At 47.2% G+C, this 269,284-nt stretch overlaps 3 protein-coding genes and 1 long non-coding RNA gene across 7 annotated transcripts; all 4 read left to right on the top strand.

Moving 5' to 3' along the window:
• Positions 1-23,272: 23,272 nt before the first annotated feature.
• LOC122463202 lies at positions 23,273-31,533 on the top strand. The gene is made up of 3 exons (XR_006286350.1): positions 23,273-23,484; positions 29,903-29,965; positions 30,918-31,533. It is a non-coding gene; the product is annotated as an uncharacterized LOC122463202 (long non-coding RNA).
• Positions 31,534-51,150: 19,617 nt separating this feature from the next.
• HSF5 (heat shock transcription factor 5) lies at positions 51,151-113,001 on the top strand. 2 transcript variants are annotated; one of them, XM_043531303.1, is made up of 7 exons: positions 51,151-51,775; positions 56,190-56,564; positions 59,103-59,200; positions 70,640-71,167; positions 75,499-75,676; positions 104,014-104,128; positions 110,622-113,001. In XM_043531303.1, the coding sequence occupies exons 1-7, from the start codon at positions 51,214-51,216 to the stop codon at positions 110,698-110,700; spliced, it is 1,935 nt and encodes a 644-aa protein (XP_043387238.1). In that variant the 5' UTR covers positions 51,151-51,213; the 3' UTR covers positions 110,701-113,001. The 2 variants fall into 2 exon arrangements, with proteins under 2 accessions (XP_043387238.1, XP_007068283.2); XM_007068221.3 differs by lacking the exon at positions 104,014-104,128.
• A 720-nt stretch (positions 113,002-113,721) lies between these two features.
• On the top strand, positions 113,722-245,264 carry RNF43 (ring finger protein 43). Its single transcript, XM_027830405.3, has 9 exons — positions 113,722-116,156; positions 187,848-187,970; positions 209,131-209,205; positions 213,134-213,265; positions 213,673-213,774; positions 218,112-218,267; positions 219,698-219,800; positions 220,667-222,169; positions 242,517-245,264. Exons 1-9 carry the CDS (start codon positions 115,920-115,922, stop codon positions 242,558-242,560), a joined length of 2,475 nt encoding a protein of 824 aa, XP_027686206.2. The 5' UTR covers positions 113,722-115,919; the 3' UTR covers positions 242,561-245,264.
• Positions 245,265-253,513: 8,249 nt separating this feature from the next.
• SUPT4H1 (SPT4 homolog, DSIF elongation factor subunit) lies at positions 253,514-258,835 on the top strand. Of its 3 annotated transcripts, none has more exons than XR_005222665.2 (6): positions 253,514-253,679; positions 254,269-254,375; positions 255,815-255,870; positions 256,246-256,299; positions 257,894-257,998; positions 258,301-258,354. XR_005222665.2 is itself a non-coding variant. In XM_037880658.2 (5 exons), the coding sequence occupies exons 1-5, from the start codon at positions 253,611-253,613 to the stop codon at positions 258,366-258,368; spliced, it is 354 nt and encodes a 117-aa protein (XP_037736586.1). In that variant the 5' UTR covers positions 253,520-253,610; the 3' UTR covers positions 258,369-258,835. The 3 variants fall into 3 exon arrangements, 1 of the variants encoding a protein (XP_037736586.1); XR_005222666.2 differs by having other exon boundaries at positions 257,866-257,998; XM_037880658.2 differs by lacking the exon at positions 257,894-257,998 and having other exon boundaries at positions 253,520-253,679; positions 258,301-258,835.
• Positions 258,836-269,284: the final 10,449 nt, after the last annotated feature.

Genomic DNA, 269,284 nt, shown 5'->3' with positions numbered 1-269,284 from the left:
TCTTAACTGAGCAGTTCTTTTGTTTTTTCTCATGTTTGGCTTTATCTACAATAGAAAAATGCATTGTGTTAGAAAACCTGTTAACTAACATATTAGGAAAGAGACTGGTTGATATATTCATAGCGATAATGAAATACTTTCTATTCCAATAATAACTAGGGAGGCTGGTCCACATTTTAGAAGTGTAGGGCTAGATAGCACACTCCCAAGAGTTTTAAAAAACTTGGCTGATGAGCCCTCTGTACGAATGATGTTGATATTTAACAAATCTTGGAAATTGGGGAATCTCCAGAGATCTGGAAAAAAGCTCAAAAAGCTCAGTTAGTACTGATAGGATGACCTGGGTAACTAACTATAGGACAAAAAGAAAAGGAGGACTTGTGGCACCTTAGAGACTAACCAATTTATTTGAGCATAAGCTTTCGTGAGCTACAGCTCACTTCATCGGATGCATACTGTGGAAAACACAGAAGATGTTTTTATACACACAGACCACGAAAAAATGGATGTTTATCACTACAAAAGGTTTTCTCTCCCCTCCCCCCCCCACCCCACTCTCCTGCTGGTAATAGCTTATCTAAAGTGATCACTCTCCTTACAATGTGTATGATAATCAAGGTGGGCCATTTCCAGCACAAATCCAGGTTTTCTCCCCACCCCCCCCTATTCCAGCACAAATCCAGATTTTCTGCCCACCCTCCCTTTCCAGCACAAATCCAGGTTTTCTCAATGGCCCGCCTTGATTATCATACACATTGTAAGGAGAGTGATCACTTTAGATAAGCTATTACCAGCAGGAGAGTGGGGTGGGGGGAGAGAAAACCTTTTGTAGTGATAAACACCCATTTTTTCATGGTCTGTGTGTATAAAAACATCTTCTGTATTTTCCACAGTATGCATCCGATGAAGTGAGCTGTAGCTCACGAAAGCTTATGCTCAAATAAATTGGTTAGTCTCTAAGGTGCCACAAGTCCTCCTTTTCTTTTTGCGAATACAGACTAACACGGCTGTTAATCTGAAACCTAACTATAGGACAGGAAGCCAGACACTGATCCCAGGCAAAATCATGGAAAGGCTGAAATGGGATACAATCAGTAAAGAATTAAAGGATGGCAGCATAAATAATGCCAATCGACATGCTTTTATGAGAAACAGATCTTGCCAAACAAGCTTGATTTTTTTTGAGATTGCAAATTTGATTGACAAAGGTAACAGTGTCGACATAATGCACTTAGAGATGTTTAAGGCATTTGACTTACTACTGCACGATATTCTGACTAAAAATTAGCATTACACAAAATCAATGTAGCATATATGAAATGGATTAAAAACTAGCTAGCTGATCTCAAAAACTAATTGTACATGCAAAAAGAAAAGGAGTACTTGTAGCACCTTAGAGACTAACCAATTTATTTGAGCATAAGCTTTGTACATGGGGAATCGTTACTCAGTTGGGGTCTTTCTAGTGACCTGTTCTTGGCCAAATGCTATGCAATATCTTTATCAATGATAGGGAAGAAAAAAATCATTATTGGTAAAGTTTGCAGCAGACACAAACATTGCTGGACTGGTAAACACCTTTTAAGGCTAGGGCTGTTACAAAGCACAGTCTGGATTGTTTGGTATACTGGGCTCCCTTAAAGAATACGCATTTTAATGCAGCTAAATAGAGTCGTGCATCTAGGAATTAAGAATGGAATCATATGCGAGGGGACTGCATTTTGGAAAGTAGAGACTGTGAAAGGACCTTAAGGGTGATGGTGTGATATGGCTGGCAGAGAAAATTAAATCCTTGAATATGTAAATGGGAGCTGAGAGGTGGTATTATCTCTTTATACAGCATTACTGGACCTTAGGCTTGACAGGATTTGATTTAAATTGCAGGTCTCATAAATGTCTATTTCAGCTGACACACTGAAACCCCCCCACGCCCCGCAAAAAATCCAGCACACCTTGCATGTGCAGGGCTTGGGTATCACCAGCCCTGCGGAGAGCTGGCTACAGCCCTGCTGTCAGGGGAGTGACAGTGGAGCTGCAGAGGGCTGTCTGGCATGGCCACAAGGCCGGTGACACTAAATGCCTGCAGGTGGAAGGTGCAGGGCAGGGTGCAGTCCTGGTGGTACAGATGGATGGACATGCACACACACACACCCACCTGCAGTGATGAGCCCCTGGCCATGGAGGGCTGGAGCCATTTAATAGGCGGGTGGCCTCCACAGCCAGGGGCTTATCCTCATTCTGGCCAGGCATCTCTGTTGTGCCCTCACAGGACTGCAGCCTTGCCCTCACCTTGTGTCTGTCAGGATGTAATGTCACTGGCCCTGTGTCCATGCGAAGAGCCCTCTGCAGCCCTGCTTTCAAGGCCTAGCTCACTCACTCACCAGCCACAGTGCAGCGGGGTATCCCTGAGCAGAAACTGCTTAGCTGTGGGGTGGTTTCCCCCACGGCCAGGGGCTCATCCTCTTCCTTGCAGCATTGACTGGGGGTGTCTACTCTGCGAGAGCAGGACCACAGCCTCCTCTGCACCTTGTGTCCAGGTGTCTTGGACCCCATGGCCACACAGGGAGCCCAGCTCTCAGGGCTGTCCTAACCCCAACCTTACCTGCCCTTCATTTCCCACAACTGTACAAATTAAAATTGTTAAAAATTAAAAAAATAAAATCTATATTGAAATTTCAACAAAAAAATTAAATTCTGCCAATCCTATAGATACTGTGGCAAGAACTGAGCTAAAAGGGGTTACAGTGGACGAGAAGCTGGATATGAGTCAACAGTGTGCCCTTGTTGCCAAGAAGGCCAGTGGCATTTTGGGATGTATAAGTAGGGGCATTGCCAGCAGATCGAGGGACGTGATCGTTCCCCTCTATTCGACATTGGTGAGGCCTCATCTGGAGTATTGTGTCCAGTTTTGGGCCCCACACTACAAGAAGGATTTTTTAAAAATTGTAAAACGTCCAGCAGAGGGCAACAAAAATGATAGGGAACTGGAACACATGACTTATGAGGAGAGGCTGAGGGAACTGGGATTGTTTAGTCTGCAGAAGAGAAGAATGAGGGGGGATTTGATAGCTGCTTTCAACTACCTGAAAGGGGGTTCCAAAGAGGATGGATCTTGACTGTTCTCAGTGGTAGCAGATGACAGAAAAAGGAGTAATGGTCTCAAGTTGCAGTGGGGGAGGTTTAGGCTGGATATTAGGAAACACTATTTCACTAGGAGGGTGGTGAAGCACTGGAATGGGTTACCTAGGGAGGTGGTGGAATCCCCTTCCCCAGAGGTTTTTAAGGTCAGGCTTGACAAAGCCCTGGCTGGGATGATTTAGCTGGGGATTGGTCCTGCTTTGAGCAGGGGGTTGGACTAGTTGACCTCTTGAGGTCCCTTCCAACCCTGATATTCTATGATTCTATGAAAAGGATTTGAAGTCTGGAAAATCTGTGTTATGTGACAGACTACAGAAGCACAATCTATTTAGCTTATGAAAGAGATAGCTAAGTGACTTGATCATGGCTGATAAGTAACTACATAAGAAGATGTGGGTAGTGGGAGAGCTCTGTAATCTAGCAGACAAAGGCAGAACAAGGTCCAAGGGCTAGAAGCTGAAGTTAGACAAATTCAATCTAAAAATAAGGTACAATTTGTCAATGAACCATTGGAACAACTGAGCTAGAGATGTGGTGGATTCTCCATCACTTGGAGTCTTTAAATAACTTCCAGTTAAACTTGGATAATGGGATGGATACAGTACTCACTGAAAGAAAAACTATGGCCTTCGTTATGTAGGAGGTGAGACTAGACTCCGGGGATCTGAATGGGTGCTCGTGGCCTTACAATCTATAAAGAAGCACCATGTTAAAGAGGATTGTGCCCTTAGTGCTGACAGGGACACTCATGTTTGGAACATGTTAGCATGACGTGGTTAACTGTAACATTTTCAAATATGACAGACCTCTGTACTCAGGACAAACCTGTGTTTTAACTAGCACAATATTAAACATTGTTTATCACGCTTTCTAACCCTTTAGGGTTTTGAAATCCCAAATTCCTGGAGCATACAGGGAGCAGAGGCCCTGTAGGGCAGCAGCAATTTAGCACTATTATAACAAAATTTTCTGTGTCAATTTCCTTTCTTTTTAACATATAATAGAGCCTGGCCGCCAGGAGCTTCTGGCATCTCTCTAACAGAAGAATGGTTTCACGCTCTCCAGGCTGGCCTCTCCAAAAATTGCAGACAGCATTAGACGTCACTCAGAGTTGGGGACTCCGAGCCACTGGACTATGGGACAGTCTGATGTGGGGGTGTCTCCATCATTTTTGTTGAAGCTGTTCTACTTTTTGTTAAATAATAATTGGGCCAGAGAAAGAATGAGACTGACTCTATAGGCTGGGGGTTAGGGCACTCGTCTGAGAGGTGGGGGACCCCCATTCAAATCCCTTCTCATCAGACAGAGGGGGCAATGGAAGTGGGGTACCTAACCACTGGGCTCAAGGGCTCATCTCCCCATCCTCAGCTAGTGGGTGGAGTTAAGCAAATGCTTAAGCTATTCTCTCAAGAAGAGACACCTCATCTGCCTGACTCCAGGAGAGGGGATCCTGGGTGTGGGGCTCAATCAGAGATCGGTGCTTCTTGGCACCCTGAACTGAAGAGCTGAACTGTGAGAGGGGTGGGGCTTAGGACACACCCCTCTTGGCAGCATCTCCCATGGGTGGACTTAGATGGCTTCCCACCTAGTAGGCTGGCTTTTGTGGATCCCTTCCTCAGATGCCTCTCTCACCCTCAGGCACTGTCCAGGGAGCCTACGTACCTAACATAGGCTTTGTGGATTCCAGGGGTTAGGTGTTGACACTGAACATCACAATGCCTAAGTTCACTGGTGGATCTGAGCCTTAAACTTTGCAAAACGTGACTTAGGGGCCCTGCTGCCCAATGGAATTCACAGCCCTGAGTTAGGTACCCAAGCTCCCTATACAGTGCACAGGGAGAGTTAGGTACCTAAGAACTGGATTATCACAAGCCAATAAAATGAGCAGGAAGCAGCCTAAGCTAGCTAGTAGGAAATGCTGATGAGAGGAGCCCCTTTCTCCAGTCAGGATCTACCCTCTCCTGGGTTTAGGTGCCTAAGCCAGGTCAGCCCTTTCTCATGGGGCAGACACACCCACATCTGGCCCATATAACATTTCTGTCTGGCCTCCTCTGCCCCATCACAAGCTCTGACTCCGGGCTGCTAAAAGTCCCACAGCAGAGCATTCGCCGTGGCCCCACGCTGCTCCCAGAAGCAGCTGGCTGCTGCTAGCACGTCTCTGCACACCCCTGGTGGGTGGGAGACGGCTCCGTGTGCTGCCCCAGCACCATCCTCACAGCTCCCATTGCCCAGAAACCAGCCAATGGGAGCTGCAGGGGCAGTGCTTGTAGGCATGGGCAGCGCACTGAGACCCGCTGAATCCCTTCCCCCAAAGGGCGCGCAGAGACGTGCCAGCCGCTTCCGGAAGGAGCGTGGGGCCACGGCATGTAGGCAGCCTGCCTGAGCCCTGCTGCACTGCCGGCCAGGAGCCACCTATGGTAAGGGCCTCCCAGCCAGAGCCTGAACCTTGCACCCCCTCTCTCACCCAGAGCCCACACCCCTCACCCTCTCTTGCACCCCGACACTCTGCACCAGCCTGGAGCTCCCTCCATTAATATAGCAGAAATGTGTGGCCCGTGACAACTTACCGAAAATCATGGAGTGGCCCCCCGCAAAAATTATTGCCTACCCCTGGGTTAGAGCATTCATCTGGAAGAACTGATTTTAAATCCCTACTCTGGAAAAGGGACTTGAACTTAGGTCTGCTACCTGCCAGGTGTATGCCCTAGCCCTGGGGCTATAGAGTCCACATCTCACTAGCCCACTGAATATTTAGTTATTTAGACAAAGTGGAACAGCTTCCACAGGCGACAGAGAGATATACCCACCCCCATACCACCTAGGGGTTAGGGCTCAACTGGGATGTGGGAAACCTGGGTTTCAAGTCCCTGTTCCATATCAGCCAGAGTGAGGATTTGAAAAAGGGTCACTCACATCCCAGGTGAGTGCCCCAAATCACTGGGTTATTGGCTATTCTAGGATGCACACTCTCCCAATCTCATCTGTGACACCCAAACTGAGAGGCATGATCGGAGCATGTCTACCAGATCCAGCAAGATCAGTGGGGGAATGCTTAGCTGGAAAATCCCACCAGGGCTTAGATGGGAGTGAGGGCACTGAGCAGCTCGGGGACTTAGGTGGCTACAGAGTTAGGCAACAGCGGAGCAGGGGTTTTGGGGCTCTCAGTAGTAGGTAAATGTCGGCATTCTGGCTCCAGCTTGAGGTGCTTATTGTGAGTCTTTTGTAGATGGCTGGGATGGGAATGCTATTAACCTGGTACCACCCCAGCTCAGAAAGACCATGTGGGTAACTAAAGAACCTTACATAATACAGGCCACTAGGCCCATAATATGATCAAACAGCTCCTCCACTCCTCCTCTGTACTCTCTAAGACCCCATACAGTTTGCCTCCCTCGCAGCCTTGGACCGTGCCTCCAGAAGTTCTCCTTTAAGTGACCTTTTCAACATTACAAAGCAGGGAGTAGAACTCTGCTCTGGACCCAGCACCTTAAACCCAAGATTACCCCCTTTGTTCCTCGTGTAGCCCTTGCCTCAGCCGCTAGACAAATCTAGCTGTTAGTGCTTTGCACAGCTGGGTGTGCAGGGGACCCAGTGTAAGGACAGTCTGGTTAAGTAAAAAGTTTTGGTCCACACGGAGGGAATGCAATTTAAAGGGGAGGACATGTGACCACCCCATGTGTTTCCCCTGCCCAGTGACTCCCCTTGGCCCTGCACCCAGCCCAGGGCCGTCATGCTCCCCCTGTCTCCTGTTACCTGTGGGGAAGCAGAGGGGTTCTGTTCTTCTCTCCCTGCACGTCCCACCCCCCTGCACATTCAGCCGCTCTCACTGGCAGCCAGATGGGGTGCGGGACGGAGATGTTTCTGCCTGAGAGAGACTGGCTGGGAGACAGCGGGCTCAGGGAGAGAAGGAGCCCCTCTCCCTCCACACCCCCTGGCAGGCCAATGGAGGGGGTGGCACTTGACCCTACATGCAGGGGCTATGTTTTGCCTCGGCTTTGGTCTAATCAGTCTGAGAAGCAGTGCAGATAAGAATTAGTCCTACTATATGAGGGAGCTGGGTTCTGTTGCTGGCTGTGCCAAAAGTGACCATGTGAAACCTATGTCAGACACCTCACTTGCCAGTTTTCAGGCCTATGACTCTTTTTGGGTAGATTATAGAGAAGATGCAATATTTGGTTTTAAAGAGAAAATTAGCTACAACCTTAAATAAACTGAAAGGAAAAAAGTTTTAGCATATGAAGCCATAATGACTCCTCACAGTGGCAATATCAGGATTTAAACATAAAACCTTCATATCCACCCTACAAAAGTTGAGCGAACATACTTTACCAAGACCTTGCTCGTCTGTTTGCTAGATACAGAGACTGTTATGACTCAGGTTTCCCTTTCCAGAAACAGGCATTGGCAGAGGCATGCAGCACAACGGCTCTTTTAAGAGCCACCATATCACCAAAAGAAAGAGCGCATTCACTGCTGAAACTTTTAAAATGCTTTACATCAAGCACGCACAAAGGCCTTCAGCATATTCAAACATCCCCTGGCTGTCTCCCCATTGTGTGCCCCTCAGAGCTCCCCCTGAGTGCTCTCAAGATGAGGTTATGAATGTAAAATTCTTTCTGGTTCCCTAGCCCAAGCTTCAGAAGACGCCTCAGTCCCAAGTGGCTCCTGAAATGAGCCAGAATCGACTGCTTAGGCCAAACTAGTCTACTGATGGGGAAACTGATGCACAAAGCACACTGGGTATGTCTCGTAAATCAGGACTTGCATCAAGGTTTCCTGGGTTCTAGATCAGTGCTTTAACCACAAGACCACTTTTCTTTCTGAAGCTTTTGCTGTATGTTCTCTAAATGAACCTTGGAAGTCTAGCAACTTCCACCAATTCTGGTTTAAATTATCCAGAACAGCACACAGTGCTTGTGGGTCCCAGTCTATTGCCTTAACTTCTGGACCGTCCTTTTTTGTCACACGTGCATTTGCCTCACTTGCTACATGCAGTCACTATACTGAAGGTCCATCATCTTCAAGAGATGTTAGTACCATTATACAAGGCACGGGTGAGACCTCACCTGGAATACTGTGTGCAGTTCTGGTCTCCCATGTTTAAGAAGGATGAATTCAAACTGGAACAGGTACAGAGAAGGGCTACTAGGATGATCCGAGGAATGGACAACCTGTTTTACGAAAGGAGACTCAAGGAGCTTGGCTTGTTTAGCTTAACCAAAAGAAGGCTGAGGGGAGATATGATTGCTCTCTATAAATATATCAGAGGGATAAATACCGGAGAGGGAGAGGAATTATTTAAGCTCAGTACCAATGTGGACACAAGAACAAATAGATATAAACTGGCCATCGGGAAGTTTGGACTTGAAATTAGATGAAGGTTTCTAACCATCAGAGGAGTGAAGTTCTGAAATAGCCTTCCAAGGGAAGCAGTGGGGGAAAAAGTAATTTCTCGCTTCAAGATTAAACTCGATAAATTTATGGAGGAGATGGTATGATGGGATAACATGATTTTGGCAATTAATTGATCTTTAACTATTCATGGTAAACAGGCCCAATGGCCTGTGATGTGATGTTAGATGGGGTCGGATCTGAGTTACTACAGAAAATTCTTTCCTGGGTATCTGGCTGGTGAATCTTGCCCATATGCTCAGGGTTCAGCTGATCGCCATATCTGGGGTCAGGAAGGAATTTTCCTCCAGGGCAGATTGGCAGAGGCCCTGGGGGTTTTTCACCTTCCTCTGCAGCATGGGGCACGGGTCACTTGCTGGAGGATTCTCTGCTCCTTGAAGTCTTTAAACCACGATTTGAGGACTTCAATAGCTCAGACATAGGTGAGAGGTTTTTCGCAGGAGTGGGTGGATGAGATTCTGTGGCCTGCGTTGTGCAGGAGGTCAGACTAGACGATCATAATAGTCCCTTCTGACCTTAAAGTTTATGATTCTATGATTCTAAGTACAGGCTAAGTCAATGCTATTGTTTGGCTCTGCGCTTTGTAAAGGCAGCACAGACAGTACACACACACATAGAGATTTAGTCTAACCTTTGCCTGAGACAGCATGGATCAGAATTGGCTGTGCTAAACGAGGAGGCTTGGTTCTGTTCCTCACTCTATCAGCAATGATTTTTTTTACAGGACTGAAGGGCTGAACTGTATTTGCTTCTTAAAATTTTTTTTTTTTTTTAGTTTAGTGGGGGTGAATAAATGTAACTCACCAGTTCAATGTGCCTACAGTGATAGGTCCACCTACGAGTAAAAGAACCTATTACCCCTACTTTAGCACCAACTAATGGTCGGTGCTGTGGTCCTGGAAGCTGGAATGCAAAGTCTGCTCTGAGAAATAAGCATTTAGCATTTACCCTGTCCCATCTACATTCCTGTGTGTGCTGAGAGGGGAGCTTTGTAGCAAAAATTTTTCTGGAGTCTGTGCATAGTGTACTCCTGGAGGGATTTTTGCCACTGCACAATGCAGAATTTTGCAGATATTAATGTTGGGTGCGCAGAATTTCCATTTCCCCCCATAAAAATAGGTTGCAGAGATAGTGGCAGCCACTAGGGGCCACTAGACCTGGAAGAGCCCGGCTCACAAATAGAAGACAAGGCCCGGAGGAGGGAGAGGGAACTGGAAGGTTCCCAGCAGCTGCAGTTCCCAGCATGTCCTGAAGTAAGGAGGCAGTGGCACATAGGAAACTCTGTGCAAGGCTGGGACCCAGCATCAGGCTGTTTCTCCCTCTGGAGGATCCCTGGGCTATAGGAGGGCAGGGTCTGTAAGTGTCTGGACTTGGGGAGGCCACAGCTGGGTTCTGGGAGGTAGGAGTAGGTGGTGTGAGTGTCTGGGCGGTGGGGGGGAGGGGGTGTGGCTGGGCTCTGGTGTGAGTGTTGGGTGGGGTGGGTGTCTGGGCTGTGGGGGAAAGGGTGTGAGTGTCTGTCCCCCTGGCTGGGCTCTGAGAGGGGAGGAGGCAAAGAAGCAAGAACTGGCTTGTCATAGGGGTTTCTTTAACTCTCTGCTCCTGGGGGAAATTTTGTGTGTGTCTATATTGTTACAGACATACTTGCTGACAGGTATTTTGAAATAAATTATCAAAATAATTGAAATTGGCGTGATTATATAGTGTTATTTTGACAAATAAAATTTGCAGAATTTCAAAATATTGTGTGCAGAATTTTTTGGTGCAGAATTCCCCCAGGAGTAATGTTTTTTCCAGTTAAAGTTTATCCAGCTTCAACTTCCAGTCACTGGATCTCATTATGCATCTTTTGGCTACACTAAACAATCCTCTACTATTAGACACCTTCTCCCAGTGTAAGTACTTACTGATCAGCGGTTCTCAACAGGGGCTCCATGGCCCAGTGGGAGGCTGTGAGCAGGTTTTAGGGGGTCTGCCAAGCAGCACTAGGGCCCAGGGCAGAAAGCTGAAGCCTGAGCAGCTTAGCTTCCAGGGGCCCCCCGTATTGTGGGGCCACAGGCAATTGCCCAGCTTGCTACCCCTGATGCCGGCCCTGGCTTTTATATGTAGAAAACCAGTTGTTGTGGCACAGGTGGGCCGTGGAGTTTTTATAGCATGTTGATGAAGCCTTAGAAAGAAAAAGGTGAAGAACCCCTGTTGTAGACCATTATCAAGCCACCTCTTAGCCTTCTCTTTGATAAGCTAAATGGACTTAGGTCCTAAAGTCTCTCACAGAAACACAAGCTTTCCAGTCCTCAAATAATTCTTCTGACTCTTTCTTGAATCCCATCCAATTTTTCAATATATTTTTGAAGTATGGACACTGGAACAAGACAAAATACTCCACTACCAGTCCCACTAGTGCCTGATAACCTCCCTACACATTCTTGATATCTATGCATCCAAGGATTGCATTAGTGCTCTTAGCCACAGCATTCAAACTCATATTCCTAAGCTAAAAGGGACCACTGTGATCTAATCTGACCTTCTGTATGACATAGATAAGGCTACGATTTTGTCACCGATATTTTTAGTAAAAGTCAGACAGGTCATGGCAAAAAAGAAAAATTCACAGAAGCTGTGACTGTCTGTGACTTTTACGAAAAATACCCGTGACAAAATGACTCTATAGTCCAATGTTGAGGCACCCACCTGGGAGGTGGGAGACCCAGCGCCAGCCCCCCATCTCCAATCACTCTTTCATTATTTATCCATAGTGGAACAGCTTCAACAGGAGAGACTGAGCCCCTCATATCAGACTATCCCATAGCCCAGTGGTTAGACTATTCTCCTGAGAGGTCTAGGAGACTCCTACTCAAGTCCCTCCTCTGCCTAAGAGGGAGAAAAGAATTGAATCAGGGTCATCCCAGGCACATGCTCTAATGACTGTGCTAAAAGGTCAGGTGGGCAGCCTGCTCTTCCTCCATTCAGATTATGAATAATACCTGGTCTGGCACATGGCCTCTGAGCACACCTAGTGGATTGATTGCCATGGGTGAGGTAGGTGCCCCTCCACTTATCTTCCCCCCAAGCCTGTGGATGCCCCTGGTGCTTAGGTAGGAGATAGGAGTTCAGATGCCTAGAGCGAGGCAGAAGCGTGATGCCCAGAGGCAGGAACAGGCACCTAGGGACCATTTACCCTGAACATTTAGGAACTGAGTCAGTTTGGGTGGCAGCCAAGCAATTTTGTGGATCACAGTGTACCTAAAACTGGGACTCAGATACCGAAGCTTTAGGCCCCTCTGCCTATGGCCGCCCAGACACAACTGCCTGTATGCCCAGAGCTAGCAGGAAGCACACTGGAAAGTCACAGAGAGATCAGTCTTTAAGAGCCACACCAAACAACACAGGTAAGGAAACTTGAGCTATACTTGTGACTTGCACAAGATGTTGGATATGTGACACCAAGTGTTTATTACCCATGATTGTGGCTAGTGTGAAGGGCCTGGCTTGACAGTGGAAGGTGAGAACCATTGCTTCTGACTGGTTTGTGCTGGGACTGCAAGCCTGAGGTTAGGGTGAGCAAACAGATGATTTTGGCTTGTACACCACACTTGCTTTCTAAGTTGTTGTTCCACCCACAATGTATTAGGGGAGGAGGATGCAAGGGACTTGTGTTTCCGGATGGTAAGCCATGCTGGGGGCTACATGCTGGTGGTTCTGGCTTGAGTGATATGACAATAAAACTAACAAACCCAGTCTATGTATAGTCCATTTAAGTCTTATGAACTATGAATTGTTACACTCGAACTTAGGAGTGTGTGTGTCTTAAAATCATTGCCCAAAGTCATGGAAAGAAGAATCTGATGAATGCTGAGAACTTTGTTTTGACAGTTGAACTTTTTGGGTATGTTTCAAGGCTGTCTTAAAGGCTGATTTATTTACAAGTTTGTGTTAAATGACTACTGGAAAATTCTGGAACGGACAGTTGTAATCATTTTCCATTGACTAAGAGAGCATAATATCCAGATCTTCCTGGAAGTTAGCTTCATCTCTGCTTGCTACTTTTCCACTTCTATTGGTCTAATGGGTCCAGCTGAACCTCAGGCATAACAACATTTCTCGATGGTCCTGGATTTGGTCTTTGCCCATCTATCTGACCATGTTTCCTGGTTCCTGCCATCAGGAGAGAGGAGGAAACTTCATTCAGTAACTGGCCCTCAAGTCTGATCGACCAGGGAATCTGCCTGTCTAACGAAAGAGCCCACCACCCCTTTGGCCTGAAACTGATAGTAATTATAAGTCATTCACCTGGAACAAGAGACAAGAGCACCTCTATTTGGTTTTGAGTGGTGAAGTTCTGTTTAGATATCTAAGGTACTTATACAATGAGGAGTCCGGTGGCACCTTAAAAACTAACAGATTTATTTGAGCATAAGCTTTCATGGGTAAAAAACCTACTTCGTCAGATGCATCAGATCTGAAGAAGTGGGTTTTTTACCCACCAATGCTTATGCCCAAATAAATCTGTTAGTCTTTAAGGTGCCACCGCCCTCCTCGTTGTTTTTGTGGATACAGACAAACACGGCTACCCCTCTGATAAGATACTTATATAGCTCCCATCACCATGGTATCTGAATACCTCACAATCTTTAATGTATTGAGCATCACAACACTCCTGAGGTAAGAAGTACTATTATCCCCATTTTTCACTTGGGGAACTGAGATCCAAAAAGGCCAAGTGACTTGCCCAAGATCACACAGGAAGTCGGTAGAAGAGCAGGGAACAGAACCCAAGTTTCCTAACTCCTAGGCTACTGCAGAGATGCCAGCCTTGCTCTGAGACTTTTAGGGATGTTTATGAAAGCAAGTGGAGAAGTTACTGGAACCTCTCTCCCTCCCCTCTCCAGGTCAAAAGGGGCCTGGGCTGCGCCCCCCATTGTGTCGAACCCCCACCACCAAGGGAGAAAGGGAGGATCTGCCCCAGGAAAACTGCCCTTTTATGCCCCCTAAGGTCCTTAATTACCTTGACAAGTCCTGGGCCTGGACCTCCTCCCTCTGCCGCAAAAGGGGCAGGTGTCTGGGATAGAGGTGAACCGTGCCAAGTACACGCCTGTGCTCACGGCTCCATGAAGGAGCCGCCAACTGATATTCCCAGCAGGCCTCAGGACCAAGATGGAGTATAGGCTGGCCCACCGGGGCTCCTCACCCTCCAGAGGTAGCAGGAGGTCCCACCATTTTGTATCGGGATGGGACGCGAGGGTGAGGACGTGAAAGGTATGGAGCATGAGCGTGTCTAGATGTTTCCTTGGCGCGGTCTGGAAACAGACCGGCTGCAGCTCGTGCAGCCGGCTCACGGTGAAGGGGCGGGGGGGTCGGTTGGGTCTACAGGGCAGGAGCCAGATGAAAAGGTCCAGCGGGCCTGGGGTGGAGGGTGGGCGGGGCACGCTCTCGTGCAGGACCTGGTCGAGGTAAACCCGAGCAGCAGGCAGCAAAGCGGCCCTCACCTCCTGAAGTATGCGCCAGGGAGTACGAGGTCTGGAGAGCCCCATGCGCTGAGCGAGCGTCAGGGGATCCAGCCAGTCTCCCCAGTCATAGTCCAGGAGGTCTCTGACTCTTGTGACTTCTGCCAGGACCAACCTCTGGCGCACTGAGGGGGACTCCGCCACCTGCACGCGGAGCTGGGGGTTGTGTAGCAGGGGCTCCGCGAGGAGATCTGCCCCCTCGGTGGCCGCCATGGACCTGGTCATTGAAAGCAGTTTCCAGGTCCGGAGAAGGTCCTAGTAGAAGACCGGCAGCCCAGAGAGGTCTCGCGGAAGACCTCTCGGATGGAGATAAGGGAGCTGCCAGTCGTATTGGAGCCCTCGGAAGCGGCGCAGGAAGGCTTTGAGCAAGGGGTTGGACTAGATGACCTCCTGAGGTCCCTTCCAACCCTGATATTCTATGATTCTATGAAGGCGTGCGTCAGTATGCTCCACGCCACGCTACCTGCACCATAAAGGAGCCTCTGCAGGCCTGGAGGCAGAAGACATGGACCTGAGCGTGCAGACACTTCAGGCCCTGCCCTCCCTCCTCCAGGGGTAGCTGGAGAACCCCTGCAGGGACCCAGTACAGTCCTGACCAAAAGAATTCCAGAATCGATGTCTGGAGGTTGGCCAGGAAACCCGGGGCCGGGACCAGGGTGTTGAGCAGGTACCAGAGCATGGACAGGACTAGCTGATTAAGCACCAGCACTCTCCCTTGAAGGGAGAGCCACCGGAGAAGTCCTGTCCATTTCCGGAGCTGCTCTATCACCCTGCCCTCAAAATCATGCCAGTTCTCCGGTGGAGAGGGATGCGGTGCAGAAAGGTAAACGCCGAGATGCAGCGTGGGTCCGCTGGTCTACCGGATGGCCTGAAGCACAGGTGGGAGGGAGCTTGCCTGCCAGCCTTCCCCAACCACCAGGCCAGAACTCTTGACCCAGTTGACCTGGGCAGAGACGGCTGCCGCATAGATGGCCTGGCAAGCCTCCACCCGTGCCAAGTTGCCCGGGTCCTGGACCACGAGGAGCATGTTGTCGGTGTATGCTGACAGGACCAGCCGCAGCTCCGGCTCCCACAGCACCAACCCTGTCAACCTCCTACAGAGGAAGGGTTTGATTGCCAGAGCATACAGCTGGCCCGAGAGGGGGCACCCCTGCCATACTCCTCGCCCAAAGCTGACTGGTTCGGTCAGGGTCCAGTTGAGTCTGACCAGACACTCTGCAGAGGCGTACAGCACCCGGAGAAAACCCACAAACCGGGGTCCGAAGCCAAATGCTCGCAGAGTGCTCAGGAGATACCGTGGTCCACCCTGTCAAACGCCTTCTCCTGATCCAAGGACAGGAGAGCGAAAGACCGACCATCCCGACACCCGAGTTCCAAGAGGTCCCGGACCAGATACAGTTTGTCAAGGATGCTGCAGCCCAGGACAGTGTAGGTTTGGTCTGGGTGGACCATGTCCGCCAGCACGGACCCTAGCCGCAGCGAGATGGCTTTCGCTACGACTTTGTAGTCCATGCTGAGGAGCGAGACGGGACGCCAATTTCATAAATCGTGGTGGTCCCCCTTCTTCGGCAATAAGGCGAGCACGGCTCGCCTGCACGAAAAAGGGAGGACCCCGCTTTGCAAAGACTCGGCCCAGGCGGTGACTAGGTCTGGGCCGAGGACGTCCCAGAACACGCAGTAGAACTCCACGGTCAGCCCGTCCATGCCCGGAGATTTATTGGTCGGCATGCGGTGAAGGGCTTCCGAGAACTCGGCCAGAGTGAGAAGCAGCTCTAGCTGGTCTTGGTCACCCATGCTGACCGTAGAGAGCTCCTCCCAGAGCACTCTGCAAGCGTTAGGGTAGGTCAGATCCGGGGAGAAAAGGCTTGCATAGAAGGCTCTTGCCCTCCCGCACATCTCTACCGGATCCATGACGGGGGTGCCATCCTCTGCTAGAAGGCAGGTGACATGCTTCTTGGCATCCTCCCTTTCTCCAGGGCGTAGAAGAAGCGGGAGCCACGATCCATCTCCCGAAGGAGATGGATGCAGGATCGAACAAAGGCGCCCCAGGCCTGATGATCTTCGAGAGCCCAGAGCTCCTCCCACTTCTCCTGGCACGCTCTGCAGAGGGGTGGATCCTCGGGGCTGGCGGCCAGACGCCTCTCCAGCTCTAAGACCTCCCGTTCCAACTCTCTACCGCCGCATCCCTCCATCGGCTGGCGCCCTGCCCCATTTGCCCTTTGCAGCTTTTGCCCCCCTTTTGCCCCAGCCCCCTTATTAACTTCAGTTTGTTTGCCTGCCCCGCCCATTTCCCTCTGCAACCTTTGTTTATTTGCCCCGCCCCAGCCTCTGAAGCTAGCCCCTTGGTTTCCCTGCCCTAACTCCAGCCCACTTAGCCCCTTGCTCCATGTGTCCATGCCCCCTCCCATGCGCTTGTGCCACTCCCCTTTTTAGTTTAAACCCTCCTCACTGCACCCCCAATGCTGTTGTATCCCCCCTCCCCTAGTGCAGCTAGAGGAGCTGGAATCCCACCCCGTGTGGGCGACTGACCCCCTAACCCCTGTTTTGTCCCCCCGTCCAGCCCACCCCTTTTGGTGCCCTCCTCCCCTGCCTGCAGCCTAGCGGGGAGGAGTGGTTGACCTGCCTCCCCTTTCCCCTCCTCCTTCTGTGTCTCCCCTTCCCTCCCTGCTCATGATGGCGGGGGATGAGATGGGTGGGGCCCCTCCAGCAGCCCCAGCTGCCCTTCCCTCGCCTGCCCCTCCGTCACCCCCCCAAGCCTCTACCTCCGCTGCCGCTGCCAAACCACCTGCCACCACACCTGCGATGACCTCCACTGCGGCCGTGTCCCTCGCCCCCTCAGATTCAGGGGGAGCCCCCCCAGCCAGCGGGAAGGGCCAGGGTAAGAAGAAGGGGAAGGGCCCCGCTAAAAAGACGAGGCCCTCCATGGCAGGGGCTGCCTTCACTGCCGCGGCCCCACCACTGGCCGTGGCCTCCCACCCCGCTGCTCCTTCCACCAGCTCTGCGGGTGTCCCTCCCCCGGCCCTCAAGGCGTACGCCCAGGTGGCGGCAGCCCCCCCCGCCTGCTGCTACGTCATCTCTCCCACCCACCGCCTCCGCTACCATCTACAGCGGCTGGGACCCCTTTCCCACGATGACCAGGAAGGACGGCGTCCATTGCCTCCTGGTGCCCACCTTGCCCCACGTGGAGACCTACATGCGGGCGTTGGCCGGGGTGGTGGGGCCCACGGCCATTGTGGCAGCCTCCAAAATGTATGGCAAGGTTGTCTTCTTCTTAGCATCAGAGGCCACCGCCCAGGAGGCGGTGGAGAAGGGCCTGGCAGTTGGGGGGGGGGGTGTTCGTCCCCCTGGAGCCACTAGAGGACCTGGGCGTCCGCCTTGTCCTGACTTCCGTCCCTCCCTTTCTTCCCAATGTCACCCTGTTACCCGCCCTCTCCACCCTGGGGAAACCCATCTCCATTATCAGCCCTCTCCCACTGGGCTGCAAGGACCCCGCCCTCCGTCACGTCCTCTCGTTCCACCGGCAAGTGCAGCTTCAACTGCCGCCAGCGGCGCGTGACGGAGAGGCGCTCGAGGGGTCCTTCCTGGTCCCCTACCGTGGGGCCCATTACCGGGTGCATTACTCCACGGGGGAGGCCCGGTGCTACCTCTGCTGGGTGATGGCGCATGTCTGGATGGACTGCCCCTTGGCCTGGCAAGGAGGGGCATCTGGGACCCCCGAGCCCCAGCAGGGTCCCGGCCCCCCTGGCTGCCCGGAGCCCAAAGCCACCCCTCCCAGTCAATCACTGCTCCCCCTCGGTTACACCTTCCCCACTGTGCTGACAAGCGGGAGAGCCCCGCCCCATGCAATCTGGCGGGGCCTGTGGAGGAGGGTGCGGCAGGGACACTGCCGGGCATGGGAGAAGGCCCACCCCAAGGGGAATCTTCCCTCCCTCGTGCTGCCCCACTGTCACCCCGCCGAGTCCCTGAGCCATCACCTCTGCCCCCTGACACGACCCCTGCTAGCCAGCCCCCAGATGATGCCATGGACGGCTGGGCCCTAGTACAGGAGAAGCGGGGCAAGCGGAAGGCTCAAGCTCCGCTCCTCCCATCTGATGCGGAGGCCCCCAGAAAGACCGGAAGGGGGGCACCGATGCCGAGCCTTCCGCTTTGCCCACAGGTGTATTCCATTCACCGGTGCCGGCTGGGGAAGACGTGGCAGCACTGAAAGGCAGTATCTCCCCTCCATGGGAGTCCCTCCCCTCCGAGGGAGCCCCTCCTGCCCTGGTACCATCTGAAGCCTCTGTGAGCCCCGAGGCGACCGTTGCATCAGGTGCCGGCAGGGAGAACCCTGGGGTGGCAGAAAGCCGTCTCCCATCCATATACAAGGAGATCGAGGCCCTAGGTCTGACCCCGGTCACCACTGGGGAGGGCAACCCTATGCCAGCGGGCCTCAATCTGGGCGACTTCACTCCAGCCCCCCTTTCCCCATGCTCCCTCCCCCTCACCGTTGCTTCCACTTCTGCCTCCGAGGAGCCCCTGGACTCTTCCACCAACCTGGCCACAGATGGCACCCCGCTGATGGCCACTGAGGCTGCTGGGACAATGGCCAGTGCCATGCGGCCGGGACCCGAGCCACCAGGGGCACCCCTCGTTGATTGCTCCACACTCACCTCATTCCCGGTTGGGGGCCCTACAGAAGGCAATCCATCTCCTGATGCTGTGGCTGCCAAACCCACCATGGAGCCTGCAACTGGCATTGCTGGGAGCCCTCTTCCCACCCCCCGAACCCTTGAGCCTGTCCGGGAAGTGCCACCGCCCAGTTGCTTGGCTTCTGGAGCCCAGACTCTCACCTCTGTCCCTGTCCCCGGCCCTGCTTCTGATAATGACCCTGTCCCTGCTCCTGACTCTGTCCCAATCCCCTCCACCTCCCGTGTGTTAGGGGGCTTATTCCTTCACCCGCTTACTTCCCTGGTCCTTCTCACATGAACAGAAAGCAACTATACCTGAAGTCCAAAGGTGCAAACAATTTGATGTTTATTGGCGTGAACTTCCAGCAAGCGTGATTCCAGTTTCCTTCCTTAGTGTCCCCCTTCCCAGCTCTGACACCACAGAGCCTTACCTGTGTCTCTGTTCCCATTTCCCCCCTTAGCAAAACATGATTCCAATTTCCCCACCCCCATTCCCTGTTCCCATTTCCCCCACCCGCCCCCACTTCCTGATTGACTACAGACTATACAGTAAAACTTGAGTTCTGCTTAGCTATACCTTAACCAATCATTTTTCTGAAATTTAACTAACCAATCCTAACACATTGTAACATGATTATGTAACCAATTATATCCCACCACCTTAATTAGTTTACACCCAGCAAAATTAATTATACAGCGGACAGAAAATCACAGAACCAGACAGAGACCATGTGAATAAACAATAGCAAAGTGGGAACTATAATGACAAAACAATATAGAAGTTAGGATTTCACATCCCAGCTATTGATAAGTGAGTTCTTGCCAGACAGGATGCTAACAACCTAAGTTTCCTTTTACATTTTCTAGGCTCTTCCCTTTCTCTGGAGGCGATAGGAATACAATCCTGTCCTGATTATGCCTAACAGCCAAGTAGCACCTTATTTCAATGTGACTAGGTTGGAATGTAAGGATGTGACCATTCACTTCCCAGCTTATGGCTGCTTCTGCTGCTTAGCCAAAGATCTGAGCCTAAGCACAGGGGCTCAGACTGTCACAGTAAGAGAAGGACCTTACACCGGCAGACAGTGATTTTGATTCTTTCTTTTATACCTCTAAAACTAGATAAGTGATAAGAATACACCTAAATTCTTAGAGTATAGGCCTTTACAGACAGGCCTGAATATCTATATCCTAACATCCTAACGTGATGTTATTTGCCGCCCTGGGGCTGTCTCCTTCCGCTTTCCAGCAGATAACCCCGAGGGAGCGGCCTTTGTGTTTCCCTGTCCTGACCCACTAGGGGCTGCTATCTTCCCTCCGCCACCCGCTATTGACCCAGGGTTTGAGGTGGGCCACGTGGCACCAGCCCATCGGGCGCCACATTGGGGGTCCATACTGTGCCTGCCCGTCTTGGTGGGCCATGGGGCTGTGTCAGGGGCCCCGCCAGAGGATGGTCAGCAGTCAGTAATCCCACCCCCACAATGTGCTGTGAGAGGAGCTGCGGGAGTTTCTTGAAGACATCAACGGCTCCTGCAACAAGGTACAGCTTGCTCTCCAGCAATGGGGGGACTTTCATCAGATCCTCCAGGCTGCAAGGGCCCTTATGGGGGAGGGTAAAAGGACTGGGAAGCAGGCCACCGCAGCCTACCAGCGGGTCCACGGCTTCCATGACTCATTGCTCACCTAAGGGGTAGGTCACAGTTTGCTGCGTGGCCCAATGGGGGCCATGAGCATCCGTGCCGGCGAGGATCCCCCCCAGCCCTCCTCATGGCACCACTCATCATCGCAAAGTTGAACACCCGAGGCTGTAGGATGGGTCTCCACAGGTCCCAGGTGCTCTCCTTCCTTCGGGAGGGGGGGTACTCTGTGGTTTTCCTGCAGGAGACCCATATGGATCCGGCCGCCAAAGACAGCTGGCGGCTGGAAGGGGGGGACAGGGTCTACTTTAGCCATCTCACAGTTCATACGGCTGGAGTAGAGACCCTGTTCTCCCCCGACCTACAGCCCGAGGCTGTGCTGGGCCGCCTGCTGCACCTCTGGGTCCGTATGGAGGGGCTCGTGGTCAGTCTCATTAACATCTATGCCCTGACATCAGGCCCGGATCAGCTACGATTCTATCAGCAGGCGTCCGCCTTCTTTGGCGCCTTGGATCCTCACGAGTGCCTGGTCCTGGGTGGGGACTTTAACACCACCCTCAAGGAGCGGGACCGCTCAGGGACCGAGCAGTGCCCAGCCGCTGCGGACGTCCTCCGGGAGATAGTCTAACACCACTCCCTGGTGGATGTCTGGCGCGACCACCACCCAGACGACATTTCGCGTTCACCTTTGTCCGGGTGGAGGCCCATCAGTTGCGCCACTCCCAATTGGACCGCATTTATTTATCACGTTTCCACATTTCACAGGCCCACTCCTCCAGCATCCGGCCGGCCCCATTCTCTGATCATCATCTAACCACCGTGACGGCCTCCCCCTGCGCAGAGAGGCCGGGACCGGCCTATTGGCATTTCAACAACAGCTTGTTGGAGGATGTGGGCTTCATGGCATCCTTCTGGGAGTTCTGGCTGGCCAGGAGAGGGCAGCGGCGTGCCTTTCCCTCGGCGCGGCGGTGGTGGGACCTGGGGAAGGTGCGCGCCCAGCTCTTCTGCCATGACTACACTCGGGAAAGGGGAAAAGCTGTGAGGTGGGCAGTCTGGTGGGGAGGCACGTTCGCCCACGTGCGCTTGAACAAAGTCAATTTGGCTGGCTGCTGCTTCTGGCCAAAGTGTGGAATGAGGGCGTGGCAAGCCAAGCAAACGGCTGAGTCCAGAGGCAGGAGCTGAGGAAGATGGTATACAGCCAGTGGGTGTGGTGGTGGAGGGGACAGCGGTGGTGGTAGTGGTGGGTGGGACGGACGACACAGATGGATTGGGGGGCAGCTCCACACCACACCCCCCGTGTCCCTGCAAACACAGTCAAGACCCCCACCGCAAGAGCATAGTTCAAAAGATACTCAGTTCCAAAGGCCCCCTCCATGGTGGTCTGCAAAGTCTCTAGGTGCTCCCCCACTGGTAGATGGTCCTCTTCTCCTCCTCGGGGCTTCAGCAGCTCCAGGCAGCAAGCTCCACAGCAGCAGCTCCAGGAACTCCAGGTGATGGTCCAGGCAGGCAGAAAGGACTCCTCTCAGGTGGTGGTGGTGGTGGTGGTGTCCACAACAGCAACGGCTAGGGCTGGGGTCCCTCACTCCCCTCTTCTGGGGAGCGGGCCAGCAGGCTCCCCCCCCCAGGGGCTGCAGTTGGAGCAGTGGCTGCACCCGAGGGTGGGGGTCCAGCAGCCAGCCAGCAACCAGGTAGCAGAGAAGGCGGGGGAGGTGTCTGGCCCAGCCAGAGGAGCAGCAACAGCAGTAGCCCTATTGGGATCCGGGAAGTGGGCACACGAAGCCTGTCCACTGCTAAAGGATCCCCCCCCAAACCTAAGAGGGGGATCCACAGGACCTGGACACCAAATAAATCCGGGGGACAACTAATGAAATAACTGGGACAGGAGTGTAGTCAAAGGGTCAAACGAAGGGAACCGGACGCGGACACCGAGCAGAGAACCCCGGACAGCGCCCACTGCTCCTCAAAGGCGTCAAGGGAGTCAGTGGACACCGCCCAGAGGAACTCTGCCCGGATACGTGAATGGACCGAGGATCGGAAATAGGCCCCACAGTCACAGGAGACTCCATCGGCCAACCTCCTCACTCTGGTTTTATAGATGGCCATTTTAGCTAGGGCCAGGAGGAGGCTGACCAGGAGATCCTGTGACTTTGTGGGGCCATGGATAGGGAGTGTATAAATAAGAAGGTGAGGGGAGAAGTACAACCAAAAACATAATAAAATATTGGTGAGGAGCCGGAATAGGGGCTGCAGCCTGGCACACTCCAGATATACATGTGCCAGGGTTTCCTTCACACCGCAAAAGGGGCAGGTGTCTGGGATAGAGGTGAACCGTGCCAACAACACACCTGTGCTCACAGCTCTGGTGGGCCTCGGGACCAAGATGGAATATAGGCTAGCCCACCGGGGCTCCTCACCCCCTAAAGGTGGCAGGAGGTCCTGCCATTTTGTATCGGGGCAGGACACGAGGGTGAGGGCATGTAGGGTGTGGAGCACGAGCGTGTATAGATGTTTCCTTGGCCTGGTCTGGAACCGGAGGGGGGGCGGGGGGGTCGGTCAGGTCCACGGAGCAGGGGCCCAATTAAAAGGTCCGGCGGGCCTGGGGTAGAGGGTGGCCATGCTCGCCTTAATGCCGAAGAAGGAGGCCCTCCGCGATTTATGAAATTGGCGTCCCGTCTCGCTCCTCAGCACGGACTACAAAGTCGTGGCAAAAGCAATCCACTAGGTGGATTAGCAGAGACTGCGAGGATTGTTCTTCCTTTTCCCCATGCTGGCCAGTGATGAGGCTAACTGAGTGAACAGCAGATTTGAGCCATGGAAGTGGCCAAACGGAGGGCTGCTGTGAACCTCTGAGGCAAGCAAATCCACCAATAAGTGCAGGGCCCACCAAGGCAGAGGAGGAACTTTGTCACACAGGCTCACGTACACTAGTTCAAACTGGAATATCCAGAGACCAAAGGATTAAGAAAGGACTTTGGGATAAACAGCCTGATTTTAAACTGATTCAGTGCCTTCTTTCTGATCCAGCAAATGGACAGGACCTTTTATCCAATGACGGCCATAACCATTCCTGGGAAGAGTGGGAAGGACTTTGGCCTACTGAAGCCTCACAAGACTGATGGGTAACCTCTGGTAAGTTTTTATCATGCATATAGGAACTTGTATTTTTTTGTTGTTTAAAGTTCTCTGTAATGCTTTCACTTTAAGAATACGGACCAGAGGGGGAATACAGATGCAGTTGACCTGACTTGTGACACTGAACACACCCCAGAATGACATTACCCTTTTTCCCCCCCCAACAGTGCCACATTGTTGGCTTGTATTCAATTTGTGATCCACTATAACCCCCAGATCCTTTCTACCAGTATTACTGCCCAGCCAATTATTTCCTATTTTGTAGCAATGCATTTGATTTTTCCTTTCTAAGTGTAGTATAGTGCACTTGTCTTTCCTGAAATTCATCTTGTTGATTTAAGACCCATTCTCCACTTTATCAAAATCCTTTTGAATTCTAATCATAGATTCCTATGTTTCCAGGCCTGAAGGGACCACTGTGATTATTAGAATCATAGAATATCAAGGTTGGAAGGGACCTCAGGAGGTCATCTAGTCCAACCCCTCCTCAAAGCAGGACCAATCCCCAACTAAATTATCCCAGCCAGGGCTTTGTCAAGCCTGACTTTAAAAACTTCTAAGGAAGGAGATTCCACCACCTCCCTAGGTAATGCATTCCAGTGTTTCACCACCCTCCTAGTGAAAAAGTTTTTCCTAATATCCAAACTAAACCTCCCCCACTGCAACTTGAGACCATTATGCCTTGTTCTGTCATCTGCTATCACTGAGAACAGACTAGACCCATCATCTTTGGAACCCCCTTTCAGGTAGTTGAAAGCAGCTATCAAATCCCCCCTCATTCTTCTCTTCCGCAGACTAAACAATCCCAGTTCCCTCAGCCTCTCCTCATAAGTCATGTGTTCCAGTCCCCTAATCATTTTTGTTGCCCTCCACAGGACACAGTACTCCAGATGAGGCCTCACCAATGTCAAATAGAGGGGAACGATCACGTCCCTCGATCTGCTGTCAATGCCCCTACTTATACATCCCAAAATGCCATTGGCCTTCTTGGCAACAAGGGCACACTGTTGACTCATATCCAGCTTCTCGTCCACTGTAACCCCTAGGTTCTTTTCTGCAGAACTGCTGCCGAGCCATTCGGTCCCTAGTCTGTAGCGGTTCATGAGATTCTTCCGTCCTAAGTGCAGGACTCTGCACTTGTCCTTGTTGAACCTCATCAGATTTCTTTTGGCCCAATCCTCCAATTTGTCTAGGGCCCTCTGTATCCTATCCCTATCCTCCAGCGTATCCACCTCTCCTCCCAGTTTAGTGCCATCTGCAAACTTGCTGAAGGTACAATCCACACCATCCTCCAGATCATTTATGAAGATATTGAACAAAACCGGCCCGAGGACCGACCCTTGGGGCACTCCACTTGATACCAGCTGCCAACTAGACATGGAGCCATTGATCACTACCCATTGAGCCCGACAAACTAGCCAACTTTCTATCCACCTTATAATCCATTCATCCAGCCCATACTTCTTTAACTTGCTGGCAAGAATACTGTGGGAGACCGTGTCAAAAGCTTTGCTAAAGTCAAGGAACAACACGTCCACCTCTTTCCCCTCATCTACAGAGCCAGTTATACATACATACATACATACAATATCAGAGTTGGAAGGGACCTCAGGAGGTCATCTAGTCCAACCCCCTGCTCAAAGCAGGACTAATCCCCAACTAAATCATCCCAGCCAGGCCTTTGTCAAGCCTGACCTTAAAAACCTCTAAGGAAGGAGATTCCACCACCTCCCTAGGTAACCCATTCCAGTGCTTCATCACCTTCCTAAACCTACCCCACTGCAACTTGAGATCTTGCCATAGAAGGCAATTAGATTAGTCAGGCATGATTTGCCCTCGGTGAATCCATGCTGACTGTTCCTGATCACTTTCCTCTCCTCTAAGTGCTTCAGAATTGATTCCTTGAGGACCTGCTCCATGATTTTTCCAGGGACTGAGGTGAGGCTGACTGGCCTGTAGTTCCCAGGATCCTCCTTCTTCCCTTTTTTAAAGATGGGCACTACATTAGCCTTTTTCCAGTCGTCTGGGACTTCCCCCGATCGCCATGAATCTTCAAAGATAATAGCCAATGGCTCTGCAATCACATCCGCCAACTCCTTTAGCACTCTCGGATGCAGCGCATACGGCCCCATAGACTTGTGCTCGTCCAGCTTTTCTAAATAGTCCTTAACCTGTTCTTTCACCACTGAGGGCTGCTCACCTTCTCCCCATGCTGTGCTGCCCAGTCAAGCAATCTGGGAGCTGACCCTGTCTGTGAAGACAAAGGCAAAAAAAGCTTTGAGTACATTAGCTTTTTCCACATCCTCTGTCACTAGGTTGCCTCCCTCATTCAGTAAGGGGCCCACGCTTTCCTTGACTTTCTTCTTGTTGCTAACAAACCTGAAGAAACCCTTCTTGTTACTCTTAACATCTCTTGCTAGCTGCAATTCCAGGTGTGATTTGGCCTTCCTGATTTCACTCCTGCATGCCGGAGCAATATTTTTATACTCTTCCTTGGTCATTTGTCCAATCTTTCACTTCTTGTAAGCTTCTTTTTTGTGTTTAAGATCAGCAAGGATTTCACTGTGAAGCCAAGGTGGTTGCCTGCCATATTTACTATTCTTTCTACACATCGGGATGGTTTTTCCCTGTAACCTCAATAAGGATTCTTTAAAATACAGCCAGCTCTCCTGGATTCCTTTCCCCCTCATGTTATTCTCCCAGGGGATCCTGCCCATCAGTTCCCTGAGGGAGTCAAAGTCTGCTTTTCTGAAGTCCAGGGTCTGTATTCTGCTGCTCTCCTTTCTTCCTGGTGTCAGGATCGTGAACTTGACCAGCTCATGGTCACTGCCTCCCAGGTTCCCATCCACTTTTGCTTCCCCTACTAATTCTTCCCAGTTTATGAGCAGCAGGTCAAGAAGAGCTCTGCCCCTAGTTGGTTCCTCCAGCACTTGCACCAGGAAATTGTCCCCTACATTTTCCAAAAACTTCCTGGATTGTCTGTGCACCGCTGTATTGCTCTCCCAGCAGATATCAGGGTGATTGAAGTCTCCCATGAGAACCAGGGCGTGCGATCTAGTAACTTCTGTGAGTTGCCGGAAGAAAGCCTCGTCCACCTCATCCCCCTGGTCCGTGGTGGTCTACAGTAGACTCCCACCATGACATCACCCTTGTTGCTCACACTTCTAAACTTAATCCAGAGACTCTCAGGTTTTTCTGCAGTTTCATACCGGAGCTCTGAGCAGTCATATTGCTCCCTTACATACAGTGCAACTCCCCCACCTTTTCTGCCCTGCCTGTCCTTCCTGTACAGTTTATATCCATCCATGACAGTACTCCAGTCATGTGAGTTATCCCACCAAGTCTCTGTTATTCCAATCACATCATAATTCCTTGACTGTGCCAGGACTTCCAGTTCTCCCTGCTTGTTTCCCAGGCTTCTTGCATTTGTGTAGAGGCACTTGAGAACTCGCTGATCGTCCCTCTTTCTCAGTATGAGGCAGGAGCCCTCCCCTCTCACGCGCTCCTGCTCGTGTTTCCGCCCGGTATCCCACTTCCCCACTTACCTCAGGGCTTTGGTCTCCTTCCCCCGGTGAACCTAGTTTAACACCCTCCTCACTAGGTTAGCCAGCCTACTTGTGAAGATGCTCTTCCCTCTCTTCATTAGGTGGAGCCCGTCTCTGCCTAGCACTCCTCCTTCTTGGAACACCATCCTATGGTCAAAGAAGCCAAAGCCTTCTCTCCGACACCACCTGCGTAGCCATTCATTGACTTCCATGATTCGACGGACTCTACCCAGGCCTTTTCCTTCCACGGGGAGGATGGACGAGAAGACCACTTGCGCCTCAAACTCCTTTATCCTTCTTCCCAGAGCCACTTAGATAGTCTGCAGTGATCCGCTCGCTCAAGGTCATTCTTGGCAGTATCATTGGTGCCCACGTGGAGAAGCAGGAAAGGGTAGTGATCCGAGGGCTTGATGAGTCTCGGCAGTCTCTCCATCACATCGTGAATCCTAGCTCCTGGCAAGCAGCAGACTTCTAATTAGATGTCATTAGTCTGACATCTTTTATAACACAGGACATAGAACTTCCCCAAAAGAATTCCTAGAGCATTTTTTTTAGAAAAATATCCAATCTTGATTTTAAAATGGTCAGTGATGGAGATTCCACCAGCTATTCTAATGGTTAATTAGTTTCACTATTAAAAAAATATGCCTTATTTTGAGTTTGAATTTGTCTAGCTTCAATTTCCAGTCATTGGATCATGTTATATTTTTCTCTGCAAGAAAAAAAAGTGGGTACCACCCCTCATTGAGGAGCCCATTATTAATTATTTGTTCAAGTATTTATAAACTGTAATCAAGTCACCCCTTGGCCTTCTCTTTAAATTAAATAGAGTCAAGGAGCTCAGTCTATCACTATAAGGCATGTTTTCTAATCATTTAATCATTCTTGTGGCTCCTCTCTAAACCCTCTCAAATTTATCAACATCCTTCTTGAATTGTGAACAGCAAAACTGGACACAGTGTACCAGCAGTGGTTGGTTGCTTCAGTGCAAAATACAGAGGTAATATAACTTCTCTACTCCTACTAAAGAGTCCCCTGCTTATGCATCCAAGGATCACTTTTCGGCCACAGCGTTGCACTTGGAGCTCATGTTCAGCTGATCCACCAACCCCTTTTGCCCCCTCTAAATCTTTTTCAGATTCACTGCTTCCCAAGATAGAGTTCCTCATCCGGTCAGTATAGCCTGTAATCTTTATTCCTAGATGTGTATGTGGTGGGTTTCTCATGGGGTGTCACCTGGAACTGGGGTACCACTGAACCCTTTGAATCACGAGCCTGGGCTCCCTCTCACACTGGGCTGCTGTGACAAGCTGCAGACCTGCTCCTGGTCCTACACTTCCACCAGCAGTCACACAGGCAGGGACACACCCAGTTGCAGTTATATGCAGGCTCTCTGACCAGCCACTGCATGAACCAACAATAGAGAGGCTACAGCTAAGATAACCCACAGCTCCCCAGGCACCCCCCTCACTAGAGTATAAACCCAAAATTATCCCATCTTGTGCTGCACAGGGAACTGTACAGCGCAAACTCAGAGTTCGCCACTCCCTCAATGTGGAGAGGAAATGCAACAGCTCCTGCCCCTTGAGCTACAATTCCCAAGCACTTCACTCCAAACTTACTGGTTGAGATTGAAATATAAAATAAAACTTTATAAACTACAAAAAGATATATTTTAAGTGATTATAAGTAATAGCAAACAGTTATACAACTCTCAAGTGTTACCAAACATTGTAGTGTCACTCATGGGTGTTCCTGCAAAGTCCTGTGTTTCTTTTTCCAGGTTGCCTGAAAACATTCTTTTCTGTAGCATTATTAACACAAATTAGATATCAATATCTTTTAGAGTGTAGGTGTCTTGACATTTAGCCACCAATGCCATGAGGTGATGTGCCTCACTTTTTACCTCGGCAGACTAGGTTTGTTATGGTTTCCCTGCTGTGCCAAGCTCTAAGTCTGTTTACAGGTATTAGCTGAGAAGCAGTATCCTTATAGGACTTCCTTGACACCACTCCTACCATGTCCAAAAGCTTTTTCCAGAAATCATGCATTGTTTGGGTTCCCTCCCAACTCTGAACTCTAGGGTACAAATATGGAGTCCTGCATGAAAGCCCCCTAAGCTTATTACTACCAGCTTAGGTTAAAAACTTCCCCAAGGCACAAATCTTTTGTCCTTGGATGTTACGCTGCCACCACCCAGTGATTTAGACAAAGAATCAGGGAAAGGACCACTTGGAATTCCTACTCCCCCAAAAATATCCCGCTACAGCCTTACACCCCCTTCCTGGGAAGGCTTGAGAATAATATACCAACCAAATAGGTAAACCAGATTCTTAAAAAACAGACCTTTATTATGAAGAAAAAAAAGTAAAAGAAGCACCTCTGTAAAATCAGGTTGGAAGGTAACTTTACAGAGTAATCAAATTCAAAACACACAGGATTCCCCTCTACGCAAAACTTTAAAGTACAAAAAACAGGGATAAACCTCCCTCTTAGCACAGGGAAAATTCACAAGTTGAAAACAAAAGGTAATCTAATGTGCCCTGCCCCATTTACTTACTCTTTTTGCAATACTGAGACTCACTTTAGGATGGTTTATAAGAGAAGGAGTTTTCTGACCTGGTGCTTCTCTGCTTCCGAAGAGAACACACCAAACACAAAGAGCACAAACAAAGCCTTCCCCTGCCCAGATTTGAAAGTATCTTCTTTCCCCATTGGTCCTTTTGGTCAGGTGCCAACCAGGTTATTTGAGCTTCTTAACCCCTTACAGGTAAGGAGGAATTCTAGGCTACCCTTAGCTGTATGGTTATGACATGTATGTTACACCTTTTTATAGGATTTACCATCAGTACCCAATTCTTTGTCATAAGGTTTCCATGAGCAACAAACTCTGTATCATGAGATATAACACCACCAAATTTTTTTGGTCACAGGTAGGTGTTTCCAAGTATCTTTATCATACCACGCCTTTGGTTTAGACAGTCTGGTTTGTTTAATACATCAGAGCCTTAGGCGCATGGGACCCCAGTAATGAGCGAGTGCTGAGAGAATGAGGAATTGGTCAATGCTACGCTCGGCTGATGTGGCAACTCATGGTGTTGGACGCCATTAGGTGGTCAAGGGACATCTACATAGAACACATCACTGGACATTGGCAATATCAGGAGGAATGAGCTGGAGTGCTGAAGAGAAGCACAGTCAGGAAAGTAACAAATACTTTCCTAGTGGACTGTATTTTCTAAATGGAAAACCAACCTAATTCTCAATTACTGAGGGACAATCTCCACTTATTGATATATTTTGCTTTCCACAACCAAATCTCTGTACAACTTTTCATGAGTGATGTACCCGAGTATTTGGATTCTAATATCTAAACTGTACTGTTAAATCTATTCACCTAAATTTGGGTTACTACTGATTACGTACTCTATATATCATGTGACTTTAAAAACAAACTTTGTATTTGTGGATAATCTAAGACAAAGGAGGCCAACCTGAGCCTGAGAAGGAGCCAGAATTTACCAATGTACATTGCCAAAGAGCCACAGTAACATGTCAGCAGCCCCACATCAGCTTCAGCTCCCCATCCCCCAGCACCTCCCACCCATCAGTGCCTCCTCCTCCCTCCCTGCACCTCCCCATCAGCTGTTTCCTAAACCTCCAGGAAGAAGGCCAGTACCCCTTAGTTAAAAGGTGGAGATGAACTAGGCACGTTCCAGGTTCTCCAATAGCTCATCTGTGGGTGGCTTTGGATAGTTTTTCTGGGCTAGTTATGGATTTCCCCATCTGGTTTGGGAACCAAAACCACTAGAGAGGCCTATGCACTCTGAGGGATGGATTACACCCATCTTTGTAACATGTCCTTGATTTCCCTTTTTATTATAGATTTGGCTTGAGGAGCCATCTGGTAGGATTGAGCTCTAACTGGGCGAGCATCACCTGTGTCAATGGAGTGGTATGCCCGTTCTGTCCGTCCTGGGGTGGCTAAAAACATTGGCGCCAAGCTGGTGCACAGCTCCTGGATTTGCTGTCGTTGCTTACACCCAAGGGTCATGGAAAGGCTCACCTCTTCCACGTCACCGTTGATTTTCCGTCATAGTAGACTCCTTCAGGCCACTCAGCGTCATCTGTCTCCCGGGCTGTGAACTGGAGAACCTTGATTTCTCAGGAATCAAAGGGCTTTAGAGAATTAACATGGTATACCTTAGGTTTTAGGTTAGGGTCTGGGAATGCAATGAGGTAATTAACAGCTCCCAAGTGCTCTTGGACCATAAATGGCCCCTCCCATGACGCTTCCATCTTATTGGCCTGGAGTGCTTTCAGGACCATGACTTGGTCACCTACTCCGAAGGAACGCTCTCTGGCATGTTTACCATACCAGGCCTTTTGCTCTTGTTGAGCATCCTGTAGGTTTTCTCGAGAAAGGGCTAGAGAGTCTTTGAGGGTGTTTCGCAGGTTGGTCATAAAGTCCAAAATGTTAGTTCCTGGAGAAGATATAACCCCCCCCTCCACCCCATTGCTGCTTTACAAACTGTAATGGCCCCTTAACTTTGTGGCCATAAACGAGTTCAAAGGGTGAAAACCCAAAACTGGGATGTGATACAGCCCCGTAGGAAAGGGGCATCTGCTGCAGGTCTCAATCATTGGAGTGCTCATTCACAAATGTACGTATCATGGCCCCCAAAGTTCCATTAAACTTCTCCACCAGGCCATTTGTTTGATGGTGGTATGGGGTGGGAACCAAGTGGTTCACCCCATGAGCATCCCACACGCTTTTCATGGTCCCTGCCAAGAAATTAGTTCCCGAATCCATAAGGATGTCAGAGGGCCAACCTACCCTGGCAAAAATGTCTGCCAATACCTGGCTCACGCTTTTAGCCCTGGTGTTGCTTAGAGCTACTGCTTCCAACCATTGGGTGGCAAAATCCATGACAGTCAATATGCATAGCTTTCCTCTGGGTGTCTTCTTAGGGAAAGGACCCAGAATATCCACAGCTACATGCTGAAATGGAACCTCAATGATGGGGAGTGGCTGGAGAGGAGCTGTCAAGGTTCCTCCCCCACTCTGAACTCTAGGGTACAGATGTGGGGACCTGCATGAAAACCTCCTAAGCTTACTTTCACCAGCTTAGGTTAAAACTTCCCAAAGGTACAAATTAATTTTATCCTTTGTCCCTGGATCTCCACTGCCACCACCAAACTCTAACTGGGTTTACTGGGAAACATAGTTTGGACACGTCCTTCCCCCCAAAATCCTCCCAACCCTTGCATGCCACTTCCTGAGGAAGGTTTGATAAAAATCCTCACCAATTTGCATAGGTGACCACAGACCCAAACCCTTGGATCTGAGAACAATGAAAAAGCATTCAGTTTTCTTACAAGAAGACTTTTAATAGAAGTAAAGAAATCCCCTCTGTAAAATCAGGATGGTAGATACCTTACAGGGTAATTAGATTCAAAACATAGAGAATCCCTCTAGGCAAAACCTTAAGTTACAAAAAAGACACACAGACAGGAATAGTCATTCTATTCAGCACAGTTCCTTTCTCAGCCATTTAAAGAAATCATAATCTAACACATACCTAGCTAGATTACTTACTAAAAGTTCTAAGACTCCATTCCTGTTCTATCCCTGGCAAAAGCAGCATACAGACAGACACAGACCCTTTGTTTCTCTCCCTCCTCCCAGCTTTTGAAAGTATCTTGTCTCCTCATTGGTCATTTTGGTCAGGTGCCAGCGAGGTTACCTTTAGCTTCTTAACCCTTTACAGGTGAGAGGATTTTTCCTCTGGCCAGGAGGGATTTTAAAGGCGTTTACCCTTCCCTTTATATCTATGACAGGAGCCTTGACCTGGTCTTGGGGCTTTCCCACCCTCTGGCACACCTCAGAAGACTGGACATAGGTAGAAACATCCTTACCCATCCCCTCCTAGTGGAATGACTTCCCCAAACAGTCCTTGGTCCTGTTCACCCCAGCATGGCCACTAGGGTGATCATGGGCTAAGCTCAAGAGCTTTTACCTATACTTAGTTGGAACTACCAACTGTCTCTGAGGATGCCAGTCCTCCTTGTGCCCACCAGAAAGGGTGTCCTTCTATAAGTGTCCTCCTCCTATAACAACCTGGACCTATTAGAAAAGCTGAGAGGCAGTGGGTCGCTCCGGGCCGCTGTCCAAGCTCCCTTGATTCTCTCATCTGCTTCCTGCTCTGACTGGAACTGCTCCCTTGATGCTGGAGACAGTTTCTCGCTGGGTTGTGGACTTGGGCTTGGTCCTGCTGGAAGCGATGTAGGTGATGGGGTTCTTTCCATTGACTGTGAACCACTCTCCGCTGGTGCACTAGGTGGTATTTCAGGCTCTGGTTGAGCTTCTTGTGCCGGTTGAGCTGCTGCTGCAGGTGCAGGCTCTGTGGCTCCCTTTGGTGCTGGCTCCCCTGACTCTGGTGAGGTTGCAAACACAGGCTTTGGTGCTGACTGCTCCACCAGTTCTGATCCTTGGGCTGGTTCTGGCTGGGTTTCAGGAACTGGATCTACAACCGCTGTCGAAACCAGACCCCAGACCAGAGTCTACACCACCTCTAGATGGGTCCCCAGAACTGTGGTATCAGGGGACACAGACTGGGTCCTTGTAGGAAGCTCAGGAATGGAGTTAGGTGTGGAAGCCTGTTTAGCCGGACTGCAGGTGACCATCCCCACACTTTTTGTTAGCCAACTACATGAGGCTAAGTCTTCTCCCAGCAGCATGGGAATGGGATAATCGTCATAGACTGCAAAAGTCCATATTCCTGACCAGCCCTTGTACTGGACAGGCAACTTGGCTGTCGGCAAGTTAAAAGAGTTGGTGTCAAACATACAGCTAAGGGTAGCATAAAATCCCCTCTTTACCTGTAAGGGGTTAAGAAGTTCAAATAACCTGGTTGGCACCTGACCAAAAGGAGCAATAAGGAAAGAAGATACTTTCAAATCTGGCGGAGGAGAGGGGAGGTTTTGTTTGTGCTCTCTTTGCTGTTCCTTCTGGTTAGAGAGAGAGAGAAAGACCAAGCATGTAATCCAGCTTCTACTGAAATGATACATATAAAATTACAGAAATTGTAAGCAATAGCAAGGAAATGCATTATTTTATCTTTTGTTTTAGCTTGTGAATTTTCCCTATGCTAAGACAGAGGTTTATTCCTGTTTTTGTAACTTTGAAGTTCAGCCTAGAGGAGAATCCTCTGTGTTTTAAATCTTTTTATTACCCTGTAAAATTACCTTCCATCCTGATTTTACAGAGGTGCTTCTTTTACTTTTTTCTTTATAATAAAATTCTTCTTTTAAGAACCTGATTGGTTTTTAGTGTCCTAAAAACTAAAGGGTCTGGTCTGTACTTTTATTAAAGGCAATTGGTTGGTATATTATTCTCAAGTCTCCCCAGGAAAGGGGGTAAAGGGGTTTGGGGGGATATTTTGGGGGAAATAGGAACTCCAAGTGGTCCATTTCCTGAATCTTTGTCTAAATCACTTGGTGGTGGCAGCAATACCATCCAAGGACAAAGGATTTGTGCCTTGGGGAAGTTTTTAACCTAAGCTGGTACTTATAAGCTTAGGGGGTCTTTCATGTAGGTCCCCACATCTGTACCCCAGAGTTCAGAATGGGGAGGAAACCCTGACAGTTGGCCTTAAAGGGCTGCACCATCACTTCGGCCTCTGGGTCGATGAATTTGAGGTCCACCAGGGATTGGTAGATAGCTGACACCTGTGCGCCAGTGTCTCTCCACGCAGTAATCTTCCTCCTGCCCACACGTACAGTTTCCATTCGCTCTGGGGGTATTTGCGAGGCATCTGGGCCTGAAGGCTCTTGGTAGGACTCTGGGGTGATAAATTGTAGTTGGCTGGTGCTCTTGGGGCAGTTGGTCTTCACATGCCCCAGCTCATTGCATTTGAAGCATCACCCAGCTGACTGTGGGCTGGGGCGAGGTGGGTGGTGGAGAGTGGAATAGTGGGGCAAGAGGGCATTTGGGGTCTCCCTGGCTGTGTGGAGGGCTCCTCCTTGCGAGGTGGGCTGACCCCAATGGTGAGGTATCGTCTCAGGTTGCCCCTTCTGGTATCCGCTCCAACTGCTACTAGCTTTTTTCTTCTCCAACACCTCCACTCATTTGCTTCCGATCTCCCCCGTCTCGATTACAGTTTTGGGCTTCCCATCTAGGATGTACCGTTCTATTTCCTCAGGAACACCCTCTAAGAACTGCTCTATTTGCATTAGGAGAGGCAGATCCTCCAAAGATTTAACGCTTGCTCCTGATATCCAGGCATCCCAATTTTTTACAATGTGGTAGGCGTGTCAGGAAAATGCCATGTCTGGTTTCCACCGTAGGGCTCTAAACCGTTGACGGGCATGCTTGGGTGTTGGCCAGAATTAGAACGGGGCTTTTTGTTTAAAAAGTTCATACTCGTTTATGTGTTCTTTAGACATTTCAGCTGCCACCTCTGGCTTGCCCCCAGACCGGACCACCTGGGACCTATCATGGTTACAGCTCGCCTCCAAAAACTTCCAGGCTCCAAGGTCTCAATACGACTACCACAGCCTGGGAGCAGTTTTCAGCTCCCTCCCTGTAATTCACCGGATCTGGACTGTAACAGGGTATTTAGCTTCAGGGGATGTGGGCACACACATATAGGGCTCCCAATTTCGGAATGCAAGGTAAAACAATTCTTGGATCAAAGGCCAAACCACCCAAGCCCTTAAGCATACCAATACCGGGTTATCTTATGCTCTGACTGCAATTAATGTAGCCAAAAATTTTTTTTTACAAAATCATTAAAAAAAACCCTCTAATGCTATAGTCAAGTAAAAAAACCCTCTAATGCTATAAGCCAAGTAACAACCTAAAGGTCGTGCTTGTGATATGCTGGCTCATAATGTGTTTAACATTGCAAAAAAATCCCACGTTAAATGTATGCCTGGTTTTTCCCCCATCCCATACCCTTTCCTCCCCCACCCTCTCCCATATTGCAAGCATCTGTACACAACTAACAGTATCACAGAATCATAGAATATCAGGGTTGGAAGTGACCTCACCAGGTCCTCTAGTCCAACCCCCTGCTCAAAGCAGGACCAATCCCCAACTAAATCATCCCAGCCAGGGCTTTGTCAAGCCTGACCTTAAAAACCTCAAAGGAAGGAGATTCCACCACCTCTGTAGGTAAACCATTCCAGTGCTTCACCATCCTCCTAGTGAAAAAGTTTTTCCTAATATCCAAACTAAACCTCCCTCACTGCAACTTGAGACCATTACTCCTCATTCTGTCATCTGCTACCACTGAGAACAGTCTAGATCCATCCTCTTTGGAACCTCCTTTCAGGTAGTTGAAAACAGCTATCAAATCCCCCCTCATTCCTCTCTTCCGCAGACTAAAAATCCCAGTTCCCTCTGCCTCTCCTCATAAGTCATGTGTTCCAGTCCCCATATCATTATTGTTGCCCTCCACAGGACGTTTTCCAATTTTTCCACATCCTTCTTGTAGTGTGGGGCCCAAAACTGGACAGAGTACTCCAGATGAGGCCTCACCAATGTCACATAGAGGGGAACGATCACGTCTCTCGATTTGCTGGCAATGCCCCGACATATACATCCCAAAATGCCATTGGCCTTCTTGGCAACAACGGCACACTGTTGACTCATAGCCAGCTTCTCATCCACTGTAACCCCTAGGTCCTTTTCTGCAGAACTGCTGCAGAACCATTCGGTCTCTGGTCTGTAGCGGTGCATGGGATTCTTCCGTCCTAAGTGCAGGACTCTGCACTTGTCTTTGCTGAACCTCATCAGATTTCTTTTGGCCTAATCCTCTAATTTGTCTAGGGCCCTCTGTATCCTATCCCTACCCTCCAGCGTATCTACCTCTCCTCCCAGTTTCGTGTCATCTGCAAACTTGCTGAGGATGCAATCCACACCATCCTCCAGATCATTAATGAAGATATTGAACAAAACCGGCCCCAGGACCGACCCTTGGGGCACTAGATACTGGCTGCCAACTAGACATGGAGCCATTGATCACTACCCGTTGAGCCCGATGATCTAGCCAGCGCTCTATCCACTGTGAAAGTTCCTGCTCTACCTCGGTGGGTCTTGCGCTTATTGGTGGATTTGCTCGCCTTGGAGCTTCACGGCAGCCCTCAGCTTGGCCGTTCTTCTGAATTCACAGTCCAAGTCGACTCCTCCTGTGTCTCACCAGGAGTTGGGAGGATTTGGGGGGAACCCGGGCCCGCCCTCCACTCCGGGTTCCAGCCCAGGGCCCTGTGGAATGCAGCTGTCTAGAGTGCCTCCTGGAACAGCTATGCGACAGCTACAACTCCATGGGCTACTTCCCCATGGCCTCCTCCAAACACCTCCTTTATCCTCACCATAGGACCTTCCTTCTGGTGTCTGATAATGCTTGTACACCTCAGTCCTCCAACAGTCCACGTTCCCACTCTCAGCTCCTAGTGCCTCTTGCTCCCAGCTCCTCACACACACACACACACACACACACACACACACACACACCACAAACTGAAGTGAGCTCCTTTTTAAAACCCAGGTGCCCGGATTAGCCTGCCTTAATTGATTCTAGCAGCTTCTTGATTGGCTGCAGGTGTTCTAATCAGCCTGTCTTAATTGTCTCCACAAGGTTCCTGATTGTTCTGGAACCTTCTCTGTTACCTTACCCAGGGAAAAGGCACATACTTGGCCTGGGGCTAATATATCTTCCTTCTATTACTCTCCTAAAGCCATTTGGCCCGACCCTGTCACACCACCTTATAGTCCGTTCATCCAGCCCATACTTTTTTAACTTGCTGGCAAGAAAATTGTAGGAGATCGTGTCAAAAGCTTTGCTAAAGTCAAAGAACAACACGTCCACTGCTTTCCCCTCATCCACAGAGCCAGTTGCCTCTACTTCCTCCAGACTCACCTTTCACCTTCAATTTCCTTCTTGTGTATCCCTCTGTTATTCCTACTCATGTGTTTCCTTCGTCTTTTCGTTTCAAGTCTGTTAAAGTAGGACTATCTGGATACTTGGCACCATCCCCTGACAGTGCTACACTAATGACAACCTTGAACTGTTGCACAAAAACAACCAATTACATCATGTGCTCCTGTTCTACCCTTTGCCCTTTGACCTTGTCCTCTTCCATTGTTGTGAATGTCCTTCCTCTTGCAAATGGTGAAGTTACTGTATAAGCATCGGCTATCCAGTGGTGTTTCGTCACCACTGCATCTTATTACATGTGCAGACCATTACAGTGCCAGGCAAACGCTTCCATGTGCCTGCAAATTACCGACTCATTTACCCTAGGTAATATGCATCTCCCCGGCAGTGTGTTCACTAAAATGACAACAGCTCCTTGGTAAAAGAACAATCTATACCTAAACAATACACCATTTTAACTGGCCAAGAAGCTACTCCTCAAAGTGGTCCTGGCTGCTGCATCTGTGTTCACCACCGTTCATAACCACGTCACCAAAGGTCGCATTCAAGTCCAGCTCTCCAATCAGACCATCACCAGACTGAAAAATTCTACTTGTAATGTATCCTACAGCCCCATTTCCTGGTGGACAATTGTCTAAACAACAGCTACTGCTGCTTCTATATTTGTGTTATTAACCTCTCTGGTCACGTGTGAATATTTTAAACATATGCTTAAAAATCTTACTATGTTTCCTACCTTTACCCCCTACCCACAATTCCCCTCTCCCTCCCACCTTCCTCGGACAACCCTAAAACAAATCATATATATCAAAGCATTTGAAGTATTGACTTTATCTCACGTAGAAGTTTGATTTATCAAAAGGAGGGAATTGTCAGGAAAAAGTTAAAATTTAGCCTGCAAAAAAACCCAAAAGCTGCTAAAAAGCAAGGACATAGCTAAATTATTATGTATTGACAGAAACTAACAGCTAAAACAAAAACTGCAAAACAAGCAGAAATATTTCAGTAGCTCAAAAGGCACTAACAACTGTAAACAATTAATAAGCTGATATGGTCAATGCCCGCCCAGTAACTCAGCTCTTAAAACAGAATAAACCCTCCCTTCACAGCCCATCGAATACCTGTAAACACGCATCCCTACCCCCCTCACCCCGCCTCCTTCCCCCGCAAGGTAGTCACAGACGTTTAATGCAATTAAAATAACCTCTATATGTATGTACTGTTTTTCTTTTATCTTTGTTCAGGGTTCTCTCTTGATTTGTAACAATGTTAATCTCTATATGTACAAATAAATGCAAATAAATTAATAAAAAAAAATGTATATAACTGGCCACTATGGCACCATATTTTTGAAGCTGCTTGTCAGTCTTCCCGGTACGGTGAATAACCCCCTTCAGTATTGTCTGTGCTTGCCTGATTCTTAGGGGGAAAAAAATCTTTTTGCCTAACAGCACAAACCTCTTAGGATACCAAAAATCCAATCCTGTTCTTTAAAAAGGTAAATTTTATTAAAAACAGAAAGGAAGAAAATACATCTGGAACTTAGGCTTTTGCTAGATTTTAAAAGAGCAATTCCAAAAATTAAGTACCAAGAATAGCTTTCTTGGGGTCCAGCTTAAAAGTTACAAGCAAACAAAAGCACCTGGGAGTTAGCACAGAGGAGATCCACAAGTCAAAATAAAGAAATAAACCTGATCGCATCTATTTAAACATTCCCTGTCCCAATGATTCTTCTAGGTATGGAAGATGAATTTTCACACCTGTAGGTAAGTATAGCGGTCAGTAGGTTTCCGGTATAGGGTGGTGTTTATGTTACCATCATTTATTTGCACTGTAGTGTCCAGGAAGTGGATCTCTTGTGTCAATTGGTCCAGGCTGAGGTTGATGGTGGGGTGGAAATTGTTGAAATCCAGGTGGAATTCTTCAAGGGCCTCCTTCCCGTGGGTCCATATGATGAAGTTGTCATCAATGTAGTGCAAGTAGAGGAGCGGTGCTAGGGGACGAGAGCTGAGGAAGCATTGTTCTAAGTCAGCCATAAAAATGTTGGCATACTGTGGGGCCATGCGGGTACCCATAACAGTGCCACTGACTTGAAGGTATAAGTTGTCCCCAAATCTGAAATGGTTGTGGGTGAGGACAAAGTCACAAAGTGCAGCCACCAGGTGTGCCATGGCCTCATTAGGGATACTGTTCTTGGCAGTTTGTAGTCCATCCTCATGTGGAATATTGGTGTAAAGAGCTTGTACATCCATGGTGGCCAGGACAGTGTTTTCAGAAAGATCACCAATGCATTGTAGTTTCCTCAGGAAGTTGGTGGTGTCTCAAAGATAACTAGGAGAGCTGGTTGCATAGGGTCTGAGGAGAGAGTCCAAACAGCCAGATAATCCTGCTATAAGAGTGCCTATGCCTGAGATGATGGGGTGTCCAGGGTTTCCAGGTTTATGGATCTTGGGTAGCAGATAGAATACCCCTGGTCGGGGCTCTGGGGGTGTGTCCATATAGATTTGTTCCTGTGCTATAGTAGGGAGTTCCTTGAGCAAATGGGGTACTTTCTTTTAGTACTCCTCAGTGGGATCAGAGGATCTTTAAAAAAGGGAAGGAGGATGATCCTGGGAACTACAGGCCAGTTAGCCTCACCTCAGTCCCTGGAAAAATCATGGAGCAGGTCCTCAAGGAATCAATTCTGAAGCACTTAGAGGAGAGGAAAGTGATCAGGAACAGTCAGCATGGATTCACCAAGGGCAAGTCATGCCTGACTAATCTAATTGCCTTTTATGATGAGATAACTGGCTCTGTGGATGAGGGGAAAGTGGTGGACGTGTTGTACCTTGACTTTAACAAAGCTTTTGACATGGTCTCCCACAGTATTCTTGCCAGCAAGTTAAAGAAGTATGGGCTGGATGAATGGACTATACGGTGGAGAGAAATTTGGCTAGATTGTCGGGCTCAAAGGGTAGTGATCAATGACTCCATGTCTAGCTGGCAGCCGGTATCAAGTGGAGTGCCCCAAGGGTCGGTCCTCGGGCCAGTTTTGTTCAATATCTTCATAAATGATCTGGAGGATGGTGTGGATTGCACCCTCAGCAAGTTTGCAGATGACACGAAACTGGGAGGAGAGGTAGATACGCTGGAGGGTAGGGATAGGATAGAGAGGGCCCTAGACAAATTAGAGGATTGGGCCAAAAGAAATCTGATAAGGTTCAACAAAGACAAGTGCAGAGTCCTGCACTTAGGACGGAAGAATCCCATGCACCGCTACAGACTAGGGACCAAATGGCTCGGCAGCAGTTCTGCGGAAAAGGACCTAGGGGTTACAGTGGACGAGAAGCTGGCTATGAGTCAACAGTGTGCCGTTGTTGCCAAAAAGGCCAATGGCATTTTGGGATGTATATGTCGGGGCATTGCCAGCAAATCGAGAGACGTGATCGTTCCCCTCTATTCGACATTGGTGAGGCCTCATCTGGAGTACTCTGTCCAGTTTTGGGCCACACCCTACAAGAAGGATGTGGAAAAATTGGAAAGAGTCCAGCGGAGGGCAACAAAAATGATTAGGGGACTGGAACACATGACTTATGAGGAGAGGCTGAGGGAACTGGGATTGTTTAGTCTGCGGAAGAGAAGAATGAGGGGGGGATTTGATAGCGGCTTTCAACTACCTGAAAGGGGGTTCCAAAGAGGATGGATCTAGACTGTTCTCAGTGGTAGCAGATGACAGAATGAGGAGTAATGGTCTCAAGTTGCAGTGAGGGAGGTTTAGTTTGGATATTAGGAAAAACTTTTTCACTAGGAGGATGGTGAAGCACTGGAATGGTTTACCTACAGAGGTGGTGGAATCTCCTTCCTTTGAGGTTTTTAAGGTCAGGCTTGACAAAGCCCTGGCTGGGATGATTTAGTTGGGGATTGGTCCTGCTCTGAGCAGTGGGTTGGACTAGATGACCTCCTGAGGTCCCTTCCAAGCCTGATATTCTATGATAGTGGCCTGTAGAATGTGATGTTGGAGAGTTGCCTAGCAGCCTCCTGTTCATAATCTGACCTGTTCATTATGACGACAGCACCTCCATTGTCAGCCACTTTGAATATAACATCACAGTTGTTTCTGAGGCTGTGGATGGTGTTGCGTTCTGTACAGCTCAGGTTATGGGGCAAGTGATGCTGTCTGTTCACAATTTCAGCCTGTGCACATCTGCGGAAGCACTCTATGTAGAAGTCCAGTCTGTCATTTTGATCGTCAGGGGGAGTCCACGCAGAATTCTTCTTCTTGCAGTGTTGATAAGAGGGTTCCTGTGGGTCAGTGCACTGTTCAGTGGCGTGTTGAAAATATTCCTTGAGTCAGAGACGAAGAAAGTAGGCTTCCAGATCACCGCAGAACTGTATCATATTCGTGGGGGTGGTGGGGAAGAACGCGAGTCCCCGAGATAGGACAGACTCTTCCACAGGGCTAAGTGTGGGTTGGATAGATTTACAATATTATTAGGTGAGCTAAGGGTACCACTGTTGTAGCCCCCTGTGGCATGTAGGAATTTAGATAGTTTACTGTCCTTTTTCTTCTGTAGAGAAGTGAAGTGTGCATTGTAAATGGCTTGTCTTGTTTTTGTAAAGTCCAGCCACATGGAAGTTTCTGTGGAAGGTTGGTTTTGTATGAGAGAGTCTCCAGTTTTGAGAGCTCATTCTTGATCTTCTCCTGTCTGCTGTACAGGATGCTGATCAGGTGGTTCCTCAGTTTCTTTGAGAGCATGTGGCACAGTCAACTTTGCAACCAAAGTGGGCATCGTCTGGTCCTCAGGGATCTTATGAAGTACACATAGCCTCTCAACGGTGATAAAATATTCAGCAATATACCCAGTCTCGTTGTACGCAGGACACAACCATTCCCATTTGTGGATTTTTGGAGAGCAGGGACTAACTGGAGCATGGGGGTTCTGGTTCTGCTTCTCGATCAAGTCCAGCTGGCACTTCCTCTCTCTCTTTCTTCCTCCTCCATTTCTTTGGCTTGCAGTTCCATAGCTCTTAGGTGTGAAGCTTCTTGTCTTGCATTCTCTGTCTCAATTTCCAGCCATTTTAATTCCATAAGTCTGTGTTCTTTTCTCCTCTTCCCTTGCCTAAAATAAGCAAACAGAAAATAACAAACTGGTAACCTCTTTGACTGATCTCCAGCCACCACTTAAATCACCACCAGTGCAAGAAGTGCAAATCTCACTCAGAACAAGAAGCTGTGCATTTGCTCCTGTAAGACTACACCACCGTGACAGGTTCCTCCTGGGGTGCCACCTGGAACTGGACGGTACTGAGCCTCTGACTCACGAGCCTGGGGCCTCTCTCACACTGTGCTGCTGTGACAAGCTGCAGACCTGTTCCTTGTCCTACAATTCCACCAGCAGTCACACAGGCAGAGACACACCCAGTTGCAGTTATATGCAGGCTCTCTGACCAGCCACTGCATGAACAAATAATAGAGGCTACAGGAAAGATAACCCCCAGCTCCCCAGGCACCCCCCTCCCAGTGGAAAATAAACCCAAAGTTATCCCGTCTTGCACTGCACAGGGAACTGCACAGCATACGCTCACAGAGTTCACCCCTCCCTCAATGTGAAGAGGAAATGCAACAGCCCCTCCCCACCAGCTAAGATTCCCAAGCACTTCACTCCAAACTTACTGGTTTAGATTAAAACATAAAATAAACTTATTAACTACAAAAAGATAGATTTTAAATGATTATAAGCAGTGTTCCCTCTAATTTTTCTCACACATCACCTTCATATTGGTGCACATAACAAAATTAATGTGGTGGGGTGAGGCTGAGGGGTTCAGCGTGTGGCTGCGGGCTCAGGGTTGGGGCAGAGGGTTGGGATGCAGGGGTATGAGTGCTCTGGCTGGGGGTGTGGGCTCTGAGTTGGGGCCAGGGATGAGGGCCTCAGGGCTGGGGGAGAGGGTTGGGATGTGTGGGCTCCACCTGGGGGTGCATGAGGGTGCTCTGGGGCTACAGCGGGGAGAAAGGACTCCCCCCAGTTTTCTCCCTGCAGCAGCACCTGGCCTGGGGCGGGAGAGGCGCCTCTCCACACCACGGCAGCTCCCAGGCTGGGGCTGCGGGATAGGTGCCCCTCCCCCAGCCGGTCTGGAATCGAGTTGGGGCCGGTTTCGGGGCATCCCAGCCATGGCAGGTCCGGCCCACGGCTGAGCTGGGGCCGGGTAGGGGCACTCCCCCCAGAAGATTGGGGGCTGGGCTAAGTTGGGGCTGGGGCATCTCTCCCTGACTGCGGCAGGTCCCGGCTGGGTGGGTTCCCCAAGCGCCTGCTCACATGGAACTTAGATTATAAGTGATAGCAAACAGATCAAACAAATAGTAAATAAACAAAAATGAAAACTAAGACTAAAATACTAGAAGGATAGGATTTGAATTAACAATCTCTCACCCTGACCGGATATACAAGCAGGCTTGCAGATTCTCAAGGCATAAGCTGCACTTGCTGTGAAGCTTGGGATCCTCACCCCCGTTCCAAGTCCTTTTCTTTTGGAGCTTCTTAGGGCATGTTTACACTTACCTCAGGAGCGATCGATCCAGCAGGGGTCGATTTATTGCATCTAGTGAAGACGTGATAAATCGATCGCCCTCCCGTTGACTCTGGTACGCCCTCTGTTGACTCCGGAGCAAGAGGCGCAGGCGGAGTCGATGGGGGAACCTCAACAGTTGGCTTACCGCAGTGAAGACAACGCAGTAAGTAGGTCTAAGTACGTCGACTTCAGCTACATTATTCACACAGGTGAAGTTGCATAACTTAGATTGATTCCCACCCCCCCCAGTGTAGACCAGGCCTTAGGTGTGCAGTTGAGGGGGAGTGAAGAACAACAGATTATGTCACTCCCTGCCTTATATAGCTTTAGCATATGGCGGGAACCCTTTGTTTCAAACTTAGTTCCCAGACCAGTTTGTGGAAAAATACAGACATCCCAAAATGGAGCCCAGAGTCATGTGGCCTGGTCACATGCCCTTGCATACCTTGCTGAGTCACAGCAACCATTACTTACAGGCTGACTGAAGCCTTCTCAGGGAGGCTCACCAGGTAGGGGATAAGCTACTCCTAAGGCCTATTGTTTTTCCTAACAGACCATTACCTTGAATAGGCTATTCAAGCCCAAATTAATGGTGTTAAATTTGCAAATGAGTTGTAGCTCTGCAGTTTCTCTTTGAAGTCTCTTGTTGAAGTATGGCTACTTTTAAATCTGTTATAGAATGTCCAGGGAGCCTGAAGTATTCTCCTACTGGCTTTTGTATGTTACCATTCCTGATGTCTGATTTGTATCCATTTATTCTTTTACCTAGAGAGGGCCTGAATAGGGACTGGGAGAGACTGGCTCACTACAAAAGCAATTTTCCCTCTCTTAGTATTGACACCTCCTCATCAATAATTGGGGGTGGACCACATTCCCCCTGATTGAATTGGCCCTGTCAACCCGGGTTCTCTACTTGTAAAGTAACTCCCTTCTCTTCACGTGTCAGTATATTTATGCCTGCATCTGTAATTTTCACTCCATGCATCTGAAGAAGTGGGTTTTTTACCCATGAAAGCTTATGCCCAAATAAATTTGTTAGTCTTTAAGGTGCCACCGGACTCCTCCTTGTTTTTCTGGATACAGACTAACATGGCTACCCCGCTGATACTTGACATACATGTGAAATACAGATACATAGTCAATATTCATAACTTCAGATACAAAAATGATACATGAATACAAATGAGCATATTCAGCAAATCATAACTTTTCCAATGACACCATCTTATATAAAATGCATAATTATGTCATAATTACATCATAATCATACAACTATGAAGAATAGGGGGTGCAATGTCATAGTATACATTTAGCCATATTAAAATGCATATTGTTTGCTTGTGCACCATTTACCAAGTGATCCAGACCTCTGACCTGTCCTCAGTGGCACAGCCAGGTGGAAAAAACAGGGGGAGCAGAGATGAAAAAAGTGCCACCCCCTAGTACTCAGCCGGCAGCGCTCCGGGTCTTCAGCAGCACTTCGGCGTGGGGTCCTTCACTCGCTGCGGTCTTCGGCACTGAAGAACATCCCCCCCGCCACTGCAATGCCGCCGAAGACCAGAGAGAGTGAAGGACCACTGGGTGAGTAAAAATTTAAAAGGAGCCAAAGAATTAAAAAGATGCCACTTCTGCTCAGTGGAGGAGCGGCCGCTGCCCCCCTAGCTACACTACTGCCTGTCCTCTTCATTATTTACCACTCCCCCAATTTTTCTGTCCTCTTACTCCAGGGGGAATTCTGTATCAGGACACAATGCAGAATTAGTGCAGAACATTAATTCCATTGCAGAACATTTTCCCCTGGAGAATTGGTGCTACAGAGCTGCTGGCTGCCAATAGGGGCTGCTGCACCCAGCAGTGCCTGCCTCCCCAGCTCACAAATAGAGGACACTTCCAGGGGGAAGGGGATGGAGAGTTGGTGGGTTCCCGGCAGCTGCAGTTCTCAGCACATCCTGAAGTAAGGAGGTGGCATGCAGGAAACTCCATACAAGCCCAGTCTGACCAGCATCAGGCTGTTTCTCCCTCTGGATCTCTGGGAGGGAGGGTGGGCAGGGGTGGATGGGGATGTCTGGCACCCTGGCTGAGCATTGGGAGAGCGGGGGGTGTCTGGCACCGTGGCTGGGCTCTGAGGCGTGGTGCTGCAGGGTGTCTGGGCCAGGGGATGCCCCACAGCTCGGGTCTGGAGGTGAGGGGGTGGGGGTGTCTGGGCAGCTCCAAACAGCCCCCTCCAGTACCATATACCCTCTCCCAGTACACACATGCCCCTCCAGCACCCCCTCAACTGCATCCCTCCCCAGCGGTGTCCCCTATTAGGAACCTCTACATGATAACCCTACAGGGGCAGGGAAAAAAACGAGAATCAACTAAGAGACCAGAGATGCAGTTTTTTCCCTCAAGATGTGCACAGCTGGCATGTGTGACACACCTAGATGGAGGCACCGAACAACAGCATAACAGAGAAACAGGAACTGGGTGGTCATAGGAGTTTTTTAACTCTCCTGTCCTGGGGGAATCTTTTTTGTTGTCTGTATTGATATAGGTTTCAGAGTAACAGCCGTGTTAGTCTGTATTCGCAAAAAGAAAAGGAGTACTTGTGGCACCTTAGAGACTAACCAATTTATTTGAGCATAAGCTTTCGTGAACTACAGCTCACTTCATCGGATGCATACTGTGGAAACTGCAGAAGACATTATATACACAGAGACCATGAAACAATACCTCCTCCCACCCCACTCTCCTGCTGGTAATAGCTTATCTAAAATGATCATCAAGTTGGGCCATTTCCAGCACAAATCCAGGTTTTCTCACCCTCCGCCCCCCCTCCACAAACTCACTCTCCTGCTGGTAATAGCCCATCCAAAGTGACCACTCTCTTTACAATGTGCATGATAATCAAGGTGGGCCATTTCCAGCACAAATCCAGGTTTTCTCACCCCCCTCCACCCCCATACACACACAAACTCACTCTGCTGCTGGCAATAGCTCATCCAAACTGACCACTCTCCTTACAATGTGCATGATAATCAAGGTGGGCCATTTCCAGCATAAATCCAAGTTTAACCAGAACTTCTGGGGGGGAGGATAACAGAACGCCACTAGCCGTCACCTTCAGCCCCCAACTAAAACCCCTCCAACGCATTATTAAGGATCTACAACCTATTCTGAAGGATGACCCAACACTCTCAGAAATCTTGGGAGACAGGCCAGTCCTTGCCTACAGACAGCCCCCCAACCTGAAGCGAATACTCACCAACAACCACATACCACACAACAGAACCACTAACCCAGGAACCTATCCTTGCAACAAAGCCCGTTGCCAACTGTGCCCACATATCTATTCAGGGGACACCATCACAGGGCCTAACAACATCAGCCACACTATCAGAGGCTCGTTCACCTGCACATCCACCAATGTGATATATGCCATCATGTGCCAGCAATGCCCCTCTGCCATGTACATTGGTCAAACTGGACAGTCTCTACGTAAAAGAATAAATGGACACAAATCAGATGTCAAGAATTATAACATTCATAAACCAGTCGGAGAACACTTCAATCTCTCTGGTCACGCAATCACAGACATGAAGGTCGCTATCTTACAGCAGAAAAACTTCAAATCCAGACTCCAGCGAGAAACTGCTGAATTGGAATTCATTTGCAAATTGGATACTATTAATTTAGGCTTAAATAGAGACTGGGAGTGGCTAAGTCATTATGCAAGGTAGCCTATTTCCCCTTGTTTTTTCCTACCCCGCCCCCCCCCCGACGTTCTGGTTAAACTTGGATTTATGCTGGAAATGGCCCACCTTGATTATCATGCACATTGTAGGGAGGGTGGTCACTTTGGATAAGCTATTACCAGCAGGAGAGTGAGTTTGTGTGTGTGGTTTTTGGAGGGGGTTGGGGGGTGTGTGTGAGAAAACCTGGATTTGTGCTGGAAATGGCCCACCTTGATTATCATGCACATTGTAAAGAGAGTGGTCACTTTGGATGGGCTATTATCAGCAGGAGAATGAGTTTGTGGGGGGGGGGGCGGAGGGTGAGAAAACCTGGATTTGTGCTGGAAATGGCCCAACTTGATGATCACTTTAGATAAGCTATTACCAGCAGGAGAGTGGGGTGGGAGGAGGTATTGTTTCATGGTCTCTGTGTATATAATGTCTTCTGCAGTTTCCACAGTATGCATCCGATGAAGTGAGCTGTAGCTCACGAAAGCTCATGCTCAAATAAATTGGTTAGTCTCTAAGGTGCCACAAGTACTCCTTTTCTTGTATTGATACAGACATATTGCTGACAGTATTATGAAATAAATTACCAAAATAACTGAAACTGGCATTATATTTTAATTTTTTGCAAAAAAATAAAATATTGTGCATAGAATTTTTAATTTTTTGGCACAGAATTCCCCCAGGAGTAGTCATCTGCAAACTTTATCAGTGATGTCCTCCAAATTGCATGCCATCCACATCCTGTTTGGTGTCATCCACATATTTTATAAGCATATTGTCCACACCATTATCCAAATCATTAAAGAAAATATTAAACCGTACAGCAGCCAGAACAACCCTTATAAGATACATCCTCCCAGTTTGAGAGCAAACAATTCATAACTACTCTTTGAGTATGGTTTTTCAACCAGTTGTGCCCCCATTTAACATTTTTATCTAGTCCACATTACTCTAATTTGCTTAACAGAATGTTGTGTGGAACTGTGTCAAGAGCTTTACTCAAATCAAGATATACTATGTCTACTGCTCCCCTCCATCCACTCGGCCAGCATTTTTCAAACTTCGGGTCAAAGTGGCATGTCAGGCACTTGGGTCGCTTTGGTCAGCACTGCTGACCGGGAGGTTAAAAGTCCCATCGGTGCTGCTGCACAGCTAAGGCAAGCTTGTGCCTACCTGTTTCTACAGTGCGCAGTGCCCCAGAAGCAGCCAGTAGCGGGACTGACTTCTAGGAAGGCGGGCCATGGGACTCTGCGCGCTGCCCCCAACCCCAAGCACCGGCTTGGCACTTCGATTGGCCGGTTCCTGGCCAACAGGAACGGGGAGGGGGCGTGCGAGAGTTGCATGCCTCTGCCTAGAAGCTGGACCTGCTGCTGGCCACTTCCGGGGTGCAGAGCAGTCTGTGGTGCCAGGACAGGCGGGAAGCCTGTATCTGCAACCTGGCTGTGCTGCTGACTAGGAGCCACTGGAGGTAAGTCCGCACCACAATCCCCTGCCCCCCCAACCTGGAACCCCTTCCTGTACCCCAAACCCCTTATCCCCAGCCTCACCCCAGAGCCTGCACCCTCAGCCAGAGCCCTGACCCCCTCCGGCATCCCAACTCCCTGCCCCAGCCCTGAGCTCCCCCAACCCAGAACCGCTTTCTGCACCCCAAACCCCTCATCCCAGGCCCCACAGCCCTCACCCCAACCCTCTGCCCCAGCCCTGAGCCCCTCCCACACCCCAAACCCCTGATCCCCAGCTACACTGGGTTGCAGGCATCAACAATTTTCTTCCTCAGAAAAAAAGTTTGAAAACCACTGCACTAGGCCAGGAACCCTGTCAAAAAAGAATTTTTTGAATTACCATGATTTGTTCTTGACAAATTCATGTCAGCTACCGTTTATCACTATTATTTGCTAAGTACTTACAATATTTTTTGCTTAATAATTTGTTCCAGTATTTTTCAAGGTCTCAAAGTTAGGCTGACTGGTTTATAATTCTCTGGGTCCTCTTTGTTCCCCTTTTTAAAGGCAGGTACTATGTTTGTCCTTCTCCAACCCTCTGGGACCTCCCCCATCCTCCATTACTTCTTGAAGATACCACTAATACCTCCAAGACTGATTCAGCTGTTCCTTAAATATCTCACGATGAATTCTGTCAGGGCTTGTTGAGTACAATGCATCTAACTAAATATTCTTTAACCTGTTCTCTTCCCCTTGTTGTTAATAATTATGTTAAGGGTTTCATCACAATTAACTCTTTTAGCAAATCAGAAATAAAATCAGTATTAAACAGCGTACCCATCTTGGTGTTGTTCTGTTAGCCCTTTGCCCACTAGGTAGTGGGCCTACATCTTCCTTCAGCCTTCTCTTGCTCCTCACCCATTTTAGAACCTCTTCTTATTGCCTTTTATGTCAAGTGCTAGGTTCAACCCACGTTGTGCCTTGGCAAGAGGCAGGGTGCTGATATTACAGCAATTTTGGCCCCAAAGTTGTGGGGGACTGAAAGCTGGGGTGCCCTTAGTCCCTACAGCACCCAGGCACACTCCAACCCCGCACACAAACCCCACTGCCCTGAGCAGGGGATGCCTCAGCAGCACCCCAAATCCCCCAATCCACCTCCCCAACCAATCCACCCAGACCCCAGCTCTGAAACTGGCTGGTCAGAGCCATGGGCTCTGCCTCCCCAACAACCCCAGCCGCCCTGTCCCCCACCTCCGCTCTCGCTTCCCCATCGGGCTCCGTGGGGGGCGCTGGGAGCCCGCCGGCGGAGCCCCTGCAGAGCCGGCTCCCGCGCCGTAGCTGCGGCCGGCGCGCAGCCCAGAGAGTGGCGCGCTGAGGGCAGGGTGGCAGCCCAGGCGCGAGGCCGGCGCGTGCTGAGATGCGCTGGGCCTCGCGGCGGGCGCTGATTGGCGGCCGCCACGGTTGGCGGCCGAGCTCGCGCGGCGGCGGTTGGCCGTGACGCGCCCCTCGGCCCCTGGCCGCCATGGAGGAGCCTCTGCTGGTCGCCCCCATCAACCCCAACAACTTCCCGGCCAAGCTGTGGCGCCTGGTGAACAGCCCGCGGTTCCGCTCCATCCGCTGGGACACCCGCGGCGAGGGGCTGCTCATCGACCAGCCACTCTTCGAGGCCGAGCTGCTGGGCGCCGGGCCGGGCCTTGGGGCGGGGCCGGGGGGCGACGGGGCCGCGGCCGCCTCGGCCGAGCTCTTCAAGACCACCAACTTCACGAGCTTCATCCGGCAGCTCAACCTGTACGGCTTCCGCAAGGTGGTGCTGGGCCCGCCGGGCGGCTCCTCGGCCGCGCCCGGGCCCGCGGGCGGCGGCTCCTCCGGGCCCCTGCACCACTTCCACAGCCCGCACTTCCGCCGCGACCGCCCCGACCTCCTTGTCCACCTCAAGCGACTCACCAGTGCCAACAAGGCCAAGCTCGCGGCCGGCCTGGAGGTGACCAGCCGCCCACCCAACCGGTTCCAGCGGCTGCTGAGCACCTCGCTGCATGGGGACCCACTCGTGCCGCCGCCGGGGCCCGGCAAGGCGGAGAAGCCCGGTGAGGCTGGGGGCGGGCAGCGCCAGGGGCACGTGGTCGCTGCGGGCGGTGTGAGGAGCGTGGCAGCTCACAACAGGGAACATGGGGAGGGCCGGTGGGTCAAGATATTCACACTGGGGTAGTGGGCCTGATGGTAGCAAGGTACGTTTGGCCTTCCTCATCTGAAGGGTTGTTTAGACCGCTCGTTAGCTACACGCATGAAGTTGGGAGAACCTGTGCAGAGAGAGGTGATGGTTTTGAGGGAATAGTGAATTGGCCAATCTGAACAGACTTAGGGTTCTCCAGTGTGTTTTTGTGTTGAAAATAAAAATTGTACTTTATCAATTGGTGTTTCTGTGTATTCAAACATCTGTCTATAGAGTAAAACCGCTATCATATCCATAAGCATGAGTAGCTTTATGCACATGACATTGGGTTCAGGATGGTTTCTCATGTACACATAAAGTTACTCATATGTATAAGGATCTACAGGATCAGGGAGTAAAATAAGTTTTTATACTGTTATCCCTGCAGAGCTTTCACAGATGGATCTGGATTCTGTTAGTTCTTATGCATCTTGTGTGTATTGCTTGCTAAGTTCTAGGTACACACGTACAACCTCTTGTCTTCCATGGGTTGGTCTGAATGGTAGCTAGGAGTGTGATGGCCATTTTGTGCTAAGGAACAAAGATGCTGGAGTAATAATTCTGCAAAATGTCTTAAGGAGAATTAAAAGCTAAATAATTTTCTTGAGAGGAATAAATGAGTTGGGTGGAGGTTAAATGGAGTAAATATGATTTGAAATCAGTCTTCTCAGAGGGGTTACTCACTGTCCAAGTGAAGTTTTGAAGAGCTCCCCACTTCTTGCTTTTTCCACGCCCCCACAGAGGACAGGCAAAGGTGAAAAAAAAATGAGTGGTTTTGAGGTGAAAAGAAGCTTGAACTTTCGGTCAAAGTTTTTTGTTGTTTTGGGGGTTTTTTTGGTTTGGTTTACAATATAAATTGAAATCTTGTTCATCCTGTGTTTTCTCGAAGACTCAATGGACAGCTGGAAAACTATTAGGATTACAACACCTTAGATACCCAGGAAGTAAAACTTGAGAAAGGAAGGGACTCCTAAATTAGACTTCTTGTTTAATTTTTGTTTTGTTTAACATAAAAGATCTTTGTTGAAGATTTAAAAGATAGAAGGAACCATTGTAATTATCTAATCTGATCTCCTCTATAATACATCATAGAATTTCACATCATAATTCTTGCATCAAGCCCATAACTTCTGGGTTGAGTGCTCTTAGTTGGAAGGACAAGGACTGAGAGAGCTCCCACTGCAGGTCTCTGGTTCTCCAAGAACACCTCCAGAAAAAACAGGGAAGACAAAGCTGGATAGTCTTGATTCCTCCCCCGCCCCCTGGTAATAGATAAGCAGGATAAATACTACTTAGGTTTTCTTTGTACATCATAAATAAATAATAAAAGGGCACAAACAATCATAGAATATCAGGGTTGGAAAGGACCTTAGGAGGTTATCTAGTCCAACCCTCTGCTCAAAGCAGGACCAATCCCCAGCTAAATCAATCGCTAAAATCCTTCCATTCTTTTCTATCCTTACTGCTAAAATATTTTTTCCAAGCTGTTTTTTTCAGAGTCTTATAATTTTGCAAGTCTGGGTGGATTTTCATAGGGGCAACAAAAAACACCTGTCTTACCTCAAGGTGTTCCCCCACCTCGACAAATTTCTAGTTCCTAAATTAAAGCCTGGGCACCCTAGAAGCGCTAAACAAAAAACTTCCTTTTCTTGAATTAAGATTCTTAGTACATTTCCTCCTGTCCTCATTTTTGTAAATGACTTAGAGGAGATTTTGGAACAAACTGATAAATAGTAATAAGTTACCAGGACCAGATGGTATTCACCCAAAAGTTGTGAAGGAACTCAAATGTGAAATTGCAAAACTACTAACTGTAGTCTGTAACCTATCATTTAAATCAACTTCTGTACCCAGTAACTGGAGGATAGCTAATGTGACATCAATTTTTAAAATTTTAAAATGAGCTCCAGTAATTACAGGTCGGTAAACCTGACTTCAGTATTGGGCAAAGGGGTTGAAACTATAGTAAAGAACAAAATTGTCAGACACATAGATGAACCTAATTTGTTAGGGAAGAGTCAACATGGTTTTTGCAAAGGGAAATCATGCCTCACCAATCTACTAGAATTCTTTGAGGGGGTCAACAAACATGTGAACAAGGCAGATTCAGTGGGTATAGTGTACTTAGATTTTCAGAAAGCCTTTGATATGGTCCCTCACCAAAGGCTCTTAAGCATGGTAAGCTGTCATGGGATAACAGGGAAGGTCCTCTTATGGATTGGTAACTGGTTACAAGGTAGGAAACAAAGGGTAGGAAAAAATGGTCAGTTTTCAGAATGGAAAGAGGTAAATGGTAATGTCCCCCAGGGGTCTGTACTGAGCTCAGTCCTATTCAACATATTCATAAATGATCTGGAAAAAGGAGTAAACAGTGAGGTGGCAAAATTTGCAGATGGTACAAAACTACTCAAAATAGTTAAGTCCCAGGCAGACTGCGAAGAGCTACAAAAGGATCTCTCAAAACTGGGTGACTGGGCAACAAAATGGCAGATGAAATTCAATTTTGATAAATGCAAAGTAATGCACATTGGAAAACGTCATCGCAACTATACATGTAAAATGATGGGATCTGAATTAGCTGTTACCACTCAAGAAAGAGATCTTGGAGTCACTGTGGATAATTCTCTGAAAACATTCACTCAATGTGCAGCGGCAGTCAAAAAAGTGAACAGAGTGTTGGGAATCATTAAAAAAGGGATAGGTAATAAGACCGAAAATATCATATTGCCTCTATATTAATCCATGGTACACCCCCCCTCTAGCATATTGCATGCATATGTGGTTGCGCCATCTCAAAAAAGATATATTGGAATCAGAAAAGGTTCAGAAAAGGGCAACAAAATGATTTGGGGTATGGAATGGCTGCTGTATGAGGAGAGAATAAGACTGGGACTTTTCAGCTTGGAAAAGAGACAACTAAGGGGGGATATGATAGAAGTTTATAAAATCATGACTGGTGTGGAGAAAGTAAATAAGGAAGTGTTATTTACTCCTTCTTATAACACAAGAACTAGAGGTCACCAAATGAAATTAATGGGCAGCAGGTTTAAAACAAAAGGAAGTATTTTTTCACACAACACACAGTCAACCTTTGGAACTCCTTGCCAGAGGATGTTGTGAAGGCCAAGACTATAACAGGGTTCAAAAAAGAACTAGATAAGTTCATGACTATTAGCTAGGATGGACAGGGATGGTGTCCCTCGCGTCTGTTTGCCAGAAGCTGGGTATGAGCGACAGGGCATGGATCACTTGATGATACTTGTTCTGTTCATTCCCTCTGGGGCACCTGGCATTGGCCACTATCAGAAGACAGGATACTTGGCTAGATAGATGTTTGGTCTGCCCCATATGGCTGTTCTTATGTAACCGTTTTTGCGGAAACTTTCTACACAAAATTCCGCCTGGGGCAGATTCCCACCATTGAAAATTTCCACCTAAATGTTTAAATTTAGCAAAGTTTAAAAAAAAAAATGAAAACAAGGTTTTGTAGTGGGAAGAGTTGGATAACTGTAGCTGTAGTCGCATTGCTGCCAGCTCTGCCTGTTATAAAATAAGTATCTCCTCTTTTGCCAGTCACGTTTAACACCTATTCCCTGTCTCACTATTGCCACCTCCTACCTACAGTCTATTCCTTAGATTGGTTAGTAGAGGTTGAGTAATTTGCAGCTCTCCCTTTCTGCAGTGCTGACTGTACTTCCAAACCTTACTTGCAGAGAGCAAAAGGCTGGTATCAAGAGTCCTGGGATGTCAGACAAGGAGGCAGAGTGTTGTAAAGCCCAGTGTTTAGAGTTTATTATTAACTCTTCCATCTTTGGATTTTTCTTTGTTCTTTCCATCAGAAAGTTTGTGATAAAGCAATTAAGCTAAGATTTTCAAAGCCGCCTAGAGGATTTGGACACCCCGTTTCCAATGGCTTCTCTTAGGTGGCTTTGAAAATCTCATCCTAGGAATCTTGTACTCCATCTTGTCTGATATACTACTTCATGCTTGTTTGCTATACCATATGGCTTACCAAAATGCAGATTCTAAATAATTCAGATTTGGTTTGCTGGCTGACTTTGCAAAAAATTGCTTTCCAAGTTGTGGAGCTGGGAACTGGCTGCTGAAAGTTTTTTTTTTTTTTTTTTTACAGGGGATTGAAATGCTGCATTGTCAACATTTAGAGCCAGATATTACTTTATCTTCATATGGTGAAATACAATCTGTGTGTGGATTGAGCGTTCTATTTTATGATCCTTTATTTATTTCATAACCATGTAATCCTAGTAAATATATTCTTTTTCATGCAGGAGCACTGACAATAGGACAGTTTCATCGGTCTTTTCGGCGAGACAGTTTATCTCCTTACTCCTATGTATCTGCTTCATCCCACAACCACAGCACTTTATCATCAAAAGGTTCAGATCGGACTCCAGTCCCTCCCAGAACATGGCAGAACTCCCTTGGGATGCTTCCAGGGCAGGTGGAGACTTCCCCAACATTTTCAGACAAAGGGGTTCCATTTCCTGTACTCCAGAGGTTTCCAACAGAGGTCACGTACACTCTTCAACCCAGTGCCACCTCTGTGCACATACAACAGGGACCTCAGACAATGGCCAGTTCTTCCCAGAAATATAGCAACTACACACCTTCAGCACAGTACTCCCAAACCTACTACCCAACAGGTATGATAAGGGTCTAGCATTTGCCTTTCATCAAGATATTTTAAATCAACAAATTATTTTTCTGCAATGCACTTTAATGTATACATATTAAACAAGACTTAGAATAGAAAGGAAGAGTATCAAACCTAAAAGAACAGGGAGAACCTCCCAGCAAGGCAAGTTCTTAACATTTATTCTTTACTGTCCCTGTTCTGAAGTCTATACATGCCTTCCAGATTTTCTGGAAAGCCACTTTGACAAGTTTCAAGGGTAGAGGAGAGGAGGGTCATTCTTGGTGGGAAGTTTGGACATGTACTTAGTTTATTTGAAGTTGACTTGGAGAAAATGTATTAAAGGATCTCCTAACAATCCGAGATAGGATATTTCACCCTGCTTGAAAATCTGTGCCACCGTTTTTGCATTTTCTCAAATTCTTTCCTATTGAGCCATTCATACCGTAATCTGTGCACCTTCAGATGGAAAGTGACATCTATCTCTCCATCATTCTTGTAGTACCGTAGTTAAGGTTGCATGCATTCCAGTCTAAGTTTTATTTTTGACTTTTTTCTTCTTCCTCCCCACCCCAAAAAAAATTGCCTCAAAAATTCTATATGTATCTTCAGACCAGAGCAGATGTTTTGTCCAGAAAGTTTGAAGCAAATTGTCTTAAGACCCTTGTTTGAATTATAGGAAAAGAGAAAATTTCTTTTTTGTAAATGTTACAAATAGAGGTATTTAATTTTGGAGTGTATGTAACTCAGACTTCTGGGTTTTAAGAGTTCCAGTTTCTCATGCTTTCATAGCCATTTAATTAATTGGGTGCAAAATGCCCAAGCTACTGATCCCTGGTTCAGTCTCTTAGGTGGCTACTTAAGGAATTGCTTCAGAGATTTGAAATTGGTGAGGCACTTAGAGAGAGATACTGATCTGGGCTTTAATAAAAATCTTTCTAAGTATAATCACAACACTGTTAAGGCATCAAAAGTATAAAAGAACAACCCGCATTATGCATACTCACAAAACTAATCTGGAACACATGTGTCAGGTGGGGGATTCCCAGGGTTGGGGAAATGATCGCAGGTCCTAGCCGTGCACCTCTAAACAAACACCAAACCTCCCTCTTAGGGGAGGTCAGAGTTAATTCCTGTATCAAGCACCACGGTAACAATAGAAGAATACTTTGATCTAACCCAGGCAAAGCCAGGAATAAACTGAGGTACGGATTTCTAGCAGGAGTTATGCAGACTTCCTTGCCCAGATACAGCATGTCGTACATAACCCGCCCCACACACACACTTGGCTAGACACACACAGACTCTGCCCCATGCCAATGCAATCCTCTCTTTCTCCTCCCCACTTGGGTCAGTCCAACCTGTCTGTGCGCTCTGGTGCTCGTATACATTGTTAAGCTCAGACTGGTGAGTCTTGCTGTATGGTCTCAGCCAAATTGTCAGCTCCAGGCTGTGCATCCGTAAGAGTTGCAAGCACCAGTGCAGCAGCTGGCTCTCAAGCAGCTCCTCATTCAGACACTGCACCCTCATGTCTCTCTGCCCCAACTCAGTGCTGCTGCTTCTCAGCTCTTTCTTTGTTCTCTCTCTACATCTTCTTGGGCTTGTTCCCTGTCCCGTCCCGTCCCATCTGTACATTGGCTAAGACCATCCCAGAAGGTCCACAGTTAGTTCTGTATCCTTGTTTTGTACTGGCACTCTCCTACCAGTTAGGTTTGTGAAGAGTAGCAGGGAGGGGGAGATAAAGGGGAGAGAAAGAAACGGGAAGGGGCTCTCTACTCAGTCTCTTGTCTGCGATGAGGAAAGGAAGAAGGAGCCCACCTTTCCTGGGCTTGGTATTAAGCTTTCCACAGTCCAACCTTCTCAACTAAGTTGGAAATACACCTTTCCCTTACACCCATGTGTGTCTGGGACCATAATTTATTAAGTGTCAGCCCTCTGCCCATGTTTGGTATTCCAGGGACCAATTTTAGGGTTCTTACATGGCCAATTTGCATCAGTGCATTTAACAATGATTTCAACATGTCAATGTATTTTCAGGTGTACCCAGAAAGTACATAAAATATGCTATTTTGAGCCCAGATTATTGTTATTGTGGCTTATGTGTTTATAACATGATACATATTGCTAAATCTTATGACCTTTGTGTCAACTACTCATGCTATTCAGGCCTTCTGTTAAATGCCTCAAGTGTATTTCCAAGCCTGTTTTAAGACAGTCCTTCACTTTGTGTACTCCTAATTGCATTACAGCTATAGTGATTATTCATTATTGATTTCTTAAGCATCTTAATTTTTCCTAAAGGTATAGTCCATTGCCCACGTATGATTGACTTCTCAGAATACACACATCAGGCATAGACCCATAGCAGTAGATTCTGGATAGCCTAAGTACATAGAATAAGCATTATTATTAAGATAATAGATGTGAATCTTACATATTTTAAATCCCTTATGGAGGTAATACTAGATTTCTGGAAGTGAGCTGGCAGTGCCAATATTGAACAGAGGTTCTAGAAATTTGATAACTTTTATGTTTGGATTCTTTCCAGCTGTGTTACAGTGCTGCTCACCTACAACTCACCTAGATCCTCTTAGTTGCTGTGGCAGTCCTACAGCCTCAACCTACACACACTGCAGCTATTTCCAGGTGAGTGCACTAAGTTGAAACAAGAGGAAGCCATGTGACCTAAGTTCCCTCTAAGCCATGCGGCCGTGCAGCAGGCTATCAAGGGCCGCGCAGGTGGGGAGAGGCGTCCCTCCCCCAGCCCAGCCAGAGCTGCCGCAGCCGTGGAGAGCACCTCTCCCCTGGCCCTGCCCAGCCGGAGCTGCCACGGCCATGGAGAAGCATCTCTCCTCCGGCCCAGCCCAGCCGGAGCTGCTGCGGCCCATGGAGAGGTGACCTGACCTGGTCCAGCTCAGCCCATAGGATCTGCCGCGGCCGTGGAGAGGTGCCCCCTCCTCGGCTTGGCCTCGTCCAGCCCAGCCCAGACAGAGCTTATGCAGCCATGGAGGGGCGCCCCTCCCCCATCCCCCAGCTGCTGCGGCGACAGAGGGCTGGGGCACCCCAGAGAGAGGGCACCCCCAGCCAGAGCCCTCACCCCTTTACCCCAACCCTCTGCCCCAGCCCTAAGCACCTCCTGCACTGCGAACCTCTCATCCTGAGCCCCACTCCAGAGCCCGCACCCCCAGCCAGAGCCTTCACCCCCACCAAACCCCAACCCTCTGTCCTATCCCTGAGCCCTGTCCCGCACCCCAATCACCTCATCCCCGACCCAACCCAGAGTCCACACTCCCAGCCAGAGCCCTCATCCCCCTGAACCCCCTCCCACACTCCGAACCCCTCGGCCCCATTGCCGTTGCACATCGCCTCCATATTGTTGCACATAACAAAATTCATTCCGCACGTGGACAAAAAATTATAGGGAACGCTGCATGGAGTTACAGTACTGTGAACTCTTGGGGAGGGGGATATAGAATTGAAAGAGGATGACTTTGAAAATACATACAATTAACTTGACTGTAAAAATACGTGCAAGGACAGCTGTATATAAATGTGTGTTTTTTGTAAAAAGAAAAGGAGTACTTGTGGCACCTTAGAGACTAACCAGTTTATTTGAGCATGAGCTTTCGTGAGCTACAGCTCACTTCATCGGATGCATAGCATATCGTGGAAACTGCAGAAGACATTATATACACACAGAGACCATGAAACAAAACTTCCTCCCACCCCACTCTCCTGCTGGTAACAGCTTATCTAAAGTGATCATCAAGTAGGGCCATTTCCAGCACAAATCCAGGTTTTCTCACCCTTCCCCCCCCCACATACAAACTCACTCTCCTGCTGGTAATAGCCCATCCCTCTTTGAAACCTCTCTTTATAATGCGCATGATAATCAAGGTGGGTCATTTCCAGCACTAATCCAGGTTTTCTCACCCCCCCCCCCCCACACACCCCCCTCCAAAAACCACACACACAAACTCACTCTCCTGCTGGCAATAGTTCATCCACACTGACCACTCTCCTTACAATGTGCACAGCAATCAAGGTGGGCCATTTCCAGCATAAATCCAAGTTTAACCAGAACGTCTTGGGGGGGGTTTGTAGGAAAAAAGAAGGGGAGATAGGCTACCTTGCATAATGACTTAGCCACTCCCAGTCTCTATTCAAGCCCAAATTAATAGTATCCAATTTGCAAATGAATTCCAATTCAGCAGTTTCTCGCTGGAGTCTGGATTTGAAGTTTTTTTGCTTTAAGATAGCGACCCTCATGTCTGTGATTGCGTGACCAGAGAGATTGAAGTGTTCTCCGACTGGTTTATGAATGTTATAATTCTTAACCTCTGATTTGTGTCCATTTATTCTTTTACGTAGAGACTGTCCAGTTTGACCAATGTACATGGCAGAGGGGCATTGCTGGCACATGATGGCATAGATCACATTGGTGGATGTGCAGGTGAACGAGCCTCTGATAGTGTGGCTGATGTTGTTAGGCCCTGTGATGGTGTCCCCTGAATAGATATGTGGGCACAGTTGGCAACGGGCTTTGTTGCAAGGATAGGTTCCTGGGTTAGTGGTTCTGTTGTGTGGTATGTGGTTGTTGGTGAGTATTCGCTTCAGGTTGGGGGGCTGTCTGTAGGCAAGGACTGGCCTTTCTCCCAAGATTTGTGAGAGTGTAGGGTCATTATAAAGAGAGGTTTCAAAGAGGGATGGGCTATTACCAGCAGGAGAGTGAGAGCACTGGGACGGTGGGCAGAGCACCTGGAGGGTGGATGGTGGACCCCAATTCTGAAGCCGCACTGAACAGAAGTGGGGGGGGGGAGCCTAAGGGGCGGAGCATGGGCAGGGCTACACCTGGCTGTTTGGGGAGGCACAGCCTCCCCCAGCCTGTGATTCCTGCCACCAATGATGGTCTTACAGAAACTTATGTAAATTTAGGGCCAAACTCAGCAGGAGAGTGAGTTTGTATGTGTGTGGGTGCAGGGGGGGGAAGGGTGAGAAAACCTGGATTTGTGCTGGAAATGGCCCTACTTGATGATCACTTTAGATAAGCTGTTACCAGCAGGAGAGTGGGGTGGGAGGAAGTTTTGTTTCATGGTCTCTGTGTGTATATAATGTCTTCTGCAGTTTCCACGATATGCTATGCATCCGATGAAGTGAGCTGTAGCTCACGAAAGCTCATGCTCAAATAAACTGGTTAGTCTCTAAGGTGCCACAAGTACTCCTTTTCTTTTTACGAATACAGACTAACACGGCTGTTACTCTGAAACCTGTGTGTTTTTTGTAACTCTCTGATTAGTCCTCGGGTAAACACCAGGTCAAGTGTTCCACTCTGTGGAGCTACTTGCTCTGGGTGAGGCAACCACAATATAAAAGAAAACATAGCTGATTTCTCCAACGTTTCTATTTGTCTTTGTTAATGAAGCTCAGTATTTCAGATTTCAATATTAATGTTGATAAATCTGGAGTATTAGTGGTCCTCCAGGGATTTCCTAGGTTGGACAATGAGTTTTTCATAACACTGTGAAATCTCTCTAGTCCGCATACCAAGTGGATTTCTGATTTGCATTTCTGCAACTTTATCTTGTGCTTAGCAAAATCAAAGATGACTTATCAAGTTGGCTTCTTCTCTCTAACCAAATTAAAATGTCAATATTACCTAAAGTTCTACATTTACTGAAAATGCCCCCATCTGATTCTGACAAAGAGGGAAGTATCTGACTTGGAGGGCCTGTGTTTATTGGATATCAAAAGGTCTAAAATGGGAGGAGACCTTGTACTTTTCTGTATGAGACTAGTGAAGTGAGATGTACTGAGAAAGTATATGCCTCTGTGCTCTGAAAAGGGGTTGGCTTCTCCGAACCTGATTATCTGGTTGTCTTTCTTGCCAAATACACAAATCCCCATGTATATCAATTATAATCCTCTGGTCAAGAGCCTTTATATGGTCTTCATGGGTGGCGTGGGAACTGCCACCCAGGGGAGGCTAGCCCCCAGCCATGCCCCTTCTGCCCGAGCCCCGCCCCTTGTGCGCCCCCTTCCGGAGCCCCCCCACTGCATCTGCTGGCTCCAACTCCGGGCTAGTGCCCCCAACCTCCCCGAGTCCTGGAGCGGGCAGTGTGGCCGCAACGCCACGCCCCCCCAACCCCCCCGAGCGCCGGGAGGGCGGCGTGGCCGCACGCCCCCCCTCAGCCTCCCAGGGCCTGGTGGGCTGCGCCGCCGCAGCCCCGGAGCACTGGGACGGTGGGCAGAGCACCTGGAGGGTGGATGGTGGACCCCAATTCTGAAGCCGCACTGAACAGAAGTGGGGGGGGGGGGAGCCTAAGGGGCGGAGCATGGGCAGGGCTACACCTGGCTGTTTGGGGAGGCACAGCCTCCCCCAGCCTGTGATTCCTGCCACCAATGATGGTCTTACAGAAACTTACGTAAATTTAGGGCCAAATTGTGGTCTCATTAATGTAGTGGTGGAGGAGTATAAAGAGGCACTGGTTAATCACATTGTGGGTAGCAATGTAGAAGTAAAAGCATGTTTCACTGAGCTGCTATTCTCTTCCTTCACCGCCCCTGACCTCCACCTCCTCGGAGCTGAGGGATCTTCTGCCCATATGGTCCTCAGATGTAATGGGACACTGTGGCCCATGTGTTGGTTTGGTGGTGGGGGAAGCCTGGCTCTCTTCACCCCCTTCTGCTACAGTTTCTCCAGCAGCTCACAGGTATTCTTGGTGCGTTATCTGCTGCTGCTACTTTGGCACTGGTGTGGCCCAAACTTGGAATCTTCAGTGATTTTTGGCAGGCTGATAATATTTCCCTGAGGAACCAAAGGGAAATAGTAATCTGGCAGAGACAAAGTGTGAATAGCATTTCACAGGACAAAGGACAGACACTTCTCTACCCTGAGGGGATTCTCCCTTTTGAATATTATATACCTGCTTCAAATATCTGCTGTAAATAATAGAGTTTTGAGAGATTCTCAAAGAAAAGATTCAGGGTGGATAAAAATCAATGATTTAAAAAAAATAAAATAAAAAAAATTGAATTTTTTTTAATTTAAATCGGATTTTTTTGATAAAATGCTTTTGAGGAAAAAACATATCTAAAGATAGTTTTAATTAAGATACATTATAGCTCAAAGATATCTCATCATGGAATTGGTATTATGAATTCTAATTCTATAGTATGAGACAATATATTCATGTAATGTTTAAGAAAAGTTTTTTAAATTAGTTCTAATAGTTCATGAATTAAGGACCCAATTTTATGGGGTTCCCGGGGCTTCTGTATAGATTATTTAGGTTAATCTTTCTATCTACCCAATGGGACTCCATGCTCAGTCTAGAACAGGGGTCCCCAACGTGATGCCCACAGGCACAATGGTGCCCGCCGGGGCGGTTGTGTGCACCCACAGGGCACCGTGCCGCTGAAATGCCGCTGTTGAGCGCGGCCACGGGAGAACCGCCCACTGAAATGCTGCCGAGAAGCATTGCCGTTTCTCGGCGGCATTTCGGTGGCGATGCTTCTTTCCGCGGCTGCTTCTTGGCAGCATTTCAGCAGCGGGGTGTCTGGTGCCCGCCACAGTCTTCTGGGAATAGGAATTTGCTATTTCCACAGAAAGGTTGGGGACCACTGGTCTAGAAGATACCATCAGAGATGCTTAATTTTGCAGTTCTCAGACTGTGGATTTGTGTCTCCAGAAGTAACATGCTTGTTAACAGCAACAATGTTTTAAAATAAATAAATATAGAGAAGTGAGAAATAACAGACCTACCCTATTGTCCCTCTGCAAGTTTGTGTACACAGAGTCAATCCCTTACCTCTTTCTAAAAGTGCAAAGTTTCAAAAAGTTCAATGAATAGAAGATTGTTGGGGGCGGAATAGATCTGAACAGGGAGAAGAAGTCTGGAGATAAATGTGAGAAGGGAGGGACAGGCAGTAGAAGCAAAAGTGAAACTGTTTGAGCAGCATATTCTAGAAGTCCTGAGGTCTTTCTGAGTGTAACCTTCATTGATTTGAGGTCTACCATACCATTCTCTCACTAGAAGGGAAAACCTATAATGGCAGCAGGCTGTAAAAGAGACCCAGTTTGGGAATATTTTACTGAAGTTCCTCTAACTGTGGGTAAGAGACGCATGTGTGAAAAATACAAAAAGTGCAACAAAGAAATCCAAGGCCTGGTGCCTCGAATGAAACAACATTGTGAGAAGTGTTCCGTCTCAGGAGGAAGCTGTGTTGAAGATGATGAAAGGAACATGTCTGAACATGAAGGATTTTCAGGTTGGTAAACTTTTTTATTTCATACTTTTTTCTTAAGGACTGCCTGTCTTCCTTCTGGACTATTCTTGAATTCTCATATTTCAGCAAAAAATATAGTTGTTACTCTATGGTACTATCATTTTAGATGCAGTTGTGATAAAAAATAAATAGCTAAAATAGGCAGATCTTCCTTTTACAATTTCACCTTTGAAGTAGTACTGAGTGTCAGTGAATGCAATGAGTAATACTAAATGAGCAGGTTGGTAATAATAATTAAATAACTGCATTGACTTATTTTGTTTAGGAGAATCCATCCTCAACATACAGGATTCTGAAGACTATCCACCTTCAAGATCACCATCATTTTCTATAGTTTCAGAGTTATCTGCCAATGATAGTGTTTCAGTCACATCATGTATGTCACATAGCCACAGTATATCACCTATAGGAAAAAGAAAAAAAAATCTCCATCATCCAGAAACAACCATAGATAAGTTTGTGATAAGAACCAGCAGATTACAAAAAGAGGTCATTGATGAAAAAATTGCCCGGTTTGTTTATGCAACAAACTCTCCTTTCTATATGATGGAGAACCCACACTTCATTAACATGGTTCAGTTACTGAGACCAGGATACAGTCCATCCAACAGAGCAGATGTTGCAGGCAAATTGCTGGATAAAGTGTATGAAAGAGAAATTGAGCAGTATGCAAAAGGTCTAGAGGGTAAAATTGTTAACCTGAGTCTTGATGGGTGGAGCAACGTCCACAATGATCCTGTTGTATGTGCTTGTGTGACAACAGAAGAAGGGAATGTCTTCCTTACAGAAACAATTGATACATCAGGAAATGCACACATAGCAGAATACTGACAAGAAGCAGGAGTAAAAGCTATAACAAACTGTGGAAAAAAAAATTGAAATGTCTAGTACGCAGCTTGGTCACAGACAATGCTGCAAATGTATCCAAGACAAGAAGAAATTTAGAAGAGAGTCCCAAGCTAATAACATATGGTTGCAGTGCTCATTTGATGCACCTCCTAGCCAAAGACTTCAGTGTTCCAGAAATAAAGGCTAATGTTGTTGAAATTGCAAAATACTTCTGTAACAACCACTTTGCAGCAGCTGCTCTGAAAAAAGTGGGAGGAACAAAGCTAACTTTCTCACAAGACGTGTGATAGAACTCCGTAGTAGACTGTTTTGAGCACTATATCAAGAACTGGCCTTATCTGATGACAGTTTGTGAACAAAAGCATGAAAAAATAGATGGCACTGTCACAGACAAAGTTCTCAACATTGGGCTTAAGAGAAATGTTGAACACATGCTGAGTACCCTGAAGCCTATTTCTGTAGCCTTGAACAAAATGCAGGGAAATAACTGTTTTATTGCTGACACTGTTGAAATTTGGAAGGAACTGAGTGAGATCTTAAAAAGAGAAATATGCAATGACAGAGTTAAATTACAAGCATTAAAAAAACAAATGGGACAAGCACTGTCTCCCGCTCATTTTCTTGCAGATATTCTCAATACTCGGTGTGACGGTGCACCCCATAAGGCTTTATGGAAATATGCTTATGAATGTGTATATATATGACATAACTGGAATATGTTTTATGCTACGTATGCCATATAACATATCTATGTAAAGGTTATGATCTACTGAATATATTCTTCCTATTTGTATGCATGTGTCATTGTTGTATTCAAAGTTATGAATATTGGCTGTATACTTGTTTCTCATGTTGACCTGGCTGACATAGTCAATTTAATTATTTTTTTTTAATTTCATTTAACTATTTTAGGTAAAAACAATTTTAACAAAAACAAACCTGATTTTAAAAAACTTGAATGTTTAAATTCAAAAATTCATATGCTTGTTTTGTTAGAATATTATGTTTGCTGTTGAAGAAAAAAATCCAGAATACATAATGTTGTTTTAATTAAATAAAACAATTTAAATGTCTGTCTGGTGATGTTCTCCTAATACAGCATGGCAAGAAAATCCTCCAGATATTAATGATTAACCTGTTGAACTGGAGATAATTCACCTCCCAATGACTTCATAAATATCTGCTTCAGTTACCTTTGGTAAATGAAATAACCAAACAATCATTCATTTTCTGATATAGCTGTAAAAGTAATCTGAAAAGTTTTCAAAATAAATCACTTTAAAAATGTATAGTGTGTACCTTTTAAAATGAAATCTATATCTATCTCTGAGTTGTGAAGAATATGTATTAAGGTTATAACCACCAACAAGAATGCACTTTTATGTAGAAATCCGTGATTAAATAGAGTCTTCCTGAATAGTGATTTAAATCATGATTTAAATCACTAATCAATTTGATTTAAATCAAATCCACCCTGAAAAGATTACAAGGATTCTTTATAATGGAAAGGGTTATGCACCCTAAATATAGGACTTACTACCATCTACTGCTAATATTTGTGTACACTTGGTGGTATTATAGCTGTGAGGGCCAGGTTTTCCAAAGGTATTCAGGTGCCTACTGGGACTTTTGAAAAGTGATTAAGCAGGTTATGTACCTAACCAGTTAAGGTGTTTTGAAAATCCCACTAGACACCTATCTGCATCTTTAGGCGCCTAAATACTTTGAAATCTGGCCTATAGTGCCTAGTGACAGATAGAGTTATGATTGCCTGCGTATCTCCATTCCAAAAGGCCTGTTTTCAATTTCTTACAACTTTGTCTGATTTACACTTTTCAGGATGAAATTTTCTAGGTTTTTCTCTACCTGGAAGAGAATATTCCTGTGGTGTTTAAGCAAAAACAGTTTTACTGTTTCTTGGTTTTCATTTCCTTCTTTAGAAGGAAGTGAGTGACAAAAAATGTTGGTTGTCTAGTTTTTTTCCTTAAAAAACAAAACAAACAAAAAACAACTTCTACCAACTCATAGGGAAAGTAGAAACTTGAAATTTGGTACAGTGGTAGTTCATAGATTGGACATATGCCTTTCAGTGGTCTAGTAAAAATCTCTGATTTGGATGAATAAAAGGACCTTTCTCTCTCTCTCTCTCTCTCTCTCACTCTCTCTCACACACACACACACACACACACACACACACACACACACGTTTTTTAAAATAACAATAAGGGTCTTTTTAATAATGATATCCTAATATTCTGTTCACACTTTGTGTGTAATGATGCCGTGTGGAATTTTGTATCTCCTATCTGTGCTCAAGTACCCCTGTTTCCAAAAACTTACAGAATGTGATGAGGACAGCTTCAGCCCTCAAGGTTTGACACTGTTTGTCCAATATTCTGTGTCCTGCATTTCACTTGTGCAAGATGATACCTTGTTTATTCTGAGGTTATATTATGCCTGGAATGCTGAATCAAGTTCCTATCATTTTACATGTTAGAAGTCTTTCTTTTTCAAAAATACAAGAGCTTATGCTCTCCTTTGTATTTTTCCACTGATGCTGAAACAGGGTTGTAAAAGTCTTCAAAAGACCAAGAACAGTGCTGGTGTCTGAAAAATATATCTGACGCTTCCTGCTAGACTTACAGTGACTGAAACTTCGGGCTATTCTAAAATTTAAAAGAAAGAAGCTTTTTCATCCCATGCTGATCACTTTGGCTTTTGGGTGGATAGAGAGTAAGAGAACCTTAGCATACCCATTGTTGGTCAAGCCTAAGTTGTAAGTATGATGCATTCTTTCCGGAGCAAGACCTTGGAGTTCACTGACCACAAGGACTCAAAGATCTGAGATCTTAGTTCCACAGCTTTTCAGAGTGGACCTTTACACTTCCGGAGAGGGAAAGGGTGACAAGGATCAGTAGGAAGACTGTAGGTCCAGGTTACATACTGCCAGCGGTTAATTTTTGTATTAGTGAGGATGGCATCTAGCACTTGAATTAAACCAAGATACCCCAAAATAGCTTTAAAATATTAAATTCGGTTAGGGGGAAAAAATCTCAAAAGTCCTTTGAAGGCAATATGAACCCCTGTTAGGAAAATGTACAGAATGCAGATAACAAACTCTATTGTAAATACTTTTTAAAAAATATGATAAAATGGGTTAGGATGATAATATCCTTGACTGGTAGAATCACAATGATGAAAATGACGCTTCTTCCTAGGATTACATTCTTACTGCAAAGACTTCTAAAAGAAATCCCTATCTAATTACTATTTATGATGTTACAATTTATTTGGGGGCAAACAAAATTCCTAGGTTTAATGTAATAAAAGATATACTATAGGCCAATATTGGAAAGAGGATTAGCAGCCTCAGATATTGGGAGGTGGAGGGAATATTGGACATCACAATTATGGCCTTCATTCTATGGTGTTATTAAGTTTTCTCTCCGCTTTAGTGACAATAATTTTCTTTTCAAATTATCTGAGACTTGCTTAAATTTCTTTTGCCTTACTGAAAAAAAGGGAGCAAGAGAGAGAGCACCCCAGCCCTCCACTAACAAAAATTAGATGCTTCCCTCCAAAGTTCTCAACGTTGGGCGTAAGAGAAATGTTGAATACATGCTGAGTACCCGGAAGCCTATTTCTGGAGATACAAATGGGGAAAAAGTGGACCTGCAAAGTGTAAGGCAGGTGTTTAAGGGGAAGTAATTGATGGACCTGAGACACTACTAAGAACTTGATGAGATCACAGGTTTGGCTGCTAAAGATACTAGTGTTGATGTAATAGACTAAGAGTTCTGTAAAACATTTTGCTTGGTACTGCATGACAAGAAAGATGCAAAATTAACATGGCATACATTAAATGGATTAAAAGCTGGCTAACTAATAGGTCTCAAAATGTAATTGTAAATGGGGGATCATCCTTGAACAGGTGTGTCTCTGGTGGGAGCCTGTAGGGATCAGTTCTTGGCTCTATGCAATTTAACATTTTATTAATGATCTGGAAGAAAACATAAAATCAACAGCTACAAAGTTTGCAGATGACACAAAAATTAGGGGAGTAGTAAACAATGAAGAGGAAAGGTCACTGATTCAGACCTCTCTAGATTGCTTGGTAAGCTGGGTTCAAGAAAACACTACATTTTTATATGGTTAAGTGTACATTTATACATCTAGGAAAAAAGAATGTAGATGTACTTACACAATGAGGGACTCTGGGAAGCAGTGACTCTGAAAAAGATTTGGGGGTTGTGGTGGATAATCAGCTGAACATGAGCTCCCAGTTTGGTGCTGCAGCCAAAAGGGCTAATGCTTTCCTTGAATGTGTAAACAGGGAAATCTCAAGTAGGAGTAGAGAGTTATTTTACATCTGAATCTGTTACTGGTGAGACTGCTGGTAGAGGACTGTGTCCAGTTCTGTTGTCCACACGTTCAAGAAGAATGTTGATTGATTGGTGATGGTTCAGATAAGAGCCAGAGAATAGTTAAAGGATTAGAAAACATGCCTTTTTATAGTTACAGAGTCAAGGAGCTCAATCTATTTAGCTTAAGGAGAAGGTGAAGGGATGACTTGATTAGTCTATAAGTACCTACATGGGGAGCAGATATTTGATAATGGGCTCTTCAGTCTCGCAAAGAAAGATATAACATGATCTAATGTCTGGAAGTTGAAGCTAGACCTATTCAGACTGGAAATAAAGTGTAAATTTTTAACAGCAAAAGTAATTAAGCATTGGAACAATTTACCCAGGGTCATGGTGGTTTTCTCCATCACTGATAATTTTTAAATCAAGATTGGATGTTATTCTAAAGATGTGCTCTAGGAATTATTTTGGGGAAGCTCTAGTGTGCCTTCTGGCCTTGGAACTGAGGAATCTAAGAAACTTTGAATATATCTAATATTGTAGTAATATTTTTCTTATTACAGTCCACTGCATTTTGTTTTCCCAGAATCCTCCAATGCAGTCATCATACCCAGTTGAATTTTTGCCATCTAACTGGCCATGCAATACAGCTGATGAAAACAAGAAGACAGAAGTAAACCTAGAGGCTGTCTTTCAGATTGTAGATGAGATGCATTCATCCCCCAAGTTAGAGATGGTGAAGGTGGAACCTGTGGAGAACCAGTGTCCAACCCCACAGCCTAATGCAGGCCAGCAATTGATCGGTAATCCTGGGAATAATGATGCACCTTCCTCGAGTCACGCCAGCCAACTGGAGCCTCTTACACCTGTAGGTTCTGATATTACATTTATGGTGGGAACAGATCAAGCAATAGCCTGTTCTCTGCCACAGTCTTCTGAATTTATTTATACTATCCACACCACCGAGCCTGTAGAGAATACTGCTGCACAAATGGTGCAGGAACCTGCAGACACACAGGAAGCACATGCGAAACTGAAAGAACAGATGAGCCATGCTTCAGCTCAGTCTTCAGTGGTGTTTCTTCAGGAGGGACTGCCATTCAGTCCAGAGCAGGTATGGGGTAAAGGAACACTGCAATATGTGTTCCTGTACTACAGGATATTCTGCTGTGATAACTACACTATACCACAGTGAGGGCCTGGTCCTACAAACTTCTTGTGTGAGTAGTCCCATTGAAGTAACTTACATAAAACTGTGAGAAACTAAAGGGTTGGCTGGATTGGACTTCTAGGGTCAGATTCCCAGCCAATGTAAATCCGCATCACTCCACTGTGATCTGTCCCTTAGTATTTACTATGTCTTATGTCACTAAGGGCAGGTCTTAAGGGGTTAAGTCGACCTAAGTTACGCAACTCCAGCTACGTGAATAACAGAGCTGGAGTAGACGTACTTTAGGTCGACTTATTGCGTTGTCTACACGGCACTGGGTCAACAGGAGAAATTCTCCCGTCAACTTACCTTATGCTTCTCTTTTTGGTGGAGTATTGGAGTCGACGGGAGAGCGAGTGGTGGTCAATTTAGCAGGTCTTCACTAGACCCGCTAAATCGACCCCTGGTGGATCAATCGCTGCAGCATCGATCCGTGGTAAGCCCTAAGGCTTTGTCCACACTGGAACTTCTTCGGCAAAACTTTTGTTTTACTGATGAAAAGAGCCGGTGTGAACAGCTCTTTGTCGGCAGGAAGACTTTCCTGCCGACAAAGCCGCTGCTGCTCGTGGCGAGGTGGAAGTTTTTTGTCATCAGGAGAGCTGTCTCCTGCCGACAAACAGCAGCTGCACTGCATGCCTTTTAGCAGCATGGCTGTGGCGGCACAGCTGTGTCACTAAAAGCAAGGTACTGTACACAAAGCCTTAGTGTTATTCCAAAACACTGAGCAATTAATTTGAGTGACAGTTAGTATTCTTAATTTATGCACACTATTTAACTCAATTTTTTTGGTTCATTGAGGAAAGATTTCTCTGAACCTTGTGTATTGTAATATCCCATACTTGGTTTGATTGTTCTTTCTAGACATACAAAGTAAAAAAGATGAGCAGGACAGGATGTGCAGGGGACATGTATGCTGTATTAATGAGAGTGCTGGTGTATGGCTGCCAAGTTATTTCCACATAGAAGTGAGGCCTCAAATATGAGATACAGGGTTAAACACCAGTTTATCAAGAGATTGTGACTAAATCCAGGTCTTCCCAGACATGCCCACTCTGTCTACTTCCATCTTTTACACATTACACTGGAGAGAAAGGCATGAGTGCTTAGGGGGCTACCACTCAAAGCAAAGATTTATACCTAGCATTTAACCATGGCTAGTCAAAAGCTTTAATCTAAACTGTTTTTGATGGGAAATTGGGTTTTTGATTAAATGGAATTTTTTGTATTAAAAAAAAATCTGTCTACTTTCCATGGAAAACTTACATGATTATTTAACCAAAAAACTGAAACATTTTGATACAGGTATCCTTTTGTGCTATCTCATGGAAGTTGAAATTTGGTTTCCTCATGTCCTCATTCTCTATGGGCTAAGCTTCCCAGCTCAGCTACATGTCCCATGATTCACCATGACCAGAGACTCCCCTGGTGAAGCTGTCTCCCTTCACCAGGAGAGGAGAGGTGTATCAGGTGAGATGTCTGACCAGGGAGCCCAGCCCTTGGAGGAGAAAGGGAGCACGGCAGCACTTCCAAATCAAAATATTTTGGATTTCAGATTTTCGCCAGGATCTTACTTTCCATGGAAAAGTTTGCTCAAACAATTGTCTTTACAAGTTTTTGCAAAATTTTTAGCAGGGGGAAAAGCCTATATTCTGTCTAGTTCTTCATTTAACCTTATTTGGACCATGAATCTGCTTCCGTTTATGCTTGCACTGCAGAGCAACATCTATTCACATCTTTGCAGCACTTATAGAATCATAGAAGATTAGGGTTGGAAGAGACCTCAGGAGGTCATCAAGTCCAACCCCCTGCTCAAAGCAGGACCAGCACCAACTAAATCGTCCCAGCCAGGGCTTTGTCACGCCGGGCCTTAAAAACCTCTAAGGATGGAGATTTCACCACCTCCCTAGGTAACCCTTTCCAGTCCTTCACCACCCTCCTAGTGAAATAGTTTTTCCTAATATCCAACCTAGACCTCCCCCACTGCAACTTGAGACCATTGCTTCTTGTTCTGCCATCTGCCACCACTGAGAACAGCCAAGTTCCATCGTCTTTGGAACCCCCCTTCAGGTAGTTGAAGGCTGCTATCAAATCCCCCCTCACTCTTCTCTTTTGCAAGCTAAACAAGCCCAGTTCCCTGAGCCTCTTCTCGTAAGTCATGTGCCCCAGCCCCTAATCATTTTTGTTGCCCTCTGCTGGACTCTCTCCAATTTGTACACATCCTTTCTGTAGTATGGGGCCCAAAACTGGGCACAGTACTCCAAATGTGGCCTCACCAATGCCGAATAGAGGGGAATAATCACTTCCCTCAATCTGCTGGCAATGCTCCTACTAATGCAGTCCAATATGCTATTAGCCTTCTTGGCAACAAGGGTATACTGCTGACTCATATCCAGTTTCTCGTCCACTGTAATCCCCAGGTCCTTTTCTGCAGAACTGGTGCTTAGCCAGTCGGTCCCCAGCCTGTAGCAGTGCATGGGATTCTTTCATCCCAAGTGCAGGACTCCTGCACTTGTCCTTGTTGAACCTCATCAGATTTCTTTTAGCCCAATCCTCCAATTTGTCTAGGTCACTCTAGACCCTATAGGTTCCAGGCCATTTTAGCATTACATTAATTGTTGTTAAAGAAACAACCCCTCTATTTTTGGTAGTTATTAACCTTCAGAAAAACTTGTTTTCAAGCTGAAATTTTTCATGAGTGTTCTTAACACAACGGTATACCTAGTGTGAGAGGGTCGGGCCAGATGGCTACAGGAGAGTGCTAGAAGGCAGATATATTAGCCCCAGGTTAAGTCGGTCCCTTTTCCCTGGGTAAGGTAACCGGGAAGGTTCCAGAACAATCAGGAACTTTCTGGAAACAATTAAGGCAGACAGGCTGATTAGAACACCTGCAGCCAATCAAGAAGCTGCCAGAATCAATTCAGACAGGCAGGCTAATCAGGGCACCTGGGTTTAAAAAGGAGCTCACTTCAGTTTGTGGCGTGCGTGCAAGGAGCTGGGAGCAAGAGGCGCAAGAAGCTGAGAGTGAGAAGGCGTACTACTGGAAGACTGAGAAGTACAAGCATTATCAGAAATCAGGAGGAAGGTCGTGTGGTGAGAATAAAGAAGGTGTTGGGAGGAGGCCATGGGGAAGTAGCCCAGGGAGTTGTAGCTGTCGTGCAGCTGTTACAGGAGCCGCTGTAGACAGCTGTAATCCACAGGGCCCTGGGCTGGAACCCGGAGTAGAGGGCGGGCCCGGGTTCCCCCAATCCCCCCATCTCCCCAACTTCCTACTTGATACCGGAGGAGTTGACCTGGACTGTGGATTCCACCGGAGGGGAAGGTCTCTGGCCTGATCCACTGGGTAGATCAGAAGAGACTGCGGGGATTGTTCTTCTTCCTTTTCCCCATAGCCAGTGATGAGGCTAACTGAGTGAACGGCAGATTTGAGCCATGAAAGTGGCCAAACTGGGGGCTGCCGTGAACCTCTGAGGCGAGCAAATCCGCCAATAAGCGCAGGACCCACCAAGGCAAAGGAGGAACTTTCACACTAGATATCAACAAACAATTTTGGCCAGACATCCTGTCCCCTTATTGCATATACTCTCAACCCTGTTTATTAATAGATTGGACAAGTTCTGGCACTTTGAGACTGCAGCTGACAACTATCTTGCTGAATGATAACATCATTTGAGATATGAGTATATGCTGATACAATGAAAAAATCTGAAAACTAGTTTTTATTTTGTTATATTTACTTAAACAGAATAATGTTACTGTGTAAAATATCACTTTGCTTAAATACTAGACTTAGAGACATTTTTAGAAATGCACATAGAATTGTGGCAGTTGTGCATGTAAGTGGCTAGTTAGATGCCTTACTAGTCATTGGAGTACACAGTTACACCTCTTTAGCACTCGTTTAAAAATCTGACCTTGAAGATTTTTTTTTGTTAAATATTATGTTAGGATGGAGCTCAACTTGCTGATGTCATAAGTGATATTACAGATCACCAAGATGCTCAGAAATAACAATTTTAAAAAAAGAGAACTTTTATTTTTACATTTATTTTACACAGTTTATACCTTATGAAAATCAGACCAGTTTTCTTTAATGGCATCTAAGCTCCAAGTAGTGTTTTCTGTTTGTAGAATGTCCCTTGAAGTGGACATTCCATGAGAGAAAGAGATATTTATCTGCATTAAATCCCCTAAAGTGATTACAGAAAGTATTGAGTGGGTTTTGTTTTTTTTTAAAGGTGGATCCCAGTATTAAGTGTCAAACCAACCCATCAGAGACAGTTGTGTCTTCGGAGCAGGTAGGATTCCTTATTTCAGATGTGGGACCTGTGAGCAAATCTGTCAAAGACACAGCTTCATCCATACAAACCAGGTGCAGAGAGAGAAGAAGCAGTTCACAGAAGGGCAAGTCTCCTGGTAAGAATTGGGTCCATAGCTTTACCAGTGTCTCCTGTGACTGGTGACTAAGGAGCCATATAGTCAAGACAGAGAGAATGATGAACAGTGTAAGGCTTGGTCTACACTTGAAAGTTATACAAGTATACCTATTTTGGATAATTGTGTACTTTTTTTTAACTGAAATAATTATACCAGTACAACCACTGATATTGCCACAGTTGTACAGGTATAAAGGTGCCTTATACCAGTATAGCTTATTTTCCTTTCCATACAGGAATAAACTGTACCATAGAATCATAGAATATCAGGGTTGGAAGGGACCTCAGGAGGTCATCTAGTCCAACCCCCTGCTCAAAGCAGGACCAATCCCCAACTAAATCATCCCAGCCAGGGCTTTGTCAAGCCTGACCTTAAAAACTTCTAAGGAAGGAGATTCCATCACCTCTGTAGGTAACCCATTCCAGTGCTTCACCACCCTCCTAGTGAAAAAGTTTTTCCTAATATCCAACCTAAACGTCCCCCACTGCAACTTGAGACCATTACTCCTTGTTCTGTCATCTGCTACCACTGAGAACAGTCTAGATCCATCCTCTTTGGAACCCCCTTTCAGGTAGTTGAAAGCAGCTGTCAAATCCCCCCTCATTCTTCTCTTCCGCAGACTAAACAATCCCAGTTCCCTCAGCCTCTCCTCTTAAGTCATGTGTTCCAGTCCCCTAATAATTTTTGTTGCCCTCCGCTGGACGTTTTCCAATTTTTAAAAAATCCTTCTTGTAGCGTGGGGCCCAAAACTGGACACAGTACTCCAGATAAAAAGAAAAGGAGTACTTGTGGCACCTTACAGAATAACCAATTTATTTGAGCATAAGCTTTCGTGAGCTACAGCTCACTTCATCGGATGCATACTGTGGAAAATACAGAAGATGTTTTTATACACACAGACCATGAAAAAAAATGGGTGTTTATCACTACAAAAGGTTTTCTCTCCCCCCACCCCACTCTCCTGCTGGTAATAGCTTATGTAAAGTGATCACTCTCCTTACAATGTGTGTGATAATCAAGGTGGGCCATTTCCAGCACAAATCCAGGGTTTAGCAAGAACGTCTGAGGAAGGAGGGGGGGGGAGATTAGGAAAACAAGGGGAAATAGGTTACCTTGCATAATGACTTAGCCACTCCCAGTCTCTATTCAAGCCTAAGTTAATTGTATCCAATTTGCAAATGAATTCCAATTCAGCAGTCTCTCGCTGGAGTCTGGATTTGAAGTTTTTCCGTTGTAATATCGCAACTTTCATGTCTGTAATTGCGTGACCAGAGAGATTGAAGTGTTCTCCGACTGGTTTATGAATGTTATAATTCTTGACATCTGATTTGTGTCCATTTATTCTTTTACGTAGAGACTGTCCAGTTTGACCAATGTACATGGCAGAGGGGCATTGCTGGCACATGATGGCATATATCACATTGGTAGATGTGCAGGTGAACGAGCCTCTGATAGTGTGGCTGATGTTATTAGGCCCTGTGATGGTGTCGCCTGAACAGATATGTGGGCACAGTTGGCAACGGGCTTTGTTGCAAGGATAGGTTCCTGGGTTAGTGGTTCTGTTGTGTGGTATGTGGTTGCTGGTGAGTATTTGCTTCAGGTTGGGGGGCTGTCTGTAGGCAAGGACTGGCCTGTCTCCCAAGGTTTGTGAGAGTGTTGGGTCGTCCTTCAGGATAGGTTGTAGATCCTTGATAATGCGTTGGAGGGGTTTTAGTTGGGGGCTGAAGGTGACGACTAGTGGCATTCTGTTATTTTCTTTGTTAGGCCTGTCCTGTAGTAGGTGACTTCTGGGAACTCTTCTGGCTCTATCAATCTGTTTCTTCACTTCCGCAGGTGGGTATTGTACTTGTAAGAATGCTTGATAGAGATCTTGTAGGTGTTTGTCTCTGTCTGAGGGGTTGGAGCAAATGCGGTTGTATCGCAGAGCTTGGCTGTAGACAATGGGTCGTGTGGTGTGGTCAGGGTGAAAGCTGGAGGCATGTAGGTAGGAATAGCAGTCAGTAGGTTTCCGGTATAGGGTGGTGTTTATGTGACCATCGTTTATTAGCACTGTAGTGTCCAGGAAGTGGATCTCTTGTGTGGACTGGACCAGGCTGAGGTTGATGGTGGGATGGAAATTGTTGAAATCATGGTGGAATTCCTCAAGGGCTTCTTTTCCATGAGTCCAGATGATGAAGATGTCATCAATATAGCGCAAGTAGAGTAGGGGCGTTAGGGGACAAGAGCTGAGGAAGCGTTGTTCTAAGTCAGCCATAAAAATGTTGGCATACTGTGGGGCCATGCGGGTACCCATAGCAGTGCCGCTGATTTGAAGGTATACATTGTCTCCAAATGTAAAATAGTTATGGGAAAGGACAAAGTTGCAAAGTTCAGCCACCAGGTTAGCCGTGACATTATCGGGGATAGTGTTCTTGATGGCTTGTAGTCCATCTTTGTGTGGAATGTTGGTGTAGAGGGCTTCTGCATCCATAGTGGCCAGGATGGTGTTATCAGGAAGATCACCGATGGATTGTAGTTTCCTCAGGAAGTCAGTGGTGTCTCGAAGGTAGCTGGGAATGCTGGTAGCGTAGGGCCTGAGGAGGGAATCTACATATCCAGACAATCCTGCTGTCAGGGTGCCAATGCCTGAGATGATGGGGCGCCCAGGATTTCCAGGTTTATGGATTTTCGGTAGTAGATAGAATATCCCAGGTCGGGGTTCCAGGGGTGTGTCTGTGCGGATTTGATCTTGTGCTTTTTCAGGGAGTTTCTTGAGGAAATGCTGTAGTTTCTTTTGGTAACTCTCAGTGGGATCAGAGGGTAATGGCTTGTAGAAAGTGGTGTTGGAGAGCTGCCGAGCAACCTCTTGTTCATATTCCGATCTATTCATGATGACAACAGCACCTCCTTTGTCAGCCGTTTTGATTATGATGTCAGAGTTGTTTCTGAGGCTGTGGATGGCATTGTGTTCTGCACGGCTGAGATTGTGGGGCAAGTGATGCTGCTTTTCCACAATTTCAGCCCTTGCACGTCGGCGGAAGCACTCTATGTAGAAGTCCAGTCTGCTGTCTCGACCTTCAGGAGGAGTCCACCTAGAATCCTTCTTTTTGTAGTGTTGGTAGGGAGGTCTCTGTGGATTAGTATGTTGTTCAGAGGTTTGTTGGAAATGTTCCTTGAGTCGGAGACATCAAAAATAGGATTCTAGGTCACCACAGAACTGTATCATGTTCATGGGGGTGGAGGGGCAGAAGGAGAGGCCCCGAGATAGGACAGTTGCTTCTGCTGGGCTAAGAGTATAGTTGGATAGGTTAACAATATTGCTGGGTGGGTTGAGGGAACCATTGCTGTGGCCCCTTGTGGCATGTAGTAGTTTAGAAAGTTTAGTGTCCTTTTTCTTTTGTAGAGAAGCAAAGTGTGTGTTGTAAATGGCTTGTCCAGTTTTAGTAAAGTCCAGCCACGAGGAAGTTTGTGTGGAAGGTTGGTTTTTTATGAGAGTATCCATTTTTGAGAGCTCATTCTTTATCTTTCCCTGTTTGCTGTAGAGGATGTTGATCAGGTGGTTCCAGTACTCCAGATGAGGCCTCACCAATGTCGAATAGAGGGGAATGATCACGTCCCTCGATCCGCTGGCAATGTCCCTACTTACACATCCCAAAATGCCATTGGCCTTCTTGGCAACAATGGCACACTGTTAACTCATATCCAGCTTCTCATCCACTGTAACCCCTAGGTCCCTTTCTGCAGAACTGCTGCCTAGCCATTCGGTCCCTAGTCTGTAGCGCGGTGCATGGGATTCTTCCATCCTGAGTGCAGGGCTCTGCACTTGTCCTTGTTGAACCTCATCAGATTTCTTTTGGCCCAATCCTCCAATTTGTCTAGGTCCCTCTGTATCCTATCCCTACCCTCCAGCGTATCTACCTCTCCTCCCAGTTTAGTGTCATCTGCAAACTTGCTGAAGGTGCAATCCATGCCATCCTCCAGATCATTAACGAAGATATTGAACAAAACCAGTCCGAGGACCGACCCTTGGGGCACTCCACTTGATACCGGCTGCCAACTAGATATCGAGCCGTTGATCACTACCTGTTGAGCCCGACAATCTAGCCAACTTTCTGTCCACCTTATAGCCCATTCATCCAGCCCATACTTCTTTAACTTGCTGGCAAGAATACTGTGGGAGACCAAGTCAAAAGCTTTGCTAAAGTCAAGGAATAACACGTCCACTGCTTTCCCCTCATTCACAAGAGCTAGTTATCTCGTCATAGAAGGCAATTAGATTCGTCAGGCATGACTTGCCCTTGGTGAATCCATGCTGACTGTTCCTGATCACTTTCCTCTCCTCTAAGTGCTTCCGAATTGATTTCTTGAGGATCTGCTCCATGATTTTTCCAGGGACTGAGGTGAGGCTGACTGGCCTGTAGTTCCCAGGATCCTCCTTCCCTTTTTTAAAGATGGGCACTACATTATCCTTTTTCCAGTCGTCCGGGACCTCCCCCGATCGCCATGAGTTTTCAAAGATAATGGCCAATGGCTCTGCAATCACATCCACCAACTCCTTTAGCACTCTCGGATGCAGCGCATCTGGCCCCATAGACTTGTGCTCATCCAGCTTTTCTAAATAGTCCCCAACCACTTCTTTCTTCACAGAGGGCTGGTCCCCTCCTCCCCATGCTGCGCTGCCCAGTGCAGTAGTCTGGGAGCTGACCTTGCTCGTGAAGACAGAGGCAAAAAAAGCATTGAGTACATTAGCTTTTTCCACATCTTCTGTCACTAGGTTGCCTCCCTCATTCAGTAAGGGGCCCACACTTTCCTTGACTTTCTTCTTGTTGCTAACATACCTGAAGAAACCCTTGTTGTTACTCTTAACATCTCTTGCTAGCTGCAACTCCAGGCGTGATTTGGCCTTCCTGATTTCACTCCTGTATGCCCGAGCAATATTTTTATACTCATTCCTGGTCATTTGTCCAATCTTCCACTTCTTGTAAGCTTCTTTTTTGTGTTTAAGATCAGCAAGGATTTCACTGTGAAGCCAAGCTGGTCGCCTGCCGTATTTACTATTCTTTCTACACATCAGGATGGTTTGTCCCTGTAACCTCAATAAGGATTCTTTAAAATACAGCCAACTCTCCTGGACTCCTTTCCCCCTCATGTTATTCTCCCAGGGGATCTTGCCCATCAATTCCCTGAGGGAGTCAAAGTCTGCTTTTCTGAAGTCCAGGGTCCGTATTCTACTGCTTTCCTTTCTTCTCTGTGTCAGGATCCTGAGCTCAACCATCTCATGGTCACTGCCTCCCAGGTTCCCATCCACTTTTGCTTCCCCTACTAATTCTTCCTGGTTTGTGAGCAGCAGGTCAAGAAGAGCTCTGGCCCTAGTTGGTTCCTCCAGCACTTGCACCAGGAAATTGTCCTCTACACTTCCCAAAAACTTCCTGGATTGTCTGTGCACCGCTGTATTGCTCTCCCAGCAGATATCAGGGTGATTGAAGTCTCCCATAAGAACCAGGGCCTGCGATCTAGTAACTTCTGTTAGTTGCTGGAAGAAATCCTCGTCCACCTCATCCCCGTGGTCCAGTGGTCTATAGCAGACTCCCACCACGACATCACCCTTGTTGCTCACGCTTCTAAGCTTAATCCAGAAACACTCAGGTTTTTCTGCAGTTTCATACCGGAGCTCTGAGCAGTCATACTGCTTTCTTACATACAATGCAACTCCCCCACCTTTTCTGCCCTGCCTGTCCTTCCTGAAGAGTTTATATCCATCCATGACAGTACTCCAGTCATGTGAGTTATCCCACCAAGTCTCTGTAATTTCAGTCACATCATAATTCCTTGACTGTGCCAGGACTTCCAGTTCTCCCTGCTTGTTTCCCAGGCTTCTTGCATTTGAGTATTGGCACTTGAGATACCAGAAGCACTTTATACTGGTATAACTTGTTCATACTAGGTGGGCTATATGGCTTTAACAATATGGTATAGTTAAACTATGCTGATTCGGTTAATTCAGAACAATTTTTATCTATAAAGAAGCCCTAAATAGTTTTAATGTTTACTTTCAAGTGACTTTTTTAGAATATTTCTTGTTGAGGTGGAATAATTAGCTCAATCTTAATTTCATGCTAATTACCACACAAACTTTTTAAAAGTGAAATTATCAGTAATTGTAATGCCTTTCAAGGATATTCAGAGTTGGTTTGGTTTTTTTGTTGTGGTGGTGGTGTTTGTTTTTTTGTTTAATGTAAACCCCCAAAATTTGGAGTTCAAGTGCTTGCATATGTCCGCTCCACTCCAGGTATGTGCACGACCAGTGCATTGGTGCTGGAGAGTTTTCCCTAGTGGTACCAGCCCTGCTTTTCCTCCTGCTTGAGCTGTGATATAAAGAGTGTAGCTGCTCTGCCCCTCCCTCAGTTTCTTTTTACAGTGTGTGGCTGGTAGTCAGAGTGGAGCATTCACTATGCCTTTGCATATAATCTACGCTTTTAGAATTTTCATAGAATCATAGAATATCAGGGTTGGAAGGGACCTCAGGAGGTCATCTAGTCCAACCCCCTGCTCAAAGCAGGACCAATCCCCAACTAAATCATCCCAGCCAGGGCTTTTTTAATTTTGCTAGTGTATAGAGTAGGGCTGTCAAGCGATTAATCGCACTGTTAAGCAATAACAGAATACCATTTATTTAAATATTTTTGGGTGTTTTCTATGTTTTCAAATACATTGATTTCAATTACAACACAGAATACAAAGTGTACAGTGCTCACTTTATTTTTTATTACAAATATTTGCACTGTAAAAAACAAAAGAAATAGTATTTTTCAATTCACCTAAGACAAGTGAGGTAGTGCAATCTCTTTATCATGAAAGTTGAACTTACAAGTGTAGAATTATATAAAGAAAATTAACTGCTTTCAAAAATAAAACTGTATAAATCTTCAGCACCTACAAGTCCACTCATTCCTATTTCTTGTTCAGCCAATCGCTCAGACAAACAAGTTTGTTTACATTTGTAGGAGATAATGCTGCCCGTTTGTTCACAATGTCACCTGAAAGTGAGAACAGGTATTTTCATGGCACTGTTGTAGCTGGTATTGCAAGATATTTACATGCCAGATGCACTAAAGATTCATATGTCCCTTCATGCTTCAACCACCATTCCAGGGGACATGTGTCCATGCTGATGACGGGTTCTCCTCGATAACAATCCAAAGGATTGCGGACTGACGCATGTTCATTTTCATCATCTGGGTCAGTTGCCACCAGCAGAAGGTTGATTTTCTTTTTTCGTGGTTTGGGTTCTGTAGTTTCCGCATCGGAGTGTTGCTCTTTTAAGACTTCTGAAAGCATGCTCCACACTTCATCCCTCTCAGATTTTGGACAGCACTTCAGATTCTTAAACCTTGGGTCGAGTGCTGTAGCTATCGTTAGAAATCTCACATTGTTACTTTCTTTGCGTTTTGTAAAATCTGCAGCAAAAGTGTTCTTAAAATGAACATGTGCTGAGTCATCACCCGAGACTACTATAACATGAAATATATGGCAGAATGCAGGTAAAATAGAGCCAGAGACATACAGTTCTCCCCCAAGGAGTTCAGTCACAAATTTAATTAACACTTTTTTTTTTTTTAACAAGCGTCATCGTCATGGAAGCATATCCTTTGGAATGATGGCCGAAGCATGAAGGGGCACACGAATGTTTATCATATCTGGCACGTAAATACCTCGCAATGCTGGTTACAAAAGTCCCATGCAAACACCTGTTCTCACTTCTGGTGACGTAAATAAGAAGAGGGCAGTATTATCTCCCGTAAATGTAAACAAACTTGTTTGTCTTAGCGATTGGTTGAATGAGAAGTAGAACTGAGTGGACTTTTAGGCTCTAAAGTTTTGCATTGTTTTGTTTTTAAGTGCAGTTATATAACAACAAAAATCTACATTTGTAAGTTGCACTTTCATGATAAAGAAATTGCACTACAGTACTTGTATGAGGTGAATTGAAAAATATTGTTTCTTTTGGGGGAGGGATAGCTCAGTGTTTTGAGCATTGGCCTGCTAAACCCAGGGTTGTGAGTTCAATCCTTGAGGGGGCCATTTAGGGATCTGGGGCAAAAATTGGGGATTGGTTCTGCTTTGAGCAGGGGGTTGGACTGGATGACCTCCTGAGATCCCTTACAACCCTGATATTCTATGATTCTATGATTTTGTTTATCATTTTTACAATGCAAATATTTGTAATAAAAATAATATAAAGGGGGCAGTGTACGCTTTGTATTCTGTGTTGTAATTGAAATCAATGTTTGAAAATGTAGAAAAAATCAAAAAAATTTAAGAAATTTCAATTAGTATTCTATTGTTTAACAATGCGATTAAAACTGCGATTAATTACGATTAATTTTTTTGAGTTAATCGTGTGCGTTAACTGTGATTAATTGACAGTCCTAGTATAGAATTATTAGAATCACAGAATCATAGAATATCAGGGTTGGAAGGGACCTCAGGAGGTCATCTAGTCCATCTATAGATGCTCTTTAACTTTTAAGTCATAAGGACACACTTTTTTTTCTCTTTTTTTTTTTTTCTTATTTTTTATGTAGTTGATTATTTTTTTATTGTTTGGGCTCTGCTTGGTCCTGGGAGTGCTTATGTCAAAGTCTCCTGGATTTAAATATTGCTTAGAGTGTTGGGTGTTGTTGCCCATTAGTGACCCTCATTCTCGTTGGTCAGGAGTGTGTCACTTAGAGGTGTGTTCTGTTTCCAGAGGTATTAAGAAAAGGACACACAAGTGGAGGGACATGTGTCTCAGGGGTTACCTAATGCAGTGATCCTCAACCTTTTTTTTTTTTTTTAACCTAATTTTAAATAGACAAATCTGCAGATCCCCAACTTCCTCCTCATTATTTTGTTGCTCATAATTTGTTTTTCATGTTACCTTAATAGTTATCACACATATTACTGTAGATAAATTATTATTTGACCAGTTCAACAAAAAGATAGCTAACTAAAATATTGACATCTTACCTGGTACTCATGATAAATTATAGCACTGCTAGGTGATATTTGGGCAGGTGCTGGAGGGGGCGTGTGTGTGTGTGTGTGTGTGTGTGTGTGTACTGGGACAGGTACCTGGGTGGGGGCTGGAGGAGGGACCTGAGGCGACTGCAGCGGAACATTCGGGGGGGGGCTGGGTGAGCCCTGTGTGGCCAGGCTTAGGGAGGGAGTGCCACCTCCACCCCCGATTCACCTCAGCGGGCAGTCTGCAAAGCAGGTATCTAGAACCTATGGGGGGAGGGATAGCTCAGTGGTTTGAGCATTGGCCTGCTAAACCCAGGGTTGTGAGTTCAATCCCTGAGGGGGCCATCTGCGGGGGGAAAAAATTGGGATTGGTCCTGCTTTGAGCAGGGGGTTGGACCAGATGATCTCCTGAGGTCCCTTCCAACTCTGATATTCTGTGAAGTGCTGGGACTCCAGCAGCAGGGAAGGAGAAGCAACCCCATGTATCAGGAAGAGAGGGGGCTCAGCCCACAGTCAGCCTCCTTGCTGCTTCCTCCTTCCCTGCACGGACACATGATGAGCGTGGCTGCCAGGGGGAGCCGCTGCCTCCTCTCTGCTGGGCATTGCGGTGAGAGGTGACCTGAGGCCTTGTCCACCCACTGCCCTGTCAGGCAGAGTCTGCAGTAGCCCCTCTGGAATCATAGAATGATAGAATCATAGAATATCAGGGTTGGAAGGGACCTCAGGAGGTCATCTAGTCCAACCCCCTGCTCAAAGCAGGACCAATCCCCAATCAAATCATCCCAGCCAAGGCTTTGTCAAGCCTGACCTTAAAAACTTCCAAGGAAGGAGATTCTACCACCTCCCTAAGTAACGCATTCCAGTGTTCGACCACCCTCCTAGTGAAAAAGTTTTTCCTAATATCCAACCTAAACCTCCCCCACTGCAACTTGAGACCATTACTCCTTGTCCTGTCCTCTTCTACCACTGAGAATAGTCTAGAACCATCCTCTCTGGAACCACCTCTCAGGTAGTTGAAAGCAGCTATCAAATCCCCCCTCATTCTTCTCTTCCGCAGACTAAACAATCCCAGTTCCCTGAGCCTCTCCTCATAAGTCATGTGTTCCAGACCCCTAATCATTTTTGTTGCCCTTCGCTGGACTCTCTCCAATTTTTCCACATCCTTCTTGTAGTGTGGGGCCCAAAACTGGACACAGTACTCCAGATGAGGCCTCACCAGTGTCGAATAGAGAGGAACGATCACGTCCCTCGATCTGCTCGCTATGCCCCTACTTATACATCCCAAAATGCCATTGGTCTTCTTGGCAACAAGGGCACACTGCTGACTCATATCCAGCTTCTCGTCCACTGTCACCCCTAGGTCCTTTTCCGCAGAACTGCTGCCGAGCGATTCGGTCCCTAGTCTGTAGCTGTGCATTGGGTTCTTCCGTCCTAAGTGCAGGACCCTGCACATATCCTTATTGAACCTCATCAGATTTCTTTTGGCCCAATCCTCCAATTTGTCTAGGTCCCTCTGTATCCTATCCCTGCCCTCCAGCGTATCTACCACTCCTCCCAGTTTAGTATCATCCGCAAATTTGCTGAGAGTGCAATCCACACCATCCTCCAGATCATTTATGAAGATATTGAACAAAACCGGCCCCAGGACCGACCCCTGGGGCACTCCACTTGACACCGGCTGCCAACTAGATATGGAGCCATTGATCACTACCCGTTGAGCACGACAATCTAGCCAACTTTCTACCCACCTTATAGTGCATTCATCCAGCCCATACTTCTTTAACTTGCTGACAAGAATACTGTGGGAGACCGTGTCAAAAGCTTTGCTAAAGTCAAGAAACAATACATCCACTGCTTTCCCTTCATCCACAGAATCAGTAATCTCATCATAGAAGGCAATTAGATTAGTCAGGCATGACCTTCCCTTGGTGAATCCATGCTGACTGTTCCTGATCACTTTCCTCTAGTGTAAGTGCTTCAGGATTGATTCCTTGAGGACCTGCTCCATGATTTTTCCGGGGACTGAGGTGAGGCTGACTGGCCTGTAGTTCCCAGGATCCTCCTTCTTCCCTTTTTTAAAGATTGGCACTACATTAGCCTTTTTCCAGTCATCCGGGACTTCCCCCGTTCGCCACGAGTTTTCAAAGATAATGGCCAATGGCTCTGCAATCACATCCGCCAATTCCTTTAGCACTCTCGGATGAAACTCGTCCGGCCCCATGGACTTGTGCACGTCCAGCTTTTCTAAATAGTCCCTAACCACCTCTTTCTCCACAGAGGGTCCCGTTTGAAGGCAGAAATCTGTGGGGGGGCCATGTGACCCTGCGTGCCCCTTATGCATTGTCTTTGGGAGGGACCAATCAGTACACAGACCCCCTTGATTATACTGACAGACCCCTGAGGGTCAAGAGTCATTGACCTAATGGACACTGCACTTCAACTAGCACTGGAGCTCACTAGGTTAGTGCAGGGGAGTTCATGCACTACTCTGTCAGTAGTGCCTTGTATCTTATTGTTCTGACTATGGAAGAAACAGAAATCTCCTTCTGTGCGCTTTCTGAGTAAGAAACGCAAGCATCTGGAGCACTCTGGGGCTCCAAAGCCTAAGAAGAGTACTTTTTTTGTATTGGGACAGAATTAAGAGAGTGGTTGTTATCTGAGTGTAGCTTGCTGGGAAAGTGCAACATTAACTTTGAATTTCCTAGGTTTCAGATGTTTGTTTTCTTAATTCTAAAATTTTTGAAAGGCACTCTACAATCTGTGGACCAGATTTTTAGAGGTTTTTCAGTGGGAGAGAGGCACCTTGGAAAATCCCACTGGGCACCTCCTATCTGTATTTTTACACACATCTTTGAAAATCTGGCCCTATGTTCTTTCAACCTTAAATTCACTAGGTCTGGTTATTTTTTTAAACAGCCTTTATAACAAAAATGGGGGAATTTTCTTTTCTGTTACAGGTCATAGAACCATAGAATTGTAGGACTAGAATGGACCTTGAGAGATCTAGTCCAGTCCCCTGCATTCAAGGCAGGACATGTATTATCTAGACCAGGGGTTCCCAAACTTGGTTCGCAGCTTGTTCAGGGTAAGGCCCTGGCCACTGCTTCCCGCAGCTCCGATTGGCCAGGAACGGCGAACTGCAGCCACTGGGAGCTGCGAGCGGCTGTACCTGCAGACACTCAGATAAACGAAGCTTCTCACGGCCCTCCAAGGGCTTACTCTGAACAAGCTGTGAACCAAGTTTGGGAACCCCTGATCTAGACCATCCCTACCAGGTGTTTGTCTAATCTGCTCTTAAAAATCTCCACTGACAAAGATTCCACATAATCCCTTAGTAATTTATTCCAGTGTTTAAGTACCCAGACAGTTAGGAAATTTTTTCTAATGTCCGACCTAAACTGTCCTCACTGCAATTTAAGCCCATTGCTTCTTGTCCTATCTTCAGAGGTTAAAGAGAACAACTTTTCTCCCTCCTTCTTGTAACAACCTTTTATGTACTTGAAAACTGTTATCATGTCCGCCCTCAGTCTTCTCTTCTCCAGACTAAACAAACCAAATTTTTTCAATCTTCCCTCAGAGGTCATGTTTTCTAGACCTTTAATTATTTTTGTTGCTTTTCTCAGGATTTTCTCCTTGCCTACTCTTTCCTGAAATGTGGTGCCCAGACCTGGACACAATATTGCAGTTGAGGCCGTACTAGCACTGAGTAGAGCAGAAGAATTACTTTGTGTATCTTGCTTACAACACTTCTGCTAACGCATCCCAGAATGATGTTTGCATTTTTGGCAACAGTGTTACACTGTTGACTCATATTTAGCTTGTGATCCACTATGACCCCCAGATCTCTTTCTGCGGTACTCCTTCCTAGACTGTTATTTCCCATTTTGTATGTGTGCAACTGATTGTTCCTTCCTAAGTGGAGTACTTTGCAAGTGTCCTCATTGAATTTCATCCTATTTACTTCAGACCCCATTTCTCCAGTTTGTCCAGATCATTTTGAATTTTAATCCTATGCTCCAAGGCACTTGCACCCCTCTGAGCTTGATATCCTGGGCAAACTTTGTAAGTGCACTCTCTGTGCCATTATCTAAATCTTTGATGAAGATATTGAACAGAACCTGGCCCAAAACCAATCCCTGCAGGACCCCGCTCGATATGCCCTTCCAGCTTGACTGTGAACCATTGATAACTACTCTCTGGGTACAGTTTTCCAACCAGTTATGCACCCATCTTATATTAGCTCTGTCTAGATTGTATTTCTCTAGTTTGATCATACTTGACAGTAGCAAAAGCCTTACTAAAGTCAAAATATACCACATCTACCGCTTCCCTCCCCCTCTACAAAGCTTGTTACTGTGTCAAAGAAAGCTATTAGGTTGATTTTACATGATTTATTCTTGACAAATCCATGCTGTTACTTATCACCTTATTATCTTCTAAGGGCATGACTTCAGTAGCAACATTAAAGCGCTGCCGTGGCAGCACTTTAACATGGCTTGTGTAGTTGTGACATAGTGCTGGGAGAGCTCTCTACCAGCTCTATAAAAAAACCACGTCCATGAGGGGAATAGCTACCAGCCCTGGGATTGCGGCTCCCAGCGCTGGTGCACTGTCTACACTGGCACTTTACAGCGCTGAAACTTGCAGCGCTGGGGGGGTGTTTTTTCACACCCCTGAGCGAGAAAGTTGCAGAACTGTAAAGTGCCAGTGTAGACAAACCCTACGTGTCTGCAAATTGATTGCTTAATTATTTGCTCCATTATCTTTCCGGGTACTGAAATTAAACTGACTGGTCTGTAATTCCCCGGGTTGTCCTTATTTCCTGCAACTGCACCTGTATATTCCCCTTATAGAATACCACAGGCACCTGCTCTAGGCTCCTGCCTTCTCAGCAGTCACCTCTTATGGGTAGAGACCCGCATCGCTCTCTCTCCTGACTGGGACTTTTCTAGATACACATTTCCTTGCCTACACTGTGATTTCCCCAGTAAACCAAACTGCCTTAACAGAAAATTATCTGCACTTTGCTTTCTCTTCAAAGGCTATGAACAGCATGATAGCCAGCAGTTATAAGTTACCACACAGCCGTTTCTAAACAAGCACATTTATTCTTAAAGTAAAAGCATTACAGAAAAAAACATTTAAAAGCAATAAAAAAATAAAAGAACCTACATGCATGCTAATAACCTTACCAGAGATCACCCCCCTATAATCCCAGCAGGGGCTCTGAGAGGAGTAAGTCTCAGTTCTTCAAACTTCACCAAGGGTTTTTTTTCTGTTGTTAGTCCCTGAAGAGTGGCCAAGTCTTTACCAAGAGTCCAATTCAATTGGACTCACTGGGCAGAGTTCATGATGTGAAACAGGAGTGCTGGAGCCCACAGGCTCAGGGCAGGTCTACATTTAAACACTGAAGTGGCATATCTGCACCGGTGCATCTGCGTTGCTGTAGCATTTCACCTCCATGAGAGATGGTAGCCATGTTAATGGGAGAAGCCCTCCCATAAACGCAGTGCTGTCTACGCGGGGGGTTAGGTTGGTGTGATAGGGCCTTTGGTGATCAGGTGGCCTACTGACTAGATGATTAGTCAAATGGGGTGGTGGGAGGACCCAGACTCTCCCTCTCTACTGGGTCCCAGCCCAGGGCCTTGTGTAGTTCAACCCCTAAACAGGGGAGATGAGTCTCTCTCCCAGCGGGGAGGGGCTGGTCAAGATCAGTTTCCCTGGTCTATTTTCTACTAAAGTCTCTTCAGTTTTGGACGTGGCCCTGCTAGTCCAGTGTCCCTGCATTTGGGGCTTATCTGTAGGCTCCCCTTGGCAGGGGAAGGCTTACTTGCCTCCAGTGGTTGTGCTGGCTGGCAGATTGCTTCATCGGTCTCTTTGGTCAGGCAAACAGACAGCTCCTGCCTCCTCACAAGTCAGCCCCCAACGGAGCCAGGCTCCCTTCTTTTTCCCCCCACCCAGGCTTGGCATTACCTGCAGGTATAGCGGAGCAAGACTAGCTGAACCCAAAGGTTTTCTTTAACCCCTGCTGTGCCAGGTGGCAGTTTCTCTGCTCCCTCACAGTTGGTATAACTATGTCGCTCAGGAGTCTAGATTTTCCACACTTTTGCACAACGTATTTATACCAATGTAAGCTTTATAGTGTAGACCTGGCCTCAGACTAGCAGGCAGTAAGTCTGCAGGGCCTACCCTGAAGGAAGAGTGGGACTTATTTTGGGTCTGCCTGTATGATGTGGTTCTTCCGAGAGACTATTTAAAAGCTAGGACATAACACAAATTGTGTGGATTCGTGACAAATGACAAAACTATTCTTTTCACTCTGTGTATATTTTTAAATGGCTGAACTGTTCTTGCTCAACATTTTCAGATATGCTCTCTCAGGCAAAAAGTAAACCTGGAAAATTTCAGCTCCAAAAGTGAGATTTTTGACAGTTTAAACCCACTCAAAATGGCATTTTAGAATGGAAACACTTAATTAAACACCTAAATTCTAGCTGTTCCTACATGCCCAGCTCAGTGGTTTGAGCATTGGCCTGCTAAATCCAGGGTTGTGAGTTCAATCCTTGAGGGGGCCATTTAGGGATCTCGGGCAAAAATTGGGGATTGGTCCTGCTTTGAGCAGGGGGTTGGACTAGATGACCTCCTGAGGTCCCTTCCAACCCTGATATTCTATGATTCTATGATAAGTCTCTTCACTAGGAGGGTGGTGAAGTACTGGAATGGGTTACCTAGGGAGGTGGTGGAATCTCCATTCTTAGAGTTTTTAAGACCTGGCTTGACAAAGCTTTGGCTGGGATTATTTAGTTGGTGTTGGTCCCACTTAGAACAAGGAATTGGACTAGATGACCTCCTGAGGTCTCTTCCAACCCTAATATTCTATGATTCTAAGTCCTTGGTCCTCCACAGCATCTTCTTCAGTTGGGGATATCTGATGACAGATCTATTTGCAACATGCTACAAGCTTCTTTGAAGTTTAAGAAATTCTGTTTCAGAGGAGGCAGGAGACTGGGTTCCCTCACATACTTCTTCCTTATCCCTTAAGTTTAGGTAGGTCTTATGTAAGCTTTTCTGCTGATACCCATGCTCACCAGGGTGGAGATCTGCTCGAACCTAATCTAAAAGCCTGACCTGAATCTGACTAGACCACAGCTAATCCCAAACTCAACCTGAGCCCAACACCCAATCCAAAAACCTTCTCAAATATAATAATCCCAAAATACATGCTTCAAACTAAAGGCATATCTACACAGTTAGTTTGCAGCAAGCTGTGGTGTGGAACTACCCTCCACTATCCTGCCACGGACTGACTGGCTGTGTGCGCCCTGCAGAAGTCACATTTACAGTTTTACGCTTTTTGATATAGGTCCATTTCATATAAAAGAAGACTGGTTCAAAGCATATTAACTAACTTAATGCACATCAGCAGTGCCCATGTGAATAGTTATTCCATGGCACGCTAGTGTGAGGTAGATTCACACCTCAGCTTGTAGCAAACTAACATTCTTGTAGACATGACCTTGAGCAGATCACTGCAGACTACTTGGCTCTGGGAAGGAGGATAAAGGAGTATGAGGCGCAAGTGGTGTTCTCGTCCATCCTCCCCGTGGAAGGAAAAGGCCGGGGTAGGGATCGTCGAATCGTGGAAGTCAATGAATGGCTACGCAGGTGGTGTCGGAGAGAAGGTTTTGGAAAGAAAGCACTATATTAGCTCTGTGATCTGTCACTCACGTTACTGTATATAAATTAGTTGGATGAAATCCAAGTGTTTTCACCAGCTGCTTTAAAAGTTCACACCTAATGTTTTCCCTTTTTTTTTTCTTCTAAAGATGTAGTCCCCAAACTTTTTACCTTGCCCCCGCCCCCCAGGGCCAGGAGCTAGGCCATGGCTCTGGGAAGGGGGACATGGACAGGGGTAAGGGGGCCAACTCTGGTGCCATAGCTTGAGGTGGGGGTTGGAGCATAGCTTCCACCAGGGACTGAGGCCGGCAGCCAGACCCTGGGCGCAGGGCTGCCAGCTGTGGCCGGAAGCGGAGCCCCAGGAGTGGGGCCAGCAACTGGGAACCTGGGTGCGGGGCCAGCATCTGGGGCTGGAGCCAGGAGTGGAGTTGGGTGGTGCTCCCTCCCCGCCCCCACTGGGGGCTGGCCCAGGCCCCAACCATGCCCCCCCACCCCCGAGCATTCCTTTCCTACGGGGGCACATCACTCAGACTGGGGACCTCTGTTCTCAAGGAAACAGCAGTAGCTGAACTCTGGCTTTAAGTGTAAAGTCTGGTATGGCAGGCGTATCTCAAGTGCTGTGATGATCAATACCCCACTCAACACACCTTTCAAGACACATGGGTCCTATATATGCATATCACAACATGTGGTGTACCTCTTCCAGCGTATCAGATGCCCCAGTAACAGCTGTGTGGGTGAAACCAGACAACCACTATGCTCTTGAACTCACCAAAAAATGATAAAAGACAAAAACACTCTGTCACACAGGGGCAAACAGTTTTCATGAAGCAATCATGCCATATCTGATCTATCAGTCCTCATTCTCCAAGGAAACCTGCACAACACCTTCAAAAGATGAGCTTGGAAACTTACATTCAAAACTCTGCTGGATGACAAAAATCATGGTTCTTCTCCATGAGTGCTTGTTCATGTTGATTCCATTCTAGGTGTGCGCACCCCACATGCACAGTTGTCAGAGATTTTTGTCTTAGCAGTATCTGTGGTGTTGGCTGGAGTGCCCATGGAGTGCCGTGCTCTTGCATTGGTATATTAAGTGCTGCCAACCCTACTCCCTCTCAGTTCCTTCTTACCGCCTGTGATGGTTGGTTGGAGCACCTTGTCTTGCATCGCAAGAGCGTTCTTACAGTCCATTGTTCTGTCTTCTTTGTTGGAGACCCTACAGATACCGCTAAGGCAAAAATCTCCAACTGTGCACGTGGGTGCACAAACACCTAGAATGGAATGGACATGAGCAACACATCTCAAAGAACAACAGTTATGAAAAGGTAAGTAACTGTTTTTTTCAACAAAGGCACTGGCTTTATGGCTCATTACAGTTGGTAACCCAGTAACCCTCCTTTGTGCTATGACTGCAGAGGTGTTAATTACCCACTTCATTTTAAATGGTTTCTTGCAACACGTGTTAATGCTGTATTCTTAACAATCTGTCCCACAGATTAGCTGTGATATTATGGTTACCTTTTCCAGACCTGAAGAAGAGCTCTGTGAAGCTCGAAAGGTTGTCTCTTCCACCAACAAAAGTTGATCCAAAAAAAGATATTACCTCTCCCACTTGCCTCTCACATATCAGTTGTCATGATACCCACCACAATCACATTTTTCAGTATGTCATCTGATAAATTTGTTCTTTCCTATTCAGCTAGATCATGGTATGTCCTTGAAACTGTACTTGGGAATGGTAACACACTGTTGGCTGATACTCAGCTGTAGGTATCATCTGCAGTAATCAGCTTTTGCAGGAGTTCGATGAACCCGTTGTCCAAAGACAATCTGAGAAGGTCAAATGTCCTTGCAATTGGGACTCAAACATTTGCCTGTAATTTCTGATTCTTCTTCCCTGTGGGTGCTCCTCTTCAGGTGTGCATGCACCCCGTCCTACTGTTCTGTGCCTGTGATCGGAATTTTTTTGGTAATACAACCCATTTGGCCCATACATGTGCTCTACACATCTCGTGCCCAATAGCAAGGATGTATAGGACTGCAGAGGTGAACAGCTCTCAGTTCCTTCTCTTCGGCCAAAGACAGAGCGTCAAACGTGTCTGCTTCTGCAGAGTGCTTTAGTGTGTTGGGATTCCCTCTGAGACTTCTTTCCACTACGCTTCCCCAGAAATCCGTTCAACTCCAGACTTTAACACTCACGTATTTCTATTTGGCATACGGCAATGCTATGCTTAGTTGATCAGACTCAAATGTTGGAGGTGTGGATGCAGAGTACCTCACAGCTCTAAAGTTACACAGAAACCCTCTCCCTTTATATACATGACACATCTCTTTGCATTTACTGTGCATTGAATCACACATTTTTGGATTGGATTGGTTATTTTGCAGGAACCAATCCCTGTGCAACATGCTCCGTCTAAACATTGTCCACGCTCGATGTACTCTTTACCTCATCTCTAGATTTCTAACCTATCTTGTCCATTGTTATCTTGTTGATAATAAATGATTCCCTTGGTGTTCTCCCTCTTATTTTAAATGGTTCAGATATTCTGTCTGTTTAGCCTACTGACCTATTTACTTATTTTATTTAGCACAAACGTCCTGTTTTCAGCCTGAAGATTCATTTACCTCCCTATCCTGTCTTCCAAAGAATGAGGCCTCTCCTATGTGTTTAATTGCTCAGGCCAGGCCTAGCTATAAAGTGTTAGGTTAGTTAGTTTCTTTGGGTGTTTGTGTCTGTTTCCTTGTACTTTGTGTTTCCCCAGTTACAGGGTCATTTTGGACTTTTATTTTCTGGGTTATGCCATGATCCCCAGTCTTTAAATATTGTCTTTCCTGATGGGAGGTGATCCCAGTTAATGACAGGCGCTCTGTGTCTGAAGTGTTTGGGGGATACCCATATTCTCTCAAAGTGGAAGATCTGTACTTCATTTAAAATCCGGATCTCATAAGAACAGGGAGATTAGAGAGAGCCTTAAAACTGGCTTCAGACCAACACTCTCTGAGGACACCCCTGTGTGTAGTGCCCTGTCTACCTTAGGATCCTGGTCACTGAGAGCTTCAAGGAGTTTTCTGCTATCCTTTCTATCTTAGGATCTCAATCACTGAGACCTGCAAGGGAGAAGACAGCTGCTACTCTGGCCACCTCAAGATACCAGTCACTGAAACCCATGGGGGCTGAGGCACCTGCATCCATGCTAACAGTACCGAGAGCCTCACATTATAAATTGATGGATAACCAACCAAGGGGAGCAGGAGTGTTAGATCTCCTTCAAAGAAGCCTTGGTCACCAAAGACCCCAAGAGGAGTGCTATTGAAGCTCTGAGTGTTTCTGGTACTGAGAATATGTCTAAGTCTGCTTCTAAGAGTCATGCTTCTACCAAGGAGGACCTGACACCAAAGTCATCCTCCTGCTTCTATTGGTCATGTCCATGCAAACAGGAGATCAGTGCCATCAGACTCTTTGGTACTCTTGGGGTTATTACATCTGAGTCTGTGCTTGGGCATGTTCATCCCTGAATTCAGACTAGACAGGTATCTACCTCAGTACCAATACTGACTTCCAACATACCCCCGGTACCAAAGGAATTCAGATACTCAATGGACTTCTTTGTCTCCAATGAACCAGAGTCTCTACTGCCTACTCATACTGTGCATTTCTCGGTACCAGTATCTTCTGGGTCAGCAATTACTCGTTTTTCATTGAGACCCTCTACTTTTCTGACTTTTCCGCCATCCACGGAGAATACGTATCATCTATGTGGAAGAGGACTCTGATTCGGACTCATAGCTTTCTGTTCAAGAGTCTTATTTATTCAAAGATACATTACTCTCCTCCGCACACAGAGAGAAGGGAGGATAGGCGACCTCCACCTTCGAACAGCTGAGATGACCAATGGTAGTATCTCCTCCTATGCCCTATGGTTCTTCTCAGTGGTCTCACTGCGATCCATGGGCCCTATACCACCAACAATTTTTAAGGGCCCTGAGTCCCTCTCATAGGGAGCATAGGCAGTCTCATTCTCCTGTGCCCTCACCCGCTCCTCACTAACCAGAACCGCTGTAGTAGACCTTAAAAGAACAGAAGGCAAGGACTGACAAGGAAAGTAACATCTCTCACAAATATTTCATTATCATCACCAGATGAGGCTGTAATGCCTCCGCCACCTTCTGTGGTGGATGACTTTTGATAGTTCCATGAGCTGATGAAGCGAGTGATGGATACACTTCGTATTCCTTTTGAGGAAATCCAGGACTCCCATCATAAACTCCTAGAGATTTTACATGCCTCAGCTTCCAGATGTATGACACTTCCAATTAGTGAGGCACTTTTAGAGCCAGCCAAGATGATCTGGCAAACTCCTGCAACAGCACTCTCTACATGCAAGTGTGCCGACAGAAATACTATGTCCTGGTCAAGGAGTCAGAATTTTTATTCTCACATCTTAAATAGAATTCCTTGGTTCTGCAGTTAATAAACATGGGAGGCAGTACAACACCAAAGACACTGTATACCAAAGACCAGAAGCATCTTGATCTTTTTGGACACAAAAGGTACTTGCCACAGGAGCACTGTGAAGGCCATCATAAATGAAGGTCAGCTCTTGGCCAAGACTTCTTTACAGGGCTCCTTAGACTCAGCTAAGACTGCATCCCAGTCCATTTCTACTGCAGTCATGATGTGATGACCATCTTGGCTCCAGCTGTCCAGATTCCTTAGGAGGTACTATTGTAGAGGACTTTTCTTTTGACAGTCACAAGTTTTATTTTTGAATTCTACTGACAATTCCCATCACAGTTTGAAGGATTTGAGGACAACACGTAGATCCCTTGGGATCTATACACCTGTGAATAAAAGAAAATTTAGCAGATGTCAAACAGCTCAGAGATCTCTGCCAGCTCACTTTTCTACTTTCTGTAGACCTCCTGAACCTCCAGCCAAGAGACCAAGGTATTCCAAGAAGCCAGCTACCGTCACAGCCACTTCATCTTAGTCATCCAATTTTGATGTCTTGGTTGAGAGACTGACCCACCCACTCCACAGGGATAACTGCACTATTCCATCCTCTCTCACCACCACCACCCCCCTTTGGATATCATCTCTCCCAATTTCAACCTGCATGTCAGGCCATAGCATCCAGCAAGTGGGTTTTGTCATAAGGTCCAGTTACTCCATCCCCTTCACCTCCATCCCTTCCTCTTACCACTGCTTCTCCATCCCTTTTCAGGGACTCATCTCATGATCGATTGCTTAGACAGGAGGTTGCCTCTCTTCTACACTTAGGAGCTACAGAACCCATTCCAGTACAGCTCAGGGGAAAAGGGGTTTTAGTCCAACTACTTTCTGGTTTCCAAAAAGAACAGGGGATGGAGGCCAATATTAGATCTCAGATGTCTGAACAAATATGTAAAACAGCTGAAATTCAGGATGGGGACTCTTGCAGCTATAATTTCCTCCATAGATTCTGGGGATTAGTTTGTGGCTCTCAACCTTCAAGATGTTTATTTTCAGTCATGATTCATCCCTCTCATAAGAGATTTCTTTACTTTGTAGTCAACTGTGACCACTACCAGTATTGCACCATCCCCTTTGGCCTCACCTTTGCCCCAAAGGTATTCTCAAAGATCATGGTAATTGTAGCTACCCACCTATGTCTTATGGGGATAATCGTCATCCCTTATCTTGACAATTGGTTGCTCAGAAGTCCCTCTTATCAAGAGGTATTTTCAGCAGTACAAGTGACAAGGTCACTATTCCACAGTTTAGGCCTCCAACTCAATCTTGAGAAATCCACTTTGACACCAGTACAACAGATGTTTTCAGGACTCCTGCAATTTAAGATCCTCCTACCATTGTCACACCATCAGACCCATCCTTCTTGGGTTAGGGCAGGGATCTCAAACTCAAATCTCCATGAGGGCCACATGAGGACTAGTACATTGGCCTGAGGGCCACATCACTGACACCTTTTCATATAAAGGTACAACTGCCCCCACTCCACCCCTTCCATGAGGCCCCGCCCCGCCCTGCCTCTTCCCACCCCCATTCCAACCCCTTCCCCAAAGTCCCCACCCCAACTCTGCCCCCTCCCTGCCCCTATTCCAACCCGTTCCCCAAATCCCCGCCCGTGTCCCGCCTCTTCTCCGCCTCCTCCCCTGAGCACACGGCTCCCCGCTCCTTCCCCTTCCCTCCTGGAAAGCGCTAAGCACCGCCAAACAGCTGTTTGGTGGCAGGAAGCACCTGGAGGTAGGCAGAGGAGCGGGGATGCAGCGCTTTGTGTGGGAGTGGGGGCAGCGGGTGAGGGGAGCTTGGTGGCCGCAGGAAATAACTCCGGGGGGGCCCGGGTAGCTTGGTGGGCTGCGGCCTACATACCATGTGTTTGAGACCCCTGGGTTAGGGGGTGCATCTGAGGTCAGACACAATCCAGGACTAATAGTCATCCCGAGAAAGGCTTCTTCATATCAGTCTTCTAGAGTTGAGAGCAGTGAGAAGTTCTTGTTATTCACTTTCTTTCTCTGATCAAAGTCAAATCCATCAAGATCATGACAGGCCATGTGGCCTGCATGTTTTACATCAATCGTTGGGGCAGGGTGTGTGTCCTCTCACTTGCACTGGAGCGGTAAACTGCTGGAATTGGTGCCTCGCCAACCAAATAGTGATCTCAGTTTCTTACCTCCCTGCTATACAGAATACCACAACCGATGATCTCAGCAGGTAGTTCTCCTATAATTACAAATGGGGACTTATGAGTCCTCAACACCATATTCTTACCTTGGGGGTTTCCAGAGGGGGTTTAGAGCCCTCACTCACTAGGAGATGTTTTCCTTATTTCCTGGGCAAAGGGCCTACTTTACAAGTATCCACCAACGCCGTTGCTCTTCAAAGTTTTGAACAAGATAAAGAAGCACAAAGCCATAGTCATTGTGAGTGCACTGATGTGGCCAAAACAAGTTTGGTATCCTGACCTGTTTTGACTCACTTCTTGTCCACTGCTGAGACATTATCTGTTGTCTCAGGAGACTGGTTTGTTACTTTATCCCGGATTAGAAATTCTGCGACTTCAGGTGTGACTCCTTGATGCTTCTTGGGGGTAGAGACTTCCTGTTCAACAGAGGTGCAACAAATATTGTTACATAGTAGAAAGACATTTACATGAAATACTTCAGAAATGGAAGAGACTTCACCACTGGTATTCCCATTATCAAGATTCTCCTGTTCACTCTCATCTTCCCACAGTTTTAGTCTACCTGTTGGAATTGAAAAGATCTGGTCTCCTTAAGAGTTCTCTCAAGCTCCTCTTGGTGGCTTTGTACCTTTCACTCACTGGTAGAAGGTTTTTCATTTTTTTTCTGACCCCGGGACCCTAAGGTTTCTGAAAGGACTGATGAACCTCTTTCCACAGATTAGAGAACCTGCTCCACTATGGGACTTGAACCTCATTCTTAATTGCCTTATGAAACACCCCTTTGAACCATTAGCTACATGTTTGCTGCTTCTCGTAGCCATTGAAACTGCTTTCTTGGTGGCCATAACTTCTGCTTGGAGGGTTGGAGAATTGGAGGCTTTAGTGGCAGATTTCTCCCCGCCCCCACCTTTTACAGTGTTTTAAAAGACAAAGTATTATTGTGACTACATCCCAAGTTCTGACCCAAGGTGTCTTCTCAATTTCATATAAATGAAACCATCCATATCCCATTTTTCCCCCTCAAAACTACCTCAGACTTGGCAGGAAGCTATCTTCCATATGTTAATTGTCAGATGGGCATTAGCCCTTTATCTGAGCAGAACCAAACCTTTCCAAAAGTCTACGAGGCTGTTTGTTTCAGTTGCAGACAGTTCATGGGGATCCACTCTCTCCACCCAGAGACTCCCCACTCACTCTGTATTTTAAGGCAATGTTTCACTTACATGGGATGATTAATAGGCAAACAAGGAATTTGGTTGAGGGCTTTAGAAACCATGCCACGTAGTAGTGCACACAGAAGAAAACGTGCACTAGTAAGGAAAGACTCACGGCTTAAAATTGCAAGCAGTAGTGCCATAGTCAGATGTTGCAGCAGCATGCACAGGGCTTGCCTACATTAACATTTATCTTAGAGGCAAGCTGGGGTGTGAACCTACTCTGCCAGCACTAGCTTGCTGGGGACTATCTGTCGGTGTGGACCCTGTTGACACACATGCAGTTTGTTAATGCACTTTGATCAAGTCCCATTTCAAAGGGAATTAGATCAAAGCATGTTAACAAACTGTTAATAGGTGCACCAGCAGGGTGCACATGGACAGTTAGTCCATGGCAGGCTAGTGCGGACAGGCTAGATTCACACTCCGACTTGTCACAAACTAAGGCTTTGTCTACGCTCTGCGCCTTTTAGCGACATGTCTGTGCCACTACAGCCATGCCGCTAAAAGGCGCACAGTGTAGCTGCTGTTTGTCGGCGGGAGAGAGCTCTTTACTGCCTAGCCTGCAGAGTACAGGAAGTTTGAACAGCCTGCCAGTATAGCCTGTCGAGCAGTCATTTTGGTTGGTGCACTCCCAGCTATTGGAGCCAGCAACATGGAGGCACCGTGTGAAGAACTTCTCTTGCTTGCACTTACATTCCTGTGTCAGGAAACTGGCAGAGCATCTGTGAGGTGCTGGTGGACATTTCAGTGGTGTTTTCTGTCCCATCCAAGATACCTGATGGATTTCCTGATGGAGAAGGAGGAGTACCCTCGCTTGGCAGACTCGCACTGGCAGATGCTGCTCAGTACAATTGGCATAGCTGCTGATGCCCCCTATGTAGAAGCACAGACTGGTGGGTCACATTGTCCTGTAGACCCGGGTTGACCAGCAGTGAGTCCAAAACTCTCACGTGAAGAAAGCTACATTTCTGGAGCTTTGTGAGCAGCTTGCTCCCACTCTCCAGTGTAGAGACACAACTGAGGTCACCCTTGCTGGTCCAGAAGCATGTTGCCAAAACCGTCTGGAAGCTGGCTACCCCGAACTGCTACAGATCCCTTGCCAACCAGTTTAGGGTTGGAAAGTCAACTGTGAGTAAGGTGGTGGTGGAGGTATCTGGAGCAATCACGTGTGTGGTTTATCCTGTGTGTGGCGGGCATTAAAGATATTCCGGAGGTAATTGCTGGCTGAGAGAATAGGGTTTCCTAACTGCTCTGGGGCAATTGTTGGGACTCATGGACCCATAATTTGCCCTCCACAAGGAGAACATGAGTACATAAACCACAAAAGTTACTACTTCATTGTTATGTGGCCCCTTTTAGACCACAGAGGCCAATTTACGAGCGTCAACGTGGGCTGTACTGGAAAAATTCACAATCCCAGAGTTTTTTGCTGCTCAGGAGTCTACATTCATGGACAGGCTGGGACACTATTCCCACTAAATGACATTGGCATAAATGGAGTTACTTTCCCCACCATTATTCTGAGAGACCCCGCATACTCCCTTTTGCCTTGGCTTATGAAACCATACCCTGATTTCAGAGGCCCTGGCAAAAGAAGGTTTAATTACATTCTTGGTAGGTTTAGAATGGTTGTTTAATGTGCTTTTGGTAGATTAAAATAATTAGTTCTGGGCAAAAACTGACATTCTGCTTATTCTGTGGTTCATAAAATCGTTTCTCTCAAGGTGGCATGGACTACCTGTAACTGAAATAAACTAGATATGGAAGTAGAAGACTGTTCCCCAAACACACACACTGAGTTCACCATTTCCAGGCAGCTCTATAGACCAAACAGGAATGGTTACAGAACGGCATATTTCAAGTCCTTACTATTGAAAGGAAAACATGAGTGATTGACTAACAAACGTCTGTGACTTCACAGTGAAAAGACTTTTTACAGCTGTTATGAATGTTTGAAATTTCCAGTTGCCATTTTGAACTCCATGTGGTCAGGAAACCTGGTGGGGTGGGTGCGGGACATCAAGGCACTCTGATACAGTCCACCATTAGCAGACACGTGCTAGTAGCCAGGGCTTGTCATAACTTTTGTGTTGCTTCTTAGAGCAGAAATCCCTCCCATTACTGTAATAATAAACTGTAAATTGGAGTCATAAACTTACCAGGCTCTGGGGCAACTTCTGACTCCATTGGGTTTGCTTCGGGCTCAGCAGCAGACATTTGGGCTCAGGCTGGCTCCTGGGCTCTAGGACGATGGGAAGTGGGAGGGTCCCAGAGTTAGGGCTGCAGCCCAAGCCCAAAAGTCTACACCGCAATTAAACAGCCCCTTAGCCCGAGCCCCGCAAGCCAGAGCCAGCCACAGGTGTATAATTGCAGTGTAGACATACCTACATAGAGTTCCTTCTCAGGGTTGTCTCAGACTTTCACATTAGCCAGTCTATTCATCCTCCTGTTTTTTCCCCCAAACCTCTTTCTTCCATAGCCAAAGTAAAACTCCACACACTAGGTATGCTTAGAGCAGTGTCCGTTTACATGGACTGGACTACATCACTTAGAGCCTCACCAAGACTGTTAGCTCTATTTTGCGGAATAGATAACGGGACAACCAATGCCTTCACAGTCACTAAGTGGGTTTTGGACTGTATACATACCTGCTGTGTGCTAACAGAGATCCTCCTGAACATTTGACTTGAACCCACATAGTTTTCATCACCTCCCTCAATAATGTGCCATTGACTAAGACTTTTAGGGAGTCATAGCATGGAAGTCACGGGAGGTGACAGTACCGTTCTACTCGTTGTTGGTTAGGCCTCAGCTGGAGTATTGTGTCCAATTTTGTTCACCAACATATAGAAAGGATGTAGAGAAACTGGAAAGGATCCAGAGGTGAGCAACAAAGATAATCAAAGGAATGGAATGCTACCTATATAAACAAAGGCTAAAGTAACTGGGTTTGTTTAGTTTGGAAAAGAGGAGATTAAAGGAGTGGGGGAATATGATAGCGATCTTCAAATACTTGAAAGGCTGCCATAAAAAAGATGGAAAAAAAGTTCATTCTTGCCATGGAGGGCAGGACAAGAGGCAAAGGATTCAAACTACAGCATAGCAGATTTAGATTAAATCTTAGATGGGGGAGGGATAGCTCAGTGGTTTGAGTGTTAGCCTGCTAAACCCAGGGTTGTGAGTTCAATCCTTGAGGGGACCATTTAGGGATCTGGGGGAAAAATTGGGGATTGGTCCTGCTTTGAGCAGGGGGTTGGACTAGATGACCTCCTGAGGTCCCTTCCAACCCTGATATTCTATGATTCTCAGGAATAACTTCCTAACTGTAAGAACAGTAGGACAATGGAACAAACTTGTGGAAACTCCTTCACTGGAAGTTTTCCAAAAGATGCTGGAGAGCCATCTGTCTTGGATGTTTTTTCCTCCAGATCAGATTGGCAGAGACCCTGGGTTTTTTTCACCTTCCTCTGCAGCATGGGGTATGGGTTGAACTAGTGTAAATGCAGGTCTGAACGAGTGTAAATGGTGGATTCTCTGTAACTTGAAGTCTTTAAATCATGATTTGAGGACCTTAGTAACTCATCCAGAAGCTAGGGGTTTATTACAGGAGTAAGTGGGTGAGGTTGACTAGGTGATCATGATGGTCTCTTCTGACCTTAAAGTCTATGAGACAGAACAAATCCTGCATCTTGGCAGGGGGTTAGATGACCCTCGTGGTGCCTTCTAACCCTGTGGTTCTCTGATTCTGCAGCCAAGCCAGATGGTGCTGAAGGCACAGCAGAGGAAGCTGTTAGACCCACAATAGGGACCTCCTTACAGGATGGGGAAGCAGGCAGATACCGGACACAGTGTTGGTATATAATACTGTAAGTACTCTTTATTGGGGGAGGTTTAGGTTGGATATTAGGAAAAACTTTTTCACCAGGAGGGTGGTGAAACACTGGAATGCGTTACCTAGGGAGGTGGTAGAATCTCCTTCCTTAGAAGTTTTTAAGGTCAGGCTTGACAAAGCCCTGGCTGGGATGATTTGATTAGGGATTGGTCCTGCTTTGAGCAGGGGGTTGGACTAGATGACCTCCTGAGGTCCCTTCCAACCCTGATATTCTATGATTCTATTGCTTACAAAATAAACCTCATTCACTCCACATTCATACCCCAAACATATTTCACCAGAGTCCGCAGATCAGAATGAAGTCCTGATGGCCAGTCGAGGTTCAATTAGATCAGATCACAAGATGTGGGGAGCCGGCAGAAAGACCACATCTATATCCAGACAGGGCTCTGGTTGTTGAAAGACTTCAAATTGCAAATGTGAGAAGCCTCCATTTATAGTCCACTTTGTGACGTCATTACTTTTTTGTCTCTGTTGTTTGGGCCTTTCACCCACAACTCAGTTCCAGGCAGGCCTCCAGGATCCTAGGCGTGCCATTTCCTCCAATTCTTATACGTTTTTTTTATAGCAGTCCAGCTGGTGGTTTTTCTGTATCTGCTGATTCTCCATATATTTCCCAGGGACATAACAGTTGTTTTATACAATAGTGGTTGACCGCTTGAAACCTCAAGGTTTTTGCTGCAGTTGCCAATACGCAACGTACGTACTCATGTCAAAACACAGTAGTTCATCCACAGTAGGCCTCCATGGCCTATAACATATTACATGGATATATGCATTATATATGGATATATATATATATACACATATCCCAACGTTTCCTCCCTTTGATACATGATTAATACCATTAATTATTGTAAAAAGAAAAGGAGGACTTGTGGCACCTTAGAGACTAACAAATTTATTTGAGCATAAGCTTTCGTGAGCTACAGCTCACTTCATCGGATGCATTTTGGATGCATTCAGTTTCCACTGAATGCATCCAATGAAGTGAGCTGTAGCTCACAAAAGCTTATGCTCAAATAAATTTGTTAGTCTCTAAGGTGCCACAAGTCCTCCTTTTCTTTTTGCGGATACAGACTAACACGGCTACTACTCTGAAACCTACCATTAATTATTGTATCACTTTATAATTTTGCAAGCAATTCAATTTTATATATTATTTGCTCCAGAACTTCTTGTCACTTTCTTATTTGGCAGTATAGACATAGCATAATAAAGGTTAACAAAATCATTAATGCAAATAATATGACAACAGAATGTAGCATTAAATTTAGAAGAGCTGTAGCACTGGGAGACCATCCTTTAAAAACATCATACCAATGATGGACTGTCAATTGTTCTCCTTCTTTCCCCAGTTTTAATATTTGACCATTGTGGACTAGAATGTTAATTTTTCCCAGCTGAGCAGATTTAGATACATCTTTTGTATATTGCCTGATTTTTTTCACTTTCATCAATCAATTTTTCCCATTGTTCTCAATGCATCCCCAAATTAAAGGACCAGTCCGCATCTTTTGGTATCCAAACAATTTCCTTTTTTAAAAATAGAGGACCTCGGTAAATAATTCCATCAATAATGACTTCTGTTACATTACATTTACATGACTCAATTGGGCTTTTTTTTGTCATTCTTCCCCAAAATACATGTTTTTCAGTGGTTGCCACACAAATACACCCATTGCCTAAATCAAACACTCTTGTGCTATTAGAGGCTAAATTTTGCATAGTACAGTGTCTGCTTGAATGGTTCAAATGACATCCCTCTACGGACCAAGTTATCTGTGGGCGCACTCATTTATTTCACTCCCACTCCTCACAATGTTGTGTTAATTCTACTAATTTATAACCCCCTTCTTCTTGAACTAGGTGGGTCCCACTTATTTCTATTTGCCATAATTCTCCATTAATAATTTTTGGCAACCCCCAGGCCATTGCTGCTTTTCTCTGCTTCCCTGTGTTGTGTAACAGCATTCTGCCTTTCCACTCTCCCCTCAGAGTGGCTTGATTCCAATTAAACTTCTTATATTTCTTCTATCCTGCAACTCGTTGATTCCATATATGAGGATCTTTGAACCATTCAAAAGGCCATTGCCCATTACTTGACAGATTGACCATTCTCTCTCTATATTGTATCCCATAAGTTTGCATCTGTGCACATCGTGTTGCTAGTACAGTTTTATTGTTAATTTCAGACACACCAAACAGATTTACATATAGAGACATTTCCAAGGCTTGGGCTTGTTTCAACTGGAGCTCCACACTTCTTATTCCTTGCTCTGATAATGCACCAAAATTTTGTGTTACGTGTCTGTATAACCCCCAAAATCTTACCCAAGGCTGACATTTTCCCTTGTAACATCTCAATATCAAATGAGTTTAAAACTCCAGCACCAATGCCACCTACAATATATTCCCCTATAACTCTTTTATTTCATATAGTCCCATCTCCCCATTGTTGTTGCCACTCTTATAGTAGAGGTAGGGCATATAGCACACGCTCCGGATGTTGTGCACTTATGTTTATTGCATTCCTTCCAACCAGATCGTTTGGTCTACAATAGTTGGGGCTTCAATTACTTCTCCCCTTCTATTTTGGTGTTCATCTGCCATGATTCTTGGTGCAATCTTCATTCATTCTACTAGATTCTCTGAGTTCAAGGACATTCCTACCGAACGAGTGATTCTAGACAATTCACCATCCAGGTCTGGCTCTCTGCTCTCATCCTTCTATTATAATTCAGGTATTCTTGAAGTTGTTAGGTCATATGGCCACATGCACTTACATGCTCCAGCATGCAAGATTGTACCTTCACCCTCTTCAAGCCTTGTTGGTTGGTCTGTCGCCCAAAATGTCAGGTATTCGACGGGCTGGTCTGAGTGCCTCCAGCAATTCTGGACTCTCTCCAATGGTGAACAGTTCAGAGCAATGTATACTAGAGTGTTCCCTTTGCTGATTCTTTTCCAGACAGGACCATAGTCACAGATGTTTCCACAATAACACGGTTTGTGGTTGGAGCAGGAAGCATCTCTTCATATAAGCATTCTGGAGCTTCAGGCTGGTTATAATGCACACAAGTAATGTTGAGCACAGATCAGGGGCATAGTGGTTCACATGCTCACAGCAATGTATTATGTGAACAAACAGGAGAGATCACTCCTATCAGCTTTGTCAGGAGGCAGTAAAGTTCTGCCAATTCTGCATTGAAGAGAACTTCATTCTCACAGCCATTCATTTACCAAGTGCCCAGAATCACGTGGCTGATCATCTCAGCAGGAACTTTTCTCAGAATCACGAGTGGTCTCTGAAGAGCAGCGTGCTGAGATACATATTCGGAGAATGGTGCGTTCCTGTTGTTAACCTGTTTGCAGTGAAGGACAACAAAAAGTGCCATCAATTTTGCTCTCACGTGGATCTCAGTCTGGATTCCATGACAGACACATTTCATCTGAGTTGAGGATTAGCTCAGATGTATACTTTATGCCTTCTCATTCCTTAGGTAATCCTCAGGCTAAGGATGGATCATGCCAGACTGATTCTCATTGCATCAGTTTGGCTGAGACAGTGTTGGTTTTCCAATCTCCTCGGTCTTTCTGTTCTTCCATCCATTCCTCTTCCTTGTCCCGATGGATTGATTTCATTCCATGGTCAGATTTCACACCCAGCACCGAACAGTCTACACTTCCCAGCATGCATGCTGTGTGGCTAGACAAGGAAGAGAAGCCCTGTTCCGAAGCTCTTTGGCAAGTTCTACTGAATAGTAGAAAGCCCTGTATTAGGACTCCCTGTGTGGCAGAATGGAATTGTTTTTCGATCTGGTCCCTCATCTTGGGGACTCAACAATACAGTCATATGTTCAGAACATTGTGGAATACTTGTTATACCTCAGTCATCTGGTTTGTCTCTCAGTTCATTCAATTTTGGTCCTACATCCTCCAGTTCAAGGGGAAATCAATCTTCTTGAACTCCTTGATAGTCAGATTTCTGAAAGGGCTCACTTGTCTCTTTCCACCAGTGAAGGAAGTGATTCTCAGTGGGACTGTAACACTGTGTTGGCCAGGGCCCTACCAAATTCATGGTCAATTTTGGTCAAGTTCACAGTCCTAGGATTTTAAAAATCATAAATTTCATGATTTCAGATACTTAAATCTGAAATTTTATAGTGTTGTAATCATGAGGGTCCCAACCCAAAAGGGTGTAATAGGGAGGGGGGGTTGTGATATTGCCACCCTTACTTTTGCACTGCTGCTGGTGGCAGTGCTACCTTCAGAGCTGGGTGCCCAGCCAGCAGCCGCTGCTCTCTCACCGCCTCCAGCAGCAGCACAGAAGTGAGGGTGGCATAATATGGAGGGGGCTTCACTTTTCAGGGGGGACAGGGCTGGCCTTACAGGTGGGGGATGTTGTGGGGGGATTCCATGATCACCTCTCCCTGACAAACAGCCAGCCCAAGGCCTCTTTAACCCCTGAGCACTAGGGCACTGGGCTCGGGGAGGAGCAGGGCTCAGGGCACCTGGCTGAAGGCTCCTCCTGTACACCAGGCTCCAGCTGCTGGTCCTAACCAGGCTGGTGAGGGACAGGACTTCCTCTTCCCCTGCAGGGGCTACTCCCAGGGCTGGGTCAGACCCACTTCCAGGAACCTCCCCCAGCTGCAGGAAGCTCTGGGGCTGCTGGCTGGGAGCCCATTTCTGAAGGCAGCGCAACTGCCAGCAGCAGTGTAGAAATAAGGGTGTCATGGCAGAATATTGCACCTTTACTTCTGTGCTGCTGCAGGCTGCATCGCTACCTTCAGAGCCGAGGGGCTCTCTCATCTGGGAACTGATTAAGGAGGTCAGACTGAGGCTATGTCTACAGCCTATGTCAGCATGATTTATGTTGCTCAGGGTTGTGAATAAAACCACCTCCTGAGCAACATACATTACACTTACATAAGCACTTGTGTGTACAGTGCTGTGTACAGCGCTCGAGCGGGCGCGGATGTACCGATACAGCTGCGCTACTGCAGCACATCTGGTGAAGACGCTCTGTGCTGGAGAGTGTCTTCACCAGATGTGCTGTACATATAGACATTTTCTGAGAGAGACAGACAGAACCTGAAAATTGAGTTTTACTACAGCTTGGCTAGTACTCGGGGCTAACCAGAATGCTTTAACCTTTATTCCTCTGTGTTGACCTAAGGGTTTTCTATGCTGTATTCCAGTTGACTTAATAAACCCTTCTGTTTTGAAAATACTGCTTGAGTGTCACTGTAAATGCTTGGTGAGGTGCATTAATTCCTGAAGAGTGTACAAGTGTCTACCAGGAATCTATCTGAGTTGGACTTGCCGAGCAGTCTGAAGCAGGAGTGCTAAAGCTCAGAGGTTCAGTCTCAGGAGGTGGTGAGGCTGCATGGCCTTCCCTGAAGGAAGCTTGGGACCCCTTGTGAGTTGGGCACATCAAAGAGGTTCCTCCAAATGACTGTACCAAAGTTGAGGGCATACCACTGATCCTGTTAATCCATGGCAATGGGTATTCCATGACCCACTCTCCGGCCCCTCAGCATTAGAGTCTAAATTCTTGATGTTTGGTGTGGAGGAACCGAGGGGGGTCAGCGTGGCGCCACCCTTAAATAGCCTGGGGAGTTGCTCAGGACCAGAGCATGTGTGCCACCCCTATAGATAACTGCTAGGGAAGTTCTTTGGCTTTAATGCCCTTTTGCACGCACACCTGAGTGGAATACATTTCTGCATCCTCATCTTAAAGAACAACAATTACAGTACAGGTAAGTAACTGTTTTGTCTGCTGACTTCACTGCATCAGTACACTTGAATCATATTTTCAAGTTTTTCTTTCCTACTTTGAGGGCTAGGAAGCGCTTTAAAAAAATGAAAGATGAATTTCTAATGTAATCACATGACTCAATGAGCTGGGGCCCTAGGCATTTAGAGATCCTATTCCTTAATCCATCCCCATGGATACATCCAGAATATCTTCACTCTGCTTAAGAAATGTAAGTTTCAGAGAGGAACATTGGTCCATGTTTTTCCCAAGTTAGATTCATTTGAGGACAGTAAATTGTTGATTTTGAACACTGCTTATGCTTTTCCTAACTGACCTCTGTCTACAGGATGGTTGTGGACACTTCATTTGTATTGTAGGAGAGAACAGGAAACAGTAGATGCCTAAGGGCTAAAATTCTGGCAAGTAGCAGCACAAATAAACTAACAATCAGCTGTGAAATGTTTCACCTCAGTCTAGATAGGTGCATTTCAGATAAAAATTGTTTAGAAAGGTGCAGGTGCCCAAAGTCTGAGCACTTGGCATTCCTTGGCAATGGCCAGCAAACTCTTGAAGTTTAGGCTGGCTGTGGCTACATTTTATACCAGCTGCCAGAAAGTAGATGAGAAGAGACTTGAGAATCCTGCCCTATATGTGGTTAGGTGAGAAGCACTCATGTGTACTGCATAACTGCTCCTTTTTTTCCTCCTAGATCTCCATCTACTGGTGGATGTAGCTTGCAAACAGGAGCACTTTCCAAAAGAAGAATTAAGAGAGTGAGAAGTGGGTGACAAGCATGTGAAAATGTGCAGTAACTGCCAACTGGGTTCTCCATATCAGACTCCAGAGGCAGTGCTTTGCACACAATATGCACTTTGGAACTTTTCAACTGTTTTAAAAAAAAAATCTCTTTCCTTTTGCTTTTGTTAGTTTTATGGGGAACTAGTCACTCCACTGTTTACTGCATCTCTTTTGTTACATTTTCTACTTCGACAGATTGTAAAACATCTAGCGGCTAGAGTGTTTAATATGCAGTAATTGTTTACCTGCCTAAAATTGCTTAGAAAGAAAAAGCTTGGACACTGTAAACAGGAAATCTTAAAAGCCTCTGCAAGACTTTCTTACTGGGGAGCAAGCTGTTTCTCCTGTTGAATTTGGAATCTCTCTACTTCACTTTGTTGGGGAGTGTAGTCAGCACATCCCCAGTTTTGTGCTAATAGTGTGTCTCCTTGGAGTTACGCTGGCCCTTTAAAGGGAATTGTGTGAGAAACAAAAACATTGGGAGGTCACAAGATTCCAGGTCTGAGTGGGTCAGGGATTCCAGGAGAGCATCTCTGGGAAAAGTGAGCTAATTTTCTAAGTGATTAATCAGGGAAATGCTCTTCCATCCAAGCACAGTGCTCTGTTTCAGCAGCAAGTGTGTCTGACCGATGAGCATCCACCACACACAACAGCCGCTGGATCTTTTACATAAATGAAACATTCTTCTGTTTTAATAATTTCTTTTGATTCTAGTGATATCTATAATGGTAAGTCATCTGTTTGTTTACTGTACTGCTTATTTTAAGTAGGTCTTCACAAGGCACTTGTTTAATATAATTTAGTATATTGACAGTAGAGTTAAGATTTTTAACAGCTATGTATTTGTATTAATATTTATTAATGTTGAAATACTGACAGAAGGATAAAGGATGCATGTGCAATATTTGTTGTGTTAGGATAATATATGTGAATGAGGCAGCATTGAAAACATGTAACTCTAATTGATTCCTGCCAGTTCATGTATCTTTATAGTCAGTGAGACTCAGTCCAATATAATTGGGAAAATGCACAAGGAAGAAGCAGAGCGAATAGGCCTGCTATTTGTCAGAACCCGAGTTATGGCCTCTAAATCTTCCTACAGTGTACAGCTATGTTCAGTACCTCACAGACAAACTCTGGATGGTAGGATGAACCAAGATCAGACCTTTTAAACCCTGGCCAAGGCTTCAGACCAGAAAGTTGGAAGCTGGGGGATGCTCTTGGGACACTAGGAGGAGCACTACTATACTGACCTTCCTCAGAGCTGCAATTTTACATCTTTTGTCATATGCATACAGTAAGTTTTCAGAGGGTTTGAATGTTTTAGGGGGTTGTATCTTCTCAGGCCCTGCACTCAAATTAGAATATGTTGAAACCCAATAGCAAAAATGGACTTTATGCATTCAAATAGTTAAAGGGAAAAGGAGTTCAGCAATACAGCAGGATCACTGAAATCTGAGTTTGGTTTGTTGCACCCCAGGCTGGCAGGGTTTGGGACTACTTCAGAGGATGCTGTTGGAATAGGGGAGAGCCTCATTACCCTCTAGCAGTTTCTGCCATTAAGGGAATGGTGACAGGCTTTGAGGAGAGTCCTGTCTAGTTCAGCTACCCTGACTGAGAAGTGAGTATGAAGTCATAGGGATCACTGGAATTCTGCATTGCCAGACTGGAGCTGTTACATATTAAGTAAGGAAGCTTCCTGTCTTAATTTTCTCAGTCCTGTCTACACCAAAAGATGTGATGTTCTTTTGGAGAGGTGAGTCAAGGAGCCTTGGCATGGTTTAAGGTTCTATTGTTTTAATGATTAATTACGAAATCCTAGTATTTATTACCTTTCTGAATTAAAAAAGGCCATGGAGCTGGATCTCCTGCCATACTTTACATGCACAGTACTATCAGCTGTAGCTTTCCTTATCCTTAATTAACTCTCAGGCACATTGTGAGAGGGCAGAAGAGAAAGGACACTCACTGTGTAAAGAAATCCATATAGTATTGCACAACTAACAAGTCTCAGGTAACCCAGCATACTGGACATCTCAATATTTTAGCACTTTTAGCATGGATGTATTTCAGTCAGTAAATCATAAAGTGTGACTGCTCCAACCAGGCACATCGTTTTACTATTTTCTTGTTAATGGGAACAATGTGGAGTTTGGTTACACTGAGATGTAAAATTACAGCAGCACATACAGAACATAAAGTTATTAAAGTGAAATAGATGTTGCATTTATATTCTCAGTATGTGTGTTAAACTTTAAAATGCAGATATTTTAAAATAAATATTTTATCCAGTAGTTCCTGATAGCACCTTTATAAATTAAAAAAATCATTGCCACACTGATAGGCTTCTTAAAAGTATAGTCTACCAGATTTCCCCCTTGGGTAACTCCATTGACTTCTGTGGAGTTCACCAGGGATGAATTTGGCTCCATGTGTATCCAAAGGGTCACTATCTGTCATGTTTTTGAGTGCAATTCCTTTCTCATAAGCACCATGTTTTATAGAGGTTCTCTCCGAACTAGCCGAATAAGAGGCTGGATGGATAGGATAGCATATTTTCTGTATGGTATATACTAGGGAGTTTTGTGTGTCTTCCTCAACAGAGATCCATCACATGCCTAGTTACAAACTTCCACTTGCAACCTAACTTTGAGGTTATAGGTCTGACCTATAGTATTATTCACCTCCCAGTGATGTCAGAGGAGAAAAACAATTGAATTCCAGACCTCTGACATCAACCTGACCTGAAACGTTCTTGCAGTAGCAACTAGAAAAGGGCTACTGAATCTAAATTAGCAAGAACTGAAGAAAAGCTGTGCGTGAAATGGACAGAGTCCTTCCCAGGGCCAAAGACATAAGGCTGCAATAAATCAGTACATTCTACAGAGGGGAGTTGCTTCAGATACTGGCTTGATGCCATTCAGAGTGTCACGGGAAGGCTGGGAAAGTGCCTGGCATCACACTGATAAATTCCCTACTTCATTTGTTTATTGATCTGACTTTGCATTTTAATTTATTTTATTATTTATTTTTATCTTTGCTATGTTGGACACAGACTTTGCTTTAATGTCAGTTTGAAGGACCAGTTAATTACCCTGATTTATATGTGATAGGTTAATCAGTAAGATAATCAGGGATGTGTTGAATGCAGTTTAGCTGTGAATCAGGAGAGGGAGTCCAGGAGCTCTGAGAAACAGACATCAAGGGGGTGGGGTTGTTGCCTATGGCTGCTCCACCCTCACTTTGTCAGCAGGTAGAGAGAAAGCTTGCAGTCCCAGGGGAGGGAGGCAGAGAGCTGAGGAACACAAACTGCAAACCACAGGCTTCCTCCTCCAAGGAGTTGATCCAGAAGTGCTTTTCTGGAGGGAAAGCTCTTCCACAACATCTACATAACTTTCCAAGTCCACCTCAGGATTCAGAGTCCTTGCTTCTGGGATTTGTTGCCTACTTTGTACTGATTGCAGTCTGCCTACATTTGCTGCTGGATTTTTGGTGATATTTCCAAACTTTGTTTTCTTTCTCACTCCCCACATTTCGAGCTGATCATTGTATATGCTGTAAGGAGAAGAGAGACTCTTTTATTTGAACGGAGTATTCAGAAATGCTTTTGGATTCATTCTAAGGTCTTTCGATTGCATTTGGACACTTAACTTTCAGCCATGCCTGGCCCAGGAACTTTCAGCCTGGAGTAAATTTCTACCTTTGATCTTGTTAGATTGTCTTTCCGGCTGTGGAATTCCATTCCTATCTACCTGCATTTTGTGTGTGTGTGTGTGAGAGAGAGAGAGAGAGAGAGAGAATTATGAGACACTTTTTGCTAAGCTGTTAGAAGTTGGTTTTGTCCAGGATTTATAGAAACATTTCCATCTGTTTCAGCCCCTGTGGATTCGTGCAGGCAGACTACTCAATAGGTTTGCAGATCTCTCTTAAAAATCCGTATCTCCCTTCTCAGGAGAATGATCAGTGTACCAAGTCATTTTAGTTGCTGAATTTCCCTGTCCTCTCTACAATTATGAAGATTCTTCAGTACTTTTTGTGTGACCTTTGGGTAGCTCATATGGATTTTTTATTTTATTTTGCGGGGCTTTTATTTATGATTGTATTAACATGTGCTTGAAAGCAATTACAGAAGTTCCTGGGCGTGCACAAGAATAGCATAAAACAAGGACATGTTGGTAACTTTCTGCTCAAAGCCTGTGCCTAAACTTTTAAAATGTTTTGGGGGCCTTTTTACCTCCTGGGAATTTGAAAATAGGTTGAGAAGATTCTTGTTCATCTAATGAATTTTGGAAACTGAAGATCAGAAGATATGTGTTTTAAAACAGACTCCAAACACAGATTACTAGTAATTTCCTATCCTTATGCTGAAACAGGAGAATAAATCTTGATCCCCGAGCCCAAGTGAGCGAGGCATTTCTAACAGAACAGGGATGTCGGGGATCAAATAAATTTGGAGGACAGCCCAATAACAAACACTTATTATTTATACTGAACTTTAAAAATACTGCTGTAATTATCAAAGGGAAATATACTCTCTCCTCCAACATTATTCTTTAATATGTGGAGTTGATGGAGGACACTGATACTTGTAATTAATATTAAATCGGAAGAGCTCGTGCTTTTGGGAATGAGATATGTGGAAAAGATAACTAGCTGGAGAAAAGGGCAAGTACATCTAAGATTGATCCTTTCAACCTGCTGATCATCTTGAAATGTAATCCTGAAAGGGCAGGAGCTGTAGACACACTTCTTGCATGGCAGAGACTCGCTCTGTGATTAGCTCAGGCAGGACTGAAATGCTACATAGTGTTGTTGTGTGTCCTGGCTGGGTTTTTTTAATGCCCATTTGTTCAGTTTATGTTGATCTTTCTGGATTTATCCATTGGAGGAGAAGGAGAAACGCCTGATTTAGATTGTTGGTGTTTGGTTTTTATTTTGTTAAGGCCCCACAGGCCTTTGGGCACTTGGCACCAAGGAAGAGAAATGATTATGGTGAGAAACAGAAGAGGAACCCAATAAGGAGTGCCAGGAGGAAGGGGCTGTAGGTTACTGAGCCCCTCTCCCCTCCTTCCCATCTGCCCCACTTGAGTGGAAACACACAAAAGCTCTAAACTTAACCAGCTCTGTCAACTGTTGGAACCTGCTGGTGGGGTGAGGACACATTCCTGAGCGATATGTGTGGCCGAAGTGCACTGCTGCAGCTGGTAGCATGAGTGCTGGCCCCCAGCTGCAGCTGGCTGTCCTCTGGCCTTGGCTGCTAATGGCTACACTGCAGGTCAGACTTGGCCATACTGGGCTGGCAGTGGCAGCGGCAGTGGAGTCAGAGAGATCAGCAGCACAGAAGGCTATCATTAGGGTGATCCCCTTAAAAGTGGAGCCAATCACATTGGAAGGAGTGTTTGCTGATGTTGCTGAGGTTACTCCAGCAGAAGGAAAACTGCTGCAGGTAAGAGAAACTTTATTCTATCCCATTCCATTGGCCGTATGCTCCTAGTGCTGTGTGCCTTCCCTCCCCTTCCCCCCCACATTGCTTCAACTCCTAGTGCAGTGGAATCGTCTTTATTTCCCACGTGTACATCTGTAACCAGAGGAACCATGTGTTTTTTCTCTCTGAGCTGCTCACCTGTTTGCTTTGTAGTATAGTATAGTATCCTACTGCTCTTTAACCTTTCACACAGTGTCTCTTAAGATAATTTCTTTTATAACTGTTTTTTCGTCCTGTCATCAACTGTAGTTGTATACTAATGCTGCTAGTGTACTAATGCTGAATGTATGGACATGGTCAGTTGCTCCTATGGGGATTATTACTTTCTATCATAATTGGTGATACAATGCAAAGTCTGGTGAGCCCCTTTCCATGTTGGGCAAACACCGCTCAAAGAGGATGGGCTTTCCTCTGATAGATTCCCCTGCCTCTCTCCTTACTTTTATATTTCTAATGGAGCTGAGGGATACAGGTGGATTCTGCCCACCATAATTATTGATCCAGAATCTGAGTGTTGGCTCAGCTAAGGAGGCAAATTATCCTCAATTCTCAGGTTCCCCCCGCATCAGTACCTTACCTGTTATAAGTGTAATCAATATCTGTTTCTAACATCTTGATCGAAAGAGAGAGGAGAGCCTCTGAACGGATTATAGCAGCAGAGGCTGTGACAGAAGCACAGTTGTGCTGGTCAGTGAGCAGGCTGATTGCTCACATAAGGTATCTGTAAAGTTCGGTTCATTGTAGCAGAGCATGGTGCGCTACTGGAGTACCTTCATGTGCCATCTTGTCTGTCAGTGACTTGCCTTGTGTGTCTTTCTCACACACAACTGAGCTCCTTGTTCAAGAACCAGATATTATAAAACTCATGAAGACAGATAATTTTTATTAATTTCAGTTCTGAAGTCGTATTTAATTCTGAAAAGCACTTGGCTGTGGTGACTTTCCAAATGTGACACTGACTCTTCAGTAACTAAAACAGTAAATTGTTCTTACAGTGGGGGAACAGAAAGATTTTTGAGCCAGTCTTGTAATATATGGTCCTCTGCTAACAAATCAGAAATGGACAGTAATACAAGATCGAGGCACTGAGGCATTTTGAAGCTTAATTCAGGTTTGTAAAGCAATTTGAACTCGGAATGAAAGTGCTAGAGCAGAGCAAAGTATTATTATATTAAACCATATTCCCATTATGAAAAGTATCCTCGAAAAATATACTTGATGACCAGTTCTGTCCTCAAGCAACAGCCATGAAGTCAATATCAATGCCATACCAAAATCTACAGTAGTGCAGTATGTAAGTGCTGCATTTGAGCATACAGGTCTTCAGATGTTCACCCACAAAATATAGAATATTGAAAGGTTTTTTTAAAAAGAGGATATCCTGTGTTGCATGGAAGTTTGAACATTTTACAATGTTTCAAATTGTTATCCTTTTCCTATAAGAAGGAAGCTGAACCCATTCTAAGATACCATAGAATGAACTATTTTGAGAACTAAACATTGGTAGATAGGAGTGTTAAATCTATGAGAGAATAAAAATATCCACAAAATGAAAAGGTTGGAGAAACTCTCAGTAATCATATCTAATGTGTCTAGTGTATGTAAACATACACACAATACAGTTCAGTATCTGATTTTAGGCCAAAAGAAAAGGAGTACTTGTGGCACCTTAGAGACTAACCAATTTATTGGAGCATAAGCTTTCGTGAGCTACAGCTCACTTCATCGGATGCACTTCATCGGGATTTTAGGCCCTGATTCTGCAACTAGATTTGTACAGGTGGACATTTCCCGCCCTCAAAGTCTCACTGAAGTCAATGGTATTCCATCTGTTTGCAAAGGTCCATGCACGTGTAATTGGTTTCAGGATTAGGGCCTAAGATTAAATTTGTCTTCATTTACAGGATGTTTATACCACAACAGCCAGAAAAGCTCAGTCAGTTTTAGCTCTGACCCATTATGTGTATGTATAATATGATCTTTAATTACGTTATAACATACTGATACTCAGGTAATACAATATAGTGCCATTTTAAAAAAAAAAGACAGATCTTGCTGTAGGATCCATGTGGTCAGGCCCCTGTGACCACATGGATCCCATTGCAAGAGTTGAAATCTAGATACACAGTTGTAGCTTGTTGTAAGAGTAAGAGAAAATTCACTTTATTTCCTCAAAGTACACAATAAAAAGGGTTTAAGTAACTCAAATATAAGAAACTAATAGGACGGCCTATATATGGGTTCACATTTAAACAGGGAAATAATACATCTTAATTATGGTATATTGGAATATCTTACTGTCCTTGTATTAATAACAACCCGATCCTGCATGTGTTTAACTTTGGCATCAATGGGATTACTCGTGTGAATAAAGTTAAGCATGTGTGCAAGAATCTGCAGGTTCAAGTCCTTATATATGATTTAGATACTAAACGCAACATTATATTTCCATCAGCTAATGAGAAAAGCTTATTTTTTATTTTTTTTTTACCTCCAAGTTTAGATCTAAAGTTGTTACTACATGGGTACATTTCAAAATCAGTAATGTACAACCAGTCAGTCATCCACAACTGTACATAATCAGTGTTCCACTGAAGAGAAAAATGTCTGAACGGTCCTTTGTGAAAAGTTGTAGTTCTACTAATAAAGCTAAAGGCTATATAACAGCCTTTTATGGATAAATGAAGTTTACTAGAAAGCTACATACTGCAAACTAAAAAATTGGAAAATATAAACTGTTAATACAATGATACAAGATTCAGCTTCAGAATTAATGTAGTAAAATGTTAATCACTTATGTAATCCTACAGCCCTTTCTTCCATGGGTATTGCCTTTCACTTCTGTAGGATTACTCATATATATAGGGGCCAAGGGCTGCAAAATTAGGCCTCACGCATTAAAAGAAAATTCTCTATCTATGGTACACTTAGATTGACCAAAATAATTACTGTGAAAAAGCCAGTTTATTATATAAAAGAATTTAATGTAACCAAACATGTAAATATCACTATCAGAATATTTTTTTATTTTCAATATATATATCAGATTCTATAGGTGCATTAAAAATGTTTAACAATCAACATTAATCCTAACATATCAAACAGACTTTATAAATATGACTTCATAAATAAAACCCTCCCAAGTCCAGAACAAACTCAGTCCTATACCCACCCTCCCCTTACCACAGCATCATCCTTTCTGTTTATATCAGAAAAAGCCTGGGAAAACACTGAATTTTGCAGCATGTCCCAAAGGTCACCAAATCCAGGCTCCTGTGAACAGGGAGGGTATAAGGGATCAAGATAATTCCAAAGCAAAGGATCCCTCACTGAGAAGTCCCTGCCGTCAGCCCCCTCCAGTCTAAACCAGGGAACAGTTAGCTCTGGCACTCCAGAGGTAGTATGTCACAAAGGGAGAATAATCTCTCAAGTACACAGGACCACTTTAGACATTATAGGTCAAAACCAACACCTTATACTTCAAATGGAAATAACGTGCTCTCAGCATGAAACATTGCTTAGTAAGTGGGCAGCAGCATTCAGCACTAGCTGCAATTTCCAAACAGTGTGAAGGTGCAGCCCCATGTAAAGCACGTTGCTGTAATCTATCTTTGACATGAAAAAGTCTGGATAATTGGAGGAAGTATCTTTACATTAAAAAGGAAAGGACACAACCTTCTAGACAAGCACATTAATAAAAGCACTTTGCTGCTAACTGGAGATCCAGAAGCATCTGAGATCCAAAATGCCAACCAGTTTCAAACCTTAGAAATGTTTGGCAGATGAACTGCCTCAGTTGTGTTTACTAATAAAATTTCTATCACTACTTCTCGTTTTCTCTATTCTGTAATTATTATCAGTCTCTGTGACTTGAGTCTCAGCCAGTTAGCTTTTTCATCCATGCCCCAGTCTCCATTAAATGTTGGGTAAATCATTTAGTTTCACTGGTAGGGTTTGAAAAGATAGAAATATCAGATTTCCCAGAAAAAATGGGATAGAGCCGTACTCCAGATTGACTCTGCCTACTTCTGTTAGAGATTTAGGGATAATGAAATTTATTTGAGAAATATGTGGTCACATAATTAAAGAATGTATTGAAAAGCATATATCCATGGGGTGCAGAATTAAAAATTAAACATTAATGATCATTTCTTTTTGGGATGTATAACTGTTCAAACTCATGTAGAAGTAAGAACATGGTATTGCCTTTATATGTGATATTAATGAGATCAGTATTAAGAATTCTGTATCCAGTTCTGGTGTCCACATTTTAAAAAGAATGTTGATAGATTAGAAAGGGTTAAAAAAAAAAAAAAAAAAAAAAAAAGTGATCCAAGGTCTGAAAAACCTGCCAGATAGAGAGACCCTTAAGAAACTCAAATTATATGTATAATTTTATGCAAGAAATAGTTAAGAGGTGATTGATCATAGTCTGTAGAAACCAACATGGGAAAGAGATTTCTCATAGTTGAGAGCTCTTGTAATTTAGCAGACAAAGATATCAGTGTTGGCAACTCTTGTGATTTGACTACAAGTCTCACAATACTTGGTGTTTTTCTTAAAATCCCAGTTGCTAGAATCAGAAAATAGCATGAGAAACTCATTTCTTTAAAAAAAAAAAAAATAAAATAAAATAAAATAAAATATGCTTCTAGTTCCGATGATTGCAGAGAAAAACTTGAAAACAAAAAGCAAAACATCCTAAAGGCTCAGAAGGCAAAGAAAAAACTCAAAACTTCTTATTAAAAAAACTTAATTTTAAGTCAATGACACGATGGGGGGGGCTGACTCATGATTTTTGAACACCTAGGGTTAGCGATACTAAATAAGATCCAGTGGCTGGAAGCTGAAACTAGATTAATTCAGATTACAAATAAGGTCAAATTTAACAGAGAGATTAATTAACCAGTGTAACAAGTTACAGATGAACCAGATCCAACATTACCCCCAGATTACAAAGTTTAGAAATGGAGAGGGTTCCCACTATTGGAGTTCTTAGTACATTTGGGAGATGATAGCTCTGAGTGAAGAGGCCCACTCAGTTAAATGTATATGGATACAAATCCCAAGCTTTAAGAATGTAAATATATTAGTAGGGCTATATGGTTGATCTTTGGATCAACAAAAGGATACGGAATGCACAATGTTGAGAGAAATCAAAGAAGCAACAAAGTCTAACAAAATGATAATAATGGGTGACTTCAACTACCCACATGTAAACAGGTCAAATGGTACAATGGAATGAAGTTCAAAGAAGTAATTTCTTGATACTTTTAAATATTGATTGTTTCTTGGAACAACTAGGTATATCTAGGGCATACAAGAGGAGTTTAGGCTATGTCTACATGAGCACTTTTGTCGGTATAATTTACATCATTCTGGGATTGTGAAAAAAACACCTGCTGAGCAATGTAAGTTACACCGACAGACACACCAGTGTGGACAGCGCTATGTCAGCAGGAGACACTCTTCTGCCAACGCCGCTCAATGTAGGTGGTTTAATTATGTCTACAGGAGAGCTCTCTCGCGTTGGCATAGAGTGGCTACGAGCGATCTTACAGCGGCACAGCTGCATTGTTATAGCTATGCCGCTGTAAACTCACTAGTGTAGACATAAAAAGAAAAGGAGTACTTGTGGCACCTTAGAGACTAACCAATTTATTTGAGCATAAGCTTTCGTGAGCTACAGCTCACTTCATCGGATGCATACTGTGGAAAATACAGAAGATGTTTGTTTTTATACACACAAATCATGAAAAAATGGGTGTTTATGACTACAAAAGGTTTTCTCTCCCCCCATCCCACTCTCCTGCTGGTAATAGCTTATGTAAAGCGATCACTCTCCTTACAATGTGTATGATAATCAAGGTGGGCCATTTCCAGCACAAATCCAGGTTTTCTCCCCTGCCCCCCACCCACCCCCAAACAAACCCACTCTCCTGTTGGTAATAGCTTATCTAAAGTGATCACTCTCCTTACAATGTGTGTGATAATCAAGGTGGGCCATTTCCAGCACAAATCCAGGGTTTAACAAGAACGTCTGAGGAAGGAGGGGGGAGGGAGGTTAGGAAAACAAGGGGAAATAGGTTACCTTGCATAATGACTTAGCCACTCCCAGTCTCTATTCAAGCCTAAGTTAATTGTATCCAATTTGCAAATGAATTCCAATTCAGCAGTCTCTCGCTGGAGTCTGGATTTGAAGTTTTTCTGTTGTAATATCGCAACTTTCATGTCTGTAATCGCGTGACCAGAGAGATTGAAGTGTTCTCCGACTGGTTTATGAATGTTATAATTCTTGACATCTGATTTATGTCCATTTATTCTTTTACGTAGAGACTGTCCAGTTTGACCAATGTACATGGCAGAGGGGCATTGCTGGCACATGATGGCATATATCACATTGGTAGATGTGCAGGTGAACGAGCCTCTGATAGTGTGGCTGATGTTATTAGGCCCTGTGATGGTGTCCCCTGAATAGATATGTGGGTACAGTTGGCAACAGGTTTTGTTGCAAGGATAGGTTCCTGGGTTAGTGGTTCTGTTGTGTGGTATGTGGTTGCTGGTGAGTATTTGCTTCAGGTTGGGGGGCTGTCTGTAGGCAAGGACTGGCCTGTCTCCCAAGATTTGTGAGAGTGTAGACATGGCTGTAGTCTAAAGAAAGTAACATACAAGTTCTAATTCAAGAATTAACAGTAGTTGAGCCACTAATAGTGACCATGGTATAGGTTAAACATCCTAAGAAAAGTACCAAAAAAGGACCCGGTGACACTAAACTTTAGAAAGAGAGACTTCAATAAAGTCTAGTCAAAAAGACCTTGAAGGAAAAGAAAAAAGTCCTTGGATGTGGCATGTATGCTACTTAAACTAAAAGTAGAATCACAGAAGGCCTGTGTAGCCACTGAACAAAAAGGAGAACCAGGAAGTAAATATGACTGTGGGTACATCTACGCAGAAAAAAAAAAAAAATCCACAGCAGCAAGTCTTAGAGCCTGGGTCAACTGTCTCAGGCTTGTGGGTCTTGTGCTGTGGGGCCTAAAATAGCAGTGTAGATGTTCGCGTTTTAAAACCCAGGCTCCATGCTGAGCCTGAACATCTACACTGCTATTTTTAGCCCTGCAGCTTGAGCCCTGCAAGCCCGAGTCCATTGACTTGGGCTCTGAGACTCACTGCTGCTGTTTAAGATACTCACTGTTTAAGATACTAAAACTTAATTCAGTAATGTCTCCCAAGGATATGACAAGAAATTGCCATATGTATCACAAAGATAAATCAGGAGTCTTTGTTCTCTCTGTCCCATAACACATGAACAAGGAGACATTCAATGAAACTGAAAGATTGTAAATTCAAAACTGATTAAAGGAAATACTTTTTCTCGCAACATGTAATTAAGCTGTGGAACTCTTTGCCACATGATGTCACTGAAGCCAATAATTTAACAGGCTTCAAAAAGGGTTGGGATATTTATCTGGATAACAACAATTTGTTATAATAATGCTATAAAAAGATTGGAAATTATATAAAACCTCCTTCTTCAGGGTTTCAGCCCATCTCTACTAGGAATTAGGATGAGGGGACAGATTATCCTTCATCTGCCTCTTGTGGGGTTTCTTGCACCTTCCTCTGAAATATCTGAGGCTGGCCCCTGTCAGAGACAGGTTATTGGACTATATGGACCATGGGTCTGATCCATTGTGGCAATTCCTATGTGCTGATGTTTGTTACTGAAAATTTGGTAGAAATTTCATAAACAATATGCACCAAAGCCAATTTTGAATGAAATAATATTTATCAATTATAATTTTTAGTTATTCAAGTTTTCAGAAGTAGCAAAGAACCTATTTAAGATCTAGCCACCTGCAAAGTTTGAAGTTGTAAAGTTCAGCTGAGTATACTTTTGTACAAAATTATTTGTGACTGTGCTGTTTATAAATAAATAATATATATTTAGTTTACCCACTTTTATGACTCAAAAGTGGCTATAAGATTTTCTTCAAACTTTCCTAAAAAATCCCTTTCCTTTGGGTTGAAACAAAAAAATATCAACCCAAAAAGGAGAAAGTGATGCATGTGTGATACAGCATGGCCAGAAGGCAGCAGGAGAGTGATATAGGAGAGATATGTAAGTCCCAGGATGAGGAGAAGCCTCATTCCCTGTAGAGGGAAGAAACATTTCTATAGATTAAATAAAAGCACTGAAGCCAATTAGAGCACCTGAAGCTAGTCACCTGATAAAACCCCCCTGCTTTAATCATCCAGGGAAAGGAGTTGGAGCAGAGAGCAGTTTAAAAGAGTTGAAGTAGAGGAGAGTTTGGAGACGTGCCGTGGCTGGCTAGAAGACCAAGACTCTAAGTAAAGAGACACCCGGCTTGTGCAGAGACAGGGGGCAGGAAGCCCCACAAGCTGAAGAGCAGGAGAGGGAAGTAGCCCAGGGGAAGAAAGCACTAGTTCAAGTGGTTTACCACTATCCCTAGGGGCCCTGGGCTAGGAGTAGAGGGCGGGCCTGGGTCCCTCGCTCTCCACTACCCTTCTCTGTGTTAATAGTGGGTCAGTAGATACCCTAGTTCAGGGGCAGGAAACTGAGCCCTGAAACCTCCCCCCCCAAGAAGAGGAAGCGCGGGACCCATCATAATCGGCAATTTGCCACACATGAATGAAAGTAGAGATGTCTAATTATGTTGTAGCCTTAACTGTAGTATTCGTTACCATGAAACCTGGTATGACGATACAATAGCCTAGAATCAATTGGGTTTTTTAAAAAGCAAAACAGTAGACAGAGTGGCACAGCATTTTAAGGAATCCCCCAGACTGTAAGAGTTTAGATAGCATCACAGTCCCAAATGTCCTAGCAGATTACTTTTTCTGGTAGTTGATCTGTAACAAAGTACTAATCCCTAGAGAGGGGTGTGAAATTATTTCTAGTGGGGATTGATGTGAAAAGTCCCAAGATGTGTGTATCAGCAGCAGAATGGAGGTCAACTTCAGATAGAATCTAATGCATTTGTGAGTTACAAATTAAGTGCAAATCAGGGATCATATGATATTTTTGTGTCTGCAGCCCAGAATGTAAGTATCTGAATTTAGATACAGCAAGGGTATACACCACACACTCTCTCCAGTTACATGAGAAACAAATCACACAGTAAAAATGCAGGTTTGTCTCAAGGGGTGATGTTAAGGATCCCACGCTTTCCTTTGTGCATTGGTCTGAGTCAAGAATTCTGAGCACCAAATTACATATTTTAATGAGTTGGGTTTTTTTACCAGACTGACCTGTTTATTTTGTCTCAAACTCTTCTTCGAGGTCATGCCCCAAACATGACTTTCCTGGTGGGCTCAGAAAGGCGCCATACAGGGATGAGAAGTGAGGATTTTGTAATGGCTAAATTCATTACAAAATCCTTAGTGCTCCGAGTATTGTTGATAAATTGTATTTGAACTGAAGCGTGTTCTAGTCCTGGAAAGGTGATAAGGAAGTGAGCAATCAGAAAATAGGCAGCTAGGGTGGCAGTAGGAAATTCCTGTCCTAAAGTTGTTGGAAAGGAATGAGCCCATTCATGTCATTATGGACTTGGATAAAAGAAACACTTTTACTCTCAGTCCCAAACTTAGTTCATGGAAGTCAGAATTATCTCTGAACAAGAGGATTGAAGTGGGGGGATGTTTTCAGTGTGAGGTGCTTATGTGCACATAGTGATATTGATGCTTTTACAGCCATTCATGAACAATGTTCAAAGGAACAAGAAAGTGTTGCAGGTAAATAACTGAACAGAGCTGAGCAAAAGTGTTGAGTGTTGAAGGGAAGGAGCTAAGTGTGACTATGAAGTCTCAAAGAGAGGATTGGAAGGAGCTGGATCTGTGAGATGAGAAGGGGAAGAAACATATCATTTGTATTCTGGTAGTACCTAGAGGGCTCAGTCAGGATTGGGGACACATTGTGCTCTAAGCACTAAAAACATCATTGCTTACAGTCTAATTAGTAAAAGTAACCACGATACCACAATGGACCAATAATCCCTCCAGTCTAGTATTTCTGGCTCCAGAAGTAGGCTGCAAGTAAAGGCAAAAACCACCATAAGATTAATCTATTCCAAGGCCAGATGGGACCACTGTGATCATTTAGTCTTATCTCATGTATAACACCAGCCAGAGAACCTGGCCTCCTGTATAACAGGCCATAGAACTTTCCCAAAATAATTCCTAGAGCATATATTTTAGAAAAACATCGAATCTTGAATAAACATAATACACTTGCTAGTGTATTCATAGATTCATAGATATTAAGGTCAGAAGGGACCACTATGATCATCTAGTCTGACCTCCTGCACAATGCAGGCCGCAGAATCTCACCCACCCACTCCTGCGATAAACTTCTCACCTATGTCTGAGCTATTGAAGCCCTCAAATCATGGTTTAAAGGCTTCAAAGTGCAGAGAATCCTCCAGCAGGTGACCCGTGCCCCATGCTACAGAGGAAGGCGAAAAACCCCCAGGGCCTCTTCCAGTCTGCCCTGGAGGAAAATTCCTTCCTGACCCCAAATATGGCGATCAGCTGAACCCTGAACATATGGACAAGATTCACCAGCCAGATACTCAGGAAAGAATTTTCTGTAGTAACTCAGATCCGACCCCATCTAACATCACATCACAGGCCATTGGGCCTGTTTACCATGAATAGTTAAAGATCAATTAATTGCCAAAATCATGTTATCCCATCATACCATCTCCTCCATAAATTTATCGAGTTTAATCTTGAAGCGAGAAATTACTTTTGCCCCCACTGCTTCCCTTGGAAGGCTATTTCAGAACTTCACTCCTCTGATGGTTAGAAACCTTCATCTAATTTCAAGTCCAAACTTCCCGATGGCCAGTTTATATCTATTTGTTCTTGTGTCCACATTGGTACTGAGCTTAAATAATTCCTCTCCCTCTCCGGTATTTATCCTTCTGATATATTTATAGAGAGCAATCATATCTCCCCTCAGCCTTCTTTTGGTTAAGCTAAACAAGCCAAGCTCCTTGAGTCTCCTTTCGTAAAACAGGTTGTCCATTCCTCGGATCATCCTAGTAGCCCTTCTCTGTACCTGTTCCAGTTTGAATTCATCCTTCTTAAACATGGGAGACCAGAACTGCACACAGTATTCCAGTTGAGGTCTCACCAGTGCCTTGTATAACGGTACTAACACCTCCTTATCTCTACTGGAAATACCTTGCCTGATGCATCCCAAGACCACATTAGCTTTTTTGACGGCCATATCACATTGGCGGCTCATAGTCATCCTGTGATCAACCAATACTCCAAGGTCCTTCTCCTCCTCCGTTATTTCTAATTGATGCATCCCCAGCTTATAACTTAAATTCTTGTTATTAATCCCTAAATGCATGACGTTACACTTCTCACTATTAAATTTCATCCTATTACTATTACTCCAGTTTACAAGGTCATCCAGATCCTCCTGTATGATATTCTGGTCCTTCTCTAAATTGGCAATACCTCCCAGCTTTGTGTCATCTGCAAACTTTATTAGCACACTCCCACTTTTTGTGCCGAGGTCAGTAATAAAAAGATTAAATAAGATTGGTCCCTAAACCAATCCCTGAGGAACTCCACTAGTAACCTCCTTCCAGCCTGACAGTTCACCTTTCAATATGACCCGCTGTAGTCTCCCTTTTAACCAATTCCTTACCTACCTTTCAATTTTCATATTGATCCCCATCTTTTCCAATTTAATAATTCCCCATGTGGCACCGTATCAAACGCTTTACTGAAATCTAGGTAAATTAGATCCACTGCGTTTCCTTTGTCTAAAAAATCTGTTACCTTCTCAAAGAAGGAGATCAGGTTGGTTTGGCATGATCTACCTTTTGTAAAACCATGTTGTTTTTTGTACCATTTACCATTGACCTCAATGTCCTTAACTACTTTCTCCTTCAAAATTTTTTCCAAGACCTTGCATACTTACAGATGTCAAATTAACAGGCCTGTAGTTACCCGGATCACATTTTTTTCCTTTCTTAAAAATAGGAACTATGTTAGCAATTCTCCTGTCATACGGTACAACCCCTGAGTTTACAGATTCGTTAAAAATTCTTGCTAATGGGCTTGCAATTTCATGTGCCAATTCCTTTAATATTCTTGGATGAAGATTAATAAGCTGTTCGAGTTTCGCTTCTACCTCAGATATGGTAATATCTACCTCCATATCCTCATTCCCATTTGTCATGCTACCATTATCCCTAAGATCCTCATTAGCCTTATTAAAGACTGAGGCAAAGTATTTGTTTAGATCTTGGGCCATGCCTAGATTATCCTTAACCTCCACTCCATCCTCAGTGTTTAGCGGTCCCACTTCTTCTTTCTTTTTTTTCTTCTTATTTATATGGCTATAGAACTTTTTACTATTGGTTTTAATTCCCTTTGCAAGGTCCAACACTACTTGACTTTTAGCCTTTCTCACTTTATCCCTACGTTGTCTGACCTCAATAAGGCAACTTTCCTTGCTGATCCCTCCCATCTTCCACTCCCTGTATGCTTTCTGCTTTTTCTTAATCACCTCTCTGAGATGCTTGCTGATCAAGCTTGGTCTACAACTCCTGCCTATGAATTTTTCCCCTTTCTTGGGATGCAGGCATCCGATAGCTTCTGCAGCTTTGACTTAAAGTAATCCCAGGCCTCCTCTGCCTTTAGATCCATAAATTCTTCAGTCCAATCCACTTCCCTAACTAATTTCCTTAATTTTTGAAAGCCAGCCCTTTTGAAATCAAAAACCCTAGTCGCAGATTTATTTTTGTTTGTCCTTCCATTCAGTTTTAACTGAATTAGCTCATGATCACTTGAACCAAGGTTGTCCCCTACAACCATTTCTTCTGTGAGGGCCTCACTACACACCAAAGCCAAATCTAAAATGGCATCCCCTCTAGTCGGTTCAGCAACTGCTTGGTGAAGGAATCCATCAGCTATCGCATCTGGGAATATCTGAGCCCTATTATTATTACTAGCACTCGTACTCCAGTCTATATCTGGGAAGTTAAAGTCTCCCATGATCACGCAGTTTCTATTAGTATTTACTTCATTAAAAACATTAAAGAGGGCTCTATCCATATCCAAATTAGATCCCGGCGGTCTATAGCACACCCCGAGCACTGTCACAGGGGAGGCTCTAGTAGTTTTCTTCCCCAATGTGATTTTTGCCCAGACGGACTCTGTCTTATCCATTCCATCGCTTCTTATTTCTTTACATTCTACCTCATCATTGATATACAATGCTATTCCACCACCTTTACCTTTATTTCTGTCTTTCCTAAACAGCACATGCCCTTTGCAAGGTCCATCTTTAAAAAAGGGAAGAAGGAGGATCCTGGGAACTACAGGCCAGTCAGCCTCATCTCAGTCCCTGGAAAAATCATGGAGCAGGTCCTCAAGGAATCAATTTTGAAGCACTTAGAGGAGAGGAAAGTGATCAGGAACAGTCAGCATGGATTCACCAAGGGAAAGTCATGCCTGACTAATCTAATTGCCTTCTATGACGAGATAACTGGCTCTGTGGATGAGGGGAAAGCGGCGGACATGTTGTTCCTTGACTTTAGCAAAGCTTTTGACATGGTCTCCCACAGTATTTTTGCCAGCAAGTTAAAGAAGTATGGGCTGGATGAATGGACTTTCAGGTGGATAGAAAGCTGGCTAGATTGTCGGGCTCAATGGGTAGTGATCAATGGCTCCATGTCTAGTTGGCAGCCAGTACCAAGTGGAGTGCCCCAAGGGACGGTCCTCGGGCTGGTTTTGTTCAATATCTGCATTAGTGATCTGGAGGATGGCGTGGATTGCACCCTCAGCAAGTTTGCAGATGACACTAAACTGGGAGGAGAGGTAGATACGCTGGAGGGTAGGGGTAGGATACAGAGGGCCCTAGACAAATTGGAGGATTGGGCCAAAAGAAATCTGATGAGGTTCAACAAGGACAAGTGCAGAGTCCTGCACTTAGGACGGAAGAATCCCATGCACCGCTACAGAGTAGGGACCGACTGGCTAGGCAGCAGTTCTGCAGAAAAGGACCTAGGGGTTACAGTGGACGAGAAGCTGGATATGAGTCAACAGTGTGCCCTTGTTGCCAAGAAGGCCAATGGCATTTTGGGGTGTATAAGTAGGGGCATTGCCAGCAGACCGAGGGACGTGATCATTCCCCTCTATTCGACATTGGTGAGGCCTCATCTGGAGTACTGTGTCCAGTTTTGGGCCCCACACTACAATAAGGATGTGGAAAAATTGGAAAACATCCAGTAGAGGGCAACAAAAATGATTAGGGGACTGGAACACATGACTTGTGAGGAGAGGCTGAGGGAACTGGGATTGTTTAGTCTGCAGAAGAGAAGAATGAGGGGGGATTTGGTAGCTGCTTTCAACTACCTGAAAGGGGGTTCCAAAGAGGATGGATCTAGACTGTTCTCAGTGGTAGCAGATGACAGAACGAGGAGTAATGGTCTCAAGTTGCAGTGGGGGAGGTTTAGGTTGGATATTAGGAAAAACTTTTTCACTAGGAGGGTGGTGAAACACTGGAATGCGTTACCTAGGGAGGTGGTGGAATCTCCTTCCTTAGAAGTTTTTAAGGTCAGGCTTGACAAAGCCTTAGCTGGGATGATTTAGTTGGGGATTGGTCCTGCTTTGAGCAGGGGGTTGGACTAGATGGCCTCCTGAGGTCCCTTCCAACCCTGATATTCTATGATTCAATAGCTGTAGTCCAGTCATGACTACTATTCCACCATGTTTCTGTTATCCCTATAATATCTGGTTTCACTTCCTGCACCAGTAGCTCTAGTTCCTCCATTTTATTACCTAGGCTCCCCACATTGGTGTACAAACATCTTAATTTTTGCTGTTTGGCCTCACTCACATTCTTTACCCGATTAGGCACGGTCATTCTACAGCCAGTAGGACCTATTAGAGTGGTATCCACACTGCCCTTCCTCTTTATGTCCATTCTCCTACCCACAGCTGTATCCTTTCTTACTTTGTTTTCTTCCCTCTCAATGCATCTCCCAACCATCTCCCCCAAATTCCTACTTTAAAGCTCTCTTAATCAGTTGTGCCAGCCTCCATCCTAGAAGTCTATTTCCTTCCCTACTCAGATGAAGTCCATCCCGAGAGAACTGTCCTCTGTCCATGAATGCCTCCCAGTGGCCATACTTCAGTCCTCATGTCTTTGCTCCATAATCCACTCAAACCCCTTCTAAACTCAACCAGACTTTCCACCTGCATCTCCAATCCTCGGATCTTTTCTTCTATCAGCTCTATCAGACGGCATTTCATGCAGATAAAACTCTTACCAGGTACCCCCTCCAGGATCATGTACATACCGCGGCTTCCACATCCAGTCATCTTCATTGTGTCTTCCACTACATGGGTCACTCTCACTGCTGCCTCTGTATCTGTCATAGCCTTCCCACCTAAATCCTGTTAATCTGGGAAACACAAACCCACTGTATTGCTAGTGTAATGAATACTAGGATGGGAAATTTCATACTCATTTCACCTAGGTGATCTGCGGATCGATCTGCTTTTGCACTGAAGCATAACAATTCATAGCTCTTTTAATTATCACCCCAGTGTAGTGTAACTGCTTATGTTGAGCCATTTTCTCCTCTTTGGGTCACCTTCCATGAAGTAGCACCAATATGAGCGAGAGCAGAGTTTGTCCTGCTATTCTCCGTAATCACTGAACTCATAAAGCACTTTTCAGTGCTAAAAATAGATCTAAAATAAAAAGTTTTGGGTTTTAAGTTTTCTCTAGGTCTCACAAAATACGTTACTTCCTACTTCAAAATAACATGAAACCACCATGTAGCAGAGATGCTCTGCTTCTGAAATAGCTTGATAACTGCTGTCTCACGCAATCTTTAGTCACTCATATAAACTAGCCGCTTCATGGCTGGGCATTACTGTGGGTGCGAAAGAACAGGAGGGAGAGCTAAAACATCAGAAAATCTAGGAGGACCTAAGTAGGTTGGTTACGGAGCCGATACAAAGACAGATCAATCAGTGTTGAAAAGTGTACAAAATTATACATTGGAGGGAACAACTTAAATATTTCTACAGAGACAGACTTTCAGTTAACTGTAGGATTATTTAGATTGGATAAGAGAAGTATGTGAAGTAATCAGTGATAGAGAAGGCAATTTGGGGTCTTCTATTCCCCCAGAAATGAGAGTGAATTCCTTCATTCCAAGTGTTCGAGTCCCCTCTGTCTATTTACCTCAATCCTCCACTAATTTTCAATTAAATCCATGTGTGGAAAAATAGACTAAGGGCTCCTGCAAAATCACACCAGTCTTGTATTCTAGTTTGGGAAGATAGACCTAAGCATGGCAGAAACCCATTAAATAACTTTTGTTCATATACAATCGTTGACACAAAGAATTTGTTTGTCAGTTAAAGCATAACAATGCTTCTTCTTTGAGAGATTGCTCATGTGCATTCCAATAGGTGGGTGCGCGCGCCGCATGCACGATCTCCGGAAAGCTTTTCCCTAGTGGTACCCATCGGGTCAGCTGTGGAGACCCCTAGAGTGGCACCTCTGTGGCGGTGTATATATGTCCCTGCCGACCTGCCGCCTGTTCAGTTTCTTCTTACCACCCGGGACGATCGTTGGAACGTTTCAGTCTCTTGCTTCTGCAAGCGCCTTACCTAGTGGTTCCCTTGTTCTGTGTAAATAGTTGTTAGTTAGTTGTTAATAGTTTAGTTTACTTCAGGGGGTTTCCCCCCATTCTACTCTCCCTGGCGTCAGGGAATGCCTCGGTCGCAGGGGTTTAAGGTGTGCGAGAGGTGTACAAAACCTATGCCAACAAGTGATCCGCATGCTGCATCTCTCAAGTGACTCGGGGAGGGCCATCAGAAGATAAGTGTCCTATTTGCAGGAGCTTCAGACCCAGGATTAAGAAGGAGCAGGACTATCGCCTGAAGCTCCTGCTGATGGAGTCGGCCCTTCAGCCACAGCCTGAGCCAACGCAGGCATCTTCAGTGCGCAGCACACCTGCCTCGGTGCGGGATGTCCTGGCACCGAGGAAGGACTCCACCAGGGAGCATCGGCACCGCTCCCCAGCCCGCAAGGTCAGTGCCACGCGGCGGCACTGTTCACAGTCCCCGGTGCCACATAGGAAAAAACAGACAGGGGACGTTCCCCTGTCAGGAAGCCAAGGAGGGATTCCAGTGGGGTGCGTCTTACACCAGGACACCCTCGGTCTTGTCCCCAAGAACCGGCGCCATTGACTTCCAGCCCCAGTTGCAGAGCGGTTGAGTTCAGGACACACATGAGGCTGATGGAGGAGCACCGGGGGCCGATACCACCGATACTGGCCTTGAGTCTTGGGCGACTCTGATGTCTCTGGGGCTACACACCCCAGTGCCTCAGAGAAAGCCCGTTAGACCTCAGCCCCTGTCCCGCTTCTACCCAGGGCCCCCTAGACGAGATCAATCTAGGAGGAGGGGCAGAAATAATAGGAGGCGCCCACCGCAGTCTTCCTTGGGCCAAGGCCAGGGTTCAGCCAAACAGCCCCCTGGCCACAAGCCCAACTTTTAAAGATGTGCCTGAAGACAGTGCACCAGTCACCATCTTGGATCCTTCCCCTCCCTTTGTGAATTGACTTTCCCGCTTCTACCCTGCTTGGTCTCAGATCACGTCAGACTGTTGGGTCCTCAGCACGGTAGGGGTGGGATATTCTATCCAATTCTGTTCCCTCCCGCCCTCCCACCCACCTTCCCCATCCCTCTTCAGGGACCCCTCTCACGAGCACTCCTTTTACAAGAGGTGCAATCGCTCCTAGCTCTAGGGGCAATAGAGGAGGTTCCTCAGGAATTCAGGGGCAAGGTGTTTTACTCTCACTATTTCCTCATCCCCAAGGCCAAGGGCAGGCTTTGGCCTATCCTGGACCTACGAGATCTCAACACATTCATTAAAAAGGTGAAGTTTGCATGGTCTCTCTGGCCGCCATCATTCCCTCCCTGGATCCGGGAGACTGGTATGCCACCCTTGACTTGAAGGATGTGTACTTTCACATTGTTATTATCCCAGCCCACAAACACTTTCTCATATTCGTGGTCAGTGGCCAGCACTACCAGTTCAGGGTGCTCCCATTTGGCCTTTCAACGGCCCCCCAGGTGTTCACCAGGTGTATAGCAATAGTGGCGGCATTTCTCCGCAGACGACAGGTGCAGGTGTTCCCGTATTTGGACGACTGGCTCATCAAGGCTGAATCCCAAGCACAGGTGGCAGAGCATGTACCCCTGGCCCTGGCTACGTTTCACAGGTTGGGACTTTTACTGAACGAGCCCAAGTCCACATTGACCGCCACACAAAGAATAGAGTTCATCGGCGCTCTCTTGGACTCCACTCACGCGAGGGCATTCCTTCCAGAACTGCGTTTTAAAGCATTCATGGACATTGTCCAGACCTTTCTCCACTTCCCCACAATCACGGCCAGAAATTGTATGAGACTACTGGGGCACATGGTGGCCTGTACATACGTGGTACAGCATTCCAGGCTGCACTTTCAGCCACTCCAGGTGTGGTTAGCGCAAGTGCACAGGCTGGGCAGGGACCCATTGGACTCAATAGTGACACTCCTGCCTCAGATTCTCCGCTCTCTCCTCTGGTGGCTGCAACCACAGATGGTTTGTGCAGGAGTACCCTTTGCAAAACCCCAACCCACTCTTTCCCTGGTCATGGATGCCTCGGCGCTCAGTTGGGGAGCACATCTGGGCAATATCAGAACCTAGGGCCTCTGGTCCCATGAAGAGCTATCGCTGCACATCAACATGAGGGAGCTGAGGGCAGTTCGCCTGGCATGCCAAGTGTTTCAGGCCCATCTTCAGGGCATGTGCGTATCAGTGCTCACGGACAATACTGCAGCAATGTTCTATATAAACAAACAGGTCTGTCGGGAAGCCCTCGCTCTGTGGGACTTTTGTATCGCCCACTCCATACACCTGCTGGCATCCGGGGGCGCGGAACAAGCTGGCAGACCGCCTCAGTCGCTCGTTCCATGGACACGAGCGGTCCCTCAGACCGGACATTGGTCACTCAATTTTCCAGAGGTGGGGCTCTCCTCACATGGACCTGTTCGTGTTGCGGAGAAACAGGAAGTGCCAGAGATTCTGCTCCTTCCTGAACCATATCTCAGGCTCTACCATGGACGCCTTTCACTTGTCATGGATGGGTCACCTGCTCTATGTGTTCCTGCCATTCCCCGTCATACACAGAGTGCTCCTCAAGACTCGTCAGGACAGTGCGTCCCTGATCCTCATAGCGCCAGCGTGGCCCCACCAGCACTGGTTCACCATGTTACTGAACCTCTCAGTGGACAGACCAGTAATGCTCCCTCTCTGTCCAACCCTAATTACACAGGACCACGGCAGTCTACAGCACCCCGCCCTGGAGTCCCTCCACCTCATGGCGTGGAAACTCCATGGCTGAACCCTCTTGAGCTTCATTGCTCACACTCAGTGAGGGAGGTCCTGTTAGAAAGTAGAAAACCCTCCACTCGAGCCACATACCTGGCTAAGGAGGTCCACTTCCTAGACACCACGGTACAAATAAGTGATGGTCACGTTAACACCACCCTATACTGAAAACCGACTGACCACTATGCCTACCTTCATGCCTCCAGCTTCCATCCCGGACACACCACACAATCCATTGTCTATAGCCAAGCGCTGAGGTACAACCACATTTGCTCCAACCCCTCAGACAGAGAGCAACACTTACAAGATCTTCACCAAGCATTCTCAAAACTACGATATCCAGACGAGGAAATAAGGAAACCGATCAACAGAACCAGACGTCTACCCAGAGGCCTCCTGCTGCGAGACAAGCCCAAGAAAGAAACCAACAGAACTCCACTGGCCATCACATACAGTCCTCAGCTAAAACCTCTCCGACACATCATCAATGATCTACAACCCATCCTGGATAACGATCCCTCACTTTCACAGGCCTTGGGAGGCAGGCCAGTCCTTGCCCACAGACAACCCACCAACCTGAAGCATATTCTCACCAGCAACGACACACCGCACCATAGTAATTCTAACTCAGGAACCAATCCATGGAACAAACCTCGATGCCAACTCTGCCCACATATCTACACCAGCGACACCATCACAGGACCTAACCAGATCAGCCACACCATCACCGGTTCATTCACCGTCCACCAATGTGCCATCATGTGCCAGCAGTGCCCCTCTGCTATGTACATTTGCCAAACTGGACAGTCCCTATGTAAAAGGATAAATGGACACAAATCAGGTATTAGGAATGGCAATATACAAAAACCTGCAGGGGAACACTTCAATCTCCTTGGACGCACAATAGCAGATTTAAAGGTAGCCATCCTGCAGCAAAAAAACTTCAGGACCAGACTTCAAAGAGAAACTACTGAGCTTCAGTTCATTTGCAAATTTGACACCATCAGCTCAGGATTAAACAAAGACTATGAATGGCTAGCCAACTACAAAAGCTGTTTCTCCTCCCTTGGTGTTCACACCTCAGCTGCTAGAAGAGGGCCTCATCCTCCCTGATTGAAGTAACCTTGTTATCCCTAGCCTGATTCTTGCTTGCATATTTATACCTGCCTCTGGAAATTTCCACTACATGCATCCAACGAAGTGGGTATTCACCCACGAAAGCTTATGCTCCAATATGTCTGTTAGTCTATAAGGTGTCACAGGACTCTTTGCCGCTTTTACAGATCCAGACTAACACGGCTACCCCTCTGATACTTGATACCTGGCTAAGTGGAAGCATTCCTCCATTTGGTCTTCACAAAGGGGAACTGGGTCACAATCAGCCCCAGTTCCCCTTATTTTGGACTATCTTTTATATCTCAAGCACCAAGGGTTAGCCATATCATCCCTGAGGGTACACCTTGTGGCCATTTCGGCCTTTCACCTGGGAACGGCGGGGGGATCAGTGTTCGGTAATCCCATGATGAGCAGGTTTCTTTAGGGCCTTGACAGACTTTATCCTCCAGTACGGCGGCCTGTTCCCCACTGGGACCTCAACCTGGTCCTGTCCTCACTCATTGGGCCCCCCTTTGAGCCCATGGCCACCTGCCCTCTCTCCTACCTGTCCTGGAAGGTGGCTTTTCTGGTGGCTATAACCTCTGCTAGAAAGGTATCCGAACTCAGAGCACTGACCTCCGAACCGCCTTACACGGTATTTTATAAAGACAAGGTGCAGCTACGCCCCCACCCTACGTTCCTGCCTAAGGTTGTCTCCCAGTTTCATGTGAACCAGGACATATTTTTACCCGTGTTCTTTCCTAAACCCCATGCCACTAACAGGGAGTGCATGTTCCATTCCTTGGATGTTAGACGTGCCTTAGCACTTTACATTGAACGCACAAAGCAGTTTCATAAGTCACCACAGCTCTTTATTGCTATCACAAAAAGAATGACGGGACTCCTGATCTCATCTCAGCGCATCTCGTCATGGATCATGTCCTGCATCAGGACTTGCTATGACCTGGCTAAAGTTCCAGCCCCGCCGATTACAGCGCACTCTACCAGAGCACAGGTGGTGTCCGCAGCTTTCCTGGCGCAGGTCCCTGTCCAGGACATCTGCAAGGTGTCAATCTGGTCTTCACTCCACACCTTCACTTCCCACTACGCCATTACCCAGTAGGCGAGGGATGATGCTGGGTTTGGTAGGGCAGTCCTGCACTCGGCAGTTAGGTGAACTCGGACCCCTTCCCCGGGATAACTGCTTGGAAGTCACCTATTGGAGTGCACATGAGCAATCACTCAAAGAAGAAAAAATGGTTACCTCTTGTAACTGTTCTTCTTCGAGATGTGTTGCTCCTGTCCATTCCAAATCCTGCCCACCTCCCCACTGTCGGAGTATTCCAGCAAGAAGGAACTGAGCAGGCAGCTGGTCAGCAGGGACATATATACAGCGCCATAGAGGCGCCACTCTAGGGGTCTCCACAGCCAACCCGATGGGTACCACTAGGGAAAAGCTTTCTGCCTATTGTGCACGCGGCACGCGCACACACCTATTGGAATGGACACAAGCAACACATCTCGAAGAACAACAGTTACGAGAGGTAAGTAACCATTTTTTCCCAAGAAATTGGGAGCTATACGTGAACATTAAAATTCAAGTTTTAGAATTCTCTTGTCCCAATTGAAATCCAGTGGGGCATCAAAGGTAGGGGAGGGACCTTTCTCATCTGGGATCTGACCTTTCTCAGGCTATCCACTTTCTGTAAAGGAAGAACAACAACAATGGAAGCTTACTTTATGATAGGCAAGTAAGAGATCAGATGTATGAAGTAAACATATCCCCTTATATACTAGAATTGAAATTTACAGCCCTCGGTCACTGGGGCAAGAGGCAGGGCAGTCTGACACTTGTAGAAAGAGCTTTGACTCTTTGTGCTATAAGTTGCAAATTGTTCTTAGGACTGCGTTACTGCTACAGTCTGTGCTTCATCTTTTCCTAAAAAGAGCAAAATAACCAAATAATGGAGCAGCGCAGGGATGATGAGTACTGGGACTGAATAAGGATTTTGGAAGGCTGCTATATGGTAAGATAGAGAGGGAAATCTGTTCATAGTATGGTGAGTAGATAGCATCGGTCCTTTACTCAGTGTGGTGTTGTGCACAACCATCTGTAGCTCACTTACATTGCTTTATGGGGTTTTGAACTAGGAATAGGGACAGATGTTGATCCCAACAGGCCAGCCCTATTCTTACCAGCTATCTTAAGGATCTGGAAGAAAACCAAATAACCAACATTTAAGGTGCAGTATAGTGATCCCTATAATTCTTGGACTAAAACCTGAATCAGAAATTCATGCCTAAAAATTAATCATAAGATCTCTTTGGGAAATCACCCAAAGAAATATGAGATAACTAACCTTTTATCAGTCATTTGCTGAAGATGGAAATGATGAAGTGTATGTATATCCCTTATTGCTTCAGTCCGCCTATTTGTCTAAGTCTGGAGAAGAGAAGAGGGAGGAAAAGGAAATAAACTAACACAGCATCAAATGTCAAGGCAATATTAAATCTTTATTAAGTGATCTTACATCTCACTTATCATTTGGCTTACCAATTTGACCAAGACTAGCAAAAAATACCCTGAAACTTGCTTATATGCATATTTCAAGAGAAAGTAAACTTTCACACTGCTGATTATCAGAACTGGAAACTGGTCATATGCCTATTGAACAGTTAAATAATGGAACCCCTTCCAGTGCTAGTGCTGCAAGCTTCTATGCTCTCCTCTTTCAAACTCTTCCTTAAAATGCACACCTCAAAAGCCATTGTCTCGTCACTTGGCATTTTGTGTGTGCATCACTGTATATATTTTGGAGTTTTTAAAATAGATTTTAAGCTTCAGGGAGTAGGGACCATGTTCTCTCTGTGGTACAGTGCAGCACTGAACACACCATGCTCAGCAAATAATAGTAATTCTATGGAAGTAATAATACTAAACATTGTTGGTAATATCTACACCATTGGTTCTCAGCCCGCAGGCCACTTGTGGCCTAATCAACACAAAGCTGTGGCTCATGTGAGATCCTCAGGGCCATAACTAGGGTGGGGTGGGAGGGACACCTGTCCCGGGTGCAGAGTTGGTGGGGAGGTGCAATAAAGGGGATGGTGCAGGCTTGGACCCAGCACCAGCCCTCCCGGCAGGATTGGGCCCAGTGGCATTGGCAGGAAGCCAGGGTACTCAATCCCCACCACCACCACCCTGTTGAGTGCTGGAGAGGGCAGTCCTGGTGGGGAGGGGCTTTCTGCCCTGGACAGGACATCCTGTCTCTGCAGGGCAGGCATGTGTGCCAGCCCAATGTTAGGGGGTGGTCTGGATGCTGGGGGACAGGGGGGTTGGGTGATGGGGGGCATTCCCTGGCTGGGTGGCAGTCTAGGGAGAGGCTGGGGAGCCATCCCTGGGTGGGAGGGGCTGGGTGCATGAGGAACAGTGCCTGGCTGCGGGGGTGCCCCATCTTTGCAGGCAGACTCCATAGCTGCGCTCTCCAGGTGCTCAGCCCAGCTGTGCCACCAACAGCAGCATGGAAGTGAAGGTGGCAATACACCATTCCACGCCACCCTTGCTGTAAAGTAATTAATTTTAACAGTTAATGTTTTTACTTATTTTGCTAATTTAAAATGCTCTTGGTAGACATTTGCCAGTGTTGAAATGAAAGGTACTATGTTGATTTGAATCATATTGCTGTCATATAACAAATACTAAACATTCTTTTATTTGTAGATATACAGGTAGTATATATGTTACGTGGATGTGGCCCACATAACACAGAGAGCTGCATATGTGGGCCACAATGGTAAATAGGTTGAGAACTACTGATCTATACAGTACTACTGAACCCCTCAATCTTATTGGAGTAGAGTGAATTTGGACTTTCTCTGCTCCTGTAGAACTTAACATGAGTCACAAATCTTAAGGAAACAGGAAATGGGGGGGCGGGGGGGAGTGACGGAAGACAGAGTGTAACTTTCTGTTACATTCAGAATGTAACTGGGAAGAAGGATAAAGGAGTTGGAGGCGCAAGTGGTGTTCTCGTCCATCCTCCCCGTGGAAGGAAAAGGACGGGGCAGGGACCATCGAATCGTGGAAGTCAACGAATGGCTACGCAGGTGGTGTCGGAAAGAAGGCTTTGGATTCTTTGATCATGGGATGGTGTTCCATGAAGGAGGAGTGCTGGGCAGAGACGGGCTCCATCTTACGAAGAGAGGGAAGAGCATCTTTGCCAGCAGGCTGGCTAACCTAGTGAGGAGGGCTTTAAACTAGGTTCACCGGGGGAAGGAGACCAAAGCCCTGAGGTAAGTGGGAAAGCGGGATACCTGGAGGAAGCACAGGCAGGAATGTCTGTGAGGGGAGGGCTCCTGCCTCATACTGGGAATGAGGGGCGATCAACAGGTTATCTCAAGTGCTTATATACAAATGCACAAAGCCTTGGAAACAAGCAGGGAGAACTGGAGGTCCTGGTCATGTCAAGGAACTATGACGTGATTGGAATAACAGAGACTTGGTGGGATAACTCACATGACTGGAGTACAGTCATGGATGGTTATAAACTGTTCAGGAAGGACAGGCAGGGCAGAAAAGGTGGGGGAGTAGCACTGTATGTAAGGGAGCAGTATGACTGCTCAGAGCTCCGGTACGAAACTGTGGAAAAACCTGAGTGTCTCTGGATTAAGTTTAGAAGTGTGTGCAACAAGAGTGATGTCGTGGTGGGAGTCTGCTATAGACCACCGGACCAGGGGGATGAGGTGGATGAGGCTTTCTTCCGGCAACTCACGGAAGCTACTAGATCGCGTGCCCTGATTCTCATGGGTGACTTTAATTTTCCTGATATCTGCTGGGAAAGCAATACAGCGGTGCATAGACAATCCAGGAAGTTTTTGGAAAGCGTAGGGGACAATTTCCTGGTGCAAGTGCTAGGGGAGCCAACTGGGGGGGCGCTTTTCTTGACCTGCTGCTCACAAACCGGGTAGAATTAGTGGGGGAAGCAAAAGTGGATGGGAATCTGGGAGGCAGTGACCATGAGTTGGTTGAGTTCAGGATCCTGACGCAGGGAAGAAAGGTAAGCAGCAGGATACGGACCCTGGACTTCAGGAAAGCAGACTTCGACTCCCTCAGGGAACAGATGGCCAGGATCCCCTGGGGGACTAACATGAAGGGGAAGGGAGTCCAGGAGAGCTGGCTGTATTTCAAGGAATCCCTGTTGAGGTTACAGGGACAAACCATCCCGATGAGTCGAAAGAATAGTAAATATGGCAGGCGACCAGCTTGGCTTAACGGTGAAATCCTAGCGGATCTTAAACATAAAAAAGAAGCTTACAAGAAGTGGAAGGTTGGACATATGACCAGGGAAGAGTATAAAAATATTGCTCGGGCATGTAGGAAAGATATCAGGAGGGCCAAATCGCACCTGGAGCTGCAGCTAGCAAGAGATGTCAAGAGTAATAAGAAGGGTTTCTTCAGGTATGTTGGCAACAAGAAGAAAGCCAAGGAAAGTGTGGGCCCCTTACTGAATGAGGGAGGCAACCTAGTGACAGAGGATGTGGAAAAAGCTAATGTACTCAATGCTTTTTTTGCCTCTGTTTTCACTAACAAGGTCAGCTCCCAGACTGCTGCGCTGGGCATCACAAAATGGGGAAGAGATGGCCAGCCCTCTGTGGAGATAGAGGTGGTTAGGGACTATTTAGAAAAGCTGGACGTGCACAAGTCCATGGGGCCGGACGAGTTGCATCCGAGAGTGCTGAAGGAATTGGCGGCTGTGATTGCAGAGCCCTTGGCCATTATCTTTGAAAACTCGTGGCGAACGGGGGAAGTCCCGGATGACTGGAAAAAGGCTAATGTAGTGCCAATCTTTAAAAAAGGGAAGAAGGAGGATCCTGGGAACTACAGGCCAGTCAGCCTCACCTCAGTCCCTGGAAAAATCATGGAGCAGTTCCTCAAAGAATCAATCCTGAAGCACTTACATGAGAGGAAAGTGATCAGGAACAGTCAGCATGGATTCACCAAGGGAAGGTCATGCCTGACTAATCTAATCGCCTTTTATGATGAGATTACTGGTTCTGTGGATGAAGGGAAAGCAGTGGATGTATTGTTTCTTGACTTTAGCAAAGCTTTTGACACGGTCTCCCACAGTATTCTTGTCAGCAAGTTAAGGAAGTATGGGCTGGATGAATGCACTATAAGGTGGGTAGAAAGCTGGCTAGATTGTCGGGCTCAACGGGTAGTGATCAATGGCTCCATGTCTAGTTGGCAGCCGGTGTCAAGTGGAGTGCCCCAGGGGTCGGTCCTGGGGCCGGTTTTGTTCAATATCTTCATAAATGATCTGGAGGATGGTGTGGATTGCACTCTCAGCAAATTTGCGGATGATACTAAACTGGGAGGAGTGGTAGATACGCTGGAGGGGAGGGATAGGATACAGAAGGACCTAGACAAATTGGAGGATTGGGCCAAAAGAAATCTGATGAGGTTCAATAAGGATAAGTGCAGGGTCCTGCACTTAGGATGGAAGAATCCAATGCACCGCTACAGACTAGGGACCGAATGGCTAGGCAGCAGTTCTGCGGAAAAGGACCTAGGGGTGACAGTGGACGAGAAGCTGGATATGAGTCAGCAGTGTGCCCTTGTTGCCAAGAAGGCCAATGGCATTTTGGGATGTATAAGTAGGGGCATAGCGAGCAGATCGAGGGACGTGATCGTTCCCCTCTATTCGACACTGGTGAGGCCTCATCTGGAGTACTGTGTCCAGTTTTGGGCCCCACACTACAAGAAGGATGTGGATAAATTGGAGAGAGTCCAGCGAAGGGCAACAAAAATGATTAGGGGTCTAGAGCACATGACTTATGAGGAGAGGCTGAGGGAACTGGGATTGTTTAGTCTGCAGAAGAGAAGAATGAGGGGGGATTTGATAGCTGCTTTCAACTACCTGAAAGGGGGTTCCAAAGAGGATGGATCTAGACTGTTCTCAATGGTAGAAGATGACAGAACGAGGAGTAATGGTCTCAAGTTGCAATGGGGGAGGTTTAGATTGGATATTAGGAAAAACTTTTTCACTAAGAGGGTGGTGAAACACTGGAATGCGTTACCTAGGGAGGTGGTAGAATCTCCTTCCTTAGAGGTTTTTAAGGTCAGGCTTGACAAAGCCCTGGCTGGGATGATTTAACTGGGAATTTGTCCTGCTTCGAGCAGGGGGTTGGACTAGATGACCTTCTGGGGTCCCTTCCAACCCTGATATTCTATGATTCTATGATTTCTGAATGCTCTGGCAGGTTGACCCTCAGCTACTTGTCATCCTTTCCAGAAAAAACACCAAATATTCCATAATGTGTAAGTGTCCAGAATTTTCTCATTCATTTCAAATTCTTCTTGGCATTTTCTGTACCCAGATTAGCCCCGTATTATGTTTACATTCTTCATCTGTGGCTGTATTATATGGTCTCACTTTTGTCAGCCAACCAAAACCAGTCCCACATCCAAAATGTATAATTTGCTGTTTGAGAACTATGTAGAGTTAAGGATACCACAGAAGAGCTGCATTTCCATGTCCATGCACAAATAAGTGACTTTAATTTCCAGACAGAATTGTGTTTATGGTAATTAAAATTGTAAATTTATGTCAATAACATGCAGGAAACACTTACATGATGGATATGTATTTTGGAAAGCAGTGACTTAAAAAGACTTAGGAGTCTTGGTGGATAATCAAGTGACCGTGAGGTCCTAGTGCAGTATGGTAGCTCAAAGAACTATCATGATCTTTGCATGTACAACAGGGGAGTATCAGGTAAAAAGTAGGGAGGTGTTATTACCACTGTAAATGGCATTAAATGAGGCCATTACTGGATACTGTGTCCAGTTCTGTTATCAACACTTCAAAAAGAATGTTGAAAAACTGAATTGCTGTAGCTCTTTTCTGAACCATTTCCAAAGTCTGGAAAATCTGTTATAGTGAGACTAAAGAAGCACAATCTATTTAGTTTAAGAAAGAGATGGTTAAGTGACTTGATCTGCAAGAATTTACACAAGGAAAAGATTTCTGATGGTAGGGGGCTCTTTAATCTAGCAAACAAAGGCAGAATAATGGCAGGAAGCTGAAGCTAGACAAATTCAGATTAGAAATAAAGTGCACATTTTAAACAATAAGAAAAGGAGTACTTGTGGCACCTTGGAGACTACAACTTTATTTGAGCATAAGCTTTCGTGAGCTACAGCTCACTTCATCGGATGCATTCGGTGGTATTTTCTACTGAATGCATCCGATGAAGTGAGCTGTAGCTCACGAAAGCTTATGCTCAAATAAATTTGTTAGTCTCTAAGGTGCCACAAGTACTCCTTTTCTTTTTGCGAATACAGACTAACACAGCTGCTACTCTGAAACCTGTCATTTTAAACAATGAGGATGATTAACCATTGGAACAATTTAGTTCTGGATGTGGTGGATTCTCCATCATTTGAAATCTTTAAATCAGATTTGGCTGTCTTTCTAAAAGATGTGCTGTACTTCAACCAGATGTTCCAGGCTTAATGCAAAAATCAAATGGTAAAATTCTGTCTTGTGTTACACAGGAGTTTAGAATAGATTATCATAATGGTTCTTTGGGCCTTAAAATCTTTGTATCTATGAACAAAACATAAAATAAAAGTGGCGTTCTAAAGAAACAAACATTGGCAACTCTGGAAATATTCAGTTAAGCAAAAAGAAATCCAAGGCTAGAAAATGTGGGAAAGTCCCTGAAGCAATTCTTACTTTGTATGTGTGACTATGCCACCCAGTGCACCCACAAGGGAAGGCAGATGCATGTCTGTCAGAAGCAGAGTTACACTTTGGGGAATTTGAATTGTGCATTTCCAAATTTATAAACCATGCAGGAGTAAGTGTATTACCATGGATTTGGGTGGATGGAACATGCAGTTGTGTTATCAGTGAAGCTGTGTATGTATGTTTGGTAATGGAGTTTTTGTGAATTGGGGGCAGAGAGATTGCAAAGTCTATGCAGGCCTTAGAAAGTCCAGTCGAGCCCATGTGGAACATATAACCACCACAAGAGTCCTTGTGTGGTTTATGAGTTCTGTAGACATGAGTGCATTAACCCAGATTTGAGAGGGAATCAAGGGGGATTATGCATGAATTTGGTCTTAGTGTGTGTGTATCCTGGTGGGAAGGTCCAATCTTTGCCCCATTCTGTACCATTTCAAAGTCTACCAGACCTTAAGGCAAGTTTTAAAAAATTCTCTAATCATCTGTGGATCATAAAGTCTGTCGTCACCTTGGCAAATGCCAGCTCCTGAAAGGATTTTTTTTAAAGGAAAAATGGCATGACCAATCATACTAGCAATCATTTTCTATTTTGAAGACTTTTCGCAAGGGAAATGGTTACAGACTTACTTGTTTAAATGAAAAAGCTTCATTCTCGTCCAATCATTTGGTAAAGATTTAAAGTCTACTGTAGCCCAAGGAATTATTCTGACAGTCCTGATTTATAATTAGTAATTCCAGTCCTCAGTTCTTGTGGCTTTTCTCTGAATTCTCTCTGTTTTTCCACATCATTTCTGAAATGTGGACACAAACACCGAACACAATATTCTAGTAATGGTGCCATGTAGAGGTTATATGGTCTATATTCTCATCCTACTTGATAGTCTCCCATTGTTGCATCAAAGGGTCACATTAGTTCTTTTGGCCACGGTATCGCACTTTTTCCCAATCCCGCATCTCGCCAGTGTAGAGAAAGCACTGACCTGTCATGCTGACCAATACAGTCTCACTGTTTCCTTGTACTCCCCAATTGGTCTGTCTGTATCCCTCTGCTATCTCTTGTTTTATATTGGATTGGAAGTTCTTTTGGGCAGATACTGATTTTGTTCCATGTTTGTATAGTGCCTAGCACAATGAGGTTGTGGTCCATGACTAGAGGTCCTATGCACTACAATTATACAAATGTGTGTCCTACATTCTTTGTTCCTATATATATGACTTTCATAGAATCATAGAATATCAGGGTTGGAAGGGACCTCAGGAGGTCATCTAGTCCAACCCCCTGCTCAAAGCAGGACCAATCCCCAATTTTGCCCTAGATCCCTAAATGGCCCCCTCAAGGATTGAACTCACAACCCTGGGTTTAGCAGGCCAATGCTCAAACCCCTGAACTATCCCATTTGGCCATACTAAAATGCATGTTTGTTTGTGTCCAGTTTACCAGAGATTACTCAGGATCTGTGCCCTGTCTTCAACTTTATCACTTCACCCATTCACTTCCGTATCATCTGCTGACTGTATCAGCAGTGATTTACTTTCTTTGAGAACTGATTATAATGGTTGTATTGAACTTTTGAGGAAGTTTTTATCTCGTAGTGATAGATCTACAGGAGCAATCTAAACATCCCCATTTGAGTGACTTCTACATTTAGTTCGGTAATTGTAGACTACAGTATCTCTATTTTCCATTTTAATGTTTATATTCTGCTGAGAAGACCAGAGCTGGGTGAATACTACATAACCCTTTCTGTGAATATTCACAATCAGATTCTGAACAGCTGTTCATCTTGTTGTGCCTGAAGCACCTGGGCCATCCCTTGAGGGCAACTGCTCCCTAGTTTCTTGTAGGAAACAATGGCTGTGTCAGCAGAATCGTCCTTGTCCTTCTACCATGTATGCTGTTATGTGGAGGATGTGGTATATTCACATTTTGCAGTAAATTGTGAAAATACCCATCTGACAAACTGAGATCCATGATTCCTTAAATTTCATGATACTATGATTTCTTGACACCTTAAATGACTGCTTCTTGGAGCAGCTAGGCCTGGAACCCACAAAAGGACAGGCAATTCTTGATTTAGTCCTAAGTGCAGCACAGGATCTGGTCCAAGAGGTGAATATAGCTGAACCGCTTCGTAATAGTGACCATAATATAATTAAATTTAACATCTCTGTGGTGGGGAAAACACCACAGCAGCCCAACACTGTAGCATTTAATTTCAGAAAGGGGGACTACACAAAAATGAGGAAGATAGTTAAACAGAAATTAAAAGGTACAGCGCAAAAAGTGAAATCCCTGAAAGCTGCATGGAAACTTTTTAATGGCACCATAATAGAAGTTCAATTTAAATGTATACCCCAAATTAAAAAACATAGTAAGAGAACCAGAAAAGTGCCACCATGGCTAAACAACAAAGTAAAAGAAGCAGTGAGAGGCAAAAAGGCATCCTTTAAAAAGTGGAAGTTAAATCCTAGGGAGGAAAATAAAAAGGAGCATAAACTCTAGCAAATGAAGTGTAAACATATAATTAGGAAGGCCAAAAAAGAATTTGAAGAACAGCTAGCCAAAGACTCAAAAAGTAATAGCAAATTTTTTTTTAAGTACTTCAAAAGCAGGAAGTAAACAACCTGTGGGGCCTCTGGACAATCAAGATACTAAAGGAGCACTCAAGGACAGTAAGGCCATTGTGGAGAAACTCAATGAATTCTTTGCATTGGTCTTCATGGCTGAGGATGTGAGGGAGATTCCCAAATCTGAGCCATTCTTTTTAGATGACAAATCTGAGGAGCTGTCCCAGATTGAGGTGTCATTAGAGGAGGTTTTGGAACAAATTGATAAACTTAAACAGTAATAAGTCACCGGGACCGGATGGTATTCACCCAAGAGTTCTGAAGAAACTCAAATGTGAAATTGCAGAACGACCAACTGTAGTCTGTAACCAATCGTTTAAATCACTTTCTGTACCAAATGACTGGAGGATAGCTAATGTGATGCCAATTTTTAAAAAGGGCTCCAGAGGTGATCCTGGCAATTACAGGCCAGTAAGCCTGACTTCAGTAACGGGCAAACTGGTTGAAACTACAGTAAAGAAAAGAATTGTGAGACACATATATGAACATAATTTGCTGGGGAAGAGTCAACATGGATTTTGTAAAGGGAAATCATGCCTCACCAATCTGCTAGAATTCTTTGAGGAGGTCAACGAGGAGGTCAGTGGATCCAATGTACTTAGATTTTCAGAAAGCCTTTGGCAAGGTCCCTCACCAAAGGCTCTTAAGTAAGGTAAGCTGTCATGGGATAACAGGGAAGGTGCTCTCATGGATTGGTAACTGGTTAAAAGATAGGAAACAAAGGGTAGGAATAAATGGTCAGTTTTCAGAATGGAGAGAGGTAAATAGTGGTGTTCACCAGGGGTCTGTACTGGGCCCAGTCCTATTTAACATATTCATAAATGATCTGGAAAAAGGAGTAAACAGCGAGGTGGCAAAATTTGCAGATGATACGAAACTACTCAAGACAGTTAAGTCCCAGGCAGACTGCGAAGAGCTACAAAAGGATCTCTCAAAACTGAGTGACTGGGCAACAAAATGGCAGATGAAATTCAATTTTGATAAATGCAAAGTAATGCACATTGGAAAACTTAATGCCAACTATACATATAAAATGATGGGGTCTAAATTAGCTGTTACCACTCAAGAAAGAGATCTTGGAGTCCTTGTGGATAGTTCTCTGAAAACATCCATTCAGTGTGCAGCGGCAGCCAAAAAAGTGAGCAGAATGTTGGGAATCATTAAGAAAAGGGTAGATAATAAGACCGAAAATATCATATTGCCTCTATATAAATCCATGGTATGCCCACATCTTGAATATTGTGTGCAGATGTGGTCGCCCCATCTCAAAAAAGATATTGGAATTGGAAAAGGTTCAGAAAAAGGCAACAAAAATGATTAGGGGTATGGAACAGCTTCCGTATGAGAAGAGATTAATAAGACTGGGACTTTTCAGCTTGGAAAAGAGACGACTAAGGGGGGATGTGATAGAGGTTTATAAAATCATGACTGGTGTGGAGAAAGTAAATAAGGAAGTGTTATTTACTCTTTCTCATAACACAAGAACTAGGGGTCAACAAATGAAATTAATGGGCAGCAGGTTTAAAACAAACAAAAGGAAGTATTTTTTCACACAATGCATAGTCAACCTATGGAACTCTGTGACAGAGGATGTTGCAAAGGCCAAGATTATAACAGGGTTCAAAAAAGAACTAGATAAGTTCATGGAGGATAGGTCCATCAGTGGCTATTAGCCAGGATGGGCAGGGATGGTGTCCCTCGCCTCTGTTTGCCAGAAGCTGGGAATGGGCGACAGGGGATGGATCACTTGATGCTTACTTGTTCTGTTCGTTCCCTCTGGGGCACCTGGCATTGGCCACTGTCAGAAGACAGGATATTGGGCTAGATGGACCTTTGGTCTGACCCAGTATGGCCCTTCTTATGTTCTTATGAATGGTTCACCCAGCTGTAGAGAAGCTGTGTTCAAACTGGGGAGAAAAGAAGTAGACTTCCCTAGAGCACTGCCCCTAAAACAAACTCCTACTTGAAATGTCAGAGTGAGATTAAGCTCCTGAGAGATCCTCATCATATCATCTTCCCTGTCCTTTCTTTCTTGCTTTGATCAGGAATGGAAGAGTTAACAGTACTGCCCTTCTGAATTATCATCATCAGACTTTAGCATTATCATCCCGTGAAATGAACAGGGACACTTCACAGTTGTCAGAGCTATTGTTTCAGGCTGTATGAAGACTGCAGCAGATATCACTGTGTTGGTTACATTTATTGCACATGTGCAGTGTTTTGATGGAGAATCTCCTTGAACACTTGAGTCTTCCTCATGGGAACTATTCTTGCCTTCATTTTTAGATTTTGGTATTTAAGAGGCAGTGAGTTCAGAAAATTGTTCAACAGAATTTCAAGTAAATTTGCAGAGAAGCCCAAGAAAGAGAGATCCTTCATTTGTAACCATAGGCTTTGCCTGCAGACTGACCTGTTTTGGTTTATCTTCCTATTTTACAGTTTCTTCCACCATTCCCCTCAGTCCTTTGCTAGTAATAAAGCTGTATATTTCTTGACCCTTTGCAAAGATTGTCTTCCCTAGTAACTGATTCCCAGCGTGTTTGGTTTTTTCATGTATTTTGTACATCCACACCAGAAAAGAAGTGGTGTTAAAAAAACCAAACAAAAAACACTAATCAAATTAATACTACAAGCAAGATATGAAAAATTTCACAATCCACCAAATGGAAAAAGGACTCAGAGTCTCCCAGCTCAGCCCTCTAACACAGACCTTGCAGTGTGTTTGGAAGGTCGTCAAGATCAGACTCGGCGGTGGGAACGGCGTGAATTCGAAAAGCCCCTGTCTTGGAAAAATCTAGGCCCCAGAAGATTAAATCTAGGCATTGTCTTCTGAGTGCTCCTGCCTCATCTCAACTATTGAGGAACAACATGAAAAGAGGGGTAGGTCTTAAGGATAGGCAGGGCTCAAACCATAAGGGAGTTACAGGTAAAACCCAACACCTTGAGTTACACATTGAAACAAACTGGAAGCCAGTGCTATCCCTGGAGCCAAGCTGTCTGTGATAAGCACTGCTAAGCAAGTACATGGTCGCATTCTCCATCAACTTAAAGATTTCATTTGTAAGTCTAAGTAGAACACATTGCAATGATCCAGCAAATGACTGGTGAGATCTGCGGGTGTCAGGAAAGCTCATAGCTCAACAGAGATATAAATACTCTTGGACACTGCTGCTACCTGGCAATTCAGAAGCACCCTAGGATCAGATGAGACCTCTAGGAGTATGTCTACACTGCAGTTAGACACCCGCGGCTGGCCTGTGCCAGCTGACTTAGGCTCACGGGGCTAAGGCATGGGGGGACTCTCTATCCTCACAGGGTCCCAGAGCCTGGGGCCCAGCCAGAGCCCGAATGTCTTCACCCCAATTAAACAACTTAGTCCCTTAGCCCAAGTCAGCTGGCACAGGCCAGCCGTGGATTTTTAAATGCAACGTAGACATAACCTAAGTTGCAAACTTGAGTAACAAAAGGGAGGCTGAGCCTCAGTGATCAGGGTAGATAACACCCCTGCTCTTTCCTCCCATTGTTTCCTCATGCCCAGCAGTATCATCTCACTCTTATCTGAACAGACTTCAACCAGCTAGCTTTTATACAAGTCCTAACCCTGCCCGACATTGGCAAAGTCAAGTCAGCAAGCTGTCTGATTAATTTTCACAGAATGTCTGTGTGGTAGGCTTGTAGGTGTTATGCCCATTTTACAGGTGCAGAATTTGAAGCACAAAAAATGCTCAGCCAGGTTTCAACCATCAACGTAAAGTCAAGCACTTAGATCTAACATTTGGAATCTAAAAGAGTGTCTGATTTTCAGAGTGCTGAGTAAGCAGTGGGAGCTGTGGGTGTTCTGTATTGCCTTTGACTATCTAATGTGGATTGAAAAATGTTGACGTAAGTGACTAGCCCAGGGCCAGGCATAGAGGCAGGGTTAGAATCAGGTATGCTGGTATAGAATAAGGCACTGATCAGATGTCTCTAGCTCCTAATCTCTGCAAATGTTAATAAAAGTATTAAGCAGGCAACATGTTTCCTCTTGTTTTTGTTATGGTTGAATTTCACATGCAACCAGCATGCCATCTACCCAGTTTCCCCTTGCTGTCCTTTCAAACCAGCAACCACTTTCCTGAGCCCTAGATATCATGAGCTCTGACTCTTATTCAGTCCTTCCCCAGGGAAACTCCCCAGAGTCTCACAACTATTCTCCAAAACACCGCTCGTCCTCCCTGCTTCTCCAGGCCCTGCACTTTATTCTCAGTTCCTGTCATGCTCTAATCAGGCCTTTTCTGTGCTCTCTTTGCATGTCCCCTTCCCCTCTACAGTCCTTAACAGAGTGCTGAGCCAATCCCTTACATATCCTGCTTTGCTCCCTCAAAGTCCTGAATCGCTTCAGCTGGATCCCACCTGCCTCCAATCTGCACACACGGACACAAATAGGCTGTTATGTAGGTCCAACCTACAAAGAAAGGCAGCAGCTGGAGTTCTGAAAGAGAAGCTGAAGAGTATTAATGTACTATAGGGTCTGTACATAAACTCCAGGAGTGAAGGGAACAAGCAAGAACTAGGGGCTGCTCCTCAGCTGCAGCTGCAAAGCATTCAGTACAGGTTGGGAGGAGGAACATAAAGGTGTCCTTTGCATCCTGCCCCACTCCTGGGCCATCTGGCTGCTGTGCTGGTTCCTGGCAGGAAGTAGAATAGCTTGAAGCTGCCCTGATTTACTGTGTGCACCAGCGACCAAAGGTGAAAGGGGCTATTGTGGTAATGATCACTTGAGTGCAGGGGCACTGTGGCACCCTGATTTTTCCTTGGCCAGGAGAGGATTGGCATAGAAGTATCTGTATCACCTGATAAGACTGTATATGCTGCCTCTATGGTTGCTTGTGCCGCCAGAGAACTGGGCCCATGATAAAGTCATAATAAGTGACAAAAATTATGGTCTAGTGGACAAAATAGACACATTGCAAGAGGATTCTCAGAAGTGGACTGTCAGTGCAGATGAGGATGAGCTACACAGCATGGATAGAAAAAGCAATGGAGAGGTGCAGGGCTTGTACTGTGTACCAGCCATATCTGTAGTGCCAATGAGATACCATTAAAACAAAGAGTCTGGGGGGTGGCACTCTGGGTTAGGATGTAAGGGGTGGAAAACAAAGATGTTCCAGTGCAATCTGCTTCAGACCCCTGGGCTGTGGGCAAGAGCAGAGAACTCCCTGGCCAGGTCTCAGCATGCTTGAAACCGGGATAAAGGGAGAGTTCAATAATTACTTGGAGAACTGTGGGCTGTTGAATACAGCCAAGCATGCCTCACCAAAGAGACTGCTCAGGTACACAGATGGCAAGGGAAGGGGTTCTCTTCCGCTGACTTCGCCCTCTATGCTGTGCAGTGGCACCATAAAGGGACCATAAAACCCCCTTTGTTGGTGGGGGAGAATGCCCTGGTGCAGGAACTGCATAACATGCTTTGGTGTCGGGAGAGCTGTATAGGGGTTGGTGGGGACACAGCACATGGCACTACAGAGATTTCAGGCAGTGCTTTCACAACAGGTAGCCAGGGATCATCTGCTGTAACTTAGAAAGCCCTGCAGAGCTCCCCAATTTCCATTGGGAGCCACACCAACTCCTGGAATAAAGCAGAATCAGGGGGGAACAAAGATGGCTTAAAGCCCCTGGGCTGCACCTTCAAGAGGCATTGCACATACACCCACTGCTATGATCCAGAAACAGCATCTAACCTAAGAAAGCAGCCCCTTGGATCTGCATTTGCTTCTTACTGGCTAGTAGGAACTGAGACTAGCAGAACAATGGGGAAGGTTGGGCCCAGGGAGTATGTGCTATTATGGCACAGCGAGGCAGGAGATCGCAGAACTTATCGGTTAAGGGGGGGGCTGATTTAAAGAGAGCCCATTTGGGGGACTTCCATTTAGTGCATAAGACTGAAGGGGGCATACAGGGCCTGGAATGCATGTTATGCTGTTATGAGTTACCCATAACTCAGGACACTTTAAATCTTCACATGCAGAATTTCCATGCACTCAAAAGATTTGTTTTGCTGTTGGATTTTTTTTAGTCTAATGTTTTCTGTGATGTATGCTTTCATTTAAAACACTTGTTTCTAGCCTTTCTGAATGTGAGCTGAATTAGTGCTGTCTGAATCTGCAAACTGAAACAAGCTCTGAAATGTGTGTGCACGGCACTGTTCTTCTCAATTCTTAATTCTGAAGCCTAATGAAGATTTTTTTTTCCACTGCTGATTATTTGAGCAGAAACATCATTCTAATGTTCTTATTCAGTGTGGTTGTGGTATTCATTTGGAAGAGTCTTCCATAGGAAGAAGGTTGCAAATGATAAAGTTGCAAATAAAGTCTATCAACTATTTGATTTTTATTTTTCAGTCCTCAGTTTTAGGAGTCTGGGAGGGAGACGGAAGATCTAGGTGGGGAATAGGTAGGTCTGGGGGACTGGAATGTTTCTGGTGATGGCACATACAGCACAGTGCCTCTGTCATGTTTCTGGGGCCTGGGTTCAAGACTGGCTCAAAGGGAATCACCAGCCTCGCTGCCTGCAGTTGCTCAAAGGGCTATAAAAGCATTGACTTTGGCCATCACTGTTTAGCTTGTGAGGTCTCCCAGAGTGGCCGTACTATGTGGTATCCTGTTTTCCTCTCTTTAGCTGGTCTGAGGGGTTCCCTGGTCAGGATAGTTGTGCCAAGTTGAACCCGACAGGCTGCGGAGCAGGCACACCAGGCAGCTATGGGAGGATGTAGGGCAAGATTTTGGCTGGACAAGTGTGGTGCTGCAGGGGGCAGGTTTCTCCTTGGCATGCTCAGGGCTGGGTTACTCTTGGGGGCAGACAAGAAAAGCTGTGTGGGACAGGTGTGTGCAGTGGGGGGGAGGGGGTTGTCAGGAGCACGCCTGAGAGCTTGAGCGGGTTGGAATAGTGCATAGGGGTGGGGATAGTTCTCTGTGGGCTATGGAAATGGGGCTATTTGGTGTGCTCTGATTAGAAATGGCATGCTGTTAATAAATCCTGTACATCCTGCAATGTCTCCACTGGCAAGAAAAAGGCAAGAGGCTGATGTGCTGTTACCGTCAGCCACGCACACACACAGCTCTCGCAGGCCTGCTGCTCCAGCAGCCTGTACGGACAGGCCTGCTCCTTTCAAAGACAAGGGATCAGATTCTTTCCCCCAGGGGGTTTCCAACTAGCTTGCTGCTCAGAAAAGTCCTTTTTTCTCCTGCTGTTCACGCCCTGCAAAGAATGTTTTATTAATAAAAGAAATTGTTTTCTAACCAACTGCTGTTCATCCCCAGTCCTAGGATATAAACGAGGTTTAAAAGGACTGGAGAAATATGTGGGTCCTAGAATAGAATTTGGAGAAGGCATGAAAGGCAAAGCAATATCACTCTGACATGGATGGCATCTGTGCAGGGCTCCATCACTAGGGCCCTCAAAGCCCCGCAAACCCATCACCGTCAACACAGAAAACAGCAACAACCAGACAAGGAGGCAAGAAAGGGAAGGTCCCTTTGGAGACAGGAGGTGGGAGCCCTCACCTTCCTGGACTGGGTATATCCCTTTGTTTGTTCTGTTCTCAGCAGGCTGGGGGATGCTGGACATTCCTTTGTATGGGCCATCCCATTGCATGGTGATGCTGGTAATCCTGCTGCAAGCTGGCAGTTTTATGAGTATGGAATGCCCTTGGACTAGCCCCCATTGTCACTGGGGCGATGTCAAGCATATAGCACCTCATTAGAACAGCATGAGTTAGTGCTCCTGGGGCAAAAGCTCAGCAAGCTGAATCCAATGAAAGGAGCTTGCCACAGAGGATTGGCTGCTATCCGCAGACAAGGTGCAGAAGCAGCATATCTTGAGCAGCACATGAACTCTGATCTGCAGGAAGGAGCACAGCTGCCTGAGATCAGAGGGCTGGAAGAACATGCTCTCTGGAGAAAGTGCTCTGGGCCTTGCTGTGCAACGCTGGCAGTACTTGCATCGCTGCAGTACGTGGATGTGAGTGATCACAGGACTCCTGGCTGTCTCCTTAAATGGAGATGTTACAGCACTCTTCCAACCGCAGCCATGACTAAGGGATTCGGGCAGAGTTTTAAGGCAGGGTTTGCCTTTTGTGGCCTGGCAGCCGTGGATGTAAGCCCTGTCCATCCTCTCACTGGGGTGGGACATGCTCTGGTCTATACAGCAGGCTCTACCTGAGTCAGAAATGGAGACCAGGGCTATGCATCTTGCGGGACAGTCACCTGTTTGGCAGCTCAGTCAGATCGGGGTGGGCAGCTCAGTCAGATTGGCGGGTGTGTGTGTGTGTGTGGAGAACAGCCTTGTTCTACACACCATAGCCTCAGGCTAGGAGACTGTGAGTTCTAATCCCAGCTATTACTATGTTCATGCACTTTACAGCCATTATTATTAGTCAAGGCCTCAGCCCCCTCCCTTAAGGCAGGCAGCTGCCATCCACTTGTTTGCATTTCTAGGAGGAAGTTAAATATATCTTCCAGCATCCCAGGGCCCTTTAAACAACCATGTGCCAGGTCCGAGAGGAGAATTTGGAACTCGGACAGAGAGTGCAGTTGTTGCCACAGATTGGAGCCATGATTGTGGCTGTACGTGGTGCTCACCCCAAAGCTCTTGCTGCCTCTGGAAGGTATGTTTCTCTAGGTGCAGCTGAGGGCATGGTAGGTGGCAACACAAGACTTTGCTCCTGAAGTTCAGAACTTTTTGGCCATAAGTCAACTGGAGTCCAACATCAGCTGAGCATGAAGCCAGAGCCACTCCAGTGAGGCAAATTGGACAGTGCAAAGTACCAGTCATACAAACACCCTGATACAGAAAGTGCTCGAGATGATGGAGGACAATGTGGAAGGCCCTCCCCAGATATAGTGCCAAGTGATGGCACCCAGGCGCTGACTAATTTAAATTACTACTAGGAGACTTTCCTGCTTCCCCAGCAGAACTGAAACACTGTGGGCCTGATCCAGTGGAGTCTCTCCATTGACTTCAGTGCTGGCTGGATCTAGCCTGTAGGGCCTCCTATCAGCATCAGGATGTGGTGCTATGACAGCTCCAGATCCCACAGTTGGACTGTTGCAAGGCAGCTTTCACTTGCGTTTGGGCTACAAATAGCTTCCATTAGATCTCTGATGATGCAGCCAGTACTTGTGCGAGATGAGTGGGTTTTTATTTAAGAGTTGGATTTACCTGGCTGATTTTGTTGGCTTCCGTAAGTATCCCAAGCAGCAGGCAAGTTTGAAAAGGACCTTACTCTGCTCAGGAAAGCTGGCTTCAAAAGCCAAGCGGCAGTAAATGACATTTTTCCTAGCAGAAAGCTGGACCCAGAATACCAAACAGAGGAAATCAGTGAGCTGGTTGATAATGCTGCCATCTGAGACACTTGGATGATTTGTAAGCATTTGGATTTTGCAGAAAGACCAACCTCAGTGTTTGTCCTTCTACTTGGGGACTTTCTGTACAATGAGCAGAATACGCCTTTGAGGTGTCAAGTCAGAATTGCATACTCGTGTAGTTGTAAAATGACCCCATTCTTACATCCAAGGGGTCACCACATGTGATGTTCTGGAAGTGCCACTTGGTGTTCGATTTATAACAATGAGACAGCATCAGAGGTAGGTGGACAGTTGAATGTAGAAGCAGGAAATTAAATGCCAACAAGAATAAATACTCAGTCACAGCACTAGAATCTCTGGCAGTGTAGAAACTCTTAAAACACTATAAATGCTATTTATTGGTATACAGAGAGTACCAAGTATTGCTCTGTTTCAGAGTAGCAGCCGTGTTAGTCTGTATTCTCAAAAAGAAAAGGAGTACTAGTGGCACCTTAGAGACTAACCAGTTTATTTGAGCATAGGCTTTCGTGAGCTACAGCTCACTTCACCGGATGCATCCGATGAAGTGAGCTGTAGCTCACGAAAGCTTATGCTCAAATAAATTGGTTAGTCTCTAAGATGCCACTAGTACTCCTTTTCTTTTTAAGTATTGCTCTGGCTCTCAGAGAGTCACCAACCGGGTGTCTGTAGAGATGGCTGCTTAATCTATCAGAATACGAATTCATAAAGCCAGCACGGCACACTCAGATGCAGGCACATTGTGTTGCATTGCAGCTGTACCATGAGGAAATGGCTGTGTGTTTGGGATGAATGGATGGAACAAATGAGGGCTGGTGACTCTGCAGGGGCCCACATCCTGAGAAACAACCACGTTTGGACAGTACAACCAGCCTGCTAGTGCTGTCTGTGATTTAAGTGATCCATGTAATGATGCAGTTGGCAAATGAATGTTTTTCTGCGTAGACAGGGAGGAAGATATTTGTGCTTTCACTTTACTTCCACTGCTGGGGATGCACTTTATTATGATTGTTTAATGTGTAGTTGGTTCCCAAAGTTTTCTGGGCACTTTACAGACCTATAAGAAAACAGTCCTTTCCCCAGAGAGATCACAGTCTAGGGAAGAAAGTATACAGAGTCTGGGGAGGGGTGAACTGGCTGTGACACCAGTTCACGTATATTGGACTGGGTCGGGCAGCATGCTTCCAGACTGTTATTTGTAAGGTACCAGACAAGAATCTGAATGCTCCTCTGGGGAAAAAGCCACCCCCACTAAACCATGACAGTTTGTCCAAATTGACCTCAATGGTCTATTGCCAGAAATACCTGTGAACAATAAGTGGTTGTTAATGATTTATCCCTGCGTTCCCAAGTGCTGCACCAATTTCTGACAACAGAATTGAAACTGGCAGCAGTGCTCTGAGGCACCAGGCCTTAGCTACACAGCTAAGTTGGTCTCGACTGTGTGGGGGTAAACCCAGAGCATATGCTGAGCAGTGTAAATGCACATTAGATGATGCTCCTTTTGGAGAACGGTTGATAGGGTAAGCCAGCGGAACTGGGATGAAAACTTTCCCCTCATAGTGTTTGTGGATGACAGTATCAAACAGGTGACAACAAACTTTTCCATAGATATTTCATTGCCTGGATGTTGCTCTTGATACCATTTTCCAGGAAATGGCTGGAAAGGCAGACATCGCAGATGTCCCTTGCATGTGAACTGAGCTCTGTGCACCTTTCCATAGGATTGGGGGGAGGGGGGTGTATCTCTAACCATCACAGGCTCCCAGGCACAACCATAGATTGTGATGATGTTGGAAGGGCCCAGGTACAACACAAACAAGCTCAGCAATGTTCCCTGTTCAGCAGCAGGCCCTCTGTGGAGCATCACAGGTTGCTGAGCTGGGCCACAAGGAAGAATTTCTGAGGAAGATAGCAACCAGCAGTGGGGCCTCTTATAGCGGCAGCATCCTTTCCCAGGTAGACTCAGCCATGTACTCTAGACAGGGCTCAAATGGAACAAGAAAAAGCGGTGATGATGCTTTTCCAAGCACCACCCACAAGCCAAGCTTCACCCACTGGAGAAGCCAGAATGGGACGCTGTTCACAGTGGATTGTGCAGATGTTGTGCTGATAGGTCTAAAGATGTAATTATAAATTGAGAATCATCATTGAACCAGTATGTTTCTAATGGGGTCCCACAGAGATTCGTTCTTGGCCCTGTGCTTTTTAACATTTTTATTAATCATCTGGAAGAAAACAAAATCATCACTAGTAAGGTGTGCAGATGACAAACATTGGGGGAGTGGTAAGTAATGAAGAGGACAGGTAATTGATTCAAAGCAATCTGGATCACTTGGTAAGCTGGGTGTACGCAAATAATGTGCATTTTAACATGGCTAAATGTAAATGTATACATCCTGAAACACAGAATGTCGGCCATACTTACAGGATGGGGGACTCTATCCTGGGAAGCAGCGACTCTGAAAAATATTTGGAGGTCATGGTGGATAATCAGCTGAACATGAACTCCCAGTGCAACACTGTGGCCAAAAGGGCTAATGCGACCCTTGGATGCATAGAGGAATGTCAAGCAGGAGTAGAGAGGTTACTTTACTTCTGTATTTGGCACTGACATGACTACTTCTGGAATACGGTGTCCAGTTCTGGTGTCCATAAGCCATGAAGGATGTTGATAAACTGAAAAGGGTTCAGAGGAGAGCCACAAGAATGATTAAAGGATTTGAAAACCTGCCTTATAGTGATAGACTTCAGGGGCTAAGAGATTTCGTTCACTGAGTCCACGTCAAAGAATTCTTTCAAAACAATGACATCGCCACCCACAACTACCACATCCCTATTGACAGTCATAATTAAAAAGAATAATCTGACTGGACCGCCCCACAGTAGACAAAACCACAAACTTGATCATTACATTGATTGCATCAGGAAAAAAAAATGACTGTGAAATCCTTAACAAACATCACATCCAGCACAATCTCTCCACCGCCGAGAGGACAGCTATACAGTCTCTGAAATCCAACCACCAGATAGTGATAAAAACAGCAGACAAAGGGGATGCCATCGTAATTCTCAACTGTGATAACTATGTCAATGAGGTCGACTGATAACTCTCCAACATCACCTACTATAAAGAACTCAAAGAACACCCCACACCACAATTCACCCAGGAGTTTAGGGTTTGGTCAAATCTTTCCCCAAATGACTGCAAGAAAAACTATACCCTCATCCCCCAGGAACCCACCCCAGGGTTCTTCTACATGCTTCCTGAGATATACAAACAAGGGAACCCAGGCAGACCCATCATATCTGGTCATGGCACTCTTACTGAAGGAATATCGGAACTCATAGAAACCATTTTCAAACCACTCACCACACAAATGGCCAGCTTCTGCCGCCACACAATTGACTTCTTCCAGTAACTCTGCAGCAAAAACAACCTACCTCAGAACACCATCCTTGCCACCACGGATGTCACTTCCCTATACACCAACATCCCTCACAATGATGGAATTGCTGCCTACCTAAAATATCTACAAGACAATGGACAACTCTCAGATATCCACCCCAAAACATATCACCAAATTCATCCATTTCCTCCTAACCCACAACAGTTTTACATTTAATAATAAACACTTTATCCAAGCCATAAGAACAGCCATGGATAATAGAATGCATCCCAATACTTCATCCTCTTCATAGGCCACCTTGAAGAAGAATTTCTGGACAAATGCACCAGGAAACCAATGATATACCTGAGATACATTGCTGATATTTTCATCTTCTGGACAGCCAACCGTAACTCCCTCCTAGATTTCCACCACAACTTCAGCAATCACCACTCATCCATCAAACTCACTCTAGAAAACTCCTGTACCAGCATCAACTTCATGGACACCCCAATCAGGTTCAGCAATGGAACCCTACAGAGAACTATACACAAGAATCCCACAGATCATCACACGTATCTTCACAGCTCCAGTAACCACCCCAAACAAACCAAGACATCTATTATCTACAGCCAGGCACTCAGATATCACAGAATATGCTCTGAGGAGAAAGTCTGGTATATACACCTTAACACACTTAAAATCTCCTTCATTGAATAAGGACACTCCACCAGAGAAGTAAACTGCATCATGGAACAGGCCACCCAAATACTCCGAGAGAATTGCTTCAATACAGGAAAAAAACTCCAACTGCACATCCCTATTTATGACCTATTACCCCACCCTGGGACCCATACGGGGTATTATTAAACAATTACAAACCATACTCATTGGGGACCACATCCTGAAATAAATCTGCCCAACCCCCCTCTCCTGGCTTTCAAATGCCTCCCCCAACCTCACCCAACTCATGAGAAGCAAGTTCCCCACAGACCGTGACCCACCACTCAAAGTGGCACCAGATGCAACAGATGCAAAACCTGCAGACATATCTCCACTGCTGCGAGGATCAATACTCACTATGACACATCTTTCAAGATCTATGAGTCCTACACATCACAACATGTGCACTAAATATCCAGTGCACTAAATGCTCCAAAAACAATTACGTGGGTGAAACCAGACAATCACTACACTCTTGAATGAACTCACAGAAAAATGATAAAAGACAAAAACACCCTATCACCCATGGGCAAACACTTTTCCACAAAATGACCACTCCATATCTCACCTCTCAGTCCTCATTCTCAAAGGAAACCTGCACAACACCTTCAAAAGTTGAGCCTGGGAGCTTAAATTCATAATTTGGCTAGACCCTAAAAATCATGGTCAGAATAAAGACACTAGATTATGGTTTATTACAACAATCTGTAACCCACTAAACCCCATTTTTAGTCCTATGACTGGAGCGGTGTTAACAGGATATTTCATCTTGAATGGTCTCTTAGAATAGATGTTAGTTACTTATGCTGAACAATCTGTTCCATTTTGTATTTAGCTGTGACACTCAGAGTCCCTTTCCCAGACCTAAAGAAGAGCTCTGTGTAGCCTGAAAGCTCGTCTCTTTCACTAACAGAAAGTTGGCCAGTAAAAGATATTCCCTCACCCACTCTGTCTACCGTCACAGGAGTCTGCAGCCGGTAACAAAAACACTTTTATTTAAATTGGTGCAACTTTATATGGGGACATGGCCTTCAAAGCAGTGAAGGGAGTAAAAGGCGGCTGCTGAGCCAGGACTGGAGCCCAGGCCGCAGGTTCTGTGTGTCTCCTGCAGTAGCTGATGTGCTCAACACGTAAGGGAGCCAGGAGCTGCATTCCCTTCATTCCTTCAGCTTCTTAGGTGTCAATGATGTAATCAACAGCAGTGAGGGAAACGCAGAACCCCGAGGGCCTGAACTCAGGTCTTGGCAGGTAAGTGTAGGAAGAACTGATTTTATATTTCAAACAGTTTTATTGAGTCAAATCACAGTGAAATGCCCTTTGCATCCACATTTCTATCTCCCTATATCCAGCAAGACATCCACTCCTTTCTGTGGGCCATTTCAGCCATCTCCCCCCTCATTCCCATCCCAGGAAAAACAAATGCATCAGAAAAGCCAAACAATGGGAAAACAAGGATAAATGTGCAGTTGAAAATCAAGTGACTTGTTCCTGTGCCTGCTCAGAAATCTCAGCCATCAGAGCCTGACTCCAGCTGCTATGGGCCATGGTACCTGTACAGCATTTCTTGCAATCTGCAATGCCTGAGTCATTGAAACCAACACCTTTTGCTCAGTCTCACAGCTCAAGACCACTGCACCTGTATTTCCCCTTGGTGGTCCGCCAAGGGCACCCCACTAGGCTTCTGGCTCCTCAGCTGTCACCGCTCTTGGGTAGGGACCTGCGTTTCTCACTCTCTTCTGACTGGGTTTTTTCCCAGGATGCACAGTTACCTGCCTACACTATGATATTCCCAGCAAGTCAGACTGCCTATACAGGCCAGCATCTGCACTTTGTTCTCTCTCAGAAGACTAAGAACAGCTGTAATTGGCAGCAGTCACAAGTTACCATACAGCTCTTTCTAAGCAAGCACATTTATTCTTATAGAATCATAGACTATCAGGGTTGGAAGGGACCTCAGGAGGTCATCTAGTCCAACCCCCTGCTGAAAGCAGGACCAACACCAACTAAATCATCCCAGCCAGAGCTTTGTCAAGCCTGACCTTAAAAACTTCTAAGGAAGGGGATTCCACCACCTCCCTAGGGAACCCATTCCAGTGTTTCACCACGCTCCTAGTGAAAAAGTTTTTCCTAATATCCAACCTAAACCTCCCCCACTGCAACTTGAGACCATAACTCCTCGTTCTGTCATCAGCTACCACTGAGAACAGTCTAGATCCATCCTCTTTGGAACCCTCTTTCAGGTAGTTGAAAGCAGCTATCAAATCCCCCCTCATTGTTCTCTTCCGCAGACTAAACAATCCCAGTTCCCTCAGCCTCTCTTCATAAGTCATGTGTTCCAGTCCTCTAATAATTTTTGTTGCCCTCCGCTGGACGCTTTCCAATTTTTAAAAAATCCTTCTTGTAGTGTGGGGCCCAAAACTGGACACAAAACTCCAGAGGAGGCCTCACCATCGTCGAATAGAGGGGAACAATCACATCCCTCAATCTGCTGGCAATGCCCCTACTTATACATCCCAAAATGCCATTGGCCTTCTTGGCAACAACGGCACACTGTTGACTCATATCCAGCTTCTCATCCACTGTAACCCCTAGATCCTTTTCTGCAGAACTGCTGCCTAGCCAGTCGGTCCCTAGTCTGTAGTGGTGCGTGGGATTCTTCCATCCTAAGTGCAGGACTCTGCACTTGTCCTTGTTGAACCTCATCAGATTTCTTTTGGCCCAATCCTCTAATTTGTCTAGATCCCTCTGTATCCTATCCCTACCCTCCAGCGTATCTACCTCTCCTCCCAGTTTATTGTCATCTGCAAACTTGCTGAGGGTGACAGCATTACAGAGAAAAGAATAAAAGAACTTACCTGCATCCTGATAAGCTCACCAGAGATCATCCCCCAACTCCAATCAGGGCTTTTGTAGGATTTAGCCCTTCCAACCCCACCTACGGGTTAGTTCTGTGGTTGCAAATTCTTAACACCCTTAGCTTAGAACAAGATCTCATGCATAGGTTAGTCTTTCCTTGATATTGCTCAAGTCTTTAGTGTTGAGACTCCATGAACAGGTGATCAGCAGACAGTGGTCCTCCCCTCATGATGTAACTTCAAAAGGGTGGGTTTTTGCATAACCGGAGGTGGAGAATTTGCATTCACTTCACCCTAGGAGCAAACCACTTGACACTGTTTATCTCAAAAGTCCATTGTGTCTGGCACATTGTTCAGTGTAGTTATCTGAGGTTTATACGTCCCAGGATTTATATCATATCTCCCCTCTAGAGAGGTTACATACAATCCTGGCCCACAATAATACATAACTTTTGCATTTAATACAATGGACTCCAAGGATATTTAAACCTAATTCAATAAGGTTTTTCACTGATATTGCAGGAAATTGACATATCTGTCACGCTCAGTTTGTGTAGGTAAAATATGCACCCACATTTTCTGTTCGGAGGGATGAACTTTGGGTTCAGATCTGGACACTTGCATCCCTAAAGGCTTGAATGCATGGGATTTTTAGGTCGCGACATAGCTGCACTAGTACAAATCCCTAGTGGAGACATGCTGCCCCAGCATAAACTCTAACTTGTACTCTGCGACTTCCCCAAGTTTCATGCCAGGATCAAGTGCACTGGAGTGAGCCTCGTTTAGATCAGAGGAATTCCCACTAGTGTTGCTGCACTGATGTAGTTTCACTGGTGTAGACCCCAGTGGAGACCACGCACTGTATAAATTACATAAAGAATTGATCAGAATAAGCCACACCATTGCAAGCGCCATTTACAATGGAGTAGAGTATCTACACTAGAGGTTTGCACCAGGGAAGCACAGCCAACTCTAGGCATTTGCACTGGGGCAGCATGAGGACGCATTTGCACTGAAGAGCCATGAGGACTCTAGGGGTTTGCACTGGTGTGGCACAAGGACTCTAGTGGTTTGCACCAGGGCAGCATGACTGCAGGAGTTTCCACTGGAGTGGCACAAGGACTTTAGGGGTTTCCACTGGGGCAGCACAAGGACTTGTTTGCACCAGGGTGGCATGAAGACTCTAGGGGTTTGCACCAGAGTGGCACAGCTTAGATTCATAGATTCATAGATATTTAGGTCAGAAGGGACCATTATGATCATCTAGTCTGACCTCCTGCACAACGCAGGCCACAGAATTTCACCCACCACTCCTACAAAAAAACCTCACACCTATATCTGTGCTATTGAAGTCCTCAAATTGTAGTTTAAAGACCTCAAGGAGCAGAGAATCCTCCAGCAAGTGACCCGTGCCCCATGCTACAGAGGAAGGCGAAAAACCTCCAGGGCCTCTTCCAATCTGCCCTGGAGGAAAATTCCTTCCCGACCCCAAATATGGCGATCAGCTAAACCCTGAGCATATGGGCAAGATTCATCAGCCAGATACTACAGAAAATTCTTTCCCAGGTAACTTGGATCTTACCCCATCTAAAACCCATCACAGGCCATTGGGCCTATTTACCATGAATATTTAATTACAGCTGACTGTAGGGGTTTGCATTTGGGCAGCAGGAGGACTCGTTTGCACAGGGGTGGCACAAGGACTTTAGGGGTTTCCACTGGGGCAGCATGAGGACTTGTTTGCACCAGGGTGGCACAAAGACTCTAGGGGTTTGCACCAGGGTGGTACAACTGACTGTAGGGGTTTGCACAGGGGCAGCACGAGGACTCATTTGCACCAGAGTGGCACAAAGACTCTAGGGGTTTGCACTGGGGCGGCACAAGGACTTTATTGCATTGGGGAGGCATGAGGACTCTAGGGGTTTGCATTGTGCCTTCTGTGAGTTTAGCTAGCGTTTAGCAGGGAGTGACACAAATGCATTACAAGATGCTACATGTTTGTATCTAGGTTGGAGAAGCATTGTATCCAACATTAGTATTCGAGTAATTGTCAGTGCTCCTGGCTGTGTGCAGTAATGCCTAAGCACAAGGGGCTGATACCTCTCATCAGAGGAAGTGGCAAAACTCCCACGGCTTTCAGTGGGTGAAGGAATGGGCCCTATGGTTGAACATTCAGTCTTCGCTTTGGCATTGGTGTTTCCTGCGCTGTTCACTGTGTGGCCTCAGCACTGCCTAAATGTGCCTCTGTGTTATTCAGTTGTGTCAGGTCCTTGCTTCCACCCCTGCAATTCAGCGGAATATTTGCAGAGTTTGCCCCAGAGACCGAGGGCCTGGTTTTTAATCCAGACTAAACTAGTTTGTAGATGCAAGTAATGATGGAGACAGTTTTGCCTAATCTCCCATAGGTAGGGCCCTACCAAATTCACGGCCATGAAAAACACGTCATGGACTGTGAAATCTGGTCTTTTGTGTGCTTTTACCCTATACTATACAGATTTCATGGGGGAGACCAGAGTTTCTCAAATTGGGGGTCCTGACCCAAAAGGGAATTGCAGGGGGAGTCTCAAGATTATTTTAAGCGGGTCACAGTATTGCCACCCTTACTTCTGCACTGCCTTCAGAGCTGGGTGGCCAGAGAGCAGTGGCTGTTGGCCAGGTGCCCAGCTCTGAAAGCAGCACCCTGCCAGCAGCAGCGCAAAAGTATGGGTGGCAATACCATACCATACCATGTCACCCTTACTTCTGCACTGCTGCCTTCAGAGCTGGGCGGCTGGACAGTGGCGGCTGCTGACTGAGGGCCCAGCTCTGCAGGCAGCAGGACAGAAGTGTGGCAAGACCACAACATGCCATCCTTACTTCTGCACTGCTGCTGGCAGCGGCTCTGCCTTCAGAGCTGGGCTCCTGGCCAGCAGCCGGTGCTCTCTGGCCACCCAGTTTTGAAGATAGCAGCGCTGCCAGCAGCAGTGAAGAAGTAAGGGTAGCAGTATCACAACCGCCCCCCCCACCCTTCAACCCCCACACAACTCCTTTTGGGATCTAGACCCCTACAATTACAACATTGTGAAATTTCAGATTGACTGTGAAATTGACCAAAATGGACCATGAATTTGGTAGGGCCCTACATAGGCCTGGCCACACAACCAGGCGTAAGGGTGATGAAAACGTGTTTGGCAGGAATGGCTTTAAGCTGTGTAACCACTTCTGCTAACACAGCGGCCCTGCCAGTGTAGCTGGGATGTAAAGAATGGACAATGCACAGCAGTCCAATTGCAGGGGCAGGACGCTGCTTGCAAATGGGTCAGCTCCAGGGTGGAGAGGAATTCCTGAGGCTGGTAACAGAGGGTAGGAGTGGGAACAATGAGTTTACACTGAAAAAGGGGAAGCTTAGGCTGAATGCGCGGGAAATCCTGCCACTGAGAGCTTCTCCTACAGTAAGTGGTCGGAGCGCAGGGTGGGCAGCTCTAGCTAACAGCCTGTAGGACGAGTCCCTGCTGGCTGGCCTTGGGAGGTGACCTCACTGGTGTTTCCATCTGTCCTGAGTCAGTGATTCAGGCAGCCAGGCTCAGACCCCCGGCCCTGGCCAGAGCTGACACTGTAACTTTTTAGCTTGGGCCTCCATGAGTGCCCGCTGAACACTCCTCCTTTTGTGTCGGCATCTCTGTACGGTGCTTTGGAAGGGCTCCAGGCAGGCAGTGAAGGGCTCTTTGATAGTATCTGACGGGTGGGTAGGAATTTTGGGCAGCCAGCCAAGACACACATTGCCTGTAATCGTTAACTCGGTCTGTAAACAGTTCAAACGGCACTGAAGAGGCCGTCAGTTATTACATTAGAAAAAGCCTTTCATCTCTCCGCTGGAAGGCAGCTGGACTGTAATGGCCCCTGCTGTGCAGATTGCAGCTCCAGCTCTGCTGCAGGGTGTACAGTGCTTGGCCGTACAATGGAGCCTGCTCTGAACAACTGACCTTCAAACCTTCTGTGCGGGAGCAATAACTAAATCATCCGTTTCCTTTTGTTCTGCACCTGGCTTAGGCCGAGGAAAGCAGGCCTGGATGGTGGGGGTGGATGTGATGCTGGAGTCAGACAATGCATTTTCCCGCCCCCGCCACAGCCATCACCTGGCAGCTTCAGCAGAGGTTACCCCTGGCCCAGTCTCCCGCCTGCAACAAGCCAAGGTGCCGGCCCCTCCCAGCCACCCATGTTTCTCTGGTGACCCCTGGAGGCTCGTCTGTGCCATTCCCTGTATTTTTCCACATGCTGCCTGAAACGACTCCCTCCCCTCACAGTCTTGCTGGGTCCTCCGGGGTGGCTAGGCTGTGGGTGACTGCAGAGGCAGCTCGAACTCATACAAGGAGAGTTCACCTTGGAAACCTAGGGGCAGAGGAATTCCCAGACCCCTTAGACCAGGAGCTCACCTAGCCCAGCATCCTGGCTCCAATCGTTGGCACCACGAGGTGCATTAGAGACAGATGCATTAGACCCGCCCCCCCGACCCCAGGTGGGGAGCTGGGATAACCTGCCCCAGGGGAAGTTGCTTTCTAAGGCTGTGGTTGGGACAGTGAAGCACACAAACAAATACCTCTTAAACACCATTGCTCCTCCGCGCAGTCAAATCCCCCAGGTGCCATTATGGTGCAAGTGTCCTGGTTTGTGCTAAGAGCTCCTCCTCCCTCTTGTTCACGGGCCTTTGCCAGCAAAGAGGGAAGGAGCAGCATTTATCAGCTTGGGGTTGTTTGTCTAATGAAACCCTCTGCAACTCCTGCCCCCTTTGAAGCACTAAAGTGAGTGCATCCCTGGGCTGTCACATCAGCAGAGTGGAACGTTTTCACACCCCAAGCACCCGCCAGGTGCGGGGGATGTCTGGAGGCAGATGTTTCAGTCTTTCTCTCTCACGTACCCTGGGAGGTAGAACTCCAGCGTTTCTCTCTAAGAATAACGTCCCTGTCATCTGAGTGCGTTTGTCAGTGACTCCGAGCAGGTAAGGCGTGTTTGTTATGACACCAGGCCTGAAAACCTGACGCACGTAACTTCCATGCTGAGCTCCACGCCCAACAGTAGCAGGGAGCAGCAATTTGTCTGAGTGTTAGATGAAAACTCTCCCGTTCTTTCCACAGATGACAGGCAGCTCGAACCTCTTCCCCATTCATGCCTTTCCCTTCGTTCTTACAGTTAGTACTGTGCCCCTTGCTCACTCTGTCCCTGCTCATCTAGCCTTGCCCGAGCTTCCCTCGCCCCAATGCTTTGGCCACCCTCCCACAGCACCTCGTGGCAACACTGCCACTAGCCTGCTTCCTGGCAGCATGTCCCATACCTCTTCCCCTGAGCTCTCTGTGCCCCCCTCTTCTGGAATAGTCCCTCACCCCCCTCATCCCTGCCCCCTTCTTCTATAGCTGTCCCTCAGGGCAGAGTGACACATGACAGTTACTGACAGTGGGCAGAGGAGGAAAAATGGCCCATTGGTGAGGATGCACACCTCCCTTGGGTTCCTTTCCCTGCCCTGACCCAGACACCATTGGTCACTCAGATCCTGGCTGGGGCGAGAGGTTTTTTCTACTGGGTGACTTTAAGCCAGTAAGGCCATGCTGTTATAAAACTCCTGTGTGGTCATGCTTACACTGGTATAAAAGGCCTTTTTTCAGTTTAGTTTGTCACTGGGGAAGGGGGTACCCACACCAAAAGAAGGCACTCTGACATCAGACTTAGTCTGCCCACATGGGGGGAGGGGGTGTCTCTGGGCCTGTATAATTAGATCAGTATTAGTGGACAAAGGTTACCTAGAGACAAGGCCTATGGCTCTCTGAGCCTGAGCGCCCATCTGTAAAGTGTTGCTAACAGCCCTGCCCTGCCCTGCCTTGCAGGTGGGGTGAGGCCTAACCCCAGGGACACTCAGCTACATGGGAGCAGGAGCTGTACAAACACCTTAGGTAGAGACTGGGCCTCGGACAACCGCTGCCTAGGGTTGCCAACTTTCTGATTGCCCAAACACCCTTGCTTCACCCTCTGTCCTGTTCCTTCCCCGAGGCCCCGCCCCTGCTCACTCCATCCCCCCTCCCTCCATTGCTTGCTATCCCCCACCCTCGCTCACTTGCTCATTTTCACCTGGCTGGGGCAGGGTGTTGGGGTGCAGGAAGGGGTGAGGACTGGGGGTGCAGGCTCTGGGGTGGGGCCAGGGATGAGAGTTTTGGGTGCAGGAGGGGGCTATGGGCTGGGACCGAGGGGTTCGGAGTGTGGGAGGGGGCTCTGGGCTGGGGCAGGGAATTAGGGTGTGGGAGGGGGTGAGGGCTCCAGCTGGGGGTGCGGGCTCTGGGGTGGGACCAGAAATGAGGGGTTTGGAGTGTGGGAGCTTTGGGCTGGGGCAGAGGGTTGGTGTGCAGGAGGGGGTGAGGGCTCCAGCTGTGAGTGCGGGCTCTGGGGTGGGGCCAGGGATGAGGGGTTTAAGGTGCAGGAGGGGGCTCAAGGCTGGGGCAGGGGGTTGGGGTATAGCAAGGGATGTGGGGTGCAGGCTCTGGGACGGAGTTTGGGTGCAGGAGGGGGCTCAGGGCTGGGGCAGGAGTTTGGGGTTCAGGGCATGGGCTCTGGGAGGGAACAGAGGGGCTCAGGGCTTGGGCAAGAGTTTGGGGTACAGGGCATGGGCTCTGGGAGGGAGTTTGGGTGCAGGAGGGAGCTCAGGGCTGGGGCAGGGGGTTGGAGCATGGGAGGGGGTGTGGGTTCCAGGCAGCACTTACCTCAGGTGGCTTCTGGAAGCGGTGGCATGTCCCCCCTTCGGCTCCTAGGCGGAGGCATCCATGGTTTCCGGCCAATGGGAGCTGGGAAGCCGGCGCTCGGGGCGGGGGCAGCACGCAGAATTTGCTGGCTGCTCCTGAGCCTAGGAGCCAGAGGGGGGACATACCGCCGCTTCCGGGAGCCATGCGGAGCCAGGGCAGGCAGGGAGCCTGCCTTAGTCCCACTGCCTGCCAACCAGACTGTTAGCAGCCTGGTCGGTGGTGCTGACTGGAGCCGCCAGGGTCCCTTTTCGACCAGGCGTTCCAGTAAAAAACCAGGATGCTTGGCAACCCTACCACTGCCCGGAAACACACACACACCTCTACACATGCAGTAAATCAAACACCTCAACACAGCAAAAAGAAAAAGGCTGGAGTTTTGCCACTTATGCCACTCAGGGTTCATCTACATCGCTATAAAAGTCACAGCACGGCCACAACTAGCCTGGGTCAGCTGACTTGGGCTCTAGCTATGGTGCTAGAAATTGTCGGGTAGGTCTGAGCCCTGGGGCCCTCCCCCCTTGCAGGGTCCTAGAGCCTGGGCTCTAACCCGAGCCCAAATGTCTCCATCACAATTAAACAGCCCGTTAGCCCGAGCCCAAACGTCCACACGGCAATTTTTCAGCCCCAGCGCCCACACCCCACAAACCTGAGTCAGCTGACCCAGGCCAGCTGCAGGGTTGTAGACTTACCCTGAAAGGTCCCGCAGACTGGAGGGATGTCTAGCCCCCTCTCCTGAGGCCCATGGCCCGAGTCAGTATTCACAATAGCTTTACTGCTCTGGCACATCGCCTGCAGGTGCACAATGCAGTTGTGTCGCCAGTTAGGCACCCAGTTGTCTTGTAGACCAGTGGTGTGGCTCTGTGGCCATATAGTTCTGCTGTATGTTTCCTGCCATGGACTTGTGGTGGGCTTGCCCAGCCAGAGATGGCCAGTGTGAGCGCCCTGCTAGAAGGAGGCCTGAGGAGCAGGGAATGGTAGTGCATTCACCTGCACTTGGAAATCTACCGATTAACAGTCATATTTGCAACACAGCCAAGCGAGAGACCTCTGTCAGGGCTCAGGCCTGACCGGCCTGGGTGCTGCATGCACAGAAGCAGGGACGTTCTCTGCTGGCTCCAAGGATCTCATCATCTGGGTTAGCGACAATGGGGTGGGGCTGCGGTATTTCTAAAGTGCCTGGAACAGCGGTGTCTCAGCCCTAAAGCTTAGCTGCTCAGTGCCCCTGTGGCCAGCTGCCTGGACTTTCTGCATAGGGCCCTCTGGCGTTGGCAGGATGCTTTCTGGGCTTGTCGTCCCAAGGTTCCCCTACCCCAGCAACTCCTCTGCCCCAGCCTGGCCTTTGCAATCGCTGTCCCTTGCTGCCACTGAGCACGCAAGCAGATCCCCTCTCAGCAAGAGCCTTGGCAGAGGGCAGCAGACAATGCCATTCTGAATGAGTAGCTGTAACTGCTGGCACAGGAGGCTCCCAGGCCCAGCCTGTGGGTGTAGCCCACCTGGCTATGCAGAATTGCTGCAATGCCTTGGACGTGGGCTGGAATAAAGGGGAGGGATGGCTGAGTGCTGGCATGTCCATGAGGAAGGGATTGTGGGGGAAGCCCTGGTTAGTGAACTGGGACCAGACTCTAGGACGAGGTCCCTCATTTCTGTGACCTCTGGTGGAAATTCTGCAGCAGTTTCAGCTAAACTGATGAAGGCAGAGCATGGAGCATACAGCATCCGCTGCCCTTGGGGCTATGTGGGGGGAAGGAAACTCTTCTATCTGAATGGCATCAGCATCTGGAGGCACTCAGCTTTGTTACATTCTTTATTACAGTCTTTCCTTTGTAGCCCTTTGTGCTGTGAAGAAAGGCAGCAAATGGCAACTGAGTGTGAGTGGCGCAGTGACGTCTGCCTGAGCTTGCCAACAGCTCACCCCATGCCTCCTTGGTGACTCAGCTTTCCACACTGCAGCAGACTGGACATTGACCAGAGTCATGTCTGGTCTCACTGCTGCTGTTCAGAGCCCTGTAGGCTTCCCTGAACCAGACAGGACTCAGGTGCTGGTGTGGGGGACTCTCAGTGGCAGTGGAGCTAGTCTCTGAGGAGCTGAGCTGAAAAACCAATGCTGGGGGAGGGCACCTTAGCAGAGACCCTCCACCCAGCTTCAGTGGCCAGGAGGCTTTGGGGCGAGAGCTGGAGCAGAGAGGAAATGCTCTTTCTCCCTCCCAGCAGCCAGGGAGGGAGTGGGATGCGGCAGGGACGACACATTTATCAGACACCTCATATTGACCAGGCGGAGACTGGCATGATAAATGGAGCCCCCAAGCAGGGCTGAGGAACAGCACCCTTGCAGGAATCCCAGCACCTCCCCTTCAGCAGGGCTTGGCCTGGACCCTGGGGCCTCCTGGCTCACATCAGTCTCTGTAGCTACAGCCCTCTGGCAGTTAAATTCCCAGGCCCACCGTTTGATTGGGTTAGGGTGAAGAGATGTGTGAAAATGGGGGGGATTGGTGGGAGGGAGAGATTGGGGGGCTAAGTTATACGAAATACTCCATTGGCAGGACACAGCTGGTTTGGTCTTCTGAAATGCAGGGGGCATTGCTTTGGTGGGGGTGGAGGGTATGCTTCACCTTGGTGAACAGGCTTAGTCTTTGGACTAGAAGGTGTCAGGTATTGTCCAAATGCTCTGGATGCCCCAGAGCCCTTTGGAGAATCTGGGCCCACCTGTGAGTCTCTGCACGGAGCAGCGTGAGAGTGGTGGGGAGGGAAATGCTGGCAGGAAGGTTGTGAGGGACTGGGCTGGAGCAGGGCTTTGCCCACACTATACACAGAACCAATCAGAGAGCCACCCGCACTGCCAACCCACACTGCTTGAGTCTCACAATACTCCCTGTGTGAAGGTGCCAAGGAAGAGTTCCTTGAGGCACTGCCTGGCTGGGGAGCCAGACCTACCTGGAGACGAATCTGGGTGAGGCTCTGAGTGTTCAGACAGGAAATCCCCAGCTAGAGCATCAAGGCTGCAGAGCACATTCCTACTTTTGTGCCAAGGCCATTACCTAAAAGATTAAATAAGTTTGGTCCCAAGACCAGCCCTTGAGGAACTCCACTGGCAACCTCCTTCTGGCCTGATAGTTCACCTTTCAGCACAACTCAGTGCCCTCTCTTTTTCAGCCAGCTCCTTACCCACCATACAGTTCCTGTCCTAATTCCATTTTCTTCAGCGTAATTAATAATTTCCCATTTGGTATCTTGTTGAACGTTTTACTGAAGTCCAACTATATTAGATCTACTGCACTTCCATTATCTAGAGAATCAGTTATCTTATCAAAGTAAGAGCTCATGTTAGTCTGGCACAATCTACCTTTGATAAAGCCATGTTGCATTTACTCCCATTTTCCATATACCTCCATGTCTTTAATTAGTCTTTCATCCACAATTTGTTCTAAATCCTTGCATATTACTGAGATCAGACTATAGTTACCTGGATCACATTTTTCTCCTTTCTTATATATAAGTACTACCTTTGCTACTCTCTGCCCACATTACCATTCCTAATTTGATAGATTGATTAAAATTCCTTGCTACAGGATTTACAATCTCATGTGCCAGTTTTTTCAGTGTTCTGGGACAGAGATTATCCGGTGCCCCGGACTTGAGTGCATACATCTCTTTGAGCTTTGCTTCCACCTTTGATATGGTCATTTCCATTTCCATACACTCATTCCCATCAGCCAGCCTGCTTTTGCCTGCATGGGCTATATCATCATCCTTATTGAAGACTGAGGCAAAACCCACAACGGGCCTGAATGACACACGGTTGACTCCTTAAGGTATTTAGGCACCTAAAGATGCAGATAAGTGCTTAGTGAGAGTTAGGCACCTGACCTAGGTGCTTGGCACGTGTCTCCTGGGGCAAACTGCAATTGTGGCCACAACTCAGAGAACTGGGTAATTCTGAGGAAGTGAGTTCCCGTGGACACAGCAAGGAACATACTGAGAAGGAGACCACCAGTCCTAAGATGGACCTGCTGCAATGTTTCTTCAGGTGGTGTAAGCAGAAGAGTAACCAAGAGAGACATGCGTCAATCATTGGGGTTCTAATTCCTTCAGCTAAGGCTGGCGCTGGGGCTGGCACTCAGCCCTGCAGTGAGCACCATGGCAGAGCGGAGAGGGCTCCCACAGGGTTCCACCTCCTTATTTCCAGTTCTGCCAAATTCACCTTGACTCCAGCATCTTTTCTGCCTTGAAACTGGACTTTGCTTTTGAGAAGATCCTGGTTCCTCTCTCCACTCTGTCCCTCTCAACTTGCTTTGCTTTAAGAGGACACGGCAGTGATTATTACTACTGCCTTAGACAGCTGCCAAGAACTTGCTTAGGCCTTGTCTGCACAGAAGTTTTGCACCTATTTCACTGGCATGGTTTTGCTACTATACAATTAAATTGGTGCAGAACCTGAGTGCAAACAACACTTTATAAGAACATATAAGTTACACAAGGGAACGATAAAGCTGTGTTTAGAATACCGGAAAGCTGCAGTGCTGTGAACTGGGCAGCCCTGTAATCCTTGGGTGCTGCCACCTTGATCACTCTAAAAAGAACCAACCAGATGTTATGGTGTCACAGCAGGAAGACCTGAGAGACAGGAGCCTGCAGTCAGAGTTACTGGGGACAGTGACAGGAGATTGCCACAGCTCTGTATCTGACAAGAAATGTAAATAGTCCCTGGCTGCACACACTGAGCCAGCCCTCTGCTCCTGATAAAATACAAATCTCCCTTCCAAAGCTCTGTGGAAATCTCCTGCTGTTCCCTGTGGTGCTGCCTCCAGCCCTGCTTTCCTCACTGTGTGTGGATGAAGGAGTTCTGGCTGCCATACGGCTGCTTCCTGCACCCCTATTTCGTATTCAAATAGTTTCCAGATAGGGGACATACAAGAACGAATTACAAGAGCTTTAGCCATGTCTGAAGCTGGAATAAGTGAGGAGAAACTGCTTGTATCCCTTTATATTTCCCTTTCCAAAGGCGGTGTCCCTAAGCCTTCTCTGCCCGCAGCCTGGGTACTCCAGGTCCAGCCTAGAAAGTTCCCTGGCTGAGTTTGCACTGAGATGGTGCGGGGTCCTGAGCATGGGGCCAAGCTTCTCCCCTGCAAGTGGATTCTGGGTCTCATTAGCCAAGAACTGGCTCTGCCCAGTTTTTGTCTCACTCAAGGTTGTAAGGACCAGACCCAATGTCCACCCGAACCTGACATGCTGAGCTCTGTGGAAAAACCTGCTTCTAAAAGAACCTGGGACGGGGGATGGGCCCATCAGCCATATCTCTGCTCCTGCAGTCCTGAACCGTGACCACTGCTTGCTCAGAGAGTAAGGCAGAGGGGTGGTCAGAAAAGGTGCAAGTCACGTTCAGGGACTCTGCACCAGTGGCCACCTGGCAGCAGGTTTAGTCTTTCCTAATTTCATTTGGGGGATTTGGCTAGTTCCATTCCACTAATTCCACCTGAGGTTTAGTTCTGAGCCACTCAGTCCATTCAGGGTCATCTGTTGATTTTCTTACACATGTCGGTGAGTAGGTACTCACATGAATAGACTTCAGTGGGAATAGGGTGCTCTGAGCTTGGCCAATATTCCTGCTGCTTTTCTGCTGTTGGTGCTCTCATGTTAACCTGCTCTGGCTAGTGTCCAAGGCACACCCTCAGTGCCAGCAGCAACCCGGCAGGACAGGGACAGGCCGACAGCAGAAATTTTCAGTGCAAAGCGGCTTTGCTTGGCAAGGGAGTTCAGCCAGACCACAGGGACAAACAGACCCACAACTGGCCCCTCACAATATAGAATAAAAATGAGAGTCTCTGCATTATCCTAACCATGAATCCCACAACAACTGCCCTCCTGGCTTCCTGGCTGGATTCTTACATTACCCCCTCACAGCACTGCTAGCATTTCACTCACACGCTTAGCCCCTTTGGGAGTTGGTGAAGCAACTTGCAATTATTATTCATGCTATTAATTACTGGTATTCTGGTAAGCCAAGGAGGCCCAGACAGGCTCAGGGCCCCATTGTGCTGAGCATTATACACACACAGAACAAAGAAACAGACCCTGCTCCAAAGAGCTTGCAAGCAGCCCTACCAGCTGATACCCAAATAAGAGTATGTTACAGCTCCTGTGCAATCCCAGAAATGTGCTAGCCTCTCAGGAATTCAGCATAGCCTGAGGTGGAACCAGCACTCTAACCTTGCCCCCAGGGTCTGTCTACATTATGTAGTAAACCTGGGTCCATGTGACCCATGCTTGCAAACCTGTTCTTTGCAAGACTCACATGTGAGTACCCACACTGTTTTGCTATGCATGCCTCATACCTGTGCCAGCAGCTCCATACTGTGGTACGCAGATGTGTCAGAAGCTGAGGCTTCTGAGGAGCGTATCCTAGGGTTCTTAGCACCCTTACTAGCTCCAGAGCTTGATTTGTGATGTATTGTGGGAGAACTTGTCTGTCCCTCCCACGGCACTTGCCTGAAGTGCTCTTAGCCTGCCAACACATCCAGCTGAGCCATTTTGCATATTCCCTGCAACAGGAGTCAGCAGCGTGGCTCCTGCACTGGTGGAAGACCTTTTCCTGGTTACAATTTCCTTGCTATTTCAGGATTCAGGCAGAGCATCTGTGAGGTGCTGGTGGAGATTTCAGTGGCAGTATTTGTCCTGTTGAAGGCAACTCTGAGAGGAGAGTACAGCCATGGCATCCACAGCCCAGCTGATGCAGCTGATGCCTGCTGCCAGTGCTGCAGACACTCCACAGGTAGCAGCTCCTGGAGCAGGGCCACAAGCACAGACTGGTGGGATCACATTGTTCTGTGGACCTGGTATGACCAACAGATGCTCCAGAAATTTTGCATGAAGAAGCAGATGTTCCTGGACCTGTCCGAGCACCATGCACTGACCTTTCAGCGCCAGGGCACACATGAGGGAAGCCATACCAGTCCATAAGCAGGTTGCTATAGCCATCTGGAAGCTGGCTACTTCAGAATGCTACCGGTCAATGGCAAACCAGTATGTTGTTGGCAAGTAAACTCTGGGGGTTCAGGTGTTGGAATCTTGCAAGGAGATCAGGACTGTGGTTTACCCAAAAGTGGTGGGCATAAACAATGCTACTGAAATAAGTGCCAGCTTTGAGAGACTGCATGGGGGTACTGATGGGACTTATGTGCCCATAACTTTTTCTCCAAAAGGAGCAAATGAGTACATAACTGTAAAGGGTAATACTCCATCGTTATGCAGGCTTTGGTCAACCACAGAGGCAGGTTCATGGGCGCCAATGTGGGATGTACTGGCAAGGTGCATGATGCCAGGTTTTTTTCAAAGATCAGGACTTCACCTTCATGGACAAGCAGGGACCTTACTCCCTCTCGATGACATTGTTATAAATGGAGTAAAGCTTATGCTCAAATAAATTGGTTAGTCTCTAAGGTGCCACAAGTACTCCTTTTCTTTCTGTCTCCACTGTTATTCTAGGACCGTGACTCTCAGCCTTTCCAGACTACTGTGCCCCTTTCAGGAGTCTGATTTGTCTTGCGTACCCCCAAGTTTTATGTCACTTAAAAACTACTTGCTTACAAAATCAGACATAAAAATACAAAAGTGTCACAGCATGCTAGTACTGAAAAAATGCTTATTTTCTCACTTTCACCATATAATTATAAAATAAATCAATTGGAATATAAATATTGTACTTACATTTTATAGAGAAGTATAAACAAGTCATTGTATGAAATTATCGTTTGTACTGACTTCACTAGTGCTTTTTATGTAGCCTGTTGTAAAACCAGGCAAATATCTAGATGAGTTGATCCTGGAAGACCTCTGAGTACCCCTGGGATACGCATATCCCTGGTTGAGAACCACTGTTCTAGGGGGCCTCGCATATCCCCTTCTGCCAAGGTGTGGAAGTCCCGGAAGACTGGAAAAAGGCTAATGTAGTGCCAATCTTTAAAAAAGGGAAGAAGGAGGATCCTGGGAACTACAGGCCACTCAGCCTCACCTCAGTCCCCGGAAAAATCATGGAGCAGGTCCTCAAGGAATAAATTCTGGAGCACTTAGACAAGAGGAAAGTGATCAGGAACAGTCAGCATGGATTCACCAAGGGCAAGTCATGCCTGACAATCTAATTGCCTTCTATGATGAGGTAACTGGTTCTGTGGATGAGGGGAAAGCAGTGGACATGTTATTCCTTGATTTTAGCAAAGCTTTTGACACAGTCTCCCACAGTATTCTTGTCAGCAAGTTAAAGAAGTATGGGCTGGATGGATGCACTACAAGGTGGGTAGAAAGTTGGCTAGATTGTCGGGCTCAACGGGTAGTGATCAATGGCTCCATGTCTAGTTGGCAGCCGGTATCAAGTGGAGTGCCCCAAGGGTCGGTCCTGGGGCTGGTTTTGTTCAATATCTTCATTAATGATCTGGAGGATGGTGTGGATTGCACCCTCAGCAAGTTTGCAGATGACACTAAACTGGGAGGAGTGGTAGGTACGCTGGAGGGTAGGGATAGGATACAGAGGGCCCTAGACAAATTGGAGGATTGGGCCAAAAGAAATCTGATGAGGTTCAACAAGGACAAGTGCAGAGTCCTGCACTTAGGACGGAAGAATCCCATGCACGGCTACAGACTAGGGACCGAATGGCTAGGCAGCAGTTCTGCAGAAAAGGACCTAGGGGTGAAAGTGGACAAAAAGCTGGATATGAGTCAACAGTGTGCCCTTGTTGCCAAGAAGGCCAATGGCATTTTGGGATGTATAAGTAGGGGCGTTGCCAGCAGATAGAGGGACGTGATCGTTCCCCTCTATTCGACATTGGTGAGGCCTCATCTGGAGTACTGTGTCCAGTGTTGGGCCCCGGACTACAAGAAGGATGTGGAAAAATTGGAGAGAGACCAGCGAAGGGCAACAAAAATTATTAGGGGTCTGGAACACATGACTTAGGAGGAGAGGCTGAGGGAACTGGGATTGTTTAGTCTGCGGAAGAGAAGAATGAGGGGGGGATTTGATAGCTGCTTTTAACTACCTGAAAGGTGGATCCAAAGAGGATGGATCTAGACTATTCTCGGTGATAACAGATGACAGGACAAGGAGTAATGGTCTCAAGTTGCAGTGGGGGAGATTTAGGTTGGATATTAGGAAAAACTTTTTCACTAGGAGGGTGGTGAAACACTGGAATGGGTTCCCTAGGGAGGTGGTGGAATCCCCTTCCTTAGAAGTTTTTAGGGTCAGGCTTGACAAAGCCCTGGCTGGGATGATTTAGTTGGGGATTGGTCCTGCTTTGAGCAGGGGGCTGGACTAGATGACCTCCTGAGGTCCCTTCCAACTCTGATATTCTATGATTCTATGATTCTATGATGGGGTGTACAAGCCCCACACAGGGTAACAAGGGGTTAAGGAACTGCTCTGGGTCCAGCTAACCCCGCCCCACCACACCTGTAGGAAATGCACCAACTGGAGAAGGAGTTAAAAGGCAGGGGAGAAGCTCACTTGGGGCAGACCAGGGAAGAGAGCAGACCTGCAACCTGCAGCTCCAGCAGAGCAAAGCTGAGGGAAGACAGAATTTGTCCCTTAGATAACTTCCCAAAGGTCCTTTCCTGAGGAAAGGGAGGACCTGCCACAGGAACAGCCTGAGAGAGCAGCAGGGGAAAGCCCTAAGACTGTAATGGATGGACTATAAGGTAGATAGAAAGCTGGCTAGATTGTCGGGCTCAATGGGTAGTGATCAATGGCTGGGTGTCTAGTTGGCAGCCAGTATCAAGCAGAGTGCCCCAGGGGTCGGTCCTGGGGCTGGTTTTGTTCAACATCTTTTATTAACGATCTGGATGATGGGATTAATTGCACCCTCAGCAAGTTCGCAGATGACACTAAGATGGGTGAGAAGTAGATACGATGGAGGGTAGGGATAGGGTGCAGAGTGACCTAGCCAAATTGGAGGATTGGGCCAAAAGAAATCTGATGAAGCTCAACAAGGACAAGTGCAGAGTTCTGCACTTAGGAAGGAAGAATCTCATGCACAGCTATAGACTGGGGACCGACTGGCTATGCAGCAGTTCTGCAGAGAAGGACCTAGGGATTACAGTAGATGAGAAGCTGAATATGAGTCAACAGTGTGCCCTTGTTGCCAAGAAAGTCAATGGCATATTGCCAGCAGATTGAGGGACGTGATCATTCCCCTCTATTCGGCATTGGTGAGGCCTCATCTGGAGTACTGTGTCCAGTTTTGGGCCCCACACTACAAGAAATGATGTGGAAAAATGGGAAAGAGCCCAGTGGAGGGCAACAAAATGATTAGGGGGCTGGAGCACATGATTTATGAGGAGAGGCTGAGGGAACTGGGATTATTTAGTCTGTAGAAGAGAAGAATGAGGGGGGATTTGATAGCTGCTTTCAACTATCTGAAAGGGGGTTCCAAAGAGGATGGATCTAGACTGTTCTCAGTGGTACCAGACGATAGAACAAGGAGTAATGGTCTCAAGTTGCAGTGGGGGAGGTTTAGATTGGACATTAGGAAAAACTTTTTCACTAAGAGGGTAGTGAAGCACTGGAATGAGTTACCTAGGGAGGTGGTGGAATCTCCATCCTTAGAGGTTTTTAAGGTCCATCTTGACAAAGTCTTGGCTGGGATGATTTAGTTGGGTTGGTCCTGCTTTGAGCAGTGGATTGGACTAGATGACCTCCTGAGGTCTCTTCCAACCCTAATATTCTATGATTCTGTGACTGAGCTGGCCCAGAAGGGGGGCCATGCCACGGCAGAGAGAGAGAGAGAGAGAGAGAGCACTACCCCAGTATAGGCAGCAGCCAGAAGGTGCTTTGTGGTGAGCAGACACCCTTTGTACTGCCTAGACCCAGACGGCGATGTTGGGACAATTGCAGGAAGGGGGGAGTGATAGGAAGGTGTCTAGGGAGGGCGGTCTTAAGCAACCCTAGTTGTCAGATCGCTGACAGCCCTCAAAGGGCCCTGGGTCAGAGCCTGGTGGAGCGGGAGGGCTCACACTCCCCTACCAACAACCCCCAGCAAGTCATGGGTCTAAGCCCTGACCACTAGGTGACGCTTCCCTATCAACTACCCCTTGAAAGAGGATCATTACGCATGTTTGTAAAACCATTCACTGACTTGAGAGGCCTGACAAAGAAGGTTCAGTTACATGCTCAGTAGCTGTGTGGTGGTGGTGGAATGCACATTTGGAAGGTTGAAGTCAAGATGCTGCTGCCTTCAGAACCATTTGGATGCCAGTGTTGTCAAAACCAGCTGCATTATTGTGCTCTGCTGTGTGCTGCACAATGTGTGCGAGATGAAAGGTGAACTGATTAACCAGGAGTGGACTTAAGGCACTGTTGGATAGCAGGAACGTTACATGAAATCAGAAAATGCACCTATCACTACGGGGCAGGATCCCCATGTGCCAGGGACAGCAGTGATGGTTTGTGCACCCACATGATGTATTTCCAGGGTGCTAAGGATAATGGAGAATTAAGTAATATAGTTACTCTACACTTAAATTATCCCACACTTATCCTCTTGATTTTTAAACCAATCTCATGATTTTGGGAGGACCTAACTCATGATTTTTGAATTCTTGAGGTTGGCAATACTCTTATTCATACAAATTAGTACAAGTTTTCTATCACAATATTCATTGCAACAGGCTTCATGGGCACAGCAAAGCAAGGTGCAAAACAACTTGCCATCACATGCCTCTTCCAAGACTGGGGGCTGGCATTCCAAAATAAAGGGGGAAAGATTTTATCATTGTTACCATGGAGACTGGACTAAGAACAATAACTACTTGTTTTAATTTTCTCAGCTTCCCCGACTCCTCCACCTAAAGTACACTGACTCTCAAGGACAGTCTCTCATACATTAGGACATAGAAATTCATTCATTACACTTTATTTATTAATATAACAGTTTGATCAAAGGGACAAGCTCTGATTTTGGTGACCCTGGTGAGGAAACGTATTTAAGTGGGTGGCACTATATTCACACTTGGGTGACAGAGAGCAGAATGTTGCCCGTAGTCTAAAAGGTTTAGACGGACAATAAGGGAGCCTTCAGCTTCATCAGGGAACTTTATCTTGTTACGTTCCAAGTGTGGCAGCTACCAGCAGAGAGCGATAATACAGGAGTGGATTAGGCTCATTTCACCCAGAGCCATATGCTGCCGCACTCTTTCTGATCTTGCTTAAATCTCGTTCTCACCACATGGTCTCATACATAATTACATAAGACACACATAACAAAGAAGCACTCATGCAGAAAGTGAACCTGCCCTGGAGTTCTCTCTAGCTCACACACAAGCTTCATCGGCCCCCAGGCCAAGGGACGGACATGGCAGCTCAGTTTACAGGGCCCCTCGTGTTCCATTAGGTTCCAGAGAACGGGCCAGATAAGTGCAATGGTTTCAGTGATCAGATATGAGCATGTCCAGGATAGCTGGGTTCCTGCTAATAGCTCCACCCTGTGGTGGAACTGCCTTGTGTTTTTTGCTGCACTGGTTTGGTAACAAAGCTGCTATGTGGCTCTTGGCCCAGACAGGTTATGGAAACACCTGCATGCTACAGCACCCAGGAGCTAGGGGCTGGAAGAACAGATCAGGGGCGGAGGGATAGCTCAGTGGTTTGAGCATTGGCCTGCTAAACCCAGGGTTGAGAGTTCAATCCTTGAGAGGGCCATTTAGGGATCTGGGGCAAAAATTGGGGATTGGTCCTGCTTTGAGCAAGGGTTGTACTAGATGACCTCCTGAGGTCCCTTCCAACCCTGATAGTCTATGATTCTATGATCAGGCCACAGCAAGCTTTGGACAGGCCTGGTGGGGAAAGGAAACACTATTGGAAGGGCTCCGGGGGTGAAAGCGCAATCCCCTCCTGCTCCAGCCAAAGGCACATGGTGTAAGGCCCCAGGGGACTCCCATAACAATGAGCCATACAAGCGCTGCAGTGACAGTCACTGACCCACACAGCAGAGTGCTGGGCTCCAGCAGCCCCCTACCTCCCCTTGCCCTGGAAGCCAGGTTGCTGCTGTCCCTGAGGGGCTGAGTCAGTCAAGGGCTTGGCTGCTTGCCCTCAGGGAAGAGAGGAACTCCAGGCCTCTCCCCTCAGCATTCTGTTCCCAGGGCCCTACCAGCCCCAGGGAGGATCCTCTGCATTTCCTAGGGTCGTAACTGATTTCCTGGCCCTTGCCAGCATCACCAGGCCCAGTGCAGCAGTGGAGCTGGGCCCCTCCTGGCCTGAACAAGGGTATCACTGAGGCCTGAAGGGCTTGTGCTCCCTACCTCCCAAAAGAAACAAAGAGCGAGGCCCAGTGCTGCTGGGCTGGCGTTCTGGGGAAAGAGAGAAAGGCCCAGCCCTGTCTAGTCTGGGGCTGGGGGTGGTTAGTGCCATGTGGCTCTTACAGAGCTAAACACCAAGTGGGGAAACCCTCACTGCCCAGTAGCCCAGTGCAAAGGGACTGTAGGCCTCCCCTGGCAACGCTCCTGCCTCAGGGAGCCCCCCCTCCACAGCCACCTACCACCGCAGGAGCCTCTGTCAAGGGCAAGAGAAAGTTTGGCCTGGCTCTTACTAAGCCTGTACTGTTCCTCTGCTGGGGATGGACCCATCCAGGCCAAGGCAGGTTGGGACACAAACAAGCAGGCCTCTGCGCTTCCCAAATCAGTGCTGGTGGCCCAGTAGGTTTAGGATCTGGAAGGCCTTGTCCTGAATGCTGAGGTGAGTCAGGGGGTGGAGGTGACACTCCCTCCCTGCCCCCCATGGGAGCTGGCCTTGGCTCCACCGTGTGAGCCTGGCATGAGCCACTTGGCATTGCCGCTCGCCCCCCCAAATGTTCCTCCATGCCTCCGTAAGGGGGTGTGCCCCACAATCTGAAAACCTCTGCTGTAGGTATTTTACCTTTCATAGCCCATCCCCACAGTGCCCTTGGCACCCTATCCCCCACCTGTCTCAAAGTTGCCTGGAAATGAAGGTAGCTTGTTTAAATCATTAATAAAAATTGTACAATGGGCCTGTCCCAATACTGAGCCCCATGAAACTCCCCTCCTCCTGAGCCTCCAGGAGGGCACCCCCATTCCATCCCTCTAACCAGCCCTTTGCCTAAGTGCTGTAGCATCACACCCAGGGGGAGTTGCTGTGTGACCTAGACTATCATGTGCGGCTTTAGGTAATTCTTTGGGCAGCCCAGATGATGATGATTGATGCTTACTATTATTTTATTTTATTAGCTGAGGGAAGCTGTCAGAGGCCCTGCCAGGTGGGGGCATCACACTGGGTGCAGTACAGGCACAGTCCCTGCTCCAGCGAGCTCGGGGGCATGGGGTAAGGAAATGTGACAAATGGGCATTCCAAGCTGGCAGAGGGAGGCAGTGGGGGGCGGGGGGTGGGGAGCAGGTGAAAAGAGAGCAAAGCCAGTAAGTTGAGAGGGGCGGTGTTCTGCAGGGCTTTGAATGGGAGGCCAAAGAGCCTCATGGAGCTGCAAGGAGGAGGGTGACGTGGAGAGGCAGGGATGAGGAATCAGGTGGCAGCACGTGGAACCAATCGAATTCATTGGCAAGTTTTCTAGGAGCAAATAATTGAATCCTCAATCAAAAATGTAACTATTTAATTTTTTTTTTTGTATCCTTAACATGGGAGGAAGAGGAAGGCAAAGCCCTGGGGGAGTGAAATAGCCCTGGTTGGGACAGGAGGTCTCTGGGAGGTGTAGGGAGGGAGGGAATTGAGAGATCTCCATTGGGAGAGGTGTAAGTTAGGGGCCTGGGTGACTGTAATTTATTTCCTTTCCATTATATGGTTGGCTTTAATCATGTCCTTCCAGAGTTTGGGGTGGCAGGGATGCTGGTTTCATTCTATTGTGATCCATGAGCACAGCAGGGATTGCTACACTGGACGAGCTGGTGCAGGTCTGCTTTTTTCTTTCTCCACCAGTTTTGTGGGCTGCAACAGATGTTCACAGTTGTTTCTTTTTTATTTTTCATTCCTTGTTTCCTTACTCTAGGAATTTTTCCCATTGCACTCTCCTCTGGCAAGGTCTCACTCCCATTTTGAAGGAACATAGGAATTCCAAGCCTGGCTCACAACTGAGGTCCATCCAATCTAGTGCCTTTGTCTGACAATGGCCAGTACTGTGCTTCAGAGGAAGCTGCAGAAACCCCGCAGTAGCTGCTGCAGAATACTCTGTACCTCTGAATGTGTCATCCTGATCCCTCAAAGTCAGAGATTGGGGTCAGCCTTGAACCAGAAGGGTGTATCTCCTGGGGTTCTCTCTCTTCCAAAGCTCTTCTTTTAGCATTAACTACTGTGACTCTGGATGCTCTTGTAATACAGATAGACGTCTAGTCCTTTGAATCTTGCTAAATTCGTGGCTTCAATAACTTCCTGTGGCAGTGAGTTCCACAGTTTAATTATGTATTGGGTGAAAAAGTATTTCCTTTTCTCAGTTTTAAATTTGCTGCCTTTCAATGTTATCAAATGTCCCCCTTGTTCTCATGTTCTCTTCTGCTCCCAGTCTATTGTCTCTACACCATAAATTATTACATCTCTTTATTATGTCCCCAATGTTGCCAACTCTGTTGATTTTTTTTTGTGAGTCTCACAGTATTTGATATTCTTCTTAAAGCCCCAACATCTAGAGTTGGTTAATTATGTGGGAATCTCAGCTTTCATTAAAAAGTACATTTCTAGCAGCTCTCCTAGTTGCCAAGAAAAGCTTGAAAATTATCTTAGTGTAACCTAAAGGCTCAGAAATCAACAGCCATCAGGCATGTTGCAAGTTATGGCAACCTCTCTGGCCAGAGTAGAGCATGTACTGTCTATGGTGCCACCCACTTTTGCCTCTAGCTCCACCCCCAGTATGCCTCAGTGTCCCCATCTGTAACATGGGAGTGATGATAGTGACCTGATTCATGGGGAATGGGTGGTTGGAAGAACTGATAGTGGCAAAGCATATTAGGACCTTTGGATGAACGGTTCCGATCACAGCATCTGCTGCTTGTAGGGGATTAAGCCGGGCATTCCAGTTACTGCTGTGGGACCCCTTGAGCTGCCTTACCCAGGTCTGACTCACCAGGTCCTGGTAACCTGTGCTTTTCTACTCATCCCCCTCCCGCACTGCCGCTCTTGGGCACTCTCCCCACTTAAGAAGTGTTGTGTCCAACTCCAGCCAAACAGCAAAGGCTGGTTAGTGAGTGCAAAGCTTAAAGAGCAGCAGGCTCCTGCCCTACCTCAGGCTTCATTAGCGCAGCTCTCGCTGCACTGGGCAATGCACTAGAGTTTGCTGCTTTGTGAAGGAGTTTCTAAGTGAGACCTGATTGGCGAAGGCACCTGCACTGTCCCTGGGCTAGGCTCCTGGCTGATGGAGCCTCTCTCCCCATATGCTGTCTCAATGGCTGAGATTAGCGGACATGGCCTGGTGTGGTGTTTGTGGGTAGGCATATGGCATTCTCGGGGTAGACCTGCCTGACCCTGCTGACCAATGGTGTAAATCCCATCTGGTCACTGGACCAATAGCCTGACCCTGCTGAGCTCCTTGCATGTCGGCTTAGGGATCCCGCACAATACCTAGACACTAGCAGGATGGACACAGTGTTTAAAATAAAAACTGACATGCCCATTATGCTCAATGAGATCTGAGTTCCCTCCTCCTTTGTGCCCACAGTTCCACCCGCTGTCTCTGTGTAACACCAGTGAGGATGAGCACACCAGCTCTGGATTCGTCACTATTGTCAAACTTGAGCGACCGGATCGAGATCTCCACCCCTGTCTGTCATTGGACAACAAGGTATGTACATGAACGCTCTGAACGGAAATGGCCTGGGCCCTTACAACTAAAGGGACAGGCAGAAATATAGGAGGATGCAGGATGGGTCTCTGTTCCCTCGGCAGGAGGACTGAGCCGGTTTCTGTTCCCATTGCAGCTGGCCCTGGTATCCAAACTTCATAGCACTTGCGACTGAACAGCCTTGTAAACAGTGTAATGTTTTCATAATCTGTGCTTTGGTTCTTTGGGACAGGTCAGACCCTTAGCCAGCACCACAAGAAAACTCTGCTCCTATCCACAGCTTACCCATGCCCCATCCGCTGCTGCCCTTCCACACATGCTGTGTGCTCTCCTGCCCACTCCAGTCAGTTATATGTGCCCGACATCAGACACAGCCATTAGGTCCACACTTCACAGCACAAGGATTTTATTTTGCACCATTTATCCTGTGCACTGAATGAGGCAAGATCCCATGGAAAATATAATCTGTGACCCTGTAATGAAAGCTGGTATTGGAATTCTTTAGCAGAGAAAGGCAGAGCAAGACTCGGGCTGGAAGTTAAAGCCAGACAAATCCAAATAGGAAATAAGGCACAAATACCTAACAACGAAGGTGATTAACTGTTGGAACCAATCTGGAAAGGAAGTGGTGGATTCTGTTTCTTGATATCTTCTAATCCAAACTGGACACCTTTCTGGAAGATGCTTCAGCCAAACAGAAGCTATTGGGCCTTATACAGGGTAACGGGGTAAAGTGTGATGGCCTGTACTATACAGGAGGTCAGACCACATGAACTAGTGGTCCCCTCGGGCTTTAAACTCTGTGAATCCAGCATACACACAAGAGGGCAGTGTTAAGGCAGAACAGGGAGATTTATGGCAGCATTTTCTTGAATTTTCAGTGGTTCTGTCTGGAAATTTGACAGCCTCCTAAGTTAGTTTTTTATAAGGAATTTATTCTTATTTCACATTTGTGCGCAGCATTGCAGGTGTGCTTTCCACGGTGAGTGAAATGAAGGGCCTGCACAGAGAGCTTGCAATGTAGAGACACCCTATTTTGACAAAAAGAAAAGGAGGACTTGTGGCACCTTAGAGACTAACGAATTTCTTTGAGCATAAGCTTTCATGAGCTAAAATAAATTGGTTAGTCTCTAAGGTGCCACAAGTCTTCCTTTTCTTTTTGCGGATACAGACTAACATGGCTGCTACTCTGAAACCTATTTTGACAATGCCTTTTGCAACCTTCAAATGGACTGTTTCCCTTCTGGAAGGGGCTCTGCTTAGCAACTTATTTCTTAGCCATTATGGGCCCCGTCCTGCCACCCCTACTCACATGAGGCTGTACCGCAGTCACCAAAGCATCCCTCTGATTTCACTGGAGTAAGGTACTATCAGCATGAGTCAGGGTAGCAACACTAGGCCTCTGATGTTTATAGCCTGTTTTCTGTAGTTTTACTCTGTCCTCAATGATTAGTGTCTGTTATGTTGTTCTTAGCTGTAAGAAGGGGAGTTACACCTTTCTGCTCCTCACCTGCTCAGCTCAGGAGTTGGGTGCTGCCCCTTTTCTTTCCCGCTTGGCCTCTTTCAGTGGGTCCTTTGCCACTACACACTGAATATCTCGTAGAAATGCAGAGAACACCTCTTGGCTTCAGTGGGAAGGAGAAGGCATCTCAGCGCTTGGAGGGGTCAGGCCCAATGTTTGCTGCTTGCTCAGTCTGTCCAGGCAGGGCTCAGAAGTTCCCCTGTGGGTCATGCCATTCACCACCAAGGAGTTCCCCATTACCCTGGAGGCTAGCTCTCCTCCATTACTCTGCAATCTCTGCACAAAGACTTTTGTGAAGAAAGTGAAGACTTTGTCTGTGACGACTGATCAGAACGTCACCTCAGACGATGCAGAATAACCCACCAACCAGTGCACCCTGGGATGGGCACATTATGACCAAAGCTATCTGGGATATAAGGAAGCTCCACACTGGTAAGTGATGCAAGTTGTGGCAGCCAAGCCCTGTATCTAATTAGTGCAGCTAATGTTGTGGATCTTTGCAACAGAGGAGAAAGTAAACAGAGAATTTTTCTGCCCCCAGTTTACCCAGGGCAAATGTCCATCATCCTGGATCCCTCTTCTGCTCATGAGCAGTGTGCCTGAAAGGCTCTAGAGCAGAGTTTCTCAAACTGTGGTCTGCAGGCCCTGCTGATCAACTCCTCCCCTTCCCTCCCTCAACTCCTCCCGCTCCCTCCCAGCGCCTTCTGTACGCTAAAACTCTTGTGGCGCAGCGGGGCTAAGGCAGGCTCTCTGCCTGCCCTGGCCCTGCGCCGCTCCTGGAAGCGGCCAGCACGTCCCTCCCTGTGGCCCCTGGGGCGGAAGCAGGAGTTCTCCGCGTGCTGCCCCTGGCCTGAGCACTGACTCTGCAGCTCCCATTGGCCAGGAACTGCAGCCAATGGGAGCTGCAGGGGCAGTGCCTGCGGAGACCCCCGGTCCCCCCACCTAGGAGCCGCTGCCAGAGGGATGTGCCAGTCGCTTTCGGGAGCCGCCCAAGGTAAGCTGGAGCCCGCACCCTTCACCCCCTCCTGCACCCCAACCCTCTGCCTCAGCCCAGAGCCTGCACCCCGCACCCAAACTCCCTCCCATAGCCCTCACCCTGCACCCCCTCCCGCAACCAAACTCCCTCCCAGAGCCTGCACCCCTTCCTGCATCCCAACCCCCTGCCCCAGCCTGGTGAAAGTGAGTGAGGGTGGGGGAGAGTGAGCGATGGAGGGAGGGGGCATAAAGTGAGCAGGGGTGGGGCTTCAGAGAAGGGGCGGGGCAGGGGCTGAGCGGGGGGCTTTGGGGGTCCCTAAAATTTTTTAAATCAAAATTGGGGTCCTCGGGTTGCAAAAGTTTGAGAACCGCTGCTCTAGAGCACTAGGCTCTTCTTTCCTCTGCATTAGCTTGTGATTGTCTTTAAATCTGGATTTCTCAACCTTTTTGTGCTGCCAACCCACTTTGGACATAAAAAAAATCATTATCTCCCCCCCTAGAAAAAGTGTGACCCCCAGGGCTCTGGGCTTCAGCTCTGCTCAGGGGATGGGACTCCAGGCTTCAGGCCCTCTCAGGGCATGGGGCTCTGGACTGCAGCCCCCTTGAGGCACGGAGCTCCAGGCTTCAGCCTCCCTTGGGGTGGGGGGCTCCAGACTGGATGTTTGTCTACATTTTCATATATGTTGTATTCTGTAGTGTAACTGAAATCAAAGTGTATATTATTTTTATTATACATATTTGCACTGTAAAAATGATAAAAGAAATAGTAGTGCAATCTCTTTATCATGAAAATGCAACCTATAAATGCAGATTTTTTTTGTTACCTAACTGCACTCAAAAACAAAACAATTTTAAACTTCAGAGCCTACAAGTCCACTCAGTCCTGCTTCTTGTTCAGCCAATCGCGCAGACAAACAAGTTTGTTTACATTTACAGTAGATGCTGCTGCCCTCTTCTTATTTACAGTGTCACCAGAAAGTGAGAACAGGCATTTGCATGGGACTTTTGTAGCCAGCACTGCAAGGTATTTACATGCCAGATATGCTAAACATTCGTATGCCCCTTCATGCTTCAGTCACCATTGCAAAGGACATGCTTCCATGCTGGTGACAGTTGTTAAAAAAATAATCATAGAATATCAGGGTTGGAAGGGTCTCAGTTAACCTAATGCGTTAATTAAATTAGTGACTGGACTCCTTGGGGGAGAATTGTATGTCCCCTGCTCTGTTTTACCTGCATTCTGCCATATATTTCATGTTATAGCAGTCTCAGACGATGACCCAGCACATGTTGTTCATTTTAAGAACACTTTCACTGCAGATTTGACAAAATGCAAAGAAGGTACCAATGTGAGATAAGACAGCACTTGACCCAATGTTTAAGCATCTGAAGTGCCTTCCAAAATCTGAGAGAGACAAGGTGTGGAGCATGATTTCAGAAGTATTAAAAGAGCAACACTGTGATGCGGAAACTACAGAATCCGAACCACCAGAAAAGAAAATCAACCTTCTGCTGGTGGCATCTGACTCAGATAATGAAAATGAACATGCGTCAGTCTGCACTGCTTTGGATTGTTATCGAGCAGAACCCGTCATCAGCATGGACCCATGTCCCCTGGAATGGTGGTTGAAATATGAAGGGACATATGAATCTTTAGCAAATCTGGCACGTAAATATCTTGCGATGCCATCTACAACAGTGCCATGAGAATGCCCGTTCTCACTTTCGGGTGACACTGTAAACAAGAAGTGGGCAGCATTCTCTCCTGCAAATGTAAACAAACTTGATTGGCTGAACAAGAAGTAGGACTGAGTGGACTTGCAGGCTCTAAAATTTTACATTGTTTTATTTTTGAATGCAGTTTTTTTTTTACATAATTCTACATTTGTAAGTTCAACTTTCATGATAAAGAGATTGCGCTACAGTACTTGTATTGAATTGAAAAATACTATTTCTTTTGTTTTTTACAGTGCAAATAGTTGTAATAAAAAATAAAGTGAGCACTGTACATTTTGTATTCTGTGTTGTAATTGAAATCAATATATTTGAAAATGTGGAAAACATCCAAAAATATTTAAATAAATGGTATTCTATTATTGTTTAACAGTGAGATTAATCGCGATTAATTTTTTTAATCGCTTGACAGCCCTAGCAACAGATCAGCGTTCTGTTGCTGGCTCTGGCATAGCCTTTCTGTGGGACCTTGGTGAAGTTGCATGGGGCTGCATTTTAAATGGGATTAGAGCCAGACTGAAGTGGTCAGCACTCACAGCTGGACCTGGAATAACTAGGAACTACAGTATATATAAGGGTTTGATTACAGAGAAATATACAATCAATACAATATTAAAAGATTTAAATGATTAAAGATCTCAATAATGCTTGTTAATTATTGAAAGCGATGCTGGCAAGCGCACTAGGTCATGTGACCACACCCTCCCCAGTGTTCCTACCCACCAGTGTCTCCCCCTCAGTTCCATCTGACCTTCAAGTCCCAGGTACCTAGGGCGTGCACATGGGGACATGCTGCAGGCCCGTGAGGAGATGCTGTTAGAAACACATGTTATCATCTAGGGACCTGGCAGTGCAGGTCTTGTCCTGTTGCAGATGCCATGTACTTTCCTGGTGCAAGATTAAGCCCTAACGGCCGATCTAACTGTACTACAGGGGACTCATGCAGGTTCCTTTTCTGGCTGAGGGGTCAGGAGACCGGCACAGGGCAGAAGGCCCTTCCTGGGGATCTCTGGAGAGGGACTAGCCGCCCACTCCCTCCCAGAATGGTGCTGACAGTTTGTAAAGCTTGGAACCTGCGGGCTCAGTTGTAAGCAGGTCTGGTCTCTGGATCCAAATCCTGAGCCGGTGTGGGCTGCAGGTGGTGGCTGGAGAGCTGGGCTGTGTCCTGTGCCGGGCAGGCTGTGGCAGGAGGAGCAGATTGTCCCTGCCTGAGGCCAGTCTGCAGGCCGCCGTTACAGACAGGCCAGGTGCGGGGTCTGGAGCTACTGTCAGGGCTCTCTGCTGGGAGGGAATGCCAAGCCATTCTCGCCTCCCTTGATTTTCCTGGCACCCGGGATCTGCTCCTGGCTGGCTTCTGCCCTCTCATTGGCTGCTGTGGATTGCTGTGGTCTCCCCTCCTCCCACTGGTTGAGGGAGGGGGGCTGCCAGGTTGACTGTGGGTGTCATATCCCCCTCCCCTTCCCTCCTTCTGCTAGGGGAAGTCAGCAGTGCTGGGCTCTGTCGGAGCCCATGGGGGCCACGGGGGATGTCTCTTCTCATGAGGCACTGCCCCATTTGGGGGCTACATTTTGCTTTCAGGACTGAATCTGACTAGGGTTGGACTTTGCCTGAGATCCTGCTTGACTAGCTAACATGACTGTCACAAATGTCATCCCACTCTCCCTGTGCTGGTCTATGAAACCTCACTCCTGGCACTTGTCAGTGACAAGGGGTCCCACAAAGTGGGGCCCTGAATCAAAGAAGCCCAACAACAAGTGTAGCTCAGCCCTGTTGTATGGGCAGATGTGTCCACAGCAGTGTTCAGTAAATCAGGTTTTAGTTCCCCATCCCTTTCACTTTGCTGGAAGAGGTCACGTCTCTGTGCGCTGCTCAGACCATGCCTCCCCACCTCCCTCAGGCCCTTCGCTGGCTTCCACATCAGGGCCAAGCTACTCAGCCATCAGCCAGCAGGCTCTGCCCAACTCCACTGTCCAAACATCTCCCTGCTCTGCAGTCCTCCCAAGCTTCATTTCCCCTTCATCCCAGATCCAGACTCCTTACATGCCGCAGGTGGAGCAGCCTCCTGCTCTGTATTCAACACACATCCTCTTGCCCCACGGGACTCCTTGTTCTGGGAAGCAGGAAGCATCGAGTTGGTGCAAGATGCACACCATTCTGTGCTGGTGTATTTTGTATTGTATCAGCTCACGCTGTCCGAGGAAGGGGCTCTTGCTTTTGTTTCCTGTGGTGGAGCATTGCAGATATAATAGCAGCACTATATAAATGATAAGAATAGTCCTTTGTAAAATGTTATCATAACCCCCACCCGAGCTGTCACTCAGCCAAGCAATACACAATCAGCCCTTTCAGTCTTGCCCTGTGAGTCACTCCTTCAGCCGCCTGCTCATTTCTGCTGCTCTTCTCTGAACTGCTTCCAGTAATGAGGCATCCAAACCTGAAAATCAATAGCCAAGGTGATTAAGATGCACAGGGAGAGTTAATTGAAGAGTTGGGCAGATATTGTGAGGAATTATTCACAACTATTCAGCTGCCCCTTTGCTGCACTGGTGTTTGCAGCCATTCTCGTGTGTTTCTTTTCTGTGACGGTGAGTGAGTTTTTGTTCCAAGGATGGCTACAGAAAGCCAGAATTTCAGACTATTCCTGCCAGTATGGATTTGCATCCAAAGTGACTAGAAATCAGGCCATTCAGTTATGGAAACCAACAATGGAATGTGGCTGAAGGGACCAATCACATGGCATGGATAACAAACTGCCAGCACTCCAACAATAAGTTGCAGCCAACGATTTGTGAGAAGCCCATTTGTCTAAGTGTTTGCAGCAAAGATTTGTCAAATGATTTTGAATAACAAACAAATGCACAACAATCACCTTTGCCAGAGAAGCTATTTGTCAAGAATCATTTGCCCAACTCCGGTTGCTTGCTTTTTCCATCTTCTCTGTCTTTAACAGGAGAAAATCCTTGTAAAAGTGATTGCTATCCAGTGCATCCTGACTGGTTTCCACTGGGTGAAATTCACTACCTGAAAGTCCTGTTTCTCCTCAGGTACTGGCAAACTTTGAGAATCCTTTGATGACTCCGCTCCCTGATCCAGAGCCTGCTCTGAGCTTCTTATTCCACCGCCCAATTTCCCAATCTGGTTCTACCAAACCCTAGAGCTCCCAATCCCTTCTCTGATCCTTAGCCTTCAATCCTAATCCCCTGGCCTCTGATGTGCCACCTTAGTTCCCAACCTTGCCGCTAGCCCTGCTCTCCAGCCCCTGCAGCACCTGCAGGAGAGAAAGGAGAGATATGTGTGCCTGGGCAGGACGAAGAGGGAGCTGAACATGAACACTCTGTGCAACATCCTCTTTTGGGTTGGGGAATGCCTCTTACCTCAGGGCAGCCACAGGGCAGGAGTGCTGCCTTTGATCTTACAGCTGGGAAGCTCTGGCTCTGACCTCTGGCCCCTCAGCTAAAGGCACACACTGTAATTGTGAAACCTGCTGTAGCAATTCTGGCAGATACGTGCTTGCACATGCTCTCCCAAGAACGCTCAGATCAAAGAACCCTGTGTGAGTAAGATCATCCCAGCTCTGCACTTTGTTCACCTTCCTTCCTTCCTTCCTTCCTTCCTTCCTTCCTTCCTTCCACAAGAGGCAGCCATTAACTACTTCTCTGTCAAAGACAGCTCTGAAGCTGGCAGGGAACAGCTCCAAGGGGTATCAAAGTCCCTGGGATAGTGGCCTCTAATTCCTGACCCTGGTGGCCTTCACACTCACAGGGGTGAGACCCGTAGCTGTCTCTGTCAATCCTGGGGGAAAGTGCAGCCTGCGTGCAGTGAGCAGAGAGGCTTGTGCAGCAGTGCTTGAAGTGTTTTGGGAAAAGTGGCAGGTCTAGCATAATCTCAGAGCATAGAATCATAAAATCATAGACTTTAAGGTCAGAAGGGACCATTATGATCATCTAGTCTGACCTGCACAACGCAGGCCATGGAATCTCACACACCAACTCCTATAATAAACCCCTAACTTATGTCTGAGCTATTAAAGTCCTCAAATCGTGGTTTAAAGACTTCAAGGTGCAAAGAATCCTCCAGCAAGTGACCCGTGCCCCATGCTGCAGAGGAAGGCGAACCCCTCCCCAGGGCCTCTGCCAATCTGCCCTGGAGGAAAATTCCTTCCCGACCCCAAAAATGGCGATCGGCTAAACCCTGAGCACGTGGGCAAGACTCACCAGCCAGACACCCAGGAAAGAATTCTCTGTAGTAACTCAGATCCCACCCCATCTAACATCCCATCACAGGCCGTTGGGCATATCTACCGCTAGTAGTCGAAGATCAATTAAATGCCAAAATTAGGCTATCCCATCATATCATCCCTTCCATAAATTTATCAAGCTTAGTCTTGAAGCCAGATATGTCGTTTGCCCCCACTGCTTCCCTTGGAAGGCTGTTCCAGAACTTCACTCCTCTGATGGTTAGAAACCTTCATCTAATTTCAAGTCTAAACTTCCTGATGGCCAGTATATATACATTTGTTCTTGCGTCCACATTGGTACTGAGCTTAAATAATTCCTCTCCCTCCCTAGTATTTATCCCTCTGATATATTTATAGAGAGCAATCATATCTCCCCTCAGCCTTCTTTTGGTTAGGCTAAACAAGCCAAGCTCTTTGAGTCTCCTTTCATAAGACATGTTTTCCATTCCTCGGATCATCCTAGTAGCCCTTCTCTGTACCTGTTCCAGTTTGAATTCATCCTTCTTAAACATGGGAGACCAGAACTGCACACAGTATTCCAGATGAGGTCTCACCAGAGCCTTGTATAACAGTATTAATACCTCCTTATCTCTACTGGAAATACCTTGCCTGATGCATCCCAAGACTGCATTAGCATTTTTCACTGCCATATCACATTGGCGGCTCATAGTCATCCTGTGATCAACCAATACTCCAAGGTCCTTCTCCTCATCCGTTACTTCCAAGTGATGCGTTCCCAGTTTATAACAGAAATTCTTGTTATTAATCCCTAAATGCATGACCTTGCACTTTTCACTATTAAATTTCATCCTATTACTATTACTCCAGTTTACAAAGTCATCCAGATCTTCCTATATGATATCCCAGTCCTTCTCTGTATTGGAAATACCTCCCAGCTTTGTGTCATCCGCGAACTTATTAGCACATTCCCACTTTTTGTGCCAAGCTCAGTAATAAAAAGATTAAATAAGATTGGTCCCCAAACCGATTCCTGAGGAACTCCACTAGTAACCGCCTTCCAGTCTGACAGTTCACCTTTCAGTGTGATTCGCTGTAATCTCCCCTTTAACCGGTTCCTTATCCACCTTTCAATTTTCATATTGATCCCCATCTTTTCCAATTTAGCTAATAAGTCTCCATGTGGAACCGTATCAAATGCCTTACTGAAATTGAGGTAAATTAGATCTTCTGCATTCCCTTTGTCTAAAAAATCTGTTACCTTCTCAAAGAAGGAGATCAGGTTGGTTTGACACGATCTACCTTTTGTAATAAGACCTGGCTGGAGTTTTAAATGATATTTTTGCCAGATCTGCAACCCCATTATCTCCTTCCCCCACACACACGTTAACCCCTGCTGTGCAGTCTGTGCAGCAAGTACTCACCAACCCACAAAGCACCAGAGGGCCAAAACTTACATCCCAATGAGAGCCCTGTCCCTCCTATAGCACCGCCTTCCAGTTTTACAATCCACCCTCCTGGCTAGTGGGACAAACAACCCACCCAAAGCCCAGAAATGTTCAAGACATCAGAGCAAAACCTATAAACCTACAATACCTGGGGAAACTCCTATCCCAACCCCCCACAAGCAGATCTGGTACAGCTCCCTGCACAGGACAATTGCAAACATAGAGCCCTCACGAGAGTGACATATGCAAAGTTAAAGCCAACTCTCACCACGTGACCACAAACTAGATATGGAAAGAGGGAGACACAAAGCAGTGTCAGAACCGTGTATAGACAGTCACGTTGGAGCCAGCACGTTGTGAGATATGATTTTGCCCTTAGCGCGGATAAGGACAGTCTTGTCTGAAAATGCTCCAGATGGTCTGGGCTAACCCTAGGGGGTAAAGTGACAGCAGAGATGACATCACATTATGGGGCAACCTCCCGTTTGGTCAGCAATGCTTGCTACTGGCAATGGAGGCAGGGAACCACATCTCAAGTGCAGGGTGAAGCCTTGGTCTAGGCAGATCCTACCTACTGCAGGCAGAGACTAGAGAGGTCTGTCTCTGTTACGCTTTGGTGACACATTGTCATGCCAATAGAACCCCCTTGAGCTCAGTGGTTGGACCACCCAACTAATGTACGTGTGTGTATGTACCTTCCCCCACCTTCACACGTGTCTGAATTCGCCCTGCCCCCTCCAAGTTGTCTGTGTTGCATCCCCCCATGTGTGTGTGCCCCATTTGTAAGGGCTGGAGCAGAGGGAGTCCTTCAGCCCCTGACTAGTGACTCATTGCTGGGGTAGTTACCAGGAATCTAGATTGGCAAAGCAATTTGGACTCTATCAGTCTCAAGAAAACTGAAGTGCTTTACCAGCCTGCTCTAGCAAAAATGTATTCTGCTCCCAAAATCACAACGGATGACACACTGCTTAATGCTGTAGAAAAATTTTGCTATCTTGGCAGCACTTTATCTGACACAGCTATGATCAATGATGAAATCACGCAGTGCATTTGTAAAGCCAAGTCTGCCTGTGGTCGACATAGTCTCCACCTGTGGCATGTGAGAGGCATTTGACTTCATATCAAGATTAGTGTCTATTGTGCAGTTGCGTTAAGCACTCTTCTCTATGGCTGTGAAACATGGACACTCTAAAGCAGGAGCAACTAGAGTGTTTTCACAGGCACTGTCTGCATCTCGTCTGTAACATGAAATGCTTGGACAGGATACCATGCATCAAAGTCCTTGACCAGTGCTGTGTGACTAGCATTGAATCCCTAATCGTATAGACACAGCTTTGCTGGGGTGGTCACCTCATATGTATGGACGATACACAACTCCCTAAAGCCAGATCTTATGGACAGTGATGAACGAGAGCACATATGCTGGGAGGCCAACGAAAATGATATATGGACACTCTCAAAGCTCACCTGAAAGCTGGTTAAGTTGACCTGAACACATGGGAAGCTGCTGCTGCTGACAGATCAGAATGGCGGCAGACCTCTTGGGCTGTGGTTAAAGCCATCAAGAACAGCAGAACAGAAAGAGCCGAAGAGAAGCGTGAATGAAGAAAGCAGGCTGTGGCAAAAACACATGGCCATGTCTGCCCAGTGTGCAGACACATCTTGGATCCCTTGTTGTTTTACATTTGCACAGGAAGACACACTGAAACAAACTGACTCTCATATGTCAACCACGATGGGAGACTCCAACAACAACACCTTTTGCCAGGGATCCCACTTGGTTTGCTCCAGTGCTCAGAGCCAGAGGCCCAGGTTGCACTCAGCCAGGGTTCAGTTCCTAGGAGGCTGGAGCTCTCATTCTGTCTTTTGAAATACAGCATGGAGAAGCCTGGTGCAGGGTAATGCAGGAGCCAGAGACACTCAGCAGTCTGGGTGGGAGAAAGGTGAATGAGCAGTGGCTGACGACAGCACAAGGTGGTGGAAGAAGATGGGGGAGAGAGTGAGATTGGACCTACCAGTGGGCATGAGGGGATCATTAGCAGGATAGTATTTTTTCAGCTGTGCCATGCAACAAGTGCAGAAAATTCTGTGTCCGTAAGTACAGTGGAAAGGGCAAAGGGACATGTGAGGTGGAGTCTGACCCTCCAGAATTACGAGATGGAGGTGGTCCATGTTAAGGGGAGTGCAAATGTGATAGCTGATGCTTAGTTCCAGAGAGGGGGCCCTGAACTTCCCCAGGTCACTGGTTAAAGTGACCTCACTCAGTTCGGTCTCGAAGCGGGGAGAGATGTGACAAAGTGGGGTTCTTCTCCTTATTATGTTGTATGTGAGCCTATGTGAGTCTTACTGTCTTGCATTGGTACCATGTGTACCTCAGTTTCCCCGTGCATTACACCAGTACTTAGGTGGTGGGAATAAGGGTGCGTGACTTTTGCTGAGACCCTCGGGGGCAGGTGAAGCGGCTCTAGCTGCCTGCACGTAAGCGATGGCCAACGCCCTTCCTAACCTGAGAACCAGGAAAGGAGGTGCGACCAGGTGACACTTTACCTGGGAAGTGAGACAAAAGACCAGAGGAAAGGCAACGGGTGTGTTGGGGGCCGGGCAGCTGGAAGCAAGTCAGTCTCTGCTGGCTTGGAGCCCAGGGGGAGGCCCAGAAAACTGGCTCTGCGCTCCCCTCCCCCAAGGATGGACTTTACTGAATGTTCCTGCTTTCTGTGCTAACAAGCTGTGTTCTATGCTGTGTTCCTGTCGACTAATAAACCTTCTGTTTTACACGCTGGCTGAGAGTCACGGCTGACTGCGAAGTTGGGGTGCAGGCCCCTTTGGCTTCCCCAGGAGTCCTATCCAGGCTGACTCGCTGCGGGAAGCACATGGTGAGAACAGGGGGACTGAATGCTCCAAGGACGGACACAGGAAGGCCGAAGCCATGTAGGCTTCTTGTCCTGGCAACAGCTCAGAGAGAGGAGGCATGTCAAACCAGAGTCGTGACTGGCTTCATTCAGAGCAATTCCAGAGCATCGGCCCGGTGACTCCATGACAACTGGTGTGGGTGGGCAATCATGTCACACACTGTGAGGATAAATTACGGTGGATGCTGTAATTCTGCATTGGGCAGAGTCAAAGCCACAATACCCTTCACAGGCCAGTGTCAGTGATGCTGCTCCTGAATGTAGGGGAGAGCAGTTCTGAGGGGCAGATTACCACATTGCCCTTAGGCCTGTGTGCACTGAGACGGATGCCTCCTGCCTGCTGCTGAGGAGGACTCTGGATCCAAGTTTTGGGGAAGGAGCTCAGTGAGAAACCAGAGGCGATATCTAGTCCCTTCTGCAATCTTCCCCGCCCCCAAATCAGCAACCTCTGGACTGCGTTCCTTCTGAACTAGCAACCTCTTCACTGCGATCCCCCAAACCAGTAACCTCTGCACTACAACACCTCTCTGAACCAGCAACCTCTGCACTGCAATCACCCCAAATCAGCAATCTCTGCACTGCAATCCTCCCAAACCAGTAATCTCTGCACTGCAATCCTCCCAAACCAGTAATCTCTGCACTGCGATCCCTCCAAACCAGCAACCTCTGCACTGTGATCCCCCCGAACCAGTGACCTCTGCACTGCGATTTCCTTCAAACTGCCCACCTCCTGCACTGTGATCCCCCTCGAACCAACCACTTCCTGCTCTATGATCCCCCCTGAACCAGCAATATCCTGCACCGCAATCCTCCCAAACCAGTGAGCTGTGCACTGTGATCCCTCCAAACCAGCAACCTCTTCACTGCAATCCCCCCAAACCAGCAACCACTTCACTGCCATCCCCCTCTGAGCCAGAAACCACTGCACTGCAATCCCTCTCAAACCAGCAACCACTGCACTACAATCCCTCTCCAAACCAGCAAACGCTGCACTGCAATCCTCCCAAACCAGTAACCTCTCCACTGCGATCCCTCCAAACCAGCCGCCTCTGCACTTCACCCCCCCCCACCAGTAACCTCTGCACTGCTATCCCTCCCAAACCAGTAACCTCTGCCCTGCAATTTCCTTCAAACCACCCGCCTCCTGCACTGTGATCCCCCTCGAACCAGGCACTTCCTGCTCTGTGATCCCCCCTGAACCAGCAATATCCTGCACCGCAATCCTCCCAAACCAGTGATCTCTGCACTGCGATCCCTCCAAACTAGCAGCCTCTGCGCTTCAACCCCCCAAAACGAGTAACCTCTGCACTGCAACTTCCTTCAAACCACCCTCCTCCTGGACACTACGGTGCTAATAAGTGATGGTCACATAAACACCACCCTATATCAGAAACCTACTGACCGCTATGCCTACCTACATGCCTCCATCTTTCAGCCAGACCACACCACACGATCCATTGTCTACAGCCAAGCTCTACGATACAACTGCATATGCTTCAACCTCTCAGACAGAGACAAACACTTACAAGATCTCTATCAAGTGTTCTTACAACTACAATATCCACCTGCTGAAGTGAAGAAACAGATTGACAGAGCCAGAAGAGTACCCAGAAGTCACCTACTACAGGACAGGCCCAACAAAGAAAATAACAGAACGCCACTAGCCATCACCTTCAGCCCCCAACTAAAACCTCTCCAACCCATCATCAAGGATCTACAACCTATCCTGAAGGACGACCCATCACTCTCACAGATCTTGGGAGAAAGGCCAGTCCTTGTTTACAGACAGCCCCCGAACCAGAAGCAAATACTCACCAGCAACCACACACCACACAACAGAACCACTAACCCAGGAACCTATCCTTGCAACAAAGCCCGTTGCCACCTGTGTCCACATATCTATTCAGGGGACACCATCATAGTGCCTAATCACATCAGCCACACTATCAGAGGCTCGTTCACCTGCACATCCACCAGTGTGATCTATGCCATCATGTGCCAGCAATGCCCCTCTGCCATTTAGAATCATAGAATCATAGAATATCAGGGTTGGAAGGGACCTCAGGAGGTCATCTAGTCCAACCCCCTGCTCAAAGGAGGACCAATCCCCAACTAAATCATCCCAGCCAGGGCTTTGTCAAGCCTGACCTTAAAAACTTCTAAGGAAGGAGATTCCACCACCTCCCTAGGTAACGCATTCCAGTGTTTCACCACCCTCCTAGTGAAAAAGTTTTTCCTAATATCCAACCTAAACCTCCCCCACTGCAACTTGAGACCATTACTCCTTGTTCTGTCATCAGCTCGTACTGAGAACAGTATAGATCCATCCTCTTTGGAACCCCCTTTCAGGTAGTTGAAAGCAGCTATCAAATCCCCCCTCATTCTTCTGTTCTGCAGACTAAACAATCCCAGTTCCCTCAGCCTCTCCTCATAAGTCATGTGTTCCAGTCCCCTAATAATTTTTGTTGCCCTTCACTGGACTCTTTCCACTTTTTCCACATCCTTCTTGTAGTGTGGGGCACAAAACTGGACACAGTACTCCAGATGAGTCCTCACCAATGTCAAATAGAGGGGAATGATCACGTCTCTCGATCTGCTGGCAGTGCCCCTACATATACATCCCAAAATGCCATTGGCCTTCTTGGCAACAAAGGCACACTGTTGACTCATATCCAGCTTCTTGTCCATTGTAACCCCTAGGTCCTTTTCAGCAGAACTGCTGCCAAGCCATTCGGTCCCTAGTCTGTAGCGGTGCATGGGATTCTTCCATCCTAAGTGCAGGACTCTGCACTTGTCCTTGTTGAACCTCATCAGATTTCTTTTGGCCCAATCCTCTAATTTGTCTAGGGCCCTCTGTATCCTATTCCTACCCTCCAGCGTATCTACCTCTCCTCCCAATTTAGTGTCATCTGCAAACTTGCTGAGGGTGCAATCCACACCATCCTGCAGATCATTTATGAAGATATTGAACAAAACCGGCCCCAGGACCGACCCTTGGGGCACTCCACTTGATACCGGCTGCCAACTAGACATGGAGCCATTGATCACTACCCGTTGAGCCCGACAATCTAGCCAACTTTCTATTCACCTTACAGTCCATTCATCCAGCCCATACTTCTTTAACTTGCTGGCAAGAATACTGTGGGAGACCGTGTCAAAAGCTTTGCTAAAGTCAAGGAACAACACGTCCACTGCTTTCCCCTCATCCACAGAGCCAGTTATCTCGTCATAGAAGGCAATTAGATTAGTCAGGCATGACTTGCCCTTGGTGAATCCATGCTGACTGATCCTGATCACTTTCCTCTCGTCTAAGTGCTTCAGAATTGATTCCTTGAGGACCTGCTCCATGATTTTTCCAGGGACTGAGGTGAGGCTGACTGGTCTGTAGTTCCCAGGATCCTCCTTCTTCCCTTTTTTTAAAGATGGGCACTACAGTAGCCTTTTTCCAGTCATCCAGAACTTCCCCCCATCGTCATGAATTTTCAAAGATAATGGCCAATGGCTCTCCAATCACATCTGCCAACTCCTTTAGCACTCTCAGATGCAGCGCATCCGGCCCTGTGGACTTGTGCTCATCCAGCTTTTCTAAATAGTCCCGACCCACTTCTTTCTCCACCTCCTCCCCATGCTGTGCTGCCCAGTGCAGTAGTCTGGGAGCTGACCTTCCCGTGAAGACAGAGGCAAAAAAAGCATTGAGTACATTCGCTTTTTCCACATCCTCTGTCACTAGTTTGCCTCCCTCATTCAGTAAGGGGCCCACGCTTTCCTTGACTTTCTTCTTGTTGCTAACATACCTGAAGAAACCCTTCTTGTTACTCTTAACATCTCTTGCTAGCTGCAACTCCAGGTGTGATTTGGCCTTCCTGATTTCACTCCTGCATGGCCGAGCAATATTTTTATACTCTTCCCTGGTCATTTGTCCAATCTTCCACTTCTTGTAAGCTTCTTTTTTGTGTTTAAAATCAGCAAGGATTTCACTGTTAAGCCAAGCTGGTCGCCTGCCATATTTACTATTCTTTCTACACATTGGGATGGTTTGTCCCTGTAACCTCAATAAGGATTCTTTAAAATACAGCCCCTCTCCTGGACTCCTTTCCCCCTCATGTTATTCTCCCAGGGGATCCTGCCCATCAGTTCCTTGAGGGAGTCAAAATCTGCTTTTCTGAAGTCCAGGGTCCATATTCTGCTGCTCTCCTTTCTTCCCTGTGTCAGGATCCTGAACTCGACCATCTCATGATCACTGCCTCCCAGGTTCCCATCCACTTTAGCTTCCCCTCTAATTCTTCCCGGTTTGTGAGCAGCAGGTCAAGAAGAGCTCTGCTCCTAGTTGGTTCCTCCAGCACTTGCACCAGGAAATTGTCCCCTACACTTTCCAAAAACTTCCTGGATTGTCTGTGCACTGCTGTATTGCTCTCCCAGTAGATATCAGGGTGATTGAAGTCTCCCATGAGAACCAGGGCGTGCGATCTAGTAACTTCTGTGAGTTGCCGGAAGAAAGCCTTGTCCACCTCATCCCCCTGGTCCAGTAGTCTATAGCAGATTCCCACCATGACATCACCCTTGTTGCTCACACTTCTAAACTTAATCCAGAGACACTCAGGTTTTTCTACAGTTTCATACTTGAGCTCTGAGCAGTCATACTGCTCCCTTACATACAGTGCAACTCCCCCACCTTTTCTGCCCTGCCTGTCCTTCCTGAACAGTTTATATGTACATTGGCCAAACTGGACAGTCTCTACGTAAAAGAATAAATGGACACAAATCAGACGTCAAGAATTATAACATTCAAAAACCAGTCAGAGAACACTTCAATCTCTTTGGTCGCTCAATTAGAGATCTAAAAGTGGCAATTCAACAAAAAAACTTCAAAAACAGACTCCAATAAGAGACTGCTGAACTGGAATTAATTTACGAACTGGATACAATTAACTTAGGCTTGAGTAAAGACTGGGAGTGGATGTGTCATTACACAAAGTAAAACTATTCCCCCCCCCACTGTTCCTCACACGTTCTTGTCAACTGCTGGAAATGGCCCACCTTGATTATCACTATAAAAGGTTTTTTTCCCCCCGCTCTCCTGCTGGTAATAGCTCACCTTACCTGATCACTCTCGTTACAGTGTGTATGGTAACACCCATTGTTTCATGTTCTCTGTGTGAATAATCTCCCCACTGTATTTTCCACTGCATGCATCCGATGAAGTGAGCTGTAGCTCATGAAAGCTTATGCTCAAATAAATCTGTTAGTCTCTAAGGTGCCACAATTGGGGATCGGTCCTGCTTTGAGCAGGGGGTTGGACTAGATGACCTCCTGAGGTCCCTTCCAACCCTGATATTCTATGATTCTAAGTCCTTCTTTCCCCTCAAACCAGGCACTTCCTGCTCTGTGATCCCCCCTGAACCAGCAATATCCTGCACCGCAATCCTCCACAAACCAGTAATCTCTGCATTGCAATCTCTCCCCTCCCCAAAGAAACACCCCTGGAAACCTCTTACTGCAATCCCACACACCCACTCAAAACAGCAACCTTTGCACTGTGATCCCTCCCAACCAGCAAACTCTGCACTGTGACCTCCTCCAGTATCAGCATCCTCCTGCCCTGTGATCCCCCCAAAGCAGCAACCGCCTGATTGCAATCCCCCCAATTAGAAACCTGTGCACTGGAATCCCCCCAAACCAACAGCCTCCCACACTATGATCCTCCCAACCAGCAACCTCTGCACTGCAATCCTCCACAGCCAGCAACCTCTGCACTTTGCTCCTGCCCCCCCATCCAGCAATGATTTACACAACTTAACCCTTCCCATTATCCCTCGCACACAATTTCCCATAAAAGCACACCAGCAGCAGCCGCTCTGTTTCTCCAGCTGTGTCCCAGGAGATGACACTCAGATGCTTTGTGACTGTGAGGCACGTACTGGGCTCCAAAGGCAGGGGCCCCCTCCTTCCATTCCAGCGGTTTCTATTTGGCAGTGCCAAATGTACGTTGAAGCCCTGGATACATAAGAGGGAGTCACTGAAACCTCAGCACCTTTCCCACTGATGTTTAAATAATGCTGCGCACTCCATCTCCCTGCTTTCTAGCTTGACCCTTCAGCCTCTTTGAGATTTGCTGGAGAGCGTGAATTGGAATGAGCTCTCCATGTAGGTTGAGTGAGACATTATATCCAGCTACAAACAGCCAGAATTACTGTGAACGTTGAGTTACAGTTGTTACGAAACATTCCAGTTCAAATGTACCAGAGAGTGGAGCCATTTAAAACACCTCTTAGAATCATAGAATCTTAGAATATCAGGGTTGGAAGGGACCTCAGGAGGTCAGCTAGTCCAAGCCCCTGCTCAAAGCAGGACCAATCGCCAACTAAATCATCCCAGCCAGGGCTTTGTCAAGCCTGACCTTAAAAATATCTAAGGAAGGAGATTCCACCACCTCCCTAGGTAGCTGCCTGGAAATGCAGGGAGGGGACCCTGAAGAGCTCTCAATGAAATGCCCGTCTGTAACAGAGCCCACTGGCTAGTCCAAAGCAGCCTTCACTCTGCCTTATGGACATCACTCCCCGGTGGGGTCTTGCTGCTCTCCTTACTCATGCTCATTGCCACACTCTCCCCTCTCTCTCTTAGATGGAGCCCTTGCTGGTGCTTTCCTGCCTGCTCTCTCAGGTGGTAGGTCAGTTCCCTGTTCCTCCACCTCACCTGTTCCCCTCTCAGGCACAGCGGGCAGGGCAGACAGCCAGGAGGTGGGGGTGTCTGACAATCTCTATTCTTCTCTTTCTCCTGTCTAGGGTATGGCCCCCATCACCATAGTACATGAGTGCTTCACCAGCTTTAATGAGTGTATCCAGATGGCCCCTGGGAGCAGGGCAAAGCTGTTACCCTATTGCATAGCTAGGCACTAAGGCACAGAGCAGCTAGGTGATTTGCCCAAGGTCACACATGGACTCTATGGCAGAGTCCGAACTTGAACCCAGGTCCTGGGCTAGTGCCCTAACCACTGCACCATCCTGCCTCCCTTCTTTTGACTCTTTGGAAGCTGAAATGCCCCATTGATCTTTTCATTTGCGATAATCCTGATGCTTGATCCAGTTCCCCCTTCGTTTTGTGGGATAAATGAGACTTTCTATATGGAAGAGGGGAAAGCAAGTGAATTCACATCCTATCACTATATCTGCACCATGTAAGCCTGCAGGATGCAAACCCAGCTCACCACTGAGGGGATGTGTGTGGTGGACTGAAAGCATCAGAAGAAACAATGAACTCTGCGTTTGTGTGTGTGTGTGTGTGATGAGCCTCAGTGTGCAAGGAAACGTGTGTCTGTGCATGCAGGTGTAGGTGTATTCATGTATGTGTGTGTGCATGTGTACAGACACGGGCATGGCTGTGTATGTGTGTAAGTGAGTGGGTGTCACGTGAGTACGGTTATAAGTATGAAAGCATGAGTGTGTGCATGGATAAGTAAACGTGACAATGTCTGGGTACATGTACATGTGTGTTTCCCGTGTTTGCACATGCGCTGTGATGATGTCTAAGTGAGTGTGTTCATGTGTGTATAATTGTGTGTGCATTGGACACTGTGCACTCTAGTGTAATGGTCCATTTGTGTGTTGATGCAAACATGTGAATGGGCACGAAGGAGACCTAGGAAATAACTGGGGTATATGTAACCCTGGGTATGTCTGCACTGCAGCTGGGAGTGTGCTTCCCAGTGCAGGTAGACAGACACATGCTAGCTCTGCTGGAACTAACATGCTAAAAATATCAGTGTAGCCGAGGGTAGCATAGGCGACAGCTTAGGCTAGCTGCCAGGGGACAAACCTGCCTGGACCCCCGGACAGCTAACCCAAGCTGCCATCCATGCAAGGCCAGCTACACTGCTATTTTTAGCGTACTACCTCAAGCAGAGCTAGCATGCGTCCATCTACCCATGCTGGGAAGCACGCGCAAAGCTGCAGTGTAGATAAATGCTCTGAAAGATCATGCTGGAGGCACACACTGTACAAAGTCTCCTGCGGTAACAATCATAGCTGTGAAGGCTGCTGATTGTCCATTCAGACCTCCTGCATGGCACAGGCCAGAGACTGTCACCCAGCACGCCCTGCATTGGACCCTCACTTGTGCGCCAGCTGGAGTGGATCTTTTAGAGACAGTCAATCTCAAGGCTCCAAGTGATGGAGAATCCTCCACGCCTGGGAAGCTACTCCAACGGGTCATTGCTTCATTGTTAAAATATCATGTCTTGTTTCTAGCTAGACTTTGCTGACTCCAGCTTCTAACCTCTGGATCTTGTTGTGCGTTTGCTGCTAGACTAGTGAGCCTTGCAAAACACATAAGTGCAGCATGAAGTATCCACTCAAGTTCTTTGGTCTGTTTTTTTGGACAGGCGAAGCTAGCAGGGGAGCGGGGGGCTCGTGCCATCCTCTTCGACATCACGGATGATGAAAGCGCTGCTGACCAGGTACAACCCTATTGATACCTTCAGGAAAACTTCAGTGGTACCATCCTGTTCTGAAATACACATAGCTCTGGTCCACGCTCCCCCTTCTCCATACGAGCCAGGAACTGCAGAAATGGAGGGACAGAGCTGGGGTTGAGGCAAGGGGTGATAGTGCAGATTGGCTCCTCCATTCAGTACACCTACCATAGAACAAAGACCTTGCCCCAGCTCATCCAAAACACAGAGAGCTCAGTTTGCACAAAGGCTTTCCCTAATGGGGTAGCTACATCACACAACTAGATGGTCAAGCGGCATTTATGCCCATAATACCCGCTTTGTGCAGCCAAACCCGTTACTGTTCAGGCATCGAGTTTGCCAAGGGCAGTCCCTCCAGAGTCCTAACGCTAGCAGCTGAACCATTACCCATGAGGGAACCATGTAGACTATCACAACTGGTAAAACATCTAGAACACAGACTTTACACAGGGTCACTGAGGAACATCTATTTCCTAAGGCAGCGGTGGCCAATACGTTCGCCACTAGCCACATTTGTCTAATAGGCTATTGAACTGTGGCTAATGCATGTGGCTTTTTTATAATGTGGCTTAATGTGGCTTTTTTATAATGTGGCTAATAAGAAAAATTCAAAACCACAAGTGTGGCTAGCAGTGTGGCTAGCATTGAATTTCTATTGGACACCACTGCCCTAAGGTCAAATGAGGGGGGACATCTGGTCCCTAGAGAGAGTCAGGGCACAAGGAGGTACATCAGGTATTTAGAGAAAGAGCATGGTTGGTAGGGAGACATCTGGAGAAAGCTGGTGGTGAAGGATGGTGGGAGGGTGTGGGACAATCCAGTCTCAGGAAAGATTGCTGCTCTTCAGAATTCATCCAAGTAGACTTCTGAACTCCAGCTGTGTGACGAAGAGCTCAAAGTTTGACAGCTCTTTTCTTTACCGGTGATAAACTGTGTTGGTGATAAACGGGAGAATTGCTAACATAGTTCCTATTTTTAAGAAAGGAAAAAAAAGTGATCCGGGTAACTACAGGCCTATTAGTTTAACATCTGTATTATGCAAGGTCTTGGAAAAAATTTTGAAGGAGAAAGTAGTTAAGGACATTGAGGTCAATGGTAACTGGGACAAAATACAACATGGTTTTACAAAAGGTAGATCGTGCCAAACCAACCTGATCTCCTTCTTTGAGAAGGTAACAGATTTTTTAGACAAAGGAAACGCAGTGGATCTAATTTACCTTGATTTCAGTAAGGCATTTGATACGGTGCCACATGGAGAATTATTAGTTAAATTGGAAAAGATGGGGATCAATATGAAAATTGAAAGGTGGATAAGGAACTGGTTAAAGGGGAGACTACAGCGGGTCACACTGAAAGGTGAACTGTCAGACTGGAAGGCGGTTACTAGTGGAGTTCCTCAGGGATTGGTTTGGGGACCAATCTTATTTAATCTTTTTATTACTGAGCTTGGCACAAAAAGAGGGAGTGTGCTAATAAAGTTTGTGGATGAGACACAGCTGGGAGGTATTTCCAATAAAGAGAAGGACTGGGATATCATACAGGAAGATCTGGATGACCTTGTAAACTGGAGTAATAGTTATAGGATGAAATTTAATAGTGAAAAGTGCAAGGTCATGCATTTAGGGATTAATAACAGGAATTTCTGTTATAAACTGGGGACGCATCACTTGGAAGTAACGGAGGAGGAGAAGGACCTTGGAGTATTGGTTGATCACAGGATGACTATGAGCCGCCAATGTGATATGGCTGTGAAAAAAGCTAATGTGGTCTTGGGATGCATCAGGCGAGGTATTTCCAGTAGAGATAAGGAGGAGTTAGTACCGTTATACAAGGCACTGGTGAGACCTCAACTGGAATACTGTGTGCAGTTCTGATCTCCCATGTTTAAGAAGGATGAATTCAAACTGGAACAGGTACAGAGAAGGGCTACTAGGATGACTCGAGGTATGGAAAACCTGTCTCATGAAAGGAGACTCAAAGAGCTTGGCTTGTTTAGCCTAACCAAAAGAAGGCTGAGGGGAGATATGATTGCTCTCTATAAATACATCAGAGGGATAAATACTAGGGAGGGAGAGGAATTATTTAAGCTCAGTACCAATGTGGACGCAAGAACAAATGGATATAAACTGGCCATCAGGAAGTTTAGACTTGAAATTAGACGAAGGTTTCTAACCGTCAGATGAGTGAAGTTCTGAAACAGCCTTCAAGGGTAGCAGTGGAGGCAAAAGACATATCTGGCTTCAAGACTAAGCTTGATAAGTTTATGGAGGGGATGGTATGATGGGATAGCCTAATTTTGGCATTTAATTGATCTTCGACTACTAGCGGTAGATATGCCCAACGGCCTGTGATGGGATGTTCGATGGGGTGGGATCTGAGTTACTACAGAGAATTCTTTCCTGAGTGTCTGGCTGGTGAGTCTTGCCCACATGCTCAGGGTTTAGCCGATCGCCATTTTTGGGGTCGGGAAGGAATTTTCCTCCAAGGCAGATTGGAAGAGGCCCTGGGGGTTTTCCACCTTCCTCTGCAGCATGGGGCATGGGGTCATTTGCTGGAGGATTCTCTGCACCTCGAAGTCTTTAAACCATGATTTGAGGACTTCAATAGCTCAGACATAGGTCAGGGGTTTGTTACAGGAGTGGGTGGGTGAGATCCTGTGGCCTGCGTTGTGCAGGTCAGACTAGACAATCATAATGGTCCCTTCTGACCTTAAAGTCGATGAGTCTGTGGTCTCACACAAAAGGAGCTGTTTCCTCCCAGCCCATGTGACAGAATAATGGAATGAAGCAAGTCTCAGACCTGTGTGGAGTAGCTGTTATTGTTGTGTAAGTGGGTGGTCAATGCTGCTTGCTAGTGTTTGGTCTATAGTCAATGTCACTGGGCTAAGCAGAATGAGAAATGCAGGCTACAGGTACGAGTAGGCTCCACTTCCTGTGGTGCTAGATTCACAGGAAGTGAGTATAAAATAATGTCACTGTTGGGTACAAGAGACTTTGCTTTAGTGAGAAGAACACGAGACGCTCTCCCACTTCCATTGTGTCAGGATGTAACCCATTAAAGTACATTGCATTCTGAGACCAGCCTCATTCGTTCCATGGGAGGAAGCAGTCCTGGCTTTTGCTGAAATGGGTGTTAGGCAGGCAGTGTTAGGTATGGAAAACGCATGTCAAATAATGACTAAACAGAATATAATACCAATCAAATGTAGGTGAATTAGAGGAGAAAGCTCAGATTTGGGCTAGAGAGACTGTGCCCAGATTAGTGCTTCAATATCACTGTACACAAGAAGGAATGTGGCACTGATCATGGGCACTGGCCCCATTATTTTCATAGTTGATTCATTCACTCATTCCTTAGGTCCAGCATTGTGCTAGGCACTTTACTAGCAGGTACAGATAAAGACAAAGGCCCTGCACCAAACAGCTTACAACTGAGACAGACAATGTAGGATGCAGGAGGCAGGGGTAAAGGCAGTGAGACACACCAGGGTGTTTATTATTTTGTTGCAAGGGTTATGACGCATCATCACCTCTCTGAGGTGAAGCCTATTGGTTTTGGGCAAGGGGGTTGAAAGAGGAAAGCAAGAGACATGGTCAAGCAGTGCCTGTAGTTGAGGGAGGGACAAGGACAGGAAAGGGGCAGCAAGGGGAGCAGTAGAGACAAGAGCAGAGAGGTGGGCAGGAGCCAGGGTGTTGGGGGATGAGGTGCTTCCATCTGGTGCAGACCGAGGAGCAGAATGGCAATAATAAATATACCATGTCACGGTTCTGGGCAGCGGCTGTAGCACTTGTCCTGGGCAGCAGTCCTCATCCCCCCACACCTTATTTGATCGTGACTGTTGATAAATCTCCATCACACCCACGTCTCAAGCTGTGCTCCAGGCCATCTCATGACCAAGCTTGTTTCTTTGCAGCTGAGGAAACCCAGGGGCCTGAGTCAGCCTGTGGTTCTGATCCGGGGCCATGATGCTGAGCTTCTGATGGGCGTTGTGAACAAGAATCGAGAAGCACATGTGAAGATTGAGGTTAAACAGCAGCCAGCATGGGTGAGGAACATGTCATACCTGCCTTCTCCTTTCCACTCCAAGTCAATCTTCCCAGCACTGAAGCAAAGCCGAGCCTCCCTTCCATGGGAGGTGACACCCTGGCCCTCTGCAAGAGCCAGATGGAACCCTTCTTCCTCTTGTCTCTTTATTTGGTACCAGGCCAAGGTCCTTTGCTCTGCAGAGCAAAGCGTAGTGAGCTGAGACACCGAGAGGGGCTGGCTGAGATTTGCAGAGAGGACCTCAGACCGGTTTTCTTTTTCTTGTGAAGAGCAAGGAGGGTGGGTCTGGCTGGGCACTTCTCATATGTCTGAAGGGTAACAATCATGAAGAGATCAGGAGCCTGGCCTGGTCTCATTCCTACCAGGCACAAACACCAGGGTAACGGATCTTCTGTCTCTCTCCAACAGCCGGACTACGACGTGTGGATTCTTCTCACAGTGCTGAGTACTGTCATCGTGATCATTCTGATTTTTGTTGTTCGCACCAAGTGTCACTGGAACAGGACTCAGGTGAGGATCATAGAATCATAGATTAGGGCTGGAAGAGACCTCAGGAGGTCATCTAGTCCAACCCCCTGCTCAAAGCAGGACCAGCACCAACTAAATCATCCAAATGTGTGGAGACAGCTCAGAACCAGGCGGTTCTACAAGGAAAAGGGAAGCAATGGGGGCTCCTTCTACACACCGCTAGTCTAAGAAAGGGTGTGATTGGGCAGAGACAAGAGTGAGAGAAAGTGTGTGTGTGTTTGAGAAAGAGGCGAGCGTCCCATTGCAAAGACAAGCCTGCAGCCCAATGATGCGAGCAGTCTGGGTTCCTGCAGTGATTCAGTGCAGCCACACTCTAGCCCTGCGTTTTGGGAACCAGTCGTGCCATATGCAGTTTGCGCTCACCCCAGACATTGCTGTACCTGTGCACTGCAATAACTTCCCAACCAGCTCTCCAGAGCAGGTGCCATTTACACACAAATGTTGGCAAAGCGCCCTGATTTCCCCAGCTCACTAACTAACCCCTGTCCTCAGTGCCAGTGGAAGTCACTGGCCTGTTCTAACATTAGAGAGGTTAAAATAATTTAGTGGAAAACCAGTACATTACATAAAGACCTTCCAAGTACAGAAATATTTCCAAATTTGGAAACCCTCCCTTTTCTACAGGATAACAAAGTCACTCCTAAGAGCCCATTTCCTGAATATCTTGTTGGTCAAGAGATCCAGAAGTGACATGTGACTAGAGACACCTGAAAGGGGCCTGGATTTCAGTGTGGGCTAAGCAGCCACCTCTGTAACCCAGGCCTGTTTAAGGCATCTGAGCTTGGGCACCCAAAGTCCTGTGTCACTTTCTTGGCCAAGACCACAACTCAAATAAAAACAGCTACATTTTCATGTAATCCACTAGAAAATGGAAAGAACAAAGAACACTGCACGCTCTTGCCCTGAGATTCAGCACTTCTCCATTTCTGACAGAACCAGTTTTTTTCTGACTCAATAGAAAGATAAGCTTCCCTGTCTTCTAGTGAAATGACACAGAGCAGCAAAGATAAGCAAACGAAGGGAAAGCTCAGTCCCCAGAAAGGTAAGTCCCAGAGGAGTGGAGATTTGGGGTATTATACGATTACTGCAAGTGGAGCAGCCGCGATGCCTAGCCTCAGGGCTAGCTCAACAGTCACCTCAGGCAGAAATTCTCATGTCTGGGCTCTGTGTGAAAGTTGGAATGGGAACGGTGCAGCTGTTTTCCATAAAAGCAATGTTAAAATTTTTGCAACCGTATTCAGAATGTTCTACCTGCACTGAGCCTGCGCGTGCCCCACTCAACCTCCTATAACACGTGCCAGGTCCATAGCTAGTGCTCCAGATGGGGCTTGGGAAAAACAGATTCTCCTCCTTCTTGCAAAGGGAAGATGCAGGCAGCCAAGACCCTATGAGTGCTAGTCTCTTCTCTTCCAGCAACTGGCATTAGTAATTCTAGTGCCATTAATTCTTTGCACTTATAGCCATTCTGTACCCCTACCCTAGGAGACAGAAAAGTATCTTTGCCCCTTTTATAAACAAGGTAGCTGATGTGTTGCACAACACCACCACTTACAGACCAAGGAATGGAGCCCAGGTTTTATTGTGATAGCCCCAACATCACAGTGCCACTCAGGGTAGAGTTGTATGTGAGGCTGGCTGATCTGTAAAATGAGGTTGCTCCTGCATACCTTTACAAAGCCAGTTGAGACCACATTCCTCTCCCATAGCCAGCAACAGAAATCAGGAGTCCTGCTTCCTAGCATTCTACTGCTGCTCATTGAATAGTTGGGTAACCCACAAGCAACGTGTGTGTTGTGACCTGCTTTGGTGGCTGGTGCATAGCTACTGGAAACCCTTTTAACTCAAATGGGAAAGTAGTGTGCTGAGCTACGGATCTGGAGTTTCTGAGTTCAAAATCCCCTGATGACCCATGTGGGAGGTCATTACAGTTGCTGATGAAGGAAGTCTTTACTTTTTCAGTTTTCTAAACAAACAAATGAATTAGAAAATTCCATGCAAAAATTATGTTAAAATGTTTTGAACATTGCAAAGTCAAGCACTCAAGAGTTAGGGACTGCTAAAAATAAAGTTTTGCATGCAACCGTAAATCTGCCCCTTGTACATATGTTTTATGAAATAATCTCTAGTTACATCATCACAGGCAGGTTTTTGCTTTGTGGCACAGATTTTTGTGATAGTCCATCCCCAGGCTGTCTAAGTGAGATGATCTTTTCATAGTTAAGATATTCACAGCCATAATCATCAATTCTGCATCGGGGTGCGCCCAGAGGGACCCTTGCACCCAAATGGAGTCCTGTTTTTTCCAAGTCACGTCTCAAAAGCTACTTGTCTGAATCTTTACTGTTCATCATCCTTGTGTAAGTAGGGCATTTATCCGACCATAGTAGGGGAGTTTCTCTGTGTTCACACTACCATGGCTGATCCGAGTGACGAAAGGATCTGAGTCCCTGCCCTGCTTCACTTCACCCCGGTTCTGCCCACCTGCACTTCCCTCCCGGCCCTGCGTGAACAGGACTTGCATCACACAGGGAAGACTGAGACCAGGGGTTTCTGGGTGTTTACCTCAGTCTCTCCATGGGCAACTCTAAGCAGGGACAAGGCGCACCTAGTCCAGGACACACCTACCTCACGTGTTACCCTTTTAACCTGTAATCCCTGCAATTCACTTAAACATCTGTGCACCCAAAACTGTTCCTTTGGGCATTGAAGAGCCCTTCACAGTGTCCACATGGTGAGGAACTGGTTTGGGTACACTTCAGTGCAGCAGCCTCTAAAGTGCAACAAATTTATGAGTCTGGTGTCTTCTCCCTGGACCTGGACATGCTGCTCTGACGCTGCTGGTATGGCACTGCCCCCAGACGGGCATGGACTCTGTGACAGAACCCACTCTGTGCCTTTGCTTCGACCTCCCCTCAGGCCACGTCCCCCTCTAGTCTGGCACTTAGTGCCCTCCGAACCAGCTCTGTCTCAGGTGCTCAGTGGTCTCCCAACCGGCCATGTCCCCCTCTGGCTCCAGTTTTCAATGGCCTCCCGATAGACTTTTGGAAGGGGCCTGTATCTTGTTCTCTCCCTAGGGCCTAGACTGATGCACCAGAGCCTGCTGTGACCGTGGGAGACCCACCCCACCACTTGCTCTGCGGCTTCTTCGCTCCGGCTGCTGCTCTGACTCTGGGCTGCTGCTCCAGCTGCTGCACGCTCCCTGGCCCAGCTCTGGGCTGCAGCTCTGGCTCCCTAGCTCTGCTCTTGGGCTGTTGCACTCTCCCAACTCTGGCCTGGCAGCTCCAGCTCACAGGGAACAAGGGCCCTGGGCTCTCAACTCCCCCATTGACTTGCTCGCCCTGACAATCTAGCTGACTTGGAGTGCTGGCCTCTCCCCATTGGCCCTAGGGACCTGTCAGTCCCAGGATCCTGACTCCTCTTCAGCCCTTCCCCTTTCCCCTTGGAGGGGGCCAACCAAAAAAGCACTACATTTCAGTAAGGGGCCAATAGCCCCTGACACTTGTACTCAACAGGGAGGACAAAGCATCATTCGGTTTTCCTGGCTCACAGAAGAGTCACCACAGACTCCTCTAGTTCGGGGTTCAATGCCTAGTTTGTAAAATCTCAGATTACCCCTAATTTGCCATGGGGCAAATTCCTTCTTGCATCAGCAGGTGATCAGTTTAGGCCTTTATGTGTGAGGATTAAGAGTCCTCACTGTTTTATTGCAGCGGGTGGAAACTGTGGACACTGTATTTATTCTTATGTGTTTTAAGAACCCATTTTCATCAATACATTAATAGTAATGGTACACTCACTGACATAGGGCCTTTCACCTGCGGACTTCAAACCCCTTCCCAAAGATGAGTAGCATTGTCCCCATTATAAGGCTGAGTCCCAGAAAGGCTAAAGCCTGAATTTTCAATCTCATGTTGGGTGCCCAACTAGAGACAATGGGTGCGTGGCGTCAGACACTCAGAATTAGTGGGGGTGTTTGGAGGGTTAGGCTCAGATCACAACCTGAATCAGGGGAGAGTCGGGAATAGAAGCCAGGTCTCCTGAAGGGCAGTGCCCTGCTCTAACAACTAGGTCATGCTGCCTCACGGTTTGCCTTGAACAGCTGCCAGGTCCATTTGTCTGTATCAGCTGCCTTTATCGCCAGGTAGGGTGCAGAGATCTGGTGCTGCAGGCTGCAGTGTGGCTGGTGAAAGGAGAGCCCTCGCTTTCACATCTGGCGATTTGGTGGAACATGTGGCTCTCTGTCCTAACTATGCAGGAGGGGCCAGTCCTCTCTTCACTCTGCCACTTCTTCAGTCTAGCACTCTCTTCCTTTCTCCCAGGACTCCTTGCAGCAGCAGACCATGCAGGCGATCAGCCAGCTGGCCATCCGGAAGTACCAGGCCCGGTGCCAACAGGATGCCCTAAGGGATTCGGCCAGCAGCTGCAGCTCAGCCCCCATCTGTGCTATCTGTCTGGAGGAGTTCAGTGAGGGCCAGGTAGGACAAGCTCACGCTGGAGTGGCTGTATGCGTAGGCTGGAAGCCGGATAGCGAGTATGGCCAATCACGGCTCTGAACTCTCTGGGCAGAGGTGCTGTTGGGAGGGGAGCGCTGCACAGCTGTTCAGGGCTCTCTGTAAATGGCAAAAGGAGCAGTGTGCTTTGTGGGGCAGGGCATTTCCTGGCCCTGTGCTTTGGAGCAAGCCTGCCCAAGCTCAGCACTGCTGCCTACTGTACCAGCATGGGAGCAGGGGCCTGTGAGCGTTTTAAACCCAGAGCCTCACGGAGACTTAGGCACCCAACTCCCATTGAAATCAGGAATTAGGTGCCTAAATCTCTTTGAGAATCTGGGCCTTGGTCCTTTGGGGGTCTGGCCTAGGCTGCTCCGGGATGCTCAGGTGATGCCTAACACCAAGAGCATTTTTCCCTGTCAGCACCTGTCAAGACAAGTGGGATCCTCTCGCTGGGTGTGTGAACCTGGCTGCTGTCCAGGTATTCCAGCCTTTGTCACCTCCAGACCAGATTACTGCGACACGCTGCCATTGTGATCCTTCAGACATGACGCTGGCACAGAGCGTGGCTCCCCTGCTGGCAGTCAGTTAACACCGCGAAGGTTAAGGGGTGACTTGATCACAGGGAACAAATATTTGATATGGGGCTCTTCACGCTAACAGAGAAAGTCTTACACCATTCAATGGCTGGGAGCTGAAGCTAGACAAATTCAGACTGGAAATTAGGCATGCATTTTTAACAGTGAGAGCAATGAACCATTGGAACAACTTACCCAGAGTTGTGGTGGATTCTCCATCACTGATGATTTTTATATCAAGATGGGATGTTTTTCTCTAAGATCTGCTCTAGGAATTATTGCGGGGCAGTCTCTGGCCTGTGTTATGGAGGGGTGAGACGAGATGATCTCAATAGTCCCTTCTGACCTTGGAATCTATGAATCAGCTGTATCTTTCTAGGACCAGGTGACTCCAGAGCTCCATGGCCTGGCCTGGCTGCCAAGACATTTGCACGGAGAGTTGGGGGTATAGGGAAAGCTCTAATGGGTTGAGGCCTGGTTCTCTGAGCAATGCCTCTCCCCAGGGGGTACTGCACCAGTTGCACTCAGAACTGGGGCCTTTGTTGGAGCCCTCGGTGTCAGAGGGCTGCTGACAGGGCATTCCTCCAGAGGGCTTTGCAATGTGTTGCCCCACTCGGACCCCAGAGCTTGAACACTGCAGAGGCATGGGCTGGTATGCTCGGAGCCAGCTCGCAGCATTAGAGATTCTTTGGTGGTCTTGTTTTGTGCATTGGGAAGCGCCCGGAGTGCGGGATCAGGGCTGATCCATGGGACAGGGAGAGAGACGCCTCCCCACCCACATCCAGCTCCCTCCAGAGACCTTGCTCTGTCCACTCAAACCTCCTCTCTGTCTCTGTCTAGGAGCTGCGGATTATTTCCTGTTCCCATGAGTTCCACAGAGAGTGTGTCGACCCCTGGCTGCAGCAGCACCACACCTGCCCGCTCTGCATGTTCAATATCATTGGTAGGGCTCCAGCAGGGCCAAATCGCCCATCAAAAGCACCTCCCAGCAAGAGTGTGGGTGGGTGGGGGGAGGGGAGTGTGGTATGTGTGTGTGGGGGTGTTTGTGGTGTGTGGGGGGGGGTGTTTGTGGTGTGGGTGTGGTGTGGGGGAGAGGGTGTTTGTGGTGTATGGGTGGGTTTGATGTGGGAGGACGGGTATTTGTGCTGTTTTTGTGGCGGGGAGGGTCTGGTGTGTGTGTAGGTGAGTGTTTGGAGCGTGTGTGATGTTATGTGTGTGGGAGAAGGGGGGTTGTGTGCAGGGGGAAGGTGTGGTGTGTATGGGGGTGTGTGCGGGGGTGGGGGGGTGGAGTGTCTGGATGTGTGGGGGGGGAGGAGGTTTGTGGTGGGTGGTGGGGTGTTATGTGGGGCGGGTGGGGTGTTATGTGCATGGGGCCGTTGTGGTGTGGAGGGGTGGGTGTGGTGTGTGTGCAGGGGTGGGTGTTTGGGTGGGTGTGGATATTTGGGTGTGTGGGAGGGAAGGGATTTGTGGTGTGTTGGGGGTGGTGTTATATGTGTGGGGTTTGTGGTGTGTGTAGGGAAGGTGTGGTGGGTATGTGTGGGTGAGTGTTGGGGGGGGTGTGGTTTAGGGGAAGGCTCACCAGGCTGTACGGGAAGCAGTAAAAGGGTCCCCATGTGCTGGGAGGGACAAGGAATATTTGGGTATCAGGCACAGAAGAGACGTGGGTCAGGGCAGGTGGGAGAGTGGGAGGGGTTCTGGGGAGGGGTTGCCAGGCACTGGGTGTCTGGGCGGGGTTCTGGGGAGGGGTTGCCAGGTAACTGTGGGATGGGATGCAGACATGTAGTGGATATGCCCTTTCTGTCTCTCTAGAGGGGGCTGCCTTTGCCCAGCCTGCGCATTTGAGGCAGAATCCCCAGGATCTGGAATCCGGGCAGCGGCTTCACCTCTTCCGGCAACACCCAGGACGCGCCCTGTATCGCCTCCCAGAGGCCCACCCCCAGAGGCGGCTCAGAAACTTTGCTTCGCAGCTCCCCCATGGCAACCCCTTCTTCCATTCCCCAGAGCTCTCCCAGTTGGATTTAACCACCATGCACTATATGCCATGCAGGCCAGTGGGCTCCATGGCCACATGCAGCCATCAGCCCTCTCTAGCCCAAGGCCTCGGGAATGAGCAGCACCGAAAATCTCCAGCATGTGGGCAGATGCCATCTTCTCACAGGACCTGCCCATTTCAGCACCAGGCCCGTTGCCTGGGATTCAGGACTGCGGTAGTACCAAGACAGCACCATGCTGCCCCTCTTCGTCGGGGAACCAGTCATGGGAGGCAGCAGAACAGCAGTGGCTCAGGGGAGAGCTATCTCACATTGCACAGTGGGTACCTGGCTGATGGTCCAGGCAGTGACTCCAGCTCCGGACCCTGTCATGGCTCCTCCAGTGATTCTATGTTGAATTGCACAGACGTCAGCCTTCAGGGCATCCATGGTAGCTGCTCCACCTTCCGCAGCTCCCTGAGCAGTGACTACGACCCCTGGGTGTACTGTAGCTCCACTGACAATGGCCAGGAGCAGCTGCAGTCTCCAGGGGAGCCAAGGCTACGGTCTTTGGACTTGAAGGAGACCGGCAGCTCTGCGTTAGCCAAGAGTCAGATACTGACTCATGTCCATTATCACCACCACAGGCACCATCACTACAGGAAGGACCCAGAGTGTCCATCTGGGAGATCAGGCCAGGAACCCAGCCAGCATAAGCCCTGGTTTTCTGGGGCTGTGCACAGTGCTCGGACACAAAAGAGGACTGAGAAAACTCGTCACTGCAAACAGCCTCTTGAAAGCAGCCCAATGTCCCAGGATGCATCTCTGTCAGGACAGCCCTCCTGTGTGCATCAGGGACCTGACCTCTCAAAGCACCTCTCCTCTTCTGCAGATGGGTCTGACTTCAGCTGGGTGGCCAGTAAGCAAGCTGGAACAGCTGGTCCATTGCCTTTCCCACTGTTACAGAAACATGGCTTACAAAGCCGTCACCCCAGAAGGAAACGGAAGTGCCGCCCGGAGCCTGCCCTGGCTCACCTCTCAGAGGACTCAGACATGCACAAAGACTGCAATGTTCACATTCACTATGGCCACTCCCCTAGCTACTGCTGCTCCCCAGACGTTCAGCCACTGTTGCCAACAGCCCCTATGCCCTATTGCTCAGGCTCTCAGGTGGTTTGGAAGTGCCTAGTCCCGCCCTCCAACTTGGAGTCCCAGCAGCAGGACAAGGACCTATCAGAATGGGAGGGGAAACCCATGTATCCAGTTGATTTCTCAGGGACAGGCACCACAGAAGGCAACACGAGTCTTTACCTCCCCTGCCAAACTCTGCAACACAGTCAGGGTAAGTTTGTTAGTCACCTCTGCTTTCAGCAAACCTCTGAACAGTGGATTGTACAATTAAGGGTTCATATATAGACACTCTGTGTGTGTGTGTGTGTGTGTGTGTGTGTGTGTATGTCTGCATATATACACCACGCATTGCCCCAAGCTGCTGACAACTGAGAATGGATATTTTCAGAGTTCAGACATTAAATCACAGAATCATAGAAGATAAGGGTTGGAAGAGACCTCAGGAGGTCATCTAGTCCAATCCCCTGCTCAAAGCAGAACCAATCCCCAACTAAATCTTCCCAGCCAGGGCTTTGACAAGCCGGGCCTTAAAAACGTCTACGGATGGAGATTCCACCACCTCCTTAGGTAACCCATTCCAGTGCTTCACTGCACTCCTAGTGAAATAGTTTTTCCTAATATCCAACCTACATCTCCCCCACTGCAACTTGAGACCATTGCTCCTTGTTCTGTCATCTGCCACCACTGAGAACAGCCTAGCTCCATCCTCTTTGGAACCCCCCTTCAGGTACTGGAAGGCTGCTATCAAATCCCCCCTCACTCTTCTCTTCTTCAGACTCAATAAGCCCAGTTCCCTCAGCCTCTCCTCAAAAGTCGTGTGCCCCAGCCCCCTAATCATTTCGTTGCCCTCTGTTGGACTCTCTCCAATTTGTCCACATCCCTTCTGTACTGGGGGGCCCACAACTGTACACAATACTCCAGATGTGGCCTCACCAGTGCCGAATAGAGGGGAATAATCACTTCCCTCGATCTGCTGGCAGTGCTCTTACTAATGCAGCCCAATAAGCTCTTAGCCTTCTTGACTCATAACCAGCCTCTCATCCACTGCAATCCCCAGGTCCTTTTCTGCAGAACTGCCGCTTAGCCAGTCGGTCCCCAGCCTGTAGTGGTGCTTGGGATTCTTCCGTCCTAAGTGAAGGACACTTGTCCTTGTTGAACCTGATCAGATTTCTTTTGGTCCAATCCTCCAATTTGTCTAGGTCACTCTGGATCCTATGCCTACCCTCCAGGTTATCTACTTCTCCCCCCAACTTAGTGTCATCTGCGAACTTGCTGAGGGTGCAATCCATCCCATCATCCAGATCATTAATGAAGCTGTTGAACAAAACCGGCCCCAGGATCGACCCCTGGGGCACTTTACTGAATTCAGAAGGGCCTTGCTTTTGTGACCACACTACCTGATATTTTTAGCCCTGGTAAATGAAGCAGGTTTACATTTAGTAATTGGGCAGGAGGCCTCTCAGAAAAAGTTCGGTGCTATAGGAGGTGTTGCTTATTCACTGGGTAACGTGAGACCTTCCTGTTACCAGTGCAGCATAGAATGCGCTTTGCTCCCAGAGTCGAGAATGGGGTCCTTTGCTTCCATATGCAGCCCATTAAAGACAATGAAACGACTCCCACTCACTTCAAAAGGCTTTGGACAGAAGAGGTTATACACGGGGTAACTCCACTGTTTTCACAGGGTCCTGGTCCCACAGTGGAAGGGGGCCATGAGAGCTGGTTGCAGAGCTGCTGCTCAGGGATGGGAACCTCCTAGTGCTCCAGCCTCTAAAATCATTCAGGCTGCACTTTCTGCACAACTATGTGCTAGCTGAGGGGTGCGTGGGAATTGGTGGCCTCCACTGCAGGTGATGGGCATCTCAGGTACTTAAAGCCTTGGCCTAGAGGAGGGAAGCACCTAACTGCAGAGTCTGCAGCTGCCTAGGGCCAGTGCTGAGGATTTAGAACCCCTAGTACCACCATTGCAAGGTTCAAGCATGCGCAGCCTTGGAATTGCCACCCCTCCCTTGCTAGCAGCTGCTGCTATCTAAGGCTGGCCTCTGGCAATTGGCCCCATGGCTGTAGCCAGAGAAGCTGCAGGTGGCTCTGTGACTACTGGGGGCCATTAAGCTAGGAGTGGATAAAGAAACTGGAGTTAACCTCAAGGAACAGAGATCACCTGTAGGAAAGGAATGTCAAGGGAAGCAGGGAAAGAGGAAGCAGATCAGGTTTGCAGGGGGAGAATAGCCCCAGCTGGCTAGGGAGCACATCCAGTGATGAGCTGCCAAAATCTTAACAACTGGTTCCCTCCTCTCCCCATGAGGGGGTCGTGGCCCATCCCCGCCCCCCGGGACCCCAGTCCCATCTACCCCCATCCCCTGTCCCCTGACTGTCCCCAGAACCGGGCAGGAGGGTCTCGTGGGCCACCGTAGTGTGTGCCCACCCCACCCCTAAGAGCCAGAGGGACCTGCCGGGGGGGTGAGGTGGGGAGTCCCGGCGGTGCTTACCTGGGGCAGCTCCCGGGAAGCATCCGGCAGCACCCTCTGGCTCCTAGGGGCAGGGTAGCATAGCTAGGGTGGGAGCAGGGGGAGCGGCCGCTCCCCCCCACTGATCACATCAAAAGTGGCGCCTTACGCACCAACTCCCTGGGTCCTCTGGGGCTGGAGCCCCCACAGGGAAAATTTAGTGGGTGCAGAGCCCCCACCGACAGCTCCCCGCCTGGCCCCAGCTCACCTCACCTCCACTCTGCCTCCGCCTCCTCCCCTGTACGTGCCGCCCCACTCTGCTTCTCCGCCCCCACACCTCGGCTTCCCATGAATCAGCAGTTCAGGCGGGAAGCTGGGGAGGGCTGAGAAGCAGGCAGCGGCTTCGCGCTCAGGCCCAGGGAGGCAGGGGTGAGCTGGGGCAGGGAGCGATTCCCCTACGCGCCCCCCGGGTTACCTGCTGCGGCGCGGGTGGCCCTCCTCGTGCCCCCCCCACCCCAGCTCACCTCCGCTCCGCCTCTGCCTCCTTGGGCCTGAGCGCGAAGCCGCCGCTTGCTTCTCAGCCCTCCCCGGCTTCCCGCGCGAACAGCTGATTCGCGGGAAGCCGGGGGGGGGGGGCAGAGAAGCAGAGCGGGGCGGCGCGTTTAGGGGTGGAGGCGGAGCGGAGGTGAGCTGGGGTGGGGCGGGCATGAGGAGGGCCACCCGCGCAGCAGCAGGTAACCCGGGGGGCACGCAGGGGAATTGCTCCCCGCCCCAGCTCGCCTCCACCTCCCTGGGCCTGAGTGCGAAGCTGCTGCCTGCTTCTCAGCCCTCCCCGGCTTCCCGCGTGAACAGCTGATTTGTGGGAAGCCGGGGGGTGGGGGTGGGGGCAGAGAAGCAGGGTGGGGCGGCGCGTTCAGGGGCGGAGGCCGAGTGGAGGTGAGCTGGGGCCAGGCGCGGGGTGGGGAGCTGCCGGTGGGTGCTCTGCACCCACCAGATTTTCTCTGTGGGTGCTCCAGGGCTGGAGCACCCACGGAATCAGTGCCTAAGGCACCATTTTTGGCCGGTTGTTAAATTTAGAAGCCCTTTTAGAACCGGTTGTCCCGCTAAAAGGGCTTCTAAATTTAACAACTGGTTCCCGCGAACCGGCTCCAGCTCACCACTGAGCACATCCAAGGTAGAAGAGAAACAAGCATGGGGAGAGGTGGTGGTGACCAATAGTAGACTAGCATGTAGACGAGAGCAGGAGAAAGGCTGGTGTCTTCAGCTTCCCGAGGGCTAAGTCCTCACTTTGGGGAAATGGTGTCTGCAAGCGGCTCGCTCAAATGGCAGGATGGGCGCTGAGGGAGGCATTTGTCAGAACTGATCGGCTATCTGCTGGCTGTGGAACTTTATTGAGCTGAGACCAGAACAACATACAGTGGCTGGTGACATAGGGTGGTACTGGAGACGTGGCTATAGAAGGTTTGAATGAGGAAGGAGATAAATCTGTGGGGAGTTTCCCCAGATCATTATGAAAGTTCTGCTCACTGTGGACACTGGTAAATCCACATGCATATACAGCTCAATGAGAAAAACTGGGGGCTGAGGGATCTGGGTATGGCAATGCAGATAGTCATGCAGAGGTGTGTGATCAAAATGAAAAATGTCTCTGAGATTCAGTACCAGGTATACCATGGCACCAATGGCCCTGCCACACCAGGCCCACACTCAGAGCCCACAATGACTACATGGGGGCTCACAAAAATGGTTGGCGCTAGGGTCCGCAAAAGGTTAATCCGGCCCTGGCACTGACTGTGCAACAGCAAGTGGCGGTGGTGCTCGGGAAGCTTACAATGCCAGATTGCTATTCTGCAGCGGGCAATCAGTTCAGATTTGGAATATCCACTGTGGGGGCTGTTGTCATCCAAATGTGCAAGATCATTAACTGTCTCCTGCTATGCAGGCCTGTGACTCTCGGCAATGTGCAGGGAATAGTAAGTAGATAAATTTGCAGCAATGGTGTTTCTAAACTATGGTGGGATGACAGTCAGCACACACATCCATATTCGGGCACCATCCCACCTGGCCAGTGAATATGTACACGGAAAAGGCTACTTTTATAGGTTACGCAAGTGTTGGTGGATCACCAGGAATGCTTCACTGATGTTCATGTGGGCTAGTCAGGGAAGGTGCCTGACCCTTGAAGAACACAGGACTGTTCAGAAAGTCGCAAGCAGGGACATTCTTCCTCAACTGATTCATTCGCACTAGCAATGTTGAAAGACCCATAGTGATTCTGCAGGACCAAGCATATCCCTTGCTCCCCTGACTCATGAAACTTTACACTTTCCACCTCGACAGAACCAAGGAAAGATTCGACTCCTGGCTGAGCAGGTGCAGGATGACCATTGGATATGCATTTGGGAGACTCCAAACTCACTGGTGATGTTTAATGCTTAGATTGCATCTCAGCATTCCTATTATTGTTGCAGCATGCTGTGCATTATATAATATCATCATGAGGTAAAGGCTCCTGGCAGGGCGGCATGAGGCGGACCAGCTGTCTGCTGAATTTGAACAGCCAGACACAAGGACTATTAGAAAAGCAAACTGTGGAGCCATAAGGTTGAGGGAGGCCTTAAAAGAACTTTATAACTGTCAGCCATAGCAATGTTGTGTGATGCTTTTGGGAAATGTTGTGCCTTCGCGTGTATAGACCTTAAATATGGGTGGGATCTTGACTCCCGTTGTGAATTCTGTAATGTGGCATGTCTGCTTGGTGTAAACTGGTATAAAACATGGACTCTGAGTTTCAGAAAATAAAACTTTATTGGGGGCAAATAAACAGAAAACAAAGCTAAAGTGCAAATAAACAAGTTAGAAACATTGAAGCAGTACTGTTAAGAGGATGACCTATATTTATAAAAGCTGAGTAAAATAATAAACATACATATTTACATATTGTGACGGGGCAAGGCCAGATGGCTATAGAAAAGTAGTGGGAGATAGATATATTAGCTCCAGGCTAAACAAATCCCTGGTACCAGGATAAGTTAAATGGCAGCTGCTCCAGGTCAATTAAGACACCTGTGGCCAATTAAGAACTTTCCAGAAGGCAGGGAGAACACTAGGTTGATTGGGACACCTGAAGCCAATCAGGGGATGGCTGAAACTAGTTAAAAGCTTCCCAGTTAGTCAGGTGGGTGTGCATGTCAGGAGCTGTGGGAGGAAGTTGTGCTGTTGGAGAGACTGAGCAGTACACACCATATCAGGCACAAGGAAGGAGGCCCTGAGGTAAGGGTGAAGTGGAGCTTGAGGAATTGGGGGCTGCTGGGGGGCTGCTGTAGCCCAAAAAATTGTACGTGTCATGTTTCTAAAAGGTCAGCTACCATAGCTGATACTATTAGGGTCCCTGGGCTGGAGCCGGGAGTAGAGGGTGGGCCCGGGCTCCCCCCTTTGCCCCTTCCCCCCCAATTAATCACTGAGACTAGGAGACAACAGAGACTGTGCAAGGGAGGATAGCTTCTCCTCACCTCCCTTGCTGGCTTATGATGAAAATGGCTCAGTAGACTGTGACCCTTGTCTCTAGAGAGAGAAGGGTTACGTGGAGGGTCATAGAGAGCCTCTGAGGCTAGCGAAATCCACCAGGAAATGCGGGACCCACGGAGACAAGGACAGAGCTTTGTCACATTATTAAAAACATTGTAAAATGTTTCATTCGTGGTAAACACACGTACTGCATGGTTCCTGTTGGCTGATCCTACAGTTGTCACAGGTCAGTGTTGGTATAGTCATGATTCTCCTAGTTCTGGCTTGCATGGCGTGCTGGGAGTATGGATTCACTCCGTACTGCCACCTGTTATGTTTGGGGCTATATGGAGCAATGCCATGGAGTTGCCATGGATTGGACAAGGCTGCTGTGGAGGGGGTCTTTGGACAGACTGTTGCTTGGGAGGTTTAGATACTGGGTGTCCCTGGGGTATGAGAATAGGGACCGTGCAGGTTGGTTTGAGCTGATATCTCTTGCTCCTGAGGATGACAAAGGCCCAGAGAACACAGCTGCTACTGGCGTCCCAAGGCTGCACTGGCTCATATACCACTACCCTGTTTATTGCTCTGTTGCCAGCCGAATTCATTGCAGAGTGCCATGGGGATATCTCCTATCCCGGGGAAGAAACAAGGCTACCATCCCTAGAAATCTTCCAGAGAGGATTGCATAGTCTCTCCATGAAAGTTTCACTGAGGTTGTTCAAGTGGATAAAAGGGACATCCCTGTTCAAACAAAGTACTGAGCATGAGGAGAACTGTGGCCCCCTGCTAGCCCAGTCAGCCAAAGTGAACACCACCTCTACCTTTCTTCTACCACTAACCGAGCACAGGACCCTGATCTGTGTGGACTGTGGAATTTGGCCTGCTGCACTAATCCATTTGAATTTATTACCTAACATGCAGTAGTTGATTAAAGTGGCAATTCGATGATTCTATGAACTAGATATTAATTCCAAAGCATTAACTTGAATTGGATTCCCAGTGCTGGTTTTAAAAGTAAAGTGAGGAATCCAAAGTCTCTCTTTGCTCTCTAAACATGTGGATGGGGTGGGCACCACTTTAAAATGGGGAAGAAGGGCAGGGAAAGGGAGGTGAGGGTTTGGACAATGAATAGGGAAACAAACATGCCTGTGAGGAATAGATTTAAATTTTTTATTAAACCTAATGTTAAAATTATATAATACACAGGTTGAGAAAAGAGTGTCTGTACATCTGGGTATAGTGCTTAGATTATCCACAAATACAAAGTTTGTTTTTAGAAGTCATAAGATACATATCATACATAATCAGCAATAACCCAGATTTAGGTGAATACATTTAAGAATACAGGTTAGATATTAGCATCCAAGTATTTGGATACATCACTCATGAAAAGTTGTACAGAGATGTGGTTGTGGGAAGCAAAATATATCAATGAGTGAAGATTGTCCCTCAGTAATTGAGAATTAGGTTGGTTGTCCATTTAGAAAATACAATATATCAAGGAAGTATTTCAGTTACTTTCCTTACTGTGCTTCTCAGCGGAACTCTAGCTCATCCCTCTGGTATTGCCGATGTCCAGTGATGTGTTTTATGTTGATGTCCCTCGACCATCCGATGCATCTGACACCATGAGTTGCCGCATCAGCCGAGCATAGCGCTGACCGATTCCTCATTCTCTCAACACTCACTGATTACTGGGGTTCCATGCGCCCAAGGATCTGACGATCAGCATGTGTGTCTGAACCTGGTAATCCCTAGCTCTCAAAATTTCAGCCAGAGGGGCGTATTTCTCCACTTTTTGAGCTCGGGTATCATGGAAGGCCGGGGTCCTGTTCTCAAAGGGCACTGTGACATCCACCATGATGATCTTCTTCCAGTCCTCGTTGGTGATAATGATGTCCGGTCGCAGTTGGCTGTCGGTTCCGGGGCTGGCGGCATTCACAGCAACCATCCCTATGGGTGACGGGATGGCTCTGACCAGGCGATCATGGATGGAGTTGTCGCAGCTGCCAGGCTCTGGAATGGGGCTTGCAGTACACGGGACATGGGGTAGTGTCTTGTTGGCATAGCCGCGCTTCTTGCATTGCTTGTCCCGATTCCCATGGCGGATGGCTCCGTTCAGTGGAATGCAGTTGCGTCAGGCCCAGTGGATGAATCTCCAGTCGGCAAATAGGGTGAAGGAATTGGAATTGGTTGCTGGCGTCCCACTTGCATGTCACCAAAAACGCCTTGCCCTGATCCAGCTTCCGCTTCAGGTTTTCCACATGCTGGCAGCGGATGGCATCCTTCAGGGTCTTCTCCAGCATGGTTCTGGCTCTCAAAGTGATGATTGTGTGGTCCATGTTCTTCACCTGTGGCATTCCTGGCATTCCTCGCACCATGTCTAGCGGCAGCCGATACGCTTTTCTAGTTTCCGTGTAGTATTGTGGGCATGAGACCAGAGCGAAGCAAAGTCTTCCCCCTCTCTTCCAAATTCGCCTTCCAGGGAGCCGCTCAGGTAGGTAGCGGGAGTTGGAGGGGGTCCTGGTGATTCGCCTCTTGGTGACATCCTGCATGGCACTTTCTGCAATGTTCCTCACCATGGCGTCCAGGCATGTCAGAAGGCGGAAGACATGAGTGATCACTTCAGCGTTGCACAGAGCACCCATTTGAGGGACCTTGGCACCGCGCTGCCTGTGCGAGATGTACACCAATTCATTGCTGGCTCTCTGGGGAAGAAACATCCACTTCTTCACTAGCTGCCTGATGGTGTTGTCTGCCTTGTTCAGAAGTACCTTCGGCACGGCTGATCCCCTCAGGACAAATGAGATATGGGGGATCAGGAAGGTGTTCAAGGCGTTGATCTTTTGCCATGGTGCCAGTAGGGAGGAGTCGATCCTGGCCACGTCTTGTAGGATCTCCACGATGGTATCCTCAGGTATCTTCTGGACACAGAAACCTGTGGGTGTGCTGAGATGTTGGTATGCTTGCCTGTCCTTGAGGAAGATCATGGGTTCACCCTGGATTTGAAATGGTGTCACCTGGACCAAGTCCCTTCTACTGCCATCAATATGCAGGGTTGTGCACGTCATACACTCAGCTAAGTTCCCTTCCCCTCCCTCACCTGACTCCTCTGTTCTTGCCTGGTGGGATTGGCTTGATTTCGGCAGAGTTTTGAACAGCTCCTTGCTTGCAGTCTGGTTTGCATCCCCCTTTGTGCCCCCTACCGCCTCCTCCTCACTGGGCATTGAAGGTGTTTCTGCGCCCAGTTGTAACAATGCATCCACAATCACATTCAGGGTGCTGGTAGGGTCTGCGCCAAGTATGGCATGCCATTCATTGTAGAAGCAGCAGGTCTGCAGAGTGGTCCCAGATTTGTTGTTGCCCTTCCATGCTTTCTGATATCTCAGCTGAAGTTTCTTGGCTTTCATCTGGCACTGCTGCTTGTTCCTTTTGTGCCAAGTATGGCATCCCCTGTGCAATGTGCATATAGGTGTCTAGATTCCTTTTGCTGTTCCTTAACTGGCTTACACAGCCTCTTCTCCCCACAGGCCAAGGAGATCCAGGACTTGTAGGCAGGAGCATGTCTAGGTATAGCTCTGTCTGTGCTGAGCTGGCATGGTGAGATGCTTACAAATGTGGGTTAGTAGGTGTGCTTTCCAAGGCAGGCAACCAGAAAAAAGCATTTCAAAACATGCTGAGGTTTTTAAAGGGGAAAGGTGGGGTTCTGGTATCTGTGGTCCCTGGGCAGTGGAGTGCAAAATTGTGACTATAGTGACCACTCTTGTGGGGACAGGAGCATTGTGGGACAGCTAGTGGAGCACTGTTAGGATCAACACAGGTAGTACAGTGTCTACACTAGCACTTTGTCAACGAAAGTAGGTAGACTTTGGCTCTGCATTATCTGAGGAGGTGGTGATATTGCATCAAGGAAACAGGGTGCTTACATTGGGGGAGACAAATGTAGATCCGATTGCGAAAGAAACTGATGTAAGTTGCTCCAACTTTGTAGGATAGATCAGGCTGTAGACTGGGATTTCCAAATAAGCCTAAAAGTTAGGATGCCCAATTTTCAATGGGTTTGGGGCCTTGCTCCGTTAGGGCTGGTCTACACTACATTAGCATATCTATGTCTCTCAGGGGTGTTACGAACCCTGAGCAATGTAGTTAAGCCAACCTAACCTTTGGTGAAGACAGCGTTAGGTCAATGGGATAATTCTTCTGTTTCCACCTAGCTACTGCCTCTTGGGGAAGAGGAGTCCCTTCGCCAATGGGAGAACCCTGCCATTGCCTTAGCGAGTGGTTACACTGAAGCACCTGGGCCATCCCTTGAGGGCAACTGCTCCCTAGTTGCTCATAGGAAACAATGGCTGTGTCAGCAGAATCGTCCTTGTCCTTCTACCACGTATGCTGTTATATGGAGGATGTGGTATATTCACATTTTGAAGTAACTTGTGAAAATACCCATCTGACAAACTGAGATCCATGATACCTTAAATTTCATGATACCATGATTTCTTGACACCTTAAATAACTGCTTCTTGGAGCAGCTCGGCCTGGAACCCACAAGAGGACAGGCAATTCTTGATTTAATCCTAAGTGCAGCATAGGATCTGGTCCAAGAGGTGAATATAGCTGGACCGCTTGGTAATAGTGACCATAATATAATTAAATTTAACATCCCTGTGGCGGGGAAAACTCCACAGCAGCCCAACACTGTGGCATTTAATTTCAGAAAGGGGAACTACACAGAAATGAGGTGGTTAGTTAAACAGAAATTAAAAGGTACAGTGCAAAAAGTGAAATCCCTGAAAGCTGCATGGAAACTTTTTAAAGACACAATAATAGAATCTCAACTTAAATGTATACCCCCAAATTTAAAAAAACATAGTAAAAGAATCAAAGTGCCACCATGGCTAAACAATAAAGTGAAAGAAGCAGTGAGAGGTAAAACGGCATCCTTTAAAAAGTGGAAGTTAAATCCTAGTGAGGAAAACAGAACGGATCATAAACACTGGCAAATGAAGTATAAACATATAATTAGGAAGGCCAAAAAAGAATTGGAAGAACAGCTAGCCAAAGACTCAAAAAGTAATAGCAAAATTGTTGGAATTTCTAAACATTACAGATAACAGTTTCTTTACTCAAAAAGTGTTGCAGCCAACATAACGGAATTCTTTATTAGACCTTGTCATAACAAATAAAGAGGAACTGATCACAGAACTTAAAATTAATGGTAGCTTAGGTACAAGTGATCATGACTTGATCACATTTATAATGTGCAAACAGAATAAAGTCCAGACCAGTAATTATAGATACTTGGTGCTTGAATAGGGCTAGTTTCACAAAGCTGAAAATAATTATGGGCCAACTCAGCTGGGAGGAAGAATTTAATCAGAAACCTGTGAATGATAACTGGGAATCATTTAAGAACACCTTCCTAGATTCTCAAAGCCACAATTCTGCAACTTAGGAAGAAGGCTGTGCTGGTTATAAAACCCAATCTGGTTTAGAGGGGAAAAATTTTATATATGTATATACACACACACACACACACACACGCACGCACACACCAGTGGAAGAAAGGGGATGTTGATAGTAATGAATATAAATCAGAAGTTGGGAAGTGTAGAAAATTAATACGGGAAGCAGAGGAAGAAATCAATCTATGAGCAGCAGAGTTAAAAAGAGTTTTTTAAATATCTTAGGAACAAAAAGCATCCTGACAATGGTATTGGTCCATTACTAGATGAAAATGGTAGGATTGTCAATAATAATGCAGAAGAGTCTTAAATGTTCAATAAATATTTCTGTTTTGTATTTGGAGAAAAAGCAGATGATATAGTCGCATCATATGATGCTGATAACGCTCTCCATTCCACTAGTATCTCTGGGGGTGTTACACAGAAGCTACCAAAGTTAGATATTTTTAAATCAGTAGGTCCAGATAATTGGCAAACATTAAATGGATTAAAAACTGGCTAACTGACAAGTCCCAAAATATAATTGTAAACGGTGAACCATCAGCCAGCAGCATGTTTCCAGGGGGGTCCTGCAGGGATCGGTTCTTGACCCCACACTATTTAACATTTTAATCAATGACCTGGAAAAAAACATAAACTATAAAGTTTGCTGATGACTCGTTTATAAAGTTTGCTGATGACACACTGATAAAGTTTGCCAATAACACAAAAACTGGGGGCATTGTAAATGATGAAGAGGACAGGTCACTGATACAGAGTGTTCTGGAAAGCTTGATAACCTGGGAACAAGCAAACAATATGCATTTTAATATGGTTAAATATAAATGTATACATCTAGGAACAAAGAAAGTAGGCCACTTACATGATGGGGGGCTCTATTTTGGGAAACAGTGACTCTGAAGAAGATTTGGGGATTGTGGTAGTCAGCTGAACATGAGCTTAGAGAGGGATGCTGTGGCTAAAAGAGCTAATGTGACACTGGGATGCATAGATGGGAATCCCGAGTAGGAGTAGAGAGGTTATTTTACATCTGTATTTGGCACTGGTGCGATGACTGCTGGAATACTCTATCCCCTTCTGGTGCCCACAATTCAAGAAGGATGTTGATAAATTCGAGAGGTTCAGAGAAGAGCTACAAGAAGATTAAAAAAAGAAAAGGAGTACTTGTGGCACCTTAGAGACTAACCAATTTATTTGAGCATAAGCTTTCGTGAGCTACAGCTCACTTCATCGGATGAGTACTGTGGAAAGTGTAGAAGATCTTTTTGTACACACAAAGCATGAAAAAATACCTCCCTCCACCCCACTCTCCTGCTGGTAATAGCTTATCTAAAGTGATCACTCTCCTTACAATGTGTATGATAATCAAGTTGGGCCATTTCCAGCACAAATCCAGGTTTTCTCCCCCCCCTCCCCACACACACAAACCCACTCTCCTGCTGGTAATAGGTTTTGTGCTGGATTTGTGCTGGAAATGGCCCAACTTGATTATCATACACATTGTAAGGAGAGTGATCACTTTAGATAAGCTATTACCAGCAGGAGAGTGGGGTGGGGAGATGTATTTTTTCATGCTTTGTGTGTATAAAAAGATCTTCTACACTTTCCACAGTATGCATCTGATGAAGTGAGCTGTAGCTCACGAAAGCTTATGCTCAAATAAATTGGTTAGTCTAAGGTGTCACAAGTACTCCTTTTCTTTTTGCGAATACAGACTAACACGGCTGTTACTCTGAAACCTGTCAAGAAGATTAAAGGATTTGACAACATGCCTTCTATCAATAAACTCAAAATGCTCAATCTCTTTAGTTTAACAAAGGAAGGTTAAGGGTTGACTTGATTACAATCGATAAGTATCTACATGGGGAATACATATTTAATAACGGGTTCTTCAATCTAGAAGAGAAACATAATCCAATGGCTGGTAGTTGAAGCTAAACAAATTCAGACTGGATATAAGATATAAATTTTTGACAGTGAAGGTAATTAACCACTGAAACAATTTACCAAGTGTTCTGGTGGATTCTCCATCACCAACCGTTTTAAAATTAGGATTAGAAGTTTTTCTCAAAGGTCTGCTCTAGGAATCATTTTGGGTAAGCTCTCTGGCCCATGTCATACAGAAAGTCAGACTAGATGATCACAATGGTCCCTTCTGGCCTTGGAACCTATTAATCTTTTGTCCTAACACCCATTGGAAACCTTCTCTTTACATATCATCATTCTGGGAACCTCATAACATCAGAGGAATGAGTCCAAGAAATCCTAATGTTTGGTTATATGATCTAGTTCTACACTCCACCTACCTCCCTCATCAATTCTCAGGGACCCTTCTCACAAGAGGTTACTCATCCAAGAGGTCAATACTCTCCTCACTCTTGAAACTATAGAAGAGGTTTATGCATGTTACAGACAGAAAGGTTTCTATTAAAAATATTTCCTCATACCCAAGAAGGAAAGAGGTTGGAGACTGTCACAGGGCGGGACTCACCCCTGCAGCACCTCCTGCTGGTCTCTCAGGGAATTCGCTCTTCCAGCCTCTGGAGTGCCCTCTGCAGGCCAGTGTCTTGCTGCCACTGGCCCCTGTGTCCCTACCGGACCCCGATGCCCCTTTCCCTGGGGTGCTGCCCCCTGGCAGTACCCCCACAGTCTCTGGTCTCCCCTCCCCAGGGAACCCCCACCCACTATCCCCACCTCACCTCAGTCTTTGGCTACTGCCAGTCACCATTGAGCCCCCGCACACTGGGGCAGACTGCGGTGTATAAGCCAATCATCACAGGCAAGGGAGGTTTGGACCTGCTGCCTCTGCCTACCCGTGGGCTGCCCCCTGCAACCCCAGTACCCTTTTTGGCTTTCCACTAGGCCTACAGCCTGGGGGGTTTCCAGGTCAGAGCTCCCCAGGTCCTCTGGCCTTCCCTTAGGTACCCAGGTATGCTCCCCAGCAGCCAGGCCCTTCTCCCTCTAAAGGCAGAGAGAGAGTCCATCTGCTCCCGGCCCACTGCACTCTTATAAGGGCCAGCTGAGCCCTGACTGGGGCATGGCCACAGCTGAGCCTGCTTCCCCCAATCAGCCTGGGAACTGCTTGCTCCCAGCCACAGCCCTCTCTTGGGCTGTTTTAAGCCCTTTAAGGCCAAAGCAGGTGACCACCCCGCTACAGAGACCCATTCCAGACTTCTGGCTACTCAATTAATTCGATTACAATCTATACCTTCATTCAATGCATAAGGTTTGGATGGTAACTGTAGCAGTGATCATTCCAACTCTAGATCCAGAAGACTGGTTTGTGCCTCCCATCCTTCAAAATGCCTACTTTCATGGTGCTATCCATCTTGCACACAGAAAGTACCTCAGGTTTGTGGTAGGTTGAAACCACAACCAGTACAGGCCTATCCCCAGCGCCAAGACTTTTCATAAAGTTGTTATCTGTAGTGGTAGCTTGCCTGAGAAGGATGGGGATATCAGTACACCCATATTTGGATCACAGGCTCATCAAGGAGAGGTCTCATCAGGATATGCAGAATTACATCCAGACCATTCTTAATCTCTTCAGTACCCTGAGCCTAAAGGTAAACGCAGAAAAGGCTGTCCTTAGTACCATCCCAATGGACAGAATTTAGCAGAGCCCTGATGGACTACTTAATTCAGTGTCCAGATGATGACCAGTCTGATTGCACAGTTGCAGAAGGTGCTTCAGACAACATCAAGCATTTGTTTCACCTTGTTAGGACACCTGGCCTCTAGCATCTTTGTAGCCATGTGTCCTAACAAGGTGAAAACAAAGACTTCACCTAAAGTATATGCAAAACAAGACTTCACCTAAAGTGGATGCAGAACTGGTTGAAGTTAGTCTGCATTCCAAACCAACACACATTGCCTGTGTTCCTAGCAATCCCACAGAAGAGTCTACTCTGACTCAGTTGGTAGAAAGACCCCCCTCCGCACAGGTCCTTCCAGTGGAGATAGTAGTTACAGATGCTGCTCTTTGGGTTAGGGAGCCCATCTGGAACATCATTTAGTGCAGGCAAATGCCTGAAGAGTCTCAGCTCCACATAAATACCATGGAGCTCAGAACAATCCAAAACACCTTCAAGGAGTTCCTGCCATTCATATGGGGTTGTTCCATTCAGATCATGATAGGGAATACAACTTCCATGCTCTGTGTAACAGGCAGGGAGGGGATTTGTCATCAACCCTGTGCAGAGAAGCAGTGCAACACTGGAATTTGTGCATTCAGCATCACATTACAGTCACAGCTATCCATTTATCAGGATTACAGAACACACTGGCAGATAGATCTGAGTGAGAAATCCTTGACAGAACATGAACAGGAAATAAAGCATTCAGTGATTCAGTTCATCTTCAAAAGGTGGGGTCTCTCCTCAATTGACTTGTTTGCAATGCATGAGGGCAAGACGTGTCCACCTTTCTAGTCCATATGGGGATTCAGTGTGGGGTCCCCAGGGGATGCATTGCTCATTTCATGTTCAGATGCTCAGGTACATCTATTCCCACCAGTTCCTTTGATTCCCAGGGTGCACCGGAAAGCCAGGCAGGATGCAGCAAAGATTATCTTGATAGTTCCAGTATGGCCAAGACAGTATTGCTTCCCATAACTCACATGGCATTCAATTGCCACCAATACTTCTACCATTAGATCCAGACCTAGTATCTTAGAACAACAATCTAATCCACTATCCCAACCTACACACCCTCCATGAAACTGCAGGGGCTTTGGATAGATGTCAGAAGTAGAAAAAGTAAATGTTCTTCTGAACTACACAACATACTAATCAGTAGCAGGAAAGTCTTCACTAAAAAGACTTAATAATTCAAAGTGGAAAATATTTGTTGTTTGGTGTGAATGTCACCTAATGACTTTGGATGCCAAAATTCCTTTGATCTTGGCGTATATAGTATATACTGTTCCTGAAGAACACAGGTCTCTCAATCAGTTCTTTCCGGGAGTACCACGCTGCTGTTAGTGCCCACCAACCAGCTGTAGAGGAATACGCTGTGTTTTCCCATCCTATCACTACCAGATTTTTAAAAGTGAGAGTATTTCCCCCATGCAGGAACCCCTGGGGTTTAAATGTAGTCTTATCAGGCCTTATGGGTCCCTGTTTTTAACCTTTGACTACATGCTATTTACAGCATATATCCATGAAAACTTCCTTCCTCATTGCAATAACATCTGCAAGGAGGTAGGTGAACTAGGTGCTCCTATGGCGGACCCCAGTGTGCATTTTTTGTCCAGATCGGGTATCGCAGAGAACATATCCAAAGGTCATTCCAAAACCTGTGTCTGAGTTGTATCTAAAGCAGGTCATCCGTGTGCCCATATTTTTTTCAGACCCTCATACTAACTGTGGTGAAGCCAAATTACACTTAAGACATTAAAAGGCCCTTTGCATTTTATCTTCAAAGGACCAGACCCTTTTGGTCGTCTCCAAGACTGTTTGTTTTCTGTGCTGAAAGGATGAAGGGAAACCCCATATCACCAGAGAGGCTGATGAAATGAGCTTTGTAGTATATCAATTTGTGCTACAAGGTAGTCAAATTATAATGACCAAATAATAGGGAACATTCCATGAGAGTTCTGGCAGCTTTAGGTGCTTCTTTATAAAATGTCCCCATTGCAGACATTTGTAAAGCTACCACTTGGGGCATCTAGACTGGATGCTTCTTTCAGCAAAGGCCTCTGCTTGGTTAAGACTCCAAGCTCCCACCTCCTTATTCAGGTCATAGCTTAGGAGTCACCTCGAGTGGAATATACATAGGGACAATCACTTGAGAAGAAAGGGAAGTTACTTACCTGTACAGTAACTGGAGTTCTTTGGGATGTGCTATTCATATGTCTATTCCATGACTCTCCCGCCTTCCCTTCTGCTTCAACATCCTATTACAACTTGCGGGTCTGAAGTAGAGAGGGAACTGAAGTGGCGATTGGTCCAACTCCACCCTTTATGCCCTTGGTACGGGGCACGAGGGTGTTCAGGGCACATGCACAGACTAACAGACACAGCTAGCAAAAATCTCCAATTGAGAGCACATGGATACATATACATCTTGAGGGGACTACATATGTGAACAACACAGCTCGAAGAACTCCAGTTACTGCCCAGGTTTCAGAGTAGCAGCCGTGTTAGTCTGTATTCGCAAAAAGAAAAGGAGTACTTGTGGCACCTTAGAGACTAACAAATTTATTTGAGCATAAGCTTTCATGAAGTTGATTCTCTTTCTTCTAAGTATTTCCAATATTCCTGAATACTAAAAATACTCTTCCTTCTGATCCAGATATTCTGGATGGCCATTTCCAAAACTTCCTGAGGCGTCTCAGGTCTGGTTTTCAGCTTTCTGTTGTTCAAAGGTGTCTGATACGTGGCACAGCCGACAGGCACAGACTCACTTTTTATTATTCAGTTTCAGGCTCACTAGAAATTCTCTATTGAACAGTGCAATCAGGATATGATCATGATCAGCATTAGCATCTGCGAGGGCGTCTCCACAACCAATCCGCTACAGCCAAAATAGTCCTGCTTGAAACGGGACTATGTTAATGCAAACAAGGTACATTTTAGTTCATGCCAGCAGGGTCTACATGGGGCAGTTACAGCACAACATTTTAGTGTGCACTGCAATTCACACCCCCATAGTCCACACTGTGGCGCTGTGTAGACAAGCCCTTATATGCCATTTGCAATTACATCAATTCCGTAAGTCCCTCTAGCACTTTGTGGTGACATCCCTGGTGCTCTTCTGGAGACAGAGAAATGCCAAATGGCCTTCCCTGCCATTTATATCTGCCTAAAGGAGTCCAGATGTTTGTCAAAGAGCTGCTTTCTGATCCTGTTTTACCTGCCAGAAGCCATCTGTGGTGTCTGAACAGAACAGCTCCATTGTGAGGCTGGGCAGGATCCCTCCAGTGGCTAAGAAAGTACAATGGGAGTGTTTTAGAGCTTCACTGAGGTGTATGGGGTGAACAGCAGAGTTTGTCTAGTATTTTAATAGCTACTGGACTGCTGTGCAGTCCGTCAATCATTTCACTTTCTTTTAGACTCCCCTCTCCACAAAGTTGTCAAGCTGGTATTTAAGTTCTTTCTTCACTGTGTGGTGCATGTAGCAGTTTCATCTTAGGACTGATTTCCAAGTGATATTCTCCGGGAAAATCCAAGACCTTTACAAAAATTCCCATATTGATTATTTGCTGGAACTGTCCGCTACCTTGTAGATCATTACATCATCCATCACTTGTAATAGCTGCAGCTTATCACTTGATTCTGACCAAAGCAGAAGCACTTAATAGTGTTTCAGTTATTTCCTGGTCTGGTTTGTGAAGCTGGACTGTGTGTGGACACTTCACTGTCCTGGGACGACACTAATGGGACACTGCAGAATGTTAGCCTTGCAGCTGCTTCAGCGTTTGTCCACAAGGCTGCAGAATGCTTGCTTCACAGGCAGCCTCATGCACTGGCATTGCAGACGGGCGTGGAATGTTGCTCACGGCCTTTGCCAAAGTGACTCAGGGCCTCTGGTCAGCCACAAAGTAGAATTAGACAAGTAAAAACTCTTTAACTCCACATTGCGAACTGCATTTAAATATTACACATGAGAAACAATCTCCAGTGCTTAACAACAGATTTTATTGGTCCTGCAAAACCCAGGAACAGTGCTACATATTTTTGAGCACTACCTACTGGCACCTTATCTATTACCTATTTATGTACATCTGTGCAGAGACAGAATAGTCCTTCTGCATCGCAACTGTTTGGGATTAATCTTCCCAAATCTAGCAGCTTCTTTTTTCAAGCTAAATTTATTTGCTTATTTTCTGCCTGTATTTTTAATCTGTCTAGTCCCATTTCCAAAGCAATGAAGTATTTGTAGACACTGAATTTGATGTGACAGGTTTCACAACCTTTTGTATTAACTTTCCACAAACATTCAGACAAGCAACTGTTTCCTTTCATTCTCAATAAATTTGGGGCAAGGAGAATGTTGTAAAGACTCGTACAGATGTGCATTTGTTCTGGACATACTTGTGTATCTATTGTGAGACACCTTGTGGGATGGTCTGAGTTGGATATTAGGAAACACTGTTTCACTAGGAAGGTGGTGAAGCACTGGAATGCGTTACCTAGGGAGGTGGTGGAATCTCCATTCTTAGAGGTTTTTAAGGCCTGGCTTTCCAAAGCCCTGGCTGGGACTATTTAGTTGGTGTTGGTCCTGCTTTGAGCAGGGGGTTGGACTAGAAGACCTCCTGAGGTCTCTTCCAATTCTAATCTTCTATGATTTGCGAGTCACTCAGTGAGGGGGGAGAAACGATCCCATGTGATTTATGTGCCTAGTCACACAGCAGAAATAGTGAATATTTGAAGCAATAGTCCTGGCAAATAGTCTGTGAGCAGACCATAGGCTGAAACACCTCTATGTAAACCATGCAGTGCCTGGATAATTCAGAGAGAAAGGCACTTGTCGGGCCCTATCACTACCTCAGCAGAGCACGCAAGCCTGGAGTTCATGCTCAAACTCTGCCTCTGCTGGGGCTTGACTTCATTGTCAACTCAGAAACAATTACACAACTTTCCATGTAGCTTCCTCCAGTACATTCTTGACACACAACACACCCACTTGCACCCGCACCCAAAGAACTTGTGTACTCCTTGTACTGTAGTCAAGTTTACTCTGCTGTACAGCCCAGGGCATGGAGGGTGTGGTCGGGGCACTCTGGGTATACAATAATTGTTATTGTCAATCACTAATAATCCAAAAATGGCTGAATATATTTTACTCAAATTAAAACAAACTCAGCCTCCCTAAAACACCAACAACCGAAACCCCTTTGATGCTGGCACAAAGCCTGGAAAGTGTCACATCCATGGTAAGTGGTTTCAAAAAGTTCTGAGTGAACCAGGTACTTATAAGAGCACTTTTTGTTGTATCCTTAGTTGTAGCTTGGACTATTCATTACCTGGGAAGGCTAGACTGACTATGCATGTGGGGACAGGAAGGTTCCCCCAGGACATGCTGGCAGGAACCTGGGGGCATTAGTTGTTCTCCGTATTATCTCCGGATCAAGACCCCGTTGGAGCTGGGCCTTGGGGGCTGGGATACCTGTGACTTACGTTTTCTTTTTTGAATGCAGGATCCAAGGAGGAGATCCAAGATGTGTACGAACATTCTGTTTAATGAAAGATGAACTCATCTGCATACTACAGAGAGCCAGAGTGGACAAAACATTCAGGAAACGAACAAGAACTGGAATCAGTGACTTATTTCCTGTATCTCTGAGCAGGTAGTGTAGTAACAGTCCTAGTCTGCCCCACACTGAGAAACAAAATGTGCTGGTAACCTCCATGATGCCCCCTCCTGCCTGCTCCCCGCCCACATTACCATACTGTGGTCATACAAAACCACCACTGCTCTCTCCTTTTAAGGCACAGACAGCACACACTGATCAGAAGACACTCTGGGGGCATGGACTTATTCATTCCAACCCTGTGTCCAGTGTTCGTTATCTGGAGAGCCTGCTGGGTAGACATAAACTGGTATTTTGGCATGGTCACAAACCTGTGGGAGTTTGGAGGCTTTTGGAAATGTTTTGGAAATGGGCAGACCTGTGAGACTAAAAGCTGAAGAGATGACATTATATAGCCAAATAGCTCCTGCCTTTTTCATTTCCTCACTTAGGTCAAAGTCAGGCCAGCCTACTTCACTAACCCTGAATACTCTTATTTAAGCTTAAACTTAAGCACAGGTTACTCTCTTCCATTTCTACACTGCAGGAGCTCTCTTAGGTCCTGACCCTGCAAGATGCTTCCACTGACTGCAATGGGAATTGAGGGTCCCTGCCACTTGGCAATTAACTATCCTTCAGCTGAGGCCAGGGTGGGCACAACTTGTAATTTTGCCTATCCTAGGATCCAGCTGGAGGAGCAGTGAGGACATTCCAGATTCTGCTAGCATTTCCAGGAAAGAGCTGGGGCTGAGAATCTTCTCAGAATCCATTACGTTACCTGGAAGTGTTATTGGATTCCTCATTCATCACTTCAGTCCTAGCTTAATTATCAAAGTAGTTATAAGGCCAGCCCTATAACTGTGCTCAGTAGCTCACTTACAGTGCATGTTTCAAAGCCTTTCTAAGCATCTTTCTGGAAAGCATGGGAATCATGGAGAAATGAGAGACTGTCCTCTTAATCCATTAGCCAGCAGGAGTCTTCCTCCTGCCTTCCTCATCGTGATTATTGCCATCATCATCACATGGCATAGTGAGACGCACACTGGAGTCCCTGGGAAAGCACCTGGGACAGTAAATGCTCAGGAGAGCCCCAACTAACATTTCTGGAATCTTAAGATGTTTTCAGTGACCTGCAAATGAATTCTTCAAAATCAGCTGTGTCCTGTTCTAGCTTCTTTCTGGTGGAGGCAGATGGCTGGAAAAAACGAGGAGGGTTTTTTGTTGTTGCTTGCATTTACCTTAGAAATCCAGGAATTCATGGATTCACAAGTATTAAGGCCAGAAGGAAGCATTATGATCATCTAATCTGAGTTCCTGTATAACACAAGCCAGAGAATGTCACTCAGTGAGTCCTGCATCAAACCCATGATTTCTTATTGGAACATAAGAACACAGAACATAGGACTGGAAAGGACCTTCCGGGTCTTTGACGTCTGTCCCCGGCTATCGCAGCCAACCCTGTCAGATAATCCCATTCATACATGTATCAATCTACATTTTAAAACCAGTGACATTGTTTGGCCCCACTACTCCTCTTGGAAGGCTGTTCCAGAATCACACTGCTCTAGAACTGAGCTAGAGGAGATTTGTTAGAAAGATATGCATATTAAATTTGACCTCAGTTCAGTGTGCAACTGTGGTCAAAAAAGCAAACAAGATGCATACAGAATGGCACTGAGAATAATACAGAAGCTATTATAATGCCATTATAGAACTCAGTGGTGCAGCTTCCCCTGGACATGGTGCAGCTCTGATCAGCCCTCTCAGAAAGGATTTTGTGGAAGTGGAGGGTTTCAGAGGGCAAGGGTGATGAGAATGAACAGAGACTGGAAAAACTCTCATGTGAAAAGAGATTGGAAAGATTGGGATTGTTACCTTAGAGAGGAGACAGATCAGACTAATGAATGGTCTGGAGAAGGGAAATCGGGATCTTCTGCTCTCCCTGTCTTACAGCACAAGAACAAGGGGCCATATGATGAAATTAAAAGGTGTGATATTCAAAATTGATCAAACAAAATACTTTTTCACACAATGCATAATTAGTCGGTGGAACTTGCTGCTACAAAAAGTCATTTAAGGATTTAGCAAGATTCAGAATGGGGTTGGACAGTTATATGGACATGAGAAATATCCAGAGTTCTCATGCTAATGAGAATGCTGGAAGGGATATTAGTCCCCCGGCCTGTGCTTCAGGGCTGAAGCCAGTTTCTAACTACAGTAGAACCTCAGAGATACGAACACCTTGAGAATGGAGGTTGTTCAAAGCTCTGAAATGTTTGTAACTCTGAACAAAGCATTATGGTTGTTATTTCAAAATACGGTTTTGAAACTTTACTATGCAGAACAAAAATGCTGCTTTCCCTTTTTTTTAGTAGTTTACGTTTAACACAGTACTGTGTTAAACGTATTATTTTATCTCTGCTGCTGCCTGATTGTGTACTTCTGCTTCCAAATGAGGTGTGTGGATGACTGGTCAGTTCGTAACTCTGATGTTCTACTGTAGGAGAGACCAGGCCGAGACCTGATGTGGGGGCAGATTTTCCCACAGCTGCTACCGTGAGGTGTGTGCACCCAGGGGCGGCAGGTTTGTATAATTTTTGGTGGTGCCCAGAATGGGTCCAAGTTCCACCCCCCGACACACCTGCCTAAGGCTCTGGGAGGGAGTTTGGGTGCGGGAGGGGTGCGGGCTCTGGGAGGGAGTTTGGGTGCGGGAGGGAGTTTGGGTGCGGACTCTGGGCTGGCGCAGAGGGTTGGGGTGCAGGAGGGGGTGCAGGGTGCAGGCTCTGGGAGGGAGTTTGGGTGCGGGAGGGGTGAGGGGTCAGGCTCTGGGAGGGAGTTTGGGTGTGGCGTGCGGGCTCTGGTCTGGGACAGGGGGTTGAGGTGCAGGAGGAGGGACGGGGGGGCGGGCTCTGGGAGGGAGTTTGGGTGTGGGATGTGGGCTCTGGGCTGGGGTGGAGGGGTTGGGGTGCGGGAGGGTGAGGGGTGCAGTGCTTATCTTGGGCGGCTCCCGAAAACAACCTGCACACCCCTCTGGCAGCGGCACCTTGGTGGGGGGACTGGGGGTCTCCACGCGCAGCTGCCTGCAGGCACCACCCCCGCATCTCCCATTGGCCACAGTTCCCGGTCAATGGGAGCTGCGGATTCAGCGCTCGGGGTTGGGGCAGTGCAGGGAGATACCCCCCACCCCTAGGGCTGCAGGGACATGCCGGCTGCTTCTGGGAGTGGCGTGGAGCGAGGGTGAGCAGGAAGTCGCCTCAGCCCCGCTGCGCTGCCAGTGGTGGCAGCGGTGGCCAGGGGCCCCGCAGCCCTTTTAAATCACCCGGGGGCAGCAGGCGGGGCTGGGAGACGCTCCGGGGGAGGCACGCAGGGGCAGCAGGCACGGCCGGGGGAGAGACCTGGCCCCGAACATTGGTGGAACTGGGCCCCCGGGCTCTGAATATTCCTGGAGCACGGGCACCACACCCCCATATAACTTGCCACCCCTGTTTACATCTTCCTTTGAGGCAACTGGGGCTGGCCCCTGTCAGAGACAGAGCCTTGGCCTGGATGGATCTTGGTCTAACTCTTGTGTTCTTTGATGTGGGACCTTTGGAGGGGATCCCAGGGAAGTTTACTGTGAATTCTGAACTCCTTAATCAGTAACAATGGCTTCCTGTCTCCCAAGTGTCCATTGCTACTGAAATTATCCAGGTGTTAATAACAGCTAACCAATAACACTGTTGTAAATAGTCTAACCAAAATCTCTTCCCCCAGTTGGTCTGCTTTCATTCTGTTGGCTCCTGTGATATCACCATTCCACTAGTTCTTCAGCCAATCGCAAAGTCTTTCATCATGGAGAGGGTCTGGATTTCTAAGGGCAAAAACAAACAGATTTGTATCTTAAACCTTTCAGGCTTTCTTTCTCCATCATAAAGAAGAAAGAAAAGGACACAAGCCCAGTCCCCCTCGCAGGTCACCACTAAACTAGAAGTAAAAGCAGGCGCTGGCCTAGATTCCCAAGGTTCTGCTTACAGTGCATGCTGGCCTATGGCTCTTCTTATGCAGCTCATCACATGCCCCAGCCAAATGCTGTTCAATTGACTTAACAAAGAGGAGGGTCCTGAACTCCAAGCGGCTTTCAGACCAAGGGCAGGATCCTGCACGCTGCAGACTTCCACCCCAGAACTAACCCCCGTTGATGGCTGCAGGAATTGAGCCCGCTTGGCACCTTGAAAGACTAGGTCTCTTATTCAATAGTATTCATCTCTTTCCTTTAGGAGGACTCTGTCTGACATAAGCCCCAGGCTCAGTGGAATGTGTGCTCAGTAGTATAGGACCCCTGCTGCTCTGTACTGCAGTATTAGGTGGGCTGCACTGGACAGCTCCCACTTTAAAGTGTTTTCATTTCCTGGCCTTATGCTGCTACTTTTCTTTCACAAAACCAACATATCAAGGCCTCAGGATCCCTCTGGGCATGGAGAGCAGATCTAGGGAATAGTTTAGATGGGGGAGGGTTTGCAGTTCTGTCCATTTAGGTTATCAGATGGGAAGAAGGGGAAGAGCTCTGCCTGGAAGAGTTATTCCAAGGGACCATTAAATAGGAGGAGGAATAGATTCCTTGGCCTTGGAATCAATGAAAAATAATCCTGACGTGCTGAACACTTGCAACTCCAAAGGGACTTGTAACTTCAAGGAGATGTACAGGTGCTCAGCAGCTCTCAGGATCAGGCATTGAATGTTTGTAGTATTTGTCCAAGGCAGGGGTTCAGTTTTTAAGCTCTCTTTCCTTGCCCTAAGAGAGTGGAGGACCCTGCTGGGAGTAGAAGTGAACGCCAGAGCTTCTCAAATGAGCATTACTCATTACCGAACCCTCAGCACTTTCCCAGAGCTCACAGGCAGCTGAGTTATATCCTCTTCCCAGGACAGCCAGTGTCACTGAGAGGAGCCCAAAGTGGGCACAGCTCCCAGAGTTGTGTCTGTAGCCTCCTTCATTCATGCAAAGAACCCTCTGTTCCTTCGTCTTGTAAAGCTCAGATCCTTTTGAAATGTGAACATGGTTTTTAGTTTTTGCTGAGTCTGTTCTGCAAGGCTCTTGGGTGTTTTGGGTAAATTACAAACCAAAAAGGAAGAATAGGTTTTTTATATATGCAAATCTGTATATTTATGTCTGAGATGGAAACAAAGATGTTTGAATACGGTGATGTGCTCAGAAATATATTTATTTACTAATATATTTATCCACGTATCAGGTCTGCTCTTGTGTTTTTGTTCTATATACAGTCATTAGAGGCTTGTGTTCTAAGAAGGTGCCTCCTTCCAATTCCACAGAAATAAATTATTTCAAATGATCTCATGTTGACATGAGAAGGACACTCCCAAGCTCCTAGCTGTAGGTGGGAGCAGGAGGTGCAGTCCAGTACGTGAGCAAAGTCAAGTACTTGAAAGTTGGTTGCCTGTGCAACTTTAATTCTGTTCACTTGTGCACCCAACTTGTGCACTGAATGAGGCAGAGGTCTCATAGGAAAAACAATATATGGTCAATTAATTAAAAACACATACACACAAAGAAGGCAAATTAAGGTTGCATGAGCTACCCTAAATTTGACATTTCCTAACTTTCAAGTGCTCCAGTAGCACTTTGCAACCTAAATAATGTTCTTTCAATGTAGTTTGCTTCTAGTTAATCTTCTACTTTTGAAAAAAACAAAACCAAATGCTATTGTGTACAAATGTAACAACCCATCACACATCAGCAGTAGGAATTGAATCTGTAGTACTGCCTGCTAGCTCCTTATCTGGTAACAGAAGAAGTTGGTTAGTCCATGAGGGAGAGGGACTGCTGACTGTTGAAGGTGTGGGTGTGGACAGGGTGAAAACCACCCTGACTTACTTTCTCTCCCTTCTCCCCCACAACCAGAGTGTGGGGGATCTCCTCCCACATGTAGTGTCTCAAGGGGAGATAGGCCACTGGAGCTGTGTGCTAGGTTTGGGGGATAGTCATTGGGAGCCTGGTCCAGTTGTCTCTGTCGGTGAGTAACTACTGTACTTACCCTCGCCCCACCCCTTGGGCAGCCAGCATTGTGAAGATAGCACAGTAGGCAGGTTTGCTTCTGCCCTCTGACAAGCCCAAGCTGTAGTTCTCTGTGTTAGCTGCCTGTGCAATCTGCTGGGTTCCAGGAATTCCAGTAGCCTGAGTAAAGCGCTGCACAAACATTAACTAATGTCACAAACCCCTCATTCCTTGCAGTGAGCAGGGGCTGGAATCAGACACAACAAAGACACCCCTCTTCAGATTCCTTTGGTGGCTTCCCATCCCCTTCCTGGAAGAAAAGGCAGGACAAGTCACATTCCTGGGGCAACAAAATGGCTTCATCATCTCTCCCCTCCTGATACTCTAAAGTGAGGAGGTGAAGTAAGCGCATTAGATGAGCGTGTGGGAGGATGGGAGAGTTAAACAGAGAAAGAGGAAAGAAAAGTGAATCAAATCAAAAACTGAAAAGTAAAGGAAAAGAGGCAGGAAGAAAGAAAAAGGAGATAATTAGATGAAGGACCGAGGCTTTGAGCAGTACAGCAATTTATTTTTTATTGTGCATCACCCACACTAACACGGAATGGTTCTTTATCTTCCAGTGGCTGGACTACATAGAGCAAGAGTAGGCAGGCGGCACACAAGCTGATTTTCAGTGGCACTCACACTGCCCGGGTCCTGGCCACCAGTCCCAGGGGCTCTGCTGCTGGCCTGGGGCTCCGTCCGCTGGCCCCCCTCAGCCCGCTGCTGGCCCTGCTCAGCCCAGCCATCAGTCCCGGGGGCTCCGCTGCTGGCCTGGGGTACCGACCGCTGGCCCCCTGCCAGCTGGGGTTCCATCTGCCAGCCCCGCTCAGCCCGCTGCTGGCCCCGGGTCCCGGCCACTAGTCCAGGGGACTCTGCTGCTGGCCTCGGGTCCTGGCCGCTGGCCTGGGGCTCTGCAGCCCCCCAGCTGTGGCCCACTGGCCCCAGCCTGGGGCAGTGAGGGGTGCCGACAGGGGCAAGAGGGGGCGCAGTTCAGCACCCCACCTTAAAAACTGTTCCAGCGCCACTGTACCGGGATATTTTTAAGTCCTGATTTGCTGCTTACATCACTTTCACATCACGTGGAACAGCACACTGTGTTTGATGTTGAGATTAGAATGTACATGCAAGAACTGGAATCAGAATTTTCTGACAGATTTGAAGATTTCCAGTGATTTGGCCCAATGCTTTCTTTTCTAATTGAACCTGAAAAGTTCAACTAAAGTGACTTGGATTTGTCTGTGTTTCAGTGGATGGGTGTTGAAGATTTCGAAATGCAGCTCATTCAGTTAAAAAGCTCAGAATTGTGGGCATCAAAGTTTCGAGATCTGAGTGAAATTTAACTGTTTGAAGAAAATTGCATTCGCAATGCTTTCAGCATTTGGATCCACATACCTGTGTGAACAGATATTTTCACACATGAAATCTGTCCTCTGTCCCTCTTGGAGCCAGTTAACAACTGATCACTCAGAAGCCTGTGTGCAGCTCAAAGTATCCAAATACGTGCCAGACATTGGAAAACTCAGCAAGGAAAAGCAAGGGCAAGGATCACACTAAACTGATAAGATCTGCATTTTAATTTAATTTTAAATGAAGCTTCTTAAACATTTTAAAAACCTTATTTACTTTACATACAACAATAGTTTAGTTGTATCTTATAGAAAGAGACCTTCTAAAAACATTAAAATGTATTACTGGCACGCAAAACCTTAAATTAGAGGGAATAAATGAAGACTCGGCACACCACTTCTGAAAGGTTGCTGACCCCTGACATAGAGGATTATGAGCCAGCTACAACCTATGAGCTAACATAGCACAGGCCCTAGAGGCTTATGGTACATACCCAGGCTCCCTAGTGGGTGTGTGTTTGAGCAGCTAGTCCGTGCTGCCAGTTTCATTGCTATTAGTACCTGAACTAGCTAGAGTAAAACTAGCTCAAGTATGTCTACACATGCTGCAATCACACCTCCTACTGCAGTGCAGGCATACTCCAAAAGAGCCAGAGGAAAAAAGCCAAGCTCACTACAGCGGAAACCAGTCACTTGTGCACTGCTCCCCTCCCTTCAGGCAAGGGTATTTCTGTCTTGCTGCCAGAGGAATGAACTGGAGACCTGTCTTCTCTTCTCCAGCCACACGCAGTTTCCAGAGCCAGTAACAGACTCCAAAATTCCTGGTCACTAAAGCCCAGATCCTCAAAGGTATTTAGGATCCTAACTTCCATTTAGGGTCCTAACTAACACTGGTTCTCCACTTGTGAGGTAACTCCCTTCTTTTCATGTGTCAGTATAATAATGCCTGCATCTGTAATTTTCACTCCATGCATCCGATGAAGTGGGTTCTAGCCCACGAAAGCTTATGCCCAAATACATCTGTTAGTCTTTAAGGTGCCACCGGACTCCTTGTTGTTTTTGTGGATACAGACTAACACGGCTACCCCCGATACCTAACTTCCATGGAGGATCTGGGCCCAATAATCTACTATTGACTAATAAACAGTTGAGTAACTCACTGGGAAAATGCATATCAAGTCCTACTCGTGGTCTACACGAGTGTCAGTAGTTTCTCCTGTAGCTCAATTAGCAAGAGTCTTTACAAAGCATCTGAAGATCAAGGGATTCAGCCTCTGCTGCTGATCTAGCTGGGGGAATGGTCTGGTTGCACATGATTCACACAGGAAAGAGAATCACAGAATCTCAGGGTTTGAAGGGACCTCAGGAGGTCATCTAGTCCAACCCCTTGCTCAAAGCAGGACCAATCCCCAACTAAATCATTCCAACCAGGGCTTTGTCAAGCCTGACCTTAAAAACCTCAAAGGAAGGAGATTCCACCGCCTCCCTAGGTAACCCATTCCAGTGCTTCACCACCCTCCTAGTGAAAAAGTTTTTCCTAATATCCAACCTAAACCTCCCCCACTGCAACTTGAAACTATTACTCCTTGTTCTGTCATCTGCTACCACTGAGAACAGCCTAGATCCATCCTCTTTGGAAACCCCTTTCAGGTAGTTGAAAGCAGCTATCAAATCCCCCCTCATTCTTCTCTTCCACAGACTAAACAATCCCAGTTCCCTCAGCGTCTCCTCATAAGTCATGTGTTCCAGTCCCCTAATCATTTCTGTTGCCCTCCGCTGGACGTTTTCCAATTTTTCCACCTTCTTCTTGTAGTGTGGGGCCCAAAACTGGACACAGTACTCCAGATGAGGCCTCACCAATGTCTTGAATAGAGGGGAACGATCACATCCCTCCATCTGCTGGCAATGCCCCTACGTATACAGCCCAAAATGCCATTAGCCTTCTTGGCAACAAGGTCACGCCGTTGGCTTATATTCAGCTTCTCGTCCACTCTAACCCTTAGGTCCTTTTCTGCAGAACTGCTGCCTAGCCACTCGGTCCCTAGTCTGTAGCGGTGCAGGGGATTCTTCCATCCTAAGTGGAAGACTCTGCAGTTGTCCTTGTTGAACCTCATCAGATTTATTTTGGCCCAATCCTCCAATTTGTTTAGGGCCCTCTGTATCCTATTCCTACCCTCCAGCGTATCTACCCCTCCTCCCAGTTTAGTGTCATCTGCAAACTTGCTGAGGGTGGAATCCACACCATCCTCCAGATCATTTATGAAGATATTGAACAAAACCGGCCCCAGGACCGACCCTGGGGGCATTCCGCTTGATACCGGCTGCCAACTAGACATGGAGCCATTGATCGCTACCCATTGAGCCCAACGATCTAGCCAGCTTTCTATCCACCTGAAAGTCCATTCATCCAGCCCATACTTCTTTAACTTGCTGGCACTGTGTGAGACCGTGTCAAAAGCTTTGCTAAAGTCAAGGAATAACATGTCCACTGCTTTCCCTTCGTCCACAGAGCCAGTTATCTCATCATAGAAGGCAATTAGATTAGTCAGGCATGACTTGCCCTTGGTGAATCCATGCTGACTGTTCCTGATCACTTTCCTCTCCTCCAAGTGCTTCAGAATTGATTCCTTGAGGACCTGCTCCATGATTTTTCCAGGGACTGAGGTGAGGCTGACTGGCCTGTAGTTCCCTGGATCCTCCTCCTTCCCTTTTTTAAAGATGGGAACTACATGAGCCTTTTTCCAGTCGTCCGGGACTTCCCCCGATCACCATGAGTTTTCAAAGATAATGGCCAATGGCTCTGCAATCACATCCGCCAACTCCTTTAGCACTCTCGGATGTAGTGCATCCGGCCCCATGGACTTGTGCTCGTCCAGCTTTTCTAAATCGTCCCGAACCACTTCTTTCTCCACAGAGGGCTGGTCACCTCCTCCCCATGCTGTGCTGCCCAGCGCAGCAGTCTGGCAGCTGACCTTGTTCGTGAAGACAGAGGCAAAAATAGCATTGAGTACATTAGCTTTTTCCACATCCTCTGTCACCAGGTTGCCTCCCCCATCCAGTAAGGGGCCCACACTTTCCTTGCCCAGCTCTGGTTCTTAACACGGATAAGCTCTGCACTGTGATGTAAACCAGCAACATAGGCCCTCGGTCACTTCTCGCGTACTTTGCGTGTTTAAGCCACTGGTCCATGAGTGCCGGCCAGCACCTGGCCCCCCGCCCCCGCGGGAGCCGGTCCGCAGCGGGGCAGCCGCTACCAGCTCCCCGGACACCGCTGGTTCAATCCCCCCGTGGCCACACGCCAGCTCCGCCCGGGCACAGCGGCCGCCCCGCATCTTCCGACCCCCGCGAGGGCTGCGGGCAGCGGGCGCCGCTCCCGCCGGGCCGCCCCGGGCGTCAGCAGGGAGCCGGGCCCCGTTGCTAAGCGAGCTCAGGCCCGTTGCCAAGCCCCGCCCGGCGGAGGGGGGGCCGTTCTCCCGCTCGCGCCTCCCCCGCCTGGGAACGGAGCATTCTGCGCTTGCGCGTGGCGCGGGACCGGAAGTCGGCTTGTCCGTCACAGGAAGTGGCCGGGCCGTTCTGTCTGTGCTCCGCGGGCTTCGCCTTCTTGCGCTGCGGGTGGGGCGAGTGATGGCGCTGGAGACGGTGCCCAAGGATCTGCGACACCTGCGGGCCTGTCTGCTCTGCTCCCTGGTCAAGGTGCCGAGGGGGCGGGCGGGTGCCGGGGGGCGGGCGCCGTGGGGGGGAGAGGGGGACACGGGGCAAACGTGGGGGGGGCAGGCGGGTGCCGGGGGGCGGGCGCGATGGGGGGGAGAGGGGGACATGGGGCGAGCGTGGGGGGGGGCAGGCGGGTGCCGGGGGGGGGCAGGCGGGGGACACGGGGCGAGTGGGGGGGGGCAGGCAGGTGCCAGGGGGCAGGCGCGGTGGGGGGGGAGGGGGACACGGGGCGAGTGCGGGGTGGTGCAGGCGGGTGCCGGGGGGCGGGCGCGGTGGGGGGGAGGGGGACACGGGGCGAGTGCGGGGGGGGCAGGCGGGTGCCGGGGGGCGGGCGCGGTGGGGGGCAGGCGGGGCACACGGGGCGAGCGTGGGGGGGGCAGGCAGGTGCCGGGGGGTGGGGGCAGGCGGGGCACACGGGGCGAGTGGGGGGGCAGGCGGGTGCCGGGGGGCGGGCGCGGTGGGGGGCAGGCGGGGGACACGGGGCGAGTGCGGGGTGGTGCAGGCAGGCGCGGAGGGGAAGGGGACACACGCGGGGACACCAGGCTCTGATCCTTCTCTTCCTGCCGCACAGACCATTGACCAGTTTGAGTATGACGGGTGCGATAACTGCGACGCCTACCTGCAGATGAAGGGCAACCGTGAGATGGTCTATGACTGCACCAGCTCCTCCTTTGATGGGTGAGCCTGGGGCCAAGGCAGCTGGGGGGCCACGGTGTCTTTTTGGGAACTCAGGTGCTACTAGACACTAGCTCTAGTGCTTCCTGGCCAGGCCGCTCCCCCTTGGGCTGTGGGAGCCGCCTGCTGGGGCTCGGCGCCCCACCAAGAGTGGGGCTGAAGCCACTGAGTCCCGGCATGTGCCTCCCGTGGGGCTGACGCTCCTAGACCTATCTCCCTCTGACCAGATTCCCCCCTAGCCCAGCCATCCTGGTGCAGGGCAGAAGCCCCGAGCTCCCCCCCATCCAGTCTGGTAGGTGGAGAATGGGGGGCTCTGCGAGCTGCACCTTAACTGTAAAAGAGCCACACGTGGCTCATGAGCCGCCGTTTGGCCGCCCCGCTGCGTAACACAGATACACGAACTCCGAGGCCAGAAGGGATCGTTGTGGCCATGTCGTAGTCTGACCTGTAGGACATGGGCCAGAGCTTGTCAGTAAAGTGATTCTTGAAGCAGAACTTGTAGAAAAACGTCCAGTCTTGATTTAAAAATGGTTGGTGATGGAGAATCCACCAAAATCCTTGGTAAATTGTTCTGATGGTTAATTATTCTCATGGTTAGGAAATTATGCCTTATTTCTCATCTGAATTTGTCTAGCATCTGCTTCCAGCCATTGGCTTGTGTCACAGCTTTCTCAGCTAGATTGAAGAGCTCATTATTAAATATTTGTTCCCCCTGTAAATACTTATAGACTAATCTAGTCACACCTTAACCTTCTCTTTGGTTAGCTAGATAGATTTAGCTCTTTGAGTCTGTCACTATGAGGCAGGTTTTCTAATCTTTGAATCCTTCTTATGGCTCTTCTCTGAACCCTCTCCAATTTATCAACAGCCTTCTTGAATTGTGGGCACCAGAACTGGACACAGTATTCTGACAGTGGTCGCACCAGGGCCAAATACAGATGTAAAATAACATTTCTACCCCTACTCAAGATTCTTCTGTTTATGCATCCCAGGATCATATTATCTCTTTTGGCTACAGCTTCCTATGGGAGCTCATATTCGGCTGATTATCCACCCTCATTCCCAGTGCCAGCCATGTGTATAGATAGTGGAGTCTCAAGTGTCTGATCTGACTGGTCAAGGCAGACATGTCTCGCTCAACCTGCTGGAGCTGGTACGTTCCCATGGGTAGATGGGAGTCTCCTGTTTCCACGCTTCCCCCTCCTCCGCTTTGTTTTTTGCCAGAGGGAGCTCTGACATGGTGACACCATAGAAGAGGGCTTCATTTTTGCTGCTAGTATCCATGATCCCACTGCTCCCAAGTGCTGGGGAATGTAGGGCACTGTTGGGGAGGGGGTCTTGACTTGCTCTTCATCCTATCTCTGGTTAGTCTGGGTTGTGCTGTGTGGTGGGGCTTGTTGTCAGGAACATGCCTTGTGCACTAACCCTCTTCTCTTCTGCAGGATTATTGCTATGATGAGCCCTGAGGACAGCTGGGTCTCCAAGTGGCAGCGTGTCAGTGAGTGTCTCTCTCTTCTAATATGGATTTATAATTTAGCTTATTTTCCTTTGACGAATGTTCAGGTAGCAGCAATAGCTTTTCTCACCACCCCTGCAGGGCCAGGGGGGTTGGATAAGTCCCAGGTGGGGCTGTGGAGTCCTGGCTGGTGCCCTGCTGTTGAGCAGGTGTCCTTTAAAGACACCGTGATTTACTCTCCGTGGGAAAAGTGCTTTCTCGTTCCCTTCTAGTGAATTCCTCCCTTATTACCATTGAATTTGGAGTGGAGGTGGGGGGAATTCAACACACCAAATTACCACAGGCTGAGTTCTCTTGCCTGGATGGTGATGTGGAGAATAAGCCAGCGTGTGTGCTGGTTTTGTCTTTCTCTTGTAGGTAATTTCAAGCCTGGTGTGTATGCAGTGTCTGTAACTGGTCGTCTGCCCCAAGGTAATCTGGCTGACTTTTCTCCTGATTTTTAAAAGCATGGTGGGATGGTTTCTCCCCATGTAGGGGGACTCACCTGAATGCGCACATGGTGGAGGGAGGATCAGGATTCTCTTCTCAGCTCTGCCATGTACTTTCTGTATGACCCAGGCAAGTTTTGTACCTCTCTGCCTGATTTCATTTTGAGATTATATGTTTGCTTAATAAAAATGCATACGTGTAATTTACCTAGATTCTTGTAAGGCATTTGATTTAGTACAACACACCATTCTGATCTTTGTTTTTAAAAAGAGAACTGTACAGTATCAGAGCATGTGTTAAGCTGAGCGCAAACTGGCTAACTGACAATCTCAAAAAGTACTTGTCGATAGGGAATCGTCATCAAACGTGGGTAATGTGGGTGTTACTGGTGGGGTTCCGCCGACATTGGTAGGAGGCCCAAAGCGGCAACATTTCCATCATGTTTATATCCATTGATCTGGATGTAAACATAAAATCATTGCTGGTCAAATTTGCAGGTGAGACAAAGGGGGAGTAGTAAATGATGAAGATGGGGCAGGCAGTGTTTTAGCCATGTGGGTCCCAGGATATTAACAAGACAGGGTGGGTCAGGTAATATCTTTTTATTGGACCACCTTCTGTGGGTAAGAGACACAAATTGTCAAGCTTACACAGAGCTCTGAAAGCTTCAGTAGTTTGGCCATGCTGCTAGAGTAACCTCCTGCCAACTGCCGAAAATTCTTCTCTGTGGAAATGTGCATGGAGAGAGAAACTGTAGACAGCCAAGGAGATAGGTGGGGAAACCATCCAGGCAACCTGCCAACAGTCTCAGAAGGCAGCTCAGAACTCACATGGTTGGAATCTGCTCAAACCTTAGCCCTACCTAGTGTTTGGGGAAAAGGAGATGATGCAGTGCAATGCATCTAGGAAGAAGAAATGCAGGCTGTACCTACCAAATGGGAACAGTGAGCCTTTAAAGGATTGAAGGGTCAAGTGGACAAGCAAATCATCCTGAGTTCCCAGTGTGATGCTGGGGCAGATAGAGCTAAAGTGAGCCATGATACATAAACAGGAGTAGTGACTATGAAGGCGATGTTTACCTCCATATACAGCATTGATAAGACAATACTGGAAGACTTCATGCAATTGTTGAATCAACACTTTAAAAAAATGAAAAAATTGGAGAGGGTGTAAAGAAATCCAGAGAAATGATGTGAGGGCTGGTGAAAATGCCTTGCAGTGAGAGACTTCAAGAGCTCAACTTGTTTAACTGGTCAAAGAGAAGGTTCAGGGGAATTAATTACATGGGGAGAAAATACTGGATGCCAAAGGGCTCTTTAATCTAGTGCAGAAAGGCCGAGCAAGACCCAGTGGGTGGAAGTTAAAGCCACACAAATGCAAAGTAGAAACAGACACAGATATTTAACAAATTTATTTGAGCATGAGCTTTCGTGAGCTACAGCTCACTTCATCCGATGAAGTGAGCTGTAGCTCACGAAAGCTCATGCTCAAATAAATTGGTTAGTCTCTAAGGTGCCACAAGTACTCCTTTTCTTTTTGCGAATACAGACTAACATGGCTGTTACTCTGAAACCAGATATTTAACAGTGATGGTGATGAGCCACTGGAATAACCTGCCAAAGGGATTGGTGAATTCTTGATCTTGATGTTCTCAAATCCAGACTGGATGCCTTTCTGCAAGGTGCTTTAGTCAAAGACAAGTTATTGGGTCCAATCCAGGGATGACTGGGTGGCATGTAATGGTCTGTGTTATACAGGTGGTCAGACTGGATGATTTAAGGGCCCTTTGAGCTGCCCGTCTTTAAAATGGGGCTGAGACTTGCCCACCTCACAAGGAATGTGAACCAGAGTAATTAGTATTAGTGAGGCTTTGGGCATTATGGGGCCGGGTGAGGGCCTACACCTGGGGTAGGATGCCACCAGATTTCCCAAATCTCCCTTTTCCAAATGACACTGAAGTTCTTGTTTGTCCCCTTGTTGCAGGGATTGTGCGGGAGCTGAAGAGCCGAGGTGTGGCCTACAAATCCCGAGACACAGCCATAAAAACCTAAGCCGTCATTGCACCACGTGGAGGAGTCTCCAGCATCTGGCCAGTGTTCCTTTTCTGCAGAGCAGCTGGGGTACAGAGACTGCTCTAGGAAGCAGCTCTGGTGCTTTTCAGTCCTGGGGGTGGGTGGGAGGGAAGGTGAGCAGGAACTCCTGATGTGATGGCGGTGGTAGTGGGGGCTTCTCAAGCATTATCTGGATTCTTAAGGTGCCTCTCTCTTCACCGAGCAGATGGAGAATCTTTGAGCCCAGGGGCCAGGGATGGGGGAAGCAGTGGGTTGGCAGGAACACATCTGTGTATGATGAAGGATTTCTCTAAGAGCATTGTACAGACGACCCTCCCCAATCCCCCCCGCCCCCCCCCCCCGAGTTTTTCAGAAGCAGCAGATCAGCCAGACGTTGTGTGGGGGAGGGGTCATGGGAGGGGGATTGTTTTGTGTAAATATTCCCAATAAAAATGTGGTCACAGGCATCTGTTTTCTTTTCCTAGTCACCTATTGCACCAGCCTCCTAGCAGTCTGTCTGAGGAGGGTTGGGGCCCCATACAGGGACTCACCGTGGGAGTTGTTCTGGTTGGTTGCTGCCCTTTGCATGCTGGAATTGTAGATTGGGCTTGGACTCTGCAACTGCCACCCCTTTCTCTGCACCTTGGGCCAGATGGGAATCCTTGTGCTCACTGGGATTGGGCCTCGTTTCTGCACTACTGAGCAGAGTCTAATGGCTGAAGCTCTAGCGCCAGGTGCTGAAGGGAGGAGGGAGCTGGGGTGAAGGAGGACATTACCGAGCACTGGATAGTGCAGTAGCTCCTAACAGTCACAAGCAGGCTTTCCCTGTTTGCTTGTGTAGTACCTAGCACAAGCTGGAGGCAGGAAGGTGAAGCTGGTGCTGAGGATTTTGTGGCATGTAGAGCAAGAAAAAGGCTCGTGGAGGGGTACCAGGGACTCCAGTTGGCTTGTGGTAGCACTTGGACACAGTGAAGGGGAGAAGTGAGGGGTGTATGTGCACACATTGCATCCCACACTCCATACGGCTTGGACTCCAGAGTCCCCTGTGCTCTCACCGGTGCCCTGCCCTCCAGGCAGATGGCACTTCCCTACTCCTCTTCCCGCTTGTCTCCTGTGAAAATGCTGCTCATGTTACTTCTGTATTTGTATAAGACTCTTCTTCATTCCATGCTAGTCCAGCAAGAGCTGCTGACCATAGAGGATGGGATGGTCTCTGACTTATAAACTTTAAAGCTGACAAAGCACTTCGGCAGCTCATAAAAATTAGCCATGTGAATCATATTTTCCTTCCTCTCTGGAACTAACCTTGCAATCAGTGTCCATTATAATGCCCTATTTTTGCATCCTATCAATTGAGCCTGGAAAACTGGCTTCGCATGAAAGTTTCTGCATTTAAACTGAGAAGAATATTTTTGCAAGTGTGAAGAAAAATGTATGTCTGAGGGTGAGCTTTTTCCAACATGATTTAGGGGTATGTGGCCTTGTGACTTCAGGGGTATTCCTGGTGCTGAGTCATTAAGGCATTTAGCTCATTGCTCAGAGAGATTCTTCACACTTCCCTGATTAGAGATTTTGCCTCTTGGTGTTTGTCTCGGCAGTTCGGTGATGGTTTCTTACTCTCCATCCAGATTTCCTGTGAGTTAAAACTCCTTGAAAACGAACATGTTGACTTCATTTGAAGAGAGGTTATCACAAGGCAAAGTTATTAACAGTATCTGTGGATGGGTAGGGCCTTATAAAAAACAAGGGTGGCAGGATGGGAGATGTTTTTTCTTTGGCTGCAGGGTAGGGCAGCGTGTGCATGTGTACATACACCTACCTGTGTGGGAGCATGTGGCCCGCTACTGGCTGGTTGCAGCTTAGAAAGAACTTGGATGTGAGGCCGAGGCCGATATGCTTTTGGAGAACCAAGGTTCCAATCTCAACTCAACCTCTGCCTAATGAAGGCCGCATTCACATTTCAGTTCTAAATCTCTACTGTAACTCCATGAATATCAATCCTTGTGCTTTCTGAGATTGTCACATTGTTCTGTGTATATTCCTGCCCATGAGATTAAAAAGGCTCCTTTCTGACATGCCCAATGCCAACTGTTTCTGGGTCTTTGCCAGTGATTTCACATCCCATCACAAAACTTGGATGAAAGTTGGGTTCTGAATTGTGATATGTCCCTCGTGCTTTGGGGATTAAGTCAGCTTCTAACTGGGTGTCTCCTAAGCCATCCCCCACAGAAAGTGAAACCTGTTGAGCACCATTCAGCCCTAATCTGTGGAGTTAAAAGCTTCTTCATTTTAATTTTTGAATCTGGCCCAAGGCTAGTCTGGCGTGCCACACACTGGGAGATGCTTGACTAACTGATGGTGATTAGGAAAAACCTTCCCAGGACCTGATTATCCTAAAACAACCGACTGTGGAGTTCTTGCATTGTTCTCTGGAGCATCTGGTTCTGGCCATTATTGGAGTCAGTATGCTGGACCTGGGTCTGATCCAGCCTGGCAATTCCTTCTCAACGAATAGTAAAATTAAAGTGAAAAGCATCCGTGGAGAATACTTTGCATCAGTGACTGCTGGGCCGAGCTGCTTTATGGAAAGGGCTGTGATCCTGGGACACCCGGTCCTGGTTAAACTTTGGAGCTCGAGGAGAGCTAGTGATGGTCAGGCTGGACAAAGCCCTGGCTGGGATGATTTAGTTGGGGATCGGTCCTGCTTTGAGCAGGGGGTTGGACTAGATGATCTCCTGAGGTCCCGTCCAACCCTGATATTCTATGGTTTCTGGGCAGCTGTGCAGCATAAATCAGGTAACCTGCCACACCCAAGTGTGGTTTAGTCTGACCTGAGAGGGGTTGTGGGGGAGGGTTCAGGCTAGCCAGGGTCAGTTGTGTCCGGGGTGGGATTTGGGGCTTACCAGCATTTGTATCGTCTCGTGGGGAAGCTTGTGCTGGGAGCATATTCAAGGTTCATAGTGTAGACGCAGGTAGTTTGTAGAGGGCTTGAATTACCAGAGTGGGGGGAGGAGATTCTGAGGAGTTGGCTTTCAGGTGGGGAGGTGGGCTCTGTGCTTGGGGTTAGGGGGCTGTTCACATGTTTCCCTAGTCCTAGCCCTGCTGGCTGAGGGCCTAACTGCTGACCCTTTTTGGCTGCCACATGGGGGCGCCACAGCCTTGTGGGCCTTGCTGAGCTCTGGCATAGGGAAGTGTGTGTGTGTGTGCGCGCGTGCGGGGGGGGGGCAGGCAGACTGCATGGTCTCAGCTTCCCTCTTGCCAATTACGCTTCACTCTTTCCCAGCTTTCTGGCTCTGTGCTGGAGGCTCCGGCACCCAGCCCTCACCGGGTGCTCGACAGCCAAGCCCTTAGGGTGCTGCTTACCGACAGGGAGACTCACTCCTTCCAAGGAGCCAGGGGTGACTGGCCCGGGCTGTTGTCCCATGAGAGGGAAGATTGTTGGCTGCCTGGGAGTAGGGCCCGGCTAGGGCTTTTGCCTCCCCAGTTCTGTCTGTCCTGCCCTGCTGCTAGGAACATGGAGCAGAGTGAAACTGGCTGGGGCCCTGGTGGATCTGTGTATGGAGTAGGCTGGCAAGTGCTGGGCATAGGGGCAGTCTGGTGTGCTCAGGGTGGAATGGGCAAGGGAAGGGTCTTGCTGGCAAGTGGAGGAGAGGCAAGGGAGAGCCTTTTGTCCATTGTTGGTTGTGTGGGCTGTAGCCCAGCAGTGGGTTGTGGGAGTGGGGAACTTTGTCTCCCACCTATACGTTCTGCTGCTGCTGTGCTTTAGTAATGTCCACTCCCGTAGTACCTTTCAGGAGACCAAAACACTTTGCAAACCCAGCACAGGAATCTCTCCTCCTCCCACCAGTGAAATGCAGCCACCGCTGGGCTGATTCCTGGCAGCCGTTTAACAGCACAGCAGTGCAGCATGTCAGGACATGAAGAAGCAATCTGTACCGAGGCGAGACTACAAGGGGAATGGAGGAAAGTGAAGTTTGACAGCCAGTGTTGGCATTTGGCTAAGAGGCTCAGGCAAATGTCTTGAGTATCAGGGGATCTGAGTGGCTTGCACCTTGCTTTTTCTGTCTGGTGCAGATCATGGGGCTTCCAGCAGTAGCGTGCCCTCTACTGCTATGCTGGGCATTAGGTGGTACTGATGGACTGTGGCATCTACCAGCATGCTCTCCCCACTGCCTGCAGCTCAGCACCCTAGCCCATGCTGGGGCAGATGGGGCAGTACTGGCCACCTACTCACTTGCTAGCCTCTGGGCTAGTTCTAGGGAAGCGGGGGGCCCTGCACAGCTAGTCAAATGGCCACACAACTGCAAAGGCCAAGATTAATGATCTCTCTTCTCAGCAGGCCTTCCCCAAACCTGCTCTGCCTGTACAGCTAAGGGCAGGGGAATTGTCTCCTGCCTGGGGGTTAGAGAGATACCCAGAGCTGGTCTACAGAGGGGATTAGGGTGACAGTGGATGGAGGTTTCCCATTACACAGGCAGCTGGAAGAACCTGTAATGTATCCTGGCCAGGAGACAGGAAAGAGGGATCCCAGTTGTTGCAGTCAGATGACAGAAGCTCCTACTCTGCTCTTGCATGGAGTGCTGCTGGATTATTTCAGCCGAGCCTGGGGGTATGGGTGTGTCAGCCTTGTCTGAACTGGCCCTAAGCAGCCTGGCTGCTCTCTGGGTAGCCTGAGCCTGTGTGGCGTGAGAGTGCTGATCCAGGGACTGGGCTGGGGGCTGGCTGCAGCTAGGATGGGCTGAGGCAGGAAGTGTGAGTGAGTTGATTTTGCTGCACAGGTTTCAAGAACTGATACCCAGCTCTGCCTCAGGTCATGAAAAGTGAGTTTCCAAAACTACAAAGTGCAGAATGTCTCTTCCGAAAGCAGCTGCCTGCAGCTCTGGGGAACACCCAGCCAAGCAGCCACCACCTGCACTTGCTACAGAGCAAGGGGCTGCCTTTTGACCACTTTCACACGCAGCCTCTGCCTTATTTGGCTGCCCACGTACTTTTGCTCCTCACAAGTTCCAGCTCCATGCAGCATCAGGGCTGTAGCTGCATGCACAGAGTGCCTGTAAGGAGAGCTTAATAGCTTGGGTTGGCCTGCAGGCCATTGAGAGTCCTCTGAGCTATCGCAGCCCCCTCTGGCTGGGGTTTAAGAGGGGAGGATCTGGGTGTGGAAGTGACTGCACTCAGTGAACTGAACAGGAGGGCAGGGCTGAGCACGGCCTTGTGCTCTCAACACTCTGACATTTTCCTCCTAGATGTAGCCCTTGCAAATGCTTTCCTGGCTGTGAAGATCCAACAGCATTAGCTGTGTTGGTGTAACCGGTCCTCACACGCTCTTTTCTGCTGCTTTGCTCTCATCCTACCTTGTTTGCTTCTCCTCTCACCGCCCAGCTTGCATGTCACCTGTGTGTTATTGAGGGGTAAGAAGTTCCTCCTTGTCCCGGCCGAGCGGCCAGGTGCTGAGCAGTAATACACAGGCTTATTAGCATTTGCTAGCACCTCGTGCCCCAGCCAGGAATCCGGGCCCTGTTGTGCTGGGTGCTGGACGCACTTTGGTACATACCAAAGCAGCAGGAATTTACAGTCTCGTAGATGACAACAGGTGGGTAAAACAGCCAGGGGCGTGGTGGCAGTGATTAGCTTTACAAACAGCTGTCCCAGCCTGCCACGGCCTAGCCAAGGATGGGTGCTGTGTAGGCATTGGGGCAAGGTGAGTTTAAGGAGGACAGTGCAGAAGTGTTAGATAGTAATGGGAAGCTTTGCCCAGGCAGAAAGGGCAGGCATGGGAGAAAGCACAAAGGAACTTGCTGGGAAATTGGCCGAATGGGCCATGAAGGCTGGCATTGCTGGCAGAGGGGAGGGAGCTTGGTAACGTGTCAGAGGTGACAGGCTGGGTAGGCTAGGTTCCAAGTGGCCTGAAAGTAGCATGTTTAATGTGGTGGGGAAGAGGGACCAGGGTGAGAGGCAAAGAAGCTGATCTTAGCAGCAGTGTTTGTGTGGGTGTGGTGGGGAAGGGATTTTGCCCTTGGAGAGGCTGAGAGGAGACAGTTGCAGTAGTCAAGATGTGAGATGACAAATGCCTGGACAAGGGTTTTGGGGGAGGGTGGGCAGACAAGACACGTCGGGCTTTTGGAAAGTGTAGGAAGAAGCTGCAAGGTTTGACAGAGCCTGCATGTGCTGAGCCAAAGGCGATGCCCAGGTGATGGTCCTGAGCGGCAGGGAGGCAGGAGGGACTCACCAATATAACAGACGGGTGCATGTGGGGGACGTTCGGAGCTCCACTTGGACATAACGTTCCGTTTGCTGGCTAGCCGTGCATGAGGTGATGATGTGGGAGGAAGGAGAGAGTTCAATTTGGATGGAAGGGGGCAGGTCCTGAGTAAAGAGGTGGCTCTGTGAGTGGAGCTGGACAAATCAATGACTTTTTAGTTTAGTAAGCAAACTGAAACATCAGGGGAAATGTTCGGTTTGGTTCTGAAAATGTTTGGAATTTGCTGACACCCCGGGAAAGGCCATTTCAGGCAGCAAACCACCTGGGTCTGTATTTGCCCATGGGTTAGGCACATGCCTGGCTGTGGGAGGCCCAGGGACTTGAACTGTTCTATTCAGGCTATTCTAGGGTGGGTGGCTTGCACTCTTCTGTTGAAACTCTGCTGCTTGGTATAAACATTTAACTCTCCGTTGGGCCAAAGCGTGCGAGAAGGACTGTGTAGCCTGGTGGTTAAGGCACTCATGGGGGAGCAGGAGCTGTGGATTCCAGTCTTCTCTCTGCCTGAATCAGAGGGGGGATTTGACTCCACATCTCCCAGGCATATGCCTTAATCACCAAGCTCCACCATCCTCCTCAGTTTCTCTGGCCCAACGAATGGTTACGTATTTATACAGAGTGGAACAGCCTACAGCCTGGGGGTTGGACTGTTCACCTGGGCGGGGGAGACCTGTTCCCAAGTCCTTTTCCAACCTGGAGAGTCAAACCTGGGTCTCCCACATTCTAGGCAAGTAGCCTAACCACTGAGCTAAGAGTGATAAAGGAGACAGATAAACAAGCCCACTCTGCTGGCTCTGAAACACTCTTCCTTGGCTGACATGAGCAGCTCAAATTTGCAAATAGTTTCAGGTTGACCAAAACTCCAAGACCAGGAGGGATCATCATGATCATCTAGTCTGACCTCCTGCACCTCGCAGGCCCCAGATCCTGGGAGTAGCTCTCTCCATGAGTTATCAGTGATGATGGCTGAACCCATGCTTTCAAGTAAGATCACCCAGCTATCGGTTGCAGGGTGAGCATATGGTGGGTCCCCTGCTAAAAAGGGGGGATGGTGGAGGAGGGGGACCCTGTGAATGAAATACTGATGTGAGAGGCTGGAGGAGAACCAGGGCGAAGGGACTCGCTCCTTTCAGAGGTAAAACCATACACAAGGCTGAAACGCCTCTGCTGTGCTGGCAGCCCTACGCTCCACCTGGCAAGTCCTGGCATACTTCTGGGTCAAAACTTCCAGAATAGGCCATTGATTCTCGACGTCTTTGCTTCTGGGTGCTGAAGCTGGGACACCTTAAAAGGGCCTGATTTTCCTAGATGCTAGGCACTCACAACTGTTCACAGCCAATGTGAGCTGCTTATGCTTAGCATGGTCCATAAATGAAGCCTAAGGTGACCCAGTGCCTTGGTGGTTAAGTTGTGCAGAGGGGGAGAGAAGGGGTCCTGCTCTCTTCTTTTTCAGAAGTCCCTGCCAATCCTAGGGTGGCTCTGCCCACGTTCTACTGTGAAAACTTCACAGTCGTGGAGACCTGGGTCCAACAGCTGCTGGCATGCCACGGGCAGTATGCACAGTGGACCATGAACTGGTGCAGTTCTCTGAGGGGCCCCTAGGGGGTGCATTTCCTTGAAACAAATATACTAGAGCAGGGGTTGTCAAACTTCATTGCACTGCGACCCCCTACTGACCACAAAAATTATTGCATGACCCCAGGAGGGTTAAATAGAAGCCTGAGCCCACCCAAGCCCCCTGGCCCAAGCAGGAAAGCCAAAGCCAAAGGATTTTAGCCCCAGATGGTGGGGCTCCAGCAAGTCTAACACCCAGCCCTGGTGACCCCATTAAAATGGAGTCCTGACCCACTTTGGGGTCCTGACCCACAGTTTGAGAACCCCCGCACTAGAGCAGTGGTTTTCAACCTTTTTTTCATTTGTGGACTCCTAAAAATTTCAAATGGAGGTGTGGACCCCTTTGGCAATCTTAGACGTACTCTGCGGTGCCCCAGGTGTTGGTCGTGCCCCAGGCTGAAAACCTCTCTCTTAAGGTAATAACTCTCATCATCGTAGAATCATAGGACTGGAAGGGACCCTGAGAGGTCGTCCAGTCCCCTGCACTCATGGCAGGACTAAGTATTATCTAGACTATTCCTGACCAGTGTTTGTCTAATCTGCTCTTAAAAATCTCCAATGATGGAGATTCCACAACCTCCCTAAGCAATTTATTCCAGTGCTTAACCACCCTGACAGTTAGAAAATTTTTCCTTATGTGCAACCTAAACCTCCCTTGCTGCAATTTAAGCCCATTGTTTCTTGTCCTGTCCTCAGAGGTTAACAAGAACAATTTTTCTCTCTCCTCCTTGTAACAACTTTTATGTACTTGAAAACTGTTATCATGTCCCCCTCAGTCTTCTCTTCTCCAGACTAAACAAACCCAAGTTTCCCAATCTTCCCTCACAGGTCATGTTTTCTAGACCTTTAATCATTTTTGTTGCTCTTCTCTGGACTTTTTCCAATTTGTCCACATCTTTCCTGAAATGTGGCGCCCAGAACTGGACACAATACTCCAGCTGAGGCCTAATCAGCGTGAAGTAGAGCGGAAGAATTACTTCTCACAACACTCCTGCTAATACATCCCAGAATGATGTTTTTTGCAACAGTGTTACACTGTTGACTCATATTTAGCTTGTGATCCACTATGACCCCCAGATCCCTTTCCGCAATAATCCTTCCTAGGCAGTCATTTCCCATTTTGTATGTGTGCAACTGACTTTCCTTTCTAAGTGGAGATCTTTGTATTTGTCCTTATTGAATTTCATTCTGTTTACTTCAGACCATTTCTCCAGTTTGTCCAGATCATTTTGAATTTAAATCCTATCCTCCAAAGCACTGGCAACTCCTCCCAGCTTGGTATCGTCCGCAAACTTTCTAAGTATACTCTTTATGTCATTATCTAAATCATTGATGAAGATATTGAACAGAACTGGACCCAGAACTGATCCCTGTGGGACCCCACTCGATATGCCCTTCCAGCATGACTGTGAACCACCAATAACTACTCTCTGGGTATGGTTTTCCAACCAGTTTTCCACCCACCTTATAGTAGCTCCATCTAGGTTGCATTTCCCAGGTTTGTGTATGAGAAGGGCATGCAAGACAGTAACAAAAGCTTTACTAAAGTCAAGATGTGCCGCGTCTACCGCTTCCCCACATCCACAACCTGTCAAAGAAAGCTATCAGGTTGGAGTGACATGATTTGTTCTTGACAAATCCTTGCTGACTGTTACTTATCACCTTATTATCTTCTAGGTATTAGCAAACTGATTGCTTAATTATTTGCTCCATTATCTTTCCAGGTACAGAAGTTAAGATGACTGGTCTGTAATTCCCCGGGTTGTCCTTATTTTCCTTTTTATAGATTGGCACTAGATTTGCCATTTTCCAGTCTTCTGGACTCTCTCCCATCTTCCATGACTTTTCAAAGATAATTGCTAATGGCTCAGCTATCTCCTAAGTCAGCTCCTTGAGAATTCTAGGATGCATTTCATCAGGCCCTGGTGACTTGAAGACATCTAATTTGTCTAAGTAATTTTTAACTTGTTCTTTCCCTATTTTAGCCTCAGATCCTACCTCATTGTCACTGACATTCACTATGTTAAACATCCAGTCACCACCAACCTTCTTGGTGAAAAGTGAAACAAAGAAGTCATTAAGGACCTCTGCCATTTCCTGTTGTTATTTCCCCCCCTCATTGAGTAACGGGCCTACCCTGCCCTTGGTGTTCCTCTTGCTTCTAATGTATTTGTAGTATGTTTTCTTGTTGCTCTTTATGTCTCTAGCTAGTTTGATCTCGTTTTGTGCCCTGGCCTTTCTAATTTTGTCCCTACATACTTGTGTTATTTGTTTATATTCATCATCATTATCATCATGTTCCCATGACACCTCTGGCATTTAGGGCAGTGACGAAGCTCCTCTCTCCTGTCTGTTTCTGGCAAGTCTTTCAGTAGTTCCCCGGCTGTGCTCCCGGTTTCCACAACACCCTACAGTCTTCCAACAGCCACTGCTGGGGGCACTGTCTCTTGATTCTTCCCTGAGGTCAGTGGAAAGGCTGGGATCCTTCCTGTGGCTCCTCCTTAGCAGCAGGGGTCAGAGCCCCTCTCTTCCTCCAGCCAGGGCTCAGCTGTAGGATGTGCTCTCCCCTTCCCTCCTTAGATTGGTGCTGTGGTGCTGTGCCCCAGGCTAGGACAACGTGGGAACTCTGTTCCAGAATACGAACTTGCCTGGAGCAGCCCCGATCACCCCAGGAAGAGATGCTCGCTCCAGGGCAGAAGTGAGGTGCCATGGGAACGAGGGGTGGGGGGCAGCTCAGCCCAAGGGAGAAACAGCGCAGTCCTAGGAAACCTCGTTGTGCCTAGGGAGTGGTGGATACAGGTAAGGGTGCTGTGGAAGCAGTCAGGAGTGGCCCTCAATGTGCAGACGTGTAGGAGCCAGTCCCTGCTAACAGTGGAAAGGCCTGTTTTGAAATACCGTTTGGAGAGGAAGGATGGGGTGCTGCCCCCCTCCAGCCACCGCTGTCCTGTCTCTCTCCAGGTGCCTGGCTCAGTCTGTTCGCAGCAGGTGAAATGGAAAACGACGGCACTGGATTTATGGCTTATTCTGACAATCTATAACCCACTAA

The sequence above is a fragment of the Chelonia mydas genome, chromosome 17, assembly GCF_015237465.2.
Source record: "Chelonia mydas isolate rCheMyd1 chromosome 17, rCheMyd1.pri.v2, whole genome shotgun sequence".
NCBI classification, from domain to species: Eukaryota; Metazoa; Chordata; order Testudines; family Cheloniidae; genus Chelonia; species Chelonia mydas.
This window is presented reverse-complemented; position numbering and strand designations above follow the sequence as displayed.

What these genes read in the sequence shown, in the direction of transcription:
- HSF5 (XM_043531303.1), top strand. Translation starts at nt 51,214, where the DNA reads ATGGAGGAGCCTCTGCTGGTCGCCCCCATCAACCCCAACAACTTCCCG. An exon ending in CCAAACCTACTACCCAACAG is followed by an intron (nt 56,565 to 59,102) that starts GTATGATAAGGG and finishes GATTCTTTCCAG; the next exon opens with CTGTGTTACAGTGCTGCTCA. An exon ending in ACAGAAGGGCAAGTCTCCTG is followed by an intron (nt 75,677 to 104,013) that starts GTAAGAATTGGG and finishes CTGATTCTGCAG; the next exon opens with CCAAGCCAGATGGTGCTGAA.
- RNF43 (XM_027830405.3), top strand. Translation starts at nt 115,920, where the DNA reads ATGAGTGCTGGCCCCCAGCTGCAGCTGGCTGTCCTCTGGCCTTGGCTG. An exon ending in CAGAAGGAAAACTGCTGCAG is followed by an intron (nt 116,157 to 187,847) that starts GTAAGAGAAACT and finishes TTGTGCCCACAG; the next exon opens with TTCCACCCGCTGTCTCTGTG. An exon ending in GTCACTGGAACAGGACTCAG is followed by an intron (nt 213,775 to 218,111) that starts GTGAGGATCATA and finishes CCTTTCTCCCAG; the next exon opens with GACTCCTTGCAGCAGCAGAC.
- SUPT4H1 (XM_037880658.2), top strand. Translation starts at nt 253,611, where the DNA reads ATGGCGCTGGAGACGGTGCCCAAGGATCTGCGACACCTGCGGGCCTGT. An exon ending in TGCTCTGCTCCCTGGTCAAG is followed by an intron (nt 253,680 to 254,268) that starts GTGCCGAGGGGG and finishes CCTGCCGCACAG; the next exon opens with ACCATTGACCAGTTTGAGTA. An exon ending in AACTGGTCGTCTGCCCCAAG is followed by an intron (nt 256,300 to 258,300) that starts GTAATCTGGCTG and finishes CCCTTGTTGCAG; the next exon opens with GGATTGTGCGGGAGCTGAAG.